Source organism: Heptranchias perlo, chromosome 4 (genome assembly GCF_035084215.1).
Source record: "Heptranchias perlo isolate sHepPer1 chromosome 4, sHepPer1.hap1, whole genome shotgun sequence".
NCBI lineage: Eukaryota > Metazoa > Chordata > Chondrichthyes > Hexanchiformes > Hexanchidae > Heptranchias > Heptranchias perlo.
This window is the reverse complement of record NC_090328.1, coordinates 36,995,665-37,284,022: the sequence shown is the minus strand read 5'-3', so window position 1 is coordinate 37,284,022 and position 288,358 is coordinate 36,995,665.

Here is a 288,358-nt window from a genome sequence, read left to right as displayed (position 1 = left end):
ATTTACTATCCTTCTTTAATTTTAGAAGTTTGATAAATGTATCTATAACTATATGAGCAGAAAATCAAACTTCATTGGTTACAATTTTAATGTAATTTTATAATGCAGAGGCTGTACCCGTTAAATCAGTTATAATTTATTAGTCAGTGGAAAATTTTACTTCACCTCCCTGTGATGTTCTCTTTGGTTGTGTGAGTGGAACAGTCTATCTCACAGAGACTTCCACAGATTCCATCAATTAAACTTTTCGGTTAACCCCTTGGGAGTTGCACTTCAGTGATGCCTCAGTTACCCTACCCCATACACATTTTTGCAGCCCTCTCTCAAGTGACTCAGAGAAATTTTTTATTTGCTATTTTTCTGATACTTTACTGCATCTAAATAGCCAATTAATAATTTAAATATTGAAGAGAATATCCATACACCAAAACAATTAGTTGGCACAGACCTAGTATACATAAATCCTCTAAAATGTGTGACGAGCCAAGCTGGAACCACTTCATGTCCATAATCAAATATAATTCCTGGAGTTTATGGATTGGCTTGTGATTTTTGCCATATCATGGGCAGGAACTGCGCAACTTAGAGACAGATATAGGATAACCATTTTTTAGAGCACATTTTCCCTTCAAAATTATAGTTGAAAATGTTTGAAAAGTCTGACTGAAGATGAAAATAACTCTCTGTTATACACCAAGGATCCAGTCTACAGGACTTCCAAATGAATATAAGGCTTGGGAGTGTTACCACTAGCCTCTATTCACATAGAATGTCAATGGGAAAATGCCTGGTTTTGGTCTGATTTATAAATAATAGGACTGATCTGTTGAGAAAAAATGACCTTTTGTCCAATTACAATACAGCATCTCATATTTGGAAAAGATGCAAACTGTAAAGGGGGAATGAAATGAAACCATCCAGCAACATATCCTAACTCAATCCATAATAATAAAGTAATACTGCATTGCATTGTTTCCTTATGGTTTTCCCATAATATGTCCTTGTCTGGCGTTGTTAACCATTTGAGGAATGCAATAGAATTTCTGTTCCAATACTATCATTAATTTAGTTTATTCCAAAATACTTTAAATTATTTGAAGTGTTTAAGATTCCTGAACTGAGATTTGATAATATGCAAGACTGGGTTATAGATAAGAAAGTGTCTGCATTTTGAAAGTTGAAAATACCATTCAATATTCAAAGTGTTAATTCTCTGACCCAAGAGCAAGTGGGATTTCCTTTGATAAGCATTTTATTCACAAAACTTTCTTGCTGTCTTGGTACTATCTATTTAGTACAAAGCCCAGTTCATCTTGTTCTGCAGATAGCACTGAATCACTCATCTGATACCACCTTACGGGTTGATAAAAAGATGGTTGAGAGTTTCCTGTATGGAAATAACATCAGCAGGGTTGTAACAAAACATTAGTTAGGCACTCAGTTATTTTATAGGTTCAATGTGTTAACCTTTTCAAAATAACAGGGACGATTTTCATTTCCAGCATATATCAGGCCGGTGTTCTGTTAGACCTGCCTCATGCAGTCAGCAAGATGCCTGATCCATTTTTGTGTTCAGGCCTCATTTACAATGAATAGGTGAGCTACCAGTATGAGTCACGCTCCCTATAGACAGTTCACCGATTGGGAGGGTGGGAAATCCGGCGGGTTGGCCACTACTTAAAGGCAGTCTTAAAGGGAAGGTGCACTTTTCAAAGTGATCAGTGGAGAGAAAGTTATTGAAGCAGCAGGCAGCATTATGTTGTCCAGTGCTCCCCTGATTCACCAACGCAGCCATGGGGTTGTTTGTAGAGCAAGTGATCAAGAGGAAAGAGGTCCTATTCCCCTCTATTGGGCGACGGGTGCCCCGTCAAATTAGTCAGCTGTAATGGAGATAGGTGGCTGAACAGGTCAATGTCAGCAGCATTACTCTAAGGACCTGGCTGCTGTGCAGGAAGGAATTTAATGACCTGACTAGGACTGCCAAGGTAGGACACCCCCTTCACATCTCTCAAACTCTCCATACAGCCCTGTATCACCTACACTATCAATCCTTCCCTCCCCCATTTCCAATGACTCTCCTCCAATCACAATATAGTGTAGCCTGCACAAACACACACTCAGCGTGATAACCTGGTGCTGCATTATGCTGCTGTTCATCTGCTATCCTTGCCATTATGTGTCAATTAGACTCACTTGTAGTTCATTCATACTAAGGAACCCTGTCAGTAACTCAGTCAACCACGTACACAGCACCACTCAGCTAATGTTTCAAATACTAGAGCACCAAATTGGAAACTGAAGCTCCTGGTCTGCAAACAATTTCTTCAGAATATAAGCTTCTCAGTTACTAAAATTATTTGTATGTTATAATAAGTTTTCTGTTGTAATTGTTTGTTGCTTTAAATGACAATATTGAGGATATTATACCAATTTTGCAGCAATCAATGTAGGTAGTTGGCTTCATTTTGCAGTGTTGACTTCCTCTGGTGCTATGGAAGTGTTTGGCAGTAAGTATGAAGGAAGTTTGAGACTACACTCTAAAATGAAAATAAATAATTCAAATAATCATTATACCACTACAAATTATTTCTCAGTAATGGTGTGAGTATCATTAATCTTGTGTAGATGTCATCCTGAGAACAGGGAGTTTAGTAACTAATAACCTTGGCACTAAGCACACCAAACCAAAAAAGGTGGAACCAACATTAAATAAAAATACCCATACAAATTTAAACTATATATATTATTTTTAAAAATCAGGTTGATTTTAATGCTGCAAAGTAATTCCAAACATCACAAATCATTCCAGCTTTATACTTGAAGTTAAGTACATTATGAATGCTTTGATTGGAATGCTATCTTATAATCTCTCCAAGGTTTCTTTTATTTCTTTTAAAATACAATGAAATTCAAAACATAGTCATGTTGAGAGATATCTAACATTGTTATAGTTATCTTTGCCTACACCCTGTTGTAATATCTCCTAACAAATAAAACATAGAATCATAATTTACTGAAGACTTGTTCAGGATCTTAAAAATACAATAAATGACTATCTGCACTGATGATGTACACGCCTAAAGCTGTCTTTCTCTTTACAGATGCTGACTGACCTCTTGTGTATTTCCAGCATTTAATGTTTTTATTTTAATGCTCTGATATATGCAGTGTCTGAGGTTAATTGGGTTATACTCAACATTATCTCACCATGCATAGCCTGCACATGATTCTGATTGAAAGTATAAGTCGACATTTTAAAATTATAATGCCAGTATTTATATAATGCTTTTTGAGTTGAAAATCCTGAAAGCGTGTTTACACTCTAAATTACTTTTTGAGGTACAGTGACTGCTGTGTACATTAATAGTTTAATAATGTTTAATAATCTGCTGATTGATGCAAAGTGATGTAAAAGCATTGACATTATCAGGAATAGCCTATATAACGATATCTCTTCTCTCCACTTTTTTGTGTTTCCATTATGCTTATTATTTGAAGCAACGGTTATTGCTTCATATTCTGAATGTGTTCAGTATTGTATCCATTCTGTGCCTTACTCATGTTTTGTTTGTTGTTCTTTCATGATAGATTAGAAAAGTTTTTTTAAGGAAGTATAACGTAAATTAATTTATTAACAATGATTAATTTAATTTAATGCTTTAATTGAAGTTTATTTTTAACAGTTTTTTGTACCAGAAACTTTGCTAGTCTTATAAAACAACTTCAATTTAAACCTATCCTGCAGTGTATTGTTCCAATAAAGCTATGACACCGGCATCTACCCAATGATGTGGAAGATTGCCTAGATATGTCCTTTCCATACACAAGCAGACAAATCTAACCCAGCCATTTACTGTCCTATTGGCTTCCCAATCGTTGGTAAAGTGATGGAAGTAATCATCAATAGTGCCATCAAGGAACACCTAATCACCTAAACTTGTTCACCGATGCTCAGTTCAGGTTCTGCTAAAACCATCCGGGTCCAGACTTCATCACAGCCTGGATCTAGACATGGACACACTAGCTAAATTCCAAAGGAGAGGTGAGAGTAGCTGCCCTCAACATCAATGCAGCATTCAACTGAGAATGGAACCATGGAGCCTAGAAAAACTGAAGTCAATGGGGGTCAAAAGGAAAACCCTCAAATGGCTAGAGTCATACCTAATGCAAAGAAAGATGTTGTGGTTGTCAGAGGCCAAGACATCACTGCAGGAGTTCCTCAGACAAGTGTCTCAGTCCAACTAACTGCAACTGCTTTATCAATGACCTTCCCTCCATCATAAGGTCAGGAGTGGGGTCATTCACTGATGATTCCACAGTGTTCAGCTCAATTCACAACTCTTCTGATAAAAAGCAGCCCATGCCAACCTACAGCAGTACCTGGATAACACCCAGGCTTGGGCTGACAAGTGGCTGGTAACATCCACGCCACATAAGCGCCAGGTAATGACGATCTTGAAGAAGAGAAAGCCCAGCCACTTGCCTTTGACCTTCAATAGCATCACCATCACTAAGTACCTTGCCATCAACATTCTGGGGGTCACCATTGACAAGAAGCAAAACTGAACCAGTGATATCAACACCATGGCCCCAAGTGTAGGACAGAGGCTTGGTACTCTGTGATGAGGACAAGGAAGGATACAGCATCATGGTCACAGTCACAAAGGATGTTGATGGTAATTTTGACCGGGGTAGTCTCAGTAAGTGTGGGCAAGGTAGAAACTGGAAAGATGGAATTGGAACAAGTCAGGATTGGTATGGAGCTGGGTAGGCACGACATGTTCAAAGACCTTAAAGTGGAAAAGGAGGCCGGAGATAGGTCAGTAGTTGGAAAGGACAGAGGGGTCAAAGGTAGGCTTCACCTAACCATCTTCAGCTAGAAGAATCACTAGCAGATACTCATCTCGGCTTCTGTCACCCAATTGGGACTTTGTAGGCCTAACAATTCCACAATAGTTCTTTTGGGTACTGTCAACACTGTGATCTTCTGTGGCTCACGGTCTTGAATGTTTATCAATTATCAAGCTAGCTTTTGCTATGTTTTCTATTTGACATCATGGAATCACTTCCTGACCTCCTCCCACCTTTTGCTGTATAAGCTGTTGATGACTTTCTCCCAGGTTTGTTTTCTTGTATGCAGATTGAGGGATGTGTGACAGAGCTGAATATTGCAGTACTTCTGGCCTGTACCTCTTGCAGAATCAAATTCACTATTGCATCACCATTCCATGTCTTTCTGGTCATTTTTTGTTAGCATTAAAGTTTCTGCTCAGCACATCAGCACTGGTGAAAAATGTGTTTCTTTTGAGGGTTGACACACACATTTTCTGTTTGTTAAGGTGCTATGCTGTGGTAATTGCTGCTGTGTTGTGATTGGTTGAAAACTGTTTGCTAAACCTGATGACTTGAGTGTGGTGGCTGAAAGGCCACTTCAGCATTCCCACTTGTTTGTAAGTTCCTTGTGTATGACAGTGAATAGATCCATTGGAGGATCACATTTTTGTCATGCAGAACTTCACCTCCATATGGATTAATACGGAAACATTAGAAATACATCAGTGTAGCACATGCATCAATGGAGATTTTTGTCTATCTTCAAATTGAAATATCATTCTTAAATAAAACACATGTAAATATTCATGTAAGGGAAAATATTTTCTAATGCGTCCGTATGAGCTCCTACATGATGACACAAAACTTGGAAGGGTAGTAAACAGTGAGGAGGATAGTGATAGACTTTAAGAGGATATAGACAGGCTGATGGCATGGGCGGACACGTGGCAGATGAAATTTAATGCAGAAAAATGTGAAGTGATACATTTTGGTAGGAAGAACGAGGAGAGGCAATATAAACCAGAGGGCACAACTCTAAAAGGGGTACAGGAATAGAGAGATCTGGGGGTATATGTGCATACATCGTTGAAGGTGGTAGGGCAGGTTGAGAAAGTGGTTAAAAAAGCATATGGGATCTTGGGCTTTATAAACAGATTGTAAACAATTTTACAACACCAAGTTATAGTCCAGCAATTTTATTTTAAATTCACAAGCTTTCGGAGGCTTCCTCCTTCCTCAGGTAAATGTTAACCATAACCTGAATACTGAAAGTCCTAAAAGCTCAGTACAATGCAACATTCATTCTTCCTGTAGTACCAGTCAACAGAGGCATAGAGTACAAAAGTATACACTGGTTCGGCCATAACTGGAGTATTGTGTCCCGTTCTGGGCACCACACTTTAGGAAAGATGTGAAGGCCTTAGAGAGGGTGCAGAAGAGATTTACTAGACTGATTCCAGGGATGAGGGACTTTAATTATGTGGATAGACTGGAGAAGCTGGGGTTGTTCTCCTTGGATCAGTGATGGTTGCGAGGAGATTTGATAAAGATATTCAAAATTATGAAGGGTCTAGACAGAGTAAATAGAGAGAAACTGTTCCCATTGGCGGAAGGGTCAAGAACCAGAAGACATACATTTAAGGTGATTAGCAAAAGGACAAAAGGTGACAGGAGGAAAAACTTTTTTACATAGCGAGTGATTAGGATCTGGAATGCACTGCCCGAGGGGGTGGTGGAGGCAGATTCAATCATGGTCTTCAAAAGGGAACTGGATGAGTACTTGAAAGGAAAAAATTTGCAGGGCTACCGGGATAGGGCAGGAGAGTGAGACTTGCTGGATTGCTCTTGCATAGAGCCGGCACGGACTCGATGGGCCGAATGGCCTCCTTCCATGCTGTAACCTTTCTATGATTCTATCTGTTAGTTATTATTAACTTTTATCTGTCCTTTAGGCTTGACTTGTTTTGGTGCATTTGGTGCATAAGAATGAAAATAAAGTATTGCAACATGCTGTCCTTCTGCAACTGGAGAATATTTCAACTGGTATTTTTTTTTAGTTAACTCAACTGAAAGGAAATCTTTGTGTACTAAACAGGGAACTGAGAAGCAGTTCTGGTATTTATCATTTATATTATGTGACAATGTTGGTTACAGACAGACTATGTTAACTGTAAACATGCCACTGTCAGTTATCACTCTATTTTTAATAGCATAATGGTATTCCTGCAAAAGTTTACATGTATGGTTAACCCTATGAGTAGCCAAGTGCTTTTCCTTTTTTAGAACAAACATTAATAATGGACCTGTAAAAAAAAACCCGAGGCTGGCAGAATCTCCTAGTATGACAATGAATCGTTAAATGGGCACTGTCTTCTTGGAAAGTGTTTAGTGAAGGAGACGAGCCTGATGACATCATACATATATGATGCAATTCTGTGCTTTACACAATTTATGTAAGTACATTTTATGCCCGTAATCAAATGGAAATAAAAGTTTACCGTTACAATATTTTGGTTTCTGCCTTATCTGAGAGTCTAGTGTCAGTAACTTTAATATTTTATTAAGAAACATAAGATTTAGCCTATTTTGTGTCCTCTTCCTTATCTTATACTGATACATCAATCATAGAAAACACGTAAGTGATACACGTCCGGATACCTACATAAAGACAGCCCATTGGATAGAACCTTGGACGTCTTGAGCTCGAGCTCTAGTGTCTTCAGTTCCAGCTGCCTGCAGGGGGTGCACTAACCTTTATACATGTTCAATATCACACCCACTATGGTCACAGGATATGATGTAACCATTGCAGTCTCTTTGTCTGAAAAAACTGTCCCAAACCAGATTTAACCGGTCTTGCAGTACATCACTTGCTCAGTACAGCGCAAATCCGCTAGGCAGTAGGCCCATCCCTTATCTCTTATTCAAGATAACTCCATCTTGATTTTCTTGGTGATTTTCTACTATACTTCTGTATCCATGGTAACTCCCCTTTTCACTAATTTAAACTTATACATTCCTAAAATTGTGTGATACAATTTTCGTTTAAGGGTTTATTGCCTATAGGAATATAGTTAATTACTTCTACACCGGCTGTCTTGTCTTGCTCAGCTCAGGATGTCTTTTCTACACAGAGTTTTGTAACACATGCTGTACTCTCTACTAATTAACCCATGAAGCTCTTTACCCATATCAAGCTGTTAACCAGTTAAATTTACACTATCCTACAGCCAAACAGTTTTGCATATGTCAGCCAATTTGTGAGTCTTTATAGTTCACATGAAAATGTAAGTGCAGCCCCTTCACTACAACCACGAGTAAAAATGGATGCATACGTGAATCTTCAGTCAGGACCGGATTTCACATCCTTTCCCCCGCCTGTTCCAATTAATATACCAATATTGCCAAAGAAAAGGAATGCATACTCTGCATTTATTGTGGCATGCATTGGACGATGTTTGATTTGCTTAGGAGTTAAATTTAAGACTTTCTACATATTGACGAGCAGGTGTGGCTATTTTAAATGAAACCACTATTGAGTTTGCAAGTGATGGTGAGCTAAAACCCTTTCTGATAGGAAACTGCTGCAAATTGTTTTTGAACACTGTATTTTTGAGTAGGGAATGAAGAGGTCAAGGCATTGCTCATGGGAAGTTGAAGAATATGGTGGAGGAATTCAACATAAGGCCGCCGTTTTGCACCCAGAAATTTCATGTTGTGATCTGTTGCGCCCGATCTGGACTGGAAGTGTGCCAGACACCATATTGGCTCAAGCAATTTTTAGTCAGCCTCGATGCACCTCTGAATGAGCTGAATTATACGCCTTGTGTGGTACCGCGAATGCGAAATTCAGGCACAAATGGGCGGAGCTTGCGCTGTGTATGTTCCACCTAGGCCTTCAAAAGACAACTGGATAAGTACTTGAAAGGAAAAAATTTGCAGGGCTACGGGGATAGTGCGGGGGAGTGGGACTAGCTGGATTGCTCTTGCATAGAGCCGGCGCAGACTCGATGGGCTGAATGGCCTCCTTCCATGCTGTAACCTTTCTATGATTCTAGTTGTACCAGGTCTTGAGCAGCACAAACCAGCCGCTCAGTCTGCTGGAGGCCGCTCAAAAAAAAGGCTCAAGAAATTTTCCGTTTTTATTTTTCTGGGCCCAAGAGAAGCAGGAATGCTCCTCCTGGTCCCACAAAAAAAAAGCCAACCTGCTGTTTCGGGCCCCGCCCCAGCGATTGCCTCCCTCCGCAGATCTGACCTGCCAGTCGGTTTCATGTGTGAGCCAGCCGATTGCCTGCCCTCCCCAATCAGCGATCTGCAATGGGATGCCCGTTTGGCACCTGCAGCTCGCCGGCGGTGTTTAAACGAAGCCTAAAGCCGAATTTGGCTCGGGCCTCAGGCTGGCACACGTGGCCATTTGGGCACGAGTCGAATTTCTAGCCCCTGTGTTTCAGAAGGAGAGAAGGATTATATAGTATAATGGAAAATGCATTATTATGGTGGCATGCTTTATGTGTTGTTGATAATAAAGGGAATGTTGCTAAAAAGAAAATAATAATTGTAAAATAGAGTAAGTAATAGAAATTATATAGAAATTGAAATTAATGCAATTGAAAAATTGCATAGAGTTCTATATTATAAAGTTTTACACAATTTTAGAGGTTGATGAATAAAAGGAATGGTAATTAAAATAAATTGACATGAAATACTATATGAAATATATATATTATATATATGTGTGTGCGTGTTAGTGTTTTGCATTTAGTTGTATAATAAAAATATTTCTGTAATTTTATATTTGTGTGAGTGTCACATTGGGTGCTGGGCAGAAGGTTTTGCTTATTTTGGTGAGTGGGTGTGACTTGAGACAGGAAGTTTGACCTAGTCGTTAATAGGAAGACTTGTTTTCAAAGGGGTTGGGATTGTTAAGTGTGAAGTTGGATATGTGATGGATGGACTGGAGGTGGGGGCAGGGGTAGGTTTGAAACATTAGGGGAAAAAAGAGAAGGGAAATAAAAGAAAGACAGAGATGAAAAGGAAAAACGAGGCTTCAGAGGTAATGAAAATTGAAAGGTGGAGAGCAGTAAAAGGTTTGGAAAAAAATTAAAGAGGAAAAAAATTGGGGGAAAGTTTGGTGGAAGTGAATAGTGAGCACCGAAGAGATTGCTGGAACGAAGTGCGAGTCAGAAATAGGGATTTTGGGTGGGAATTATGAAGGAAATGATGAAGGAAAAAGTGTGGAGCAAAGTTGAAAATATTTATTTATAAGCACTGGGGAAGGGGGTCTTGAAGTTTGGGAGTATGGGGTGGGTTTCAGGGCATGATAACTTCAAAAAAGCCCACAAACAGCGGCAGTGACACCTGAGAAACAGAAAAGCTGTACTGAAGAAAGCAAACAGTGGCAGCAGGACTAAAAAATACAAAGACCGGAAATTTCCTTGGAGCTGCTTCCAGTCCGCTACCATAACTTCACTGAAAGTATGGCACAAACCCTGTTTACGCTGGTAAACGGGGTATTGCCGCACTCCTGGCAAACTTACGGCTGCGGAGGGGGTGCAGCTCCGAGGAAATCACTGCCCAAAAACTGGATGCAGGAATTTAAAAGAAAAACAAGAGAGCAGGAGGGGGACTAAAGAAACATACTGGGACTGACACAGACACTGGGAACAGGAGCTAAAACAAAACGCAAGAGCGGGAGTGGGCTTAAAAAGAAATGGCAGAGCCATGCTTAAAAATACAAGAACTGGGAGGGTCACAGGCCCTATGATGTAACGACAGTCTTCCTGGTCTTCTGCCATAACTCTAATGAGAGACTGGTGGAACCACCAGGAAATAGTTACAGTGGGAGACTAGGAGGGCCCACACAGAATTTCAGGGGCTCAAATACCTGGGGGAAAAAAGAACAGAGCGGGTGTGGGACTAAAAACGCACAAACAGGAATGGAACTTGAAAAAATACCGGGAGGGAGGCAAAAAAGAACACATACTGGGAGCCGGAATTAAAAAATACACTGGGAACCAGAAATTTTGACCTGTGGGGAAGGCCGGCTAATGGCCCAAGAAGATTTAACCTCCTCCCCTCCCCTCCCCTGAGACCCTGCCCACTGTTAGCTCCACTATCACTCCAACACTCTATCCCATCACTGCACACCCTCACTCTTAGCCTCTTACTCCTTACTTCCTCTCACTTAAACCCTCCTCTCCATCTCCCCCAGCCTCCTCGCCTCTAGTTCTCCAAATCCCTCCTCTATCCCTTTAGTTTCCCAACTCAAAACTTTTCCTCGTTCCCCTCCTCCTTATCTCCATGGGTTCCAAAATTTCCAGCTTGTTACTCAACACTGAGGTGGGAATGCAGGCTTTTAGTTTTCTAGAGTACTTTAAGTGCTTACACTGTGACAGTTGATAAAATAAGTATTAGAGCTCTAAGTACTTTATAAAACTCGGTGCACGTCCAAACAGCATGAACAGCAGTTGCACTTAGCAAGAGGCCTGATGGGGGGAGGTATCTAGCAACTGCGGGTTACAAGAGGAGTATTTAACTCATCCACTCCCTGCACCATCACCACTAAGCACTCCCTGTCACCCCGACCTGCTTTCCCCTTTGCTGCACCTTTCCCCTTGTTCCCCAAACTACCATTCCAATGCCTTTGATGTCAACCCATCCCTGGCATGCTTCCTCAACCCCAAACCTCCAGCTTTTTCCCCATGAAAGTTTATTTCCCAGCAATGAAAGACTTTTAGAGCACTTGAAGTGCTTATACTGTATTTGACTGCAAGAGGCAAAATGAGGCAGGTGACAGTAAAAGGGGAAGGTGGCAGCAGCAGCAATAGGTGTGAGGGATGGGAGATGGTGGAAAGAACAGGTGGTGACAACAATAGTGGGGGAAGATCTGATTGACCTGGATCTTGTCACATGATCAACTATGGCCAAGCACAGGTAAGTATAAGTAATAGATTCATGTTACAGCATGCCTAGCTTGAAACCTTAGATAAGAGGACTGAATCTGCAGTGCATCGCAGATCAATATAATAAATAGGAACATAGAGCGAGCGCAGACCTACGAGAGACAGGGGCGGAGCATCGGAGCAGATATAAAGCGAGGCCCAGGAACTAGGCCTCAATCGGGAGCCCAGAGTCCAGAGCGAGCGCGGACCTACGAGAGACAGGGGCGGAGCGCAGAGCAGATATAAAGCGAGGCCCAGGAACTAGGCCTCAATCGGGAGCCCAAAGTCCAGAGCGAGCGCAGACCTGCAAGAGACCGGGGCAGAGCGCAGAGCAGATATAAAGCGAGGCCCAGGAAGTGAGGAGAAAACCTAAAGTGATGTCAGCACAAGGGATGGAGCTGATTTGCGAGTAGCTGATTGGTGAGTAGCTGATTGATAAGTAGCTGGTGAGTTTTTTTTAAGTCTTTAGTTTATTTCTGGTAAGTTTATTTAATAAGTTAATAAATCAAGGCATGGCAGGGCAGATCTGTCGAATGCACATCTTGTGTCTTGTGGGAACTCTAGGACCCATGTCCTGGACAACCACAGGTGCAAACAGTGTCATCAGTTGGAGGAGCTCGAACTCCAGGTTTTGGAGCTTGAGTAACAGCTGCCGTCACGACAGTGCATTCGCTACAGTAGCTGAGACCTATGTGGATAGCATGTTTGAATCCCCTATCACTATTGCTCTCCTGACCTTTCTCCTCCCCCCCCTGCAGCTGAGCCACCCATGATGTTGTGGACTTGGCTCTGGCTGCACTCCAGAGAGGAACCCTCTCCCTCATCAGTATTCAGAACTGAATAGCTTAAGAGAGTGCAGGCAGAGAGGGACTGGGTGACCGCCAGACAGACAAGGAGGACCAGGCAGGCAGTGCATGAGCCCCTGAGTGCATCTCACTCTCTAACTAATATTCAGTTCTGAATATTGATAAGGGGGAGGGTTCCTCTGAGGAGTGCAGCCAGAGCCAAGACCATAGCACCATGGATGGTTCAGCTGTACGGGGGGGAGGAGACAGGTCAGGAGAGCAATAGTGATAGGGGATTCAATAGTTAGAGGAACAGACAGGCGTTTCTGCGGCCGCAGATGTGATTCCAGGATGGCATGTTGCCTCCCTGGTGCCAGGGTTAAAGACGTCGCTGAGCGGCTGTAGAACATTATGGAGGGGGTGGGTGAACAGCCAGAGGTCATGGTCCATATCGGTACCAATGACATAGGTAGAAAGAGGGATGAGGTCCTGCAGGCAGATTTTAAGGAATTAGGAAAGAGATTAATAAGCAGGACCTCAAAGGTAGTAATCTCCGGATTACTCCTGGTGCCACGTGCTAGCGAGAATAGAAATAGAAGGATAGAGCAGATGAATGCGTGGCTGAAGAGATGGTGCAGGATGGAGGGCTTTAGATTTCCTGGGGCATTGGGACCAGTTCTGGGGGAGGTGGGACCTGTATAGGCCGGACGGGTTGCGCCTCAACAGAGCTGGGACCAATGTCCTCGCCGGGAGGTTCGCTAGTGCTGTGGGGGGGGGGGGTTTAAACTAATTTGGCAGGGTGATGGGCACCAGGATGTAGCATTGGAAAGGAGATACAAGGGGCACAAAGGATTGGGGGAAAAAGATAACACTAGAATAAGAAATAGTACAGTATTAGATGGGATCAGACTAAGAGAGAGTACAAGAAAGTCTAAGATTGGTTTAAAGTGTATGTGTGTAAATGCACAAAGTGTGTAAAACAAGGTTGATGAGCTGCAGGCGCAAATAGCCACATGGGAATACGATGTCGCGGCGATAACAGAGACCTGGTTCAAAAAAGGGCAGGACTGGGTACTAAATATTCCTGGATACAAGGTGTTCAGGAAAGATAGGGGAAGGAAAGAAAGGAGGAGGGGATTGGCAGTATTGATTAAGGAGAATACTGCAGTGCTGGAGAGTGAAGATGTCCTGGAGGGGTCAAGGACAGAATCTATTTGGTTAGAGCTAAGAAACAATAGAGGTGCCATTACATTATTGGGTGTATTCTATAGGCCACCAACTAATGGGTAGGATATGGAGAAGCAAATTTGCAGGGAAATTATAGAGAGGTGCAAAAGCCATGGAGTAGTCATAACAGGAGACTTCAACTATCCTAATATAGACTGGGACAGTAATAATGTAAGGGGCAAAGAGGGGGAGGAAATTTTGAAGTGTTCAGGAGAACTTTCTTGACCAGTACATTTCCAGCCCCCCAACGAGGGAGGAGGCATTGTTGGATTTGGTTCTGGGGAATGAGGCGGGCCAAGTGGAGCAAGTGTCAGTGGAGGAACATTTAGGGAACAGCAATCATAGTATCATAAGGTTTAGAATAGCTATGAAAAGGACATGGACCACTCTAACATAAAAATACTCAATTAGAGGAGGGCCAATTTCACTAGGATGAGAACAGATCTGGCCCGGGTAAATTGGAATCAAAAATTGGCAGGCAAAACTGTAATTGAACAATGGGGGGCCTTTAAAGAGGAGATTATTCGGGTACAGTCTAGATACATTCCCACGAGGGAGACAAGTAGGGTAACTAAAGCCAGAGCTCCCTGGATGACAAAAGAGATAGAGAGTAAGATGAAGCAGAGAAAAAGGGCGTATGACAGATGTCAGGTTGATAACACAAGTGAGAACCAGGCAAAATATAAAAAAGTTGAGAGGGGAAGTGAAAAAGGAAATAAGATGGGAAGAGAGAGGGTATGAGAATAGACTGGTGGCCAACATAAAAGGAAATCCAAACAGTAAACAGGTAGTAAGAGGAGGGATGGGACCGATTAGGGACCAAAAAGGAGATCTACTCATGGAGGCAGAGGGGTTGGCCGAGGTACTAAATGTGTACTTTGAGTTGTCTTTACCAAGGAAGAAGATGCAGCCAGAGTCTCAGTAAAGGAAGATGTAGTTGAGATACAGCATGGGCTAAAAATTGATAAAGAGGAGGTAGTAGAAATGTCAGTTGCACTGAAGGTAAATAAGTCACCCGCTCCGGATGGGATACATCCTAGGTTGTTGAGGGAAGGAAGGGTGAAAATTGCAGAGGTACTGGCCATAATCTTCCAAACATATTTAGATATGGGGGTGGTGCCAGGGGACTGGAGAATTGCAAATGTTACACCCTTGTTCAAAAAAGTTTGTAAGGATAAACCCAGCAACTACAGGTCAGTCAGTTTAACCTCGGTGGTGGGGAAGCTTTTAGAAACAATAATCCAGGACAGAATTAGCAGTCACTTGGACAAGTGTGGAATGATTAGGGAAAGCCAGCATGGATTTGTTAAAGGCAAATCGTGTTTAACTAACTTGATAGAGTTTTTTGATGAGGTAACAGAGAGGGTCGATGAGGGCAATGCAGTTGATGTGGTGTAAATGGACTTTCAAAATGCGTTTGATAAAGTTCTGCATAATAGGCTTGTCATCAAGATTGAAGCCCATGAATTAAAAGGGGCAGTAGCAGCAATGGATACAAAATTGGCTAATTGACAGGAAACAGAGAGTAGTGGTGAACGGTTGTTTATCCGACTGGAGGGAGGTTTACAGTGGTGTTCCCCAGTGGTCGGTACTAGGACCATTGCTTTTCTTGATTATATATTAATGACTTGGACTTGGGTGTACAGGACACAATTTCCAAATTTGCAGATGACACAAAACTTGGTAGAGTAGTAAACAGTAAAGAGAATAGTAGTAGACTTCAAGAAGACATGGACAGGTTGGTGGAATGGGCGAACACATGGCAGATGAAATTTAATGCAGAAAAATGTGAAGTGATACATTTCACAATGAGGAGAGGCAATATTAACTAAAGGGCACAATTCTAAAAGGGGTACAGGAACAGAGAGATCTGGAGGTATATGTGCACAAATCGTTGAAGGTGGCAGGACAGGTTGAGAAAGCAATTAAAAACAGCATAGGGATCCTGGGTTTTATAAATAGAGACATGCGCCCCGATATTATCAGGGAGGCGGGATGGCAGCGGGGGGGAGGGGGGGGTGACTGGGCACGGGTAAATTGAAGGAGCTTACCGGGTTTCCCGTCGTCAACCTGCGCAGCGGGCAAACTGCGCACCCCCATCACAGGCTGTCAGCTGGAGGAGCCCTATTTAAAGGGGCAGTCCTCCAATGCTGCTCCTACAACAACTAACCAAAAGCGCAGCATGGAGCAGACTGGGGAAAGGCTGCTCCCAGATTTAACAATGCCTCACTCCAGGTCCTACAGGATGGGGTGAGGAGGAAGAGGGAGAGTTTCTACCCAGCGGACAGGAGGAAATGACCTGTCTCTGCCACCAAGAAGGCCTGGCTCGAGGTGGCAGAGGAGGTCACCAGCAGCAGCAATGTCTCCCGCACCTGGATCCAGTGCAGGAAGCGCTTCAATGACCTAACTTGGTCAGCCAAAGTGAGTACACTTACTCATTCTCCTACATTCCGTCTTCCACATCACCGCCCCCACCCCACAACTCCTTCGGCACTGCCAACACTACTCTATCACATCACTCCTCATACCCACTCAAACCTCATCCTCAACTTAGTTGCACTTACTCACCTCCCCAGTACTCATCCCACCACTACCACTCAACCCAATCCTCATACAATGTCATGGCTCTGTCTCATACTCACCCTCTGATGCATCTCTTTCACGGTCAGCCTCACCCAAACCAATGCATTCAGCGGTTGGCCACGTCACCATCCCTCACTCACCCCTCTCCACTTTCTCCCCTTATAGGAGAAGAGAGCCCAGAATGCACGAGAGAGGGTGAAGACCGGAGGGGGGCCACATCATCAGGTCGTCCTCATGGACGCAGAGCAGGAGTCTCTTGAAGTGAGCCGCACCCTCGAGTGCCTGTCCGTCGGGGACACCGAGACTGCCACCCGACAAATGGCTGGTGACAGAACTTTAACATTCAGCACTCACAATAGCAAATGATATTAACATGCCTTGCCATCTTCAGCACCTCAACATCTGTGATCATGCTTAATATTGCCTTCTCTTCTCTTACAGGGCCTTCAGCGACCGCCGTGACGGCGGAGGACGATTCCTCAGAGGACCTGCCGGCCTCTGAGTGGGCACCGTCACATCTGAGCGAGCCATCCACCAGCGCAAATACACACACCTCGGTGGGTCCCCGTCCTCAGTTAGTTGGGGTCGCACATGGTGAGTCACCACACACGTGTGAACACGAGCAGGCACTGGTGGCAGGGGCCACTGTGAAGAGTCTGTGTCGGTGAGAGCACTCTTCTCCAGGCTCTGCTCAGCTGGACACAGATGCTGAACCCTGGGGGCCATCCTTTAAAAGGAGAATGATCGAGGGGCAGCAGCACATTTGCGAGATGCTGGATCAGGTGCCACACGCACTCTCCACAATCGCGCGGAGGATGGAGGAGTTCAATTCCTGCATGAGTGGAATGGTGGCACAGGTACAGGAGGGAATCTCTGAGATAGTGTCACAGGGACGTGAGGGCATCTCTGAGATAGTGTCGCGGGTAAGTGCAGGAATGTCTGCGATGGAGGAAGGCTAGCCTCCATTGAGCTTCAAGCACGGCTCACCAATGAGTCCACTGAGACTCTGACAACGGCCCTTCGGACTCGGCGAACAACTTTCTGCCACCTTAAACAGGCAGGCAGATACACTAGCACTGGCCTTACAAGGCTTCACACATGTCCTCCAAACTGTCGACCAGCAGGGTGGTAGGAGTGATGTGGGCCTGGTCCAGGAGAGGGATGATGGCGAAAGGGAACATGGAAATGGGGACGCCACTCAAGGCACTCCCACGTCTCACCCGTTGCCCCCCTCTCAACCAGTACCCGCAATGCTGCCTCCTCTCCAGTTGGTCGAGTCTGCCCCTGCACAGGTGCAAGTGGAGCAGTCTTTGGAGGGACCCTCATGGGTACCGAAACCCAGAGGGTGTTGGCCCAAAGGGCATGAACAAGAGCAACCTGCCACTACCTCTGCTGCAGCCACAGGGGAAGCACCACGTAGGAGTACTTGTAAGCGTAAGGCAAAGGTTTTGTGAGCACAAAGTGGGTGCACAAGGGTGTTTGATGGTTTGTCATGTTTTTTATTTATATTTGATTTTTGTTAATGGCATATTAAATGTTGTTATTGTCACCACTACTGCCACGTCTTGGCCATTCTTGACTGACTTGTGTAATAAGTCCCTTTCATGAGGTTCACCATGAACACCCACACTTGATGCCACCCATTCGGTCACCCTACAGTGGGTGTATGTGTAGTTGCACGACTATTTTATGCAGGTGCCTGTGACACAGCACTGTGTTATAGAGCTCCACGTGGCGGAGGTGGACAGCGTGCCTGGCGAGGCTGGTGATGTTGCTCGTCCTCGGATGAAGTGATGAATACAGCTATGGCGCCCCCCCCATCCTGACGGTGTGAGTTTGAGGGGGTCTGCAAAGTAGGTAAATGTGTTTGCACAGCAGAGTTTAGGGTATAAATTAATAATTTTGAGTGGAAAGACAAAGGTGTTGCAGCCAAAACTTTGCCTGTAGTGACAGAGTGCCCTGCTGCAATAAATGAGGTATTCCCCCCAACTGTCAAATAATCCTTTGCATCTCCCACTGGCTGCTGGCTGAAACACATCTGCTCCAACAGGGAGTGTTTCCCACAGCACGGGAAACACGCTGAGGATCCTTCAAAATTGCACCCCTGCCAAAATCTCCAGTCAATGAGGTCTGTCAAGTACCTCAACTAGCTAAATAACGATCTAAATTATCCTCCCGCCGGCTTTAATTGCTGGTGGGAGTCCCGCATGAGGGAGCTGCGCGTGCACTGGAACGTGTCATTGGGGAACCTGGAAGTCAGCAGGATTGAGCCAGGCTCTGAACCCGCTCCGGGATTCCGCCATTTTAGGAGCCGCCCGCCCCCAACGCACCCGCTCGGCCATCCAAAAATCGGCTCCATACAGTACAAAAGCAAGGAAGTCATGATGAACCTTTATAAAACACTGGTTCGGCCACAACTGGAGTATTGTGTCCTGTTTTGGGCACCGCACTTTAGGAAAGATGTGAAGGCCTTAGAGATGGTGCAGAAGAGATTTACTAGAATGATTCCAGGGATGAGGGACTTTAGTTATGTGGAAAGACTGGAGAAGCTGGGGTTGTTCTCCTTGGAACAGAGAAGATTGAAAGGAGATTTGATAGAGGTATTCAAAATCATGACGGGTCTAGACAGAGTAGATAGAGAGAAACTGTTCCCATTGGTGGAAGAGTCAAGAACCAGAAGACATAGATTTAAAGTGATTGGCAAAGGAACCAAAGGTGACATGAGGAAAAACTTTTTAACACAACGAGTACTTATGATCTGTAATGCACTGCCAGGGTGGGTGGTGGAGGCAGATTCAATCATGGCTTTCAAAAGGGAACTGGATAAGTACTTGAAAGGAAAGAATTTGCAGGGCTACAGGGATAGGGTGGGGAGTGGCATCTCCTGGATTTCTCTTGCATAGAGCCGGCACAGACTCGGTGGGCCGAATGGCCTCCTTCTGCACTGTAACCTTTCTATGAAGTGTGACAGAATGAAGTATTACTGGAAGTAAATGGAAATGCACGCAAACACAAGGCCGTTGATATACATTGATATGTATTAAATATTTGACATGATTCATTCGTTTCTGAAATCCAAAATGAAACGTTCTCTTCTCCAGTGATTTCCAGACACTTAAGTCCCGAAAAAGGCGTCCGAGATGCGTGCGCATACTTCCGATGGGAAGTGGGCAGGACGCCATCTTGGTAAAGGGGTTTGCGCATGTGCACCTAACGATTGCCGGCAGCATGTAGAGTAGGGAGATTATGACGCGAATCAGTGTGCAATGCTGACATGAAGCAACCAGTGAAATTTTGGAACTCCACACTCCAGCCAACGCACTGACTTAACCTCGTATGACGTTAAACCGCATGAAGGACCCCCCACCAGTGGTATTTAAAGGGATCATGAAGTACATACAGGTTTGTTGCTGGATTATTTCTTCTGGCTGCTGATGCAATCATACATGTTTTTGGAAGTTTCCTATACTTGGCTAAAATTTCAATATTCTACAGAGAGTGGTCTAGCTGGTCTTGCAGTACTTTTAGTGGCATTTAAAATATAGCGCTGAGAAAAGTTGCTTCCAGACATGGGTGGCCTGGTAGGATCCTCTGGGAATTAAACATGACTGGGAGAATGAAGAGAGGCCACGCGTGGCAGGACAAGCTGCTAGAAGAGGGAGCAGGAGGAGCAGGGCACTCAGCAAGAGGCCATATCCGCAGAGGGTCTTCAGGGGGTAATTCCCTTACCTCAACTTTGGCGAAGTCCAGTGCATCAGATGGCTTCGGTTCAAGAAAGAGGTTGTGACTGAAATTTGTCAACTGCTGCAGTCACATCTGCAGCCTCAAAGCAGGGTAAGAACAGCATTGCCTGTGGCTGTCAAGGTGACAGTGGCTCATAATTTTTATGGCTCTGGCTCCTTTCAGGCTGTTGCTGGAGATATAAGCAACATCTCGCAGTTTGCAGAGCACTGCAGTATAAGGGAGGTCCCTGAGGCTCTGTATACAATGAAAAACACATTCATCTCATTCCCTCTTGCCAGAGACAAGCAGCAGGAGAAAGCTCGAGGTTTTGCTCAGATTGCAGGCTTCCCCATAGTGCAGGGTGCCATTGACTACACACACATTGCCATTCGTGCTCCACCACCGAACTCGGCCATATTCATGAACAGAAAGGGAATCCACTCCCTCAATGTGCAGCTGGTGTGCAACCATACACAGCACATCATGCAGGTGAATGCCCGCTATCCTGGCAGCAGTCATGATTCCTTCATCCTGCGGCAGTCCTCTGTTCCACCTGTATTTCAACCAGCACGGCATGTCAAAGGCCGGCTATTGGGTGACAAGGGTTATCCCCTCATGAAATGGCTCATGACTCCTGTCAGGAACAGCAGGCCTACAGTGCTGCCACAAGGAACATCATAGAGCAGACCATAGACGTAATCAAGCAACGCTTCCGCTGGCTTGACCACTCTGGAGGAATCCTGCAGTACTCAGCTAAACGGGTATCAAGATTTGTCGTTGTATGCTGCATGCTGTATGACCTCACCATTATGTGGGAACAGGCCTTGCCGCTGCCTATCTGAGCAAGAGGAAGAGGCAGAGGAGGAAGTGGAGGAGGAGGAGGAAGTGCAGGAGGAAGTGGAGGAAGAGGCAGGGAGGCTTCAACGTAGACTGGCTCTGTCTGCCAGAGCCCTGCATGATCACATTATTAATGAGTTATACCACTAACCTCAATGACACCTTCCCTTTCACCAACAGTCCCACACTCCTTACCTTTCCTCTCTCACGTGACCATCAAATCGTCATCCTTATGATTACACATTGCTTCCTCCCTAAGCTCATCACAGAAATAAAATCCACCATCAAATGCAAATTCAAATGCACATTTATAAATTAATACATGAAATTATGCAAACAAAATGAGACTATTCACCCTTGTGCATTCCCTTAGTACCTGTCGTTCGTATGCCTTTGCCTTTCCTAGTGCTCCTACGAGGTGCATTCCCAGTGGCTGGAGCATGGGTTGTGGAAGGCTGCTGACCTTCAATTGAGGAGAGTGCAGATGGCCGTGGAGATGGAGGACAACCTCGAGCAGCTCTGGGCCTATAGGGCCCGGTTTCATACTGCACCATCTCGGCCTGGGCTGCAGCAGTCTGGCCTGGCTGGCTGACAGGCAACAGCAAAGGCACTGGCGGAGTGGCAGGGGTGGGAGCAGCATTGCTGTCATCCTGATAGAGAGCAGGCGCCTCAGCAATCCTGGTGATCTGCTGGAGAACAGATTGCTGGACTGCTGTGATGCCCTGGAAGCCCCTTTCAACAGTTATCCCCAGAGCCACGATGGCAGCAGTCTGAGCTCCCAAGGCAGCAGTCAGACCTTTGGTGGAAGATATTTGTGCTGCAATGGAGGCTGTGACATTGGTCATCAGACATTGTATCATGGTGGGTTCCACAGGTGTGCTGATGGAGGTGACCATCCATTCCATGTGGGAAAGGATGGGCTTCAAGCTCTGTGCAAAGCCCTGTGCCAAGTTGGAGCTGTGCTCCTCTATGCTCCTTCTCATTGAGCACAGGCTTTCTAGTGACCAAGCATTGGTTGTGTACTTCCATTAGCTTTCTTCTGTAGCCTAGCCCATTGAAGTCACCTGAATCCTTTGCAACAGAACTGGTGTGTGACCTCGCCTGGCACCTGCAGTATCCTTTCCCCCTGTCCTGCCTCCTGCTCACTTGTACCCAGTGTCTCGCCACGTGCAAATCCCTCCTCTGTCCTAGCTGCTAAAGTACACGCAGTGTCAGTCTCTGAGTTGGTGGCTCCGAGTGTAAGATCGAGTGATGGTGTGTCTTCATCATCCTTGTCTTCTTCCTCTGCCTCCTCTGACTGGGAAAGCTCCAGTTCTTGGGTATCTGAAATGATAACGGGACATTGGTTGAGTTGTGGTGAGGGGAGAGGAGAAAAGAAGAAGGCTTATACCATCTGCAGCATGTGAATCTGGAAAGTTTGTGGGATGAGGGGGAAGTGAGAAGAGAGGAGGATTAGGTATGCAGAGACCCTCATCATCGATCCCTCCGGCACTGCCAGTGGCCAGAGCCGCAGTGAGGGCCCTTCCAATAATCCCCAGCACTGCCTCCTCCCTGGGAGTTAAGACGTGTAGGTGTGCTTGTCCTCCCCCAGCTCTTTCTTGCTGCCTCCGGTTATGCACCACCTACTCCTGCAAGAAAGAGGGAAGTGTATCAGTTGTCCTGCAAGATGTTTGGGTGATGTGGCTGTCATGGTTAAATAGTTGCCAGTGTGTGTGAACTGTGAGTTGTGGGTTTGACGCTTGTAACAGTGGTAATGTGTGAGGGTGAGATAAAGCACATGATTTGAACGGTTGAGTACTAATTGAAAGAGATTGTTGGTAGGTGGGTGATGGGGGGTGCAGTGCATTGACCAGTGGATGCGGCTAGTGGTGCAGTTGGTATGATATGCCAATTGAAACTTGAACATACTCACCTTGACAACTTGAGTTAAATCATTGAACTTCTTTATGCACTGCATCCATGTTCTTGGAGTTATGCTCCTGGCATTTACCTCCTCTGCTACTTCCTCCTACTGCCTCTTGCCCCCCCCCCCCCGGCGGATACAGGATGCTCCTCCTTCTCTCCGCCTCGTGCACCAAGGCCTCCAGTAGATTATCAGAAAACCTTGGTGCATGATCTCTCACATGTTCAGCCATTCCTCAAAATATCAGATTCAGTTTTGAAATGACTCCCACCACTTCTTGGAGCCACCATGCATCTTCCCTTTAAGAGGTGCAAGCTGCCTTTAAGAAGCGCGAGCCACTCGCGATATCGGCACCCACTGCTGATGCGTGCCGTCAATCAACTGCGCAGGTAGCAATCATTTAAAACAGCAGGCAGCACGAATGTTATATGCTGCCTGCATCACAACGAACGGGCATGGGTTCATGACATATCGTGATCCCTGCAGCCGCAGTCGGGGGTTATCCAATTTAACCCCCAATTTGTTTTTGATTGTAATTAACATGGTCCTGAAATTCCATGGGAGTTCTATCGGTTTATTACACTGTTTCCCTGGGGGGGGTCTGGCCGTCTCTCGCCGGAGTTACAATGGGTGACCAGTGGACCGCCGCAGAATTTCAGAGCCAGTGTTTTTAATGGGTGAAGTTGCTACATCTCTATGGTGTACAGGTACTGTGAGGCTCTGTCAAGTAGTTTCATAGAATGAGAGAGAGAGAGAGAGAGAGAGCTGGGAGGCCACAACCTTAGAACTGAGATAGGTGGTAGACCGTTTTAAAATGCAAATCGGGGTCCAATGATGTTTGTCATTTTTGATAGTACTACCTGGAATTTGCACCGTGCTCACACCGCACAATTCAGCTGGGGTTCCAGCCAAAGAGGAGCCCAGCAGGTAAGTTTTAATTTATTTTTGTGGTGCCAGGAGCGTGCCAGTATTTGTTATTTGTAAGTCTGACCTTCTCCACTCTGATATATCATTGAAAAACTAATGAGAATAACCCCCGTCCCCCCATTAAAAACAGGGAAACTCTTTAAGCAGAAATGTCGCAGGAGAAGTTACTGGAAAGGTAGATTGGCCACGATGTATAACATTTGCCTCTGTCAAAGTTGAATTTTACCCCCAATGACTCCATAAGATATCAAATGTATCTTGTTAGTTTATTAAATATTTCCAAGAAATTTGGAGTTTGGTCATATTTGACTGTGTAAAAATATGTATATTATAAATATATATTAGTTGAAAAAAAATCTTCAAATAAATCACAGTTAATAGTCTATGGGGATAATTTTAACCTAACCCACCTGGCGGGAAGTTGGTGAGGTCGGACTGGCCGCCCATTTTACATCCTGCTCGATTTTACTTTCTATTGACTTCAGTGGAAAGTAAAATCGGGCTTGGTGTAAAACGGTTTCTTGCCGGGTGGGCTAGATTAAATTACCCCCTGTATATGAAACTTAAACCCATCTAAAAGTACTGTATTAGCTTTCAACACAGGAAGTGCTGTAATAGATGATTACAATGCTGTTGCTATTCTTTTGCCTTTTCTTTGACATCACTGCCTGGCCATCCTTCAGTTTCTAATGTATTGTTCTGACCATCTGTCTCAGAATAGCTATTTTAGACAAGTGCAGCAGTACAATGTCAAAGGCTATAATAACTCACTGTCAGGTTTGGTAACTCTACATGACAGTTCATAAAGAGCTGCCAGTACATCTTCACTGAGGCCTTTAAAAGTTTCTCTTTGAGTTGTGGTTGAAGGTAAGGCATTGATATATATATGCATCTAGAATACATTCAAGTAATGTTCACCATCAAGCAGGTAGTAACTAGCAAACTTGGATTTTGGTGTTAAATCTTTAGAACTCACACTGCGTTGCATGATAATATAAACACAGCTCACAATTTTAAATATTGCAGCAGCCAAGCTATGGGAGGGCCTCCTCAGAGCTGGAGGTTTGCAAGTAATGCTCTCTTTGGATTCCTGAATGAAGGCTCTGCTGGCAACCAGTGACTCTGGTAATCAACTGCAGAAGTTGGTTAAAGTGGCCTTTACTTGCCTGTGGTTTTATGAACCTTTAAAGGAGAAAATGTTTGTAATGGCATTTCAATAGTGTTAGTTTAATGCACAATGCAACAGTTCAAGAATAGTGACAATGAGTTGCTGGCTATGTCAAAATTAGAAATTTTACCATTTTCATGCCACCACTACCCTGTCTCAAAGCCCAGGGTGGGGGTCATTTAAACAATGACTGGGCACCCTTGCATGTAGTAATGCAACTGGGTGCCTATCCCATGGAGCCAACCTGATTTTGGAGTGGCAAGGTGCCGCTCAAAGAAGGAAAGCCAGAGGATTGCTTGACCAAAGAAGGTAAGTGACTGAATAGTTTATTTTCTGGTTTTCCATGATGTAAGGCCTTGTATGTAATGGCAATCAATCCCTCTGGGATTAATTGGCCTTTGATTTAGTGACTGTGGGCCTCTCTTTAGACTCAGAACGGAACCTATGCATGATCTCAGCAGATGGAGGTACTGCTGGACCAATCAGAGGTGCCTAATATGAGATACCTACATATAGGGACTGAAGTTTAGGGTGAATAGCACCAGGATTCACAATACTGTAAAGGTGATATAACCATTAAAATGACATGGCTGTTACATTTTAAAGATTTTCCTAGATATTTCTTTCATGCTCAAAGATCACTCCCCTAAGCGAGCACTCACTGCCTATGGACTGCAGTGCGACTTTGCATGCACAATATCTGATAAGGTAGTAATCCCTAGAGGTTTGAAGTCTTTTTGCTGAATTTAGCTTACTAGCTATAACAGTAGTCTTCTAGTAATCTCCCAGACTTCAGAAGATTGAAGAAAAAAAAGAGAACTTGCGTTTATGTCGTGCCTTATTACATCATCAGGATTTCTCAAAGTGCTTTGCAATCAATGGTTACTTTGGAAGTGTAGTCACTGTTGTTATTTAGGTAAATCCAGCAGCCAATGTTCACACAGAAATATCTTACAAACAGCTAATGAAAGTGCGACCAGATAATCTGTTTTTAGTGGTGATGGTTGAGGGATCAATGTTGGCCAGGACACTGGAAGACCTCCATGCTCTCCTCTGGGATAGAATCTTTTCCATCCACCTTAGCAGCAGATGGGTCCTTGGCATAACAATGCATCCAAAAGACAGCACCTGAAACAATCCCTCAATACTGTGTAGAAATGTCAGCTTAGATTATATGCTCAAGTCCTAGCCTGGGGCTTGAGCCCATGAACATTTGACTCAGAGACAAGAGTACTACCAATTGAGCTAAGCTGACATATGATAAACACTCTATCAGACCCTGGTTTAGGCCATAAGTTAGATTTATTAAAAGTTACAGGTAACCAATAGCATAGGTAATAGCTTGTACTATTTTACAGAACTTATAACTCATGTTCGCTTCAAAAGATATGATACTCTACTTAACTCTACTGATTATACTAAACCTGGACCAATGTCCAGAACATAAAACTTATATATGGAATCTGTTTCCCCACTATCGTGTCTCAGCACACCATCTCCATACCAACTGCAGTACAATGGTACAAGCAGAACAAGTTGAATTTGGAGCAGACTATCTTGGATATTTCTCCGGCATCTCTTGAAAACTGGGCTACAGGAGAATAAATCATTTTTCCCATATTTGAACCAAATTAATGTGATAGTTGCCTGAACTTTACCCAGATGCGAAATCCCAACCATTTGCATTTGTCACCTAGCACTTTACCTGAATTTGATAGATTTAAGGACAAAGCATATAGTCTGTGTTAAGCGATTTCATTGGTTTTGCCGTCAAAATCTATTTGCATAGGAATAATAACATTGAAATGATATGTGTATTTTCTTCAGCCTGGGCAGAGCAAGGTAACAGCAACCAAATTTAAAGCGACCCATCTAAAAATATTTAACCTTCACGATGTTTCATAGTGTGATGAAACTTTTTTCTGTTACAAAGGTGGTGACAGTAATGTAGTAGAGTGCTCGGTCAACGATATATTCATACTGCATTCAACAGCAACAACATAATCAACAAGAGCAACTTCTATTTATATAGTACTTTTAACATATAAAAATGTCCCAAGGTCTTTAATAAAACATCTATGGGATATTGATTCCAAGCTAAAGGAGAGGTTAGGAGGGCTGACCAAAAGCTTGGACAAAGAGATGGGTTTTAAGGTGATTTTTAAGGAATATGATAAAGATGGAGAATTTGAAGGGTTTAGGAAGGGAATTCCAGACAACGGGACCCAGGCAGCTAAAGGTGCTGCTGCCAATGATGAAATATATACAAGAGGCTAGAGTCATAGGAACAGAGAGCTCAGGGGGGATATAGGCTGGAGGAGGGTGTTGAGATTGGGTGGGATGGGGCAATGGAGGGAATTAAAGATGAGGATAAGGATTTTAAACTTGAAGTGGTGGGAGACAGGGAGCCAATGTAGGCCAGCATAAAATATCACTAGGGTGGCATGTTTAGGATGTCAGAGGTAAAACTTAGTGGCATAAACAATGAAAAATGGATTGCATTTTTTGATGGGACAAAAATAAAAATGTATGGTAGAAGGCTAGTACAGTATTAAATTTGTTTTACTTATACTATCGAGTTTGTTGAACAGTATGAACAACTGTTACTATGCTTTTTAACTTTCAAATGGTGGCATTGGCTGCTAAAATCACTGACAGGGACTTGGTGATGGATGAAATATGAGGGGTGATTTAACAAAACTGCAGTCCTGGCAGGCAGCCTTGTCCCCCAGCAGTGGCTATCAGGAACTCAAGTGCGTACCCCATGAATTTCTGCCCATTAAACTTAATGGAGGAGGTTGTCTGCAATATCGTAAAATTCTTCCTATGATGTGACTTTACTGTCGAAGCTGTATGCAGTGAAGCCCCTGTATTTGAAGTGTTTGTTTCTTCAGACCGTCATGGACACCCCTCTAAAGAATTTGGTTACTTTTGAAAAACAGTTGTGGTACATTTTCTGAGTTAGCACCTCCGGTACTGAGCCCTGCTTGATGGGATGGCAAATTAGACAATAGGTACCTGCAATTAACTTTAATGACCGGGAAAATTGGGAGGGGCATGAATGGGGTGTGCTGATCTCCACACTCAATTGTCCGATCTGCCCGCTCATCAACCGCGCTGGGAGCGCTAACTCATAAAATTTACTCGAGTAGCAACACGTACGACTCGCACGAGCTGCAATCTGGACTTGGTTAGCGCTGAAGTGTGAAACCACTTCATGAATTATTTCTTTTAAATGTAATTTTTAATGACAGCTTTCATAATGTAAGTGCTTGTAAAGCCATACATGATAAAATTTACAACAAGTGGGAATCACAAATGTAATTTCTTACTACTTTCCACGGTAATTGTAATCTGACCAGGAATAATGGGGCTGGTTCACAGATGGAGAAAATTGTTGTAATCGGATACAGAAGCCCATTAATCTTGCCCAACAAACGTGTTGAGTTTTTACTCCATTTTTTTTAATGAAATGTAATCCGCTAAGAATCTATTTTATGATGGTGCTATGCTAGCTTTGTTAAACTGTGCCACTTAGCAGAGTGCAAAAATGGCCCAAGGCCATGTAGTACAGGTATATGGAGACACTCACAATATTAGTCCATCTGCTGCTGTTCTTTTGTTGTGTCAGCTAAATGATCCTAGATCTACTACAAATGGAAGAAATAAAGTAGTTGCTTAGTTTGGTTGATAATCTATCAGGGTAGATGTGCAGATAATTAGACCTATATATAAACACAGACAAAAGATAATTGTATACTTAAAAATTCTGGCACTAGTTATTTCTTCCTGTAAGTATCCAATTTAACCTAATTTAGAACTGAGATTGCCTTGAAAAACTTTTTGAAAATATACCCTGTGTTTATCTATCCCCACCCCCCCACCCCGAGTTGAGTCAAAATTATCTTTGCAATACATTTTAGATAAATAAATATCCAGTGCCTCTTTTACAGCTGTTTTTCATAATGAATGCAGAATCTGCAGTTTCTAAATCAAGTCATGTACAACAATGAAGTCACAGTGAAACCCAGCCACCCCTCCTCCAGCCAGTTTGATTGATTAATAAGAGGCACAATACTGATTAGTGGCTAAATGAGTTTTCCAGTAACGTAAAGAAACATAGACATCTGTGTGGTGTAGAATATCAAGAGTACCCCTCTGCAACCTGAAATTAAGCCCAGTAGAGGCAGAAAAAATGAAAGTTTCCTGCCCCTAGTGCGTGATAAGAGTCGTAACTGAAAGAAAGTGCACAGCCTTATACTCCATTTACTTTACAGGCTCTTTAAAGGTAAGACCAGAGTTGTAAGTAGTCCTGTAAAGTGTGTCAGCTGTGGCTCAGTGGTAGCACTCTCGCATCTGTATCCGAAGGTTGTGAAAATTCAACCCCCACTCCAGGGACTTGAGCACACTATCCAGGCTGACACGTCAGTGCAGTACTGAGAGAATGCTGCCCTGTCAGAGGTGCTGTCTTTTGGATGAGACGTTAAACCGAGGCCCTGTCTGCCTTCTCAGGTGAATATAAAAGATCCCAAGAAAAAGGCACTATTTTGAAGAAGAACAGAAGAGTTCCACCCAGTATCCTGGCTAACATTTATCTCTCAACTAACACCAATAAAACAGATTATCTGGTCATGTATCTCATTGCTGTTTGTGGGACCTTGCTTTGGGCAAATTGACTATCATATTTCCCTACATTGCAACAATGACTACACTTTAAATATTCATTAGTTGTAAAGTGCTTTGGGATGTCCTGAAGTCATGAAAGGCGCTATATAAATGTAAGTTATTTCTTTCTTTAAATCAGAATGACACAGTGCTATCTGATGGGACATGACAAAATAAGACTTGCACCTATTTGATTGCATTATCACTGACCCCACTGAAGTTTTTGGAATCAGTTTAAATAGAACATTGAGGGTGAGATCCAGGCCTCTCATTGTCAGCTTGTCCATTTGGAGTCAGGAAAAAGCACATTGCTGCAGGATTTAAACACACTACAAACCAATGTGGGAACAGAATGCAATGGAAGTCCTGCTGGACCAAGTGAGGCACAGGAGAGGGATCTTGTTTGGGACAGAATGACGAATGACTCCAAAGAGACCTGCTCAGGATGTGGTGGCCAGGGCAGTAAATGCTAGCCCTATGACCACCTTCCCCTCCCCCACATGATGATTCAGTGTCACAAAAAGTTTAATGACTTCACTAGGTCAGTCAAAGTAAAAGGAGCCAGCCACACCTTTCAAGAACACACTGTACTAAGCATGTCTGCCACTTACAAATCCCCTCAAACTGTTAAAGTGCTTTAATTGCTTGCCATCGATGCCTGTGAGGAAGCATGAGGTTGTTTATAAACCCAGCCTTTATCCGGAAGTGTTCTTTCAATCACAGCCTTACATGCATGCAGTTCACTAAAAGCATCTGATGGTTACAGTGGAGGTGAAATTGATGTTAGCCAGTAATGCGAAACGGACTTATAGCCAACTGGCAGCCCCTTTTTACACCGCACCCGATTTTCTTTTCCATTGGAAAGCGATGAAAATGCGCTGCTGATTCGTTCTGGCCATTTTTGGGCTACTGGTGTAGACGAATTTCACTCCCAGTGCTTTTTAATGCAGGATCAAGGGAGTGGTGTTGGATGCAAAAGGACTATTAACGCAGTGGGGCATGTGTAACTTTTCAGGGGAGGAGAATAATCAGGTTATCTGAAGCATTGCGCTATTAACTCATCACTGGCATCTCTGGGCTGCAAGGCATTGTGGTGGTTGTCCTTCTTCTACTTCTTGCTCACCTTCGCCCAAGTCTCCCTCGTCAGATGGTGACTGTCGCTCAAAGGATATGGGGAAAAGGCGGGAAAGTGGAGTTGAGGTAAAAATAAGATCAGCCATGATCTCATTAAATGGCGGAGCAGGCTCGAAGGGCCAAATGGCCTACTCCTGCTCCTATCTCTTATGGTCGCTGTTGCTGCCTCTTTGAAATACAATCCTCTCTGGATTACCAGTTTGTGCAACATGCAGCACATGACAATGATGCGAGAGACTCTCTGCGGGGTATATTGTAGGGAGCCCCTAGACCTGTCGAGGTGCCTAAACCTTTGTTTCAAGAGCCCTATAATGTGGTCAATGATAATCCTGGTGCTCCTATGGCTCTGGTTGTACCTCACCTGTTCAGGTGTGTTGGGGTTGCAGAGGGGTGTCATCAGCCATGTGAGCAGGGGGTAGCCCTTGTCCCTAAGCAGCCATCCTCCAACGTTCCTGAAAGGGTGGAATAGTGGGGAGGGGAGGGTGAGGAGAATAAGGCATTGTGACCGCTGCCTGCAAACCTGGCACAGACTTGTATGATCCTGTGGCGGTGTTCACAGACCAGCTGCAAGTTAATGGGGTGAAATTCCTTCCTATTGACAAAAAGTTTCTGGTTGGTTTTCTGGCGCCTTGATGGCTACATGAGTGCAGCCTGTAACCCCCTGCACATAAGGGAAGGCAGCCGCTGCTGCAAATCCCAGAACTCCGTTATTTTGACTGTTGGTGTCCATAGGGAAGGTAATGTATTTGTTGGCCCTGGCAAATAGGACATTGGTGACCTGCTTGATGCACCTGTGCACTGCAGATTGGGAGATGTGGGAGATGCCACCTGTAGCACTCTGGAATGAGCCTGAGGCAAAGGAAGTTAAGGGCGGGGTGACTTTCACAGCCACTGGCAAAGCATGGCCACCTGGCCCAGCAGGCAGCAGGTCTTCCTGCAGGAGGTTGCAAAGATCAGCAACAACCTGCCTGGAGAAGTGCAGCCTGCTCATGCACTGCTCCTCAGAGCTACCCAGAAAGGTTACGAGCAGCCCTCTTCACCTACTGTCTTTTAACAGACCCAACTACTCTTCCTCCTGGTTGTTCAGCCTGCTGCTGCTGTTGTTGATGTTGCTGCTTCTCTTCTTCCATCCAAATCAAAGCAGCAAGAATGCCACCCATCATAAGCTTTGAGTGCTTACTCAGAATGAGTAGGGCAAAAAGCAAAATCAGAAACAAGCTATCTCCAAGCTCAAGTATCCCTTGGAAATCCAAGCATGCACAGTGGCACACACATCCCAGTGGTCTGACTACCTGCAGCTGAATGCCCCTTTAAATATTGCTTCCTTCTGAAACCAATCCTGCTAGCTTTTACTCAGCAAGTTCAGCACTTAGCAGGACTTCTGCTATTTCATGTTCATATTGTATCGGGGTCCTAATGACATCATAGGACCCGATTTGCATATATCCATCAGGCGTCCGCGTGCTTCCGGTGGACGCCTCAGCCGCAGAACAAGAATGAGCAGTTAATGTGGCAGTGTGTGGGGATAGGGCAGTAAATAGGCCCAGGTTATTTAAACTGTGCGCCCGCCCTGTTCCCGCCAGGTTTAAAATCTCCCCTATAGCGTGGGACTGAAGTCACATGTACGCATAGTAGGACATTAGTGAACCAAGTGATTTTCTTACAACAATCCAGGAGCTTTCATGATCATTTTCTAGTGTCAGCCCACAAATTACCAAATTTATTGAATTCACAAATAACAATGGTGGGATTTGACCTCATGAACTCTGAGTTGCTAGTCCAATACTATAACCATTAAGCAACTGCAAATTAACTGTTTCATATGAGTGTGATTGGTGCTGAGTACAAATGAGCTCATAATACAGAAAATTGGCAAATTATGTCACCATGTTATTCCCTACCTCATTTAAATATGCCCACCTATTTTAAGACAGGCATTTCCACCATCCATCAGAAAGAAAAACTGGGCAGGTGCTATAGTGGGCAGAGATCCAGCATAATTGATCGCTGCCCTTTTCCCCTTCCCTGCCCTGATTCCTACCGAATCCTACAGTCAGTATTCATTATAAAATCTGTGCTGAAAAATTTGTTGAGAGGTGGTTTAACCCAGTGCCCCGACCTCTGAATTCTGCCATGACAAACAGAAAGAGCTGCTGCCGGCAGCATTTAGATTGGATCCAATACTTTGGGACTGGCTGCAGCTGGGCTGATCTCTCAACTCGCCATTACATGCCGGCAATGGGCTTTTGGTGTAGACCCTGCCCAGACTAGTAAATCCATGAAGGTGATCTTTGCACTCACTGCAGATGGATGAGACTTAGCCTTGCTCGGTTGCTTTAAAATTACATTTGTGACTTTGGAACAACTGCACGTGTATGAATCTCCCAAACGTGCAGTTTTCCACAGTATAAACCAAACAGATTCAGCAGTGAGCAAACTGGGCTATATATTACAGAACTACTTCAAATGGAAGCAGACCTAATGTAAACTGGGAAGCAGTCCAGTTTCCAGACGACAGCTCGTTATGGCTCAGAACTGTTCCTAATTCAGCAAAAATTGCTACAAAGATAAACAGTGGAGGAAACTGTAAAACCACGGATTGTAGCAAAGATTTGCATTATATGTAACTCTCATCTTTCTGATCTGGGTTACTGTCAGTAATAAATGTTCAGATATATCTGGACATACATGCTCTAGAGGACCCAAAATCCTGTAAACCTGGATCCAACATTCTAATAAGGAAGTCAGTTCATGAGCAGAGAGATCACCTCCATCAGACCACTGAGTACTTGGACACCTTCCCCTCTCACCAATCAACCGTAGCGACTGAATACAGATCCCTCATTCTAGTTTGACAAGTAATGATATGAAAATGGATGCAAACCTCCACAAAAATTGACACCAGCAACAACCATCAAAGAAAAAGAAATGTCTACATTTTAAAACACTCCCAGGACAGCCTCAGATATCTTTCATTAGATCGATCCCCATGAGACTGAAATTTCCTAATTTAAATTTTCATTTTCAAGTTGCTGTAGACTTGCTGAATTTCAGATAGTTTTGGTGGAATGTCTGAAATCATTCTATTTTTAGGCAGCGTGTACGTAAGGGAAATCATTGGTTCTGCGTGGGATGATGTGTCAGATTAGTAATCTCAATGAAGGACTAGGTTGGCAGGTCTAAAGACCCTAGCTAAAAATAATGAGAAAGTTTGAAGTCAGAATAAGTTGATTAGGCAATTAACATGGTTGCTTTGATTCACAGTCACTGTGTAGGAATCTATCAGCCATAACTATGCATATCAAAGAATTATAGAATCATACAACACAGAAGGAGGCCATTCGGCCCATCGTGCCTGTGCCAGCTCTTTGAAAGAGCTATCCAATTAGTCCCACATCCCTGCTCTTTTGCCGTAGCCCTGTAATTTTTCCCCTTCAAGTATTTATCCAATTCCCTTTTGAAAGTTACTATTGAATCTGCTTCCACCACCATTTCAGACAATGCATTCCAAATGATAGCAACTCGCCGCATAAAAAAGTTTGTCCTCATTTCTCCTTTGGTCCTTTTGCCAATTACCTTAAATCTGTGTCCTCTGGTTACTGACCCTCCTGCCAGTGGAAACAGTTTCCCCCTCATAATTTTGAAGACTTCTATTAAATCTCCCCTTAACTTTCTCTGCTCTAAAGAGAACAACCCCAGTTTCGCTAATCTCTCTACATAACTGAAGTGCCTCATCCCTGGTACCATTCTAGTAAATCTCTGCTGCACCCTCTCCAAGACCTTGATGTCCTTCCTGAAGTGTGGTGCCTAGAATTGGACACAAGGGGCTCGAATTTAGCAGGCCTGCGGGTTCCCAGCGGGTGGTCCTCCGGGAGCGTCGAAAACGCGAACGGCGAAATTAGTGGGTTGCCCACGCGATCGTAGCAGGCAATCCACTAATAGGATCCAATTACCTGCTCCTCCGGGGTCCACGGCGCTGGCCTGCGCGTCGGGCGGGCTGCGCATGCGCAGTACGATCTGTCAGCTGGAGGCTCTCTAGTTAAAGGGGCAGTCCTCCACTGACAGATGCTGCAACCAATGGGACAAATTGCAGCATGGAGCAGCCCAGGGGGAAGGCTGCTCCCAGTTTAATGATGCCTCACCCCAGGTATCATCAGATGGGGTGAGGAGGAGGGGGAGGACACAGATCTTCCCCCCGGCGGGCGGGAGGAAGCGGCCTGCCTCTGCCACCAAGAAGGCCTGGCTCGAGGTGGCAGAGGGGGTCACCTGCGCCACCAACATATCGCCCACCTGCATACAGTGCAGGAGGCGCTGCAATGACCGCAGTAGGTCAGCCACAGTGAGAACACGAAGTCTTTCCCCTACACTCCGTCTGCCACAACACTGCCCCCACCCCAAATCTCCTTCGGCACCGCCAACACTATTCTGTCACATCACCCTTCATGCCCACTCACACCCCATCCTCATCTTACCTCCACCTACTCACCTCGCCAGTACTCATCCTGCCACTAACACGCGACCCAATCCTCATACAATCTCATGGCTCCATCCCATACTCACCCTCTCGTGCATCTCCCTCACGGCCAGCCTCACTCAACCTGCCACCACCTGTGCTGCAGCCACAGGGCATGCATCACATATGTGCAGTAGGCAGGGTAAGGCAAACGTCTCGTCAGCATGAAGGGGGTGCACAAGGGTGTCTGAGGGTTTGTCATGGGTGTTACCCATATTGAATTTCAGAGCCACAAACAGCACACATTATATTGGCACCACCACTGCCATGTCTCCGCGAATCCTGTCCATTGTGTCCAATAATGCCCGCTCCTGGGTATCACTATGAGGACCCACCACTGATGCCACCCATCGTGTTACTGCAGAGTAGGTGCAGGTGTATTTGCAGGGCTCGTCCGAGCAGACAACTGAGAGACATCGGCGGTGTTGCCGGCTGCACCCTGGAAGGATGCGGAGGAGAAGGTGTGGAGGACAGTGGTGACTTTGCCAGCGACAGGTAAGCAGTTGGTGCTGGGGCCAGCCAGGAGCAGCTCGGCATGAAAGAGGCTGCAGATCTCCACGACTACATGTCGAGCGAATCTGCGCCTCCCTGTGCACTGCTGCTCGGAGAGGTCCGGGGAGCTGCGCCTCGGTCTGTGGACCCTGTGGCGAGGGTAGTGCCCTCTGCGACGCGTCTCTCTCTGCGGTAGCCCTCCCTCCTGCTGTGCAGGTGGGCGTGCAACCACACCGTGTTGGGGGGATCCACGTCTCTGCGGCGGACGGCGTGGACTGCGAGGCTGCTGGTGCTGGTCATGCTCTTCGTCCTCCGAGGGTGTCCACACACCACCCAACTGGCAGGTGTTGGTCTGAGGGGTTGTGCAGGGTAGGTGTGTGGGTCCTCGGACTGGGGCTGCGGTTTCGTGTCGGTCTGTCCTCTGGCTTGGCCGGGGGGTGGTGGGGGGCAGGGGTTGCCCTATGTGACGCGGTGGCCTCCTGCGTGGGTGAGGGCGCTCCCCCGTGGAGCGCACCTTGGCACCTGCCACAGGCTGCTGGCTGCAACACGCCTGGTTTGAAGGGTCCTGTTTCCCCCAGTGTGGGAAACTGACTGCTTTGAACGTAAAATCCCACACTTCCTCTTTTGACAGCTGCTTCAGCTCATTAACTGACCACAACGAGCAAGTTAAGTGCTCTCAAGTGGAACCCCGCTGGCTTTAATTGCCTGCGGGATTCCCACCAGCGGGGCTTGCGCGCGCAGCCCCGCACGTCAGCGCGGTACCCGGAAGTGGCCGGGATTTCGTCCGAATCCGGTCACGTGATCGGAGATCGGGATTTTCGGGGCCCCCCCGCTGGAAACCCGCAGGTAACCCGACCCTAAAATCGAGCCCAATACTTCAGATGAGGCCTAACCAGTGATTTATAAAGGTTTATGCCTCTATTTATAAAGCCAAGGATTCCATATGCTTTTTTAACAGCCTTATCAACTTGACCAGACCACCTTCAAAGACTTGTGTACATTCACCTCCAGGTCTCCCTGTTCAAGCACTGCCTTTAAAATTGTCCCATTTAGTCCATATTGCTTCTCCTCATTCTTTCTTTCAAAATGCATCATTAAAAGAAAGAAAGAAGAAAGACTTACATTTATATAGCACCTTTCACGATCTCAGGACATCCCAAAGCGCTTTACAGCCAATAAAGTACTTTTCAGGCGTAGTCACTGTTATAATGTAGGAAACGTGGCAGCCAATTTGAGCACAGCAAGGTCCCACAAACAGCAATGTGATAATGACCAGGTAAATCTGTTTTAGTGATGTCGGCTGAGGGATAGATATTGGTTAGGACACCAGGGAGAATCATAGAATCATAGAAAGGTTACAGCACAGAAGGAGGCCATTCGGTCCATCGAATCCGCGCCGACTCTATGCAAGAGCAATCCAACCTTTCCCCGCAGCTCTGCAAATTTTTTCCTTTCAAGTACTTATCCAGTTCCCTTTTGAAGGCCATGATTGAATCTGCCTCCACCACCCCCTCAGGCAGTGCATTCGAGATCCTAACCACTCGCTGTGTAAAAAAGTTTTTCTTCATGTTACCTTTGGTTCTTTTGCCAATCACCTTAAATCTATGTTCTCTGGTTCTTGACCCTTCCACTAATGGGAACAGTTTCTTTCTAGCTACACTGTGTAGACCATTCATGATTTTGAATACCTGTATCAAATCTCCTCGCAACCATCTCTATTCCAAGGAGAACAACCCCAGCTTCTCCAGTCTTTCCACGTAACTAAAGTCCCTCATCCCTGGAATCATTCTAGTAAATCTCTTCTGCACCCTCTCTAAGGCCTTCATATCTTTCCTGAAGTGCGGTGGCCAGAACTGGACACAATACTCCAGTTGTGGCCAAACAAGTGTTTTATAAAGGTTCATCATGACTTCCATACTTTTGTACTCTATGCCTCTATTTATAAAGCCCAGGATCCTGTATGCTTTTTTAACCGCTTTCTCAACCTGCCCTGCCACCTTCAACGATTTCTGCACACATACCCCCAGATCTCTCTGGTACTGTACCCCTTTTAGAGTTGTGCTTTCTAGTTTATATTGCCTCTCCTCGTTCTTCCTATCAAAATGTATCATTTTGCATTTTTCTGTGTTTAATCCTCTTCTCTTCTTCAAAATAGTGCCATAGGATCTTTTACATCCACCTGAGAGGGCAGTCGGGGCCTCAGTTTAAAGTCTCATCTGAAATACGACACCTCCGACAGCGCAGCAGTCCTTCAGTACTGCACTGGAGTGTCAGCCTAGAATTTTTGCGCAAGCCTCTTTAAGTTAGAGTCAGTGTGCTATTAGAATTTGACTTTTAATATTGGAAAAGCAGAATTTTGAATTGATTACAATTATCAATTATCTCTATGTTGTCTGTGAAAATTTGATTGGCAAGGATCTCTGAGGGACAATGTTCCAATATTTCTCATAAAAGTGCTGGTGAATGTGGGTCATAAAAAGAGGTGGGCTAGCCTTATCCTATCCTTTGCCTGAATTGTAACCTCCACAATTTACAGATTGGGTTCCTAAAGAGGCTGTCACTACTTGCTAGCAAGAACCTCATTTAGCCTCCAAATCCTTCTCAGATTAGGGGAAATAACTGTTGGGCACTAATTCCCGATGTTCTCATAGAAAATTCACAAAATCCTTCGAGGCCAGTATCACATTTGGGATTTTTTTCCCATCATTTTTCTACAGAGGTTGTTTATTCACTTAAGCTAAAAAAAAAGGTGGCTAAAATGCCAATGAACTAAGCTTTGATATTATTTCCCCAAAGATTGTAAATAGTAAGCAAATTGTTAACCTGTCTCAGCAATCAATAAACACCTCACCACCATTTTGTTGGAAGATCCCTGCTCCCAGTTGCTTTTCAGGAATTGTCTGGTATAGGCCCCCATTTCCAGTTGTGAAAATGATATTAAAAACACAGGGGCAGATGGGAGATTTCGAGGCCTCCCGCCCGGCGGAAATGGGGATTGACTTACTGGCCCGCTTCTGCCAACGGTCTGACTGTCCCTACCTTGCCAGAGGCGGTAAGCAATTTTAATATGCAAATTGGGGTCCTATGATGTACACAGGAACCCGATTGCCATTTTAGGACATTACTGGGCAGAGCCTGTCAGTCCTATTAAGAGGAGCTCAGCAGGTAAGTTTTAATTATCCACCCCCTCCCTCCACCCCGGACCAACCTTCCTCGGGCTCATTGCGGCAGCCCAGAGCTAGTAGGCTGCTGAGAGCACTCATTTTCTGCCCGCAGCCTGCCGGTCCTTTGCTGACGAGACCCTGTACCTGTGTCACATCTCATCTCATGTAAACAACACAATGCCAAAAAAAAAATCAAAAAATTGTGTTTGCATTCTGATTCTGCCATTATTAAAATTGTTTCATTTGCTCATGTCCCTTGTAGGTCACATGTCATAGCCTCTCCATGACCACCATCATTATCACAGCGGGAGGGACTGTTCATGCAAAACACTGGACAGCTCTTCCCTTTCCTGAACTGGAACATCTCACTTTCAAATGGCAACAGATCAGCTGAGAACTGACACAAAACTCATGTGAACGAAGTCAGGCAAGCTGAGGCGACGGGCAGTCCCTGAACTCCTGACCTTCTGGTCGCTTAAGGTGTCAGGCTACCCAGATTGTGTTATTTTATACATGTGAGGAAAAAAGTAATTTATTACATGTGGGGGTGGGTGGGGGGAGATGATGATTACATGGTTTCCACTACTCAGATGTATCTGTCAGGGAAAATCCTTTTTCTTTAACAACCTATTATTATTTTTACATCTTAGACCTACCATGTGGATATTCAGCAATGATTACCTGATCGGTAAACATTTATGTCTTTGTGAAACAACTTCCATTTTCAGCAATCTTCCAAAGGCATGTAAGAAATTGTGCAATGGAAAACTATTATCAGTATTTCGCCGATAGATGAATAATTTGTGGGAAAGAGATTACACAATTAACAGGAATTGCCTGTATTATACATTCTCTCTCATACTCTTTGGTTAACCTATAAAGGCATATTAATAACATTTAAAAACAGAATCATGAGATTCATGAGAACTGATGCTAGAATCCAACATTATCATTCTTATATTTATTTTTTGGGATAGACTGCCTTGTGTGAAAATAGCAAAAAAATTATCAGAAGAAATAGAAAGCTGGTTTTATCTTTGAATATATCACTTGGCCTTGTTTCCATTCTGGTCACATTATTTCCAGTAATACAGTGAGTGACCAGACATGGCTGGTCTTCTCTTCCTGTCTGGTTGGGATAAACAGAATGGGGCAAAGCCTTTGATTTCTCTTTATTTTATTTTGTTCGAGACTATACTCCCTGCAGTGTGACAGTCTGCGACCTTAAAATGAGATGCATTGTAAACTTCACAGGATGCTTAAACATAATGCTGGCATTATCATTTCATGGTGCGGGATGTCCATAGGTGCAGGTGAACTTAAGAGATATTCTCCACACAAGCGCAAAATTACTTTGTTGCCTTCTTACTCCAGGCGATTATAGTTAATGAGAAAATCTAATAAATGCAATGCTTTAACACACTGCTGGTTATCACTTTGCACCAAGGGTAACTATTTATGAAGTGGAAATTCAGGGCCGATATTTATTAATGTTCTGGATCAGGGCACGGGTAGTAAGGTCATTAAATTGCTGGAATGTTGCGCCAATAGAATGATCACAGAATTATAGGATCATAGAAAGTTACGGCGTAGAAGGAGGCCATTCAGCCCATCATGTCCATGCTGGCCAAAAAAGAGCTATCCAGCTTAATCCCACTTTCCAGCACTTGGTCCATAGCCCTGTAGGTTACGGCACTTCAAGTGCTCATCCAAGTACTTTTTAAATGAGTTGAGGGTTTCTGCCTCTACCACCCTTTCAGGCAGTGAGTTCCAGACCCCCGCCACCCATTGGGTGAAAAAAATTCTCCTCAGCTTCCCTCTAATTCTTCTATCAATTACTTTAAATCTATGTCCCCTGGTCACTGACCCCTCTGCTAAGGGAAATAGGTCTTCCCTAACCACTCTATCTAGTCCTGTCATAATTTTATACACCTCAATTAAATCTCCCCTCAGCCTCCTTTGTTCCAAAGAAAACAGCCCCAGCCTATCCAATCTTTTCTCATAGCTAAAATTCTCCAGCCCTGGCAACATCCTCGTAAATCTCCTCTGTACCCTGTCCAGTGCAATCACATCTTTCCTGTAATGTGGTGACCAGAACTGTACGTAGTACTCTAGCTGTGGCCTAACCAATGTTTTATACAGTTCTAGCATAACCTCCCTGCTCTTATATTCTATGTAAACAATTTTACAACACCAAGTTATAGTCCAGCAATTTTATTTTAAATTCACAAGCTTTCGGAGATTTTCTCCTTCCTCAGGCAAATGTTTCAAGATCTGCCTGAGGAAGGAGAAAATCTCCGAAAGCTTGTGAATTTAAAATAAAATTGCTGGACTATAACTTGGTGTTGTAAAATTGTTTACAATTGTCAACCCCAGTCCATCACCGGCATCTCCACATCATTATATTCTATGCCTCGGCTAATAAAGGAAAGTTTCCCATACGCCTTTTTAACCACCATATCTATCTGTCCTGCTACCTTCAGGGATCTGAGGACATGCACTCCAAGGTCCCTTTGTTCCTCTACACCTTCCAGTATCCTCCCATTTATTGTGTACTCCCTTGCCTTGTTTGCCCTCCCCAAATACATTACCTCACACTTCTCTGGATTGAATTCCATTTGCCACTTTTCTGCCCACCTGACCAGTCCATTGCTATCTTCCTGCAGTCTTCAGCTTTCCTCCTCACTATCAACCACACGGCTAATTTTTGTATCATCTGCAAACTTCTTGATCAAGCTCTTCACATTCAAGTCCAAATCATTAATATATACCACAAAAAGCAAGGGACCTAGTACTGAGCCTTGCAGGACCCCACTGGAAACAGCCTTCCAGTCGCAAAAACACCTGTCAACCATTACCCTTTGCTTCCTCCACTGAGCCAATTTTGGATCCAACTAGCCCCTTTCCCTTGGATCCCATGGGCTTTAACTTTTTTGACCAGTCTGCCATTTGGGACCTTGTCAAAAGGCTTGCTAAAATCCAGGTACACTACATCAAATGCGTTATCAAATCATTGACCCTTCTCGTTACCTGCTCAAAAAATTCAATCAAGTTAGTCAGACACGACCTTCCCTTAACAAATCCATGCTGACTGTCCATGATTAACCCATGCCTTTCTAAATGATGATTTATGCTGTCCCTCAGAATCGATTCCAATAATTTGCCCACCACCGAGGTTAGACTGACTGGCCTATAATTACTCGGTCTATCTCTTTCTCCCTTTTTAAACAATGGTACAATGTTAGCAGTCCTCCAATCCTCTGGCACCACACCTGAGACAGGGAGGTTTGGAAAATGATGGTCAGAGCCTCTGCTATTTCCTCCCTTGTTTCTCTTAGCAGCTTGGGATGAATTTCATCCAGGCCTGGTGATTTATCTACTTTCAAAGATGCTAAACCCCTTAATACTTCCTCTCTCACTATGTTTATCCCATCCAATATTTCACACTCCTCCTCCTTAACTACAATGTCTGCATCATCCCACTCTTTTGTGAAGACAGATGCAAAATATTCATAAAGAACCATACCCACATCTTCTGCCTCTGCACATAGGTTACCTTTTTGGTCTCTAATAGGCCCTACTCTTTCCTTAGTTATCCTCTTGCTCTTCATGTATTTATAAAACATTTTTGGGCTTTCCTTAATTTTACTTGCCAGTATTTTTCCATGCCCTCTCTTTGCTTTCCTAATTTCCTTTTTAATTTCACCCCTGCACTTTCTATACTCTAGGTTTCTGCAGTATTGAGCTCTTGGTGTCTGACATAAGCTTCCCTTTTTTGCCTTATCTTACCCTGTATGCTCCTTGACATCCAGGGGGCTCTAGATTTGGCAGTCCCAACCTTTTTCTTTGTGGGAACATGTTTACAATGAACTCTCCCTTGAATCTGCCCCTTGAATACTTCCCACTGCTCTGACACTGATTTATCTTCAAGTAGCCGTTTCCAGTCCACTTTTGCTAAATCACTTCTCAGCTTAGTAAAATTGGCCTTTCCCCAATTTAGAACTTTTATTCCTGTTCTATCTTTGTCCTTTTCCATAACTATGCTAAATGTGACTGAATTATGATCACTACCAGCAAAATGCTCTCCCACTGATACTCCTTCCACCTGCCCAGCTTCGTTCCCTAAAACTAAATCCAGAACTGCACCCCCACCCCCCACCCCCGCCTTGTTGGGCTTGCTACGTACTGGCTAAAAATGTTCTCCTGAAAGCAATTTAAGAATGTTGGAATAATGTCGTGCTCCATTATTAATTCGTAAAAAATCCTGCAATTTGCGGAGTAAAAGAGATAAGCCATGAGTTCTGAGTCTCCACAAATTGCTGGACGATTTGTGCCGCTCCGCTGTTCGCCTCGCTAAAGCCGATAAAAGTCCCTCCTCGCCGTGAGGCTCCCCACTTAACTTAATGGTGATCGTGAAATTGCTAGATTTGCAACAATGTTACGAATTATTCCCACTGCAGCCATTTTGGGCTGGTAATTAATGTTTTAGAAGTCTCACGTGATTCATGGTCTTGATATAACACTCAACCTTGGAGGCCCATAAAGGGACCAATGAAGCTGTGGAGTCTCACTCCAGCTGGTAGTGAATTGCACCTCGAGGTTTTTTAAATCCTTTTTAGTATTATCCATGAATTTAATGACCATACTACCTGTACCCTGATCCAGAACATTAATAAACATAAGCCCTGAATTTCCATAGAGGTTGTCCTGAACACCTGCTATAACTTCAGCAGCAATCAACGAGACCCCTGGAGACCGTTTTCAGCCATTTGCATTGTTTCCTCAGGTGTTTCACTGATCTCCCTGCGAAGTTGCAACAGGAATCATTCAACAGGAGATTATTCACTTTGGTAGGAAGAATAGAAAAACAGAATATTTTTTAAATGGTGAGAAACTATTAATTGTTGGTGTTCAGAGGGATTTGGGTGTCCTTGTGCACGAACCACGGAAAGTTAACATGCAGGTACAGCAAGCAATTAGGATGGCAAATGGCATATTGGCCTTTATTGCAAGGGGGTTGGAGTACAAGAGTAATGAAATCTTGCTACAATTGTACAGGGCTCTGGTGAGACCACACCTGGAGTACTGTGAACAGTTTTGGTCTCCTTACCTAAGGAAGGATGTACTTGTCTTAGAGGCGGTGCAACAAAGGTTCACTAGATTGGTTCCTGGGATAAGAGGGTTGTCCTATGAGGAGAGATTGAGTAGAATGGGCCTATACTCTCTGGAGTTTAGAAGAATGAGAGGTGATCTCATTGAAACATGTAAGATTCTGAGAGGGCTTGACAGGGTAGATGCTGAGAGGCTGTTTCCCCTGGCTGGAGAGTCTAGAACTAGGGACATAGGGCCCGATTTTACCAGGGGTGCGGGTTCTTGGCGGGTAGGCCAGCGGGCGCGTTGAAAACGCGCCCGGTGAAATTAGTGTGTTGCCCGTGCGATCGTAGCAGGCAATCCACTAATTGGATTCACTTACCTGCTCCTCCGGGTACCCCGATGCTGATCTGCGCGTCGGGCGGGCTGCGCATGCGCAGTAAGATCTGTCAGCTGGAGGCGCTCTATTTAAAGGGGCAGTCCTCCACTGACAGATGCTGCCACAAACAGCAAAAATTACAGCATGGAGCAGCCCAGGGGGAAGGCTGCTCCCAGTTTAATGATGCCTCACCCCAGGTATCATTAGATGGGGTGAGGAGGAGGGGGAGGACAGAGATCTTCCACCCGGCGGGCGGGGGGAAGCGGCCTGCCTCTGCCACCAAGAAGGCCTGGCTCGAGGTGGCAGAGGAGGTCACCTGCGCCACCAACATATCGCCCACCTGCATACAGTGCAGGAGGCGCTCCAATGACCTCAGTTGGTCATCCACAGTGAGAACACGTAGTCTTTCCCCTACACTCCGCCTGCCACAACACTGCCCCCACCCCACATCTCCTTCGGCACTGCCAACACTACTCTGTCACATGACCCCTCATACCCACTCAAACCTCATCCTCAACTTACCTGCACCTACTCACCTCGCGAGTACTCACCCCGCCACTACCACGCAACCCAATCCTCATACAATCTCATGGCTCTATCCCAAACTCACCCTCTCGTGCATCTCTCTCACGGCCAGCCTCACTCAACCTGCCACCACCTGTGCTGCAGCCACAGGGCATGCATCGCATATGTGCAGTAGGCAGTGTAAGGCAAACGTGTCGTGAGCATGAAGGGGATGCACAAGGGTGTTTGAGGGTTTGTCATGGGTGTTACCTATATTGAATCTCAGAACAACTCACATCACACATTATATTGGCACCACCACTGCCATGTCTCCGCGAATCCTGTCTGTTTTGTGCAATAATGCCCGCTCCTGGGTATCCCTATGAGGACCCACCACTGATGCCACCCATTGTGCCACTGCAGAGTAGGTGCAGGTGTATTTGCAGGGCTCTTCCGCGCAGACGACTGAGAGACATCGGCGGTGTACCCGGCTGCACCCTGGAAGGATGCGGAGGAGAAGTTGTGGAGGGCAGTGGTGACTTTGGCAGCGACAGGGAAGCAGTTGGTGCTGGGGCCAGCCAGGAGCAGCTCGGCATGAAAGAGGCTGCAGATGTCCACGGCTACATGCTGAGTGACTCTGAGCCTCCGTGTGCACTGCTGCTCGGAGAGGTCTGGGGAGCTGCGCCTCGGTCTGTGGACCCTGTGGCGAGGGTAGTGCCCTCTGCGACGCGTCTCTCTCTGCGGTAGCCCTCCCTCCTGCTGTACAGGTGGATGTGTCACAGCACTCTGTTGTGGAGCTCCACGTGTCTGAGGTGGACGGCGTGGATGGCGAGGCTGGTGATGCTGTTCGCCCTCCGAGGGGGTCATGACTGCAGCTACGGCGGCCCCCAACCGCAAGATGTACATCTGAGGGGGTCCGCAATGTAGGTACATGTCTCCGGACCCCGGCGTAAGTGTGCAGGTTGGTGACTTCGACCATCAGGAGGAGGGTGGTGGAGGCCAAACTTTGTCCCAAGTGACAGAGCGGCCTCCTGCAATGGCTGAGGGTCTCCCCCCACCCCACCTGTCAAATGGACCTTTGCAGCTGCCACAGGCTGACGGCTGCAACACGTCCATTTCAACTGGGACTGTTTCCCCCAGTGTGTGAAACAGTCCCATGTTTATCCAAAATCACACACAGTCCCTTAATCAGGTCAGTTAATGACCTGAACTACCAAAGTAAATACACTCAAGTGGCATCCCGTTGGCTTTAATTGCCTGCGGGATTCCCACCAGCGGGGGCTGCGCACGCACCCCCGCACGTCAGCGCGGAACCCGGACGTGGGCGGGATCGAGGTGCGATCCGGTCCCGCTCCGGGATTTCGGGATTTTCGGGGCCCCCCCGCCGAGAACGCACCCGGTAGCGGGTGCTAAAATCGGGCCCATAGTCTCAGGATAAGAGGTCAGCCATTTAGGACTGAAATGAGGAGAAATTTCTTCACTCAGAGGGTTGTGAATCTTTGAAATTCTTTATCCCAGAGAGCAGTGAGTATATTCAAGATTGAGGTCGATCGATTTTTGGACACTAAAGGAATCAAGGGATCTGGGGATTGGGCAGGATTGTGGAGTTGAGGTTGAAGATCAGCCATGATCTTATTGAATGGCAGAGCAGGCTCAAGGGGCCGTATGGCCTACTCCTGCTCCTATTTCTTATGTTCTTATGTTCTTATCATGACAAAACCTTGTGAAAATTCAGAGATATCCTTGAAATTAATTTTTTTTGTCTGCTCTTTTAAAACAGACGGGTTAATGTCTCGAGTAAAACAGGAATTTAATATGAACACATTAAACTTACATTAATCATCACTCAATATAATTTCAAGGCCTATAGGGTCAATTGTGCTGAGGAGTTCCCAACGCAGCACAACAGCAGCATTGCACCCTGGAAGCACTTTATCGGGAAAGGTTTGTATAAAGCAGAAATGACTTGCTCATTGTTCTGTCCAGAAGCAATACCACACATGTTGAAAACCATTGAAGCATACCAGCTGCTTGTCCTGGGCTGTTATGTTTAAAGTTTAATATGGTTCTCTTCCCTAACAACTGCCTCTTTGGGTATTCACAGTTATGGCCCATGAAAATCAAATCAGCTTAGCCGAATATACAGAGTTATGGATAGGGGCTTCAATGATGTCTTTAGGTGTCAGCTGTGGCTCAGCGGTAGCACTCTTGCCTCTAAATCAGAAGGTTGTGGGTTCAGGCCCCACTCCAGAGACTTGAGTACATAGTCCAGGCTGACACTTCAGTGCAGTACTGAGGGAGTGCTGCATTGTCAGAGGTGCTGTCTTTCGGATGAGATTAAACTGAGTCTGCCCTCTCAGGTGGGTATAAAAGGTCCCATGGCAGAATTCTGAGAAGAACAGGGGAGTTCTCCTGATGTCCTGGTCCACATTTATCCCTTAACCAACATCTAAAAACAGATGTTATAGTCATTTATTTCATTGCTGTTTGTGGGACCTTGCTGTGCACAAATAGGCTGCTGTGTTTCCTACATTGCAACAGTGACTACAAAAGTACTTGTTTGGTTGTAAAGCACTTTAAGACATCCTGAGGTCATGAATGGAACTATATAAATGCATGTTCGTTCTTTCTTCTTTACTGTAATGGGGTCTGTTCCAACTCAGATCACAAGATACAGAAACAGGTTTCTAGCATGGGCCGGATGGAACTGCAGAGGATGATGTTTTTGTCTCTCAGGCTGGAAATTCCGCCACTGCAGTCTTCCCTCCACTTCACTGGATCCAGCAAGCAGGCAGGACCAGGCTGAAGATATGTCAGTGGAAGTGCCACAGCCTGAAGCAGGCCCCTGCCTGACAGAGATTCAAATCCCAAGAGCCCCTTGTGGACATGCAGCCACCGGTCACCACACATGCTCCTGACACAGGGCTTCCACTGAGAAGAAGCGCAAGGATATCTAGGCGGCCACATCATTCACCTGGTAAGAGGAGGAAGCACTATCGTGGCAAAAAGTTGGTTCAGAGACACCGTGGAAATATTCACAATAAAGGAGGGTGAAATTCAACTTTGGTGGGGGCACAGAACTGGTGGTAGCTGATCGGCCACTTGTCATACACTTCTCAAATTTTCTTTCCATTAAAGTTTGGTGAAGATGTCGGTTGTGGGTAGGGGGTACTGTGAATAGCTCAGGAGAAGGTTTTTGTAACCTAACTGCACTCCCAGCTGCTGAAGGTCCTGGTAGAGTCTTTACTCCTCCTCCTCTGCATACTGGTCATTTACGCCTGATCTTCATCATCCTGGTATTGCTCCTCAAGATGGATTCTTCTCTCAAAGGCAGTGTTGTGAAGGATGCAACAACCAAGGATGATGCAAGAGACTTTTGCTGGCTGGTACTGCAGCACACACCCTGACCTGAACAAATACCAGATGCGTTTCTTTAGAATGCTAATGGTGTTCTCTATGATGGCCCTTGTGGAAGCATGGGCATCATTAGATCTTCTTTATATAGTGAAGCCAATTGTATGTAATGCTCACTTGTGAAGAGAATCACAAATTGTTTTTAAAGCAACTAACCAATTCCTTTTTATAAGGATTTATGGGAGGGAATGTTATTGAAGACAGGGATCCATGTGGTCGGTGGAGTGCACACACAATGATATCATCGGCACGAGGCCCCGCCGATTTTAACAGCCGGCCTCATTATAATATGATTGGCAGGCTGGCCGGGTGAGTGTGTTGGCAGCGAGTCTCCCGCCCACGTTGATGTTGCAATTCCATTGAATGGTATCTTAAAACCAACATCAGAAATTATGACTTGACGTTAACACCTAGGGGGCTTACTTTCTTCTGATTGGTGCTAAGTTGGTATAAATGTTGCTGACATCTAAAACATCTCCCAAGATATCCAATATAACACAACACTGATCAGGCAACAGCTTCGGACAATAGGCGTGAACATGTGATCTGACACTTCAATTATGATTTGGAAGATTACAGACTGCGGCCCACGAATACCCAGGATGTGCTACCTGCAAGAATGGCTTTTTGCTAGACGTGCTGGAGCACAGAACCACCTCTGGTGAGTCTCTCTCCAAATGTATTCCTGTCAACACTCCATTTCCTAGCAATCATTATGAGTGCAACAATTCTAGGTTTGTCTGATTCAGTAATTATAGGCCACATTCAGCTAATATCAAATCATTTCCTTTTCTGGCTGTTTTGTACCATTTCATTGAGTCATAATCTGAGATTTAAGAGTCTAATACTGAGTATTTCGGTAGGTATTACACCCTCAGGCATTTATATATATGTTATTGCCACAACCACAGTTAGTTTAAATCCCATAGAAAGCCAATAGCCTTAATCCTACAGAAATTTCACATAAAAATCACTTCTTATCTAGCTTTACTATGTTCATTCCTGTCAACTGAATGCTTTTAGCTGACAATTCCTAGTATTTTACACAGAAACAGGCTATTTGGTCCATCAAGCTTGCATTGTATACTGTTTCCTCAGATTACACATTTCACTGTATTTAAAGTCTGCATTAACAACTGACATGGTTGGTGTGGTAGGATTCTGTTTCGGAGTAATTTTCTGACATTGTGTTGCTAATGTTGGGCATTGCCCACCAGAAGTGCATATTGGACATTTGTTTCAATTAAACAGGCGCACATGGGTTTCAGGAAGAGGAAAATTACTCCATAGCATTTTAATGTTCTTTGCTGTGGGGTAGAAGACTAGTTAGAGGATTCAGTGGTAATGGATAAGAAGTAATGAAGCTGTATTTCATGAGTTAACTTAATGCTGTGAGTTAGCATAAGGTTAACTCATTATTTTGATTCTGAGGAGCATAGTGGAATTTGTATTTATTCTAAATCTACTGTGTATGTTCAGTATTGTTCATTTACCTGTTTACATAGGAACAGGAGTAGGCCATTCAGCCCCTCGTGCCTGCTCCGCCATTTGATAAGATTTACTTTATTATATATTAAAAATGGTGTGTGGGTCACAACAACATTCCATCCGAAATAATCATATTTCAGACTTTGCAATGGGAAACCCATTTTAAAAGTGCTAGAATTTACCTGCAGTGCCTGTTGTGCCTATAGTTGACGCTGTCATTGACATTCACAATATTAAATGGCTGTCACGTAATGTTAGGTACAAAGCCCATAGAGATACTGTGTCCTGATCATGAAACTCAGCATTCGCTTCTAACATAAAGACATTGGGTGGTACCGCAGATATATATCAGAGGATCCCCATGTGGTGGCAAAAGTAAAGCTTTTGGATGAAATGAATAATTAATAAGGTCAAAATAGCCCTTCCCACAAACCTGTGTTACTCCAATTCTCAGCCCGAATCTTGTTCCTTGCTCTAATTCCTGCTCCGTCTTCCGTGGAGTGTTGAAGGCATTCCAGATTCATTCCCACCTCCCGTCTCACAAGGAGAGTTTTGCATCTTTCTGAAACATAGGAACAGGAGTAGGTCATTCAGCCCTCAAGTTTGTTCTGTCATGCAATTAGATTATGTCTGATCTGTACTGCAACTCCATTTACCCTCCTTTGATCCATATCCCTTGCTACCATTAACTAATAAAAATATGTTAATCTCAGTCTTAGAAATTTCAATTGACCCAGCAACCGCAGCTTTTTGGGGGAGAGAATTCCAGATTGCACTACACTTTGTGTGAAAAAGTGCTTCATGATTTCACTCCTGAATGGCCTAGGTCTAATTTTAAGATTGTGCCCTTTATTTCTGGATTTCCCCACCAGAGGAAATAATTTCTCTGTATCTACTCAATGGAATCCTTTTATTATTTAAACAGTTCAGTTAGGCCACCCCTCAGCTTTTCTAATCCCATGTTTATGCAACCTGTCCTCATAATTTAACCCTTTAATTCCTGGTCTGTCTGCACTCTCCCTGTGCCCAGCATTGTCCTTTCAGCACCAACGGTAATGAAGAAGCGAATGGTAGCCCAGACACGACTTTTGGAGATTCATGATCAAGACTCCTGCCCCAACATTGGTTCAACTGCAGCTTCAAACTCCCAGGACCAAAAATGTTTATTCAGTGTGCTTAGAGTGGCTTGGTCCTTGGTCCCAAACTCCCCCTTTTCCCAGCTGGCCACATTTACTAGGCTTTCCCTCACCATTGGCTGATCTGTCCAGGTTTACTTCTCTTCTTCTGCCTGCTGGTTGAAATTTCCAACCCCTCTGCCCCCCCCGTTGACTGAAGGTACCTGGACCTCGACCCTATTAACTCTCCTTCCTCCACTGGCTGAGGTCAGAGGACCTCCCCTCCCCACACTGGCGGAAATTTTTGGGCGGACCAATCCAACCAGCTGAATATTTCGAGTCTTTCCCCTCAGGCTGGCTGAGTATTCCAGGTATAAAACCACCACCCGCCCCCCTCACCCCCCTACCCTGCCACTGGGCTATGCCAGAAGGCCATGTTCCACCCCCCCCCCCCCAAAAAGGATTTGCCAGGTTGAGATGCAGTCTACTGAACGATCTCTCTTGTCCCCCTCCCCTCCTCCCTTCTATCCTCCCTTCCTCTTTCCCACCCTCACACTTCCATTTTCTTACTATCCCTTCCTCCTTTCCCTTCCACCTACCCTTCTTTCTCCCTCCCCTCCCTTCCCTTATCTTTCCTATCCCACCTCCCCTTGCATCTCTCACCCCTCCATCCCTCTTAGCTGTGCCAGTGATCCATGAAGTTTTCCCATGGTTAGCCTTATTGAAGTAATTTGTAGAGGGTGGGCAGGGGGGGGGGGGCTTCCAGTGGGATCTCCACTTGCATTGGGGAGCCCACCTTGGGGCAAGGTGGAAACTTGCAGTTGCAGCCCTCTGGCTGTATGTGAGACAGCTGAAAAAAACATTTTGTTTTCTGATTTCAAAAATCCCAGACAGAATAATTGTAACTTCCTTGTTTGAAATTAAATTTTAAATTCCTTCCCTGTACCATAGCATGCTGAATACAAGGAATACACTGGGATTCCTGGAGTCCAATGTTGCTATGGCAAATATGTCAGACGATGCTATTCATACATTTTTGGGATATGTCTGCCCATATTTGGGTGGATGTCTTAAAAGTCTGCAGTCACTTCTGGCAGATAATCCCAGAAATGGTAGTGGAATGACTGCCAGACCGATTTTCCTTCTTCAACAACAACAACAACAACAACAAACGTGCATTTATATAGCACCTTTAACATAGCAAAACGCCCCAAGGCGCTTCAAGGGAGCATTAGCAAACAAAATTTGACACCGAGCCACATAAGGAGATATTAGGACAGGTGCTTGGTCACAGAAGTAAGTTTTAAGGAGCGTCTCAAATGAGAAGAGAGAGGTGGAGAGGCGGAGAGGTTTAGGGAGGGAATGCCAGAGCTTAGGGCCTAGGCAGCTGAAGGCACAGCCGCCAATGGTGGAGTGATTAAAATCGGGAATGCGCAAGTTGCCAGAATTGGAGGAGCGCAGAGATCTTGGAGGGTTGTAGGGCTGGAGGAGGTTACAGAGTTAGGGAGGGGTGAAGCCATAGAGAGATTTGATAACAAGGATGAGAATTATAAAATCGAGGTGTTGCCAGACTGGGAGCCAATGTAGGTCAGCAAGCACAGGATGGGAGAACTGGACTTGGTGCCAGTTAGGATGCGGGCAGCAGAGTTTTGGATGAGCTCAAGTTTATAGAGGGTGGAAGATGAGAGGTCGGCCAGGAGAGCATTGGAATAGTCAAGTCTAGAGGTAACAAAGGCATGGATGAGGGTTTCAGCAGCAGATGAGCTGAGGCAGGGGCGGAGACGGGCGATGTTATGGAGGTGGAAGTAGGTGGTCTTGGTGATGGAGCGGATATGTGGTCGGAAGCTCATCTTAGGGTCAAATAGGACGCCAAGGTAACAAACGATCTGGTTCAGCCTCAGACAGTGGCCAAGGAGAGGGATGGAGTCAGTAGCTAGGGAACAGAGCTTGCGGAGGGGACCAAAGACAATGGCGTCGGTCTTCCCAATATTTTGTCGGAGGAAATATTTGCTCATCCAGTACTGGATGTAGGACAAGCAATGTGACAAATGAGAGACAGTGGAGGGGTCGAGAGAGGTGGTTGAGAGGTAGAGCTGGGTGTCATCAGCATACAAGTGGAACCTGACGTCGTGTTTTTGAATGATGTTATCGAGGGGCATCATGTAGATGGGAAACAGGAGGGGGCCAAGGATAGATCCTTGGGGGACTCTAGAGGTAACAGTGTGGGAGCGGGAAGAGAAGCCAGTGCAGGTGATTCTCTGGCTATGACTAGATAGATAAGACGGTGGTTGAAATCACAAGGATGAGAAGCCGCTCAGTGCAGAGGCTGAGGGAGGAAAGCAGTGAAGGTATCTCAATGAAAAACTTGGCATGGTACGTGGGTGGGAGGCAGAGAATGAGGATTTTAAAGGAGAGTGAGAGCGGTGGAACAAAGTGAGATGCTCAAAGGAGGAGAAGGTGCCAGAGGAGTAGGAGAACAGACCAAGGTGTGATTTCGTGATAATGGCCACACCGCCACTGTGGCGGTCTGGACAGGACAAGTGATGGAAAATATAGCCAGGTGGGGAGGCTTCATTAAGGGGGAAGGTGTCATCACCCATCAACCAGGTTTCCGTCAAGGCCATGATGTCAATGCAATCATCCACGATAAGCTCATGGATGGCAAGGGCTTTGTTCATTAGTGAACAGACATTCTGGAGGGAGATGTGGAGAGGGGCAGTGATAGCTGATCTTCCGGCGCAGTCCACAGGGTCAGCACTGGGAGGGGTGAGTGGGACGGGAAGGAGATTGGCAAGATTAGCCCTCACTGGTAAGGACGGCGAGAGGTGTAGGATGGGGCAGTTGTGATTGCTGCCTATAAGGAGGCAGCGTCGAGTGCCTCGATGGGCCCTTCGGAGGATGCTAAGAGAGGCACTGAGGGAAGCTATAGATTTATCTAAGAAGGCATCAAGTCTGGGACAGCAGCAGGTGGGTAGGAAGGTCGAGGAGTGCTGAAGGGTTGGGGTAGGGATTTGGGAGGGCAGAGTACTCAAGAGGGGAGAAATGAAAGGAGGCATCTTTATAGGAGAGAGTGGTCTAGGAGGGTTAAGGAGAAAAGAAGAAAAAAGAGGAAAAATAGGGGGAAATAGAAGTGATGGACTCAGGACTGGAGCAGCAGCCAGAACATGTATGGAAATGGACACAGGAAACTCAAGTTACATAGGCATGGTTACATAGCAAGATCAGGATAGATGTGTCTTGGTAATAAATGGGGAATAGAGAGGAGACAATAGGATGGAGTCCAGAGTTAAAGCCAGAGTTCCCGTGGTGAGATAAAGTTGACGTAGATAGGGTGACGTAGATACAGCTTGGAGCATCACCGAACTGATATCCAGGCTCGGAGACAGGTGTGGAGGGCGAGTTATTCCAGAAACCATTTGAAGGGTAGAGTATCAGAGGACGCACTGCTGGAGGTATTTCTCTGAGAATGAAGAGTCAGGAGGTGTGCAGAATCGATCGCGGGGCAGAAAAATGGTGGCAAAGTTGGAGATCACTATAAGATCCAGAAACGGAGGAGAAATGGACTCACGGAATTTACACTGGGAAACTAACTGTAGAGGAAGATTGACCGTCAGCTCTTTATGTTAATGCAGCTTGTTCAGCTCTGCACTCCTTTATTCTCCATACTATTGAGGGCTGGAGAAACTACAGTTTTGCAAGAAGTACACCACAGAAGCATTCTTCAATTTTTTTTTGTATTTGAATTTTCTCCCATTGCTTCCTTTTTTGTCCTAAAGGCAGTTGAATCATGATGAGCTTTGATCCTGCAGGGATCATGAGTCCATAAGTACTTCCCCATGTGGTCAGTATTTGTGTCAGAGCCAGGACAACGGGGGACATCACAGCCAAGTCTCATCTTGTCTTGATCCAACAATTGCACCTGTGTACATTGCACCAGGTCAAATTGTGCACTGGATCCTTACAAGTCACGAAATAGGACATCTGTCAAATCACCCAGTCTGAGGTTCATAGATGTATCAAGCAAATGGTAAATGCAATGTTTGAAATTTCACAACATCATCATCACTTTCACTGTGGAAAAGAGATATCAGCTGGACAGAACATAGAACTTTAATCAGATTACAGGGTCCCCAAGACAACAGAGCATAAAAGATGGCAGCCTACATCCCTCATTCCACATTAGTACTATTGGTTCTGAGCACACCTTTCAATATTTTTGTGTCACAGTACATGCTATCTGTGTGCCCTGCTGCTTTTTAGCAACAGAAGAATGTTAGAAAAGGGGAACTGTCTCCATATTTTACATGATACCTTCCTGAAGGTGCTTCAGCTCATACTTTTTGTTTATCCCATGCGTCCTATGCCCTAATAGCAATGATATCTGCAATATTTGGTGGGTATATTTACTTCGGTATTCCTCCTAATACGAGAACATTTCTTCCTCATTTGCTTCCGGATCCTATGACCCGACTGTCTGCATTCACTCTTTGTGCTGGCCCCGTCCAGGCAGCCTGCACCTCTGCTATCACAGGAGGTGTCTGTCTACTCCAAAGTGCCACCCTCTTTTGCTGCACAGGATCTCTAAAGGCACCCGTTGTAAATGGGTGAGTCTTCTTAACATCCCTTCATGCCCACATTTTCCCAGAGCACACTTATACAAACACTGGAAATAACAGTGTTGCAGAGAAAAAATAATTTTGCTACATCAACGATATGTTATGTTTTTAAGGGTGAGCGACCTTGTTGGAAATGGGCTCCCTACAGCTGTTTTTCATGCACAGAGAACCCATTAAAATGGGGAAGAGGGGTTAATTTCACAAAGTTCAGTCAGCCAGAGCTTCCTTCTGTCAGCACAGGTACACTTGCTTGATTCTGCCCACATTATAATTTCAGTTTATGTTAATAATCCTCAGTTGTTTTCATTGGCATTAAAACATTTTGTCCTTGAAATTATCTTACAGATGCTTCATGTGTTTTTTAATGGACAAATGTAAGGGATCTTACAACACCAGGTTATAGTCCAACAGTTTTGCAAGTGGGTAGTTAATGAACACCAGGATCTGTTACACGCAAATAATAACCAATGTTGGACTATAACCTGGTGTTGTAAGATTCCTTACATTTGTCCACCCCAGTCCATCACCGGCATCTCCACATCATTTTTTAATGGAGGCATTAACCCATTCATTTTAAATGAATTGAAAACTCATTTTAAATCCATTTATTTCAAACTTTAGTTTCCCATGACACAATTTCAGGGCCTGTGCATTGATAAATTGTAGAATAAGTTCTTACCTGTATTACCAGAAGCTCTGAATTAAACTGGCAAACTGGGACATGCTCATCCTCCAGCACCCCCTCCTCATACCATCCCTGGTGCTCCTTGTGTTAACCATGTAGAAAAATAAAACTGATTTTTTTTTTCTGGTTGTTGTAAACCATCTAACTAGTCCTTGCAATAGATGAAAATGCATTTTGGCATTGTGCTTGTGTAATAAAATTATGTTCATCTTTACGTATACAGATATTAGCTTTTCTATTATTGTAGCAACATATAGCTTTCCCATAGAAAACACCATTGGTCAGCTATTGTACATGTACATGAAAGCTCGACTTCTATACCAAACTGGATCCAAGCAAATTATCCATCATCGCTGCCTTGGGCTGATGTGCTGAGTGATTGCTTTTAACACCGTTCAGACATTCCTTTAGCAAATAAGTGCTGATGCAATACAGAGACTGCCTGGGCTTAGTTGACATTGGTTATTATATGCATGTAACAGATCCTGGTGTTCATTAACTACCCACTTGCAAATAATTGCTGTGGTTTTAACCCTTTTCTTTTGAAGAAGTACAAGAAACAGCCTCATTTGAAAACAATTGAAATTCCTAAAATTCTTATTTTTAATGTAACTTTATTTCTTCGATTTTCTCCCCCCTCTCCTGAAGTGTTTGGTTAGATGGGGATTCTTAGGTTCCATTGTCCTTCCATTGCCTGAGTGGCCATTTCAAATAGATGAGTGTAGACATGAGTGGGGGTGAGGGGGAGGGGGAGGGAGATTGGTCAACAACAGTGAGTGTTGGCAGGCGATTTGACTGTTGACATCACAGTTGAATTTGATTCTGTGCTTACCCAAAATGCACATGAAGATGAATGGAATGTAATCAAGATAACTCTGGCTGATTTTTCACCTATTCTGATGAAGGATTACATTCCCAAAATTTCAGAACCTGTCTCTCTTTACAGGTGCTGACTGACCTGCTGTGTATTTCTAGCATTTTGTGCTTTTATTTCAAATTTCTGACATTTGCAGTTTTTACTTTTTATTTCACTGATGATCCTTTTAATTTCCTCAGACAAATCAAGGTAAGTACACCTCTCTCTGTATAAGTGCGTGGGAGGGTACTGCAGGGTGCAGGCAATTCTCCTCCGTTGAAACCTCACTTTCCTTAATTCTGTCTGTTACTCTTCTTCTCTTCCTCCTAAACACATAAAGAAAAAGGGGACTCTAACAATGACATTGATGGTTCAAATTTTTAGGATTGGCATAAAAACAACTTTACCAAAATCCTTGGCACAAAAATTTTTAAGGAACTGAGTGCTCCCCGCAAAAAAATTCTAACAATACGACGCTCCACAAATTCACTGGAAAGACAGCTGACATAAACATTAATCCTGCTTGCTCTCTGGCCCTTTAAGTGATGACTGTTGAATGTTTCCAACACAGAATCTAGCAACCCGAAATGTCCGTTTTAAATGGACAGAATGAACCTTGATTGCAGTACCAATGTTAAAACCCAGAAATTGTGTGGCTGTCCATCTCCCACCATTTCCAACCCCTTGTTTTTGATGGCAGTTTCCTGTGACATACATGTGACTACAATTGACATGATCAAGCAGATAAAATACGCTGTGAGCTCTAACCCGGTGATCCAATCATTGCAATGTTACTTTATGACTTATAGTACTACAAGTTACCATTGATAATAACAATGGCTGCGTTTGTGTGACATTGCTTTGACCAAGTCTTTTAGCAGAGGCATTAAACCAATTATTTTAAATGGCTTAACACCTCCATGAAAATAATGGATAGAGAAATGCCATAAGGATGCATTCAGTGTTCATCTACTATCACTGTGATAGCGATTTCTAGCTTATAGTTTTACCACAATTCCAATATGTGAGCTATAAGGGCAGACCTAGCGTGCAATGGGATATCTAGCTAACTTGCTGTGAACTATTGGGTTTGTGGTAATGAGATAGGCTCGGAGATCCTGAGGGAGCTCACACTCACGGAGGTGGAATTTTGAATTGCTGCAGCAGCTGTTTAAAGTGAAGAATGTTTTCTTTGGTGGTAGATTCCAATCAGTTGTTATTGTATTCATAGCAAAATAAAAATTATAGATGGCAAACCATAGACTGGTATAAAGGCTCATCAAACATGGAAACCGATTGCAATATTTTACCAATATTAAAGTGACAAATCGCAAGGTAATGAATACAGTAAATGTAGGAATTCTGTACTTTCATAATTGAGAATCTTTCAATTGCTTGAAATCACTTGTTTGTATTTTTCACTGGAATGCAGAATCTTTTTGGTCTGAAATTTGTAAGACAAAATTTTATTCAATATCAGCTTCAGTGGGTTACAAATGCAATGGTGATTAAGCCAGAGAAAAATGCTTATCTAAGATTTTCCCTCATGACCTATAAATAAAATACATTGATTAAAAAGAATAGAAATCCAAGTCAATAAATATTTGAATAAAACTCCTATTTCATATGAACTGAACAGAAGGGGTTGAAAGGTTCATTCCATTGCTCACCAATGGAGGGTTCCTAAAAGTCTTTGAAGAGCTGATGCATACAGTGAGACAAAGTTGGGCTGCTGCCTATGGAACTCAAAGGCCCACTCCTCAGAGAAAAGTTGTCTGAAATGCCTGGCTGGAGCTAATAGACAGGGTGATTGCTCTCTGCAATACTTGTGCTGCAAATGTGGAAGGATTCTGTAGACCTGAGGTAAGATGCCAAGACAATGCTACCTACCAAATTTTATAGCTATCCTTACAGCAAGTATCTGTCCCAAGTATGCACATTACAAAGTGTATCTTCTGAACCTGGTACTCTTGTATTGCTCATTCTTCCAAAGCTTTAATGTAAGATTTTAAATCCTTAGCATGCATGGCCATGCATTAGCTGGGCACATATATAAGCTGCAACTTATATTTGAAGCTATTGTCATATGGAAATCTTAGTGGGGTTTAACACAACAAATCATCCCAACACACCCTAGCTTCATGATGCATGTTCAATTACTGACACACAGGATACAGGTTGGTCACATGTCTATAACTGTATGTGCTTCTTAAACTTACAACATTTCAAGACTAGTTCTTTGCCTGCAAGATAAGATAGCACATAATACAAAGAAACAGACCCAAACTGGAGGAGGACTCAGAAATTACATGATTACAAGTCCCATAGACCTATAAATGGGATAGCATTCTATGGGGCTAAAATGATCCTTTAATCATGTTATACAGTACAAGATACTGTGCGGAATGCCCACCATATTCTCTGTCTGCTCAAAATGGTGATAAATATGCCAGTAAAATGGATAAGACTAAAACTACTAGTTTTTTTTATTCTTTCATGGGATGTGGGCATCGCTGGCAAGGCCAGCATTTATTGCCCATCCCTAATTGCCCTTGAGAAGGTGGTGGTGAGCCGCCTTCTTGAACTGCTGCAGTCCGTGTGGTAAAGGTTCTCCCATAGTGCTGTTAGGTAGGGTAGTTACATTTATTTACAAGTCAGATAATACACAGAAACAGAAAGCACAGCAAGAAATTGATACTATAATACTTGACTTAATACATAAATTGTTTCAAAACAAAAAAAGGCAGTTTGAACTTCTTATGCCTCTTTTCAGTACATTTTGACTGTGTCTCTGATGGTCCCCTTTAGCCACCTCACATAGGTATACCCAATTCAAAGCAATGGACCAGGAACTATATGGCTGCACCTCAATTATATGGCTATTTTTATTTTGACGTTAGGGCAGGCTCATTTGATGATGAAACACATTCTTCTCAGTGCTCAGTTTGTGAGGCATTGACAATCATTATGAGGGAATTAGTAGACCCAGGGGAGGTGCCAGTAGATTGGAAACAGGCCAACATGCTGCCTATATTCAAAAAGGCCAACAAAACCGACACAGGCAATTACAAACTCATTCGACTTACTTCAATCCCATGCAAAATAATAGAATCTATTATCAGGAGTAATCTTGAGGATTATCTTTGCAATCATAACCTAATAAACAGCAATTGACATGTTTCAAAGTCTGCCTAAGCAATCCGCTTGACTTCCTTGAGCAAGTGGCATTCTGATTGGACTGTGGAAAGCCCTATCATATATTATACCTAGTCTTCCAAAAGGCATTTGACAAAGTTACACACAAAAGGTCAAGCTCAGAGCAGTGGGGATTCATGGCAAAGCTTGGGAATAGGTACAGAATTATTTGAAGGGTGCAAACAATTGATATTTATTAGAGGAGTTATGTCAAGGTAGGAGGAGTACTAAGTGGGATGCCCCAGGACCTGGAATTGGAACCACTAATGTTTATAATTTAGATCAATAGCTTGGATTCCAAAACTCAAAGCAAATTGGTCAAATGTGCTGATGATACCAAACTAGGAGATGCATTGGAATCAGGGGAGGCAGCTCAGAAATGATGACATGAATCAGACAGAATATGTATGGGCAGAGAAATGGAGAATGATATTTAATGGGAACAAGTAAGGTACTGCAAGGAAAGAAAAATAGGAAAGACACATGGGAGGAATTCTCTTCCATGATCCCGCCTGAAAATTAACTCGGGTGGGATCGCGGCTGAGAGCGATGGAAGATGCAGGCGGTGAGGCCCACTGCCTCGTCACTTGACTGAGATTTCCCTCCCTCTGCCCCGTGCCAGGAGAGCCACTGGTCACTCCTCTCTGCTCACCACATGTAAATAGTAGCTGGGGGCTGGGGGTTGGGTTTCCGGCAGATTTCTCTCCCTTCTGCCTGTGTTACCACAGCTTCCTGGGTCAGGATTGGAGCAGATATAAAGGGATGGGTGGAAGTTCCACCCCACTGGAACTCTGCCCGAAGAAAATAAACCCTTCATTTTTCTACCACAGCTCAAAGATACATCTATGGTCTTCAAAATATTAAATGAAATATCCAAGTCAAGCAAAGTCTGACACTATGGATATATTTTGTGGCAGTAACTGAGTCCTGCTATTTTCCAGCAGGTTTTTTTGTTTTCACTTCAAACTCATAAAATCCCTTAGCTTAATCCTTTCAGCCTCCTGGTGTATTATTCAGTCCTCTAATCTCATGTTTGACAGTTTCCATTAAACAATCGTGTTGACTCAGAGAAGAAACGTTGTTAATCATGCTTTGATGTACTAAAACCAACAGTAATTATAAGGAGGATTTTATGTTGTGTCACAGGCAGAATGGCCAATTAATTGCCATATTGTCTGCATATCATGCTTTCCATTTTGCTTTACACTTATGCACTCCATTTTTCACACTTATCACGGTTCATTAAGAATAACAGTTGCTAGGCAATTCTTTGGGTATTATTACCTGAGTACTGAATAGAAATGTTTTCCCAATGAGTGCTAGTAAACTTTGACGTGGCTTGAGCAGATCACCCAAAAAATAAAGAGTGGAATTTCCTGTGTATTTGCGCTCAGAGACACACGTAATTGGGAAGTAAAGCAAATATCTGGTGTAAAATATTGAAGAAACTCAGGTGCAAGTATGCTACACACATAATTACACTACACCTGAATTTCCTTGTAAAACGGCCGCCTATTGCGCCCTGCTCTTAAGCACATCTCTGCTTATTATAATGGCTCCTCTCCCTTACCACATGCAAATTTCCGTCAATTACACGAGTTCAAAATGGGTGTAAAATTAGGCCCAGAATTTGAGGCATAGCAGGAAACAAAACCATTTTTCTGATGTCTTACTGCTATTTTGTGAGCAATTTATTTTAAAGTTTATCCTTGCTGACTTGTACTGTATTTTCTGTTTCTTTGAATGCATTTTTATGGCATCATTGGGAGTCACATTGTAGAATCGAAAAGCTTCCATGATTGCAGCTTGTTAAATGTGCTGTGCCTAATGTGCATATTTAAAGAGGAAACAAATGGGGCTTGATTTTAGGATGGCCGAGCGGGGGCTCCGAAAATTGGGGATTCCCGGGGCGGGTCCGGAGCCCGGCTCCAACCCGCCCACTTCCTGGTTCCCCAGTGACGTGCTTAGATGCGCGCGCAGCCCCCGCATGCGGGACTCCCACCAGCAATTAAAGCCGGCGGGATCCCAATTAAATAAATTACTTTGATACTTCAGGTCATTAGCAGACCTGATTTGGAGGATATTTTAGGAGGGGTGGGATTTTCATCCAAACTGAGTGTGTTTCCCGTACTGGGGGAAACACTCCCAGTTGAAATGGACGTGTTGCAGCCACCAGCCTGTGGCAGCTGCAAAGGTCCATTTAACAGGTAAAGGGGGGGAGACCCTCACTTATTGAAGGAGGCCACTCTGTCACTTTGGACAAAGTTTGGCCTCCACCACCCTCCTCCTAACACAGAAAATCACAAACTTGCAACCTCAACCCCAGTGTGCAGACACATTTACCTACCTTGCGGACCCCCTCAAATGTACATCTTCCGGATGGGGGCCGTCATAACTGCAGTCATGACCTCCTCGGAGGACAAACAGCATCACCAGCCTCGCAGGCCATGCCATCCACCTCTGACACGTGGAGCTCCACAACACATCCACCTGCACAGCAGGAGGGAGGGCAACCGCAGAGAGAGATGCGTCGCAGAAGGCACTACCCTCGCCACAAGGTCCGCAGATCGAGGCTCAGCTTCCTGGACCTCTCTGAGGAGCAGTGCACACAAAGGCTCAGAGTCACTCGACATGTAGTCATGGACATCTGCAGCCTCCTTCATGCCGAGCTGCTCCCGGCTGGCCTGAGCACCATCTTCTTACCTGTCGCTGTCAAAGTCACCTCCGCATCCTTCCAGGGTGCCACCAGGGATATCGCCGGCGTCTCTCAGTCGTCTGCACAAAAGAGCCCTGCAAATACACCTGAACCCATTCTGCAGTGACACAATGGGTGGTATCAGGTGTGGGTCTTCATGGTGATCCTCAGGAAAGGGAATTATTGCACAAACCAGACAAGATTTGCAAAGACGTGTCAGTAGTGGTGATAACAAATTTTTATGTTTTTTTGCAAAACAAACGGAAGTAAATCAAAAACATGACATTTTGTCTTACACCCTTGTGCATCCCCTTTGTGTTCACAAAACCTTCGCCTTATATTTACAGAAATCCCTACATCGTGCTACCCCTATGGCTTCAGCTGAGGTAGTGGCAGGTTGCTCTTGTCCATGCCCTGACCGATGAGTTGCTTTGCGCGGACGCTCTCTGGGTTTCGGTGCCCGTGAGGGCCCCTCCAAAGACTGCTCCAACTGCACCTGTGCAGGGGCAGACTCGGCCACCTGGAGAGGAGGCAGCATTTCTGGTACTGGTTGAGAGGGGACAACGGGTGAGACGTGGGAGCGCTTTGAGTGGCGTCCCCACTTCCATGTCCCCTTTCACCATCATCCCTCTCCTGGGCCAGACCCACATCACTCCTTCCACCCTGCTGGTCGACAGTTTGGAGGACTTGTGTGAAGCCTCGAAAGGCCAGTTGTAAGGTATCTGTCAGCCTGTTTAAGGTGGCAGAATGTTGCTCACCCTGAATCGGAACGGCGGTTGTCAGGGCCTGAATGGACTCATTGTTGAGCCGTGCTTCAAGCTTGATGGAGGCTAGCCCTTCCTCCATCGCAGACATTCCCGCACCTACCCGCGACACTATCTCAGAGATGCCTTCACCTCCCTGTGACAGTATTCCACTCATGCAGGAGTTGGACTCCTCCATCCTCTGCGTGATTGTGGAGAGTGTGCGTGGCAACTGTTCCAGTACCTCGGCAATGTGCTGCTGCCCCTCGATGACTCCCCTTTTCATGGCTGGCCCCCAGGGTTCAGCATCTGGGTCCAGCTGAGCAGAGCCTGGAGAAGAGTGCTCCCACCGACGCGGACTCTCCACGGCTGCCCCTGCCACCAGGGTCTGCTCGTGCTCACATATGCATGGTGACTCACCATGTACAAGCCCAACTAATTGAGGATGGGGACCCACCCAGGTGTGTGTATCTGCACTGGTGGATGGATGGCTCAGATGTGACGATGCCCCCTCAGAAGCCGACAGGTCCTCTGAGGAATCACCCTCCATAGTCACGGCGCTCGCAATATTAAGCATGTGGACAGATGTTGAGGTGCTGCTGATGCCAAGTGATGCTAAGATCATTCACTATCATGAGTGCTGAGTGTTAGATTTCTGTCACCAGCCACTTGTGCACTCCCAGTCTCAGCGTCCGCCACGGACAGGCACTCCAGCGTCCGGCTTACTTCCAATGCCTGTTGCTCCGTGTCTGTTAACACCACCTGGTGTGGCGGGTCCCCTTCGGTCCTTGCCCTCTCCCGGGAATTCTGGCATCTCTTCTCCTATCAAGGCAAAACACAGAGAGGCGTGATTGAGTGATGGTTGCATGGTGACCCGCTGCATGCATTGGTATGGGTGGGGGTGACCGTGAGGGAGATGTATGGGAGGGTGAGTGTGAGACATAGCTATGAGATTGTATGAGGATTGGGTTTTGTGGTAGTGTTCGAATGGGAACTGGGACGGCGAGTAAGTGCAGGCAAGGTGAGGATGATGGTCGAGTGGATGTGAGGAGTGATGCGAGAGCGTTGTGGTGGCAGTGCAGAAGGAGTTGTATGATGGTGGAGGTGATGTGGAAGACGGAGTGTGGGAGAATGTGTAACTATACTCACTTTGGCTGACTTGGTTAGGTCATTAAATCGCTTCCTGCACTGGACCCAGGTTCAGCTCACATTGCTGCTGCTGGTAACCTCCTCGGCCACCTCCAGCCAGGCCTTCTTGGTGGCAGAGGGAGGCCACCTCCTCCCATCAGATGGGAACAGAATTTCCCTCCTCCTCCTCACCCATCGAGCAGCACCTGGAGTGAGGAGTCAGAGAACCTTGGAGCAGCCTTGCCTCTGGCCTGCTCCATGCTCCAAAATTGGTTCTTTGCTGCAGGAGGAGCATTGAAGGACTGCCCCTTTAAATAGGGCTCCTCCTGCTGACAGCCTGTGATGCGGGAGCGCAGTGCGCCCGTTGCGCAGGTCTGGAACGAGAAGCCCGGAAGCACGCGTAAGTACCTTCAATTAGGCTGCACTCACGTGTGGAGCACCACAAATTCACTGGGTGCGTTACCCACGCGCCCAATTGACCCCCCGCTGCCAACCCGCCTCCCTCCTAATATCGGGCCCATGGTGTGAGTTCCTTGTTTTCCTCGAGCCCCGATTATTTACTCTAATTTTTACATATGCTAATACGATTGACAGGAAATGTAGGCATAAATAGACATCGGCAAAATGGCCGCACAAATGGGCATAATTTCGGGTATAATTTTCTGATTACACCCCCATGGGAAATTCCACCCCAACATCACTAGAATTTCACTGAAAGAACTGGGGGGTGATTTTAAACCCCAAGAACGGGTGGGTTGGGGGCGGGTGGGAGTTGAAAATAGTTGTTTTTCTTGGGTCGCATCTGCAAAATTTTTGGACTTTGCATTTCCAGTAGGAAGCCTGTACTTTTATGCACTGATATTAAACCCGGAAATAAAGCCGGCTTGTGGTCGCGACCCAAAAAGTAACTATTTTCAACTCCCACCCCCAACCCACCCGTTCTCGGGGTTTAAAATCACCCCCCTGCTATCTGGAATAAAACTGAATGCTAACTGTGACTTAATTTGAAAGCTCATTTAAATGATAATCATTAATAGTAACAATAGCATCAGAAACTGAATGCTCCACTTTTGGCTTTCATCATTCTAACTTGCTATTGAGATGTAATTAGTTGCAGGAAGTTCTCATTGCAAGCACTTCTTGTACTAATGCTGCAGTTATAATGCAGGTACCATTGAGAGCAGTACCTGCAATTCACAGCACTGAGTTATACTGTCTCACTCACACACAGCTTTGTGCTCAGGCAAAATGAGAACTCTGTGAAACATATTTAACACACAAATTGAACCATTCAAACTGGGGCCCCTGAATGAATGTATCAAAGGGCACATTGTCCTCGTGGCTTTCTACTAACATTAAAAATGCAAAGATGGTTATTCTTTAGATTTTGCCCCAACTCTGATGTAGGAGGAGTGTTGCAGCTTTACAAAATACAAAATACGCTCTGTAAGAATGATCTTTATATTATTAAAGAAGAATGGCACACTCATTAAGCTATGACCAGCTTTCCTCAGGCGTGCTGATTAGTCACCAGATGATTGCTTTCGTTCATTGCTACTCCCAGCTGCTTCCTGATTCTTTGCCAACACAACGGTTTACCACTGGAAACAGACATACAAACTTGGAAAATGTCCAAACTGTTGAAATGTATTTCACTGTGTGACTGAATAATTAATAAAGACCTTTATTAGAATTGTTGCAACAAGAATTCATTGCCAAGAAATTCAACTCGCGTCCAATACAGTCAGAAAGTCGGCAGAACACTAACTTCGACTGCCGTTTCTTGCTGGCCTGAGGCCTGAGCCAAATAGGGAGAGTAGGAAATCGGCCGGTTGGCAGGTCGGGTAAGGGGGAAGGCAATTTCGTGGAGGGGGGAGCCTCAAATGCATCAGCAGGGGGCTGGGGTTTTATGTGGGCCAAAGAGGAGCACTCCTACTTCCTCTGGCTCACAAAAATAAAACTGAAAATTCCCTGGGCCTTTTTTTGAGTGGCCTCCAGCAGTCCCTTTAAGGATGGCTGGTTAGGCTGTTCACCACCTGGTACAACTGGCATAGGACCCCAATTTTCATAGTTAAGGAGCCTAACACTTGGTTTAGGCAGGCCTTCTGCCCGACAAATTGTTGCCTGAGGCAGTATAGCATCCGGCGCACTTCTGGCACAGTTTAGGCATGGCAGATCATGAAATGGAATTAACGGCTATTTTACACCCGAAAGACTTGTGGTCACGGGTTGAATTCCCTCCCCCCCCCACCAGAAGTATTAGTTAGCTGTAACTTCTTAGTTTCAAATACATTAACAATCTATTCTTTAATTGCTGAGTTATATCAGATATGGTATAGACTGTCCACCATGTACTCTTGATTACTCAGCTAGGCTCTCAAGTGTCAGCTTGGCTCAGTTGATAGCAACCTGAGTCAGAAGGTGTAGGTTCAAGTTTGGTTGGTAGCACTCTTACCTCTGAGTCAGAAGGTCATGATCTCAATGGTGCCAGTCACTGTGTTCGTGACTTTGCTGTTCCTCTTCTACCATGTCCATCTGATGATCCTCACTTGAGAATAGCGAATCACCTGATACACCTTCCCCAAACTCATGACTGACATTCTCTGGGGTTCTAGGCTCCGTGCTGTTGCTGGGGGCAGGGTGGTGTATTTGACACAAGCTTTGCAGCTAACGACCTCAAAGAGCCTAAAATCTGATGTGGGTAAAGTAATTCTGAAAGAGGGGGTAATGAAGCACCTTGATGTGTATGGAATGATAAAAAGGAGTCAGCATGGATTTATGGGGGGGAGGTGGGGGGGGAAGTTTCCTGACAAATTCACTGGAGCTCTTTGAGGAAATGGACAGGATTTTAACTCTCCCTGTTCAGCGGGAATGGAGCAGAACGGAATGGATGTGGAGTTAAAATGAAGCGGTTCCATTTCCTGCTCCATTCCAGCAGGTTTCGGATTTGAATGTCACTTGGTTGGGAGCAGATGAGGCACCTGCCGAACTCAAGTAAGTTAAAAACTTTCCTTTGTGGGACCAGGAGGAGCAGAAGTGTTCTTCCAGGCCCGAGAAAGTAAGTTGCGGCTGCCCCTGCCCAGACTCCCCACCTTTCCCGAATCCCTCCCGATAACCCCTCCTCGCGACTTACCTTCTTGCTGGCAAGTCTTCCTTTGATGCCAGCTAGTGACCTCCGACTGCCCGAACTTCTGCTCCTGGGCGCCGGCCAGCTGCTGTTCTGTGCCTGTTTTGGGTGGATAACTGACCACTGGTGTGTGCCGATGAGTCCCAGGAGTTATAATATCCCTGGCCTCAAAATTAGGCCTGCGAATGCATTTTGCGTTCATCCTGCCCCCACCGTCATCCCCTCCCCCCCAGCCTGCCTGGCCGGAACCTGCTGGGTGTTAAAATCTACCCCATGGACCTTGTTGACTGTAGAAATTCTGTGGGTGCGATATATTTAGATTTTTTGATTATCATGCCCATGTGAGCAATTAGTCCGAAAGGTAGGAAGGCTTGGAATATGAGGCAGGCATCTGAGGTGGATTGAAAATTGGCTAAAGTGAGGTGTGTGGAAAGCTCACCATGCACTACTGCTGCTGCCAGAGAATGGCCAATGGACAACCCATCCCAAGTTTGATAAAGAACATTTTTGGGCAACTTCTTTGGTTACCATGCCTGGTGACGTCAATGCAGAACTGATAACTAGGGGCTAGGAGATCAGGCAGCTTTGACTTGTCTAGATGTCTGCCTGTTGTGCATCAGATGGTCTTAGATGGTCTTCTGGGTTGTCCCAAAATGCTCTTGTATAAAACAAGAACTTCATTTTAGTATAACGATGAATGAAAATGTGATGGAAATCATCACAGGTGCAATTCCCTGATTTTCTTACAGAAATGCACTGCATGCTGTTTGACCATATAAAACCAGTGATCAGGATCAGGTGCATTGTGGGCTGACAGGAAGTGGGAAGTGGGACCAGCTGTATTTTTATTTGGACCATGTATGAAGTTTGGTTTTGTGAAAGCTGAATTTCTCAGTGCTTGTTTTTGTTTGACAATTTGTTCATCCCCAATCCTTACCAGCAAAACTTTTCATTGCTGTTATCAAAAATCTGGATATGGGGATTCCCACTGGTTATTCCTCTCTTTTTCTGCTGGGTGGAGGAGAAAGGAGAGAATGAAAGGAGGGACCCCAGGCCGGTTTAACTGCATCGTAGGTGGACTACCTACATCTGCTCTTACCCATGTAACTGTGACTACAGGCACATCTACCTGGGAATGTCTGAGGAAAGCTGCCTTTTCAGGCTTCACTTCACCAGGGAGGCTGTGATGAAGTGGTGCTATTTGCTTGAATCTGACCTGCAGATAACCTCTGACAAATTTTTTGTCAATTAAGGGAGGATGGAGGGAGAGGCTGGAGGGTTCAGATGTGGCACAGCTTCATCCATGTCTCCAGCCTATCTCTGCTGCTTCGTCAGCTTGCCTCTGGTTGGCTATAATGGCAATGAAGCCTTGTGTAAAGGCTCTCTACATCTGATTTCCCCTCGTATGCTGAAGCCAAACAAAAGAACCTGTTGCGCATTGGAGCCTAAAGCCTCTAAAGCTGCAATCTGAACATTCATGATAGATTGGGCTGAGGACTTCTGTCACTCAGAGTTAAGGTACAAATGTTCCTGGAGCTATCAGCACTCCATGGATCTTTTAAGCGGTCATGCACCATTGCACAGATGTGGATAGTAGACTCTGCCACAGCCCCTGTCAGATATTGTAGGGTGCTTGGCACACTCCTTAATAACAGCAAAAGACATTGGTGCCAGATAGCATCTCTCTTAACATACAGGCCTTTTGAGGTTCCAATCCTGTGCTCTGTAGCTAAGGAAGCACGTGAGCTGGCTCTCCAACTAGCAGGTTCCTGCTCTTCCTCTGCCACCGATCCTGCTCCAGCCCCTTCTCATTCATGTGCTGTGTATCACTAGGAGCACCTTGTTCAAATTGATGATCTATGCCCTTCAGGGTGGATGTACCTGTGCTGATGCTTGTTACAGAAGGAGTGACTGTGAAATGCTGGCTTCTTGGATGTCAATGGGACCTGTGGCTGGTTCGTGAGGTTCACCGATAGAAATAGAAGAGGAACATAGTTAGAAATCTGGCTGCAAGACATCCTTTCAAACAAAGCTAACAAAGATAATAGTGTGCTGGAATATACACGTGTAAGTGCATGAGTACGTAAGTGGTGGAAAAATAACAGGAAAAGAATAGTTTTAGCCACAGCTTCGGGGAGGCCTCCAGCTTTAAGATACCGCAGGCCTTCTATGTTACTCACCTTAACTGGGTGAATCACTTGTGATATTGGCTGGGATTATCCTCCCAGCAATGGTGTTCCAGGACTTCTGTTCACCACTCCGACTCTGATGGACCTCCAACTCAGTTTCTAGGGTGAGGGTTTGTCCTGTATATATGGCAGACTCCCAATGGGGTTCCTGCCATCAAGATGGTGGTTTTTCCCAAAGCAGTTCATCTATACACAAAGTTAGCACAGTTGGCCATTTTTCCACCACCAGAATATATTAGTTGAGTAGCCACCCAATTTTCCCATCCCATGCTTTCTCATATATTGTTTTCTTATTTCATTCCACAGAGTCAACTTTATTTATCCTACAGGATGTAAGATGTAAGGCATCAACATAGAGAAATACCTTCTGGTGAGGGTGTATTAACCGCAACGATGTATTCTTGGTCAGACATATAAACAATCGCACCAGGGGTTTCAATTGTCAAAGCAAACAGATTATGACTTCTATCAGTAATACAGGCTGATTTAAAAACATACTTCTTCATTGAGCACAACCTTATGTGTGAAACAGTTGACAAGTGCTGTCCTTAAACTGGGAAAATGTCTTATCCGTTTGCGTGACACAAGGGAGCAGGAATGAAAAACTTCTGCATTTTCATATATCTGGCTTCTCCAGGGTTCTGGGAGATTCACTAATGATAAAATATGTGCATCTCCTTAGAATGTTGTCCTGTTCTGCAAATAAAAAGGGTTGTGCTTTTGTAAATGTGTTAGTAGTTAATGTTGTGCTCAGTGTTACTCGTTGATTGATTGATTTCATGGAAATGCGTTAATGTAAAGCAGGAGTTTTCTGGTTAAGGTGGCAACATATTCACTCTGCAAAAAGAGATATTTCCTCATACTTTGAAAATGTTAAATAAGAAACAAAAACTAAGTTCAGTTTGAAGTCCTCCTCCACAATTCTATTTTATATAAATATTAATGACACATCTTATATAATTGAATTTGCTACCTTGTGGGGAACGGTCACCTCAAGTTGCCTCTCTCCTCTCTCTTTAGCTGCTCCAGTGAAATCAGATGTAAACAATTTTATAACACCAAGTTATAGTCCAACAAATTTATTTTAAATTCCACAAGCTTTTGGAGGCTTCCTCCTTCCTCAGGTGAATGGTGTGGAAATCAGTGAAATCAGTATGGGGAAGGGCAGGATGCTCCATTGACTGCAGCATTGGCTGACACTTTGAATCGGGAGCCAATATGGAGCCACCCAACCTTGGAAACAACTATGGGCTGGGTACTGCTGCATAGTCATCAGAGAAAGGAGTTGATGGAATAATGAAACCATATAAATTATAACCTGAATAATCAAAAAAAATGATATAAAAGTGAATAAAAGTTAGACTTTCAATTCAAAATGTGTTTGATAAAGTGCCACACGGTAGGCTTATCAGCAAGATTGTAGCCCATGGAATAAAGGAGGCAGTATCAACATGGATACAGAATTGGCTAAGGGACAGGAAACAGAGAGTAGCAGTGAACGGTTGTTTTTTGGACTGGAGGGACGTATACAGTAGTGTTCCCCAGGGGTCAGTGCTGGGACCACTGCTTTTCTTGATATATATTAATGACTTGGACTTGGGTGTAGAGGGCACAATTTCAAAATTTGCAGATGACACAAACTTGGAAGGGTAGTAAACAGTGAGGAGGATAGTAATAGACTTTAAGAGGATATAGACAGGCTGGTGGCATGGGCGGACATGTGGCAGATGAAATTTAACACAGAAAAATGCGAAGTGATACATTTTGGTAGGAAGAATAAGGAGAGGCAGTATAAACTAGAGGGCACAACTCTAAAAGGGGTACAGGAACAGAGAGATCTGGGGGTATTTGTGCACAAATCGTTAAAGGTGGCAGGGCAGGTTAAGAAAGCATGTAAAAAGCATACGGGATCCTGGGCTTTATAAATAGAGGCATAGAGTACAAAAGCATGGAAGTCATGATGGACATTTTAAAACTTTTGGCCACAATTAGAGTATTATGTCCAGTTCTGGGCACTGCACTTCAGGAAAGATGTGAAGGCCTTAGAGAGGGTGCAGAAGAGATTTACTAGAATGATTCCAGGGATGAGGGACTTTAGTTACGTGGATAGACTGGAGAAGCTGGGGTTGTTCTCCTTGGAACAGAGACAGTTGCGAGGAGATTTGATGGCGGTATTCAAAATCATGAATGGTTTAGACAGAGTAGATAGAGAGAAACTGTTCCCATTGGTGGAAGGGTCAAGAACCAGAGGACATAGATTTAAGGTGATTGGCAAAAGAACCAAAGGTGACATGAGGAAAAACTTTTTTACACAGCGAATGGTAAGGATCTGGAATGCACTGACCGAGGGGGTGGTGGAAGCAGATTCAATCATGGCCTTCAAAAGGGAACTGGATAAGTACTTGAAAGGAAAAAATTTGCAGGGCTACAGGGAAAGGGCAGGGGAGTGGGACTTGCTGGATTGCTCTTGCATAGAGCCGGCGCGGACTCGATGGGCCAAAAGGCCTCCTTCCGTGCTGTAACCTTTCTATGATTCTTGTGTTTTATAAGCAAATTAGTTTGCTAAACTCCTATCTTGAAAAAATAAATACAAGTAATCGTAATAAAAATCAGTACTCACAGATGATGCCAACTTCATGTAATTTCATCTGCGCACAGCTGGTTGTGGACATTAAGTAGGAGAAAATTGCTTTCCCATGTCTTTACATTCGCCCCAGCTTCCTGGCAGACAGAGCAGCTAGAAATGTGGATCTGGAGAAAAATGAGCTTTTGCATCTGAGTCAGGGCAAAAATATATTTCCCCACAAGCAAATAGGATTTATCTCCAATGAGAATGGAAACCAATTGTGCAATGAAGAAAATGTGTCATGCTGGATGTCTGTTCCAGAGGGAGCTGTGATCGGTGACCAGAAGTTGCTGTGTATCAGAGTGCGGTTTAAGACTACCATTAAATGAGTCAAAAATCCAAACAAAAATTTAACATTGTAACTCCCTGATGTTCAAAAAGCATCCAACTAATGCTACTGAGGACACTGTCCAATCTCTGATTTAAATTATTTTAATAACGTCATAGAATTTCATTATAGAAACCCTCAGCACATACAGTGCCTTGAAGTAAGGTGGTGATGTCGTGCTTTCAATGGAGGATCATGTGTTGACCCTTTAATCTTCCTTCCTGAGCTATGTGGTTCACTGTACCGACTAAGCTTAGACAGGAACTTTCAGAAGTTGATTGGGAGAGTCTGTTGGCAGGAAAAGGGACGTCTGGTAAGTGGGAGGCTTTCAAAAGTGTGTTAACCAGGGTTCAGGGTAAGCACATTCCTTATAAAGTGAAGGGCAAGGCTGGTAGAAGTAGGGAACCTTGGATGACTCGGGAGATTGAGGCCCTAGTCAAAAAGAAGAAGGAGGCATATGACATGCATAGGCAGCTGGGATCAAGTGGAGATTGCTGGAGTAGAGTTAAGAGAGAAATCAGGAGGGCAAAAAGGGGACATGAGATTGCTTTGGCAGATAAGGCAAAGGAGAATCCAAAGAGCTTCTACAAATACATAAAGGGCAAAAGAGTAACTAGGGAGAGAGTAGGGCCTCTTAAGGATCAACAAGGTCATCTATGTGCGGAACCACAAGAGATGGGTGAGATCCTAAATGAATATTTCACATCGGTATTTACGGTTGAGAAAGGCATGGATGTTAGGGAACTTGGGGAAATAAATAGTGATGTCTTGAGGAGTGTACATATTACAGAGAGGGAGGTGCTGGAAGTCTGAACGCGCATCAAGGTAGATAAATCTCCGGGACCTGATGAAATGTATCCCAGGACGTTATGGGAGGTTAGGGAGGAAATTGCGGGTCCCCTAGCAGAGATATTTGAATCATCGACAGCTACAGGTGAGGTGCCTGAAGATTGGAGGGTAGCAAATGTTGTGCATTTGTTTAAGAAGGGCGGCAGGGAAAAGCCTGGGAACTACAGACCGGTGAGCCTGACATCTGTAGTGGGTAAGTTGTTAGAGGGTATTCTGAGAGACAGGATCTACAGGCATTTGGAGAGGCAGGGACTGATTAGGAACAGTCAGCATGGTTTTGTGAGAGGAAAATCATGTCTCACGAATTTGATTGAGTTTTTTGAAGTGGTAACCAAGAAGATAGATGAAGGCTATGCAGTAGACGTGGTCTACATGGACTTTAGCAAAGCCTTTGACAAGGTACCGCATGGTAGGTTGTTACATAAGGTTAAATCTCACGGGATCCAAGGTGCGGTAGCCAATTGGATACAAAATTGGATTGACGACAGAAGACAGAGGGTGGTTGTAGAGGGTTGTTTTTCAAACTGGAGGCCTGTGACCAGCGGTGTGCCTCAGGGATCGGTGCTGGGTCCGCTGTTATTTGTTATTTATATTAATGATTTGGATGAGGATTTAGGAGGCATGGTTAGTAAGTTTGCAGATGACACCAAGATTGGTGGCATTGTGGACAGTGAAGAAGGTTATCTAGGATTGCAACGGGATCTTGATAAATTGGGCCAGTGGGCCGATGAATGGCAGATGGAGTTTAATTTAGATAAATGTGAGGTGATGCATTTTGGTAGATCGAATCGGGCCAGGACCTACTCCGTTAATGGTAGGGCGTTGGGGAGAGTTATAGAACAAAGAGATCTAGGAGTACAGGTTCATAGCTCCTTGAAAGTGGAGTCACAGTTGGATAGGGTGGTGAAGAAGGCATTCGGCATGCTTGCTTTCATTGGTCAGAACATTGAATACAGGAGTTGGGATGTCTTGTTGAAGTTGTACAAGACATTAGTAAGGCCACACTTGGAATACTGTGTACAGTTCTGGTCACCCTATTATAGAATGGATATTATTAAACTAGAAAGAGTGCAGAAAAGATTTACTAGGATGCTACCGGGATGGTTTGACTTATAGGGAGAGGTTGGATAGACTGGGACTTTTTTCCCTGGAGAGTAGGAGGTTTAGGGGTGATCTTATAGAAGTCTATAAAATAATGAGGGGCATAGATAAGGTCGATAGTCAAAATCTTTTCCCAAAGGTAGGGGAGTCTATAACGAGGGGGCATAGATTTAAGGTGAGAGGGGAGAGATACAAAAGGGTCCAGAGGGGCAATTTTTTCACTCAAAGGGTGGTGAGTATCTGGAACGAGCTGCCAGAGGCAGTAGTAGAGGCGGGTACAATTTTGTCTTTTAAAAAGCATTTGGACAGTTACATGGGTAAGATGGGTATAGAGGGATATGGGCCAAGTGCAGGCAATTGGGACTAGCTTAGTGGTATAAACTGGGCGACATGGACATGTTGGGCCGAAGGGCCTGTTTCCATGTTGTAAACTTCTATGATTCTATGATTCTAAGCTGTTCTTTTTTAAGAGTATATGGCAGCTGGTACTGGAGCAGTAGAAATTCTGGTCTGACTTTTCGATAGAAATTCTTTACTATTCTCAGCAATATGCATGAGTATATACAAAGTTTTTACATATGGTAACATATATTCTACGAACAAGTATCCATAAATATAGTTTTATTACACTGATAAAGTGAACATTTTTCCAAATAAGCCTATAATTTGCTCCATTGTTTTACTTTCTTATGAATGTTAGGTCATGATTGATTCATTGGCTTCTTTGGGCCATTTTATGTGTACGGTAAATTGAAATTATTCAAAGACTGCATGAAAGTAGTCCATAAAAAGATACAAGTATCATGTAGCGCTGCAAAAGGCAAAACAAAGTATTTCCATGATTTTGTTGGATTGCTTTAAAACTGACAAATGACCGAGATTTCATGCACAGTAGATCATTTGCTGACCATATTTTTACCACTCAACCAATCAAAGCGAAATCATAGTAAGTAAACGGACCTTTATAATGTGCTTTTATAAATTAACAAGTTGGCCCATGAAAATTGCTGGAGTGCTATAGTATACTGCTGAAAATAAATAGGAAAAGTCAGTGATATACCAAGTTGTGTTAAAGCATATGGCTCAATTAATGGGTGGCTTGTATTAACAACAGGGATAAACCAATTGTACTGTTTAAAAAATCTTTTCATTATTACTGGCATGCATCAAATATATCAAGTTGACCACACAACATTCCTTTTATCTAAAAGATAGATGATCTGATTAAAATCAATTCACCCCTATTAAGTTTAACACCCAGCAATTGGTGCCCATGTGTCTCCATGCTAATGATGACAACTCACTCAGTACTCCACTGAAGCATCAACACAGATTACAAGTTTAAATCCTGGAGTAGGGCTTGAACCCACAACCTTCTGACTCAGAGGAGAGAGTGTGCTAGTACAGGACCAAACTGACATTTGAAGCAGTTGAGTTTCTACCTTGTGCTTTAAAATGTATTCTAAACGAAATCAGAGTAAATTACAGCCTGATTCCTCCTTGCAGATTTTAGATTTCAGACCTTTAAGATATCAGGATTTTGCTTTTCAAACCATTGATATTGCTCTAACCCATATTACAGTCTGATCTGATTTAAATGATGCATTCATTTTGGTTTAACTATATCATGGCTTCTTAATTTATTCATTTACTCGATGCATCAGTAGGTTTTCTGTGAAGAATTTACACTGTTCAAGTTATGATATAGAAATATTAGTCAAATGAGGTGGACAATTAAACAACTAACGGGAGGAGAAGGCTCTGTGAACATTCCTATCCTCAATGATGGCAGAGTCCATCAAGTGAGTGCAAAAGACAAGGCTGAAGTGTTTGCAACCGTCTTCAGCCAGAAGTGCAGAGTGGATGATCCATCTCGGCCTCCTCCTGATATCCCCACTATCACAGAAGACAGTCTTCAGCCAATTCGATTCACTCCACGTGATATCAAGAAACGGTTGAGTGCACTGGATACAACAAAGGCTATGGGCCCTGACAACATCCCGGCTGTAATGCTGAAGACTTGTGCCCCAGAATTAGCTGCACCTCTAGTCAAACTGTTCCAGTATAGATACAACACTGGCATTTACCCAACAATGTGGAAAATTGCCCAGATATGTCCTGCCCACAAAAAGCAGGACAAATCCAATCCGGCCAATTACCGCCCCATCAGTCTACTCTCAATCATCAGAAAAGTGATGGAAGGTGTCGTCGACAGTGCTATCAAGCGACACTTACTCACCAATAACCTGCTCACTGATGCTTAGTTTGAGTTCCGCCAGGACCACTCGGCTCCAGACCTCATTACAGCCTTGGTCCAAACATGGACAAAAGAGCTGAATTCCAGAGGTGAGGTGAGAGTGACTGCCCTTGACATCAAGGCAGCATTTGACCGAGTGTGGCACCAAGGAGCCCTAGTAAATTTGAAGTCAATGGGAATCAGGGGAAAACTCTCCAATGGCTGGAGTCATACCTAGAACAAAGGAAGATGGTAGTGGTTGTTGGAGGCCAACCATCTCAGCCCCAGGGCATTGCTGCAGGAGTTCCTCAGGGCAGTGTCCTAGGCCCAACCATCTTCAGCTGCTTCATCAATGACCTTCCCTTCATCATAAGATCAGAAATGGGGATGTTCGCTGATGATTGCATGGTGTTCAGTTCCATTCGCAATCCCTCCTCAGATAATGAAATATTCCATGCCCGCATGCAGTAAGACCTGGACAACATCCAGGCTTGGGCTGATAAGTGGCAAGTAACATTCACACCAGACAAGTGCCAGGCAATGACCATCTCCAACAAGAGAGAGTCTAACCACCTCCCCATGACATTCAACGGCATTACCATCGCCGAATCCCCCACCATCAACAATCTGGGGGTCATCATTGACCAGAAACTTAACTGGACCAAGCCACATAAATACTGTGGCTATAAGAGCAGGTCAAAGGCTGGGTATTCTGCGGCGAGTGACTCACCTGACTCCCCAAAGCCTTTCCACCATCTACAAGGCACAAGTCAGGAGCGCGATGGAATACTCTCCACTTGCCTGGATGAGTGCAGCTCCAACAACACTCAAGAAGCTTGACACCATCCAAGACAAAGCAGCCCACTTGATTGGCACCCCATCCACCACCCTAAACATTCACTCCCTTCACCACCGGCTCACTGTGGCTGCAGTGTGTACCATCCACAGGATGCACTGCAGCAACTCGCCAAGGCTTCTTCGACAGCACCTCCCAAACCCGCGACCTCTACCACCTAGAAGGACAAGAGCAGCAGGTACATGGGAACAACACCACCTGCACGTTCACCTCCAAGTCACACACCATCCCGACTTGGAAATATATCACCATTCCTTCATCATCACTGGGTCAAAATCCTGGAACTCCCTTCTTAACAGCATTGTGGGAGAACCTTCACCACACAGATTGCAGCGGTTCAAGAAGGTGGCTCACCACCACCTTCTCAAGGGAAATTAGGGACATCCACATCCCATGAATGACTAAAAAAAAATCCACAGCTTGCACAATTAGTTTATATGCAGGTATTTTATTAAAATTTGGGACAATGAAACCAAATGATATACGTTTATAATAAAATTCTGGAAATCTGAAATAAAAACAGAAAATGCTGGAAATACACAGGGGTCCCGGTATTAACTCGGAGCCAGGAAGAGAGCGAGGGGGGAGGGAATTTTTCAGATGTGAAACCTGGAAGTGAATTTAGCAGGTCGGATTCTGCGATCACAACTTAATTGAAGGATTAAACTTTTTCTTCCAGGTTTTGCGCCCAGCAGCAAGCCAGATTGACAGACTGGCCGCCTGTCAGGCGGGAAAGCAGCCCGGAAGAGATTGGCGTCTTCGGGTTTTGTATGGGCGGGGGGGGCAATCGTGTGGGGGTGGGGTTGGTCAGACATCGTGGGGAGGTGGGGGTAGTCGGACATCATGGGGGGTTGGGGTTGGTCAGACATCTTTGGGGAGAGGAGGGGGAAGTCGGACATCGTGGGGAGGTGGGGGTAGTCGGACATCGTTGGGGGAGGTGGGGGTGGTCGGACATCGTGGGGGGAGGTGGGGGTAGTCGGACATCGTTGACAGGAGATGGGGATAGTCGGACATTGTGGGGGGTGTGGGGGTAGTCGGACATCGTGGGGGGTTGGGGGTAGTCGGACATCGTTGACGGGAGGTGAGGGTAGTCGGACATCGTGGGGAGGTGGGGGTAGTCGGACATCGTGGGGGGAGGTGGGGGAAGTCGGACATCGTGGGGAGGTGGGGGTAGTCAGACATCGTGGGGGGAGGTGGGGGAAGTCGGACATCGTGGGGAGGTGGGGGTAGTCGGACATCGTGGGGGGGGTGGGGGTAGTCGGACATCGTTGACGGGAGGTGGGGGTAGTCGGACATCGTGGGGGGGGTGGGGGTAGTCGGACATCTTGGGGGGTGTGGGGGTAGTCGGACATTGTTGACGGGAGGTGGGGGTAGTCGGACATCGTGTGGGGGGTGGGGGTAGTCGGACATCGTGGGGGGGTGGTGGGGGTAGTCAGACATCGTTGACGGGAGGTGAGGGTAGTCGGACATCGTGGGGAGGTGGGGGTAGTCGGACATCGTGGGGGGAGGTGGGGGTAGTCGGACATCGTGGGGAGGTGGGGGTAGTCGTACATCGTTGATGGGAGGTGAGGGTAGTCGGACATCGTGGGGGGTGGGGGAAGTCGGACATCGTGGGGAGGTGGGGGTAGTCGGACATCGTGGGGGGAGGTGGGGGAAGTCGGACATCGTGGGGAGGTGGGGGTAGTCGGACATCGTGGGGAGGTGGGGGTAGTCGGACATCGTTGATGGGAGGTGAGGGTAGTCGGACATCATGGGGAGGTGGGGGAAGTCGGACATCGTGGGGAGGTGGGGGTAGTCGGACATCGTGGGGAGGTGGGGGTAGTCGGACATCGTTGATGGGAGGTGAGGGTAGTCGGACATCGTTGATGGGAGGTGAGGGTAGTCGGACATCATGGGGAGGTGGGGGTAGTCGGACATCGTGGGGGAGGTGGGGGTAGTCGGACATCGTTGACGGGACGTGAGGGTCGTCGGACATCGTGGGGGGTGGGGGAAGTCGGACATCGTGGGGGGAGGTGGGAGAAGTCGGACATCGTGGGGGGAGGTGGGGGAAGTCGGACATTGTTGACGGGAGGTGGGGGTAGTCGGACATCATGGGGGGTGGTGGGGGAAGTCGGACATCGTGGGGGGAGGTGGGGGTAGTCGGACATCGTGGGGGGAGGTGGGGGAAGTCGGACATCGTGGGGGGAGGTGGGGGTAGTCGGACATCGTGGGGAAGGTGGGGGAAGTCGGACATTGTTGACGGGAGGTGGGGGTAGTCGGACATCATGGGGGGAGGTGGGGGTAGTCGGACATTGTGGGGGGGAGAAAGTTGGACAACGTGGGGAGGTGGGGGAAGTCGGACATTGTTGACGGGAGGTGGGGGTAGTCGGACATCATGGGGGGTGGTGGGGGTAGTCGGACATTGTGGGGGGGAGAAAGTTGGACAACGTGGGGAGGTGGGGGCAGTCGGACATCGTGGGGGGGTGGGGGTAGTCGGACATCGTGGGGGGGTGGGGGTAGTCGGACATCGTGGGGAGGTGGGGGTAGTCGGACATCGTTGACGGGAGGTGGGGGTAGTCGGACATCATTGGGGGGAGGTGGGGGTAGTCGGACATCATTGACGGGAGGTGGGGGTAGTCGGACATCGTGGGGGGAGGTGGGGGTAGTCGGACATTGTTGACGGAGGTGGAGGTAGTCGGACATCGTGGGGGGGGGTGGGGGAAGTCAGACATCGTGGGGAGGTGGGGGTAGTCGGACATCGTGGGGGGAGGTGGGGGCAGTCGGACATCATTGGGTGGAGGTGGGGGTAGTCGGACATTGTGGGGAGGTGGGGGTAGTCAGACATTGTTGACTGGAGATGGGGGTAGTCGGACATCGTGGGGGGGAGGTGGGGGAAGTGGGTCATCGTTGGGGAGAGGTGGTGTTAGTCGGACATCGTGGGAGGGGCGGGTGGTCGGACATAGTGGGAGGAGGTGGGGGAAATTGGACATCGTGAAGGATGGGGGAAGTCAGACATCGTGGGGGACGAGTGAGGGATGTCGGCCATTGTTTGGGGGAGGTGGGGGAAATCGGACATCGTTGGGGGTGGGGGATGTCGGACATCGTTGGGGGTGGGGGATGTCGGACATCGTTGGGGGTGGGGGAAGTGGGACATCGTTGGGGGGAGGTGGGGGAAATTGGACATCATGAGGGATGGGGTAATCGGACATCGTGGGGGAGGAGTGGGGGATGTCGGACATCGTGGGGGGGAGGGGGGGAGTGGGGGAGGTGGGGTTGGCTGATCACAGGACCATTAGAAGATAAGCTTGGTGAGCCACGGAGAGCACGCCTGCTCCTCCTGGCCCACACATAGTGCAATAAAGGCACTTACCTCATAGATCCAACCCTACTTCACAGGTAAGGCAGATAGGTGGTTGGTGGTGAGTATCTCTTCTGTTTTCTTCTTTCTTAGGACTGTATGTTAAGTAACTTAAAGCATAAAACTAAATTTTAAAAAAAATGAACTTAATTTAATAAATTAAACAAGGTCAGTATTTGGTTCAACCGAAAAATAATTTGATTGGCATTGTAGTAATCAATTAAATAAATAAAATAGTTATGACAGGGCAGGAGATGTGTTGCAGTTGCAATATGTGGGAGCTACTGGACAGTTTTGTCCAGGGCGACTACATCTGCGGTAAGTGTCTGCAGCTCAAGGAACTTCGGCTCCGAGTTGAGGAGCTGGAGTCCGAGCTGCAGACATTGCGAGGCATCAGGGAGGGAGAAAGTTACCTGGACACTTTGATCCAGAAGGCAGTCACGCCCCTTAGACTAAATACTGTAGAATTGGCACGTGATCAGGGACAGGAGGGTGTGACTGCGAGTGAGGCAGATACCAGGATCCAGGAGGTAGCACTGCGGGAGCCTCAGCCTCTGCACTTGTCCAATAGATACGAGGTTCTTGCAGCCCTTGTGGACGAGTGCAGGGACTGCAGAGAGGATGAGCAAACTGGCCACGGCACCATGGTACAGGGGGCCATTCAAGTGGGGGGAGTAAAAAGGAATGTGGTTGTCGTAGGCGACAATATAGTTGGAGGGATAGACACTGTTCTCTGCAGCCAAGAGAGAGAGTCCCGGAGGCTGTGTTGCCTACCCGGTGCCAGGGTTAAGGACATCTCCTCAAGGCTGGCGAGAAACTTGGAGTAGGAGGGGGAGGATCCAGTTGTCGTGGTCTACGTAGGTACCAATGAAATAGGTAGGACTAAGAAAGAGGTTCTGCTGAGGGAGTTTGAGCAGCTCGGGATGAAATTAAAAAGCAGAACCACAAAGGTGATAATCTCCGGATTATTACCTGAGCCACGACCAAATTGGCACAGGGTAAATCGGATCAGAGAGATGAATGCGTGGCTCAAAGATTGGTGTGCGAGAAGTGGGTTTCAATTCATGGGGCACTGGCACCTGTACTGGGGAAAGAGGGAGCTGTTCCAATGGGACGGACTTCACCTGAACCATGCTGGGACCAGTGTTCTGGCAAACTGAATAACTAGGGAGGTAGAGAAGGCTTTAAACTAAATAGAGAGGTGGGGGGAGGGCTTAGGTGGGGCGAAGTTTAGATTGATAATGAGAAAAGACAAGAAAGTAGTACAGGAAAGTGATGAGGGTAATGATAAACAGAGTGTGTCAGGAAAGACAGAGCGTACAAACATAAGAGTGCACTAGCAAATGGGGCCGGGGTAGGAAAGAATAGTAAAAAGACAAAATGCGCGCAGCATTCGTATTATAGTAGATGAATTGACGGCACAAACAGAAACAAATGGGTATGATCTCGTGGCCATTACAGAGAAGTGGTTGCAAGGTGACCAAGGTTGGGAGCTAAATATTCAGGATTACTTAACATTTTGGAAGGCTATGAAAAAAGGTAAAGGTGGTGGTGTAGCTCTGTTTATAAAGGATGAAATTGGTATAATAGTGAGAAATTATCTTGGCTCAGAAGGTCAAGATGTCGAATCAATTTGGGTGGAGGTAAGAAATCACTGGTGAGAGTAGTATATAGGCCACCTAACAGTAGCTACACTGTAGGGCAAAATATTAATCAGGAAATGAGGGGGGCTTGTAAAAAAAGGTAATGCAATAATCATGGGCAATTTTAACTTTCACATAGATTGGACAAATCAAATTGGCAAAAATAGCCCTGAGGAGGAGTTCATAGTGTATTAGGGACTGTTTCTTAGACCAATACGTCGGGGAACCAACCAGGGAACAGGCCATTTTGGATCTGGTAATGGGTAAGGAAACAGGATTAATTAATGATCTCAAAGTTGAGGATCCCTTGGGAAGCAGTGATCATAACATGATAGAATTTCACATCCACTTTGAGAGCGAGGATCTGTATTAAACTTAAATAAGGGCAATTATAAAGGAATGAGGACGGAATTGGCTAAAGTGGACTGGGTAAACAGATTAGATGGTCTGATGGTGGATAAGCAGTGGCAAACATTTAAAAAGATATTTTATGACTCGCAACAAAAATATATCCCTGTGAGGAGGAAAGACTCCACAAAAAGGGTGAACCAACCATGGCTAACTAAGGAAGTCAAGGATGGTATCAGGTTAAAAGAAAAAGCATACAACATGGCAAAGATTACTGGTAAGCCTGAAGATTGGGAAAACTTTAAAAACCAGCAAAGGATGACTAAAAAAATAATAGAGGGAGAAAATAAATTATGAGAGTAAACTAGCAAGAAATATAAAAACGGACAGTAAAAGCTTCTACAAGTATATAAAAAGGAAGAGGGTAGCTAAAGTAAACATTCATCCCTTAGAGGATGAGACTGGGGAAATAATAATGGAAAACAAGGAAATGGCAGAGGAATTGAACAGATATTTTGTATCTGTCTTCACAGTAGAAGACACTAATAATCTACCAATAATAGTAGAAAATCAAGGGGCAAACTGGAGGGAGGAACTAAAAACTATCACTAGATTAAAAAGTACTAGGCAAACTAATGGGTTTAAAGGCTGTCAAGTCCCCTGGACCTGATGGCTTGCATCCGAGGGTCTTAAAGGAAGTTGCTACAGAGATAGTGAATGCATTGGTTGTAATCTTCCAGAATTCACTAGATTCTGGAAAGGTCCCAGCGGATTGGAAAACCGCAAACGTAACACCCCAATTCAAGAAGGGAGTGAGACAGAAAGCAAGTAACTTTTGACCAGTTAGCCTAACATCTGTCATTGGGAAAATGCTAGAATCCATTATTAAGGAAGTAGTAGCAGGACATTTGGAGACTGATAACACAATCAAGGAGAGTCAACATGGTTTTATGAAGGGGAAGTCATATCTGACAAATTTATTAGAGTTCTTTGAGGAAGTAACGGGCAGGGTGGATAAAGGGGAACCAATGGATGCAGTGTATTTGGATTTCCAAAAGGCATTCGATAAGGTGCTACATAAAAGATTACTGCACAAGATAAGAGCTCATGGTGTTGGGGGTAATATACTGGCATGGATAGAGGATTGGCTAACTAACAGAAAACAGAGAGTCCGGATAAAAGGGTCATTTTGAAAATGACAATCTGTAACTAGTGGGGTGCCGCAGGGATCAGTGCTGGGGCCTCAGTTATTTACAATATATATATCAGTGACTTGGATGAAGGAACAGAGTGTCTTGTGGCCAAATTTGCTGATGATACAAAGATAGGTGGAAAAGCAAGTTGCGATGAGGACACAAAGGGGTCAATTTTCAGATGGCTGAGCAGGTGCGTTCGTGGCAGAGGGGGGCTCCTGTTAACTAAGATAGAAGCTCATGGAATCAAGGGAAAAGTACAGACTTGGTTAGGAGGTTGGCTGAGCGAAAGGCGGCAGAGTAGGGATAATGGGTAGGTACTCACATTGGCAGGATGTGACTAGTGGAGTCCCACAGGGATCTGTCTTGGGGCCTCAATTATTCACACTATTTATTAACAACTTAGATGCAGGCATAGAAAGTCTCATATCTAAGTTTGCCGATGACACAAAGATTGGTGGCATTGTAAGCAGTGTAGATGAAAACATAAAATTACAAAGGGATGTTGATAGATTCGGTGAATGGGCAAAACTGTGGCAAATGGAATTCAATGTAGGCTAATGTGAGGTCATCCACTTTGGATCAAAAAAGGATAGAACAGGGTACTTTCTAAATGGTAAAAAGTTTAAAAACAGTGGATGTCCAAAGGGACTTAGGGGTTCAGGTACATAGATCATTGAAGTGTCATGAACAGGTGCAGAAAATAATCAATAACGCTAATGGAATGCTGGCCTTTATATCTAGAGGACTAGAGTACAAGGGGGCAGAAGTTATGCTGCAGCTATACAAAACCCTGGTTAGACCGCACCTGGAGTACTGTGAGCAGCTCTGGGCACTGCAACTTTGGAAGGACATATTAGCCTTGGAGGGAGTGCAGCGTAGGTTTACTAGAATGATACCGGACTTCAAGGGTTAAGTTATGAGGAGAGATTACACAAATTGGGGTTGTATTCTCTAGAGTTTAGAAGGTTAAGGGGTGATCTGAGTGAAGTTTGTAAGATATTATGGGGAACAGATAGGGTGGATAGAGAGAAACTATTTCCGCTGGTTGGGGATTTTAGGAGTAAGGGGCACAGTCTAAAAATTAGAGCCAGACCTTTCAGGAGTGAGATTAGAAAACACTTCTACACACAAAGGGTGGTAGAAGTTTGGAACTCTCTTCCGCAAATGGCAATTGATGCTAGCTCAATTGAGAATTTTAAATCTGAGATAGATAGCTTTTTGCCAACAAAAGTATTAAGGGATTTGGGCCAAAAGCAGGTATATGGAGTTAGATCACAGATCAGCCATGATCTTATCAAATGGCGGAGCAGGCTCGAGGGGCTTAATGGCCTACTCCTGTTCCTGTGTTCCTAAAATTGGGGATTCCCGGAGAGGGTCCGGAGCCCGGATCCAACCCGCCCACTTCCAGGTCCCCCAATGACGCGATTCGGTGCGCGCGCAGCCCCCGCATGCACGACTCCCACTGGTAATCAAAGCCCGCGGGAAACCACTTAAGATCATTATCTGGGTACTTGAGGTTGTTTACAGACCTCATTAGTTGGAGATTTTAGGAGGATTCGGATTTTGGACTACCCAGAGCGTGTTTCCCATGCTGGGGGAATCACTTCCTGTTTAAACAGACGTGTTGCAGCCAGCAGCCAGTGGCAGCTGCAAAGGTCCATTTAACAGGTGCGGGGTAAACCCTCATTCATTGCAGCAGGGCACTCTGTCACCTCAGATAGAGTTTTGCCTGCCACACTGTTGTCTCCACACTCCAATTATTAAATCATACCCTAAACTCTGCTGTCCAAACACATTTACCTACTTTGTGGACCCCCTCACAATGGGGGGGTGGGGTCCATTGCTGCATTCATCACTCCATTGGAGGACGAGCAACATCACCAGCCTCGCCAGGCATGCCATCCACCTCCGCCGCTTGGAGCTACACAATACAGTGCTGTGCAACAGGCACCTGCACAAAGTAGTCGTGTAACTACACATATACCCACTGTAGGGTGACCCAATGGATGGCATCAAGGGTGTTCATGGAGAACCTCATGAAAGGGCATTATTGCACAAGCCAGTTAAGGATGACCAAGACGTGGCAGTAGTGGTGACAATTTAATATGTAATGTGAGTTGATCAGAAATCAAATATAAGTAAAAACCATGACAAACCCTCAAACACCCTTGTGCATCCACTTCATGCTCATGACACATTTGCCTTACGCTTCCTACTGCACATATGTGATGCTTGCCCTATGGCTGCAGCACAGATAGTGGTAGGTGGGGTGAGGCTGACCGTGAAAGAGATACATGAGAGGGTGAGTGTGAGATAGAGCCATGAGATTGTATGAGGATTGGGTTGAGTGGTAGTGGTGGGATAAGTATTGGCGAGGTGAGTAAGTGCAGGTAAGATGAGGATGTGAGGAGGGATGTGATATAGTAGTGTTGGCAGTGCAGAAGGAGATGTGGGGTGGGGGCGGTGATGTGGCAGACGGAGTGTAGGGGAATGAGTAAGTGTACTCACTTTGGCTGACCTACTTAGGCCATTGAAGCATCTCCTGCACTGTATGCAGGTGCGTGATATGTTGGTGGTGCTGGTGACCTCCTCTGCCACCTCAAGCCAGGCCTTCATGGCGGCAGAGGCAGGCCACTTCCTCCCGTCCACCGGGGAGAAGATCTCTGACCTCCTCCTCCTCCTCACCCCATCCAGTAGGACCAGGAGTGAGGCATCATTAAAGCTGGGAGCAGCCTTCCCCCTGGGCTGCTCCATGCTGTAATTTTGGCTCCTTTCTGCAGCATCAGTCAGTGAAGGACTGCCCCTTTAAATAGGGCTCCTCCAGCTGACAGCCTATGATGCGGGTGTGCAGCCCGCCCGCTGTGCAGCTTTCCAGCACGAAACCCGGAAGCCAAGGTAAGTGCCTTCAATTAGGCTGCGATTGCGTGGGGAACCCACCAATTTTACTGGGCGGGTTACCCCCGCTGGCAACCCGCCTCCCTCCGAATATCGGGCCCAAATTGTCTGTAAAGGGATGTTGACAAGTTAAGCGAATGGGCAAAAATTTGGCAGATGGAATATAATGTGGGAAAATGTGAAGTCATTCACTTTGGGAGGAAAAATAAAAAAGCAAAATATTATTTGAATGGAGAAATACTACAAAATGCTGCAGTACAGGAGGATCTGGGTGTCCTCGTACATGAAACACAAAAAGTCAACATACAGGTGCGGCAGGTAATCCGGAAGGCAAATGGAGTATTGGCCTTTATTTCTAGGGGGATGGAGTATAAAAGCAGGGAAGTCATGCTACAACTGTACAGGGTGCTGGTGAGCCAACACCTGGAGTATTGTGTACAGTTCTGGTGTCCTTATTTAAGGAAGGCATACTTGCATTGGAGGCAGTTCAGAGAAGGTTCACTAGGTTGATTCCGGGTATGGAAGGGTTGTCTTATGAGGAAAGATTGAACAGGTTGTGTCTATACTCATTGGAGTTTAGAAGAATGTAAACAACTATACAACACCAAGTTATAGTCCAGCAATTTTATTTTAAATTCACAAGCTTTCGGAGGCTTCCTCCTTCCTCAGGTGAACGATGTGGAAATGAAATCCTCGAAATGAAATCGCATTTATAATTCACAGAACAATGCTTGGTGATTACAGACAGTTTTTTCAACTGCCCGTTGCCAAGGCAATCAATGTGCAGACAGACAGGTGTTACCTGCAAGGTCTCAGAATATACAAATCACCAAAAAAAACAACAAACAAAAAAAAACAGAGATAGAGAGGTAGAAACATAGAAAAGACAGCAACTGACCCGTTATATTAAAAACAGATAACATTTGTTCGCTGGTGGGGTAACGTGTAGCGTGACATGAACCCAAGATCCCGGTTGAGGCCGTCCTCATGGGTGCGGAACTTGGCTATCAATTTCTGCTCGACGATTTTGCGTTGTCGTGTGTCTCGAAGGCCGCCTTGGAGTACGCTTACCCGAAGGTCGGTGGATGAATGTGCATGACTGCTGAAGTGTTCCCCGACTGGGAGGGAACCCTCCTGTCTGGCGATTGTTGCGCGGTGTCCGTTCATCCGTTGTCGCAGCGTCTGCATGGTCTCGCCAATGTACCATGCTCTGGGGCATCCTTTCCTGCAACGTATGAGGTAGACAACGTTGGCCGAGCCACAGGAGTATGAACCATGCACCTGGTGGGTGGTGTCCTCTAGTGTGATGGTGGTATCTGTGTCGATGATCTGGCATGTCTTGCAGAGGTTACCGTGGCAGGGTTGTGTGGTGTCGTGGAAGCTGTTCTCTTGAAAGCTAGGTAATTTGCTGCGAACGATGGTCTGTTTGAGGTTGGGTGGCTGTTTAAAGGCGAGTAGTGGAGGCGTGGGGATGGCCATAGCGAGGTGTGCGTCGTCATTGATGACATGTTGAAGGCTGCGGAGAACATGGCATAGTTTCTCCGCTCCGGGGAAGTACTGGACGACAAAGGGTACTCTGTTGGTTGCGTCCCGTGCTAGTCTCCTGAGGAGGTCTATGCGATTTTTTGCTGTGGCCCGTCGGAACTGTCGATCGATGAGTCGAGCGTCATATCCCGTTCTTACTAGGGCGTCTTTCAGCGTCTGTAGGTGTCCATCGCGTTCCTCCTCGTCTGAGCAGACCCTGTGTATTCGCAGGGCCTGTCCATAGGGGATGGCCTCTTTGACGTGGTTAGGGTGGAAGCTGGAAAAGTGGAGCATCGTGAGGTTGTCTGTGGGCTTGCGGTAGAGTGAGGTGCTGAGGTGCCCGTCTTTGATGGAGATTCGTGTGTCCAAGACAGAAACTGATTCTGAGGAGTAGTCCATGGTGAGCTTGATGGTGGGATGGAACTTGTTCATGTTATCGTGTAGTCTCTTTAGTGAATCCTTGCCGTGGGTCCATAGAAAGAAAATGTCGTCGATTTATCTGGTGTATAGTGTTGGTTGGAGGTCTTGTGCAGTGAAGAAGTCGTGCTCGAACTTGTGCATGAAAATGTTGGCGTATTGGGGTGCGAATTTGGTCCCCATGGCTGTTCCGTGTGTTTGGGTAAAGAACTGGTTATCGAAGGTGAAGACATTGTGATCCAGGATGAAGCGGATGAGTTGTAGGATGGCGTCCGGAGATTGGCTGTTGTTGGTGTTGAGTATTGATGCTGTCGCAGCGATGCCGTCATCGTAGGGGATACTGGTGTATAGTGCCGAGACGTCCATCGTGGTGAGAAGTGTTCCTGGTTCAACTGGTCCGTGGGTACTGAGTTTTTGTAGGAAGTCTGTAGTGTCGCGACAGAAGCTGGGGGTTCCCTGTACGATGGGTTTCAGGATGCCCTCGATGTATCCAGAGAGGTTCTCACACAGGGTTCCGTTGCCTGATATGATAGGACGTCCGGGTGTGTTGGCTTTGTGTATCTTTGGGAGGCAGTAGAAGTCTCCCACGTGGGGAGTACGTGGGATGAGAGTGCGTAGGATGCTTTGAAGGTCTGGATCGAAGGTCTTGATCAGTTTGTTGAGCTGGTGGGTGTGTTCTTTGGTCGGATCTGCGGGTAACCATCTGTAGTGTTCCTGGTTGTCCAGTTGTCGGTATGCTTCTTTGCAATAGTCCGTTCTGTTCTGTATGACTATGGCTCCTCCTTTGTCCGCTGGTTTGATGACGATATTGCGGTTGGTCTTGAGAGCGTCGATGGCGTTGCGTTGTGCTCGGGTGACATTCTGGACTGTCTTCTGAGTGCGGCTGATGAATCTGGCATTGACGCATTTCCTGACAGCTTGAGCATACATGTCCAGCTGAGGGCAGCGACCCTCCGGAGGAGTCCAGTTTGACTCTTTCCTCTTCGGTTGCTGTACCGCGGATCCCTCTGTCTGCTGTTCCGGATCGTCGATTGTCTCATTGGGTTCGCTGCTGAAATCTTGGGGTTTGTGGTAGAATTGCCGGAGCCTCATTCTCCTGATGAATTCCTCTGTGTCCGCCGCGAGACTAGTGGGGTCCATTTTGGTAGTGGGGCAGAAATTGAGCCCTCGGCTGAGAACTTCGATTTCGTCTGGTTGAAGGGTGTGGTCGGACAAATTGACGATAGACTTCCCTGTGGTTGCAACCGTGGTACCAGGGGAAGCTTGGTCGATGCTGGTGGTGATGCCGAGTTTCTCAAGCTTCCTGCTCTTGGTTTTCATGTAGGCAGCGTAGTTCCGTTGCCTCGTCTGTTTGGCGGTATATCGTAGCTGGTCTGCTGTGTCCTGAGTACAGGTTGAGAGTATGGACTCTATCTTGGTTTCGAGGTTGTGGCGTCTGCTGTAGAGTTGGTGTACGAATGAGAGGAGACCTTATTGAAACATACAAGATTCTGAGGGGACTCGATAGGGTAGATGCTGAGAGGATGTTACCCCTCATGGGGAATCTAAAACTAGGGGCATAGTCTCATAATAAGGGGTCGCCTGTTTCAGATGGAAATGAGGAGGAATTTCTTCTCCCAGAGCGTTGTGGATCTTTGGAATTCTTTACCCCAATAAGCTGTGGAGACGGAGTCATTGAATACCTTCAAGGCTGAGTTAGACAAATTTTTGATCAGCAAGGGAGTCAAAGGATATGGGGAAAGGGCGGGAAAGTGGAGTTGAGTAAAAATCAGATCAGCCATGATCTCATTGAATGGCAGAGCAGGCTTGAAGGGCCGAATGGCCTATTACTGCTCCTATCTCTTACGGTCAGTCGTGAATGGTGGCGGACAATTAAACTACTAATAGGAGATGGAGGCTCCATGAACATCCCAATCCTCAATGAAGGCAGAGTCCAGCATGTGAGTGCAAAAGACAAGGCTGAAGCGTTTGCAACCATCTTCAGCCAGAAGTACAGTGTAGATGATCCATCTTTGCCTCCTCCCGATATCCCCACCATCACAGAAACCAGTCTTCAGCCAATTCGATTCACTCCACATGATATCAAGAAACGGCTGAGTGCACTGGATACAGCAAAGGCTATGGGCCCCGACAACATCCTGGCTGTTCTGCTGAAAACTTGTGCTCCAGAACTAGCCGTTCCAGTACAGCTACAACACTGGCATCTACCTGACAATGTGGAAAATTGCCCAGGTATGTCCTGCCCACAAAAAGAAGGACAAATCCAATCCGGACAATTACTGCCCCATCAGTCTACTGTCAATCATCAGCAAAGTGATGGAGGGTTTCGTCGACAGTGCTATCAAGCGGCACTTACTCACCAATAACCTGCTCACCGATGCTCAGTTTGGGTTCCGCCAGGACAAATTGGCTCCAGACCTCATTACAGCCTTGGTCCAAACATTGACAAAAAAGCTGAATTCCAGAGGTGAGGTGAGAGCGACTGCCCTTGACATCAAGGCAGCATTTGACAAAGTGTGGCACCAAGGAGCCCTAGTAAAATTGAAGCCAATGGGAATCGGGGAAAACTCTCCAGTAGCTGGAGTCATACCAAGCACAAAGGAAGATGGTAGTGGTTGTTGGAAGCTAATCATCTCAGCCCCAGGACATTGCTGCAGGAGTTCCTCAGGGCAGTGTCCTAGGCCCAACCATCTTCAGCTGCTTCATCAATGACCTTCCCGCCATCATAAGGTCAGAAATGGGGCTGTTCGCTGATGATTGCACAGTGCTCAGTTCCATTTGCAATCCCTTAGATAATGAAGCAGCTCATACTCGCATGCAGCAAGACTTGGACAACATCCAGGCTTGGGCTGATAAGTGGCAAGTAAAATTTGCGCCAGACAAGTGCCAGGCAATGACCATCTCCAACAAGAGAGTCTAACCTCCTCCCCTTGACATTCAACGGCATTACCATTTCAGAATCCCCCGCCATCAACATCCTGGCGATCACCATTGACCAGAAACTTAACTGGACCAGCCACATAAATACTGTGGCTACAAGAGCAGGTCAGAGGCTGGGTATTCTGCGGCGAGTGACTCACCTCCTGATTCCCCAAAACCTTTCCACCATCTACAAGGCACAAGTCAGGAGTGTGATGGAATACTCTCCACTTGCTTGGATGAGTGGAGCTCCAACAACACTCAAGAAGCTCGACACCATCCAGGACAAAGCAGCCCGCTTGATTGGCACCCCATCCACCACCCTAAACGTTCAATCCCTTCACCACTGGCACACCGTGGCTGCAGTGTGTACCATCCACAGGATGCACTGCAACAACTCGCCAAGGCTTCTTCGACAGCACCTCCCAAACCCGCGGCATCTACCACCTAGAAGGAGAAGGACAGCAAGCACATGGGAACAACACCACCTGCACATTCCCCTCCAAGTCACACACCATCCCGACTTGGAAATATATTGCTGTTCCTTCATCACTGGGTCAAAATCCTGGAACTCCCTGCCTAACAGCACTATGGGAGAACCTTCACCACACGGACTGCAGTAGTTCAAGAAGGCGGCTCACCACCACCTTCTCAAGGGCAATTAGGGATGGGCAATAAATGCCGGCCTTGCCAGCGATGCCACATCCCATGAATGAATTAAAAAAAAATGAAAGAGCAAGTTCTGGCGTTCGCACATGCGCAGACAAACGCATTAATCCAGAACTTGCTCTTCCTGCTTGAAATTGCACTGGTTAGGTTAAGCTTCAAGTTTCCGCTAAAATTCATTTGCATAATCACAAAAGTAAAATCTTCCATGAACCAGTGGCACTATGTAATCGGGCAAGGCAATAGAACGTAATTGTTTATTTTTTTCCATTAAAAAATATTCCTTGATGTATTTAAGAGTGGTAACCTGGTGCAGTTTTATTAATAGAGCTGAAAATGGATTTATCACAAGAATAAGCATTTTTAATAAGGGTGTTCAGTCATCTGCCTGTGAGTAACCTGATTTAAAATGACTTAAAAATATACTGAACCATTTAACAGTTTCATTGGTGTACACTAGTCAGTTTCTTAGTAAATTAAATATTTTTTATATGAAATTTTTAAAAAACGTGCCTACTAGTGCCTGTGTATCTAAGAGAAAATGAATACAATTTAAAAAGCCTTCCCTAATCAGCACAATCGGTAGAAACCGCAATTTTGACCTGGGGGTGTGGGCAGTTTTCTGGACGGGACCTGATTCGAGTGAATTGAATCTTGAACTAGCATAAAGGATCGCGGAAAACACTAGTACAAGTGGTTTTGGGCAAAACTCCCCGATCTTTTGTGCTGTATTGGCCAATTCAGCCCAGATTGCGCTGGAATCTGGGCGCAAATCTAGTTGAAATGAATGGAAACTTCCCCCTGTGATGTCTAGTGCATCACAATACAGAAACTCCCCAACCACCTGGATCATGTAATCTCCTGGGAGTGGCAAAAAATCAGATAAAAACCCAGCCCAAAAAGGGAATAAAATCTGGAAAATTCCTCTCCAATCCTTTCAGGTGATCAAAACTAGTCCAGGAGATCACATTGACCCTGATTTGTATTACAGGATCCGCATCTCTTGTATAAGGTGATCTCTGCCCCAACCTTAGTTATCAGGGCAGTGTGGTGGATTTGCACATGATGAAAGCATCATGATAGCTCCCTGGGTATTTTGGATTCACACGCATGGGAGATGATTGGCATCGAACACTAGCTGCACCTTAATCAAATTAAAGGCTTTCCTTTTCATAAAATTGAGGGGCTTGTTATATGGGGCCTTCAATATCACATGAGAGCCGTCAATTGTTCCTTACACCTGTGGAAACTGCCAGTCTATAGAACTGGATAGCTCTCTCTTATTTCTTTGGGTCCATTGGGAAAGAAATTAAGTACATGGCCTGTCTGACAAGAGCATCAGTGACGTTATATTTGTATGGAATATTGGTAAGACCATCCTGACTTTGTCTGCTACGGACAATATTCTCCTGGTGGAAGTGGGCTGCAGTTCTTCAGCCAGTAGTCGGCATATCCCCCCAGTTGCCTCCAGGAGGAAACGTAGCCTTGTGAATGCAGAGAAATTTAAGTTCTGTAAACCCTGTTGAGTGGGTATCTGTGAGTCAGGAAGAAATGCCTTCTGTGGTGGCTCACCCTAAAAGCCGCCAATCTAGTCTCTTCCATATCCTTGTCCAAAACATAGGAATAGAGGGATTCCCATTGGGAAATGCATATCCCCTGTCCAAAACTGTACTTTCTGCAGAGCTGACTAAATATGGCAAGAAAAGTGCTGACCGGACCTCCAGAGCACCAAACAGCTAAGATCAATAAGCAGGCAAAGTAGAACCAACCGTCAACTCTAGCTGAATTCACACCTTTCTGACACTTTGCACAATGCCTCTGACAAGGGTAATTTTCTGACTTTGAGCTACTAGTGGCTAGCCTTGCCTGTGGAGGGGGCATAATGCGTGCACAGCCCACAATTTTCCAACCATTTTTGTTACTGGTTGTTAAATGTTCCTTTATTCAGGCCCACCATTATGACACTCACAGCAAAGTGTAAATGATTTTAGGCAGTACATCAAGAACATGAAATATATACGATGCAAAAATAGCAAGTTAACCAGTATAAATTCCTATAATTCAAATCTAACTGTGTGGGAATCTAACTTAACTGATCTGTGTATGAAAGAAATGGATTTTGCCCCACATAATTAGCCAATCTTCTGCACTCTTTAGTCCCATAAAGTTGACTACTCAATGCAGTGCAGGATTGGTAAGAAACAGGTTGGCTTTTCTATGAGTAAAATTCAATAAAAACAGTAAAATGTGTCATTAGGCTGTCAAATGTTCAACAATGTGAGAATATTCTAACAGGTCTGAATTGGAAACAGAAAACCAGCATACATTAAATAAGATAGCAATCTAATCTCATTAGAAGTACATCTAGGGGTATTGAGTTTATATGAATCCTTTGTGCTTTTTTGTGCAGTAATTATAAGGGTTCATTAGAAAAAAGGAACTGTTGAGAAGTAAGGCAGGAAGCTGGGAATCAATGTTTGGTGGTCCGATTCAACTGCGGATCTTCTTGCACATTCAAACAAATTTTAAAAGTTAATTAAGTAATGAATGATTCAGTGGTCACTGTAAATTAGGCCTCTCAGTGTTTATGCCATTCCCACTCCCTCTAGGGTGCTTCCTGGAGTGAAGGATTTTAACAAGCAATATAAAAAAGTCCTTTTTCTTGAGAGTGTATGTTTTTGCTTATCACACGGAAACATATTTTCAATTGTATGTAACCCCTTCCAACATCATCATTACTAAACCCAAGCTCTGGTTTTCAGCATTCCATTGGTCAACATTGTCTCATTCAATGACAGAAATGCTATTTTTAAAGTTTACTTTTGGATAATGAGAATACAATAATACATTCGGTTTGAAGCATTCAGAATAAGGCTCAAAGAAGACCTAGAGGGATAATTTTGTGACGCTTGACTCCTACTGTGGAACTTTGCCAAATGGCGTGAATTAGCTTTAGAGTTATACTTTATCTTCCACTATGCTCGCATCTAGTGAGGTTTTACACTGGCACCAGAGCTTTGCAAAATTACTCCTTATGATGCAAACTCAATCACAGGCAATAAACAAAAGGGGCTAGATTTCACTTTATGCAGCATAGCGGTGGGGGGGGCACATCCACCCACCCCTCCGATGCTGCTGTGACCCCTACCCGAGTGTGAGCCCCACCACTGCCAACAAGGAGAACAAGGCAGTGCTGCAGTGGGACTAACATTACCATTGCTACCCTGGGTCTACTGCATGTTTCACCAAGTGGTCCCAGGGAGTGGTGGAAAAAGGGACAGATGGGATGGGTAGTGAGGCCCCAATTCCCTCACTGATATTTACATGCAGTGAGTAGGGAAAAGGAAGTTGGCGGTGATCCCAGTAGAGGTGGGGGAAAGGGAAATGGAACTCAGGGTGGGAGGCTGCTATAGGAGTTACTGCAAAATTTTCTCCATTTTCTGATATGATACTGCCCAATTTTGGGTCAGATTGTTGAGGAAAGTTCTGTCCCAGATATTCTTGAAAGGTTCATTAGAAGGTTAGCTGACCTTCAGAAGGCATTAAAGACACTGACAAAACAGGGACTACTTTTCCTTTCTCTATTATTCATTAAAAGAGCGATATGTCCAAGAAAAGTTTAGAACCACCAGAACACAGGACCACACTGCAAACCTGAACAGGTTTGGAATACCAGGTGAAGCAGGTTGAAAGGGCCACAAAGGTTCTGGTAAGTATACATTATTCTCTGTGTTGTTTCTCCTTCTCTGTGAATGCCAGCCAATGATTGATGATCATGGTAGTGAGAGGCAAAGCAGACCAAGAGCATTGTTACATATATGCCAACCATCTGCTTTTCACTTGGACAATCAGCCTTTTAAGGGCACTGTTCACGTGTTCCCATTTATGCACAGGAATTAGGACCAAGTGCCTTTCCCCCTCCCCCAAGTGTGGTTCCACAGATCCTATTTCCTATTGTTGCCGCAAGACTGAAATGCTGCTGTATGAATTTGTCATTCAATTGCTACATTGGGCCCGAGAGTTGGTATGGGTCCTGGGACCACCCCAAAGAAAGAAGATTACACAAAAGTATACATTTTTTTAAACCCTCCCCATAGAAGATCTTTCAGCCAGGAGCCCCAATGTCAATGGCCCAGGTTACAGCTGTAAGTCTCTCAGGCTTGCAGCTTTGCTCCTGTTGCAAATGGGCTGAACCAAGAAAATTGTATGGAATCCTGCACAGTGCATCTTTAGTAATTAGTGTTACTGAATTAATTCCTGGGCCAGCATTGAACAATTTATTATTATTGAATCATACTATATAACAAAAATGAAATAGCAGCTGGGGTAACTTTTAACTTCTGTACATTACGTTCTGTAAAAGGAACAGGATAATACTCACCATTTACTTCCTGACTTGCACTTTTTGCTTCCAGTACATGTCTTTTCATGCCATAGCTTAATCAGCTAGAGATGAGAGCCACTTTCTAAATCCATATTAATCCAAAATCGGTTCAATTCAAGTTAATTCAAACTTAGCAGACAAAAGGTTTCGGCCACAGAAGTAAGCTTTAAAGTTGCTCTGTTGAAAATTGGTGAAGTAATGAATATACTGCAAACTACATCATTAAGATCAAATCTCACAGTTGCAATACATAGACAGCCAGTCTTTCTGGGTTTGGGTATGTTAAGAATGTGATTTTCAGCAGGGTCTACTTAATAAGGTTTCCCATTGTAACTTCAGCGAACATTTACTTAAAGGAAAAATCAATGCGCTATAAATTCTAAGAAAATGAATCTCTGAGAAGCCCAGATCTAAATTCTACTGTATGGTAGCTACAATCTCTTCTATTCATTGGGGACAGCAACATGCAGGTTATTTCACATAAAGATATTAAAGTAGTTAAAGCACTGAAGTCAACAAACCACCAACCAATTTTTCAAATCTGCCCCTTGATTTGTTAATGTCTCTAAATGTTGTTACTTATTGACTGGTTAAAAAGGATAGCCCTCAGCAATTACAAAGGACTAACGGACGGACTCCCGCTGTAACTTCAGTGAAGGATTGGCGGAAACCCTGGGGAGTTAAAGCTGTTTCTCTGGGGTTTCTGCTCATCTTCTGCTAAGGTTACAGTGGGAGATTGGTAGAAATTTACCCCAATGATATATATAAATATTTACAATAAGGGTCTCAAAGAAACAAGATTTTCATTTGAGTTGCATATGACACTTAGACTGGGATTTTCTGCTGTTGGCTTCCCATTGTTGCGGCATGAGCCAAGCATTTAGTAGTGGAAAATGAGAGGGAGTTCGGGCTGGATGGAACTTCGCCCACTTTGTGCTACAAGGTAGTTTCCAGGGATGCGACCAGCAGCACTTCAGATGATTCAGTTAACTAGTAATCAGGTGGGCAGCCTGTTAATGTTGAATTGCAGCCTAGGAGTTAAAATTGCCCGGGCCTCGTGCTGGTTATGGGGATTTCCTGCTCGCTCTGCCCCTGCCCACCTGCTTCCTGCCCGAGTTAAAATCGGGCTTCTGCTTTTCGGTGATTGTGTTGGGGGAAGAATGCTGGCTTAACGTTATGAGATTTTTTTACATTCACCTGAACAGGTAGATGGTTTAGCGTCCTACCCAAAAGGCAAGCTCTGACATTTAGCTCTCACTCAAGTAACAAAGCATAATGCATCTTTGGAGTGTCAACATGGTTTGTGTGCTGATGTTCTGGAGTGGCTCTTGAATACATAACCATCTGACTCCAGAGGTAAGGATGCAACCAACTGAGTCAAGTTTACATGTTGATCATAACCAGTTGCATAGGTGGTCAAGACAATGGCAGAGCTGTCCCTGTCCTGGAACTTATCTGAAGGTTTGACTCCAGCCGACAGTACATTTATGTGATTGCCTCCTTAATGGATCATAGGTGGCAAAGATAGGTCTCCTCAAACATGTCTAAGTAAGTGGTCCTTTGCCTCTACTTGTGGATGATTGGGAAATGGCAGGTACAGCAAGATCAGCTTGGGTATAAGTCCATCGGCCTCTCATACCTCCTCTGATCTGCCTCTTCCATCTCCAAAATCAGTAAAGAGAGATATACCCTGCATCAGATATCCCCATCTTCAAAACTGTGTTTGTGGCAACTGGAATTACAGTTGGCAACAGTCAAAATGGTAAAACAGGAGGTTGTAAATTAACACTACAATTGTAAAACATATGCTACAATTGAAACCAACAGCAAAGAGCATCTTAAACAATGCAAAGAAACGCAATCAAAAATGAGTACTATACGAAAGAAAGCTGTAAAGTTAGTAATGAAACTTATCTTTAAGGCTACGATATCCAAAATGGATGAAGGTACCTTTATTGCAGTATCTATTTTAAATGGGTGATCAACTATCAAAAATACAAGAATGGCACCAATGGGTTATTAACTTATTTTTCAAGCCCTTAATGATGGCATTATACAAAAAAAACCACAGTAGTTTTCTGTGTTGAAAGGGTTCTGTGAATTGGGCAAACAGGCTTGAGTCCTACCCACCCAACTGTACACTTCTCCAATTACTGGATCAACACTGTCTGCTCACCCGATCACACAATTGGCCCTATAAAATGAGAAAGGTCCTTCAGGCCACTGACCCACCCCTTCCCAACTGACTATGTATTAGTTATGGTTTCACAGACTCCTCTTTTTTTTTATCAGTTGCAAACCTTAGATAAAACTTTAAAGAGGATAAAGCTTTAAAATTTCTCCCTGACCACCCACCTTACAAATTTATTGACAGGAAAATTGCAGAACATCAGTAGAACCAGAGAAGAATCATAGAAAAGATACAGCACAGAAGGGGCCATTCGGCCCATCATGTCTGCGGCCGCTCGAAGAACAGCCAGGTGCCCATTCTAATCCTACCTTCCAGCAGCCAGTCCGTAGCCCTGCAGCTTACAACACTTTAGGTGCAGGTTCAGGTAATAATATTATCAAACCCTCACTGGTTGCATTCAATAGAAGTCATTCATTTAACTGTTCCATTATATATATATGAGCTATATAGTTTTAGTATTTGATAAAACTGTAAAAACCAGATACACATTATTCCCAATGACCTTTGAATTTGAGCTTAAGTCTTGCAATGGGTTACAGCATCTTGCCATCAAGCAGTTAGGGACTGACACTGCAATGAATAAAGTCTGAGAAGGAACAGAAACCATAAAATTACATGAAAAAAACTAATGGCAATCTCTGCTTAAAGCAAAGATCAGCCTGATTCTATTTATTGACATGGTGCAGATATTGTACTGAAGCTCCCAATGGGTTACCCCTGCTGTTTGAGATTTTTGGTTGACATCACAGAGAATAAAGTCAGTCCCTAGTGTAAACTAGCTGCAGACTACTTGCTCCAAAGCACGCTACATGTGCAGTTTACCAGATAGATGCCACATGTAAGCAACCATAAAGAGCACAGCAACTGACTCTATTTGTTCTCTCCTTGTCTAGGACTCTCCAGCATGCATTTCACAATCATTTAATTTAAAACAGGAAAGGAAGGCTTTTAAAGCTGATTAATTTACATACAGTACACTTGGTAGTTAGTGCACTAAATTTGACCTAGTTCAGACACTTTAGGCCTGATATTAACCCAGAGCAGGAATCATGATGGCAGGGCCAAGGTGAGCGCTAAACCTCCCTGACTTGGCAGCATGAGGTCCAGGTGATATTAACTGCTGGGTTTCATCTCCACGCTCCAGATCAGTTGCTCATCTGAAACCGGTGGGAAGTGACAGCTGGCTGGCGGGCAGGAATGCAATGTTGGGCAGCAGGAGACTGCTGATATCGTCGGACTCCACTGGTTTCAGGCGGGTATCCTTTCTGTCTGCTGAGAAGAGCAGGTTAAGATAGAAGACAATAGGAATGGAATGGGACGACGGTGGGTAAGTCCCTCCAGCAATTTTAACTGCCCGCCCATCACCAGGTGGATAGGGTTAAATTGGCCCCTTATGTGTTTGGCTTGCTTACTAAAATGACAAACAAAAATCAGCATTGTAAACAACAGCATCACCTACTCCTGAAAGTTAAATTGAACATATTCAAACATTCTATTACCCAACTAATCATTTACATTACAAGCATTATATTCACCCTGAATTTCCTCAATGTGATTTGCACTGCTGTTGCACCTTTAAAATAGTGTTCAATCTGTCATTGGTCTCTAGAGGGAGACACACGGAAGTTTCCTGGGGTATTTCATTTTTATTTCTCTTGATGTAAGCTTGGGGGTGAAACTGGTTTTGAGGCAGCGCCAAACAGGTGGCAGCCCGTTTTACACTCCTTCCAATTTTCTCAATCCGGCAGAGTGTAAAATGAGCTGCCGATTTGCTATTGCCCGTTTTGCGCTATGACCCAAGACTAATTTCACTCCCCTTTAGTCTAAAACCGGTATAAAACCAGTGCAAACAGCTGAACCTCCAGCAAACTTGTGCGCATTCTTTTAAATGCGGTGTTCAGCCTGCCCTATTTAGCAGAACACTGGGGGACAAGAAGGAAAGGCAGGAATACTGCTTAGCATTTTCATTTCTATCTCAAATTACTTCACTGCATGTCTTAATAATAGTTTTAATATATTTGGAAGGAATTATGAATATTCAAATGCGAGAGATGGGGGCATTGAAGGTAGGATGAACAGATGCTTAGGTGTGGGTGGCATCAGTTACAAAGAATTATTACTTGTGCCACCTGGAGGGAGGTGACACTGGCATTGATTGTCAAATCCTCACCTGCACCATAGTGCTACAAAAAGTTCCACATCCTCAGAAGGGCAACACAATGCACTCCTCTCCCTTTTCTACCTTGATCACTCTGGACACCAGCAACAGTTACAACTAACCCTTCACTCTGCACTCTGGTCAAGGGAGCCTCTATCTCATTATTCTGCATTGTGGCTGCACAGCTCCCTGAATCCAAAGCTATTGCCTTTCACAACTCAATAGCACCTTCCTCCACTTTAACACCTTCACACCCCCACTCCTATTATTTCACCTCTACCATGCCACTCACCACACACTCCTTAACTGCCAGCCTTACCCTCATTTACTTATCTCTCTGCAGGAGAAGTTGGCGTACAATGCTCGGCTACAGCAGGTTACTGGAGCGGGTATCCTCACCTTCAAGCCCCTTGTCCCATATGAGGATAAGGCCAGGCAGCTCGTGGTCATGTATGTGGTCTTGTTGTGGGACATGGTGAGGTCGGAAGCATCTTACCAGGTTACTGACTGAGCACCTGCTTTGTCACCCTGGTACCACAGAGCCACAACCCTCCAAACCCTTCTCCGCCTCTTTAATCCTCAGGGCCTGATCCTCACCCATTCTTGCCTTCTCCCCTCCCTTCTTGCAGATCCATCATAGCAATGGGTAGCACAGAAGGAGGAAGATGTTGGCAAACAGGAGTCACATTAGTATGATATTGCCATCCCTCAGGACAGCAGCACACACTATGCCTCCAGCTATCCCCCTCAGAGCATCATGCCAGTGGAACAAGGGAGGTGAACCAGCACTTTTCTTTTAAAGGCTGGCCCCCTAAAACCTGCACTTCAGTCCTCATCAGCAGAGCTAGGACAACAGCTTGTCCTCTGGTGAGCTGTTTCCTGGGCCATCCTTTCCACATGCATCTGCTCCTGCTCACTTATGCTCTGTGAATTAATGTGTGCAGATCCCTCTAACTCACTATCTATACCACCGGAGATGCCGATTTCTGTGTTGTGCTTGGAATGGTAAACGTGAGTGATGGAGCATCTTCAGCACGGTTGTTCTCCTTCATCTGTGCACCTGCAATTTGTCCGAAGAATGTGGAAAAAGAGCAGAAAGACAAAGGTTAGCCCGTAGTGGCAGATGAGTGGCAGCACAATGCAGCAGCATGTTGTCATGCTCTGTGTGAGTGTGTGAGCTACAGAGTTAAATGGAAAGAGAAAAGGAAGGTAAATTATCTAAACATCCTGCTGTGTGTGGTCTCCGGCCTCGCCACCTCCAATACTGCGTGTCCTCCCTCTGCCAATGATGTTGACAGCGCGTCCTCTACTGGAGTCAAAGTTTGCAAAGTGCCGGTACCTCCTCCTATTCTTGATACCCCCGTCCAATTGTTTCTCCTGCAAGAAGAGTGGGACAGGGTTAGTGTGTACCCTGTTGAAGGGTTGTGAAGATGTCTGAAGCATCTTAGCAAAGTGTCCATTCTGAGAGGAAGAAGCAGCAGGTGTGGGCAGGAGGGTAGAGGTAAGTATTGACTGCGTGCATGCACGTAGAATGAGGTCTGATGAATGTCCTGTTGTGATTGGAGGAGAGGCTTGGGAAGTGGAGGAGGGAAGGATTGCTAGTGTTGGGGCTAAAGTCTGGTGCTGCAGGGCAACGTAGAAGGTTAGAGAGATGTGAAGGAGTCTTTCCTTGACGGTCCTAGTAAGGTCATTAAATTTTTTCCTGCACTGTAACTAGGTCCTAGGAACTATGCTGCTGGCATTGATCTGCCCAGCCATCTCTCTCCACTGCTAGCTAATTTTCTGGGACACCCGTTGTCCATCTTTTTTATTCGTCCATGGGATGTGGCTGTCGCTGGCAAGGCCAGCATTTATTGCTCATCCCTAATTGCCCTTGAGAAGTTAATAGGACTTCCTTCCTATTCCTCACTTGTTCCATGAGGACCTTCATGGCAGTATCTGAATGAGTCGTCATTTTGCCTGCTACCTCAGTAGGGTTCTGTCCACTCATCACTGAAAACTCCATCTTTCCTTTAAGAGGTGCAGGCTGGCTTTAAGAAGTGCCAGGTCTCCTGGATTTCCTATCATCCCAAATGGTTGAGCTGCTTAGAAGCAGTGTGATTAATGCTGGCAGCTTGCCTCCTGTATTTAAATGAGGCTTGGGCCATGAAAATCGATTTTGCCTGCTGCCCAGGTCATTGGGCATCCTGCCCACTGCCCACCTGATCTGCATCTTAAATGAAAATTGGCTCAATTGTACTTTATGCTTTTATTTCTGTCTAGTCACTGCATGTTAACTGAAGCCAATATTGGAAGAATTGCTATGCAAGAAAATGATATACTAAATACTTTACAAGGCACTGCATGTACTGTACTTTAAAGCCCACAATAACTACTGGTACAATCACAGCCATGGTCTAAGTTTAAGCATGCTATAACCAGCTAAAATCCAATTGTGTAATATAAAATACTTTTCGCTATAGCCCGTAACTTACTTTGAGGAGGAAAAGAGTCCAAAATACTTGACATCAGAACAACGGAACTAAAGGCTATTGCTTTCTGGCACTAAGCAGTTAAGGTTATTTCCCACTGGCATGTTTATATTAATGGCAGGAACCCATATTAAAATATACATTAGTGGCAATGGTATAAAAAGGAAAGGAAGGGAAAAGAAATTGATCAAATTATCTTGTTTTCTAGTTTATCTGTAGCATTGTGAAAGACAGAAAAAAAGAACTTGCACTTTCACATCCTCAGGACATCCCAAATTGCTTCACAGCCAATGAATGACTTTTGTTATATAGGCAAATGCGACAGTCAATTTACGCACAGCACAGTCCCACAAACACCAACTCAATGAATGACCAGATAATCTGTTTTGGTGGCGTTGTGGGAAGAAAATTGGCAAGGACAGGGGGAGAGCTCCCTGCTCTTCTTCAAATAGTGACATGGGATCTTTTATGTCCACTTGAATAAGCAGACAGGGTTTTGGTTTAATGTCACATTTGAGAGACAGCTCTCCCGCAGCACTGCTCTGAAGTGTCATCCTAGATTATATGCTCAAATCCAGGAGCGAAGCTTGAAGCCACAATCTTTAACTCATAGTTTAGAGTGCTACTAACAGTCAATTTCACCTCCATCTTTCCTCCCTAGTATCATTGGCACATACTACCCCATCCAAAAGGACAGACAGGGGGATGTTTTGTTTGAGGGCCTCCCACTTTGCCTCTCTTGAACCAGACACATGAAATGGCCTGGTGTTGAACTTTCCTTTTAATTTTCTCCCCCATGTGGAGAAAATGCTTGGTTTCTGCTTGCTGCCTCCACGTGGAAGTGTTGCTTCGGTCGAGAGTGGGTCAAATCTTCATCACAGCACAGTTTTATTCACCGGTGCAAAGTAAAACTTCACATTGTTGAATCTAATTGGCATGATTTTCACAGCTGCTTACATTACACAAGATAATTATGGATGAGGAAAGGATTTCAGCCCATCTTAGCTCATCCATTCAAAATTATCCTAAAGTCCCATCAGTGCCACATTAAATTGGTTCTTAAATGATTGGGGGTTTCACCTTCACAACTCTATCTGGGAGTCCATTCCATGTGTTGACCATTCTTTGGAGGAAAAGTCTTAGATTTGCCTTTTACTAGTTTAAATGTGTTTCCTTGTCCTACTCTCACAATTTAAGTTAAAGTAATTTTATAGATTTAACTTTTCCATAGCATTTACAATCTTGTATTCCTCAATAAAATCTCCCCTCAGATTTATCCTTTCAAAGGCTGAGAGCCCAAATTTCTCCAGTTTTTCCTCAGAACTGAGATCTCTACAGCTGGAATCATCCTTGTAGCTCATCTTTGCAATACCTCTAGCATTGATGCAGAAATGTCTTATATGGATCAGGAAGGTTAAAGGAAGCATTTCTTCCCAAATCTCCGGCCAACAGAAAACTCATAAAAGAATGGGAAATTTCTACTAAAGCATAACGTGAGACAATTTTTAACATTTTTTTCAAGTGGTGTTATCAATTTTGGAAGGTTAAAATCAATGTGTCACCCAAATGTCAATAAAATTACTATATTGTGTTGCACCTTGCTTTAGTGGCATATGCAAATTTGAATTATCGCTAACAGAAAAGAGTGCAAATTACAATCTGTCATTTGCACATCACATAATTAGCATTTGTACTTCATACATACTGTGAACACAATTTTGTGGAGCCACGCAGGGAACAGAAAGTACCCTGAAGTATGTGGAAATTCATGTAAATACCGTACTAAGTGACATTCCATTGAGCTCATGCTTCATGCTTAGACCTTGCAACAGAATACTGATCGATCCAGCAATCAACAGAACATTTTTCTTCAAAAGGTACTCTAGTCCTAGGCAGATACATCACTTCTTTTGGCTCAGTCCCACAGCGCCATCAGCTGTGCGCAGATAGTGTCGGTCTTAGTGATTCCTAACTGGAAGCAAGTACTGCTAAATGAATATTTGAACTCTTATTGATTTTTTTTTTCTACATGCTTTTGTACTGCTGTCAGCACAATTGCACTGGGATGACAGGAAAGAATGGCACAGAATAACTGGACTCCAAGGGTTAAATTATGAGGGGAGATTACACAAACTAGGGTTGTATTCCCTGGAATTTAGCAGATTAAGGGGTGATTTGATCGAAGTTTTCAAGATATTAAAAGGAGCTGATAGGGTAGGTAGAGAGAAACTATTTTTGCTGGTAGGGGAGTCTAGGACTAGGGGACATAGCCTAAAAATTAGAGCCAGGACTTTCAGGAGGCTCCAGGAACTAAATGGCCTACTCCTGTTCCTATGAACAGCTAGGAATTAAAGGGTCTGTTCCCATATCCCTGGTGCTTGTGAAGGGTTAAAAAATGATGGCAAATTTATTCTTTCGAACTTTTTTTGCTGAATGTTGTGCTGAGAAATGGAACACTTTGATCTGACAGTGCATTGATCTGACAGCACATTGATCTGACAATGTATTGAAGGCCACTTCAAGGAGGTAGTAAAGCTTCATCTACTCTGCACAATACATCAATGGACATAGCACAGATCATCATTCTTTAAGACTGGGCCGTAAAGTTGTGCTTTGTATCATATAGGACGCAAAGTCTCCGGGGAGGACTGACCAGTGATGTTGAACATCAGAGAATATTTAACATGAGACCTTGAAATATCTAACAGTGGTGGTGGGCCTTCTTGAACCACTGCAGTCCTCGAGTCACTGTGCTCCTATTATGATATTGATAGGGAATTCCAGGAATTTGATTGAGCCACAATGAAGGAACAGTAATATACATCCAAGTAAGGATGATGTGTGACTTGAAAGGGAACTTGTAGATGATGACATTCCCATGACGATCTACTCTTTGTTCTTCTCCGTGGTGGAGGGGCTTGGAGGTGCTGTTGAAGTAAGCTTGGTGAGTTGCTGCAATACATCCTGTAGATCATAAATACTTCAGCCACAGTGAGCTAGTAATGGAAGGGTTGGATATTAAGTCCAGTTGTAAGGGTGGCAGACTGCTCTGGATGATGTCAAGCTTTTTGAGTTTTGTCAGGCTTTATCCATCCAGGACTGCAGTGAGTATTCTATCACACTCATTGTTACAAATTGGATAACCAAGTGGTGAAGGATAGAATATTAGAGCCTAGTCTTCAGTTGCTTCCAAGCCTTTATTCATAGAGTTCCACATTACACCCACACTACACCCGAGATCAGCTCTCTTTAAATGGATACAAGAGAGTTCCCAATTGATACGCACCACCTGAATACAATTAACACTAATTGATATAAATCACATGGATACAATTAACAGATTGTCTTCTCTCTCTTTAATATATAAAAAAACTTTATATACACAATACAAACAAAAATTTCAAAAATCAAAAACTTCCATACTCTGTACAACTTACATTATTCAAAGCATTACATTGTGAGGTAACCCTTCTCCAGGACCCCGAATAATTTCTTCATACATGTACTTCTTTTAGTAAAACAATCCAACAGTTGATGGCTTGGATCCACCCATTTAATTTGAAGAGATTTCCTTTCTCTCCAGCATTTGTTTCAAGCCAGTAAGGTCAATCTGTAATCTTTTCTCACCCACATTTTCCGTAGAGTGTACATTATCCCACAATGAACGATTGTCTACATAACATTCAATGGGTATATTATCTTCAGTACTCCCATTGTACAGGATGTCACTCAAAATATTTGCCAAATAGAATCCCATATCCACTGTGTCCACTGGAGCCAGAGTTTCAGCAGCAGAGTATTTTTAACTTTTTATTTTCTGAGCTTCCCAAGCTAAAGGACAACATTTCTAAAGGACAAGGACTACTACTGCAAGATCTCCCTCTTTCATCTCTAGTTCACAATCCTTTTCTGATGTGAGTTTCACTTCTGGACTCCCTATCACTACTTGCACTCCGCTTTCGTACTCTCTACTCTTTTACCCCATTCTGCCAGTCCATGGACCTCACTTCATGGCCATCCTTCTGAACATTCAACCAAAATTTAAACCGACCAGTAACTTTGCCTGCACATCCCAATATTGTTGCATCCCTCCATTCATTAGTCCCCTCTGGGACATATGTCACCCGTGTACCCACTTTGGGCAATTATTCTGTGGATGCGATAGCTCTGTCATGTGTTTCTTGATCACTGACATTACCACTGTCCAGCCCTTGATCTACCTCAGTAAGGAACCTTCCACAACTAATGCATCAGATCAAAGCTCTGCAGTCCTGCCACATCCATTCATGAATGGTGGTGGACAGTTAAACAACTAACGGGAGGAGGAAGCTCTGTAAACATCCCCATCCTCAAAGATGGCAGAGTCCAGCAGTGAGTGCAAAAGACAAGGCTGAAGCGTTTGCAACCATCTTCAGCCAGAAGTGCCGAGTAGATGATCCATCTCAGCCTCCTCCCGATATCCCCACCATCACAGAAGCCAGTCTTCAGCCAATTCGATTCACTCCACGTGATATCAAGAAAAGGCTGAGTGCACTGGATACAGCAAAGGCTATGGGCCCTGACAACATCCCGGCTGTAGTGCTGAAGACTTGTGCTCCAGAACTAGCTGCGCCTCTAGCCAAGCTGTTCCAGTACAGCTACAACACTGGCATCTACCTGACAATGTGGAAAATTGCCCAGGTATGTCCTGTCTACAAAAAGCAGGACAAATCCAATCTGGCCAATTACCGCCCCATCAGTCTACTCTCAATCATCAGCAAAGTGATGGAAGGTGTTGTCGACAGTGCTATCAAGCGGCACTTACTCACCAATAACCTGCTCACCGATGCTCAGTTTGGGTTCCGCCAGGACCACTCGGCTCCAGACTTCATTACAGCCTTGGTCCAAACATAGACAAAAGAGCTGAATTCCAGAGGTGAGGTGAGAGTGACTGCCCTTGACATCAAGGCAGCATTTGACAGAGTGTGGCACCAAGGAGCCCTAGTAAAATTGAAGTCAATGGGAATCAGAGGGAAAACTCTCCAGTGGCTGGAGTCATACCTAGCACAAAGGAAGATGGTAGTGGTTGTTGGAGGCCAATCATCTCAGCCCCAGGACATTGGTGCAGGAGTTCCTCAGGGCAGTGTCCTAGGCCCAACCATCTTCAGCTGCTTCATCAATGACCTTCCCTCCATCATAAGGTCAGAAATGGGGATGTTTGCTAATGATTGCACAGTGTTCAGTTCCATTCGCAACCCTTCAGATAATGAAGCAGTTCGTATCTGCATGCAGCAAGACCTGGACAACATCCAGGCTTGGGCTGATAAGTGGCAAGTAACATTCACACCAGACAAGTGCCAGGCAATGACCACCTCCAACAAGAGAGAGTCTAACCACCTCCCCTTGACATTCAACGGCATTTCCATCGCCGAATCCCCTACCATCAACATCCGTGGGTCACCATTGACCAGAAACTTAACTGGACCAGCCACATGAATACTGTGGCTACAGGAGCAGGTCAGAGGCTGGGTATTCTGTGACGAGTGACTCACCTCCTGACTCCCCAAAACCTTTCCACCGTCTACAAGGCACATGTCTGGACTGTGACGGAATACTCTCCACTTGCCTGGATGAGTGCAGCTCCAACAACACTCAAGAAGCTCGACACCATCCAGGACAAAGCAGCCCACTTGATTGGCACCCCATCCACTACCCTCAACATTCACATCCTTCACCACCGGTGCACTGTGGCTGCAGTGTGTACCATCTACAGGATGCACTGCAGCAACTCACCAAGGCTTCTTCGACAGTACCTCCTAAACCCACGACCTCTGCCATCTAGAAGGACAAGGGCAGCAGGCACATGGGAACAACACCACCTGCACGTTCCCCTCCAAGTCACACACCATCCCGACTTGGAAATATATTGCCGTTCCTTCATCGTCGCTGGGTCAAAATCCTGGAACTCCCTACCTAACAGCACTGTGGGAGAACCTTCACCACACGGACTGCAGTGGTTCAAGAAGGCGGCTCATCACCACCTTCTCAAGGGCAATTAGGGATAGGCAATAAATGCTGGCCTTGCCAGGGACGCCCACATCTCATGAACGAATTAAAAAAACCTCATCTAAAGAATCATGAGCATCTGAGGCACAAGTTGTCTCATTTACTTCTATCAACTGCTCAGAGTCTGAGATTTTATAATTAATTCCAATTAATTGTGAGGAATGAACCGTAGCAGTTTGATTGCCATGTTGGACAATTACTGTCCTACCATCACGACCTTTTACCTTACCAGGGTCTTTCCATTCCCTATGACCCTCTCTTTTGTAGTGAAACAAATCTCCTGAATTGAACTCTGCCTCAGATGGCCTAATATGATGCCTCAGCGCTCTACGATTTGTCTCTGATACCTCAGCCTTGATAAAAGCCTCTCTCCCTGCATGCATAACATTTAAATACTCAGAAAAATAACACTAATTGTCGTACTTTCTAGAGCAGGAGGATTATTATAAAGAACAGTAGGTAATTGGGGATTGTGCTCCATAGACTAGTTGGTAAGGACTACATCCTCCAATCATCTGAAGAGAATTCTTTGAATGAACTGCCCATGCTAGAGCAGTTGACAATTTACACACTGGTCGATCAGCCAAAATTTTATGCACCATGCTATCAATCAATGATTCCTTTCACAAAGACCATTGCTAAAAGGGCTCTCAGCTGCTGTATTCATGAAAATTATATTCATATTCTCATACATAGCTCTGAACTCCGCCTTAGTGAATTCACCTCCATTATCAGTCAAAAACTTTGCTGGTGTCCCAAGTCCATTCCTGATCCATTTTTCCGTACTTTTATCTAGAATAACCTTCTTCTCCTTACTATATATCAGTGTAGAAATACTAAATCTCGTAGCCAGGTCAATAAAATGTAAGATGAAAACATTTCTGTCTTTGTCCCATACCTTTAAATCCATGGCAACTACCTTGTTGAAGTCTTCTATAAGCCTCGTTTATTCCTCATTAACTACACCTACATCTTTTAGCAGGATCTTTAAACATTGACAAGAAGGGTGGGCAAATTGTCTATGTAACTTTAAGACAATTACATTTGTTTTTTTTCTCTCATCCTTATCACCTGATGCCATTAATACTTGTTGAACACGCTGATGAACCATCGAACCATAGAAAAGATACAGCACAGAAGGGGGCCATTCAGCCCATCATGTCCGTGCCGGCTCGAACAACAACCAGGTGCCCATCTTCCAGCACCTGGTCCGTAGCCCTGCAGCTTACAACACTTTAGGTGCAGGTCCAGATACTTTTTAAAAGAGTTGAGGGTCCCTGCCTCTACCACCAATTTGGGCAGCGAATTCCATACACCCGCCACCCTCTGGGTAAAAAAGGTTTCCTTCATGTCCCCTCTAATCCTTCCGCCAATCAGCTTAAATCTATGTCCTCTAGTTCTTGAACTCTCCGTTAGGGGAAACAGGTACTTCCTATCTACTCTATCTCGGCCCCTCATAATTTTGTACACCTCAATCAAGTTTCCCCTCAGCCTCCTCTGCTCCAAGGAAAACAACACCAGCCTATCCAATCTCTCCTCGTAGCTGCAATTTTCAAGCCCTGGCAACATTCTTGTAAATCTTCTCTGCACTCTCTCCAGAGCAATTACGTCCTTCCTGTAATGTGGTGACCAGAACTGCGCACAATACTCCAGCCGTGGCCTTACCAGCATTTTATACAGTTCCATCATTACATCCCTGCTTTTGTATTCTATACCTCGGCTAATAATGGAGAGCATTCCGTATGCCTTCTTCACAACCTTATCTACCTGTACTGCCACCTTCAGGGACCTGTGCACATGCACTCCAAGGTCTCTTACTTCCTTTACCCCCTCTCAATATATTCTTGTTTACTGCGTATTCCCTTTTACTGTTTGCCCTTCCTAGGTGCATTACCTCACACTTCTCCGAGTTGAACTCCATTTGCCACTTTTCCGCCCACTCCACCAACCCATTGATATCTTCTTGGCGTCTACAACTATCCTCTTCACTATCAATTACACGGCCAATTTTTGTGTCATCTGCAAATTTGCCAGTCATGCCCCCTACATTCAAGTCCAAATCATTTATATATGCCACAAACAGCAAGGGACCCAATACTGAGCCCTGTGTCACACCACTGGAAATGGATTTCCATTCGCAAAGACATCCATCGACTTTTACCCTTTGTTTCCTGTTACAGAGCCAATTTTGGATCCAATTCATCACATTTCCCTGTATCCCATAGGCTTTTACCTTTCTGACCAGTCTGCCAAGTGGGACCTTGTCAACGCTTTACTAAAATCCATGTAGACAACATCCACTGCATTACCCTCATCAATCCTCCTTGTCACTTCCTCAAATAATTCAATCAGATTTGTAAGGCATGACCTTCCCTGAACAAATCCATGCTGACTATCACTGATTAAACCATGCCTTTCCAAGTGACAGTTTATCCTATCTCTCAGTATTGATTCTAATAGTTTGCCCACCACCGAGGTAAGACTGACCGGTCTATAATTGTTCAGCCTTTCCCTCGTACCCTTTTTAAACGATGGTACTACGTTTGCAGTCTTCCAGTCCTCCGGTACCTCCCCTGTATCGAGTGAGAAACATCAGGATTTATTAAGGGGATACAATAATGCCCTGACTGAGCAAACTGCAAATCAACCGATTTCCCAAAAATGATTTTTTTTTTATTATTCGTTCATGGGATATGGGCATCGCTGGCGAGGCCAGCATTTATTGCCCATCCCTAATTGCCCTTGAGAAGGTGGTGGTGAGCCGCCTTCTTGAACCGATGCAGTCCGTGTGGTGAAGGTTCTCCCACAGTGCTGTTAGGAAGGGAGTTCCAGATTTTGGCCCAGTGATGAAACAGGAACAGCGATATATTTCCAAGTCGGGATGGTGTGTGACTGGAGGGGAACGTGCAGGTGGTGTTGTTCTCATGTGCCTGCTGCCCTTGTCCTTCTAAGTGGTAGAGGTCGTGGGTTTGGGAGGTGCTGTCGAAGAAGCCTTGGCGTGTTGCTGCAGTGCATCCTGTGGATGGTACACACTGCAGCCACCGTGCATCGGTGGTGAAGGGAGTGAATGTTTAGGGTGGTGGATGGGGTGCCAATCAAGTGGACTGCTTTGTCCTGGATGGTGTCAAGCTTCTTGAGTGTTGTTGGAGCTGCACTCATCCAGGCAAGTGGAGAATATTCCGTCACACTCCTGACTTGTGCCTTGTAGATGGTGGAAAGGCTTTGGGGAGTCAGGAGGTGAGTCACTCGCCGCAGAATACCCAGCCTCTGATCTGCTCTTGTAGCCACAGTATTTATGTGGCTGGTCCAGTTAAGTTTCTGGTCAATGGTGACCCTCAGGATGATGTTGGTGGGGGATTGGGCAATGGTAATGCCATTGAATGTCAAGGGGAGGTGGTTAGACTCTCTCTTGTCTCATTGTGTTCCATGTCAAGTTTCATTTTTGCCTTTTTTAATGGAAGGTTTAACCAAAAGCATAGGTATCTCAATAGAGACTACATTCCATATTTATAAAATAGCTTACTCCAGCTATCTTACATGGAATTACCACTCTTGAGTGACCTCAAGATGTTGTCATCTCCAAACCTAAAACATGTAAAACTTTTATATTCCTTAACCTTTCACGATTCTCACTACTTAGAGAATCAAGATAACATTTTAATCATTCCACCCCGCATACAGTTGAAGTACATGCACCATCTAACACCGCACAAGTATAAGAATCTGCGGCTAACACATTCATCACAGGATTAAAACTCCTTGTGACCAGTATAATCTGTTCATATTCATCATTATCTTCAACCTCTTCCTCATTATCTTTATCCTCTTCCTCAGAATTACTTTCTTCATGCATCATTTCAAAGACCCTGTGTCTTCTCTCTGGACAATTCATCTCATAACGATACTTAGAGTCACATCTAAAGTGTCTACTGATTTTTCCTTGGGCATTCCTGAGATTCATTTACCCGTTATTACTGTCCCAATCTTGCCTTCTGTTGACATAATTGGATTTGCCGTACCTGTTTTCATCACCAATCTGGCTGTCTTTAATCCTTCCATCATATCGATGCCTATGTCCAGTCCCTTGAAATTTTTGAAACCTGGACTGGTGCCTGCGTTTTGTATCTGAAACATTTTGAAACCTGGTAAACCATTGAATCTTCTATTCTTTGTGCCACAGTGGAAGGCCCTATTTGTTCCACGAAGGCTGAAGGGAATGACTGTTTCCGCAGGAAGTTTTTAAGGCAGCAGACATTTGATCCAACAGAGTCTCCTTTTCCGAGAACTGGACACCAATTAGGACCAGTTACCTGTCCATATGAGACACCTTAGCACAATCCAGTAATTTAAACGCTAGTACCGATCCAGTGATTTCCAATTGGAACTTTGTCAACCTTTTGTACAATTTGTTAAAGTCCATGATATACACTTCCATTGAATGACTATCCCTTTTCCGAAATCTATTAAATGCTGACCTGGCCTCTTGGCACTTAACAGGTCACCTTTCTTGTAGATTTGATCCAAAAATTCTATTAGAAAGGTAAAATCTTCATCATTATCCAAAAGTTCTGCATCCATCTCAGAAAATACCTTACTTCTGATTTTACTTCGTTCAGGGAGCGACAACGCCAAGGCCATGTCTTGTTTTCTCTTTTGCAGAGGAGTAACCCATGTCCAACCTCATTCTTCCACTGGTCATACCGTTCAAACTCCGAGAACATTGGACTGAAATCGTACCTCGACGATTTAAACTTGCTTTCTGCCATTTTCCACAATGGCCACTTGGCTTTCAAGTTTTGTTTTAAGTCCAAAAAAAATCATAGTTTCCAACCTCCACCTTTAGGCAACCATCCTCTGCGACCATGTTATAAATTGGATAGCCAGGTGGTGAAGGATAGAATACTAGAGCCTAGTCTTCAGTTGCTTCCAAGCCTTTATTCATAGAGATCCACATTACACCCACACCACACCCTAGATCAGCTCTCTTATAAATGGATACAAGAGAGTTCCCAATTTATATGCACCACCTGAATACAATTAATACTAATTGATATGAACCACATGGATACAATTAACACTCCTGACTGAAGCTTATAGATGGAGACGAGGCTTTGAGGAGTCAGGAGGTGAGCTACTCATTATAGAGTACCCAGCCTCTGCCCTACTCTTGTAGTCACAGTGCTGATATGGCTGGTCCAGTTAAGTTTCTAGACGATGGTGACCCCCAAGATATTGAAAGACCCAGCAATGGTTGAAGGTTAGGGGGAGATGGTTGGGTTTTCTTTTATTGGAGACTTTTGTAACACAAATATTACCTGCCATTTGTCAGCCTAAGCCTGGACATTGTTTAGGCCAACAGTGATAAAACGCAGGCTAAGATCTAAGCCCTTTCACTACCCACAGCCAAGATGGAGCACCTCACATCAAATGCTTCCTGAAGGGAACCATTTAGCTTTGACATTTGTCTAAACCTTATTCCAGGTCCTTTGTACTATAGCATTAGTGCTGTTAGAGGCAGTAATACCCTCATTGCTCTTGTGTCAAAGGCAACCCTATAGTGTAAAGGAAGCATAAGCAACATTATTGACGATATTTTTCTCAACGATTATTAATTTGATCCTTTCAACACTGAAGTTAACATATCTTATGTAGACTATTGTCTAGTTCCATCTACATCTGCCAACAGCAATTTAGTCACTACTTATATTTCAGTTGGGGAGTTAACTACTCTGCAGAGGTCAGTGTCATTAGCAAAAAGAAAATAATTTTTCATGACATCCACCAGGCAGACAAGGACCAGCGGGGCTAAGCACACTTCCTACAGAGATCCCTTGTGGGGTGTTTTCAATAAGACGAATGTCCATTTATCATGTTTACATCATTTAAGATGTTACACATACAATTTTATACTCTAAATAATGGCATTACTGTTATGTAAATTAGACACAGATGGGACATAAAGAATTAATCCCTTTAAAACTAACAAGTAAAACTGAGGTAATTTTCCTAAAATTCAGACATGCATTATGTTATGTACTGTGATGCATGATTAATTTCTAGATCTTGAGCACAGATTTTTGGTGGGAAAGATTTGTTCTGTATACTGTGGGGCCGATAATGTGATCATGGGTGCATGCTCCCCATGTTATCCAGCACAGAGGCCTGCAACATGCTTGAGGCCCCAGTAGCCCGGACAGTGCAAAGGGTGCTGGGAGCCTGCATACAAAACTGTGTGCCAGACTCATTAAGACCTGAAAAAAATTTAAATTAGCGACAATAATGTGACCGGCGATAAAAGGGAGGCTCAAATTATAAAAATCTCTGCTACCCCTGCCTTCTGCGCCTTATGCCCCCTCCCCCTGTTCCAGTTCCTCCCATATGCAGGCAAAATCCTACTGGCATTTGACGAGCATGCAGTCTCCTTTGGCTGGCTGCTGGCATCTGAAATTCCAACCCTCACTACTCCTAGTGCATCATACCCTATGTGATGGAGCCACTATCAAAATATTGTAATGAACTGATATTACTTCATGGGGCAAGACCACCTTTACAGCATTGGCCCAGACTGCATTATGTACAGCAAAATCGTAAATGTATTCTTTATAAGCTGGTTTGATACATGCAACTCACACAAGAAATCTTCCTCTACTGTCTTACATTGAGCTGAACTTTTCCTATTGAAAGCGAGTTATGGCTTTGGCCTAAAATTTGTTACCAATAAGTTTTAAAGAACTGTAAATTCAAAAGTAATGATTAGGTCTAAGTGGATGCAAAAATATTCTAGGCATTACAAGCAAGCAAATACAGCAAGCAATTACAAGCATTACAGCAAGCAATTAGGAAGGCAAATGGCATGTTAGCCTTTATTCCAAGGGGGTTGTAGTACAAGAGTAAGAAGGTCTTGCTGCAATTATATAGGGCTGTGGTGAGACCACACCTGGAGTACTGTGTACAGTTTTGGTCTCTTTACCTAAGGAACAATATGCTTGCCTCAGAGGGGTTGCAACAAAGGTTCACTAGATTGATTCCTGGGATGAGGGGTTGTCCTATGTGGAGGGATTGAGTAGAATGGGCCTATATTCTCTGGAGTTTAGAAGAATGAGAGGTGATCTCAATGAAACATAAGATTCTAAGAGGACTTGACATGGTAGATGCTGAGAGGTTGTTTTCCCTGGCTGGAGAGTCTAGAACTAGGGGTCATAGTCTCAAGATAAGGGGTTGGCCATTTAGGACCAAGATGAGGAAAAATTTCTTCACTCAGAGGGTTGTGAATCTTTGGAATTCTCTACCCCAGAGGGCTGTGGATGCTCAGTCATTGAGTATATTCAAGACTGAGATCGATAGATTTTTGGACACTAAGGGAATCAAGGGATATGGAGATAGGGTGGGAAAGTGGAGTTGAGGTAGATGATCAGCCATGATCTGATTGAATGGCGGAGCAGGCTAGAGGGGCCATATAGCCAACTCCTGCCCCTATTTCTAATGTTCTTATGTACTACTGGCAAAATAAACAATGATTTTTGTTGCTGCTCTATTCTCTAGGGGAAAAGAAAACTACTAATTCTCCACTATGGAATAATAATTCATTAAAAAGATTCTCATATTTCTAAAATAGTCAAAAATAAATCATACCATTTACTTCACATTTTCTCTTTCAGCAGATCAGAATCCAATGCTCAAAGGGTTAATGTTAATACTATATTTTATAAAACTGAGTATTGAATAAGAAATGTGACAGAAGTTTTGAATGCTTAAAGAAAGTGAAGCTTGTTTCAATGTGATTGATCTCTCCAGGAATAAATGGGTCACTGAACAGTCCAGTATGACATTCAAATTATAGTTTGCAGCCTGTGAGCCAGGACAATCTGGTACAAAGCAATTACATTGCTGAAGATGTCGTTATTCATTAAGCAGACTGACTCTGTATCAGCTTTTATATGCCTTGTACATTCACTTGCCTGATTTAACTTGATTGCTGTTTGTATATATTTGTTAAACATATTTATACAGGACATCCCAGTTAAGGTTAAAAGCTAGTTTATATTGGGTTTTTGCTCCAAGGCATGTAACAAGGGAAACACAGTGCACTACAAGAGTGAAAGCAGATAAAGCACAGATCAGCAATTTTCAATATTTCTTATCCTTCACTTCAATGCATCTATCAAATAGCAGCTATCATTTAGAATTTATGAGACTGGCTACCATTTGTGAACTAGAGGACAAAGCTGTGGAATAAATTATCTCTCTAGCTTCTTTTTATGGGAGTCCCATATTTTCCCAGAAAGTTCTATTATTAAATTCTAATGTCACAATCTACAGTAGAATAACAACATCTTTGATTGGGCCATAGCCACAATTACTTGTGCAGAATCATCGTTTACATTATAAGTCCAAGTATAATCATTCTTGTTACACACTTTATCAACCTATTCATTCTATAAACCACAACAAGTTTGTCTTGTTTAATTGCAGCATCAGTTATAGAATTCCTCAAACCGATTCCTTTATGATCCACATAACCATGTGTCAAATCTCATACTTTCGACCCCCCTCAGGGATGCAGCCATGAGGCAGGAGGACATGCCATTTAATGAAAGGCAGCCAAATTTCATTTGTGAAAGTGACTAACATTCTCACTGCTTTGCCCTAGGATTACATTGTGTCAAGGCACTCACTTCATGCTGCTTGGGTTACATGTTTAAGCTGCTGTGGTAGCTGGCACTCACATCTGCCAACCAATTTTTTGTACAATGAGTTTTGTCAGTTCTCTTATTTTGTGGTAAGAGCACCTCCTATTGGCTGAGTTACTGAGCGCTGGCGATTAGAATTCACAGTTCAGTTTAGGAGATCATAAACTTTGGGTGTTTAAGAGACAAATCAAAATTCAATTGCCATTCTGCCTGCTGGCATTCCTAACTACCAAGAGTACAGGATATGGGGGATATTTGGCTTTGTACTTAAAAATAAATTGTTCTAACAGGGATGTTTATAATGACAGTTTAACAAAATTACCTCCATTAAATTTGCACTATTGTAAAATACAGCCCATGTTTTTTTCTTCCCTCATTATAATCTTTAGACTAAATAGTTTTAAATGCCAGAACTCAAATACTGACCCCTTATCTCCAAACAAAATTGTCAAAGAAAATGGATATATGCTCTGTCGCTGACTACCTCTCATACCACCTTAAAACATGTTTTTCTACTAAAAGTATCTAATTTCCTTTAAACATATTACACAAAAAGAGAAAGAAAGAGAAAGAGAAAGAGAAATACCTGTTTGATCATTAGGGGGAAAAAAGCATTGGGGGTGAAATTCTTTGGTGGTAATGCAAAAACGGGTAATAGTGAAATGGCAGCTCATTTTACACCCCGTTCGATTTTCTTTTCCATTAAATTGACTTTATTGGATCATGAAAATCGGGTGAGGTGTGAATCGGGCTGTCGAATTGCTTTTGCCATTTTGCACTATTATCGTAGGCCAATTTCCCCCCATTGTTTTACTGTCAATGTTTTCAAAATAATGTAATTAATACAATACTGGAAAGTACATGCTGAACAGTTCACTATTTCAGGTATCTGGTGAAATTGAAAGCTTGAATAACTGAGTACTGGTGCTGTACAATAACATTTTCATAAATCATCAACTGAACATTTATCTACATAAGAAAAGTAATCATTTCTTGTTTTGTGAACATAATTGTATCAAGGTGAATGTTTGTAGAACTTCTACGCACATGTCTCTCATGTACCTTTTACATATATTGTTGCAATATTTTTTTCTGCCTCATGCATGAAATAAAAATAAAAACCAAAAACCATGTTTAAAGTCTTGCTCAGGAGGTGCTGAGGCCAAACCATGGATCAATGCAGATTTAGCACACTGCAATCCAACATAATATTCAATTATACCTAAACCTTTGATATTTGACTGGGAGTGAGTCTTGATTTCAAAGCTGAAAGGCTTTGTTAAAAGGAGAGCAGGACCAAATAGTAATTAACCCTCTAATTCTGATCCTCATTCAATGTTATTAGCTTAATTCTTAAAGGGAGATCTTGGGTTGATACAACATCCTTTTACATTTGTCGGCCGGGAAATTCCTCAGAGCTGCTCCATTGCTGTGCACTGTTACTTTAAGAACATAAGAACATAAGAAATAGGAGCAGGAGTAGGCCAATCGGCCCCTCGAGCCTGCTCCGCCATTCAATAAGATCATGGCTGATCTGATGCTAACCTCAAATTTAAATTCATGTCCAATTTCCTGCCCGCTCCCCGTAACCCCTAATTCCCTTTACTTCTAGGAAACTGTCTATTTCTGTTTTAAATTTATTTAATGATGTCGCTTCCACAGCTTCCTGGGGCAGCAAATTCCACAGACCTACCACCCTCTGAGTGAAGAAGTTTCTCCTCATCTCAGTTTTGAAAGAGCAGCCCCTTATTCTAAGATTATGCCCCCTAGTTCTAGTTTCACCCATCCTTGGGAACATCCTTACCGCATCCACCCGATCAAGTCCCTTCACAATCTTATATGTTTCAATAAGATCGCCTCTCATTCTTCTGAACTCCAATGAGTAGAGTCCCAATCTACTCAACCTCTCCTCATATGTCCACCCCCTCATCCCCAGGATTAACCGAGTGAACCTTCTTTGTACTGCCTCGAGAGCAAGTATGTCTTTTCTTAAGTATGGAGACCAAAACTGTATGCAGTATTCCAGGTGCGGTCTCACCAATACCTTATATAACTGCAGCAATACCTCCCAGTTTTTATATTCTATCCCCCTAGCAATAAAAGCCAACATTCCGTTGGCCTTCTTGATCACCTGCTGCACCTGCAAACTAACTTTTTGATTTTCTTGCACTAGGACCCCCAGATCCCTTTGTACTGCAGTACTTTCCAGTTTCTCGCCATTAAGATAATAACTTGCTCTCCGATTTTTCCTGCCAAAGTGCATAACCTCACATTTTCCAATATTGTATTGCATCTGCCAAATCTCCGCCCACTCACCCAGCCTGTCTATATCCCCTTGTAGGTTTATTATATCCTCCTCACTCTCTACTTTCCATCCTTTATGTAAATAGGGTTTTTGCCACACTTCTGGCAAAATACTGCCGGCAGAGCGGGAGCAGCCTTGAAGAATTTATTGATCATAATTTTGATGCAGTGGTATTCTATCAGAGACAGGGCCAGTGTTAGGTTTGTTCCCCACTTTGCTCATTGAAGCATCTGAGCCTTGTCAAGTGGGGAGGTGCTGAACTGCAGCTGTGGTATCTTCTTTTGATGAAGGGGGGGAATCATAGAGGAGAGTATTAATTGAGTAATCTCTAATATCTTCTGGTGGTTGGCTACAGGGAGCATTAGTTCCAGTCTAGTCAGCAGAGACATCAGGCCAGGATAAATGAAAATAAAACAATTTATCAGACAAAAAGTACGTTAAACCAAACACTAAAAAGAATGGCTTTTGATTCCAATAGTTAGTTGTGTGGTGGAGCCTCAATGTCTTTTTACATTAGGTTCTGGCTGAAACTCTCTAATAAAATAAAGAAAAGTACAACACACAGTAGCAACAATGATTTTGTTGCTGTGTGAATATGAAAACCCTTGGTGGCTAAAATCTGTCTGATTGATAAACTATGCAGCCTGATAAAACATGGAGCCAGAAATGGAATCATACGTCTTTAATTTCATATTAATTGTTAGAACTAGAAATTGGGATGAACATTTCCATATGTTTTTCATTCTAAGCTGTGCTAGCTATGATCTGTTCCTGCTGTTTCCCATCCTGCTCTGGATCCTGCTCCATTACTGCTGAATGACCTCTGCTTTGCTGCTTTCCGCTCGCTTCCCATGACCGCTGACTCCACTCATCGTTGAAAGCTCTTCCATCACCCTTCGCTGAACTGGGTTGGACCAGCTCCTCGAGCTCTTACTACTGCTCCTGATCATGTGTGCTCCTCACCCCCCCTACAGCTGTTCCTCGGACCAGGTTCCTCATCTGCATTGATCCTGTGGATTTATCTTTACAGTCCCCTGGCTCCACTGGGCTTTACTGCTTTTGGTCCTTAGGTTTCATTCCCACTGTTCCTTGTTCTTCTGCTGGTATACTAGACCTGCTGATGCACACTTCTAACACCGGGGCCACTACCAGTGAATCAGATATATACCTCTGACTGTCTCTTTATACTTGAAAATCAGATGCATAGAGTGCCCCTCTACCAGGCCACTCTAGTGACCAAATGCTAGCCGTTGCACTGCTATGAGACCGCAGGAATTGGATAAAGTTCAGAATTCTGCTCCTGGCTTCTATGGCTCAGAAGCATCCCCCCACAATTTTAAAACACAGTTAAAAACAGATGCACAATGCAATATTGTTTGGAAAACTTGCACGTAAATAAAAATAAACTCAAAAACTTAACAGAAATCAGCTATACAAAACCGTTAACGTAAGAAGGAAAAGAACTTGCATTTATATTGTTTACTAAGGCATGATGTTGTACAATATATATACATTCATGGAGCACTAAAACAGACTAAAGTGTGTGGGTCAAACCGTGACCTGTGTTTGTCCCTTATACCAGTGCAGCCAATACAATGGATTTTACCCTACTTAAAAGTAAGAATTTTATACGTTTCGATGAGATCACCTCTCATTCTTCTAAACTCTAGTGAATATAGGCCTAGTCGACCTAATTTCTCCTCATATGTCAGTCCTGCCATCCCAGAAATCAGTTTGATAAACCTTTGTTGCACTCCCTCCATGGCAAGGACATCCTTCCTCAGATAAGGAGACCACTCTACTGGTTAGGGTCAAAAGCAAAATACTGCGGATGCTGGAAATCTGAAATAAAAACGGAAAATGCTGGAGAAGCTCAGCAAGTGAGGCAGCGTCTGTGGAGAAAGAAACAGAGTTAACATTTCAGGTCGAAGACCTTTCATCAGAACTGGAAGATATTAAAGAGTTAACTGTTTTTAAGCAAGTACAGAGCCAGGGAAAGGTTGTGGAGGGCGGGGGAGAGAGAGGAAGAAAGAATAAAAGGCAAGGTCTGTGATAGGGTAGAGGGCAGGAGTGATTAAATGACAAAAGGGATGATGGTGCAAGGCAAGGAGGGTGGTAATGGGACAAGTAAAGAGACAATAGATGGGTTTAGAGTAGCTGTAAATGGCAACAGCAGAACCACAATCATCAGCTGCATGGGAAGGTGCCATGGGGAGGAGAGCAAGTGTTGGGGGTGAAGGAAAAGTAGACCAGGGTGTCGCGGAGAGGGTGGTCCCTTCGGAACACTGAAAGGGGAGGGGAGGGGAAGATGTGTTTGGTGGTGGTATTGGCTGGCAGGGTTATTGGAGCCAAGTAAGAACGATTCCAGACCCCAGGGTCAGATGCCTCCCTTTAAATTCCATCAATGAACCAGGCTGGTTGATTAATCATCAGCTGCACCCTGGAGTACTGTAGACTAACCTGGCCTAGGTATTGGCTTTCCAAGTCTGCCACAGAGGATGACTTGGCCCCAATCTCCTTGAAAGGGGAACAGATAGGGTGGATAGAGAGAAACTATTTCTGCTGGTTGGGGATTCTAGGAGTAGGGGGCACAGTCTAAAAATTAGAGCCAGACCTTTCAGGAGTGAGATTAGAAAACATTTCTACACACAAAGGGTGGTGGAAGTTTGGAACTGTCTTCGACAAACGGCAATTGATGCTAGCTCAATTGCTAAATTTAAATCTGAGATAGCTGTTTGGCAACCAAAGGTATTAAGGGATACGGGCCAAAGGCAGGTATATGGAGTTAGATCACAGATCAGCCATGATCTTATCAAATGGCGGAGCAGGCTCCAGGGGCTGAATGGCCTACTCCTGTTCCTATATTCCTGTGTTCCTGTGTTAATGGAACCCTGCTTAATTTCCCCCAAGGAGGATAATCTATGCCAGTTGGAGGAGATACGGTGGCTCTGCTCAATTATGACCCCAGCTGAAGTTTGCAACAATCTGTTGAATGAAAGGTTAAGGAAGAAAAACATCAAGGGCACCATGTTGACCTTTTGTGTTCAGGAACTCCAATGGTATTTTGAGTATAAGCACAAGCATGAGGATGAGTGGTAAACAAACTGAATGTAAATTAGATAGTGAAGCAGCTATCACTAATGTAACCCCACTCTAACTTTCTGTATTTATTGTTAAAGATAAATGCTAGAGGCACTGCAAACTGATATGCCTATTCACTAGACTCTTGGGCCAGATTATCAAAGCATTAGCTGTTGCTAAAAATGCCTTTCCAATGAGAATGCCTGGTGGAGTGGATTTTTATTTTCAATGGATTTTCAATCTTGGAATGGATTAGTTTTCAAACTGTGTAAATATAACACATGCAAGTGGAATTTTCAAACCTCTGGGGCAGAAAACAGAGAGTAGTGGTGAATGGTTGTTTATCAGACTGGAGGGAAGTATACAGTGGTGTTCCCCAGGGGTCAGTATTAGGACCACTGCTCTTTCTGATATATATTAATGACCTGGACTTGGGTATACAGGGAATCATTTCAAAGTTTGCAGATGACACAAAACTCGGGAATGTAGTAAACAATGTGGAGGATAGTAACAGACTTCAGGAGGACATAGACAGACTGGTGAAATGGGCAAGCACATGGCAGATGAAATTTAATGCAGAGAAGTGTGAAGTGATACATTTGGTAGGAAGAATGAGGAGAGGCAATATAAACTAAATGGCATAATTTTAAAGGGGGCGCAGGAACAGAGACCTGAGGATGTAGGTGTACAAATCATTGAAGGTGGCAGGACAAATTGAGAAGGCTGTTAAAAAAGCATATGGGATCCTGGGCTTTATAAATAGAGGCACAGAGTACAAAAGCAAGGAAGTTATGCTAAACCTTTATAAAACACTGGTTAGGCCTCAGCTGGAGCATTGTGTTCAATTCTGGGCACCATACTTTAGGAAGGATTTCAAAGCCTTAGAGAGGGTGTATCACTTCACACTTCTCTGCATTAAATTTCATCTGCCATGTGTCTGCCCATTTCACCAGTCTGTCTTTGCTAGAATGGTATCAGGGATGAGGGACTTCAGTTATGTGGAGAGACTGGAGAAGCTGGGGTTGTTCTCCTTACAGCAGAGAACGTTAAGAGGAGATTTGATAGAAGTGTTCCAAGTCATGAACGGTTTTGCTAGAGTAAATAAGGAGAAGCTGTTTCCAGTGGCAGAAGGGTCGGTAACCAAAGGACACAGGTTTAAGGTGATTGACAAAAGAACCAGAGGCGAGATGAGGAAACATTTTTTACGCAGAGTTGTTATAATCTGGAATGCACTGCCTGAAAGGGTGGTGGAAACAGATTCTATAATAATTTTCAAAAGGGAATTGAATAAATACTTGAAGGGAAAAAAATTACAGAGCTATAGGGTAAGTGCAGGGGAGTGGGACTAATTGGATAGCTCTCTCAAAGAGCTGACACGGGCACGATGGGCCAAAGGCCTCCTTCTGAGCTGTAACATGCTATGATACTGTGATAGTATGAATCTTTTTAAATCTGATGCATCCACAACCCACAACATAACTAAGGCAGGCTTTTAAGTCAGTTAAAGTTAACTAATGTTGGAAGTGTAAATAAAGACTGGAATGGTACAAAATGTCTTCACGGGCTATAGTGTTCCCCATGCAAAACAAAAAACAGCCACAAAATTCTATCACATTAAAACTTGTACTGCTCCTGACATTTTGAAGTAGTCTAGTGGATGTACCCTACTATCTCCTAAGACTATTATCTGTTGACATGTTTTGATAGCATTGAGAATGAGGTCTGCATTGTTAAAATTCTTGTCCCTATGGATGAAGGTACGGTTCAGTAAATGAACTGAATGTGTACATCACCTTGGCAAGTAACTTGAGACCAACTCAAGGAGATAGCCATGCACCGTTTTAATTCATATTGACTAATAGTATAAGTGCAACCAGTGTAAAGGAATTTTTAAATTGCATTTGCAGTCTTTTTAAAGATCGGAGAGTGCTAACTGTCCCTTCCGCTTTTTGTTAACATCAAAACTCAACCAGCGATTTGAGGCTGGTGAGTAAAGTTCTGCATATGTTTGTTTGCAAGCATGCAAGAGCTCTACTTTCTCCGACAAGAGACTGATACAGAGCAAACCTTTTTTATACTGCTACAAATGTAAACATGGGGATAGGTGGAGAACATGGAATATTGCATTTTAAATCACAGTCTGACAGTGTACCATTGATTACATTAAAAAAGAGTATTATAAGCTCCACACCACTGTTAGCAGTTTGGCTTCATACAGATACTGCAGTTACAGTGTAAATACAGCCTAAATGCAGCATCAGGGCTTGAGCTGATACCAGAATCAAGCAGAGTGAGACTCCCTTCAAAGTCATTTTCAGCCTTATGGCGTGTAAATACACTGGAAAATGATATAAGTCCCAAAATGGGGAAGTGTTCCCCTTTGCATTATATGTAGCAAATATTAATGAATTTATTGGGGAATTGGATGGTGCAATGGTTATACATTGGCTTTTCACTGCTGAGGCTTGAGTTCAAATCCCATCCTGACTGATCCATTGAAGGTTTCCCCTGTTTGCTGGCAAAGTGCAGTGAGTTTAGACAGCCCAAACCCAATTCTCAGTGGGTTTGAGCCTACATTACAAAACTAGCACCAAGTGGCAATCTTACTCAGAGGGACCACAGGATGGCTGGTGTGGGAAATGGAAAAAAATATCACTCTGGTGCAGTTAGGGTGCTCTTCTGAGGTTGGCACCGAGGCACATTGTCGGGGTGGGTAGACACTCTGCAGTGGATCAGACAGGGTGAAGCAGATTGCTTACTGATCTTCTGGAAGGTTATTTTTCATTTGAAGACATGTTTCATTAAAGTAAATCACTATTTTGCACTGTCTCAAAGTCACTGAGGTCCAGGGCTAACCAGGGCGCTGGAACTGCTCCAGGGAAGGAACTGGTTGCTACGTTCAAGCATTATTGCTTCCTCTTTAGGATTTATGTGTTGCCATCTTTATGCACCACCAGGACAGACCTTGGCTCTTTTGTAGTATCCTGTTCCTTTGCACTGTCCTGGCATTTCAGTGTTTGGTCTGAGTTGAGTGAATCCATAGCATGCTAAATCAGAGATAGGGTTTCTAGTGGTTGAAACTCATACCATTGACAGCCAGCTGACACATTTCATTCACACTCCTTTGATTCGAGGTTTTTATACATCATTGTGTATCAATTTACTTTAAAAGTTATTAATAAAACAAACTTAACAAAGTGATACCATGGGCTCAATTTTAAAAGGGCGGCGGGATGGCAGCCGGGGGTGGGGGGGAGGGGGTGATTTGCGGGCACCAAACCCAGAAGCGAAAGAAGCGGGTTGTGATCGCACCCTTATGGAGGCCAATTAAAGCTTCTTCCGGTTTCCGCATCCGGCAGCTAGCCTGATTGACAGGCTGGCTGCCGACAGGAACTGCACATCCAAGGAGGGGGGGGAGAAAAAGAGAGAGAGAGAGAGACCTAATCGGATGTTGTGAGAGAAAATCGGTGGGGGGGAGACAAAGATCAGAGTTTGGGGGGGGAGACATCGGACATCGGAAAGGCAGGGGAGAGATATTGGACATCGGGGTAGGGGAGAGACATTGGACATCAGAAGGGGGGGAGAGACATCAGACATCGAAAGGTGGGGAGAAAGACATCAGACATTGGAGGTGGGGGGAGACATTGAACATCGGGGTGGGGGAGACATTGGACATCGGGGGGGGGGGGGAGAGACATCGGACATCAGAGAGACGTTGGACATCGAAGCAGGGGGGTGCAGGTTGTTTGTAAGGTATGTTTATTTATTTTTTTACAATGGGAAATGTAATTTTATTTAATTTATTTAGTTTATTTTTCACTGACCCTTCGTGCCTGGTTTCACCAGGCGTGAATCGGAAGCCGTGGGAAAGCCGCCCACCTAAGGTCAAAATCTTTTTACGTGGCCAATATGCCAAAAATAAACTACCTTAAGTACCTCAATGAGGTACATTTGCTTGTCTAAATATCGTGACTTCCGGGTTTGGGAACGGCGCGCGCACCCAGATGACTCTGGGTCATGCACGTTCTTCAACGGGTTGGAGCCTGGAATCGGGCCCGCTCCAGATTTCTCCAATTTTATTTGCCCCCCACCCCTACCCAATGCACGACTTTGCTTTTAAAATTGAGCCTCATGTGTGCAGCCAGGTGGAAGAGCTGTGCAATGATTTCTTTTGAGCTGATATCAAACAGTCCACAGGAAACAATTCCATACTAGTGAAGAAAGTTAGCGCTGGGAAACAATACTTTCCCATTTCAGGCACCCAGTGTCAGCATTAAACATTCCTAGGTTCAGTTAGGTGTAGAGTAAAGCTTTTCCTCTGTTGAATAGCATAGGGAAGGGAGAAGGGAGGCATAAGAGCATGGCCAAGTGATCTAAGGTATTGGAGTAAGGGTCCAGTATTCTTGTGGGATGTCGTTTTAGGGGTACGATAGTGTAGTAGTTATGTTACTGGACTAGTAACCTAGAGGACTGGACTAACAATCCAGAGAATGTGAGTACAAAACCCACCATGGCAGTTTGATAATTTGAATTTATTTTTAAAAAAATTAGGTTAATTAAAGTTTTTTTAAAAATCTGGAAATTAAAAAGTTGGTATCAGTAAAAATGTCCATGAAGCTGTCAGATTGTCGTAAAAACTCATTTGGTTCACGAATGTCCTTGAGGGAAGGAAACTTGCCGTCCTTACCCGGTCTGGCCTATATGTGACTCCAGTCCCACACCAACGTGGGTGGGTTCTAAAAGAGGTGGCTGCAGAGATAGCGAATGCATTGGTTATGATCTTCCAAAATTCCCTAGATTCTGGAATGGTCCCAGTGGATTGGAAGGTAGCAAATGTAACTTCACTGTTCAAGAAGGGAGGGAGAGAGAAATCAGGGAACTACAGGCCAGTTAGCCTGACATCGGTCGTTGGGAATATGCTGGAATCCAGTATTAAGGAAGTGGTAGCAGGGCACTTAGAAAATCATAATATGATTAGGCAGAGTCAACATGGTTTTATGAAAGGGAAATGGTGTTTGACAAATTTATTAGAGTTTTTTGAGGATGTAACTAGCAGGGTAGATAAAGGGGAACCAGTGGATGTAGTATATTTGGATTTTCAAAAGGCATTCGATAAGGTGCCACATAAAAGGTTGTTACATAAGGTAAGGGCTCATGGAGTTGGGGGTAATATATTAGTATGGATAGAGGATTGGTTAACGGACAGAAAACAGAGAGTTCGGATAAACGGTCATTCTCAGGTTGGCAGACTGTAACTATTGAGGTGCCGCAAGGATCAGTGCTTGGGCCTCAGCTATTTACAATCTATATTAATGACTTAGCTGAAGGGACCAAGTATAATGTATCCAAGTTTGCTGACGATACAAAGCTAGATGGGAAAGTAAGCTGTGAAGAGGACACAAAGAATCCACAAAGGGATATAGACAGATTAAGTGAGTGGGCAAGAAGGTGGCAGATGGAGTATAATGTGGGGAAATGTGAGGTTATTCACTTTGGTAGGAAGAATAGAAAAACAGAATATATTTTAAATGGTGAGACGCTATTAAATGTTGGTGTTCAGAGAGACTTGGCTGTCCTCATACAAGAAACACAAAAAGTTACAATGCAGGTACAGCAGGTAATTAGGAAAGCAAATGGCATGTTGGCCTTTATTGCAAGGGGGTTGGAGTACAAGAGTAAGGAAGTCTTACAATGGTTGTACAGGGCTTTAGTGAGACCTCACCTGGAGTACTGCATACAGTTTTAGTCTCCTTATCTAAGGAAGGGTGTACTTGCCTTGGAGGCGGTGCAACTAAGGTTCACTAGTTTGATTCCTGGGATGAGAGGGTTGTCCTATGAAGAGAGGTTGAGTAGAATGGGCCTATACTCTCTGGAATTTAGAAGAATGAGAGGCGATCTCATTGAAACATATAAAATTCTGAGGGAGCTTGACAGGGTAGATGTTGAGAGATTGTTTCCCCTGGCCAGACAGTCTAGAGCTAGGGGGCATAGTCTCAGGATAAGGGGTTGGCCATTCCAGACTGAGATAAGGAGGGAATTCTTCACGCAGAGGGTTGTGAATCTTTGGAATTCTCTACCCCAGAGGGCTGTTGATGCTGAGTCATTGAATATATTCAAGGCTGAGATGGATAGATTTTTGGACTCTAGGGGAATCAAGGGATATGGGGATCAGGCAGAAAAGTAGAGTTGAGGTCAAAGATCAGCCATGATTAGATTGAATGGCAGAGCAAGCTTGAGGGGCCGTATGGCCCACTCCTGCTCCTATTTCTTATGTTCTTATGACTCTTAATTGCCCACCGAAGTGGCCTAGCAAGCCACTCAGTTGTATCAAACCTGAAGGCAATTAGGGATGGGACAATAAATGCCAGCTTTTCCAGCAATGCTGACATTCCAAGAATGAATTAAAAAAATCCCACTACTGTCAGATGCTACAATGATCAATGTAAACTTAAAAGAAAAATAAATATAAGTTCACACAAATTCTAACTTTAGAGAAAATGAAACATCCTTTATGATTAGAATGAGAATTTTGATTTTGGATTTGATGCCCTATGCCCTCTACCCAGCAAAATTGCATTGATTCAAGCCTGCAGCCTGTAAAACACAATGATGACCTGTGACCAGGAAAAAAACTTCCTCACCACCAGGGATCAGCTGCTTTCTTCAAGGTCACTAATGAGTTGAATGCTGAGAATGCATGCCTTCCTCAAACCACCAGAAAATCTCATGCTTAACCAAGCCCCCCCCCCCCAACCCCGCCCCCACCAACTACTGAGGAATAAGGCGTTCCGGATGAACACTTAGAAAGACCACAAGAGATACATGTCCCGAGATACTACATGTGAATTAGATGCCATGTATAAATTCCTCACCATGTCACCATTGAAAAGAGACAAAAAAGTTACACGTGAACACAAAATTATGAAGAAGAGCCTAATTTCCACTTAGTTGCAATTGCCAATCCCACAAACCCAACAAGATTAATGGAGGTGTAAATACAGCCTTTAGAAAATGATTTCCATAACTAGACAAGATTGACTGTATTTCTTCCTATGGTTTGTTGAAAGATCTCATTAGCTCCTGAGCATGTGGTTCTTACCACCACTATCAATTCCAGCTGATTTATGTGCATTGCATCCAAAGGCAAAGAGGTCAGAAGTGAGTTATAGGCAGCTTTCAAGTCCTTTTTCGGTGATTGCATAATTTTCTCCTTTGCAAATTATTTTTCTCATGTGCCCTGGTTTTCCTGTACTCTCTGTGTGCTGAGGAAACATGTGGGTTGGTGACCTGCTCTCAGGGCTCTATCTGTGCTGATTGAACTGACTATAGGAGGTATGCAAGAGCAGTCTGGCAATTACTCCCAATGCAGCTAGATCAAGATCTCAGTGCAATGGATGTTGTGGATCATTAGAGTGTACCCTTATCCTAATTCTCTGTGACACTGGGCATTGGCACTTCTTTGTGCACAACACAAAGAGATAATTACTGTATTACATTGATGGTCGTGACTTTTTCTGTTTGTAAAAGAAGAATTTCAAAAAGAGTACGCTAGTATAGTGGTTATATTACTGGACAAGTAATCCAGAGGCTTGGATTAATAATAAAGTTTTGTAACCTATAAATATGTTGAAACTGCTTGGTGATACCACCTTGTCTTTGTGTAGCCAGACCAGTATAAACAAGACTTTTATTTCCAGAGCTTCCTCATTATAGGTGCTATAAAATATTATAAAGAAGACTTAATTGCAGTTGGATGTACATAAAGAAAGAAATATAGCGCCTTTCATGATCTTGGAACTTCCTAAAGCATATTATAACCGATGAATTACTTTTTAAATATAGTCACTGTTGTAATGTAGGAAACGCGACCGCCATTATGTGCACAGCAAGATCCCACAAATAGCAATGAAATAAATGACCAGATCTGTTTTCGTGTTGATTCAGGGATAAATGTTGGCAAGGACACTGGGCAATCTCCCCTGCTCTTCTTCAAGTAGTGCCAAGGTATCTTTACCACCCACCTGAGAGGGCATCTGAAAGATCAATACAGTTTGAAACAAATAACTTTGATTGCAGCATTTTCACCCATGATTTCTAGCAATACTGTAGATGCACATTGTGACTATATATTCACTAGGAATTATTATTCCTCTGCTGCACGCTATTAGTACAGTTACCCACCTATTTTTTAGTAGTTGTTATTTGGGGATAGAAAGCACTGCCATATAAGGCAATTGTAGCACCTGCCTAGAACTGCTGCCTCATCACCCAATTTTACTTTTATGAAACAGTAGGGAAGAGTGAAGCTCAAATTCCCTAAATATGGTTTCCATTTTGGTTTTGTTTAAAATGTCATTTTCCATTACTGCTTGTGTGCTACAAGCCAGACGGATTAGCAAGAGGGCTAGAAATTGGGCCATGTACCGCCCGTTTTGCAGGCACTACACGGCCTCCTAAGGACCCAAAATGGCGTCCGGAATGTGCATGCACACTTCAAGCGTGATGTGCGTCGGACGCCATTTTGATAAAGGCGTTTGCACATGCGCAGATAATGAACGCTGGCATCATGTAAAGTAGGGAGAATATGCATTAGATCAGTGTACAACGCTGATTTAAAGGGATAGACACCGTTTTGGCACTCAACATTCCAGCCAATGAACTTTCTTAACCATGAACAGCTGAACATGTTTTAGACGGCCTGGAGGATCCCCCACCAGCGCTATTTAAAGGGATCATGCAGGTGTTGCAGGTTAGTTGCTGGATTATTGCTTCCGGCCGCTAGTACAATTGTACGTGTTTGTTGAAGCTTCCTATACTTGGATAGAGTTGCTATAGTACATAAAGAGTGATTAGGCAGGTCCTGCATTACTGCTGGTGTCATTTACAACAATGTGCTGAATAAGATTCCTGGCAACCATGGGTGGCCTGCTAGGGCTCTCGCTGGGCATAGAACACAACTGGGAGCATGCAGAGAGGCCACGTAGTGCAGGTTAAGCTGTGAGGAGGGGGAGGAGGAGGAGGAGGCGCAGGACACTCAGCTGGAGGTCATATCCCATGAGAGCCTGCAGGGAACAATACCCTTACCTCAACATGAACGAAGACGGCTGTGGTTCATCAAAGAGGTTGTGACGGTGATAGGTCAGCTGCTGCAGCCAGAACTGCAGCCTCAGAGCGGGGCAAGGACAGCATTGCCCGTGGCTGTCAAGGTAATCGTAGCACTGAACATTTACGGCTCTGGATCCTTTCAAGCCTCTGCTGGCGATCTGTGCAACATCTCGCAGTTTGCAGTGTACTGCTGCATAAAGGAGGTCACTTCGGCACTGTACGAACTGCGCAGCAGGTTCATCACATTCCCTCTTGACAGAGAGAAGCAGAACGAGTGAACATGAGAGTTTGCTTACATTGCTGGCTTCCCCATGGTAAAGGGTGCCATTGACTGTATACATATAGCCATGCATGCTCCACATCTCAACTCAGCTATCTTTATGAACAGAAAGGGGTTCCACTCCCACAATGTGCAGCTGGTGTGCGACCATCATTCAGGTCAATGCCCGCTAACCTGACAGCAGTCACAATGTCTTCATTATGCGGAAGTCCAACGTCCCAACTGTCCTTGCAGCAGGGTTGGCAAGGAGAAGGCTGGCTACTGGGTGACAAGGGCGATCCCCTCATGAGGTGGCTCATGACCCCGGTTAGGCACGCATGCACACGTGCAGAGCAGGCATACAACGAGAGCTCTGCGACCACATGGGATGTCGTCGAGGACACCGTAGGCCTCCTAAAGCAATGCTTATGCTGCCTGGACCGTTCTGGTGGAGCCCTGCAGTACTCCGATGAACGGGTGTCAAGAGTCACGTTGTATGCTGCATGCTGCACAACCTCGCCCTTATGAGGGAACAGGCCTTGCTACCACCTATCCGCCAAGACCCTGAGCCAGAGGCAGAGGAGGAGGAGGAGGAGGCGGAAGAGGAAGTGGAGGAAGATGCAGGGAGGCACAAGGTGCACAGGCCCTGTCTGCCAGGGCTCTGCGTGCTCGTCTTATTCGTGAGCGATATAATTAACGTCAATGACACCTCCCAAGTCAACAACAGTCCTACACTCCCCACCTGTCCTCTCCCTCATGATCATCACATCGCCCTCCTTATGATTACACATTGCCTCTTCCCACAGCGAATCGCATAAATAAAAACCATCAGTAATTGTGACTTCAAATCCAAATTTATGCATTCCCTTAGTGCCTGTTGTTCATGTGCCTTTACCTTTCCTAGTGATCCTACGAGGTGCATCCCCAGTGGCTGGAGCATGGGTGGAGGAAAGCTGCTGGCCTTCAATTGAGGAGATGGCCTTGGTGGGGGGGGGGGGGTGACCTCGACCAGCTCTGGGCCGTGAGGGCCCGGCTTCCGACTTCACATCTCCGCCTGGGCTACAGCAGTCTGGCCTGGCTGGCTGACAGGCAACAGCAAAGGCACTGGCGGAGGGGCAGGGGTTGGAGCGGGAATGCTGTCGTCCGGAGAGAGGACAGTGGGTTTGACTGCCTCGGCACCACTTCCACTCTCCTGGGGCGGAGCCTCAGCAATCCCGGTAATCAGCTGGAGAACGGATTGCTGGAATGCTGTGACGCCCTGGAAGCCCCGTTCCACGGTGGAACCCAGAGCCATGATAGTATCAGTCTGAGCTTCAACTGAAGCATGCAGACCTTTGATGACATCGGTCTGTGCTGCAATGGAAACCGCAACATCGGTCATCAGACGCTGCATCATGGTGGGTTCCACAGGTGTGCTGATGGAGGTGACCACCCATTCCATGTGGGTAAGGATGGGCTCCAAGCTCTGAGCAAAGCCCTGTGCCAAGTTGGAAGTGGACTCCTCCATGACTCTTGACATTGTGCGCAGGCTTTCTGGCAGGCTTTCCGGTGCACCGAGCATTTGATGGTGTACACCCATCGGGGTCTTCTGTAGCCTGGCTTTTTAAAAATTCGTTCATGGGATGTGGGCGTCGCTGGCGAGGCTGGCATTTATTGCCCATCCCTAATTGCCCTGGAGAAGGTGGTGGTGAGCCGCCTTCTTGAACCGCTGCAGTCCGTGTGGTGACGGTTCTCCCACAGTGCTGTTACGAAGGGAGTTCCAGGATTTTGACCCAGCGACAATGAAGGAACGGCAATATATTTCCAAGTCGGGATGGTGTGTGACTTGGAGGGGAACGTGCAGGTGGTGTTGTTCCCATGTGCCTGCTGCCTTTGTCCTTCTAGGTGGTAGAGGTCGCGGGTTTGGGAGGTGCTGTCGAAGAAGCCTTGGCGAGTTGCTGCAGTGCATCCTGTGGATGGTACACACTGCAGCCACAGTGCGCCGGTGGTGAAGGGAGTGAATGTTTAGGGTGGTGGATGGGGTGCCAATCAAGCGGGCTGCTTTATCTTGGATGGTGTCGAGCTTCTTGAGTGTTGTTGGAGCTGCACTCATCCAAGCAAGTGGAGAGTATTCCATCACACTCCTGACTTGTGCCTTGTAGATGGTGGAAAGGCTTTGGGGAGTCAGGAGGTGAGTCACTTGCCGCAGAATACCCAACTTCTGACCTGCTCTTGTAGCCACAGTATTTATATGGCTGGTCCAGTTAAGTTTCTGGTCAATGGTGACCCCCAGGATGTTGATGGTGGGGGATTCGGCGATGGTAATACCGTTAAATGTCAAGGAGAGGTGGTTAGACTCTCTCTTGTTGGAGATGGTCATTGCCTGGCACTTATCTGGCGCGAATGTTACTTGCCACTTATGAGCCCAAGCCTGGACGTTGTCCAGGTCTTGCTGCATGCGGGCTCGGACTGCTTCATTATCTGAGGTGTTGTGAATGGAACTGAACACTGTGCAGTCATCAGCGAACATCCCCATTTCTGACCTTATAATGGAGGGAAGGTCATTGATGAAGCAGCTGAAGATGGTTGGGCCGAGGACACTGCCCTGAGGAACTCCTGCACCAATGCCCTGGGGCTGAGATGATTGGCCTCCAACAACCACTACCATCTTCCTTTGTGCTAGGTATGACTCCAGCCACTGGAGAGTTTTCCCCCTGATTCCCATTGACTTCAATTTTACTAGGGCTCCTTGGTGCCACACTCGGTCAAATGCTGCCTTGATGTCAAGGGCAGTCACTCTCACCTCACCTCTGGAATTCAGCTCTTTTGTCCATGTTTGGACCAAGGCTGTAATGAGGTCTGGAGCTGAGTGATCCTGGCGGAACCCAAACTGAGCATCGGTGGGAAGGTTATTGGTGAGTAAGTGCCGCTTGATAGCACTGTCGACGACACCTTCCATCACTTTGCTGATGATTGAGAGTAGACTGATGGGGCGGTAATTGGCCGGATTGGATTTGTCCTGCTTTTTGTGGACAGGACATACCTGGGCAATTTTCCACATTGTCGGGTAGATGCCAGTGTTGTAGCTGTACTGGAACAGCTTGGCTAGAGGTGCAGCTAGTTCTGGAGCACAAGACTTCAGCACTACAGCTGGGATGTTGTCGGGGCCCATAGCCTTTGCTGTATCCAGTGCACTCAGCCGTTTCTTGATATCACGTGGAGTGAATCGAATTGGCTGAAGACTGGCTTCTGTGATGGTGGGGATATCGGGAGGAGGTCGAGATGGATCATCCACTCGACACTTCTGGCTGAAGATGGTTGCAAACGCTTCAGCCTTGTCTTTTGCACTCAAGTGCTGGACTCCGCCATCATTGAGGATGGGGATGTTTGCAGAGCCTCCTCCTCCAGTTAATTGTTTAATTGTCCACCACCATTCACGACTGGATGTGGCAGGACTGCAGTGCTTTGATCTGATCCGTTGGTTGTGGAATCGCTTCGCTCTGTCTGTAGCATGTTGCTTCCGCTGTTTAGCATGCATGTAGTCCTGAGTTGTAGCTTCACCAGGTTGGCACCTCATTTTTCGGTACACCTGGTGCTGCTCTTGGCATGCTCTTCTACACTCCTCATTGAACCAGGGTCGATCCCCTGGCTTGTTGGTAACGGTAGAGTGAGGAATATGCCGGGCCATGAGGTTACAGATTGTGCTGGAATACAATTCTGCTGCTGCTGATGGCCCACAGCTCCTGATGGATGCCCAGTTTTGAGCTGCTAGATCTGTTCTAAATCTATCCCATTTAGCACGGTGGTAGTGCCACACAACACGTTGGATGGTGTCCTCAGTGCGAAAACGGGACTTCATCTCCACGAGGACTGTGCGGTGGTCACTCCTACCAATACTGTCATGGACAGATGCATTTGCGACAGGTTGATTGGTGAGGATGAGGTCAAGTAAGTTTTCCCCTCGTGTTGGTTCGCTCACCACCTGCCGCAGGCCCAGTCTAGCAGCTATGTCCTTCAGGACTCGGCCAGCTCAGTCAGTAGTGGTGCTACCGAGCCACTCTTGGTGATGGACATTAAAGTCCCCCACCCAGAGTACATTTTGTGCCCTTGCTACCCTCAGTGCTTCCTCCAAGTGGTGCTCAACATGGAGGAGGACTGATTCATCAGCTGAGGGAGGACGGTAGGTGGTAATCAGCAGGAGGTTTCCTTGTCCATGTTTGACCTGATGCCATGAGATTTCATGGGGTCTAGTGTCAATGTTGAGGACTCCCAGGGCCACTCCCTCCTGACTGTACATCACTGTACCGCCACCTCTGGTGGGTCTGTCCTGCCGGTGGGAGAGGACATACCCAGGGATGGTGATGGAAGAGTCTGGGACGTTGGCTGAAAGATATGATTCTGTGAGTATGGCTATGTCAGGCTGTTGCTTGACTAGTCTGTGGGACAGCTCTCCCAATTTTGGCACAAGTCCCCAGATGTTAGTAAGGATGACCTTGCAGGGTCGACTGGGCTTGGTTTGCCGTTGTTGTGTCCGGTGCCTAGTGCTCATCAAAGTCATCAACTGATGTCTCGGCAGCAGAACCATTGTGCAACCTTGCCCTCCGATGAGCTGGCACCTATGGTATCCGTTCCCCCCCACCCCGGCTCCTGTGCACTTGCCCGGTGTCTCACCACGTGCAGATCCCTCCTCTGACCTAGCCACCACACTACGCGCAGTGCCAGTATCTGAGCTGGTGGATGCGAGTGTCAGATTGAGTGACGGTGCGGCTTCGTTCTGGGTGCCCCCTCCTCTTCCATCTTGGACAGTCCTGCTCCAGTTATTGGGCGCCTGCAATGACAAAGGGAAGTGTGTCAGTGAGTGTCCTGCAATGTATTTGGGTGATGTGCCTGTCATGGTCAAATAGCTGGAAGTGTGTGTGACCTGTGAGTGGTGGGTGTGTGGATTGAAAATGTGCTAATATGTGAGGGTGAGATGCAGCATCCGAAGTGTAGGGTTGCACACTGATGGGCAGCGTTTGTTGGTGGGTAGGTGAGGGGGAGGGTGTCATGTGTGAAGCAATGCTGCGGTTGGTAGGATGTGCCACTCGACACTTGCATTCACTCACCTTGACCACTTGTGCCAATTCATTGAACTTTTTCCAGCCTGTATCCACGTACATGGTACTATATTGCTGCCATTCACTTCCACGGCCAATCCCTCTCACTGGCTCCGCAGCTGGTGTCTGGAGGGTCTCCAGTTACCCTGCGGGTACAGGATGGCTCTCCGTTCCTGTACTCCCTCCACTAAAGCCTCCAGTGCGCCGCCGGAGAACCTCGGGGCATGCTCTCTTGCTGCTCCAGCCATTCTGCCTGTCATCCAGCATTGCTTCCATTGGCAGTGCACCTCCCCTTTAAGAGATGCAGGCTGCCTTTACCAAGTGTTGGCCACACCCCATATCGGGCCTCTTGCTGGTGTGTTCAGCCACTCAACGGCACGGGTAGCGCTGGCTGCACGTGGGAATCATGGTAATGAGGATGCAGCATAAATCTCTCGTGCTGCCTGCATCACTAATACTGGGCATGGGTTAATCGCGCACCGCAACCCTCATGCTCAGTATCGGGCCTTATTGAATTTAACCCCCAATTAGTTTTTAATGGGCTAAGTTCGCATAAGTTCAGCTAACTTTCCAATGGAAATGGGAATGTGTGTAGTTACTGTTTAGGTTCAAAAACACTTCAACATTTAAAAGCTACATATTTCTACAGCAAGCCTGATTGGAATACATCTGTTAGCCACACTGGCCGACTTAAATTGGGCACATGTGAAATTATGTCCACATCCCAAATTATGCCTCAATATGTCTGCACTAAAGCTGAGAGAGTGACAATCTAAAACAAAAGTCTTCTTTTACTTCTTGATCAGTCTCATTTTTTGCTGCCTAGGTGGCCTATGACCTTGCAAAATGTCTGCAATTACAGCCTTGGATAAGGTCAGTAACAGGACACTGGAACCTATTCCATTAGGGGTTATTGCGCAGTGCACACATACATTTAAGTATACTGTCAGTCTGACAAAGCCCCAACAAAAATAACAAAACCAAGACTGTGCAATGAGGGACAGCTGCTCACAAGGTCAGTCTGAACTTTGAGTAAATTAGCTCTATGCTTAACCCTTAGAGGGTGGCAGTCATGTTACTGTGCTGTGTCATCGAATATGACAAGTTTGTATTTGTGCTTAAGCAAGTGCCATTATAAACATTGCTCCAAGCACTTCTCAACAGTACAAAATACAATATTAATAAAAATCATTAATCTTCTCCCGTTATAGCGGACTGCCAATCTGAAACCAGCAGCTGGACTGTGTGAATTGCAGCAATATACGTTATATTGTGGACTGCAAATAGCATTCTAAAAGCCAGGGAAGAGTTCTCCAAGCTGTCACGCAGGCACAAAGCTCTCCCCTGTCCCACTCAGCCAGTATACTTTTAACCATGGGAATTTCTGTTAGTTTGCTATTCAACTGAGAGTTTGTTTAATTTTTAAGACATTATACAAAGAAAATAGCTTAACACACAATTTTCCAGTTTTTAGCAAGTGGTTAGATTCTGCTCTGAATTACCCACCTACTTTGGGGCATTAAATGGAGTAAAATGGGTTCATAGAGGTAACAATCTTAAATCTACCTCTAAAAAAAACTGCCCTATATTACTGCATCCAAAAAAAATCGTCAATCTCTTTAAGGCATGCCCGAAGACCAATCTGCCACATGAAAATGAGGCCAACAGGGCATGGCAACCCCTCTGACCCATTTCCCCAACTTCTATTCCAAACCTGCCCCAAATTATTACCGCCACTATACAACTAGGAGTAGCAGCTGCAGGACGGTTTCCCTGAGGCGGATACCACATTGAGGAGGCCATTTTGTGTGCTGCTACTGAAGGTTGGTGTTACTTCGCCTGCATATTGATCTTTTTAGCACTTTGGAGTTCAGTCAGGACATTTGCTGCTAGTTTTACTCAGCTCTGCCCAGAGTACTGCTTTAACTGGGGGACATGGATTTCCCAATGGGAATTCCTTTATTTTTATGCTACAAAGAAGAGGAAGTTGAGGATACAGAAGAGGGTAGATGGGAGGATCTTGGAGTCAGGCTTCAGAGAAGGCATTTCTTCCCTACACGTTTATACCCACTTGCCTGAGTCTACAGACTTTTGGACCACCATTGTCTCAGAAGGCTGTGCTCATCCCTGATGGCAATTAGGGAGATATGTCAACTGCTGGCTGAAGACCTGAAGCCAATTTCCAAGGAGAACAGCATTGTCTATACCACTCAAGGCCAAGACTTTGATAGGAGTTGTCTACAGACCTCTTGATAGTAGTGATGTAGTGGGGGAATGTATAAATACAGAGATCAGGAAAGCATGTAGCAGAAATAATGTGGTTATAAGGGTAGATTTTAATTTTCATACAGTATGGGAGAAGCAGAGCAGCTCAAGCAGTAAAGGTAACAAATGTCTAGAATATATTCCAGACAGATTTCTGGACCAATGGGGCAGAAATTGCTCGGAACGGCGAACCAACACTTCTTGCCGCTCCGTAGATTTATACTAACCCACTAACTTTGGTCGTTTCTTCGGGTACTTCCTCGAATAGGAAGCAGAGAAGAGGCCAGCGCAGGTCAAGAGAAACTAGGACCCTGGGAGGGACGAGAAATTCGAGCTCTCCCCTCGACCAATCAGATTGTAGATATTTTAATGACCAAAAACTATTAAATTAAGGAGTAACGAGACTCCATGTTTTTAAAAGTTAATTTTTAGTTGTTTGGCAGTCATTAAGACTTACCGTGCTGTTAAAACTTAATTTAGACCTGGTATTTTTAAGCGTACCTGTTTTGTGGTGATATTAGTTACTTTCCAGATGGACAGATGAGCAAGTTGGCACTTTTTCACTGATTTTCCTGATTGCAGTGTGCGATGTCCCTTTAATTTGAAGCTGTCATATCTAGGTGCAAGTTCCAGATTTCCGCGTTTCACTGCGCATGTGCAAACACCAGAACTTGCTCCTCCATTTCGCCACGAACAACAATTTTGCAAGCAATTTCTGTCCCAATATATTTTAGAAACAACAAGTGAACTGGCCATACTAGATTTAGTGATGAGTAACAAACTAGAATTAGTTAACAATCTGATGGTAAGGGAACAGCTTACAAAAGTGACCAAAGTATGATCAAATTTGATATTAGTTTGAGAGGGAGATAGGAGAGTCATAAATCAAGGTTTTAAATGTAAGTCAAGCAAACTTCAAAGGGATAAGAAGTAAATTGACCACAATAAACTGGGCTGAACTGTTAATGGGTAAACCTACAAAGTGTGGGAATAATCAAAGAAGTATTTGGTATGATACCCCTAAAAAGCAAAAGCTTCACTTGTGCATTTAAACAACCATGGTCAACAAAAGAGGTATGAGACAGGATCAAGCTAAAAGAAACGGCTTACACAAATGCAAGGAAAAGTTAAAATCCAGCTGCGTGTGAGAGCTATGAAAAGCAACAAATGGATACAAAGAAAGTAATAGGTGCAAAAAGGGAATATGAGAAAAAACTTGCAAGAGATATCAAAGCTAACAGTAAAAGTTTTTATAAATATATTGAGAAAGAAAGTGGTAAGGGAAAATGTGGACTCATGAAAGGCAGATGCAGGTGAGACCATAAGGGACTATAAGAAAATAGCAGACTTGTCGAATTAATTCTTTGTATCCATTTTCAGAGTAGAGAAAGAGGACGAAGTAACAAGGGTACAAAGGAACCTAAAAATAAGTCAATGGGGGGAACTTATTGGATTCAGTTTAAGTAAAAAATGGTAATGGAGAAAATAATGAGGCTTAAGATCGACAAATCGCCAGGATCTAATGGTTCCACCCCAGCGTATTAAAAGAAATAAGTGAGGAAATTGCAGATGTATTAGTTATAATTTTCCAAAGCTATCTAGATTTGGGAATTGTGGCTTTAGATTGATAAATTGCTAATGTCACTACATTATTTAAGAAAGTTCAGTGCTTACAGCTGCTTTCTCAGTTCCCTGTGGCAATGTTTTTGCAAAGTTCTTGTGATCCTATAGGTTTTTCAGAAGTTTGGAGGCTTTCAAACGGACAACATCAGGATGGGGACACCATGGATGTTTTCTATTGGACATCGGATGAGGAAGACAGTCACCGTCCACGGCAGCAATGTCGTGCTGTGGTGGGATCTGCAGGTGCACAAGGGAGAGATGCACAAGAGAGAAGTGCACAACACAGATCTGGAGAAGAGCAGATAGAAGAGCAGAGAGAAGAGCAGAGAGGAGAACAGAGTGGAGAACAGCAGAGAGGAGAACAGAGTGGAGAACAGCAGAGAGGAGAACAGAATGGAGAGCAGCAGAGAGGAGAACAACATGGGGGCCAAGGTCGCAGGAGGCACTACCCACATGAGAGAGTCTACAGTCAGAGGCTCAGCTTCCTGGATATATCTAGTCCCATCATAATTTTATACACCTCAATTAAATCTCCCCTCAGCCTCCTTTGTTCCAAAGAAAACAACCCCAGCCTATCCAATCTTTTCTCATAGCTAAAATTCTCCAGCCCTGGCAACATCCTCATAAATCTCTTCTGTACCCTCTCTAGTGCAATCACATCTTTCCTGTAATGTAGTGACCAGAACTGTACGCAGTACTCAAGCTGTGGCCTAACCAATGTTTTATACAGTTTTAGCATAACCTCCCTGCTCTTATATTCTATGCCTTGGCTAATAAAGGAAAGTATCCCATATGCCTTTTTAACCATCTTATCTACCTGTCCTGCTACCTTCAGGGATAAGTGGACATGCACCCTAAAGTCCCTCTGTTCCTCTACACCTCTCAGTATCCTCCCATTTATTGTGTACTCCATTGCCTTGTTTGCCCTCCCCAAATGCATTACCTCACATTTCTCTGCTTTGAATTCCATTTGCCACTTTTCTGCCCACCTGACCAGTCCATTGATATCTTCCTGCAGTCTACAGCTTTCCTCCTCACTATCAACCATGTGGCCAATTTTTGTATTATCTGCAAACTTCTTGATCAAGCTCCCCACATCCAAGTCCAAGTCATTAATATATACCACAAAAAGCAAGGGACCTAGTACTGAGCCTTGCAGAACCCCACTGGAAACAGTCTTCCAGTCGCAAAAATACTCGTCAACCATTACCTTTTGCTTCCTGCCACTGAGCCAATTTTGGATCCAACTAGCCGCTTTCCCTTGGATCCCATGGGCTTTTACTTTTTTGACCAGTCTGCCATTTGGGACATTGTCAAAAGCCTTGCTAAAATCCATGTACACGACATCAAACGCGTTACCCTCATCAAACCTCCTTGTTACCTGCTCAAAAAATTCAATCATGCAAGTCAGCCATGACCTTCCCTTAACAAATCCATGCTGACTGTCCTTGATTAACCTTGAAGAAAGCAAAGATTACTTTCTTGAATGAAGCTAAATTCAAATGACTGCATGTTTCCCATACATATGGAATCACACTTGTTACATCAAAACCTACCTTTTCTCTTTATAGATACTAACTGATCTGTGTTTTTCCAACATTTTCTGATTTTTAGCCTATTAATGTCTTCCTAACTCACAACTGACAGCTCTTCTCCGTTTCTGCTCCTGTTGCGTATTCAACTAGACTGGTTTTTGCAATAAAGAAAACATAAGTTTTTTTTAATTCGTTCATGGGATGTAGGCGTCACTGGCAAGGCCAGCATTTATTGCCCATCCCTAATTGCCCTTGAGAAGGTGGAGATGAGCCACCTTCTTGAACTGCTGCAGTCCGTGTGGTAAAGGTTCTCCCACAGTGCTGTTAGGTAGGGAGTTCCAGGATTTCAACCCAGCGACGATGAAGGAATGGCAATATATTTTCAAGTCGGGATGGTGTGTGACTTGGAGGGAACGTACAGGTGGTGTTGTTCCCATGTGACTGCTGCCCTTGACCTTCTAGGTGGTAGAGGTCGCGGGTTTGGGAGGTGCTGTTGAAGAAGCCTTGGCGAGTTGCTGCAGTGCATCCTGTGAATGGTACACACTGCAGCCACGGTGCACCACAGGGAGTGAATGTTTAGGGTGGTGGATGGGGTACCAATCAAGCAGGCTGCTTTGTTCTGGATGGTGTTGAGCTTCTTGAGTGTTGTTGGAGCTGCACTCAACCAGGCAAGTGGAGAGTATTCCATCACACTCCTGACTTGTGCCTTGTAGATAGTGGAAAGGCTTTGGGGAGTCAGGAGGTGAGTCACTCGCTGCAGAATACCCAGCCTCTGACCTGCTCTTGTAACCACAGTATTTATAGGCTGGTCCAGTTAAGTTTCTGGTCAATGGTGATCCCCAGGATGTTGTGACTGTGACTGCCTAGGCATAGAAGTTAAAATATATTAACTTTCTGATGATTAGAATTGTGACTGAAACTATTTTCCGTCACGCCCAGCTTGAGGTGGCCATGGATGGAGTTGGAATAACTAGGCTGTAAGAATAAGAGAAGGTGGTTTGATATGCTTACTTTGTAGACATGGTTTTAAGCTTTAAGGATTGCTTTGCATGTGGCGTTCATTGGAAGGCATCTTGAACTAATATCTGGCACCATCAGTTTTCATTGGTCCATTGTTCATTCTGCAGCTAATTCCTCATTGTCATTTTCAGCCTCTTGCTCTGCTATTGCCATTGGCCTACATGCTGAGTCCTCTTTGCAGGGTGAAGTGATGGAACATGGAGCAGATACAGTATCATTATTCTTGAAATACTGGGAAGGGAGAGTTTGTAATGTAAGGCTGCCCCAATCAATCTAGACATCAGAAATGTTGCCTAAGATCCAAATGCTATGTTCAATAATAGTGCTGGTTGTAACATGTGCTTCATTTTATCTGCTCTCAGTCTATAGTTGGTGCACCTAAGTCATAATCAACATTTGCAGAGGGTAGCCTTGGTTTCCCAGCAACCATCCTTCCACTCTTCCTTCCCCTTCAAAAAGGGGTGCCGCAGATGATTGCCTTAAAACCAAGGTCTTATTGAAGCTATCAGGGAAGTGGGCATTAGCCTACATGACTGTGCTGGTGGTCACATAGCAGAGAATAAGAGAACAAAATCCCTTTTAAATGATATAGGGCACAGCATAGTGTTGGTTAGCCTTGCATGGCACTTGACATCATGGACAGCTCTTATCTGCTGTTGCTGTCTTCCTCCATCAAACCAATTACCAGTGGTGCTAAGAAACTATGAAAGTACACAGTAGTTTCTTCTTCTTCTTCGTCTTCTTCGCTCACCTTTTACTGAAGACTCCAGGTTACAGATTGCAGCCTCTGTAACAGAAATTTGAAGGTAATCAATGCCTTGCACATGCATTGAGTTATCTTGGGATATATGAGGACTGAGTGTTTTGATTGGGCACTCCTTTATGCATGGAAAACCATGGCTGCATATCCGCAATTTTCTGAGCTGCAGTCTCTGCCAGCATTGAACCTCACTGGGAGCATCCGATCACAGAATGTAGTGCACTGAGCTTGTAAAAAAGTATCACATCAGCAATAATGAGCTTACTCACTGTAACGGCCTCGGAGCACCATACTAGTAGGAAGTGACACCCTACTGCCACACGCAAGCTGCCACAAGAGGAGGTCCACCTCAGTCCCGTTACCCTTTTGTAGAGCATGAACAGCCAACTACCTCTTGTGATACAGGCCCTCAGGTTGCACCTAGGAGAAGCACTAGAACAGGTGAAAGAAATGGACATGTAGCTACATCGGATAGCATGGTGTTAAGAAAGAGTACATTAGCATGTGTTCATTTTGGAATTTATTGTACTAAAATAGAATATGCAATAACATGGCACTTCGTTATTCATGGAGGTTACAGTCATACAGGAAAGGCTATCCCCCAGCCCCCGGGGATCCCCCAGCGGCCGGGATATAAAGGCAAGCAGAGAGAGCGGAGTGACAAAACAAAAATAATGAAGGAGTGACGCTACAGGTCATCAGGTAGGTGACTGGTTGGTGAGAATTACCTTTTTTTTCGCTCTCTTAGCTAGGGCAGTGGTTTAAACTAAGCTGGGAAACTATAACTTGCTATTACTTTATTAAATAAATAACTTAAACTAGATAAACTAATTAGTTAATAAAACTAAAAATAATCGAGTGAATAAAAACTTTAACTCATTAAATATGTAAAACAAGGTTAGATTGGGATAGCAGGGCAGGTGGTGTATCGTAAATGCAGCATGTGGGAGTTTATGGAGACCAGTGAGATCCTGAGCAACCACATCTGCAGTAAGTGTTTGCAACTCGAGGAACTTTGGCTCAGAGTTGTTGGGCTGGAGTCCGAGGCGCAGACATTGCGATGCACCAGGGAGGGGGCGAGTTATCTGGTCGCTTTAACCCAGGAGGCGGTCACACCCCTTAGGTTAGGTAGTAGTTTAGAGTTGGTCAATGGTCAGGGACAGGAGGATGTGACTGCGAGTCAGGCAGGTATGGGGACCCATGATGCAGTGATGGAGGAGTCTCAGCCTTTGACCTTGTTAAACAGGTACAAGGTACTTGCTACCAGTATGGATGAAAACAAGGGCTGCAGGGGATGGGCAAACTGACCATGGCACTATGGTACAGGAGGCCATTCAACTGGGGGGAGTAAAAAGGAATGCGGTAGTGGTAGGGGATAGTATAGTCAGGGGGATAGATACTGTTCTCTGCAGCCGTGACTGGAAGTCCCGAAGGCTGTGTTGCCTGCCCAGTGCCAGGGTTAAGGACATCTCCTCACGGCTGGAAAAGAACTTGGAGCATGAGTGGGAGGATCCAGTTGTCATGGTCCACATAGGAACCAATGACATAGGTAGAACTAGGAATGAGGTTTTGCTGAGAGAGTTTGAGGAGTTAGGGCCTAGATTGATAAGCAGAACCTCAAAGGTTCTTACCTGAGCCATGGGCAAATTGGCATAGGGTCTATAGGATCAGAGAGTTAAATGCGTGGCTCAAAGAGTGGTGTGGGAGACAGGGGCTTTGATTCATGGGCCACTGGCACCAGTACTGGGAAAAGAGGGAGCTGTTCCATTGGGGCGGGCTCCACTTAAACCGGGCTGGGGCCAATGTCCTGGCAAATGAAATAACTAGGGCTGTAGATGGGGCTTTAAACTAAAATAAGGTAGGGGGGGGGCTGCTAAAGGGTTCTGGTGAGGAGAAATTTAGAAATCTAAAGAGAAAAGTCAAGGCAATAGAGCAGTGTAGCGATTTGGGTAAAGATAAGCAGAGTGTGACAGGAAGGGACAGAGAGTTTAACGGTAATAGTGCATTAGCGAATAAGGTCAAATCAGGGAAAAATGATAAAAAGTTAAAATTAAAGGTGCTTTATCTAAATGCATGAAGTATTCGTAACAAGATAGATGAATTAATAGCACAAATAGAGATAAATGGGTTTGATCTAATATCCATCACAGACATGTGGTTGCAAGGTGACCAAGGTTGGTAACTAAGTATTCCAGGGTACTTGACATTTTGAAAAGACAGACAAAATGGAAAAAGAAGGGATGTAGCCCTGATAATAAAGGATGACATAAGGACAGTAGTGAGGAAGGATATTGGATCGGAAGATCAGGACGTATAATCAGTATGGGTGGAGATAAGAAATAATAAGAGGCAGAAAACACTGGTGGGAGTAATTTATAGGCCCCGTAACAGCAGCTTTATTGTTGGACAGAATATTAATCAAGAAATAATAGGAGTTTGTAACAAAAGTAGTGTAATATTCGTAGGGAACTTTGATCTTCATATAGACTGGACAAACCAAATTGGCAAAGGTAGTCTGGAGGACGAGTTCATGGAATATATTCAAGACAGTTTCCTAGAACAATACGTCATGGAACCAATCAGGGAACAGGCTATTTTAGATCTTGTCTTGTGTAATGAGACAGGCTTAATTAGTAATCGCACAGTAAGGGATCCTCTGGGGAAGAGTGATTATAATATGATAGAATTTCACATGGAGTTCAAGAGTGATGTACTTACATCAGAAACTAGAGTCTTAAACTTAAATAAAGCCAATTGCGTGGTATGAGGGGCAAGTTTGCTAAGGTAGATTGGGAAATTAGATTAAAAGGTATGACAGTAGATAAACAATGGCAAACATTTAAAGAAATATTTCATAATTCTCAACGAACATACATTCCATTGAGAAATAAAAACTCAAGGGGGAAAGTGATCCATCCGTGGCTAACTAAAGAAGTTAAGAATAGTATTAGATTAAAAGAAGAGGTTCATAATGTTGTCAAGAAGAATAGTAAGCCTAAGGATTGGGAGAGTTTTAGAAGCCAGCAAAGGATGACCAAAACGTTGATAAAGAGGGAGAAAGTAGAATGTGAGAGTAAACTAGCAAGAAATACGAAAACAGGTTATAAGAGCTTCTACAAGTATGTAAAAAAAGAGTAGCAAAGGTAAACGTTAGTCCTTTAGAGGCTGAGACAGGAGAAATTATAATGGGGAATAAGGAAATGGCAAAGACATTAAACAAATATTTTGTATCTACCTTCACAGTAGAAGACACAAAAGCATACCAGAAATAGTGGGGAACCAAGGGGCTAATGAGGGAGTGAGGAACTTGAAATAATTAATATCAGTAGAGAAAAAGTACTGGAGAAATTAATGGGACTAAAATTCAATAAATCCCCTGGACCTGATGGCCTACATCCCAGGGTTCTAAAAAAGGTAGCTGCAGAGGTAGTGGATGCATTGGTTGTGGTCTTCCAAAATTCCCTAGGTTCTTGAATGGTCCCAGTGGATTGGAAGGTAGCAAATGTAACTCTGCAATTCAAGAAAGGAGGGAGAGAGAAAACAGGGAACTATAGTTCATTTAGCCTGACATCAATTGTTGGGAAAATGCTGGAATCCATTATTAAGGAAGTGGTAAGAGGACATATAATTAGGCAGAGTCAACATGATTTTATGAAAGGGAAATCATGCTTGACAAATTTATTAGCGTTTTTTGAGGATGTAAATAGCAGGGTAGATAAAGGGGAGCCAGTGGATCTAGTATATTTGGATTTTCAAAAGGCATTCGATATGGTGCCACATAAAAGGTTGTTACACAAGATAACTGTGCCTCTAGCCAAGCTGTTCCAGCACAGCTACAACACTGGCATCTACCCGACAATGTGGAAAATTGCCCAGATATGTCCTGCCCACAAAAAGCAGGACAAATCCAATCCGGCCAATTACCGCCCCATCAGTCTACTCTCAATCATCAGCAAAGTGATGGAAGGTGTCGTCGACAGTGCTATCAAGTGGCACTTACTCACCAATAACCTGCTCACCGATGCTCAGTTTGGGTTCAGCCAGGACCACTCGGCTCCAGACCTCATTACAGCCTTGGTCCAAACATGGACAAAAGAGCTGAATTCCAGAAGTGAGGTGAGAGTGACTGCCCTTGACATCAAGGCAGCATTTGACCGAGTGTGGCACCAAGGAGCCCTAGTAAAATTGAAGTCAATGGGAATCAGGGGGAAAACTCTCCAGTGGCTGGAGTCATACCTAGCACAAAGGAAGATGGTAGTGGTTGTTGGGGGCCAATCATCTCCCCCAGGACATTGGTGCAGGAGTTCCTCAGGGCAGTGTCCTAGGCCCAACCATCTTCAGCTGCTTCATCAATGACCTTCCCTCCATCACAAGGTCTGAAATGGGGATGTTCGCTGATGATTGCACAGTGTTCAGTTCCATTCGCAACCCCTCAAATAATGAAGCAGTCCGAGCCCGTATGCAGCAAGACCTGGTAACATTCGCGCCAGACAAGTGCCAAGCAACGACCATCTCCAACAAGAGAGAGTCTAACTACCACCCCTTGACATTCAACGGCATTACCATCGCCGAATCCCGCACCATCAACATCCTGGGGGTCACCATTGACCAGAAACTTAACTGGACCAGCCATATAAATACTGTGGCTATGAGAGCAGGTCAGAGGCTGGGTATTCTGCAACGAGTGACTCACCTCCTGACTCCCCAAAGCCTTTCCACCATCTACAAGGCACAAGTCAGGAGTCTGATGGAATACTCTCCACTTGCTTGGATGAGTGCAGCTCCAACAACACTCAAGAAGCTCGACATCATCCAAGATAAAGCAGCCCGCTTGATTGGCACTCCATCCACCACCCTAAACATTCATTCCCTTCACCACCGGCGCACAGTGGCTGCAGTGTGTACCATCCACAGGATGCACTGCAGCAACTCGCTAAGGCTTCTTCGACAGCACCTCCCAAACCCGCGACCTCTACCACCTAGAAGGACAAGAGCAGCAGGCACATGGGAACACCACCACCTGCACGTTCCCCTCCAAGTCACACACCATCCCAACTTGGAAATATATCGCCGTTCCTTCATTGTCACTTGGTCAAAATCCTGGAACTCCCTTCCAACAGCACTGTGTGAGAACCGTCACCACACGGACTGCAGCGGTTCAAGAAGGCGGCTCACCACCACCTTCTCAAGGGCAATTAGGGATGGGCAATAAATGCCGGCCTCGCCAGCGACACCCACATCCCATGAACGAATAAAAAATAAATAAGGGCTTATGGGGTGGAGGGTAATATATTGGCATGGATGGAGAATTGAATAACGGACAGAAACAGAGAGTAGAAATAAACAGGTCATTTTCAGGTTGGCAGGCTGTAACTAGTGGGGTGCCACAAGAATCAGTGCTTGGGCCTCAGCTATTTACAATCTATATTAATAACTTAGGTGAAGGGACAGAGTGTAATGTATCCACGTTTGGTGATGATATAAAGCTAGGTGGGAAAGTAAGCTGTGAGGAGGACACAGAGTCTGCAAAGGTATATAGACAGGTTAAGTCAGTGGGAAAGAAGGTGGTAGATGAAGTATAATGTGGGGAAATGTGAGGTTATTCACTTTGGTAGGAAGACTAGAAAAACAGAATTTTTTTTTATGTTGAGAAACTATTAAATGTTGGTGTTCAGAGAGATTTGGGTGTTCTTGTCCATGAAACACAGAAATTTAACATTCCTGGGACGAGAGGGTTGTCCTATGATGAGAGATTGAATAGAATGGGCCTATGTTATTAGGAGGTTAGAAGAATTCTTAAAGGGCTTGATAGAGTAGATGTGGAGAGGCTGTTTTCCCTGGTTGGAGAGTCTAGCATTAGGGGGCATATGTTAACTGTATCCATGTGATTTATATCAATTCATGTTAATTGTATTCACGTGGTGTGTATCAATTGGGGCTCATTTGCATCCATATATAAGAGAGCTTATCTAGGGTGTGGTGTGTGTTATGTGGAGCTCTGTGAATAAAGGATTGGAAGCAACTGAAGGCCAGGCTCTAATATTCTATCCTTCATCGCCAGGCTATCCAGTTTAGAACAACATCGTCTCAGGATAAGGAGTGGACGATTTAGGACTGAGATGAGGAAGAATTTCTTCACTCAGAGGGTTGTGAATCTTTGGAATTCTCTACCCCAGAGGGATGCTCAGTTGTTGAGAACTTTCAAGACTGAGATTGATAGATTTTTGGACTCTAAGGGAATCAAGGGATATGGGGATCGGGCGGGAAAGTCGAGTTGAGGTCGAAGATCAGCCATGATCTTATTCAATGGCAGAGCAGGCTCGAGGGGCCGTATGGCCTACTCCTGCTCCTATTTCTTATGCACTTATGCTACACTTATTGGGTGCTTACTCACTCACTCAGGTAATGATTGGCTGCCGCATTTCCTGCATTGCAACAGTGACTATACTTCAAAAGTTCTTAATTGACTTGTGATGGTGGGGGGTAGCATGGGTGGTAATATCTAGTGGGCTGCATCCTCCTTAAGTACTTTCTCACTCTCCTTTGCTCCACCCTGTGCTGCTGCTCCTCCTCTTATGTGATAAAGCCATGCATTGTTTCCCAATAAATAGTGGAAAGCAGAATACTTCCCGATTGTCTATCGATGTGATAAAGAATGAAGCGTAAAGATAAATGATATAAGGACTCATTATTTGTCTGTAGCTGACAGATACAACCTATCCTGCATTTCACCACAAATCACTACAAATGAAATTCTTCCGAATTCATGTGAACCACTGATGGATTAGTCAGAATTATTCAATGCCAATTTAATTTGACAAGAAATGATATATCTGGAAAAAGTATGTAATGTAACACATGTAAGCAGGAGTTTAAATGAAATAACACAATACGAAGGATTAACTCCACATGGAATGATGGATTAAATGACTCTGTCCCATGTTTAGAATGTCTTCCTGTGAGTTTAAGAAGCTGAATAATTTTTGAAACAATATTTGTATCGGGATACTTAATCTGCATTCAGAAATTGGTGAATTGCAAACCAGAATACAAACACAATACACACTCTGCACATGGTGGCAGTCATGATATGAAACTATTAAAAAATCATGGCAGCTTCACAGTACATTCCCATGTTGGCCAGCAGGTTGTTAGTAGCAGTAGTCAAGGCTGTTCTAAGCTGTTACACAGCAAAGTGAGGCTTAAAAGTAACAGACTGAGGGTATTCCATAGAGTGATTCAGGTTCAGATTTCCTATCACACTCTAAACAGAAAATTCAATGTCCAATTATTTATCTGCTGTCAAGAAGCCATCTGCACTTCTCAGGATTGAATTTCATTTGTAAAATTACCCATTTGTGAAATTCACGGTGAAATGCAGGATTAGATACATTTGTTAACAACTAACATATGGTGAACACTGATACAGTTTCTGTTTACGGTTCGTTCTACATAGTATAAATGGACAAACATCTGTCTCCTGCTTTCCAGAAATGTACTGGAAAAAATTTACTGATGATCTGTTAAGACACAACAATTTTTCATGTATTGTCATCATATCTGCTTTTGCTGGCCAGATGTCTCTTTTATGATGAAAATGGGATGGTCCAGTTTTCATTAAGCACGTTCACCATCTGAAGAAGTCACACCTGAGTAATTACTAACAATGTCTCACCATAAGACAGCCAAATGATTTTCATAACCAGTGGTCTGTACAGATAATGACTTGAGATGTACAATGTTGCTCGCAGGTTATTAAAAAAAATAATATCACATCAAAAGTCCTTGAACGTATTGTTGCCTCCCAAATCCGTGCCCGTCTTTTCCCCAACTCCGTGTTTGAATCCCTCCGAGCAGGCTTCCGCCCTACTGCCCCTGCCACTGTACTGAAACGGCCCTTGTCAAAGTCACAAATGACATCCTAAGTGACTGTGATCATGGTAAACTATCCCTCCTCGTCCTTCTCGACCTGCCTGCAGCCTTTGACATGGTTGACCACACAATCCTCCTCCAACACCTCTCCTCCGTCGTCCAGCTGGGTGGGACTGCACTCGCCGGGATCCATTCTTATCTATCCAGTCGTAGCCAGAGAATGACCTGCGATGGCTTTGTTTCCCATTCCTGCACTGTTGCTTCTGGAGTCCCCCAAGGATCCATCCTTGGTCCCCTCCTATTTCTCATCTACAAGTGGCCCCATGCGACATCATCCGAAAACACGTCAGAATCTACATGTACGCTGAGGACACCCAGCTGTACCTCACAACCACCTACCTCGACCCCTCCACTGTCTCTCACATGTCACCTTGCTTGCCTGACACTGGATGAGCAAAAATACCCTCCAACTAAATATTGGGAAGACCCAAGTCATTGTCTTTGGTCCCCGCCGCAAACTCCATTCCCTACCAAACGACTCCATCCCTCTCCCTGGGCACTGTCTGAGGCTGAACCAGACCGTTAGCAACCTTGGTGTCCTATTTGACTCTGAGATGAGCTTCCAACCACATATCTGCTCCATCACCAAGACCATCTACTTCCACCTCCGTCACATCATCCGTCTTCGCCCCTGCCTCAGCTCGTCTGTTGCTGAAACCATCATGCAAGCCTTTGTTATCTCCAGACTGGACTATTCCAATGCTCTCCTGGCTGGCCTCCCATCTTCCACCCTCTATAAACTTGAGCTCAATCAAAACTCTGCTGCCTGTATCCTAACTTGCACCAAATCCAGTTCTTCCATCACCCCTGTACTTGCTGAGCTACATTGGCTCCTGGTCCGGGAACGCCTCGATTTTAAAATTCTCATCCTTGTTTTCAAATCCCTCCATGGCCTCACCCCTCCTTATCTCTGTAACCTCCTAAAGCCCTATAATCTTCCGAGATCTCTGCGCTCCTCCAATTCTTGCCTTTTGCGCATCCTCGATTTTAATTGCTCCACCATTGGTGGCCGTACCTTCAGCTACCTCGGCCCCAAGCTCTGGAATTCCTTCCCTAAACCTCTCCACCTCTCTCTTCTCCTTTAAGACACTCCTTAAAACCTACCTCTTTAAGCAAGCTTTTGGTCATCTGTCCTAATACCTCCTTATGTGGCTCGGTGTCAAATTTTGTTTGATAATTGCTACTGTGAAGCGCCTTGGGACGTTTTACTACATTAAAGGAGCTATATAAATGCAAGTTGTTGTTGTAGTAGTAGTAGTAGTAGTAGCTGTTGAGTATTCTATTTGTACTTCAGTTATACTGGTCCAGAATTTGCTCTGAGCGATAAACAAACGGCATCCGCCGCTCATTAGATTTAAAATTGCCCACAAACGATCCATGGGCTTTAGTGCAGGAACTTCCTCCAGTGGTGAGATGCAAAAGTGCAGCTTCCTCCCCCGGGCCCCTGTGAACTGTGTGAGTGGGGAAAGGATCGCTCGGTCCCCTCAACCAATCAGATTGATGTGGAGATGCCGGTGATGGACTGGGGTTGACAATTGTAAACAATTTTACAACACCAAGTTATAGTCCAGCAATTTTATTTTAAATTCACAAGCTTTCGGAGGCTTCCTCCTTCCTCAGGTGAATAAGCATACTTGACAGTCAAGAACCAGGATGTGAAATCTACAACAGTTAACTCAATGTACAATCAGTTTGAGATAGTGAAATAGAGGGTAAGAAATATTGAATTAAAAGACAGAGATAAAAGAGACAGAAATAAAAGGTAAAAAAATTAAAATTAAAAATTAATTAAAAAAAAATCTCTATCAACAATTAAAATTGGAAGGAATGAGACTCCACATTTTTAAAAGTTAATTTTCAGTGCCAGAGAGAGGTTGTTTGGCAGTCATTAAGACTTACCATGCCGTTAAAAGTTAGTTTAGACTTAAAAAACCCATTGTGCCTTTTTCTGTGTAGATGAGTTTGTTTCTAGCGGGGCTGCACAGCAACTTCCCGCTGGTCCATTCATTTCACCAGTGAGCTATCCTTCCTGCGCAGTTTTCAAATGAGCAGGCAATCTTGTATAGCAAGATTTCACGCGTTTGACTGCGCGTGTGTGTGGAAGTTGCTCTTCCATTTGCCCTTAAATAACAGCGAGCGCTGTTTGGCCAATATTCATAAAGTTTCGAAATGGTCTCAAAATCACTTTTTCCGCAGCACCACGACAAGATCAAATACTTCACACTACATGACTGAGATCAGAGACTATGAGATACTATGGCGGTGGGTGGGGGGGGGGGGGACATGGGGCTGGAGTGAGTTGGCTTGAATTATCGGGAGAGATGTAAAATGGGTTGCCGACTCGCTATCACCCATTTTACACTATCACACAAAGTCAAGATCTACCCCTAAGTTTTCACACTGGGGCAGATTTTCCTGTTCCTGGGTGGAAAAATGGCTTGCATCCTTCCCACCTGATTTTCCTCTACGCACTCAACCCAGGTGATCCAATGCACCCAGGAAAATCTACCCCATAATCCTTTACGTTCTTATATCTTGAATTTAGCCCAGACTAGTGAAATGAAAATCTCCCTCATTCTCTCTCAATTCTAAGGCTCCTATGCTAAATACGTTTTGACAGTCTCAGTGAGAAGCCTGCATGACATCATAGACACAACTGCTTACAATAGACACACATTTACACTGAACAGGCAACTTCACTGACAGTCCATAAGGATAGTTAGTGTGGGAAATAAATACATAGATGCTGTATGGAATGGCTTTCTAAATTTGGAGTTAAGAAACATTCGTAGGAGAGTAGGGGGAGCTTTTCTCTACATCTGACAGTGTCTTACCTGATCTGGGAGTGCTTAAAGCTGACACTGTAACAAAAGTAGAAATAGTTTTTATTGCATAGTACTGACATTTCTCTCCTGGATATGCATAAACACCTCTGGATTCAACACCGCATTGTATTTAAGGAACTGGTCAATAGATGCAACAGTGAGCAGGAGCAGGATTTCTGTCTGACTTCTTTGATTATGCCCCTGTGAAGCATTTTAAGATGTTTTTCTACATCAAAGGTGCTACATAAATGCAAGTTGTTGCTGTTGCTGTATTGTGATAAAATTGTGAACCTCAGACAGGCTCTCTCTTAGGATGCAGTTATACTGCCATTTCTACATCAATTTAAGGTGGTTTTGTGTTCACATCCCACAGTATAACTCAGGAGATTTCCAAATGCACTAAAGCCTCGAGGTGTCAGATCTCTTTAGGAGGCTGTCTCACACTGATTTGAATTTACATCAGGAGCTGAATAACTCCAGCCATAGATTTTCTCTTAGAGCAGCTAGTGGGCTACACCAATATGTAATAGTGCGCCTATCATGTCCCAGAAGTCTCCCCAGCTGTTCTGAAAACTGCCATAGACTCAGCTTTTACTGAACCCTTTGACAGTTTATTCCATAAATCAACAGCTACAAATGAGATACTCTTCCAGGTGGATCAGGTCGGATGTTAAGATCCCATGGCACTATTTGAAGACGAGTAGCATTCCCCTGGTGTCCCGGCCAATATCCCTCCCTCAATAAACACTATCAAAACCAGATTAATTGGTCATTCACCTCACTGATGTTTGTGGGACCTGCTGTATGCAAAAAGTGTTTACCTTCATAACAACAGTAACTACACTACGCAATTCATTCTCTATGATGTGTTTGGGTCATGATGCTTAGTAGCAATATGACTAAATGGGACAGACTCAATGGACCAGCTGATCTTTTTTGTATATTCATATAACATGATAAGATGATATACAAATACAATTTCTTTCTTACTTAATTCTCATGTCACTTGTGGTTTCCTAATTTTGAAATTGTACTGTCCTCTGTTACTTTACAGCTTCATTTTAAAACATTCACTGGTTACACATTACCTAGTCCCCTTTTCTGTTTGAATACCTGGATTGTATCTCCTTTTAATCTTTCAGTGTTTTTGAGAAAGATTAATTGCAGCGCACTTACTCTGTCTTCATATCGTCCAGATAATTGTATCTCCATTTAACATCAACATAAATCAATTGCAAAAGACAGATTACAGAATATGGAATATGCAATCAGAGTCCTTCCACTCATACTGAAGATATGTCATATTACTGTCCCAAGTAATCAGCAAAGTTTGGAGACAACACATACAAGTCTCCTAGGCTTCTAAATGTTAAACAGAGCTTTTTATGAAGGAATACCTCATTATCCCTGATGTCTCATGTCCTACAGCAAATTGCATGATTTGACCTACCTATCAATAAATGCTATTGGGGACTTTGGAGATTTGGCAGCTTTCTGAGCTTTTGGTCAGAAGTCACAAATTACAAACAGAGAGAAAAACAATTCTCCTACTTAAATTCAGTACAGATCCCAGAGCTCAGAGGTTCACTGAGTACAGTTGCCAGCCCATATTGCAGCAACTTTTCCTGCAATTAACTGGAGACCTTTGCAATAAATTTCTAATTGAAATAAAACATGAGCATGAGGCCATCTTTGATTTTATACAAGCTCATTAATTCCAAGCTGCTTGTCTCCCTTTAAGGTTCGACCTGTCTTTCCAAAATCTCTATTTTTATTACTTTCATTTTGAGTTTGATGTTGAATATTATGCTTTTTAAAGGGAGAGATATTGGAGTTCAGAGCCTGGGAAAGGGAACACTGACCACATTTACACTTATGGTCAATTTATACTACAGCATTGCCTCCAAGGGCATGAACACTATTGGAGTATAAATGATATAATATGCTTGAACATCCTGGAATGGGGTTTTCAATTGCTGCCTCTCACTCAAACTCTGGTGAAAAAAAATATGAACAGCATTCGCCAGTGGCATACAGGGTTCTTTATAGTTACAAAGCAGGAGAAAATGCCACATGCACAAATCTTGCACCTGCTTTCAGTGGCACTGCATTAAGAGGGCATGATCAACAGATAGTGTACCCTGACTGAATGCACCCATCTAGATGCTACCAACCATTTATACAGGCACTGGTGCACCTACATAGGGGATGGTTTGGCTGCAGTTAGAATCTTAAGGTAGACATTTCAGTGGGGCAAGGGTGCCATTGGAAATGCAGTTGGATCAACTTCAACCTGTCATATTGGCCTTACCATGACCCCATCCCAAATCCCAAGAAAAGGGTCATTAACATATTGTGGGCAGGTGCCTTGCAGTGGGGCAACATGGGCACCCACCCAATGTAACCAGTGAGATCTCAGAATAGTAACCTGCTGCTCCAAGAAGGGGAATTTATAAGGCTGGTTGGACCGAAGATGGCAGCTTAGTTTTCTTTCTCCTCTTCTGATCCCATGCTGGCAGGCCCAAAATTAAATGGAAATTGATCTCTCTGGGATTTGTTACTATTTGATTCCTGCTTGGTGGAGCCCATATTCTGCCCAGAAGGGCACCTACACCTGCTTGGCAAACATAGGTACTGCTGGGCCTATTGGCGGCATAGCTGCCAGTATTCCTGAGGGTAGCTGCAGGATTTGCCATGGCTTTGTCAATGGGGCAGAAACCCTGTAGATCTGGGTTCCAATTCAATCGGTGCCTCCATGTCTATTACACCAAAATTCTGCCTCAAAAAGGAGTGGAATTCTTGAGCTCTTTGTGTCCAGTTTTTGGTCGCTTGCTTTAGGAAGGATGTCAAGGGTATGAAGACAGTGCAGAAGAGATTCATTAAGGTGGGATGGAAAATCACGCAGACTCAAATTGTGAGCAACTTTTCAATGGAAATAAAAATCGGGAGAGATGTAAAACGGGTTGCCAGTTTGCTATCACTCATTTTACACTATCACATAAAGTCAAAATCACCCCCAACAAGTGGCCAATGCACGTACCATCAATCATAAAATCCAGGTCGAGCTCATACTTAAATGGGTAAATCCGTACCGTTAATGTTTAGGAAATGTATGGTGAATAAAGAAACATATTGGAGAAATATTATTTATTGCATCAATTTCCTCTTTTACAACTTACATTACGCAATGTATGTATAGCATTTCATTTCTGTGGTCATTTAAGCAATTTGAGCAGTTGGTTAAATGAAAATAGACAGATATAGAGGATTGAACATTTACCTTCTAGTGACAGTCTTAATATATGTGCCTGTAAACCTTTACTGTTGGCACTTATCAAAATGACATCAAGTGCTGTAATAGCCAGTGTAAAGAAAAATTACTTCACTTAATATTGGCTAATGTTGAAAAAGCTTTTATTGTATTAAGTGATTTCTTTTCATTTATAGATTTTTCAGTTTTGACAATTGTATGAGTTACTTAACAAGCAAATAATGGTTTCTTTGACCCTTTCCCAAAATCAAGCCAAATTGAACCTTTCCCATGCCAAGTTTTAAAATAATTTACCCTCACTTTTTCCACTGCATTCTGCGGTGTAATGTGTAATATAAATGGAACAGTTTTCTGCTGCACTTTCAACACTCCCTCATGTAAAATAAATATATTTCAGCAATAAACCACAGTACCTTGGAACTTAAGAAAATAATTGATCCTGAGGAATTACTTAAATTCTGAGGCAAAACTGATTTTGTTCTATCATTGAAGTATGAAGAGGGACTAAATATAAATCCCAAGAATTTACAGCTTTATCAACTGCATGTCTCCTGCGGCTCAGTCGGTAGCATTCTTGCTTCTGAGTCAGAAGTTTGTAGATCCCAGTCCCAGTGCAGAGACTTGAGCACAAAATCTAGGCTATAGAGGTGCTGTCTTTTGGATGTGGCCCCGTCTGCCCTCACAGGTGGACATAAAAGATCCCATGGCTATTTTTGAAGAAGAGCAGGGGAGTTCTCCCCTGGCCAATATTAATCCCTCAATCACGATCTTCCACCAAAGTTACGGTGGGCAATTGGGAGAACCCTCAAGGAATTTCCCAGTGACTCTGCAGTTTTAGTCACCTTTTCTTCAACAAGAAAAGATGCACTGACCAGAAGAGGCCAAGGTAAGTTTAAAAAAATAACATTTATGTGAAATCCTTGTGGGCCAGGAGGAGCACAAGTGCTAAGCCCAGGCCCCCCAGTGAGTCCTTGGACCTCCTCAGCCCTGGCCTTGCCTCTCCCTTTCGGTGCTGGCATTGGCTGCCAAAGCCCTTGTCCAGCTCTAACTTTATGCTGAGGACCGTTCCCTTGGCTCCCCGGTATCCTAAGGCTCCTGACCTGATTTCTGCTCCTGCCCTCTGATCCTGGCGTCAGCCCTGCCGGTTTCGGGGGGGGGGGAGACTGTCCTGGATTATTTAAATGAGGACCATGAGTTAAAATGGCCCAAGCCTCACACAGAGATCCTCATGCGGGCTTCCCTCCAACCCGCTCCCCCGCCCGTCTCGAATGTGCCCCCCTCCGTTAAAATCGAGGCCTAAGAGACTAGAGAGTATTTATGCATAATAGTAATCTCATGCAAGGTTAGAGATTTGTAGGATTTTTTTCCCACAGAGAGTTTGGTATGTGGACTAGTCTTCCTTCAAATTAGTACTAATTTAATGAACTCTTTTTAAAAAATAGATGGATGATTATTGGGTTCTAAATGGGATTTTGGTTATTAAGGAAAAATTTAGGCAAAGATGATTTAATGGTTTATGAAACATTAAGATGCATGTTTTTCAGGGCATGGTAATATTATTTGGAGGAAGTTCACAGTTTAGGCTTCTTAAGAGCTTTACCTGTGCTTGGTCACCTCCGTCAGGAAATATAAATAAGTAAAGAGGCCAAGGCTATGCAAATTGCTTATGGTCCACTGGAAAGAATGTGCTTGTTGAAGCAAATAATCTTTTCCTATTCCACACAATTGCATTCACAATTGTACCACAAAATGAAAATGTTTCCATCATTGTCTAGTGCAATTTGTTTCCTCCATCCATTCAATGTACAGAACCTCCTAATTTGATAATTTAAACACAACATATTTAATGGCAAAATGGTTTGGATTCTCCCCCTACATAAGAGCATAAGAACATAAGAAATAGGAGCAGGAGTAGGCCATACGGCCCCTCAAGACAACTCCACCATTCATTAAGATCAAGGCTGATCTTCGACCTCAACTCCACTTTCTCGCCCGATCCCCATATCCCTTGATTCCTTTAGTGTCCAAAAATCTGTCTATCTCAGCCTTGAATATACTCAATGACTCAGCATCCACAGCCCTCTAGGGTAGAGAATTCCAAAGATTCACAACCCTCTGAGTGAAAAATTCCTCCTCATCTCAGTCTTAAATGGCCGACCCCTTATCCTGAGACTATGCCCCCTAGTTCTAGACTCTCCAGCCAGGGGAAACAATCTCTCAGCATCTACCCTGTCAAGCCCCCTCAGAATCTTATATGTTTCAATGAGATCACCTCTCATTCTTCTAAACTTCAGAGAGTATAGGCCCATTCTACTCAATCTCTCCTCATAGGACAACCCTCTCATCCCAGGAATCAATCTCGTGAACCTTTGTTGCACCGCCTTTAAGGCAAGTATATTCTTTCTTGGAAAAGGAGACCAAAACTGTACGCAGTACTCCAGGTGTGGTCTCACCTAAGCCATGTACGATTGTAGCAAGACTTCCTTACCCTTGTAGACCAGCCCCCCTGCAATAAAGGCCAACATGCTATTTGCCTCCCTAACTAGAACATAGTCCTGTTGGCAGATCAGTGCTGGGCAGGACTTCCACCCGCTCACGTGACTTCACCACTAACCCGCTGGACTTTCCACCCAGCAGGTGGGTTAGGAGAGGTAATAGCACTCCTCATTGGATTACCACTGCTGGGAGGGATGGAAATGGAGTGCTGTTGCAACCTTTAAAAGACTGCAGCTAATTAAAGGGGGACTTTACTTTTTATGCACATTGCAAGATATATGAACGAAACAGCAGGAAGGGCATCCATTCTCGGATATATTTGTGGAGGTATCACTGCCTAAAGTCAGGGCAAGAAGTGATCGACGGTTAGGCACTGAGGGCAGGAATTCCTATAAGAAGGTAGTTCATGCCATGGGGAGGGAGGTTGGGGAAGTAGTCAATGCCACTTTCACCACCCCAAAAACTGCCACCCACAGCAAGAGGTTTAGTCACCTCACAAGGATGGCCAAGATTAAGTGAATGGGTAAAACTATGGCAGATGGAGTTCAATGTGGGGAAGTGTAAGGTCATCCATTTTGGATCCAAGAAAGACAAATTGGAATATTTCCTAATGGTGAGAGACTAGGAGCTGTGGAAGAACAAAACGATTTGGGTGTTTAGATGCACTGATCACTGAACGCTAGCGCACAGGTATAAAAAAGAAACAAAAAGGCTAATGGAATATTGGCCATTATCTCAAGGAGGTTGGAAAACAAAAGTGGGGAAGTGATGCTTCAATTGTACATAGCCTTGGTGAGACCTTATCTGGAGTATAGCATTCAGTTTTCGCCACTGAACCCCAAGGAAGATATATTGGCCTTGGAGTGGATACTACGCATATTCACTCGAATATTATCAGGGCTTAAAGAGCTAAATTATGCATAAACATGGTTTGTATTGCTTTGAGTTTAGAAAAGTTGAGGGGTAATCTAATCAAGGTCTTTAAAATGATAAGTGACTTGATTGGATAGATACAGAGAAACAATTTCCTCTGGTGGGGGAATCCAGAACAATGGGCATAATATTAAAATTAGAGATAAGCCAATTAGGAGTGAAATCAGGAAGCACTTTTTACAAAAAATATTCTAGAACTCGCGCCCCCCAAAAGGCTGTGGATGCTGGGTCAATTGTGATTTTCGAGGCTGAGATTGATATATTTTTGTTAGTTAAGAGTATCAAGCGATATGGATCAAAGATGGGTAAATGGAGTTGAGGTACAGATCAGCCATGATCTAATTGAATGATGGAATAGGCTTGAGGGGCTGAATTGTCTAGCCCAGTTCCTATCTTCCTATAAGTCAAGGCACTGTTACCAGTCCACATCCCATACCAATGGTAGAGGCTTCACTCACTTCCTTGCCTCTTAGAGTCTTAATCAGCACCTGGGTGTCAGGGCAATTCACTTATGCAAAGTAAAACCTCTGAAAATACACAGCACCATCTGAACTCACAACATCTCTGTCAACTCATATAGCCTCCCACATGGGGTTCTACTCGTCTCAAAGAACAGATCATTTAAAGGGACAATGCACCTGCACCAGTAAATAATACAGTGGCAAAGCAATGCAAGGCAGTGGTGACTTTCATTGCTGTTTTCCTGTTGGAAATGGACTACAGGTCTTCAGCCAGCTGTTGACATAACTCTCCAATAGCCTCTGGATAGGAATTGCAGACTTCTGAGGCAGAGAAATCTAAGTAAGAAAACTTCTTGATTTGTAAACCCTGGTAAGTGGGTATCTTTGAGTAGCGAGCAAATGTTTTCAGTGATGCCTCACTTAAGTGTTTCCAATCTTGCGTTTCCAGATCCTCATCTTCTCTCTTCTCAAAACATAGGAATAACAAGTTTCCTATTGGGAAATCCATCTCTCCATCCAAAAGTGCACTTTTTGAGGAACTGACTAAACAGGGCAGAACAAGTCTTAACAGATCCCTCAGAGCACCTAATTGCTAAAATCGATATGCAGGCAAAGTAACACAAAGTTTCAGCTCCAGCAAACGATTTTCATTGCAGTATCCATCTTAGGGCTGTTCTGCTGATACTGCCATTGATATAGCGGTGGTAATAATTAGGGCAGACATTGAGGAAAATGGCATGGGAGGGTTAACCATACCTATTTGTCTACATGTAACGGATAGCCTCACAGCAGGAGTTATGGGGCATGGTGGTTTCTTTAGAAGACAATTTGGGTGCAGTTTTCTGTGGCAGATTTGAGGCGGTTGCCTTACTGTCCCATCTTACTTAGTTTCGTGTCCTAAAACAACCCAGAAATGTGCAGTAACTTGAAGGAAAATCCAGTGGAAAATGTTTTTATTACCAATTCACAATCCGTCCGAATGTGTCCTCATTTCTAAAAGCAATTTAAATAATTTTCACTTGCATTTCCAGCAGTGCTTTTTTCACTACTTCCCGATTTACGTCTAAAGACTTAGTCAGCCAATCCAGAGATTATTAATCAAAATGGGTAGCTTTATAATGTTGACAAAAAATGACTTTATACTTTTCTGTCTGTGCACACACGTTCTTGGTTTTCTTAGTTGCTGCTTTCAGAGTCTTTTTCACCAAGGCTACACTTTTCACCAAATGCCTGGCTTCAAGCCATAATGAAAAAAACATAAACTTGGCTTTTGCCCCACTCTGTATGGGAACTGTCCCTCTTAACTTCAATCTCAGCTAGTCTGTTGAAATAGGACACCACCCCACACATGGCTATCCTTTTCTTAAAGGGCCAATGCATTATGTGCATTTTTATGCAATCAGGTGTGATTTTTTCAGAAACTGATGTTGGTATTGGAAACTAAACATTAAAGAATTCATCTTTGGTCATATTTGCAGGTACTTTAGTAATTATGTGGAATGCATTTGACCAAGTAGGCTGGAATAAGGATGTCGAAAGATATAATTCAGAAAAATTAGATCAGGGTGATAGTGGAGATGATAAATATGTCCACAGAGATTTAACTAATATTGGGGGTGTGTATGTTAATTACCACCCTACATTCAAAGTGGTAATGGAAGTAGGAGAATTCAGATATGATGATGGGCAACTCAATGACTGTTATCAGCACTTGTAGAAAACCTTTTGGTTTCAGGCAAACTTCTTTTAAAAGAAGAGTGACAGGTTGGACTTCAAACCTAAAATAACCAAAATTGTGTCAATTTGAACTAATTCATTGAATAACTCTATTTTACCTAATTTAGACGCACATTAAAAATTAGTTCAAACTCATACACAAAGGATCAAAATGTCCCTTTGCATGCATGATACTTTCTTCATCCTGTCGCACATTTTCCCACCAGCACGGCAGTTGTCAGTTATGTGGCTACTGTCTGTGATTACAGATAAAGGGTAAATTGTACAAGGCCCCGTGCGCTGTCAAGGCATTGCATGCAGCAAGTACAAATCGGAAAATAGTGGGTGACATGCGCTTGTGTGTGAGGTACTTACCAGAAGTGTGGGGGCTCGCAAAATTTACCCTATAGTGGAAAAGGTAGCTATTTTTTCTTCTTTATCTTAAGATTCAATGAGATCTCTAAACTGTACTATTTTTATAAGCCACACTACCATAGCTCCTCAAGTTAGATAAACTTGCTTCTTGATATGGACTGGCAGAATGTTCTGGAAATGCTAGATTTGTTGCCCTTGAACTTATTAAGGAGATCCAGCTTTGACTGGTAATTCAACATTCAGTTCCTAATGACATGTTTGTCAGTCTAATCCATGAAAATCACCCTCTCTCAAAAGGGAGGAAGAAAAGCTCAATTCGAATAGTGAAGCTTGCCTAAATACATCTCAAAGGTGCAAATTTTAGGTGCTATGCACAAACTAATCTACACCGTTACTCTTTTTCTCTTCTGCTTTCTAGTACTTAGCCTTAATGATGAAGTTCCACTATGATTTCCTGATGGTTACCTTTTCAATTGCCTGCTAGTGGTTGCTCTTGTTTGTTTGAGCCTTGGATCAGTAGTCTCTTGCCTCTGAGTTCAATCCCCACTCCAGACATGAGCACAGTTATGATCTAGAATGCACTGCCTGAAATGGTGATGGAAACAGGATCAATAGTAACTTGCAAAAGGGAATTAGATATATACTTGAAAAGGAAAAAAATGCAGGGCTATGGGGAAAGAGCAGGGGAGTGGGACTAATTAGGTAGCTCTTTCAAAGAGCCGACATAGGCATGATGAGCCGAATGGCTTCCTTCTGTGGCGTATGATTCTATGATACTATGAGCACATAATCTAGGCTAATATTTCACTGCAGTACTGAGGGAATGCTGCACTGATAATAGTGCCATTTTTCAGATGAAATGTTTAACCGAGGCTCTGTCTACCCTCTCAGGTGGATGTAAAAGAAGAGCAGGGGAATTCTCCTAGTTTTATGGCCAATATTTATCCCTCAGCCAGCATCGTTAAAGAAGATTATTTGGTCATTTATCAGATTGCTGTTTGCGGGACTTTGCTGGGTGGGAATTGGCTGCTGCAACAGTGGCTACATTTCAAAAGTAATTCATTGGTTGTGAAAAGCATACAAATGCAGGTTCTTTCTTTCACCCCTTCTTTGATGTAATTCTCCTAGCATTTATATTATTTGTTTTTAGGGGAATTTCCTTTAATAGGACAGATTGGACCAAATATGAAGCAAATACTCTAAATGTCTTAATTTTCTGAATTTGTTATTTTGAATTCTATCCTTTCTATTGATATCAAAAATGTATTTATACAACAATAAGCATTGCTCACTTTTTCTCTTTAGTAAACCACATTGTACTCACTACTAGAAAATAATGCTGAGAAAACAAAGTTTCGTGCAGTTGGACCTTCATCTAATTGATGATGCTACTACACCACAGCTTATCTAATTTACTGAACTATGCTAAAGACCAATATGATGCTTGATCTCAGCTAGGTAATAATTATTTTTAATTCTCTAAGGTGGACAAATTTATTCATCTGGCCTATCCTCTGCTAATCTTCCTATTTCTTTGTCATGGTTACAGATTTTAAAAAATCAATCTTTATACCTGGTCATTTACAAATTACATTGAATCAATTTGTAATGTCTTGGATATTTTAATTGGTATCGACAATAAGATCAGCATAGCCAGCTAGACTGAGGTTATTAAGAAGTCTCTCATTGATTCCTTTTTGTCAGGTTTTAATCACTGCTTCAAGCATAAAGTCAAATAGATATATGAAGAGAGCAGAGCCTTGAAGAATGGCAATTGACATGAAGCTTCAAATTGCACATCATTGGATTTTGAGGCATTTGGTGGTTTTCTTACAACAGTATGATTTTACAGTGATATAACACCAATAAATAAAACAATTACAACAACTTGTATTTATATAGCACCTTTAATGTAGAAAAACATCCAAAGAGGGAAAAAATAAAAACGAACAGATGCCGAGCATGGTGGGTGAGTTAGGAGAGATCACCAAGAACTTGGTTCAAAGGTTTTAAGAAATCTTTTAAAGGTGGAGGGGTTTAGGGGGAGCGAGCAGAGCTGAGGTGGTTGAAATAGGGCAAAGAGGGGTGATATACACAGAAGACTAGACTCAGAGGATTGAAGGAGCTGGGAGGAGAAATAAGGATGGAGAAGGTTGCTGAGGCAAGACGGAGGCAGCTGAAACTGTATAGGTGGAAATAAGCAGTTTTAGTGATGGATAAGATGTGAGATTTTAAGCTCAGCTCTGAGTCGAACAGATCACCAGAGTTTCATATGGCCTGATTCAGCTTGAGCAATTATTTTCTAGGTTAGTGCAATTTGCGCAAATGTGATTTTAGAAAATTCCACTCATCTGTAAAAATTCACCAAAAAAAATTGCAGAACAGATTCTGGGAAACTGAAGTTGGCAGGTTTGCCAAACCTTTGTGAATAGAGTCCATAGAGTTAACTTATTGCAGCTATTATATGACTCAAAGTCCAGCACTAGACTATACTTGCAAACTATTCACTGGCTAATCGGGATGAATGGGATATTTCTGTGCAGTCAGCATGTGCGTACATTGTGTTTCCTTTGATTCCTACAGTTCCCAAGGCACTACAAGTACATGTGTCTTATTATCAATTCACTATTTAGAAAAATATATTCTACAGGAAACAATCTTGTTGAAAATACAATAATAGTTAGCACGGCTAATAAATCATAGTGTTCACACATCTGGATACTCAAATGTTAACATTTTACAATGTGCACCTTTTCCCAGAACAGACTAGCCACAATTTTTGAGATTGGCAGCTATTTTTTGGCTTTAGTAGTCTACTGTACAAAGCCACATGCCATGGATTATAGCAACACCAGATGACTGGATCTAGTCCAGTAAATACAGGCCTCAGGCTAGCGGGAAGTGAGCAAGGACAAAATGATTACCGTCAAGATGAGCTAATTGGTTTTATGGCTTATTGTTTCTTATGGCCTGACTTCTGCAGTGATGTACATTGATGTAATATTCATCAATGAACCACAGCAATTTTTGCCACACTACTTCAATATAATTATTCAACCAAGCCTTAACTTCTGAAACAGCTCTAGTTTTAAAAATGGCTTCTTGGAAAGTAGCAATTAGAATCTTCCCCATGATAATTGACAATCTGTTTCTGTTTATGCCACAGCTGCAGCCTAGTTGATCCCTTATGTGCCATACTACAAGCTTTGCCAGCTGAAGTCACCAAGTTGTTTAATAAACAGTTCTAAAGTTTAGGTTCAGGCAATTCTCACAGATGTTTAACCATTTCATAACTTAATGGGTCAAATCCTTCCATTCAACATAATGTACAACAGCTCCAAATCAACTGTATATTTAAATCTTTTTTGTTTTTAGAATTATGGAATATTACAGCACAGAAGGAAACCATTTGGCCCTATCACACCTGTGTTGGCTCTCTGAAAGAGGTAACCACTTAAGGTCCCATTCCCCATAGCCTTTAAAATGTTTCTTTTTCAGGTCTTTGTCCATTTCTTTTTTAAAAGTTATCACGGATCCTGCTTCCAGCATTGTGTCTGGAAGGGCATTTAATCTCCTGACAACTCTGAGTGTAAAAATAATTTCTCTTATCCACTCCTTAGATTCTTTAGTGATCTTCTTCTTTATCTTTATCTATCTTTTATGGTTGTTGACTCGCATTTGTTTACTTCTCCCAGGAAAGTGGGTTACATCGCCATCATTGATTACAATTGCAGAAACCTATTCAAGAATTAGGAAACCTCGCACAATGCCTAACATTTACCTCCCTATATCATAAGGGTTATAGCTGCCCATCATTTGAATCTACCAGCTACACCTGTTGGCCCAGATTTTCCTCTTGTTATCTGCCCATTTTCGGCAGTTGTAAACAATTTTACAACACCAAGTTATAGTCCAACGATTTTATTTGAAATCTACAAGCTTTCGGAGGCTTCCTCCTTCCTCAGGTAAATGTGGAAGGAGGAAGCCTCATTTACCTGAGGAAGGAGGAAGCCTCCGAAAGCTTGTAGATTTCAAATAAAATCGTTGGACTATAACTTGGTGTTGTAAAATTGTTTACAATTGTCAACCCCAGTCCATCACCGGCATCTCCACATCATTTTCGGCAGATTCAGGGTAGCCAGAAGAGAGAAATGCCCTGCCTATAACCCTGCTAAAATGTTCTCCGAGCATCTGCCAAAATACTAGCTACCACATGAAAATCGTATTTAAATAGGGCTTCTGCGTTTCATGCTGAATTTCCATCCTTCCTGAATTAAACATCAGTATAAAAGTGGTGTTGAGAGTTTTTAGGTGGCTGCTGAAAGGTGAAAGTGGATTTAGAGGCCACCTTCTGAAGATTCTGTGTTACCTTCTACTTTGCTGCTGAATACTTTGAGCCTTTTCCAGCTCAACCTTGCTGATAGGTTTAGCATTATTTTTGGTGCAGTGGTCCTTTCTTTTTCCAACTTTAGGAATTCATCGCAGGTGACAATGTTGTTTCTCTTAAGAATTCCCCTTTACCTCTGCCATGTGGAAGAAGAAAAGGAGGAGCAAACAGAGTTATGCAGGGAGGCTAGGCTGGTCAGGTACCATAGGCGGTGTCAATGGATAGCAGCAAAGGGCCTACTTCCTTAAGGCTTCCTGCAATGCCTAAATGTGAAGTAGCTTCAATCACAGGCCTGGCCACTGCATGAGAAAGGCTGCTATAAGCTTTTCCCTCTTAGCAGCTTCACTGAGATGGGAGTCCCCGCAGGTCTCTAAGGCTCCTGGAAAACTATCCCAACCACCTCTGCTCAACCTCATCTCACTCAGGAAGCACCTTATAGGAGTAGTGGATCAGGAGCTTGAGCAAGTAAGTTAGCTGGCACAAAAGGTAGACATGATGTTAAAAAGTACCCGTAGATAGGGTGATTGGAATTTTTGGCACTTCTTTGTAATTACTGTCCTGTAAAGTAAACATGGCTTGATCACATAGAGCTGAATACATTTTTGTATATGCTTTCAACTTTTGGGAGTTTAAATGATGATAGGGGAGATGTAGGCTTCTGTCTTATGAAAGAACTTGGCAGAAGTCTTCTCCAGTGATGGACTTTGTGAGGGTGTGGAGGAGAACAGGAAGTTGTGAAGTGTCTTGATTTGCTGAGTAATCATTTATAAATTAAAATCATGAGGCTATCATATCGTCTTTTCTCTACCTGCTGGCTGTCCTATTCCACATCATCGCCTTCCTGTGCACTCTCCCCATGGTGTGAGGAGGGAGTTCCTTCCACCCACTCTTCATCATTATCACCTTCAGCTTCTGGAACCAGCAAGCCTTTCTTCATTGTAATATTATGTTGAATGCAGCAAGCTAAAGTGATCCTTGAGACTCTGGCTAGGCTGTATTGTAGGGCTCCATCAGATTTAACCAGGCACCTAAAAGGGAATTTAAGAATTCATATAGTCTGCCCTTTCATGCTTCTCGTAGTGGCATGGGCCTCATTAAAGCTGTTGTCTCCCTCAGTGTGCAGAATCCTTACTTGAGTCATAAGCCATGGTTTCAGGGGCTGGCCCTGCATTCAACTATCCTCATGCATGGCTCCAAGTCATCAAGGTGATTATGGCTCTATTGTTGCATGATGAAAGCATCATAGCAGCTCCCTGGGTAACTGGTATTCTCATTCAGGATAAGCTGAATCACACACTAGTTACATATTAATCGAATGAAAGCCTTTACTATTCATAAAATTGAAGGGATTGGCATATGGGGCTTTGAGTGCCACATACGCTGTCAATTGGTTCTTGTACGTGTGGGATCCCTGCCAATTTGCAGCATTGGATAGCTCTCTCTTTGTTTCTCTTCCTCCATTGGGAAAGATATGAATTGTGCAGCCCCCCCTGAAAAGAACATCAGTCACCTTCTTGATGCAGTGGTGAGCAGTTGTCTAATTAATGTGGCAAAATTCACTTGATGCTGCCTGGCAGGATCCAGTAGCAAAGAAATTCAAGGCAGTGGTGACCTTGACTGGTACAGACAATGCTGTTGAAGTGGGCTTCAGGTCTTCAGCCAGCAGTTGACAGATTTCCCCAATAATGTCTCAGGAAGCACAGACGTCAGAGGCACTGAAGGTCAGAAAAGTTTAAATAAGTCCTTCCAGGTCTGTAGACCCTGGTGAGTGGATATAAGCATGTGGGAAAAATAAATATTCTGCGATGCCAGACTCTATGAGATTCGAAGGATTTTCCCATATCCACATCCTCTTTCTTTCCATAGCATAAGAATAGTGATATCCACATTGGAAAATTAATGCCCTCAATGCAAAGCTATACTCTGAGTATAGCTGAGGAAAACTAACAGCATAAGTCCTGGCTGAACTTCCAAAGCACTAAACAAATCAATATGCAAGCAAAATAACACCAAAGGGTGAATTTAACCCCCAAGAATGGGTGGGTTGGGGGTGGGTATGAGGTCAAAATGACAGAAATTGGAAGCAGGACCGCATCCTGGCTTCAACGCGCCCACTTCTGGGTTTAACCCTGACGCGGTTGGATGCATGCACACAACAGAAACCCAGAAGTTCCCATTTAAAGCTGGTGGGCCGATTATTAAAGGGGTAATGTAGGTAATTTAAGCACTTGAGGTACTTAATTTTTTGTGGATTCTGCAACTGAAACGGATTTAACTTCTCCTGCCAATGTCTTCCATGGCTCCTGAAAGACGCCATTGAAATGGAGGCGAGATGCAGCAGAAGAACATTTGGACCTTTAAATCTGTGATTGAGAAATTTCAATAAAAGGTCAGGTATTGAAGCTGGTCACTCAGTTCTTTCAGGCAATCATTTGGCTGAGAGTTTTGTTTAGACTGAGATTTCATTTTGAGACTGAGAACTTTCATGTTCAGACATATTTACCGACATTTTGGACCCTCTCAAACTTTTTTTTATTTGTTCATGGGATGTGGGTGTCGCTGGTGAGGCCGGCATTTATTGCCCATCCCTAATTGCCCTTGAGAAGGTGGTGGTGAGCCGCCTTCTTGAACTGCTGCAGTCCGTGTGGTGAAGGTTCTCCCACAGTGCTGTTAGGAAGGGAGTTCCAGGATTTTGACCCAGCGACGATGAAGGAATGGTGATATATTTCCAAGTCGGGATGGTGTGTGACTTGGAGGGGAACGTGCAGGTGGTGTTGTTCCCATGTACCTGCTGCCCTTGTCCTTCTAGGTGGTAGAGGCGCGGGTTTGGGAGGTGCTGTCGAAGAAGCCTTGGCGAGTTGCTGCAGTGCATCCTGTGGATGGTACACACTGCAGCCACAGTGCGCCGGTGGTGAAGGGAGTGAATGTTTAGGGTGGTCGATGAGGTGCCAATCAAGTAGGCTGCTTTGTCCTGGATGGTGTCGAGCTTCTTGAGTGTTGTTGGAGTTGCACTCATCCAGGCAAGTGGAGAGTATTCTATCACACTTCTGACTTGTGCCTTGTAGATGGTGGAAAGGCTTTGGGAAGTCAGGAGGTGAGTCACTCGCCGCAGAATACCCAGCCTCTGACCTGCTCTTGTAGCCACAGTATTTATGTGGCTGGTCCAGTTAAGTTTCTGGTCAATGGTGACCCACAGGATGTTGCTGGTGGGGGATTCGGCGATGGTAATGCCGTTGAATGTCAAGGGGAGGTGGTTGGACTCTCTCTTGTTGGAGATGGTCATTGCCTGGCAAGAATGTTACTTGCCACTTATGAGCCCAAGCCTGGATGTTGTCCAGGTCTTGCTGCATGCGGGCTCGGACTGCTTCATTATTTGAGGGGTTGTGAATGGAACTGAACGCTGTGCAATCATCAGCGAGCATCCCCATTTCTGACCTTATGATGGAGGGAAGGTTATTGATGAAGCAGCTGAAGATGGTTGGGCCTAGGACACTGCCCTGAGGAACTCCTGCAGCATTGTGCCCCCATCCTGACAAGATCAGGATGGGGGCACAATGGATCTATTCCACAGTACATCTAAAAATCACCATCTGCGGCAGGCAAGTCGTGCAGTTCTGGGATCTGCAGATGCACAAGACAGAGGTGCACAACAAGGACCTGGAGAACACCAGAGCGGGGACCAACAGAGGAGCTGAGTTCACAGGAGGCACTACCCATGTGAGAGGGTATACAGGCAGAGGCTGAGCCTCCTGGATCTCTCTGAGGAGCAAGGCCTACGCAGGCTCAAATTGAGTCGGCAAGTGGTTGCAGACGTTTGCAGCCACCTTCACGAGCACCTGCTCCCTTCTGAACCTGGTGGCCACGCATTGCCCGTCGCACTGAAAATAACCACAGCCCTGAACTTCTTTGCCTCTGGTTCCTTCCAAAGCTCCACCAGTGACATCTGCAGGGTTTCTCAATCATCAGCACACGAGTGTAAAAGGCACGTGTTGGATGGGTTGTTTGCCAGGGCGTCTGATTACGTGAACTTCCCCCGCGACGTCAATGAGCGGGTAGTGGGTTTCACCTCTCTGGATGGCTTCCCACGGCTGCAGGGCACTATCGATTGCACACACATGGCAATCCGAGAACCACCACATGAGCCAGGATTCTTCATAAACTGAAAGGGCTATCACTCCATCAACACACAACTGGTGTGCAACCCCAGAAAGAGATTTCTGCAGGTGTGTGCCGGATTCCCTGGCAGCTGTCAAGATGCCTTCATTTTGTGCCAGTCCAACATTCCAGACCTCTTCCAGGCAACAGACAGACTTAATGGCTGGCTGCTTGGAGACAAGGGATACTCCCTGCAAACATGGCTCATGACACCAGTGGGGAACCCCAATAATGAGGCACAACAGTGATACAATCAGAGCCATATGACCACCAGGTGTGTCATTGAGCAAGCCACAGAGCTTGAGCACAGAGGTTGGCAAAGACAGGGATTGAGTCTCCAATGGAGTGGAGTGCTAACACAATAAGGACTTTCAGCTGGGAATTTGGAGAGTGTGGGAATTAGGTGCAGAGGGAAAAGGAGGTGCTAAATGATTTAAAGCAAGGACCTATAAGCTAATCTATCAACTTTGAAAACTTGAATAAAAAAGTACATAAATTTTTTTAATAAGACTAAGACTGAGTTTAACATAAAGGGAGGCCCATGAAGAAACAAAAACTAAGGAAAAAGTCAAAAAGTGATGTCACAAGATAAGGAGGAGCGCCGAGGGTAAATCAGTAAGTATTTATTTCATTGGTTAGTGTTTTTAGAGTTTATTGTTCTTAATGGTTAGTGTCTTTAGTGGTTGGTTAGTGTTTTTTAGTGGTTAGTGTTTTAGTGTTAAATAAACAGTAAATTGTCTTAAAGCTAAACAAACAGTTTAAATAACTGTAGCTAACATGGCAGGACAGCTGGGGCCCATCACATGCACATCCTGTGCCATGTGGGAACTCCAGAACACTTTGTGTGTCCTGGAAAACTACATGTGTAGGAAGTGGCGCCAACTGCTCGAGCTCGAGCTCAGAGTTTCTGAGCTTGAGGGGCTGCTGCCATCACTACAGTGCACAGGGGAAGCTGAGAGTTTTGTGGATAGCACATTTCAGGAGGTGGTCACCCCGCAGCGACAAAGAGTTCATGTGGAAAGGGAGTGGGTGATCACCAGACAGACTAGGAGGAACAGGCAGACAGTGCAGGAGTCCCCTGGTAGTGTGACACTCACAAACCGGTATTCGATGTTGACTATCAGTGTGGGTGTTGACACCTCGGGGGAGTGCAGTCAGGAGCAAATCCACCGCACCGTGGGAGACAAAAGAAATGCAGTTGTTATAGGGGATTTGATAGTCAAGGGGACAGATGTGACGTGAGTCCCGTATGGTGTGTTGCCTCCCTGATGCCAGGGTATAGGACATCACTGAGAGGGTGCAGGACATTTTGAGGAGGGAAGGGGCACAGCCAGAAGCTGTGGTCCATGTGGGAACCAATGACATAAGAAGGAAAATGGTCAAGATCATGCAGTCAGAGTTTAAGGACTTAGGGAAGAAGTTAAAAAGTAGGACTTCAAAAGTAGTAATCTCTGGATTACTCCCAGTGCCACGCGCTAGTGAGTACAGGAATAGTAGGATAAGACAGGTTAATGCGTGGCTGGAGCAATGGTGCAAAAGGGAGGGCTTCAGATTTCTGGGGCAGGAGGGATCTGTTCAAGATGATGGGTTGTACCTCAACAGAGCTGGGACCAATGTTCTCATGGGGATGATAACTAGTGCTGTGGGGGAATTGTTTAAACTACTTTGGCAGGGGGATGGGCACCATGATGAAATATTAGAGCGGAGAAACAAGGTACACAGAGAATTGGGAGGGACAAGTAGCTGGAGTAAAGAATAGTTCTGAAATAGGAGGGATCAGACAAGGGGCAAATGTGAGGCAATCTAAGATGAGTTTAGAGTGCATGCACATAAACACACGTAGTGTAGTAAATAAGGTTGGTGAGCTGCAGGCTCGTCACCACCTGGGCCTGTGATATAGTGGTAAAAACAGAAACCTGGCTCAAAGAAGGGGAGGATTGGGTACTTAATATTCCTGGCAACAAGGTATTCAGGAAAGATAGGGAAGGAAAGAAAGGGTGGGGGGTTGCTGGTGGTGGCAGTATTGACCAAATAAACTATTATAGCACTGGAAAGGGATGATGTAGTTGAGGGGTCAAAGACAGAATCTATATGGTTGGAATTAAGGATCAATAGAGGAGCTATTATGCTACTGGGCGTATAACTATAGGCCACCAAATAGTGGGCAGGAGATAGAGGAGAAAATTTGCAGGCAAATTGCAGAAAGATGCAAGAACTATAGAGTAGTCATAATGGGGGACTTCAATTATCCCAATATAGATGGGAACAGTAACAGTGTAAAGGGCAAAGAGAGGGAGGAATTCCTGAAATGTGTTTGAGAACTTTCTGGAACAGTGTGTGTCCAGCCCAACCAGGAAGGAAACAGTGCTGGATCTTATTTTGGGCAATGAAGTGGGGCAGGTGGAGCATGTTTCAGTGGGGAAGCATTTGGGGAACAGTGATCATAATATCATTAGGTTTAGAATTGTTATGGAAAAGGACAAGGAACAATCAAATGTGAAAATGGAGGAGGGCTAATTTCAGTGAATTAAAAGGGATCTTGCCCAGCTGGATTGGAATCAAAAATTGATAGGCAAAACAGTAATTGAACAATGGGACGCCTTCAAGAAAGAGTTGGTTCAGGTAGAGACATCCCAATGAGGAGGAAAGGAAAGGCATCCAAAGCTAGAGATCTCTGGATGACTAAAGATATTGAGATTAAAATGAAACAGAAAAAGGAGGCTTATGACAAATGTAAGGCTCATAATACAGTAGACAGCCAGGCTGAATACAGAAAGTACAGAGGAGATCTAACAAAAGGAATAAGAGGGGCAAAGAGAGAGTATGAGAATAGCTTAACAGCTAACATAAAAGGGAACCCAAAAGTCTTATATAAACAGCAAAAGGGTAATCAAAGGAAGGGTGGGGCCGATTAGGGACAAAAAAGATCTTGTGGAGACAGAGGGCAGTGGCTGAGGTACTAAATGAATAATTCACATCCATCTTCACTAGAGGAGAGGATGCTGCCATTGTAGTAGTAAAGGAGGAGGTAGTAGCGATATTAGATAGGATAAAAACAGATAAAGAGGAGGTACTTAAAAGATTGGCAGTAGTCAAAGCAAAAAGTCACCCAGTCCAGATGGAATGCATCCTTGGTTACTGCAGGAAGTACGGGTAGAAATTGGAGAGGCTCTGGCCGCAATCTTCCAATTCTCCTTAGATATGGTGATGGTGCTGGAACTGGAAAAAGGGAGAGGGATAAACCCAGCATTACAGGCCATGCAGCCTAACATCGGCGGTGGGGAAACTTTTAGAGACAATAATCTGGGACAAAATTATTTGGCACTTGGAAAAGTATGGGTTAATAAATGAAAGTCAACATGGATTTGTTAAAGGAAAATCATGTTTGACTAACTTGATTGAGTTCTTTGATGAAGTAACAGAGAAGGTTGATGAGGGTAGTGCGGTTGATATTGTGTATATGGACCTTCAAAAGGCATTTGACAAAGTAATACATAATATACTTGTTAGCAAAATTAAAGCCCATGGGATTAAAGGGACAGTGGCAGCGTGGATACAAAATTAGCTAGGGGACAAAAAGCAGAGAGTAGCGGTGAACGGTTTTTCAGACTGGAGGGAAGTATAGAGTGGTGTACCTCAGGGGTCAGTATAAGAACCACTGTTCTTTTTGATAGATATTAATAACCTGGACTTGGGTATCGAGAGTGTAATTTTAAAGTTTGCAGATACACAAAACTTGGAAATGTAGTAAACAATGTGAAGGATAGTAACAGACTTCAGGAGGACATTGACAGACTGGTGAAATGGGCAGACACATGGCAGATGAAATTTAACGCAGAGAAGTTTGAAGTGATGCATTTTGGTAGGAAGAATGAGGAGAGGCAACATAAACTAAATGATACAATTTTAAAAGGGGTGCAGGAACAGGGAGACCTACACAAATCTTTGAAGATGGCAGGACAAGTTGAGAAGGCTGTTAAAAAAGCATATGGGATTCTGGGCTTTATTGAAAGAGGCATAGAGTACAAAAGCAAGGAAGTTATGCTAAATCTTAATAAAACACTGGTTGGTCTCAGCTGGAGTATTGTGTTCAATTCTGGGCACCACACTTTAGGAAGGATATCAAGACCTTAGAGAGGGTGCAGAGGAGATGTACTAGAATGGTACCAGGGATGAGGGACTTCAGTTATGTGGAGACTGTAGATGTTGGGGCTGTTCTTCTTAGAACAGAGAAGGTTAAGGGGAAATTTGATAGAGGTGTTTTGAGTAAATAAGGAGAAACTGTTTCCAGTGGCAGAAGGGTTGGTAACCAGAGGACATAGATTTAAGATTATCAGCAAAAGAGCCAGAGGCGAGATGAGGAAATGTTTTTGTATGCAGTAAGTTGTAATGATCGGGAATGCACTTCCTGAAAGGGTGGTGGAAGCAGATTCAATAGTTACTTTCAAAAGGGCTATGGGGAAACAGGAGGGGAATGGGCCTAATTGGCTAGCTCTTTCAAAGAGCCAGTACAGGCACGATGGGCCAAATGATGACCTCCTGTGCTGTACCTACTATGTTACTATGATAGGCATGTTAAAGATGCACTTCAGATGCCTCGACGGGTCTGAAGGAGCCTTTCAGAACTTCCCAGCGAGGGTCACCAGGATAATCGTAGTGTGCTGCGTCCTGACGACATTGCGCTGCAGAGAGGTTTACAGGTGGTCAAGGACGAAGGCGCTCAACCAGCATCCTCTGTCGGCAGCAACATTGAGGAAGGGGAAGAGGTTGAGGAGGATGATGAGGACTATGAAGAGAAGGACGAGGAGGAGGAATATGGCAATGGTGGACGCGTTGCTAGACCAGCCGCATCTATTGCTGCCCAGGATGCCAGGGATGCCCTCATCTTTCAGAGGTTCCCATTGTGACATACTCATGCCACCTAGCAAATTCATCACCACGACCGCCAACCCCTCCACTGCCCTTTGCGCGAAACAATCTTTCACCCCACATATACCCATTGCACAGCCGCCCAATGGGTGTCGCCATGTATTGGCATTGATCATGAAGCAAATGAATGGTCCACTTGAAAGTCTGGAAACTATAATGTAGAAGACTTGGAAGTGGTGATAATGAATAAATTTTATGTTCCAACATAAAAAGAAATATAAATTACAACATAACATTTCTTCCAACACCCTTGTGCATACCCTTGGTGAACTACAATTGCTTAAACTTACACTTTCTACCGCTTCTATGTGGTGCATCCTCTATGGCTTCAGCAGAGGTAGTGGCAGGCTGCTCAGGTTCCTGCCTGGACTGCTGAGATACTTTTGGCCTATGACCTCTGGCTTTCGGAGCCCATGAGGGCCTTGCCAAAGAATGCTCCACCTGCAACTGTGCAGGGGCAGACTCGGCCATCGGGAGAATAGACAGTATTTCGGGGACAGGTTGGGGTGGGGGCAACGGGTGAGGTGTGGGAGCGCTTTGAGTGGAGTTCTCACTTCCATGTCCCCTTTCACCATCATCCCTCTCCTGGACCAGTGCTACATCACTCCTACCACTCTGCTAGGGAGCAGCTTGGTGCAGATGGTGCTTGACGCATTGTGAGGCCACTGATAAGGTATCTATCATCCTGTTGAAGGAGGTCACCTTAAACAGGATGACAGTTATCTTTTCTCGATGCATGCAGTGCATTGGGTAAGGATGACTATCATACAGCTGCATCAGAGGTTAACTCTCACTCATATGCATCACATTGCATAAGGATTGGGGTAAGTGACAGTGTTGGATTCATAAATGGGGAGGTGAGCAAGTGCATAGAAAGTGAAAGATGATTGCTGGTGACATTTAAGTGGGTGTGAGGAGTCTTGTGATGGAGTACGCTTGCCAAGACAGGGTGATGAAGGGGGGAGGGGGGATGTTATACACAACAGGATGTGGGTGAATATGCAAATGTACTCACTTTTCCAGACTTGCCCATGTCATTGAATCACTTCCTGCAGCCAAGTACTGGGCACCGTGCTCCTGCTTGTTACCTCTTGTGCTACCTCCAGCCAAGCCTTTTTGGTAACAGAGCCAGGTTTCTTTCTGCCATTCCTTGGAAAAATAACCTCCCTCCTGGCTCTCACTACAGCCAGAAGCATATCTAGGGAGGCATCACTAAATCTAGGCACTGCCTTTGCTTTCCTCGACTCCATTTCTCCTTCAAAATCTGTTGCTGAACTGGCCCTTTAAATAATGCGGTTCCGATCGCATCTTCCAGGTGTACAGCTTGGAGACGTGAAATCCAGAAGCTAAGATAATTGACTGCAATCAACATGCAATTGCACATTTAAACACGCTTACTTTGCTTCCAGGTTCCCCATGCGCAAATCCGCCCACCCGCTGAGTTCCCGTCTTGATGTTAAAATCCAGGCCCAACTGTCAGCAACAGCCCAAAACTGGCCTCTTCATTGAGATCTCTGCCTCAGGGATACCTTCAAGCAGTTTATCCTGTCGCTTATATAGTGTTGATAATAATTTGGGGTGGGTTTAGTGGGGGAGATTTTAGGGGACATGGGTGAGAGGGGTTAGCGATCCTACCTTCATCATTTTCATGTGGTGAATCAGGCTTCCAGCAGGCCTTATGGGAGACTGGCGCTTTTTTGGGAAGGATAATTCAGGTGCAGATTTTTTGCAACAGATTTAAAGTGGCAACCTCTAATAAGCTATTTTACTTCATTTACCACCCCAAACATGCCCCAAAACAGGCAGTAATTCAGACGGAATTCCTAGCCCAAATGTCACATTCCAGTCTTCTCGCTAAGTTTGGCAAAGTTTAGAGAAAAAAGAAAATTGCAAATGCTAAAAATCTGAAATAAAAACAGAAAATGCTGGAAATTCACAGGAGACTCATTAGAACCTGAAACGAGAAAAGACAGGTTAATGTTTCAAGTTGAGAATGTTCATATTTAGCAAAGTATTTGTCCTGTTAACGATAGTTCTGAACTTGCCTTATAGCTCACATCTGTACAAGCCACTTAAGTATTCAGAAACTCACTCACTATCGACCCATTTAATCTGATCTACCCACCACTTAGTGGTCTTTGGACAACATCCAGTGCCACTGTTTTAAACCAGTACCAAAAACTGGGAACCTTCATCCACTCTGGACTTATAGCTCTTGGAATATTACATAGCTGTCTCCAGATATCGTTAGATCGACAGTAAAATGAACAACATCTGGACATTGCTGTCCATATTTTATACATATACCTTTCGTTGGTAAGTCATAAAAGAATCAGTGCTGTCGTTACCTAATCACATTGCTTTTGCTTTTTCTAGGCAGGATTGATCACTAGAATTTTTGATTATCTGGATCCAAATCTAGTAGGCCCATCAAATATCACTCATTAGGAGTGCCACTCACTGATTTGTTTAAAAATAAACCCAGTTATATTTATTTAAATGGGTTTGTGATCTGTAATTATAAATCTCACTTGTAACATTTCCTCAGTGTTAACAGCTCTGATACTTAGACTTCTGAATTTCAATCCTTTTGATAATTTGACATCTGGTGAGCTGTTTTTTTAAAGGAATTAATCGACCAAACACTATTTTTTCCATAAACCTTCTATCGCATAGGAAGAAAAAATTCTGTTACATATTACATAGTATTACATAGAATGTGTAGCACAGAAACAGGCCATTCAGCCCAACTGGTTCATGCTGGTGTTTATGCTCCACACGAGCCTCCTCCCTCCCTATTTCATCTAACCGTATCAGCATATCCTTCCATTCCTTTCTTCCTCATGTGTTTTTCTAGCTTCCCCTTAAATGCATCTCTGTTAGTCACCTCAACTACTCCTTGTGGTAGCGAGTTCCACATTCTAACCACTCTCTGAGTAAAGAAGTTTCTGCTGAATTCCCTATTCGATTTATTAGTGACTAGAAGACAGTTCACCACCACCTCCTCAAGAGCAATTAGGGATGGGCAATAAATGCTGGCCTTGCCAGTGACGCCCACATCCCATGAATGAATAAAAAAAATCTTATATTTATGGCCCCTAGTTCTGGTTTCTAACTTTGTTTGAGGCCCACCCTATCAGATAGATAATGGGCTTGTAGGGTTATTTGGAGCCAAATGGGAGGAACTCCCAGCCTGAGTGACAGGTCTACCTCTCTGGGTACTATTAATCCGCATGTCTGACTGGGAAATTATCAAGAGTGCTCTGTAGTACTGCAAATATGTCTGGTGCATGTATTGGATTATTGAGCATATCACAGAGGATTGATTTGGTCCCAATCTTCCATCACCTGGTGTGCCGCCCTGGAGTCAGTTGGATCCAAGAGATCTTGTTTACCCTCCCCATTGCAAGAAAAATAGTCGCTAGATGGTCAAGCTGAATTGTCGGAGGTGACATCCTTTGGATGAAATATTAACCTGTGATCTCGGCTGTCTGTTCAATTTCAGGTGAATGTTAAATATTCACAGCACTATTCAAAGAAGAGCTGCAAGTTCTCCCAATGTCTCTGCCAATATTTGTTCCTCACATCATTTGTTTTGTTGCTGTTTGTGGGATTTTGCTGTGTGCAAAATGGCTGCCAAATTTTTCTCCATAACAATCATTGCACTGGTTGTACGTGAAGGTCTCTGAGAGAATTGTTGGGGACCCTTGCCCACCTCTGTGCATTGCCCAATATTTTTCTGACCATCAATTGTTCGAATATCATGGGCAGCATGTGCCTGAATTTCTGATATGCACTGCCAGCGGGCAAGGGTCTATTGCTGTCAGCGTGGACTCGTAAAATTACTCCTATAATGTTAGATTGAAATCCTGGATTATACTGTTGACTTTTGATTCAGCAATAAATTTGACAGAATATTTATCCTTTAGAGACTTTGGCCCCGAAAACCAGTAGAAGCAGAGGAGGTTTGCCTGCCCTTGACCGCTGATCTCACCAATGTTCAAAGAGTCAGGGAGAGGTCCCTTCAGTTCAATGCTAATGGTGGGTGCCTGTGCCATTGGGTGCAACTGAAGTGCCTGTTATAGGTACCTGGCTGAAAAATCTTGTGGAGCTAGCCAAGCTGAGAGGGTACCAGGTTCTACCCCCCAAAATAACTTAATGGTGTTCCTGACAGCCTCTTTATAAACAGGCCACATTGAAAAGCATTTTCAAGAAAAAGAATCCTGCACTTGACCCTGTTCTAGACCCACAAGTAAGCCCCACAACAGCTGGCTGTCGGGAAGGTACACCTGGTCTGACCAAGCATACGTCAAGTCCCTTTGAGGGCCAAAGCCTATTCTCGGCCCCACCCTCTCTTGCGCCCAGTGACTATGTTTGGGATGGGCTGAAACTCTGCCCCAAACAGATCATTATGGATCCCTGATGTAATTAGGTCCTATCCTAGTTTCCAACTGTTCTGGTGGACTTTTGTTAAAAATACAGCAGGAGAATGCCAAAATGGGCATGGATTTTTGGAGCCTTTGCTCACATTTATTTGCCTCTAATGAACGATTGAACAAGGTAGGAAAAATGCATGGTGGTGCAAATTGTACATGAAGAAGTAGGCTCACTGGGCTAATTAATTCCCTGGTTCCAAACCTTCTTATGATTCCTGGCCAAGAACTGCAAAGCTTCCTCAATGATGACAACAAGCTTGAATGATAGGTAGTTCTAGGATATTAACTCCTGACCTTAGGTTGGCTGTCAAGTGCTTAGTTGTTTGATCTACTAGACTGCTCTATGAAAATAATATTGATTGATCTTGAGATTGACGTACAGAATAATACTATTTTAAAGAACTTATTATTCGAGCAAAATCACAAAGTGTGGATGAACATTTTCGAATAATTTACATTCATTTTATCAGACTTACTACTGCAATAGATGCAAATATTATTTCCTCATGGTGTAAACTGTTATTAAAAAGGTGAACTGATGAGAAATTATTTGAAAATATTCTGGCTACAGTGATACGCTCACCGATAGCTAATTTACTCCCATTCGTAACAAGCTGAAATATAAATAATGAAAGTGGAAACCAGAAAAAATAGCTCGTCAAGGGCTTGTTAACTGCTTGTTAATGTCTGAAATGTGCTGGTTACATAGAAACAGTTAGTGCTTTCCCAAAGGTAGAAGTGATATGAATGACATCTGTTGGTAATTTTCAAACAGAGGTAGAGCTGTCTGAGGGCCTGATATTTACAGGGAGGCGGGGAGGGAGCGGGGAAACCCGGAAATACGGGAAAGGTGGAGATCCTGCCAAATTTAACGGCAGGACCTCATTAGAACTTTTTTACTCAGTTTCCTGCCCAGCAGCCGGACAGATTAAGAGCCTGGCTGGCTGTAGAGCAGGAAAGCCAGCTGTACAAGGCCGCAGCCAGGGTTCGGAGAGGATAGAGGGATGGAGGGGGAGATCGTGGGGGGAGGGGATGGGGAAAGATCATAGGGGGAAGAGATCGTGGGGGAGAGATCATCGGGGAGGTGGGAGAGATTGTGGGGTGGGGTCTGAAGATCGTTAGCTTGGGAGGCCAGGGGAAGCACTCTTGCTCCTCCTGGCCCACAAGCAGTGCTGGAAAAGCACTTACCTGCTGGATCCAGCATTTCTCACTTCCCTTTAGCTGCCAGGTTTCCTGAGCCTCGGGAAACTCACGCTGGAGGCGTTAATCCAAATGGCTGTCAAAATCTGAGGCACGGAGCCTCATTAACATATTATAATTACCGACCCGCCTCTCCAGAGCGGGTTACTCAGCTGAGACCCAACCTGCCTTGATAAAACCGGAAGTAAGTGCATTTGTGATGGATTTGGGTCAGGTTTCCCCTTTTTAACAACTTCACCCCTCCTGCCCCTCTCCCACCCATGCTGGGGGGTTAAAATTATCCCCTAAGTCTCTGTGGGACATATTATTTGAATCAGTGTGTCTGCTTTTTAAAGAAGGGTTAAACATTCCACTTTCCTTTCCGATGCAATCCCTGCTGCCACACATGCCCTTCATTGTCAGTCAAGACCTTTGCGATCAAACCTGATCTGGCCCAATACATCTGCAGCTCAATGCATATGGTATTTCCTTTGCAGGCCAAAAGTATACTCTCAGCATAGTAAGGTATAAACATAGTCACCTTCTACAGAGAGCACAAAAAACTGTAAATCACCAGGACATTGCCTGCTTCCACAATATATCGTACGGCGGCACTGAATAGCATAAAGTTATGCGGAGTGAATTTTGACGCATTGAGATGTGCAGTTTTTATGCCAATGGAAAAAGATTTTTGCCCACCAGTGGTCAGGAAAGGTATTTACACAAGAGTTTACTGGGTCGGCTCATTTGCATTAGCATTGGAGCAGTGTTTGGCTTAAAACTTCATGTAAAATAGATATACCTTTCTGCATTAGATGGAATTGGAGCGCAGCCTTTAAAAAGTCAATTCTGCCTTCACAATTAGAAGCAGACTGTGGGACAAGCAGGTAAGGAAGGATCAGTAATATCACCAACAGTAATTTCTACATTTCTATTTTTCATTTAAAGGAAAGAAAATCATATTTAGAAATTGAAGCTGGGAAAGTGGCCCCTGAAATTGTGTCTCTTGAGATGTCAGTCCTCCCTACAACAATTTCAAATTGGCAGCTTCAGTGTCCAAATGTACCACAAGTTGTAATTAGGTCTCAATGTCACAATTCTATGAAGCTACTTTATGCTGCAGTATAGAACAATATATAATAAAATTGGCAAAAGTACAATATCAGCCCAGTGGGCTGTCAAAATATCAAATATAAAATTTAAAATTCAGCCCACAAGTTGGCATGTATTAAATAATTACATAAGAACATAAGAAATAGGGGAGGAGTAGGCTATACGGCCCCTCGAGCCTGCTCTGCCATTCAATAAGGTCATGACTGATCTTTGATCTCAACTCCACTTTCCTGACCAATCCCCATATCCTTTGATTCCCCTAGAGACCAAAAAGCTATCTATCTCAGCCTTGTACATATTTAACGAATCAGCATCCACAGCCCTCTGGGGTAGAGAATTCCAAAGATTCACAGTCCTCTGATTGAAGAAATTCCTCCTCATCTCAGTCCTAAATGGCCGACCCCTTATCCTGAGACTATGCCCCTTGGTTCTAGACTCTCCAGCCAGGGGAAACAACCTCTCAGCACCTACCCTGTCAAGCCCCCTCAGAATCTTGTATGTTTCAACGAGATCACCTTTCATTCTTCTAAATTCCAGAGAATATAGGCCCATTCTACTCAATCTCTCCTCATAGGACAACCCCCTCATCCCAAGAATCAGTCTAGTGAACCTTTGTTGCACCGCCTCTAAGGCAAGTATATCCTTTCTTAGAAAAGGAGATCAAAACTGTACACAGTACTCCAGGTGAGGTCTCACCAAAGCCCTGTACAATTATAGAAAGACTTCCTTACTCTTGTACTCCAACTCCCTTGCAATAAAGGCCAACATGCCATTTACCTTCCTAATTGCTTTCTGTACCTGCATACTAACTTTTTGTGTTTCTTGTACGAGGACACCCAAATCCCTCTGAACACCAACATTTAATAGTTTCTCACCATTTAAAAAATAGTCTGATTTTCTATTCTTCCTCACATTTCCCCACATTATTTTAACCCCTAAGAACAGGTGGGTTGAGGGCAGGTGGGAGTTGAAATTAGTTGTTTTTTTGGGTCGCAACTGCAAAATTTTTGGATTTTGCATTCCCAGTGAGAAGCCTGTACTTTTAGGCGCCCAAGTAAAACCCGGAAATAAAGCCGGATTGCGGTCACGACCCAAAAAACAACTATTTTCAGCTCCCACCTGCCCTCAACCCACCTGTTCTTGGGGGTTAAGATCACCCCCTTTCTGTCCTCCTCACAGCTTACTTTCCCACCTAGCTTTGTATCGTCAGCAAACTTGGATACATTACACTCGCTCCCTTCATCTATGTTATTAATATAGATTGTAAATAGCTGAGGCCATATAATTCCAGTATATTTACAATAATACTTGGAAAATATTCTTAATTGTCCATGAACCAAGTTTACAGATAAGAAAATCCCTGCGAATAGGATATTGGCCTAATAGTATTGGATCAAATTGTAATGATAGAGCATGTCGTAATTTACCACTTTTCTTTCTGGATGCCGTATTCTATGCCTTTTGGCTGCTTGGCAGGTGAACTGTGCATTACTGATTGAAGAGGACAGCCATATAATTAGCTCAGAAAGTGTTGCTGCTAATGTTTGAAGGGTTAAAAAAATACAAACCATGACACCCCATTTTAAAGCCTTTGGGGTGGATCATCTATTTTACTTTCAAGTTTCTCTTCTCACAAACAAGCTATAATTTACTAGTTGAGACTATGGTGTCATACAATTGCAACATGTAAGTCCACAGTCTTTCACTGACATCTGGCTTTGACTAAGGGGTTCAGTGTCAAAGCATTTGTTGGTGCAGTACCTGGCTCTCAAGCACTAATTACCAGTACTGAGTGCAGAAGTTAGGGGATCCTGGGGATTCATGACCAGTGTTCACATGGCCTTTACACAAAGGGGGTCCTGTTCTGCATTATGCTGCTAGCCTTAATTAAGAAGTGAATTTGTTGTTTGCCAACCACATTAAGAACTACATGATTACAGCACTGCATTAGGACAAGTTTATTTTAATGACATTTGTGTACGTGCACTAAACCCATGAGGGATGTATCCTTCAGTTAATTGATCATAAGCATTGCCTCTAGCAATTTCAGCTGTTCTCAGAAAGTTTAAAAGAGAGGTAAAAGCTTTGGTCAAACTTTTTAAAATGATGCAGTCTAAAGCTCTATGATCCATATGTATAAATTTTGTAAAAAATAAATACCAACTATTCCAATGGATTTGCACTGCTGATAGAACTTAAATTTTGAAATCCTTTTTAGTTATATTTTCATTCCACTTTTACCTGCACAAGGTCCTCATTTCTGTTACCATGGTTCCTCCTTAAGTTTCGAGAGCAAGATGATCAGGCCTATAACTTTCTCCATCATTGCTGTCAATGCTGCTTCTTATTATAACTTTCTCTAATAAACAAGTCATATAAAACATCTTCCCTTCAAAACGCCACTTGTAACATGTTTTGTATGGGTGCTAAAGACAGTGTTATGGAACAAGTTCATTATATGTGAAAATAAGCTTTAATGGGTTATGGCCCACAGATGTAAAGAAAACAGGCCCACTAAGTATAAAAGAAAGCTGCGATGTGCCATTTGGTCATATTGGATAAAAGAGAAATTAGTATCAACTCTAGCTTATTGCTAAGTGCATTACTCTGCACTAGAGTATAATCTGGTGGTTTTATATATTATACGAACTGCAATGTCTGACAATAATATGACTTCCAATGCAGTGTTGTGTCAAAAACACTACTGTCACAGCAAAATGGCTTCCAACTCAAAATGGCTTTCAATAATTCCAGAAGCTATTTCAGATTTTTAAAAATATTTTTATGTTGGCATCATTGTTTTAAATTTAGTTTTTTTTCAAGCACTTTTGTTCCCAAAGGGTTTTTTTGGGGAAAAAAATTGTAAAAGTATTTTATGACGGCTCTGAATGTGCTGTAAAAGGTAATTTCTCTGATGCAGCAAGTGCTAGTTTGCTGCAAATTGTTCTGATCTGACTCCCTCAAAACAGAAAAATAAATTTTAAAAAATGAAAATACAAACTCAGTGATAAGTGAATTTTATCATCATAAAATATATTTAGCTACAGTATGAAGGTGTAAAATTTGCTTCTGATGAATTTCTGTTTATGGTATTTGTCACAATGCACCATGATTGTTGGCTAACAATGCCTTAGTTGAGTCTTTTGCTGTTTTTGATTGCTGTTATTGTCAAAAACATTGAAAAAAACAAGTGTGCTTTTTTAAGACTGACTTTCCACAGATGTGTTCAGGTGTTATTTAGTTTCATTAAAGTACTTTTAAGCACAATTGAAATCTGCTGTGCTTTCTTCAAAGTTTTTTCATTAAATGCATCAGTGTAGTCTTATTGAAGATCGAGTAGTGGGTTTTGGAACGGTAAAGATGGCAATAGATGGCTGAAGCGTTTGCAACCACCTTCAGCCAGAAGTGCCGAGTGGATGATCCATCTCGGTCTCCTCCCGAGATCCCCACCATCACAGAAGCCAGTCTTCAGCTAATTCGATTCATAAGACCAGAAGACCATAAGAGATAGGAGCAGGTGTAGGCCATTAAGCCCCTCGAGCCTGCTCCGCCATTTAATGAGATCATGGCTGAGCTGATATTTACCTCAACTCCACTTTCCCGCCTTTTCCCCATATCCTTTGACTCCCTTGCTGATCAAAAATTTGTCTAACTCAGCCTTGAATGTATTCAATGACTCAGCCTCCACAGCTTTTTGGGGTAAAGAATTCCAAAGATTCACTCTACGTGATATCAAAAAACGGCTGAGTGCACTGGATACAGCAAAGGCTATGGGCCCCGACAACATCCCGGCTGTAGTGCTGAAGTCTTGTGCTCCAGAACTAGCCGTGCCTCTAGCCAAAATGTTCCAGTACAGCTACAACATTGGCATCTACCCGACAATGTGGAAAATTGCCCAGGTATGTCCTGTCCACAAAAAGCAGGACAAATCCGATCCGCCCCATCAGTCTACACTCAATCATCAGCAAAGTGATGGAAGGTGTCGTCGACAGTGCTATCAAGCAGCACTTACTCACCAATAACCTGCTCACCGATGCTCAGTTTGGGTTCAGCCAGGACCACTCGGCTCCAGACCTCATTACAGCCTTGGTCCAAACATGGACAAAAGAGCTGAATTCCAGAGGTGAGGTGAGAGTGACTGCCCTTGACATCAAGGCAGCATTTGACAAAGTGTGGCACCAAGGAGCCCTAGTAAAATTGAAGTCAATGGGAATCAGGGGGAAATCTCTCCAGTGGCTGGAGTCATACCTAGCACAAAGGAAGATAGTAGTGGATGTTGGAAGCCAATCATCTCAGCCCCAGGACATTGGTGCAGGAGTTCCTCAGGGCAGTGTCCTAGTCTCAACCATCTTCAGCTGCTTCATCAATGACCTTCCCTCCATCATTGGGTCAGAAATGGGGATGTTCGCTGATGATTGCACAGTGTTCAGTTCCATTCGTAACCCCTCAAATAATGAAGCAGTCCGTGCCCGCATGCAGCAAGACCTGGACAACATCCAGGCTTGGGCTCATAAGTGGCAAGTAACATTTGTGCCAGACAAGTGCCAGGCAATGACCATCTCCAACAAGAGAGAGTCTAACCACCTCCCCTTGACATTCAACGGCATTACCATTGCCGAATCCCCCACCATCAACATCCTGGGGGTCACCATTGACCAGAAACTTAACTGGACCAGCCACATAAATACTGTGGCTACAAGAGCAGGTCAGAGGCTGGGTATTCTGCAACGAGTGACTCACCTCCTGACTCCGCAAAGCCTTTCCATCATCTACAAGGCACAAGTCAGGAGTGTGATGGAATACTCTCCACTTGCCTGGATGAGTGCAGCTCCAACAACACTCAAGAAGCTCGACACCATCCAGGACAAAGCAGCCCGCTTGATTGGCACTCCATCTACCACCCTAAACATTCACTCCCTTCACCACCGGCGCACCGTGGCTGCAGTATGAACCATCCACAGGATGCACTGCAGCAATTCGCCAAGGCTCCTTCGACAGCACCTCCCAAACCTGCGACCTCTACCACCTAGAAGGACAAGAGCAGCAGGTACATGGGAACAACACTACCTTCACGTTCCCCTTCAAGTCACACACCATCCCGACTTGGAAATATATCACCGTTCCTTCATTGTCGTTGGGTCAAAATCCTGGAACTCCCTACCTAACAGCACTGTGGGAGAACCTTCACCACATGGACTGCAGCGGTTAAAGAAGGCGGCTCACCACCACCTTCTCAAGGGCAATTAGGTATGGGCAATAAAATGCTGGCCTCGCCAGCGACGCCCACATCTCATGAATGAATAATAAGAAAAAAATCTACTGTGGTTTCACGGTACACATTGATTTGAATGATTTCAATAGAAGGATTCTTATGACACGCTTAGATGGAGGTCTTGCCATTATTGTAAAATCCTAACAGACTTCAGCAGTCTGCTTGTTACTAAATGAGTGCTACATCAGCAGCAAGGATGCACATCATTGTTTACCAGCTTCAAGCCAGATGTTGCTAATGATACAGTGCCTCCTCCGCCTAGACACATGTCAGGCACAAAGAGCACTAACGTGTGCTTCACCTGAACTGAATTTGTGGGTTCAGCCCTCTTAAATCAGCCTGATATAATTCAGGTATAAGCCTGCCCCTTGGCAGGCTTGTGCTTGTAAATGGGGGTGAAAATCTAACCTCTCAGGGGCACAGCAACAGTAATGGCCACTTGTTAGAGGACCTTCTGGCTACTGTCCAAAGACAGAAGACCCCCTAGCCCTCATCTTCATCCTGTCGACCCAGTTGAAGGAAAATACTTACTATCTGGTTGGCCTCCAGTGGCAACTACGCCCTGCTCAGGTCCACTGTTCTGAATGGTGCTGGTATATGGCTTAAGGCCTGATTTTTCTGGGTTCCCCTCCAAATGGGCACCTGCCTGGAGCAGCTGGAAGAAAATGAAGTGGGAGGTTCATTAGTGACTGCTTCATTTGCATAGCTGTGCCTGCTCAGAACATCACCGCTCTGTCACCTCCTCTCCAGGGACCCTCAGGAAATTCCTGACAAACCTAAAGGGGGCAGAGAACTGCTTTTGTGGGTCTTTTCCCCTGCTTTCCACCCCTTTTTCCTCTGCTTTGTGCAAGGGCACTGTGCGCTCTCCAGATACAAAGCAGAGGAAAATCTGCCTATAGCTCTGATTTTATGGAAAAGTTGTATTGAAGGGTCTTCATTATTACTTTAACATTTTACAACTTAAACAAGCATTAAATGGACAACAGCCATCAATGTACGCCGATTTGTTTGCCTATACCAATATGGTGGCCAGCGCACGTCCGAATCATAATGAGCGTGCGCTTCCTGCCTGCCGTATTGAAGTCTTAGCAGGCCATTTAGCGCCTGGAAAAGGGGTGCTGCGCGGTCAAATTTCTATGCCTTGGTTCCTCATATGCCTACTGCGGAGAGTTTTATTTGTAAATCTAGTAGTTCAAGTGCTAACTCTGTTACAACAACAAAAACTTGCATTTATATAGCGCCTTTAACGTAGTGAAAGGTCCGTTGTCAAACAAAATTTGATACTGAGCCACATAAGGAAATATTAGGTCAGATGACAAGGTAGGTTTTAAGGAGCGTCTTAAAGGAGGAGAGAGAGGTAGAGAGGCGGAAAGATTTAGGGAGGGAATTCCAGAGCTTAAGGCCTAGGCAGCTGAAGGCACGGCTGCCAATGGTGGAGTAATTAAAATTGGAGATCCACAAGAGGCAAGAATTGGAGGAGCACCGAGATCTCGGAGGGTTGTAGGGCTGGAGGAGGTTACAGAGATAGGGAGGGGCGAGGCCATGGAGGGATTTGAAAACAAGGATGAGAATTTTAAAATCGAGACGTTCCCGGACCGGGAGCCAACGTAGGTCAGTGAGCTTAGGGATAATGGGAGAACAGGACTTGGTGCAAGTTAGGATTTGGGCAGCAGAGTTTTGGATGTGCTCAGGTTTATGGAGGGTGGAAGTACAAAATCTGTTTGGCAAATTACTTCAAAATACTATATCTTCTGTTGGATAACAATTGTACATTGTGTAGTCAAGAAGCTAAGCGTTGTCAAGAGGATCAGGCTATATAAAACAATGGCTCTTTACTAATAGTATTTCCTGGATGAATAGTAACACAGTAATTTTAGTATTGCACTGAAGGTCTGATGCTGTGGGGCATAATTGAAGACAGAATAGTAACATAAAACAGCAATTTTCTTCCTTTGCTTATTGGTTAAAAATTGTTACAAACATTTATGAGCCCGCAGCAGACAAAACCATCCTTTTGTTCAATCTTGTTCTAACTGGTCTGCAGTTAATAGACTCACAGTGTAAGGAAAGAGCAACATATGGATCTTGTTACTGCACAGAGAACTGATTTTGGCAGTTCCTTCAGAAAGTAAATTAAAGCTTTAGGTAGTCAAGAAAAGTGACAGTATGTAGTAGATCCTTGCTGCAGGGGAAACTTGAGTTCATTCTGTGGGTTTGCGAGTAGAGTTTAAGGAAATAACTATTTCCTTAAAAACTTGGCTCTAAAAATTGTGGTGTTAATTCTTTTTTTTAATTCTGAAAAAGGTTCAGAAATTAGTTTCAAGCATTTCACATATTTTATGAGATGTAAGTTCTGAACTGTTGATGTAACTATTGACATTAAGCTATTACAACACTGCAATAATCTGCATGGTATCAGTCATTGGACTATTGCCATGAGCAATTGTAACTAATTTAATTATTGAACCTTTATTCTAGCAGTGAATGAGCAAAATGTTACCAAGACCTAAACTAATACTCCCAAACAGCCTATAGTATTCATTTTGTTTTAATTATGAAATGTTACCTCGATGGCTGAGAGAATTGGAACGTGAACATCTATTGTACCCGAACATAGACTGTACTGGGTAAAAGGCAATAACTCATGACATCTGTTACTGTGAAGTTTGTTTAATGCTGTGCCTTTCCTGTACATAGGGGCTGTCAACTTTATAAATTGTATGCATGTTACAGCCGAAGAATTGATATTTCAGAGCAGGGGACAAGTTGTGTTAATGCTAAAAACGATGGTACTGTATTCATTAGTTTCCTACATTACAACACTTCAAAAAAGTACATCATTGGCTGTAAGGCGCTTTGGGACTTCCTGAGGGGGTGAAAGGCACTATATAAATGCAAGTTCTTTTTCTTTTCTCAGGTAGAGGCAGTGTTTGTACTAATGTTGGATATCTCTTGTATTTACATATCTTCAATATGATGCCAGTGTGATGTGTGTATCAGTACTCCCATGTGTGTAATGTGTATTGCAATTAAAATATTTCCACTTTATTTTTTATTGACTGACTAGTTTTACTTTTTATTTAACTCTATTGGTTGTGACAGTGAAATTTATAGACCTTAGTATCTTTAAACATTACACAACCACTTATGTTTATTGTTCCATTACTAAACTAAGCACTATTTGTAACTTCAGAAATGCTTTTGAGTATTGCAACAAAATATCTGGTTACAAAATCAAATAGAAATACATCACAGTTTAGAAATCTTTTTAAAAAGCTTTGTTTTGGTAAGTCTCTAATGGTGGTAGCAACAGATCTCCTGTTTTGAGGAACAAAGTCAACATTGATTTATAAAAGGAAAATCATGTTTGACAAACCTACTGGAGTTTTTTGAGGATGTAACTGGTAGAATAGATAAGAGAGAACCAGTGGATGTGGTTTATTTAGATTTTCAGAAGGCCTTTGATAAAGTCCCACATAAGAGGTTAGTGTGCAAAATTAAAGCACATGGGATTGGGGGTAATATACTGGCATGGATTGAAAATTGGTTAACAGGCAGAAAACAGAGAGTAGGAATAAATGGGTCTTTTTCGGGGTGGCAGGCAGTGACAAGTGGGGTATCACAGGGATCAGTGCTTGGGCCCCAGCTATTCACAATATATATCAATGATTTGGATGAGGGAACCAAATGTAATATTTCCAAGTTTGCTGACGACACAAAACTAGGTGGGATCGTGAGTTGTGAGGAGGATGCAAAGAGGCTTCAAGGCAATTTAGACAAGTTGAGTGAGTGGGCAAATACATGGCAGATGCAGTATAATGTGGATAAATGTGAAGTTATCTACTTTGGAAGGAAAAACAGAAAGACAGAGTATTATTTAAATAGTGATAGATTGGGAAATGTTGATGTACAAAGGGACCTGGGTGTCCTTGTACACCAGTCACTGAAAGCAAACATGCAGGTGCAGCAAGCAGTTAGGAAGGCAGATGGTATGTTGGCCTTCATTGCAAGAGGATTAGAGTACAGGAGCAAGGATGTCTTACTGCAGTTATACAGGGCCTTGGTGAGACCACACCTGGTGTATTGTGTACAGTTTTGGTCTCCTTATCTAAGAAAGGATATACAGGCCATAGAGGGAGTGCAGCAAATGTTCACCAGACTTATTCCTGGGATGGCAGGACTGTTATATGAGGAGAGATTGGGTCAACTTGGCCTGTAATCACTTGAGTTTAGAAGAATGAGAGGGGATCTCTTGAGAAATATAAAAAATTCTGACAGGGCTAGACAGACTGGATGCAGGGAGGATGTTTCCCCTGGCTGGGGGGTTCCAGAATGAGGGGTCACAGTCCCAGGATACAGGATAGGACATTTAGGACTGAGATGAGGAGAAATTTCTTCACTCAGAGTGGTGAACCTGTAGAATTCTCTACCACAGAAGGCTGTGGAGGCCAAGTCACTGAATATATTTAAGAAGGAGCTCGATAGATTTCGAGACACAAAAGGCATCAAGGGGTATGGGGAGATCGCGGGAATATGGTATTGAGATAGAGGATCAGCCATGATCATATTGAATGGCGGAGCAGGCTCGAAGGGCCAAATGGCCTACACCTGCTCCTATTTTCTATGTTTCTAATCAAAAATAAAATTGTTTTTCTCAGACATTGAGACTAATAGTTATTAAAGATGAATTTCGGAGAACCAGATACAGCTTTATTTCTTCGATAATCCTTTGCAGTCAAGACAAGTGTAAAGAACTGCACATTGGAAGGGAAAAAAAGCAACATATATGCTCCATGAATGGTGTTAAAATATCTAAGGATGAAGTTGAAAGAGACCTAGGGCATGATTTTCACCTGGAGTTGGGAACTCAGATGGTGAGTAGATTTTCGTGTGGGAAACCCGAAAGTAAAGTGAGTGTGTCGGAATTTGCGATCGTAACTCAATTTAAGGCACTTAATTTTACTTCCGGGATCCGTGTCTCCAAGCTGCACAGCGGGCGTACTGCACACCTGGATGACTCGATCGGAAGTCCACTATTTTAAGGGCCAATGCAACAATGGATTTTGAAGAAGAAAGGAAGAAGGAGGTAGGTATGGAATCACATAGAGCAAAGGCAGCACCCAGGTTCTCTGATGCATTGTTTGAAGTACTGCTGGGTGCTGTGAGAACCAGGAGGGAGGTCATCTACCCAAGTAATGGGAGAAAGAAACCTGATTCCTCCATTAAGAAGGCGTGGCTGGAGATGGCAGTAGAGCTAAGCAGCAGGTGCGCGGTGCCCAGGTCTTGGCTGCAAGTCAGGAAAAGTGAGTACAATTGCTGATTCACCCACATCCTGTGGTGTATAACACACCCCCTCTCACTCTGTGTTGGCAAGCCTACTCCATCACATTACTCCTCACACCCAATTAAGTTTCAGCATCAACCATCCTTCACTCTCGATGCACTTCTTCACCTCCCCATTTATGCACCAACCAGTGCCTCTCACCCCAGTCCTGACGCAATGTGATGCATCTGTCTGATAGTCACCCTCTGATGCGTCTGTATGATAATCAGCCTCACCCAATCCACTGCCTCCATCAGGTGAATACAGCACCTTCAGTCACTCACAGGTCTGTTCTTTCTCCCCTTGTAGGAAAAGAGATCACAAAACGTAAGGGAGAGGACGAGGACTGGAGGTGGACCACCACAGGTAGTCCAGCTCACAGATGCAGAGGAGGAGGCCATGGAGATAAGTGGAACAGCAGCATCCCTACCATCGGAGATGGAGAGACTGGGAACCCGCAGATGCCTGGTGACAGAACTTAATTTTTCACACATGATGACTTTATTTCATCAATGACTGAACTCTGACAGACCTCAATATGATGATTAGCAAGATCATCACTTTGCTGATGAATAATTCATATCACTTTCTATTGTCTTCCAGGGCCTTCACACGCAAAAGAAGAATGTGGCGAGATGGAAGTCATCATTTCCTCAGAGGACCTCATTCCTTCTGAGGGTGCACCGTCACAGGACATACAGACATGCACCAGTGCAGATACTTCGATGGGTCCTGTTAGCCAGTCAGTTGGGTTGTCACCTAGTGATTCACAACTCACAAGTGAGCACGAGCAGACACTGGTGGCAGGGGCAGCTGTGGAGAGTCCGCGTCAGAGGGCACACTCCTCTCCAAGCTCTGCTCAGCTGGTCGCAGATGCTGAACCCCGAGGGCCATTGTTGAGAATGAGAATGATTGAGGTACTGCTACACCTTTGCGAGGTACTGGTAGACATGCCACGCACACTCTCGCCAATAGCAGAGAGGATGAAGGAGTCCAGCTCCAACACCAGTGGATTGATGTTGATGTCGCAGGTAATTGCGAGAATGTCTGCCATGGAGAGAGTGGCCACCTCCGTAGAGCATCAAGCACGGCTCTCAAATGAGTCTATGCAGGCCACGACCACGGCCAAGCAGACTTTGGAAGCCAACATGTTTGCCGTCTTAAACAGGGTGACAGATACCTTGTCTGTGGCCTTACAACATGGCACATATGTTCACCAAGCTGCTGTCCAGCAGAGTGGTAGGAGTGATGTGGTGTTGGCCTGGGAGAGGAATGATGGCAAAAGGGGACATGGAAGTGGGAACTCCACTCAACGCGCTCATACTTCTCACCCATTACTCCCCCCCCCCCCCCCCCCCCCCCAACCAGTACCTGCAATGCTGCCTCCTCTCCTGATGTTCAAGTCTGCTCCTGTACAGGTGCAGGTGAAGCATTCATTGGAGGGGCCCTCAGTGGCTCTGAAACCCAGAGGTCATAGGCCAAAAGCATCTCAGGAGTGAGCAGCCTTCCACTACCTGAGGTCACAGGGGATGCACCACGCAGGGGACTGCTGAGGTCACATGGGATGCACCACGCAGAAGCGGTTGGAGGCATATGTTTAGGCAATTGTTGTTCACCAAGGATATGAAAGAGTGTTTGAAGAAATGCCATGTTGTGAAGTTTCCTTTCTTTTATATTGGTACAACGAATTTATTGATTATCACCACTTCCACGTCTTGGCCATTATTGCATCCCAAGCGTTAAGTCGCCCTTTCGTTAGCATCATGATGAATGCCAACACATGACGGTACCCACTGGGCGGATGTGCAATGGGTGTATGCCTGGTTGAAGGACTGTTTTTGCAAGGGGTGGGAGGGGGGTGCAGTTGGTGGTGGTTGTGTCAAGCAGTCTGAGTATCTCAATGTCTTTATTGTGACACTTTTATTATGAGAACCTGTGAGAGATAAGGACATCCCTGGCATCTCGGGTAGCAATTTTCACAGAAGGTGAGGCAGTGGATGCCCCATCTTTATCATCCTCCTCCCCCTCATTCTCCTCTTCTTCAATGTTGTCGCCAACAGAGGATGCTTGATGAGCACCTTCACCCTCCTCCTCCTGTAAACCTCTCTGCTGCTATGTTGTGCAGGATGCAGCACACCACGATTATTCTGGAGATCCTCACCGGTGAGCACTGAAGGGAGCCTCCAGACCTTTCCAAGCACTGGAAGTGCATCTTTAATGTGCCGATGACTTGTTCAATGACACACTTGGTAGTCATGTAGCTCTGGTTGTATTGCTCTTGTGTCTCATTGGTGGGGTTCTTCAAAGGTATCATGAGCCATGTTTGCAGGGGGTATCCCTTGTCTCCAACGAGTCAGCCCTTAAGTCTGTCTCCTGTTTGGATGAGGTCTAGAATGTTGGACTGGCTTAAAATGAAACGCATCATGACAGCTGCCAGGAAATCTGGCGCACACCTTGCATGAACCTCTTCTTGTGGTTGCACACCAGCTGTGCATTGATGGAGTGATAGCCCTCTCGGTTTAAGAAAACTCCTGGCTCATGTGGTGGTCCTTGGATTGTCATGTGTGTGCACTCGATTGCGCCCTGCAGCCGCGGGAAGCCAGCCAGAGAGGCGAAACCCACTGCTCGCTCATTCTGGCTGATGTCGTCGTGGGGAAAGTTCACGTAATCGGAAACCCTGGCAAATGCTCCATTCATCACCTGCCTTATACACTTATGTGCAGACAATTGAGAGACCCTGGCGATGTCACCGGTGGCGCCCTGGAAGGACCCAGAGACGAAGAAATTGAGGGCAGTGACCACTTTTACTGCGACTGGCAATGCGTGGCCACAAGGTCCAGCAGGGAGCAACTCTTCCTGAAGGAGGCTGCAGACGTCTGCAGCCACCTGCCGACTGAATTTGAGCCTGCATTGGGGCTGTTCCTCAGAGGTCCAGGAGGCTCAGCCTCTGCCTGTAGACCCTCTCATGTGGGCAGTGCCTCCTGCAAAGTCGGCCCCTTTGTTGCTCCCCTCTCTGCTGTTCTCCGGGTCCTTGTTGCACACCTCTGTCTTGTGCACCTGCAGATCCCAACACACCATGACGTGGATGTTACGGATAGTAATATTCCTCCTCCTCCGATGTCCTCTGGAATACATCCATTGCGCTCCCCCCATCCTGATCTTGTCAGTTTGAGAGGCTCCAAAATTTTCCGAAAGCTGTCTCAACAAAGAACGCTCAGTCTCAACAAAGAACGCTCAGTCTCAACAAAGAACTCTCGGCCAAATGTTTGCCTGAGAGAACTGAGAGACCAGCTGCAATGCCTGAGCTTTTATTGCAAAGTGTCAATCACAGGTTTAAAGGGCCGAATCAACTTCGGCTGCATCTCGCCTCCGTTTCAATGACGTGATTCAGAAGCCATGGGAAATCCCTGCAGGTTGAGCAGAATTCATTTCAGGTTCAGAATCAACAAAAAATTACCTACCTCAAGTGTTTCAACTAGGTAAATTGACCCTTTATCAATCCACCCGCCTACATTAAGTGGGGACGTGACTTCGGGTTTTGGTTGCGTGCACCCATCCAAACACACCAATGTTAAACCTGGAAGTGGGCGCGTTGGAGCCAGGTTGCAGTCGTGCTTCAAAAAGCTGTTATTTTAACCTTCCACCCGCCCTCAACCCACCTGTTCTTTGGGGTTAAAATTACCCTCCTCGTCTTAATAGGCTTGATCCTCAACATATCCAACCGACTCAGAACAGCAATTAATAAAGCCAATGGAATATTAAACTCTATAGGCAATACAGTAGAATACAATCAGAGCAGGTAATAATCAAATTGTACAGTGCTCTGGTCAGACCGCACCATGAGTACTGTGTTCAGTTCTGGTCTCCGAGGCACAAGGCAGACATTCACGTTTTGGAGGCAGTGCAGAGGCGATCCACAAGATTGATCCCTAGTGTTAGTAATCTGAATTATGAGGAAGTAATGGGGAGGCAAGCAGCGAGATGCCATTTTCGCGAAGCCAACGGCAGAGCGGTGCATCTTGGACAGCATCTTTTGGATTTCCGTATTTAACTGCACATCTGCCACTCGCCTGATATTGCTGTACTTTTTGCACATAAATAACGGTGAGCAGCATTAGCCTCATGGTTATTTTGACAGCAAATTCTTGTCCAATGTTTGTTTTGTAGTTTCAGTTCAGAATATGCTATGCTGCAGGATATATGATATTTCAAAACAGGTCATTTTTCACAACAAAAATGGAACTTAAACAATACCAGTAGTTTAATTTGTCTCCTGCCTGTATGTATCAAGTAGCTCAAGACTACAGTCAACCTCAGAGTGGAGTGGCACACGGCCACAGTGACATGTGAAGATTCATCAAAAATCCCTCCGGTTCAGTGAGCTGAATCTTCAAGGCAGGGCTGACAGATTACATCCCCACATTGGTGAACAAAGGAAGATAAATTGTGTAGGGTTGACCTACTAACCACCTTTCCAAATTACTAACCACCTTTCCCAATCTAGCTTGTGGATCTGATGCATATTGCTGTAGCTGGCTGAAGAAAGTCTGGACAGATTCCTTAATGGTCAATGACCTCTTATATCCAATTACTCTTCTCTTCACATCCTTCATCACTTCAGGGTATTTGAAGCATTTGAAGGGACATTTTTTGACTGCTGTAACTGGTGTGTCCATTTTTGTGTTATTGATGTTATAATTGAAGACTTCTTCCCTTTCCATGCTAGTTCTGTAAAGATTTGTTTTGGCTATTTCTTTAAGAATTTAATTGAACATTATCCACAATATCTTAATGACAATTTTCAGAATAAGACTATGAAATGTATAGATACTTGCTATACTGCAGAATATAAAATATTACTGAGAAAATCAAACAATTATAAGTTAATTTAGATTGGGTATAAATGCTTAGATGTGTGTGCTATAATATATTTACCCAGTTAGATCTGTGACTTCATGGGTAAGTAGGCAACATAAAAGGTAACAAAGTAAACATTAACTAATACTTTTAAAAGAAACAAAGCCTGATTCCTGTACTATTCATTCCTTTCCCTAATGAAGAGCTCCGTCATCTTTTGGACTGCAATTTTTGTTGCCAGCTGTGCTTTGTGCCCCAGCTTCCGATTATGGGCAAGCTTCTCCCTTTTTGCTCTTTCAATGTGTAAAGGAATTGTGGGCAAGTAACAAATCCATTTTGTATTAAGCCCCTAAGGCTAAAAACCTTGCTGACAGTGGCAGTCTTCACATAGGCCTGATCTCGAGGTTGAACAACACACTGATTACATTTAATTCTGAACTTTCTCACCAGTCGTGCGTGCTTAGAGACTAACTTAACTGTAGTGTAGCCATAATAGGTGTATGAATTTAATGTAGTTAGAAAGATATAACAAGGATGAGATTGTAATGCGAGGTTAGAAGATGAAGCAGGGGGAAGATATCTAGAAAGTTGAGCTCAAGGACTGTAATGTGTGATCTGGATGTTGACTGTTCCTTTAATCCTTAATAAACTTGACCCCTACACCTATTACTTTAATTCCTGGTACATCGACAAGGACCACAGCCTCTATCTATCCCTACATTATTTAAATGCTTGCAATAGCCATCAAATGCCAAATCTATTTTGGAATTCAAATTAATTTTTGGGAAGATTTTGGAATCTAACCTTGAGCTCCATCGACAATCAATGATGTCAGTTAAAACATTCTTCTATGGAATAAAGTAAGCCCCTGAGCTGCAGCAGTAGCTCAGGAAGTTAATCCAGGGTGTAGCTGAACCAGATAAACATAGAAGATTAGATCCCTCATCTGTGCTGAGTTCGGTCATCTCAACTGGATTATAGTGGGAGTGCGACAATTGGCTCTCTGTTCCTGGGATAGAGGGGTTCCTGCTCTTGGTAATCATCCAGTGATTCAGTCTGGATGTGGATGTTGAATGAAGACAGGATTGGGCTTGGCTGTGGCACCTTCTACAGTTGAATAGACTGCTGACACTCATTGCCAAGGTTCACAATGACTAACAGCAACTTGAAGTACTAGAGGACACCAGTGCCTCTGGAATCATACCCAGCAAAGAGCCAATGACTTCAGGAGTGGAAGGAAGGGAAGAAATTTGATGAAATAAAGAGAAAACTGTCTGTCTTTTAAAAAAATACTAGCCCATGCTTACTGAGTAAATGACCTTTGCAATACCTACAGTCCCATTGTCGATATTTATAGATTTAAATATGCCAGATAAAGCAATGTAGTGGGGAGGAGAATAATGAAATTGGGCAGAACAAATTATCATTATAGTCATCAGGAAATCACTTCCACCTGACAAGACAGTTTCCTTCACACATTTAAATGATCATTACTGAAGTGTCAAGAAGTTGGCTGAATAATATTTTTTACCTGTGCAATTTGGACACTGCTGATACATTATCATGGCATGCCTGATACAAAACATAGGGAATGAAATAAAAGGGCATGGGTCTAGATTCAGTTTTCCAGATGGGACAAACAAAAGGAAGTAGAAATGAGTAAATGATCCTTTGTAGGGAAAAGAGGGATCTTATAATTGAAAGCAGTGAATAGATGAATAAATGCTAAGCAGCTAAAATCAAGTAAAAACAGTGTGATTATTTAATAGCATGTTAGAAGCTTGACTTGAAAGAACTTGCTGAGAGAGAGCTGGTTAGATAGAAGTGCCTTTAAGCAAGCATTTCCCAATGAGAGACAATTTTCAATTGGAATATTTAGATCTTGAATGGTTTGGGATTCCACCCAGGTTAATGTCCTCATATAACAGGAAGCAGCCAAGTCAGAGCTTGGTGAGCTCCAGTATGGCTATGTCATACTGTCACATGGGCTCCAACACCAACTGGGAAACTGGATGAGTTTTAGTCTTGGTGGCAGCTTGTTTCTATTTTTGATCACACAATGGGCCCAACAACTAATATTAGGGGATTTCTGTATGCCCGTGTGAGGCACCATCAAGTGGGTTGTTACAGCTGAGTGGTGTTTCTGACACTGCCACTCTATGTATATACAAGCCTTTGTTGTCTACCTTTCAGACAAGTATTAATCCAGCATAATACTTTGCCATGTATCTCATGGGCACACACCTTGTGAAATGGTCTATCTTGTGGGACAGTGTCATCTACCTTCCTGAAATCCAGGTAGATAACATCCACTGCCTCACCCTTATTCATCAAATCTGTAACTGGCTCAAACAAATCCAGTAAATTGATGAGACACAATCTGCCCTTGGGAACCCATGCAGGCTCCCTTCCCTTTCTCCACATGCAAAGTTTCCCTGCTGTCTGCAACCGGAGATCACCTCCCCTTTAAGAGGTGCTGGCTGCCTTTGAGTGGTGTCAGTCAAGCCTGATTTTCTGTCCCCTTAAACAGGCACACAGCCAATGATTAGCGTGGGTAGTGCTGGCTGCGCACCTGAGTCATAATAATGAGCAGCCAGCACCAATTTTGCAAGGACCATGTGAACAGGCATGTGCAGCACGTGCCTGTTTTCTGGTGCGATTGAATTTCTAGGTCAATGAATAATCGTTGGTGGGCTTACGTCAGATTGAGGGGAATAGTGAGTGCGGTGCCTTGGGGCTTAGTGCTGCATAGCCAAAACAGTAAAATATAATTCAGAGGAGGTAGGGATCAAACTGTACAGTGCTTTGTTCAGACTGCACTTTGAATACTGCATATAGTTCTAGTCACCAAGATACAAGAGAGACATTCAAGCACTAGAGACAGTACAGAGAAGAGCCATGAGGCTGACCCCCAGTGTCAGGGGTTATGAAGTGTGAGGAAAGACTGGATAAACTTGGGCCTTTCAGCCTGGAAAGAAGGCATCTGAGAGGTAATCTTATTGAGGTTTATAAGATTATCAAGGGCATGGAAAACGTTAACCCGGAATATTATTTTAAATTAAATTGTGGGAGTGAAACCAGGGGACACAGGTTCAAACTAATATAAGTAAATTCAGGAAATTCTTCATCCCACAAAGAGTGATCAACATGTGAAATAAAGTTCTAGTTAGGGTGGAGGCTAATACCCTGGAGTTATTTAAGAAATAATTGGATACTACAATGCGGGGACGGGGAGGGGGGTAGATATTAGCATCACTCTGGTTAGATGAATTAAATGGGTTGAATGGCCTTCCTCATCTGACATTATCATGTGATCTCGTAAACATGGGAAAATAGACGTTAGTTTTATCCACTGACATTTTACCACTTTTTACTCAATTACTTTTTTTTAACTTAAAATTAGCAAAAGACTGGACCTTTGGATGACTTAATGTTTGCTGGAAGGAATTTAACTTGCAATGCTGAGGTATGATTTGTATCCAAGCATTTTTGCAGCAAAAGGACTTGACCTAAACAGCAAAACTGATCACATTTGCCTAAAGTTTAGATAATCACAAAATGCTAAGTAGGTCAATATTCTAAGGAGGTTCCCCTATTCAGAAAATGGTCAAAAAAAAGGAACTACATAATCAAGATTGAGACGAGATCAGGCATAACATCACTGCTAAACTGGATCGGCCACCCATCCAGAAACTCCCAGGACTATCCGGAAAATAAAACCACTATTCCACATCCTGCTTGGGATATTAATCCTTTCTGAATTTCATGGCTGTGACCTGTCAGCAAGCACAATTTGTTTTTAATTTATTCTTTTGCGTACAATTTCTTTGTAAGGTAGAGATTCAGTTTGGGTTGTTTAGCTTGCTGTAGCCTTTGGTGTAAAAGAGTAAAAAAGTGGTTTGCAGCACTTCAAACTGGGTGGTGTGTGCTTCAAAAATAAAATAGTCCTGTGCAGTGTAGTCTGGATACCCAACATGTGCAAAAGCCTACCGGAGTCACCTATAATTTCCTTGCTTTATACTTGAGTCTACTTTTCCACAGTGGAAAATATACCCTTAGATACAAAATCTGCTTGTTTTGACAAGTTAGAAAATGGCCATTACTGCATTTTATATCAATGAATGAAGTATCACAAATTGCTTAGTAGTTCTACATTTATAATAATTAGATTTGATGTAGTGTCTTACCATTTTGAAACATCTCAAAGCCCTTCACACAATGAATCACTTTTGGAGTGCAGTGACTTTAGTTACAACTTACATAGATTTCCAACCATCTATTAATTTTAATTGTCAATAAACCAATGCAGCCTCTAGAGTTGTTACACTCATTAATTACAGCACTTTCTAGGTCTACTTTAACCCACATCCTCCTGAATTCGAAGTCAATCTAAAACACTCGAATCTTTAGCTGCATAAAAAGATTATTTACTTGGCACCATTTGCTAATCCACACAGCTGTGACCATACCCTTTTACTGCGTGTGTTTGGAGGGATTAACTCTTTTAACCCAGTCATACATTTCTGTTTGTCATGGGAACTGAAGGAAGTCAAAAGAGGGTTCACCCTACAGAACAGGAGCTAATCCTGATTTGATTTTATCTATTGATGAAAGACTGTGGGTGAGATTTAACCCTTCACAGACTAATGCTGGAAGAAGTATTTCAAAGTAGTTTCCATCAACAAGCCAAACCTCCCTTTCAAAAACATCTTAATTGTTTAGTCTGTTTAGAGTAAAAACCTGTCTTAATGCTTTTAAACATTTTTAAGAAAAAAAAGCAAGTTAATCCAAATTGTTACTGACTGTTACAGTGGAGGAGACTGGCACCAATTGGTGCTCATAGGGAATCACTGATGGTTGTCATAAAATGTAAACCACACAACGTGCACTTTTGTGAGACACCTACCAGAAGCAAGACAGCAACAGTGACATACATATCGAAATGGATAATCTCAACTTGATAGGGAAAATTAAAACAAAGGATGAGGGAAGTTTGTATATCTGGACATTTGACACACCCTCCAATAAACTCTCTTTAACCTCATTTGAAAATTGCATGTAAGTAGAGCACACTATAATCATGCTCAGCTTTAATACCTGCAAAAGGGTGTTAAAAGTAATTTATTTTGGGTGTACAAAAATGCAATCTGCACTGAGTAATCAATAATTAAAGTGGTAATGCTATCCCACAGTGGACATTAAGGAGTGAGTCTGTCTGGTCACAGCTTAAGCTGCTATCAGTAGCAGTGGCATTTTCCAATATAATGGCAGACTGCACGTCCATTGTGACCTTCTCCATAGTGCTGTTTTTGAAAAGTATAAATAGTGACAACTTGTATTTACGTAAATAACAGCCTGAAACAGAACATCATACAAAGAAACTTTCTGAGCTTTATTTGGTAGGGCAAAGGGAAAATGGTTTCATAGTTGTGTGGCATTCCCCCTGGCAGGGGAGTCTAGACCCAGGGGTCACAGTCTCAGAATAAGGGGTCGGCCATTTAGGACTGAGATGAGAAGAAATTTCTTCACTCAGAGGGTGATGAATCTTTGGAATTCTCTACCCCAGAGGGCTGTGGATGCTCAGTCATTGAGTACATTCAAAGCAGAGATCGATAGATTTCTAGATATTAAAGGCATCAAGGGATATGGGGGTGGTACAGGAAAATGGCGTTGAGGTAGAAGATCAGCCAGGCAATGACCATCTCCAACAAGAGAGAGTCTAACCACCTCCCCTTGACATTCAACAGCATTACCATCGCCGAATCCCTCACCATCAACATCCTGGGGGTCACCACTGACCAGAAACTTAACTGGATCAGCCATATAAATACTGTGGCTACAAGAGCAGGTCAGAGACTGGGTATTCTGTGGCGATGACTCACCTCCTGACTCCCCAAAGCCTTTCCATCATCTACAAGGCACAAGTCAGCAGTGTGACGGAATACTCCACTTGCCTGGATGAGTGCAGCTCTAACAACACTCAAGAAGCTCGACACCATCCAGGACAAAGCAGCCTGCTTGATTGGCACCCCATCCACCACCTAAACATTCACTCCCTTTACCACCGGTGCACTGTGGCTGCAGTGTGTACCATCTACAGGATGCACTGCAGCAACTTGCCAAGGCTTCTTTGACAGCACCTCCCAAACCCGTGACCTCTACCGCCTAGAAGGACAAGGGCAGCAGGCACATGGGAACAACACCACCTGCACGTTCCCCTCCAAGTTACACACCATCCTCGCTGTTCCTTCATCGTCGCTGGGTCAAAATCCTGGAATTCCCTACCTAACAGCACTGTGGGAGAACCTTCACCACACGGACTGCAGCGGTTCAAGAAGGCGGCTCACCACCACCTTCTCAAGGGCAATTAGGGATGAGCAATAAATGCTGGCCTCGCCAGCGACGCCCACATCCCATGAACAAATATTTTAAAAATGATCATGTTGAATGGTGGAGTGGGCTTGAGGGGCCGAATGGCCTACTCCTGTTCCAATTTCTTATGTTCTTATGATTCCCGACACCAGCAGAATGGATCAAAGTATGGTGGTGTTGTCTTTTAAGAAATTAATTTCACTATACGATCACAGAACCTAAATCTATTGAATCCAGAACTGCAATTTCTGAATTTCAGCTTGATTTGAATGCTGCATTTTCTGTCTAGCTTTTTTATTAGATTTGTGTTTATTCAAAATGTGCTTGTTCTACACTTTACTCTTGTTTATAATTTAATTTTAAATAGATATTTTCTTAATCCAAGACTCAAATAAGAGCATAGCACTGTACCATTCTGGAGCAAAACCAGCTGTTTTATGAATAACTGGTGATGACCGCTTAGTTACTGACATGTTATTATGTCTGTGGATTAAATCAGCCTATTCTTAAGCTTAGCTAATGGACTTTTGCATTTGTTGGGAAATATATGTTTCATTTACAGCACACATCTGAAACTGAACATATCTATCCCATCATTCTTAATTAATTTAACCTTAATGTTTTTCACTCATTGGGGTGAATTATCACTTTAACCGCCGATGTGGAAAACTGGTGGCAGTGGATTGGCCGTTCGTTTTACACCCGCCTGATTTTCCTTTCCACTGAAGTCAATGGAAACAAAAATCGGGTGAAAATTCACCCTATTATTGATAAAAGGCACAAAGTACTTCTAACAAATTGCAATATTTATATTAATAAGGTTAATTGATTAGCTGACAGTTTACAAATCACAAGTGAATTTTAGTCTACCTAAAAGGGTGGTGGAAGCAGGTTCTTAGTAACGTTCACAAGGGAATTGGATAAATTCTTGAAGGGGAAAAATGTGCAGATCTATGGGCACAGAGCAGGGGAGTGGGGCTAATTGGATAGCTCTTTCAAAGAGCCAGCACAGACATGTTGGGATGAATGGCCTCCTTCTGTGCCATATAATTCTATGATTCTAGTCAGTCTCAAGAGCCAAAATTTTTTTTTAAATTACTTCGATGCACAAGCCTATTTCTGCCACCTGCCCACCAGTTTCTAGCTCCAACGCCTCCTGGCACTGGATGTTCTGTACTGCTGAGTGCCTCCTCCTCCTCCTCATGGACGATCAAATTGTGTATAATTTCCCTGTGGACGTTCTCTCCTTCGCATTATGCACCGTCTTTTCCTGCAACGCAAGACTAGATTACATGTCTCATTCAGCTGATGTTGTAATTCGGAAAGATGCATATCTGTGACATTCACAGAGCTGGCAGTGACAGTTTAAGTGAGAAGCATTCAGGATGTTTGTGCTCATGAATTATTCAGCTGGAATAATGATGGAGTGACAGCTCTGTGCAAGAATATTGGAGCATCACAGTGTCCCTACTGGCACCACATGCAGCACTGAACCATATAGGGGTGCCAGCACCTCTCACACCTCCACAGGCAGCTTGCCCTTCTGTGGAATTGAATTTCGGGCCAAAAGCTTCACTGGCAGCAGCTCTCAGGTAAGTGCCGGGAATGGAGGGAAGGAGAACGGGATGGGGGGTAGGCTAATTGCGGGCCAGTCGCGACCCTTAGGAGCGCTGTGGGGATCAGAGGCACACTCCTGCTCCTCCTGGCTGCACAAGAATGCTTAAAAAATGTTTTTTTTTGTTTTAAACTCACCTTTCGTTGGAGGCTGTTGTGTAGGCGGTAGTGGCAGCTGAAGAGTGCATGAGCAGGACAGGCCCAACTTTTGCGTCTCTCATCACAGACCAGTTTTGGCAAGGGCTCCTAAAACAGGTGTTAGGCCCCTCATTTACTTATGTAAGGGACCCAATGCCTGTTTTAAGCGGTCGCTGGGGATGCCTGAAAAATGGCCCAACCCAATTTTGGGTCGTATATTTTTCAGGCGTCCTTGGGGTGCAGCATGTTGGCCCCAGAAATCGAGCCTCATTGCGCCCATTTATCAGGCGTAAAACAGTGACATCTAATTTCTATCCCACTGATGGTAACATACAAGGTGCTTCTTAGAAGACCTTTAATAGGGCGGGAGACAGACTTACCTTGCCCATTCTGGTCAAGGTGTTCAATTTTTTTCCAGCACTGAGTTGCTAATCTTGGGATGTAGAGGTTGCACTAACTGCTTCAACCGCCTCCCTCCACTGTGGCCCAAGATGGTCTCTTGCTAAGTGTGCCAAATGGTCCTGACTGCCTCACCCTCATTGCTTGCAGGAGGACCTTCATCTCAGTGCCTGTAAGATTTGAAAAGCTCTTTCCTATAGGCCTTCTGGCTGCTATCACTTTTTAGCTCTCGTATGCTGATTCTGCTGCCATTTCCCCTTTAAGCTGCTACCGGCCTTTAAATTCTATAGTAGCATCCAAGTTTCAGACCTACATGCACTTGCGTCCAATCATTGGCCAGTCTCCAGTGAGAGCCTAATGATTATTATGTAAATTGACTGACTCTGGGAAATCTGTGGTGGGCTCAATGGGCATTGAGAAATTTAGGCCGCTGTATGAAAGGGAGACAATGAGAAGAACTGTTTAAAGGGAAGACTGTGGAGGGAAAATTAGAATGTTTTAAGGAGATTTTTTTTTTGCATTACAGACGCACTTTATTGCAGAAAAAATCGAGGAGCAAATAGGAGAATAAAACTGAAATGAATGACGAGGGAAATCATGGAAGGCATTAGGGATCTAGAAAAGGATGTATAAAATTCAGAAATGTACAGGGAAGGAACAGGTCAGGCAAAACTATTAGATTAAGCAGAGGAATGTCATATAACAAAGAGGGATCATGCAAGGTATATAGTGTTCTTTATTATATCAGGAGAAGGGTACAGAGGGATGTTGCACTGTTTACGATTGGTACTGGGGAGGTGATGCTTACATAGGAACAGGAGTAATCCATTCACCCTTCAACTGTACCACCCAGCCTCGAGTCCTATTTCAAATCCTGCTGTGTGTAATCCTGACATGCTGCCTGTACGAGCTCCAAGTTCACCAGGCACAGCAACTTAATCAACAACTGCTGGAATTGTGAGCAGCTGACATTGGCAGTTGGATGATTCAATTACCTTCTTTGCTCCTCAACCAGCCCCAGGGGTTCTGGGCTTGAAGGCAGGGAAATGGTGGAATTACTAAATCATTATTTTTGACTATTTTTACTATTGAAAGAGGCCCAGTGAGGGCACCCAGGTTCTCTGATGCAGCATTGGAGGCCCTAGTACAGACGGTGGACAGGTCGAGCGAGATCCTGCTCCTTTTGGGTGGAAGAAAACCCTCCAGGCAACCCCACCACTACCAATGGGAAAAGTTTGCTGGAGAAGTTAAGGCCAGCAGCTTTTTTTTTATTCGTTCATGGGATGTGGGCGTCGTTGGCGAGGCCGGCATTTATTGCCCATCCCTAATTGCCCTTGAGAAGGTGGTGGTGAGGCGCCTTCTTGAACCGCTGCAGTCCGTGTGGTGACGGTTCTCCCACAGTGCTGTTAGGAAGGGAGTTCCAGGATTTTGACCCAGCGACGATGAAGGAACGACGATACATTTCCAATTCGGGATGGTGTGTGACTTGGAGGGGAACGTGCAGGTGGTGTTGTTCCCATGTGCCTGCTGCTCTTGTCCTTCTAGGTGGTAGAGGTCGCTGGTTTGGGAGGTGCTGTCGAAGAAGCCTTGGCGAGTTGCTGCAGTGCATCCTGTGGATGGTACACACTGCAGTCACTGTGCGCTGGTGGTGAAGTGAGTGAATGTTTCGGGTGGTGGATGGGGTGCCAATCAAGCGGGTTGCTTTATCTTGGATGGTGTTGAGCTTCTTGACTGTTGTTGGAGCTGCACTCATCCAGGCAAGTGGAGAGTATTCCATCACACTCCTGACTTGTGCCTTGTAGATGGTGGAAAAGCTTTGGGGAGTCAGGAGGTGAGTCACTTGCCGCAGAATACCCAGCCTCTGACCTGGTCTCATAGCCACAGTATTTATATGGCTGGTCCAGTTAAGTTTCTGGTCAATGGTGACCCCCAGGATATTGATGGTAGGGGATTTGGTGATGGTAATGCCGTTGAATGTCAAGGGGAGGTGGTTAGACTTAACTTCCAGGAAATGGCTACAATGCCTAAAGAAGTTCAATGACCTCACCAGAGCTGTCAAGGTAAGAATCTTACCTCTCAGCTCAATTACTCTCTCCTCACACCTGCACCACCTGCAGCCTCACAACTCATAACACTCCCCTCCCCCGCTTCCTTCCATCCCCTACATTCGCTGCACCACATTTCACTCTACCTCCTCTACTCAAACACTCTGCACTTTCTACTCTCACCACTATTGGAACTCTCACTTCCCCACACTTCGCATCTTACACTCAACATGTGAACTATTTGACCATGTCAGGCACAACGTCTAAACACCTCACAAGGATTTCACTAACGCAATCCCTTCTTTCTTGCAGGAGGAGGTTGTGTAGAATTTGCGACAGGAGGAGGCTGAGCCCCCTGCACATGCTCTCCCCAGTGGAAGAAAATGTGCTGGCCATCACGGGCAGGGGGACAGACACCCCATTACTACTTCAGAAGGAGGCCAACCTTCCTGAAGATACAGCATCACTCATTCTGGCCCTAGGAAGCACCAGCTTAGAGATTGGCACCATATGTACTTTAGAGGGTAGATTAGGGAAGGGGTCTTCATGTGGTGAATCACGGACCACAAGGGTGCAGGAGCTATGGCAGGGGGAATAGGACGCCTCAGGTACTGGCTCACCTGAGGGCGAGATTGCATACTAGCTCTGCTGCAGAAGATTCAGATGCTGACTTTGAGAGACCAGGTGACTGAAAGAGGCTGATGGGCATACACCAGGAAATTCTAGGTGCACTGAGCAGCCTGCCAGTGAGCCTGCGCACAATGGCTTAAAGTATAGAGGTGCCCAGCTCCAACTTATGTTGGGGCTTCACGCAGAGCATAAAGACCATTCTGTCCAACATGGAGCGAGTGGTCATGAACGTGACAATGTCACCCACCATAACGGAGCCTCTGCTGACAGTTCTGGCATCTGCCATGGAAGCTCAGGCGGCTGCCATCGTGGTTTTGGGGGCCACTGTTGACAAGGGTTTCCATGGCGTCACATCACTTCTACATTCTGTTCTCACGCAGAGCTGGAGGAGTGCTGAGGTGCAATCCAAAAGAGTGATCTTGGCTCTATGCGAGAGGCACCTGCTGTCCTCTCTCAGAATGACAGCATGTCTGCTCACCTGCAGCCCACTCCGCCAGTGCTCCTGTCAGCGCCACACAGCCAGCTGGGCCATTTTGCCCCAGTCCATGCTGAGATACTGCAATCTGCAGCCGGGCCCTCAAGACCCAGAGCTGCTCGAGGTCGTATACCACAGTCCTCAATGGAAACTCAGCAGCCTTCCACTTCCCAAGCTGTGGCCATTGGGGAAATACATCGTAGGAGCACTAGAATAGATAAACAAGCACACAAGTAAGGGTAATTCTTAATTATTCCTGTAAATATTATACACAGATGGAATTGAGTTGTTGGATACATTTTTTTTCTGCATTTAGTGCTGGTGTTAATATTTGTTGTGAAGTTAGGGCAAAACCCATAAGGTTGGACTGAAGTAAGGCAATCAGATGGTGGTAGTAAGGATGGTGGTGATAAGGATTGCGGGGCAGTTGGTATATTGAGACTGGGAGGGATGATTCACGTGAAGCCCTCCAAATCATCATTTATGCACATTAAGGACAGCATGTTTCAGAAATTCAATTGTGTAAGATTTTCTCTTTTAATGTAACAGTTTCTGATGCCATAACAAAATATTCAAAGATATAGAAAATACAGTGTAGGTCTCATTTAAGGAGAATATTTTTAAAATTGCTTTAAAAATCGTTATAAAACACCAGGACCTAAAATTCTGTCATAAATTTATACCTGTTCAGAACTGGTGTGAATGCAGGAACTCCTGTTCGCTCGTCTTTTGCAGGGGGCGGGGCTATGTTAATGAGCTAAGTGGGGATTTCAGTGGACCTATCTGGGAGCAGCACAATTAATCGAGGAAATTCATGGTCAACGATGTTTCAGCATAAAACTGGCATAAAACATGCAAATTTCTTTGGGAAAAAAACAACGTAACTCCACTCTTACACTATATCTACACTGAGATTTTCCAGGAAATTTTAATAAATTTTAATTAAAACACAAAATCATCCCCTCCTCATTCTGATGAGAAATAACAATGGTGGCATTCTGTGCTTTCTTCGTAAAAAATTCTACCTCCTGCTCATGTCATGATGTAAAACTGCTTTCAGCTTTGACATTTGTTAAATCCTGGATTAGGGCCACATCTGCCCCCAGCCGACTCTGGCACACTCTATCTGGCAGATAAATCCTAGTTTAGGCCTATTTGTTATTTATCACTATATATTGAGGGAATCTGTTAAATGAGGAGATCTCCCGCTGGAGGGTTCTGATCCTTTGAAGATGGTTCTGCCACCTCAAGTTGCTGAAGGCTTCTAAATCCTGCAGCAAGTTTCCTCCCACCCTGCATATTTCTCCAATTTTACACAGGGCTGCCACTGGTGGTATACCAGCAGAAATCCTAGGTAAACGGTGTAAATGACCATTTTGGTCTGTTCGCACTGTTTCTCTGCAGGTTTCAGTGGGAGATTAGAAGAACCCCCTGCAGAATTTCAGAATCATTCTCTTGGGGTTTTCAGCATCTGGTGGCAACCATCAAAACTGCTGATCAGGTGGTCGCCCTGAAGCTGGGCCCAGCACCAGGAGCATGGCTGCAGTCATCCAACATGATGCTGCTCTCTCTCAGGATAGCAGGACATGCCTGGCCTCCCACCAAGCCCCTCTACTCAAATAGCAGATGGCCAGGCTGCACAGGCAACCACACAAAAGAAGCAGCCCACAGCTGTCATGAGATGAGGACCACTTCAGCCCCAAGAGGCTTATTCCAAACTTGCAACCAACCTCTCACAACACTGGCCATCAGGCTGCACCTAGATAAAGCACCAGGATAGACCAAAGGAAAGCACACCTAGGGACCCTGAGGAAGCATGTTGATAAAACATAGGGCCTTATGTTGAATGTGATGTTGATGTTTGTATTGGCTCTGTTGTCAATGAGCAAAATGGGTCTCGTGAGGTCTGAGTGGGGTGAAATAGAATGGTTGTTTTGTGAGACACGAAGACTGATGTTTTCTCCTGGAAGGATTGGAGTAGGCACGAAGGCAGATGTACTGATGGAAGTGTAGTTAGGGGAGTGTTTTAATCTGAGGAGAATGTATTACTAATAATCTGCCCACAAACTCCTCTGGCAGCCAGGACAGTAGTTCCTGTTGGATTCTGTCCCAACTTGCACTCCTGTACTGAATCCTCTGTCACCATTTTCCCCCAGTACACTTAAATATGCAAGGAACTTCTGGGCCAGACTATCTACCTAACCCATCAGTGAGATAATCTAATTTTATATCCGATCTGCAAAATTGTTATTGTACCTAAAACCCTAAGGACATCATCCCAGCTGTTACGCCAGGATCACACTCACCAGTGTTCTCCAAGCCTGAACTATAATGGGTAGAAAGCCGGTGGTAAGCTCTTTTTAGCGATTTAAATCTTACTACTGCCCTGTTCAAACTCAAAAATGGGGTAATAGAAAGAGCAAAATCGCCCACATCATTTTTGTGAAAGCTAGATTGATCCTTTCAACTTTTAGTACATTCTAGCCCTGACATCATTTTCTTTTCTGATTTAGTCTCTCATTCTGAAGAAGAAGTCTTTTCAGTACTATTATGAAACCTTTAAGCATGAAACCATGTAACACTAGCATTGTTTAATTTTTCTCAATAAGAAATATTTTCTTATAAAATTTATACTTTGATTTCATACAGACCGCGTTAGACATTTTGTACATATTAAATGTCACAAAGTTATACATAGAAAGAATATGAGCACAAATCGTTGAAGGTGGCAGGGCAAGTTGAGAAAGTGGTTAAAAAAGCATATGGCATCCTGGGCTTTATAAATAGAGGCATAGAGTACAAAAGTATCAAAGTCATGATGAACCTTTATAAAACACTGGTTCGGCCACAACTGGAGTATTGCGTCCAGTTCTGGGCACCACACTTTAGGAAAGATGTGAAGGCCTTAGAGAGGGTGCAGAAGTGATTTACTAGAATGATTTCGGGGATGAGGGACTTTAGTTACGGGGATAGACTGGAGAAGCTGGGGTTGTTCTCCTTGGAACAGAGACGGCTGCGACGAGGTTTGATAAAGGTTTTCAAAATCATGAAGGGTCTAGACAGTGTAGATAGAGAGAAACTGTTCCCATTGGTGGTAGGGTCAAGGACCAGAGGACATGGATTTAAGGTGATTAGCAAAAGAACCAAAGGTGACATGAGGAAAAACGTTTACACCCAGCGAGTGGTTAGGATCTGTAATGCACTGCCAAGGTGGGGTGGTGGAGGCAGATTCAATCATGGCCTTCAAAAGGGAACTGGATAAGTACTTGAAAGGAAAAGAATTGCAGGGCTACGGGGAAAGGGTGGGGGTGTGGGACTAGCTGGATTGCTCTTGCATAGAGCCGGCGTGGACTTGATGGACCGAATGGCCTCCTTCTGTGCTGTAACCTTTCTATGATTCTATGATTCTAAGTACAACATGGAAACAGGCCATTCAGCCTAGTCAATGTCGGTGTTTACCCTCCACACGAGAAAATAGCCCTGTTCCCATATCCCTCCATTTCCTTTTCCCATATCTGTTCAACTCCGTTTCCTTCATCCACCTATCTAAACTAATCTTGAATGTTGGCATAGTTTCTACCTTAACCACTAACCCACAGCCTCACAAATCTCTGTATAAAGTAATTTCTCTTGCTCTCTGTTCTAAATTTCTTACATTTAATCTTGTGTCTATGACCCTTTGTACACAACCTCTCAACTATTGGAATCTATTGTCTGTTTCTACCTACCCTGCCCCATCCTTTTACAATTTTAAACATTTCTATCATATTCCCCAAAATCTGTGTTGTTCTACAAAGTTGGTACAACAGGGTGCAGTTGGGCAGCTTGTAATAAAAGCAGAATTTAATTCTGTTGCTAAGAGTGTAGAAAGTGGTGAAGAAATTATACTGAACCTTCAACTGGCAAACCAGAAATGTTCCGTGAACTTATGAATGCCTCAAAACTTTGATTCAGCCAGTGATTGTTATCTGTATTGGAACTTCTGAGTACAAAGGACAAAATTCCAGACAACCTCATTGTCTTGAAGGCAGTTAACACAAGCAATGCAAGTGGGATGTAAAACTTCACCACTAGTATTCTGAGCAGCCATTTTGGTTGACACAGAATGTTAAAGTGCAGCTGCTTTGGTCATTAGCTTGTAGAGAACTGGCAACCCAGCTTGACTGTAATGTGTACAGATATATTTTGGCATGGAGTAGACCATTCTCATCCAATCCACTGGACTGAACTCAATCCAGGAACAAGAGAGGGATTTTTTCTGTAGCCTATAAAACACAGCTCCAATAATCCATCACTGGGGAGGGGGAATAAATGTTGTCTAGCACAAAAAAAGCTTGAGAATAACAAAACAAATATGTTTTTGGAGACAAATTAATAAGTTTTGATTTTTCATTGTATATCCTGACAGAACATAGAAACAAGAGTAGGCCATTCGGCCCTTCGGGCCTGCTCCGCCATTCAAAATGATCATGGTTGATCGTCTAACTCAGTATCCTGTTCCCGCTTTTTCCCCATATCCCTTGATCCCTTTAGCATTAAGAAATATATCTATCTCCTTCTTGAATACATCTAATGACTTGGCCTCCACTGCCTTCTGTGGTAGAGAATTCCACAGGTTCACCACCCTCTGAGTGAAGACATTTCTCATCTCGGTTCTAAATGGCATACCCCGTATCCTGAGACTGTGACCCCTGGTTCTGGACTCCCCAGCCATCGGGAACATCCTCCCTGCATATAGTCTGTCTAGTCCTGTTAGAATTTTATATGTTTCGATGAGATCACCTCTCATTCTTCTAAACTCGAGTGAATATAGGCCTAGTCGACCCAATCTCTCCTCATACGTCAGTCCTGCCAGTCCAATCTGGTAAACCTCCGTTGCACTCCCTCCATGTCAAGGACATCCTTCCTCAGATAAGGAGACCAAAACTGCACACTATACTCCAGATGTGGTCACACCAAGGCTCTGTATAACTGCAGTAAAGACATCCCTGCTCCTGTAAACATCAAGTAATCACCACACAATAGAACTGGTTCTTGAATTAAACAATTAAATGTTTATGGGCGGGGGGGGGGGGGTGGGGAGGTGGGCACAGAGAACAAGACTGCATTGAGTTTACTGTTTATCATCAAATCCCATGCTTAAGACTTGCCATGAAGGACAGAGACATTTTCAGAAGCTGTTCTCAAAGGTTCTTAGACTGAGAGTTGTAACACTGATGTCCTGTATAACCATATGTCGTTCTCTTGTTCACACCTCCCCACTCCTACTAAAGGAAAAGATGTACCTTATACAGTTCCGTTTGTTGGATCTTCTAAATTCTCTTATATTTCATCCCAATTTCTGTTTCTAATAGCTGGTTTCCAATGCCTTGGTCCTTTTGCCAAGTTATCTGTTTTAGCCAGTTGGAATCTCCACTACTTCTTTTAGATGGGATGTGGAGATGCCGGTGATGGACTGGGGTTGACAATTGTAAACAATTTTACAACACCAAGTTATAGTCCAGCAATTTTATTTTAAATTCACAAGCTTTCGGAGATTTTCTCCTTCCTCAGGCAAATGTTTCAAGATCTCCTTGAAGCCTACGCATTTATTTGTCCTGCTTTTTGTATCAGCCCATTTCTTCTTAAGGTCTCCAAGTCCCTATGATTGTTGAAGGTTCTGTTGATACCCGAAGTAGTGCTTTGCTAAATTTTGTTTCTGATACTTGTGAAAATCTTTTGACAAACAGCTGGTGCCTGAGTTTGGTGATCTCAATGAGAATGTTGACATTATCAAATCAAATGAACATTTTCTTCTCTTCAGTCTGTGCCATTACTAAAAGTCTCAGGAAATTCCCTTAACCACAATGGCCTTTGAAATGCACAGATGATCTTATTTACATAGGATTTAGATCTCAATTTCGATTGGTTTCGCACATCACTGTAGATGCACTGATTTTCCTCTCAATGCTTTATGAGGATGTGTCATCTAAACTGTTTTCATCTGTTGTTGAAATACAATTGCTGCTTATGGCACATATCTCAATTCCAGATTATAAGATGTGGCTCCATGCTGTTCCCTCAGTGTTAACTGTTAATCACCACTTGCTGATTTATTTTGTCTTCTGTTTTTTTCAAACTTGGCGGTGTCCTTTAGAAGGGGCCTTGGAACATTATGTCAGCTGCTCAGTTAAAAAAAAGAACAGTTGTTCAGCAAGTCACATATTTTCATTCTCATTTAGGGGGGTTTGGTTGAGATTGTTAGATGATTCAATAGCTTATGAAACACTTTGTGATATATTATTTAGTGCATGCCAAGATTATTTACAGGAAATTCATTGTTATGGCTTTTTTGGATGTCAATACTTGCTACCAGGAAGCAGTCAAGATTCTTTTGTGCTCAGGCAATCGGGGATACCTGCATTGTTCAGCCAGAAGAATGTGTCAGGATGGCTCATAGGAGATCAGGGGTGCTGCTTCCACCCTCCTTTATCCATGGGCAAAGGCCAACATCAGGTGCAATAAAGATTGAGTGCTACACAAATAATAGTTAAGTGAACCATGGGTATTCCAAACTCCTGCTTCCACTCCCTGGATAGATCAGGAGGAGCGCTACAGTGCAGCCCAACATGGTGTCAGGAATTGTAGTGGTTTGCTGTATGCTCCATGATTTGGCAGTTAAGGAGGAAAAAAAGTGGACATACCTAATGTCCAATCATGATGAGGACACCCAGGAGAGAGAGAAGATGGCACAGAGCAAGCTGTTGCCAGCAGCATGTGACATCAAGCAGAAAATTATCAACAACTGTTTCCAGTGGAAAGATTGCACTCCATCTTCAGAAAACCAAATGCCATTGCTGATCCCTTGCATTACTCTCAGAAAACCATTATTCAACTCTGCAAAGCCTTTAGCATCCTTTCAGGGAATGGAAACTTGCAGAAGTTTATCACCAAGCAAGACAGAGAACAGGAAACCTCCATTGAAATAATACACAAACACACCGCTCTGATTGTCTCTTCATTATGTCCTATTATTATTTCTTATCACTGCACCTACCCCTTGTGCCTAAAACTCTTTTCCCCCATGTACCTTATTCTCATTCCTAAGTTGTGCTACTTCAACATCAGGAAGTTGTGAGGTTGGTGGCTGGAACTGTACTAATGGAGCCCTCAAGGATAATGGTGGCACTCATCTCAGCGATGCTGATGTCCTTACAGGACCTGCTTCCACTGACATGTCGCTTGCATATCCACTACCTACCAGGCCCAGACCAGAAACTTCCTCCTATGCTGGCATTGCAGAGAGGCTGGAATGATGCAGCCACATAGACACTGTCATGAAAAATAACAACATCTGCAACTGCTCCTTGCTGGGCATGTTGGGTCAATGGTTTGCATTGACTAAATGGTCCAATTTAAGTTGTGAAAGCCCAGAACTATGATGCATTTGAGGAAATTTATGGAAGCAGTTGTGGCTGCCACACCAGAAGTAATGAACACCCTTAGCACCTCCTCCTGACATCTAGTTGCCGCTGAAATCTCTGGGATTACCACATTCACCAAGGCCTGAAATACCTCCTGCATTGTGTTGCAGATCACAGACTCCTCCAACCTATTCACAATGTACAAAACAATGGAGGAGACTGTCTCAACTGCCTGCTTATGGGGTCTATGCCCATGAAGCATAGGCATAGGAGCCTCTGAGATCTAGGTCCCTTGCTTCCTCAGATAAGGGTTTTTGTTTCTCTCCCCTCCCCAGGGAGAGATGGCTGTTTCCTCATGATTCTCCCCCCCCTTCCCCGCCCCTGCCACTCCTTCAATGACCAGTGCTTCACCCTCTGTCTCATTATTTACATTCCCTTGAGTGGGTGTATCTGGTGCTTGAATAAGTAAGATTCCAAAAACAAAAATGGAAAAAGCTGGAAATACTCAGCAGGTCAGGCAGGATCTGTGGTTCGTCATTGTTTCAGTTCTTGTGACCCTTCTTCAGGACGGATGGCGTCAGGGAATCAGGTGCAGGAATGGGTAGTGGGGAGCTGCCAGGCTGCTCCAGATCCTTCTTTTCCTATGTGTCCAGCATCTGTGAGGGACACAAATAGTGATAGTGCTTTCAGATGGAGACTATGCAGCAACCTCTTCACTTTTTGCTCAAGCACTACCAGCCTTATCAGGAAGTGGATAAGATACAGTGGAATGGTGGGAGAGGGCCATGTTGCTGTAGTGGGTTGGTGAGATATCTTGTGCATATTATCTCTGTCATTCATCCTTTCATTTACATCATGTGGTCATGGATAGTGTGGAGTGAGTAATGCTTCCAGGATCTGCGAGGGTACTTGTGCCTTGCCAACCTCATGAGGTCACTAAACTATTTCTGGCACAGTATTTGAAATGGCATTGACTGCCTGAGTCACCTCCCTATGCTCTCTGTTCCGCTCTTATCTGTGGCCTCCTGTATTAGGTGCCAAAAAAGCTTTTCTCTTCTTGCCCTTAGGTCTGCCAACATTACCTCCACCAAAATTTCTCAGAATCTTGGGGGTTTGGTTACTGCAGACACCCTTAATGCTGCTTGTCCTTCTGCCATTTTAATCATCTTGTGATCTCTCTCTCTCTCTCTCTCTCTCTCTTTCTTTCTCACTCTCTCCGTCTCCTTCTCAGACAAGTTTCTGAGCTTCTGGGCCTATAACTTGCAGTGGCCTTTTAACTGCTGTATCTAAACTCGTGTAGCGCCCATTGTGTAGGCGCTATGTGAACTCCTAAGGACCGAAAATGGCATCCAAGATATGCGCGAACACTTGCGGCATGGCGCAGGACGCCATCTTGGTAAAGGTGATTTCGCACTTAACGAACGCCAGCAGCTTGTAAAGTAGGGAGATTATGCGGCAGATCAGTGTGCAACATTGATTTAAAGGGATAGATGCCATTTTTGGAGGCCTCTTATACTTGATTACTAGGACTAGGGGACATAGCCTAAAAATTAGAGCCAGGACTTTCAGGAGTGAAGTTAGGAAATGCTTCTGCATGCAGGGGTGTTGGAAGTTTGGAACTGTCTTCCGCAAGTGACAGTTGATGCTAGCTCAATTGTTAATTTTAAATCTGAGATTGATAGAATTTTGTTAACCAAAGGTTTGAAGGGATATAGGGCTATGGCAAGTATATGGAGTTAGGACACAGATCAGCCATGATCTCACTGAATGGCGGAACAGGCTCGAGAGGCTAAATGGCCTACTCCTGTGCCTACGTTTTTATGTAGAGTGACAGGGTTGGGACAGGAATGTTGTCCTCCCGAGAGAGGACAGCAGGTTCATGTTCCATGGAGCCACTGCCACTTGCTGCCTTCTGTCATGCGCCAACGTCATTTGCAAGAAAGCGGGAAGTGTGTTGGTGAGTGTCCTGCAAGATGTTTGGGTGATGTGGCTGTCATGTTTGAATAGCTGCCAGTGTGTTTGACCTGTGAGTTGTGGGTGTGCGGCTTGCAACTGTCGTAATGGATGAGATGAAGCATCTGATTGGAAGAATTGAGTACTGATTGAAAGAGTTTGTTAGTAGATGGGAGATGTGGAGTGTAGTGTGTGGAGCAGTGGATGAGGCTAGTGATGCAGTTCGTAGGAGATGTCACTTGACAGTTGAACTCACGCACCTTGATTACTCATGTCAAATCATTGAACTTCTTCCTGCACTGCATCCACCTTTGTGGTGCTGTGCTCCTGGCATTGACCTTGTCCCCTACTGCCTCCCACTGCCTCAGGACCATATGTCTGGAGGGCCTCTTGTCCCTCTGCGGATATAGGATGCCCCTCCTTCTGTCCACCTCTTGCACCAAGGCCTCTAGTGCATCATCAGAGAACCTTGGTGCACACTCTCTCATATAAGGACAGGACTTGCATTTGTGTTTTAAGTGCGCGATTTCTGATCTCAGTTCAGATTCCGGTCAGACCCGTATATTGTATTTTGGAAATCTAAACGTCCCGCAAACTTTGAGCAGCCAAGTTGTTGCTCATTAAAAATCCCATCATCACCATGCTTCACTATATTGCAGCAGAGATTCACTTCATCATTGACTTCCACTACTTCCTGCAGCCACAATGCACCTTCCCTTTAAGAGGTGCAGACTGCCTTTAAGTGGTGTTAGCCACTCGCGATATCTGGGGCCCCTGCTGGTGAGCAGCCACTCAACGGAGCATGTGCCACTGGCTGCACGCAGCAATCATATAAAACAGCAGGCAGCACAAATGTTACGCGCTGCCTGCATCTCAACGACCGGGCGTGGGTTAATCACGCACCGCGATCCCCGCGCCCATTTTTGGGAGTTAACTAACTTAAGCCCCTATTTCCCTTCATCCCAGCAGTGGTGAACTAGTAATGAGCAAGTTTCTGGCTTTAAAGCGACCTTCAATATTAAATTAGGCAACCCCCCACAGGAAAATGTCAGCTGCCAACTGGATCATATGGGTGGGTGGAAGTCCCACCACTTCATTTTTCTGACGGGCGTAGAAAAATCAAGGGCAAGGTCTGCAGCTCCTTAAGTTTGATGAAACTGCAATGTAGTGCTCGAAATTGGATGAATACTGGAATTAATGACCACAACTGATGTTTTTTGGAAACCTTCACTAATCTGTTTCCAACATTGAAACAAAAGTTGGAAACTTGTGAGCTTGGTTCCCAATGGATGACTATGTCAACCAAAGCAACATGCCAGTTTCGATGTCATTTCTTGCCATTGGAAACATTTACAATAGGCAAGACTTTGCCTCTATTGTTATAAACTTGGTCAAAGGTCTTAAATTAGGTTAGTATGGTTTATAATCTGATTTCAAAACCTAAATCTAAACTTAAAACCTTTCATTCCTGGAGTGGATTAAACCTTTAATGGTCTAAGTAACAATTGCTATTGAGGTAATGGTCACATATGAAAAAGAAAAGCATTCATCCTTCTTCATCTAGTGACATTCTTGACCTCACTTATCTCGTTTGAGCTCAAGTGGAACTCCCACAACTACCCCATTGTTCAAGCCGCCTCCAGGAACCTGTGCCAAACACATATTGTTCCCTCAACAATTCTTAACTCTGTATGAAGCTGAAATCGGTTCAACAGTTGAATATTTCTCCCCTCTATGAGAAGGCTCTTCTATCATCTCTCTCTCATACTCCTGGACAGGATACAAGAAAGCGTGGGGGTTATATTGGATAACACCCAAAACTGGGTGTGGGGGTCAACCCGCGATTCATCCGCGCCCAGTCATTGAGATGCAGGCAGCACGTAACATTCGTGCTGCTTGGTGATTTACTTGATAGCTGCGAGCAGCCACGCCTAGCTGCACTGTTCAGTGGCTGCTTACCGGCACGGACACAATGGGCCAAATGGCCTCCTTCTGTGCCCTAACTTTCTATGATTCTATGATTCTCACCAGCAGGGGGCCCCGATATCGCCAGTGGCTAGCACCACTTAAAGGCAGCCTGCACCTCTTACTTGCAAAATATATGATACGGGTCCTCACAGAGTCTGAATGGAGATCAGATATCGCACACGTAAAACACAGATGCAAGTACGGTCCCTGTCTTTACAAACTGTTGACTTATGTTATGATGTGGTTAAACATTGAATAAAGGTTGCGCACTACTAAATCCCACATCCTCCAATCTGCACACCAGGCCTCACCAATCTGCCAATCTGAGTTTGTACCAGGCCTGCGAGAGAACGTACACCAAGGTTCTCTGATGATGCACTAGAGGCCTTGGTGCAAGAGGTGGACAGAAGGAGGGGCATCCTATATCTGCGGGGGGTGTGGGGGGGTAAGAGGCCCTCCAGACATATGCTCCTGAGGCAGTGGGAGGCAGTAGGGGATGGAGTCAATCCGAGGCGCATAGCACCACAAACATGGAGGCAGTGCAAGAAGAAGTTCAATGCTTTGATACGAGTGGTCAAGTTGAATGAGGTCAACTGTCAAGTAGCATATCGTTCCAACTGCACCACTAGCCGCATCCACTGTTCCACGCACTACACCCCCCATCATCCATCTACCAACAAACTCTTCAATCAGTATTCAACTCTTCCAATCAGATGCTTCCTCTCACCCTCACACGTTACAACTGTTGCAAGTCACACACCCACAACTCACAGGTCACACACACTGGCAGCTATTCAACCATGACAGGCACATCACCCAAACATCTTGTAGGACACTCACCAACACACGCCCCGCTTTCTTGCAGGAGAAGGTGGCGCATAACAGAAGGCTGCAAGTGGCAGTGGCTGCATGGAACATGAACCTGCTGTCCTCTCTCAGGATGACAGCACTGCTGTCCCACCCCTACCACTCCGCCAGTGCCCTTGCTTTTGCCTGTCAGCTAGCCAGCCCACTCCCTATTGAAACTTTATTATAGGAACATAGGAAGATAGGAACAGGAGTAGGCCATTTAGCCCCTTCAGCCTGTTCCACTATTCAATGAGATCATGGCTGATCTGTGACCTAACTCCATTAGCCTTAGCCCCAAATTTCAAAATACCTTTGGTTAACAAAAATCTATCAATCTCAGATTTAAAAGTAACAATTGAGCTAGCATCAATTGCCGTTTGCAGAAGAGAGTTCCAAACTTCTACCACCCTTTGCTTGTAGAAGCGTTTCCTAACTTCACTGCTGCATGTCCAGGCTCTAAATTTTAGGCTATGTCCCCTAGTCCTAGTATTCAAGTATAGGAGATCTTCAAAAACAGGTACAAATGCATCAACAGCCAGAAGCAATATTCCAGCAACGAACCCGTAACTCCTGCATGATCCCTTTACATAGCGCTGGTGGGGGGTCCTCTATGCTGTTTACGACCTGTTCAGCTGTGCGAGATTAAGACAGTGCGTTGGCTGGAGCGTTGAGTTCCAAAATCGCATCTGTCCTTTTAAATCACGTTGCACACTGATCTACCGCATACTCTCCCTACTTTGCAAGCTGTTGACGTTCGTTATCTGCACGTGTGCAAACGCCTTTACTAAGATGGCGTCCAACGCACATCATGCTAGAAGTGTGCGCCGCATTCCTTCATTTTGGGCCCTTAGGTGGCTGCATAGCGCATACAAAATGGGCACTAAGCGGCTCAATTTATAGCCCCCTTTGTCATCTGACAGCCAAACTCCCTCACCTCCCGGTCTCTAACCTGTTGTAATCGTTCTTGTCTTTCTTTATTTGATCAATACTACTTTAGTCAGTGCTTCTCTGTACTTTTCTCTCTTGTTCCACTTAATCTCCAAATATGCCTTCCTGAATGCCCTTCTTTCTTTCTACAAACCCACTAGGTTCAAATTAGTTCACCGTGCAGTCTCCAATTCCAACTCATTCCTTCCTAGCACTTCAAAACTGTGGAATTCCTTACATCCCTCAGTTTTCTTTTCTTCTATACTCTTCAGAATGTATTAAAAAAAACTTGGCATCAACTAATCACTGCTTCCTGATTTACTTCATCTACTCTTTTGCTCTTTTCAGTCTTGGCAGTGTCCTGCACTATGAGCTTTGGCCCTTCATGTTAATTCTACAATTAATAAAGAGGTCAATTGAAAAAATGTTGTGTAAGGCACATATCTGTACTTAATTGAAGATTACTGTGGGCAAAAGTACATAGAATTCAATAAAGCAATGTGTATAACTGTGGGTCACCAGATTATCCAAAAACATGTAATATCCCTCCCTACCCCACACGGACATAAGAACTGAGAGCCCACAAATGACTCCAAGTCTAAACCATGTCTTCAACCCTCCTCTGCACCATACGATAACTGCTGGGAATATAGAGTTGGTTCTCACGATCCCAGCTCTTTCTTCATAGAAGTGTTTTAATGCCATTTACCATATTTCTGAACAAAAAAGCCACAAACATCCAACAGTAAAAAGTGTCTTTGAACCATTTGGAAGAAACCACTAAGGAAATTGGAAATACATGTGCCAAAGTGACCACAAACATCCAAAAAGTTTTAGTAATGTCCAATTATGATATTAACCAGCGCAAAATGAACTTCTGAAGCCTTTCAAATGGAAAGTAAATGTGATGAGGTGGAAACGGTTACCCGTGTAAACAGGTAGAACAATAGCCAAAGCTAAAGCACCAGTGAAAAATGGTTGACTGTTACCTTCACAAGATTGATAATTCAAAGTACACAGTTACCTGAAGGGAACCTATTTTGAAAGCAAAGAGTTAAAAATGTGTTCCTCAATAATATTATCATAGTTTTCTGCCACATGGCTCTCCAATCAAACTTGTTTCACTTTTTAAAATTTATCCTTATCGGATTACTGTTCAATACATCATCACAGGATACATGGTACAACTTCAAACACTAAAATAGATTTATAATATGATGTCTTTCAATATATAATTCTTAAAGTAAAGTCGCTCAACAGGCCTTCCAAATACTGCAATTGTCAGCAACATTGACGGTATAACATGGTGTTAGATTGAATACAGAGGCTGAACTAAACCAAGAGTTGAGATGGATGAACCATGTATAAGAATGAGCTAAATGGCCAAGCAGCCTTAAATCAATCTTTTCTGTAGGTTCTTCAGCAGATGTTACATAGGGTAAGGAATAGCTGGTAGTGGCTTCTATGCGTATAACTGAACCAAAAAGCTCTAATGAAAGAAAAGGGTTAGGATTCAATGAAAGTGCTGTCAGTGCGAAGCTGTTATCAATATTATAATCAAATTCTGGGGACACCTCAATGTTCTTCTTAATTATCAATTGAAAAAAGTATTTAACTTCATACAGATTATTAATTATGTCATATTTGAAATATTGGGACTGATTTTATGCTGACGCCAAAAAATGGCATGCATTCCCATTGCTCCCAGGTGCATCTGCGCCAGTTAAATGGAAGCCCGAACCTCACCAGATTCCATAGGGTCAGCTAATTAACATAATCAAAATAATTTCCTTGTACTGTTTCCTTGTGCACAGGGACAGTTCAGTCATGTGGTGGGAGAGCAAGATCGAATGGGGAGCTGCTGCAGTTCATAAAGGATTTTGGATTGAGATAAAGAACAGCAAGGGATGGGTCACATTACTGGGAATATATTATAGCCTGCCGAGCAGTGGAAAGGAAATTGAGGATTACATTTCTGGACAAATTGGAGAAGCATGTATCAACAATAGAGTAATAATTGTGGATTTTAATTTTCCAAAAATGGACTGGGATAGGAAAAATGCTCATGGTGATAAAGGTGATACTTGTTTGCAATGTGTTCAGAACAATTTTTTCAGTCAATATTTTGTTGCTCGAATGTGTAGAAAGTGCTACTTGACCAGGTTCTGAGTAATAAAACAGGGTAAATAGGTTACCTAAAGGTAGGGGAACATTTGGAAATCAGCATAATTAGGTTCAGTGTAAGAATTGAAAAGTATAAAGAAAAGTCGAGGACAAGGTACTTGAAGAAAACAAATTATAGCAATATAAAAAGGGTCTCACCCAGATTAAATGGAAGGAAAATTTGATAGATAGAACTTGCCTTAGAGGCAGTGCAAGGAAGGTTCACTAGAGATGAGAGGGTTGTCCCATGAGGAGAGATTGAGTAAAATGGGCCTATACTCTCTGGAGTTTACAAGAATGAGAGGTGATCTCATTGAAACATACAAGATTCTGAGGGGGCTCGACAGGGTAGATGTTGAGAGGCTGCTTCCCCTGGCTGGAGAGTCTAGAACTAGGGGGCATAGTCTCAGGATTAGGGGTCAGCCATATAGGACTGAGATGAGGGGAAATTTCTTCTCTCAGAGGGTTGTGAATCTTTGGAATTCTCTACCCCAGAGGGCTGTGGATGCTCCGTCGTTGAGTATAATCGAGACTAAGATCAATAGATTTTTGGACTCATGGGGAATCAAGGGATATGGGGATCAGGTGGGAAGTGGAGTTGAGGTCGAAGATCAGCCATGATCTTATTGAATAGTGGAGCAGGCTCGAGGGGCCGTATGACTTACTCCTGTTCCTATTTCTTATGTTCTTATGTTCTTAGATCAGTAATGGGAAATGGAAAGGGTACATGTCAAGTATATTCCAGACAGGAATAAAAGAGTGTATTGAAGGCTGGGTTCTGTGGACGAATAAAGAGGTTCTGATCTTAAATTCTATTTGCCTGTAGGTGCAGTAGCTGTAACATTTTAGTTGTGCTGAGTGAGCCATGCTGACCTGCTGTAGGCAGTGCCTTGAGCCAGGGATTTCCTTGGAGCTGCTCCCGCTCGGCAGTTGTAACTTCTCCAGAAGTGTGGCAGAAACCCCATTTACGTGTGGAAACAGGGATTCCGACGCTGTTCCGGCAAAGTTGCAGCAGCAGAGCGGGACCAGCTCCGAGGAAATTCCACACCTTGGTGTTGCATTGTGTGTGCATAACTGTCATAAATTTCTCACTATTTCCCATGCATATACTGTAAATATTATAGAGGCTTGACTCACCTCCTTACTTATTATGCCCTCACTGTTACATTAACTAGGTGAAAGGAAAATTTAACTCCATAGAATCATATTCATTTTCACTGCACGCTACAAGTGCTAGTCATAAAGGGTAATAGAATGGATATCAATATCGACACATTAGTCTAGATAGTAACTCGGAGCCGGGAAGACAGCGAGAGGGGGAGGATTTTCGGACATGAAACCCGGAAGGAAGGGTTTCAGGTTGTGATGATTTTGACAGTCGGGCAACTTTTACATTTTTTTACATTCAACAGGTTTCATGCCTGACAGCCAGCCAGATTGATAGGCTGGCTGCCTGTCAGACGGGGAAGCAGCGGGGGAGCGATTGGGGTCTTCGGGGTTTGGATGTGGGGGGCGACCGCGGGGGTGGTGTGGGAAGTCGGACATCGTGGGAGGAAGTCGGACATCGTGGGTGGGAGGGAGGTTGGACATCACGGGGACCGATCACGGGGTGTGTAAAGAGGTTAGCTTGGGGAGTCTGGGGGGAAGCACTCCTGCTCCTCCTGGACCACAAGCAGTGCCATAAATGCACTTATCTCATGGATCTGGCCCTTCTTGCCTCCTTTTCCCTGACAGGATTCTTGCGGCCCGAGAAACCTGATCTCCATGGGTTAAAAATAAAACTTTAGGTAAAATGGAGGCACATAGCCTCCTTAAAAGATTTCAGTGACCGACCCTCCTCCTACAAACATACGGACATACGAATTAAGAGCAGGAGTAGACCATTCGGCCCCTCGAGCCTGCTCTGCCATTTGATAAGATCATGGCTGAGCTGATTGTGACCTCAACCCTACTTTCCCGTCTACCCACTATAACCTTTGACTCCCTTGTTAATCAGGAATCTATCTAACTCCGCCTTAAAAATATTCAATGACCCTGCCTCCACTGCTCTCTGGGAAAGGGAGTTCCACAGACTCACGACCCTCTGAGAGAAAAAAATTTCCCCTTATCGCCGTCTTAAATGGGAGGCCTCTTATTTTTAAACTGTGGCCCCTCGTTCTAGTCTCTTCCAAAAGGGGAAACATCCTCTCAGCACCTACCCCTTCTAGTCCCCTCATGATCTTATATGTTTCAATAAGATCACCTCTCATTCTTCTAAACTCCAGTGTATACAGGCCCAACTTGTCCAACCTTTCCTCATAAGATAACCCCCTCTTCCCAGGAATCTGTCAAGTAAACCTTCTCTGAACCGCCTCTAAAGCAATTATGTCCTTTCTTAAATGAGGAGACCAAAACTGCACACAGTATTTTAGATGTGGTCTCACCAATGCCCTGTACAACTGTAGCAAAACATCTCTACTTTTATATTCCATTCCCCTTGCAATAAATGACAACATTCCATTTGCCTTCCTAATTACTTGCTGTACCTGCTTTTTGTGATTCATGTAATAGGACACCCAGATCCCTCTGTACCTCAGAGTTCTGCAATCTCTCTTCATTTAAATAATATACTGCTTTTCTATTCCTCCTGCCAAAGTGGACAAGTTCACATTTGCCCACATTATACTCCATCTGCCAATTTTTTGCCCACTCACTTAACCTATCCATATCCCTTTGCAGACTCCTTATGTCCTCTTCACAACTTACTTTCCACCTGCCTTTGTGTCATCAGCAAATTTAGCAACCATACGTTCGGTCCCTTCATCCAAGTTATTGATATAGATTGTAAATAGTTGAGGCCCAAGCACTGATCCCTGTGGCACTCCACTCGTTATATCTTGCCAACCTGGAAATAACCCATTTATGCCTACTCTCCGTTTCCTGTTAGCTAACCAATCCTTTATCCATGCTAATATGTTACCCCCTTCACCATGAGCTCTTATTTTGTATAGTAGCCTTTGATGTGGCACCTTGTCAAAAGCCTTCTGGAAATCCAAATACACCACATCCACAGGATCCCGTTTATCTACGTTGCTTGTTACTTCCTCAAAGAGAGGGTTGGTCATCCGCCCCCTGAACCGCCTCTGTTAAAACCAGAGTGTGCACGTTGGAGCCGGGTTGCGGTCGTGCTTCAAATTTCTGCAATTGTTACTTCCCACCCGACTCCAACCCACCCGTTCTTGGGGTTAAAATTCCCCTCCATTAATATAACATTCCCTGCAGCACCTAGTGCCCCAGTAACTTCTTTTCCAAATAAATTCATCATTCTTTCATCATATTATCCCTGCCACGAGGAATCAAACCCATTGCCACGTTCTGACATCGCTGGCTTTTCAACAGAGATTTTTCCCCTTTTATCTTCACCTAAACTGAAGCCCAGCCAGAACGTCCCAAGCAGCCCATTCTCCTCCCACTTCCCCACCTCATTGTGCTCCACCGTGAAACCATCTGCTGCAGGACGGGCACCAAATCGAAGATGTGGAGCCCAGGAATGAGGAGAGATGATTTGTATTCAGTCTCCATTCTTGTCCACCTATGCTTTCCTCTCTCTGTTTTGAAGTTCCGATCAGAGGTTTTTCCAGAGGTTTTCCCATCCATAGTTCAGTGTGTCAGTGCTGGTGGGTTTTAAGCTTTGACCAGGATCCTGTATCACGCCCTTCCATCTTGAATCCCTCAGGCAGTGATGCTATTCCCCTGGGTATGGGGAGGGGGGGGGGGTTCCTTCCTCCTTTTAGTCAAGAACCCATGACACTATTTGAAGACGATCAGGAGAGTTCTCCCGGTGTCCTGGCAAACATTTATCGCTCAACCAATACCACAAAAACAGTTTAATTAGTCATTTATCTCTGATGTTTGTGGGACCTAACTGTGCATAAATTGACTGCCGCATTTTTCCTGCTTCATAACAGTTACTCTACTTCAATTCATTGGCTGTGAAGCTCTTTGGGACGACCTGAGGTCATGAAAGGCGCTATATAAATGCGTTCTTTCTTTATTCCATATTAAGTGAGATGCTTCTGCTCATGAAGTCTACCACCTCTTTCTCTTTGTGCCCTGAGGTTATGTAAGGTCAGCCTTTTCGTAGCATTGGGGATCGAGGCAGGGCAATTTTTGCTGTCATAGTAGGTGTAATGCAATTTCCATAACATTGCTATTTTTAGTGGTACTACTTTACAACATATAACGTTAACTACAACTCTCCTTCAATCCATATATGTGTGATGTGTTATTTTACAGTAATATTCATGAATTACTTTTGTGCTCTTCTTCAAGTTGTGAAACTTCTTCCGCACCTCACGCCAGGTCCCACAGATGGATTTGGAGTTCACGTTTTCTGTGATGTATTGCCATGTTTATATCATGTTTGGGGGTAGTCTTTCCATATCAGAAAGACCTTGTCACTTCTCCAGCCACGGAGGATTTTGCATGCCCTCATGACTAAAATGAGCTATTGGAATCTGCTGCACAGCTGTTTTGCACATATATTTGACCCCACACATCACAGCTGGATCACCAAATGTTTCATCATTCATATCAGTCTCGAAACTCCCGCCCAGCCTGAGTACTGTCGACTGTTCCTTCGGTCCCGGTCGGCGGCCTCCTGCCAACCAATATTCCGCTCCCATCCGACAGCCAGCTGCTGCTTCCCATCCATTTTGGGCGGCAACTAAACGGGGGCATGCAGATGAGGCCTGGGAATTAAAATCGCCCCGCCCGCACACTGCCAAGGTCAGCGGGGTTTGTTGCTCACCTCGGCACCTGTCCTATTACAGATCCAGGTTAAAATCTGATCTTTAGACTTGTGAAATGAAATAACAGCACAAATGATAACATTTCACACTGACACAACTCCTTTTTCCACATAAAGTTCTCTTCTCATTGTAACACTGCTCACTGGAATCCATCTGCACTATTTACAAATCACATTTTATTCGTCTTATTTTGCAGTTTATGGAAGTCTAACATTGTTGATCTCAAACACATCTAACAATCCAACAATGGGCACTAAAACAAAATAATAAGTTGTTACTGTTGCAGCCTTACAGCACATGGCGTTGGTTTTATTAAATCACTCTTGACTGGCAGATTCGTGGGTTCTCAGTAGGGGAGCTTATCCATATTTTTGCAGCATAAGGGAAAATCACTGAGAGGGCAAAATTTCATAGGATCCATGACAAAATTATATTCTTCCTTTTAACTGATGACTAGTGAAGATTTGTGGTATATTTTGATATATGTGCATAAAAACACTTGCTTTGGGTTAGCAACAAAACACCCAAAAGACAATTTTCTGACTGAAAGTTTCCATTTATGATCTGAAAATCTTGGGCAGTGTGTGTTCCAATTTCCAATGTGCTCTTGGGGGTGTGGTGGGTGGCGGGGGGGGTGGGGGGGTGGGGGGGGTTGCTGGGGAGGTGGGGGAGGGGTGGGGTAGGGGGGAAGGCTGCCCATCAGAAGCGCAAAGTCAGACAATTACTCCTGAAAAGCATTGCTGGCTCTAGTTGTGTACGCCTCTAGTTACGCACTGCATTCATTATTAATGCTTTGCTTTTACATATATAATTTTATAGAATTTTAAGACTATCTAAATAGCAATTCTAGCAAGGTCATTTATGAGAGAAAGGAGGGATTGGGTTGTGGGGGGAAGGGAGATTTCCCACAGGACTCGCATGTGACTTTGGGCATTTTGGATCTCACCCCATTCTGTTATCCAAGAAAGATTGCATGGATGTGAGAAAGTGAGAAAGAAAAATAAGGAAATCCATTGGGAAAGGGCCTAAGTAAAACTTTTATTTGCTGTACCATTAACCAGCGTAATCACCATCGGAACCAGTATATTACCTAAATTTTACTGAGTACAGTAAGAGCACAATACAGAAGCAATAAGAAAAGTGTAAGTGAAGCCATATAACTTAGACATTTCACTGACCAAAGACTCGAATTACATGTAACACATCGGAATCTAATTTTCTGAATCCAATAACATCTGATAGTAGTAACAGAGTAAGTACAAGTCCAACAGCACACAAACATCTTATTCACAAGTAGCTGCACAATCTCCAGTAAGATTAATGATGGGTAGCACTTCATAGTAATCAAGCAAAAGAATGTCTAGAGTACATCAAAAGAGAATAATGGAGATATACACCCATGCCAACTATGGTTTTTAAAATGTCTATTCCCTTGTTTTATACATTCTGTTTTCTGTCTATGAAATTTTACCTGTGATTTTATATTTTACAATGGTCATGTATACCCTTTTCAAAGTTTGACTTTGTGCCAAATCTACATTCAGTGGCTTGCCCAACAGTAAAATAGCCACCTTAGGAACCATCACATATGTTGGTTTGTTAAAATATATAATAATAAAATGCAATCCAGATGCCCTTAATTTTTTTTTTAATCATTGTATTTTATAACCATGTACTATAGAACAATGTGGCTGCAGTGAAATGCTACATGTTCTTTTCTTATTAGGCCTAGACCTCATTTACATGAGACCGGCAGCTGCAGACGCCTGCTGGGCATCGCCGGGGAGCTCGCCGGTGAAGAAAGTTTGAATTTCAGGCTGCTGTGTTGCTGGAAGCAGCCCTCAGGCAGGTCCTGGGAGAGCGGGGGAAGCGATCGGGAGGGAGGGAGGCGGAACATAGGAACATAAAAATGTAGGCACAGGAGTAGGCCATTTAGCCCCTCGAGCCTGTTCCGCCATTCAATGAGATCATGGCTGATCTGTGACCTAACTCCATATACCCGCCTCAGCCCCATATCCCTGAACACATTTGGTTAACAAAAATCTATCAATCTCAGATTTAAAATTAACAATTGAGCTAGCATCAACTGCTGTTTGCGGAAGAGAGTTCCAAACTTCTACCATGCTTTATGTGTAGCAATGTTTCCTAACTTCACCGCTGAAAGTCCTGGCTCTAATTTTTAGGCTATGTCCTCTAGTCCTAGACTCCCCAACCAGCAGGAACAGTTTCTCTCTATCCACCTATCAGTTTCCCTTAATATCTTGCAATCTTAGATCAAATCACCCCAGAAGAGGGAGGAAGCCATTGGGAGTAATGGGGGTGACTGGGAGAAGTGAGGAAGGGATCAGGTGGGAGGGGGCTTGACTGGGAGAGGGGGGAGGCAATTGGGAGGCAGCAGAGTGGGGACCGACAATAGTTTTTGGCTCTACATTGGAGCCGGGAACACCAATCCTGCTCCTTCCGGCTCCACATTCAGGTAAGTATTTAAAAAAATACGCATGTTTTTGATGGTGGACTCCAGCGCTCCCTTTAAAGCTGCACATAGACCACATTTGTTTGAGTGCCGGATACGTTCAGGGCAGCCCAATTTTGCAAATACAAAGGGCCTACCGTCTTTTTCGGGTAGGAGTCCTGGACGCCTCTTTTTCTGCCTTTACCAAAATGGCGTGTGTCACACTTCCAGCTCCTAATGAGCACAAATGCCCTGCCCGCCATATTGGATGCTTAGGTGCCCGTTTAGCGCCTGAAAATTGGGTGTAGTGCCATCAAATTTCTAGGCTGATGTCCCCATGGTTCCAGTAGTGGAACTATAATGTTTGAAAGCGTACTTGGTCATCTGCATCTGTATTTATTCTTATTACTTTGAATTCAATTCTTAAACAGATATTTGTTACTGTTTCATGTTTTCCTATTTCAATGTGCAATATTTTTATCTGCATTAAATTTCATCTTATAAAACTTACCTGGCCATAAAGCTTAATGTCATTAGTAAATATGATACCTTACTGGAAGTACTCCCTTGTTCATGTCCTTTACTGCAAACACCAAGAGACATAGAACAGATCTCTACAGACCCCAATGGACAACTCAAAGACTCTAACAGTCACTGCCCTACTCTTAGTGCTTTGTCTATTTATCATTTTCTGCTTTCTATTGCCAATGTAAATTTATGACATCAAAAAACCGATAAAATAATTGGTACATTATACAATTGCTTACAATGCAAAAGTGACCTGTACTTCAAAAATACTTCATTAGCGGTGAAATGCTTTGGAATACCTTGCGGTTGTGAAAAGCGCTATATAAATGCGAGTCCTTTCTTTCTTTAATCCTGCAACAGCAAAATGAGCAAGTGTTACAAATTCTGATGCAGCGTCAAAATATACAGCCATGGCAAAATACATCATTTCATTCTACTCTGATACCAAGTCAATGTTCAAACCAATAAGCTAATTTCCAATAATTCCATGCAATTTTACTTCTTCAAAAGTGTCAGCTACAGATGTTTGTTAATACCTTCTAAATTCAATTGTACTGTATCCACTGGATAGGCCTTGCCCAGTAATTTCCTCAAAGAATTGCAATAGATTTGTGATGCACGGCCTATTGCTAACTCCCCTTAAGCTGTACAGATGGAATTCTATAGCATCCCAGAAAGTGGTCTTGTATATTTTCCCCACTGCCAGTGTTAGATTAATTGGCCTATAATTCCTTGATCCCTGTTTCCATCATTTATTAAATATTAAATTTACATAAGCTCCCATCCCATCTAGAGACTTATCAATTTCCAAACTCATTTTTGAGGATTCTATGGTGTATCCCCTCTGATCCAGATGCCCTGCAGATATTTAATGCATTTCCTTTCTTTATAATGCATGTTTTACTGATCACAACATGTGTTATAGATTCCAATGCCGGCTTGACTGAATCTGGAATCTGTCCACAGACTGATGTGAAGAATTAAATTATGGCATTTGTTATTTTCTGATGCCTCACTTAAAGTTCATACCGGTCCATCAACAGGCTTCTAATTTTATATATAGCTAAAGAGAATAAGGTAGATCTTAACAATCGGGCGGGAGGCCCAGTCCATTTTGAGGGCCGCGTCTCATTAGCATGCCACAGATGAACTGCACACCCCAAAAGGGTATCTCGCTTCAGCATGCCAGCTCTGGGCTGGCGCAATATCAGGTGGTCCAGAGGCTGACCCACTGACAGGAAAGTGGGTTCAGGGGGGAGCCATTCACGAAGGGGGGAAGGGGGCGAGCCTGGAGCAGCAGTAGCCCACGTTATTCTTGTGGATCGTAGAGAAGCACTTCTATTCGTCTTAGCTCCCCAACATAATTTTAGACTTATCTTTTTGTGGCATCTTCCTCTTTACCGCCAAGTTTTATTGAACGGAACATGCATGGCGCACACTCCGCCCAGTAGGCCATTAATATTCCATCAGGGTCTATGTATGTCATAGGACCCCAATTTGCATAGATTAATAATGCTCCCACTTAATTTGGGCAGGCACCTGGACTACCCAGTGGAAGTCCCGGGATAAATGGCAGCAGAGTGGGACTGTGCAGTAAATCATCCACATCGATTTAAACTCCACCATCGCCCCATTTACGCCAGGCAGAGGGAGCTAAAATCTCTCCTAATGTCAAATTCTAAAAATACTGATCCCTCTTGCTGTAGTCTAGAGCTTTTCTGCTCTCTTCTGAATTATTCTAATATTTTAGTTATCTCATCTAACTTGTATATGCATCACAATCCATATTATCATTTGATTTCTTGAAAAGTCATTGGCTATTATTATTGATCCCCTTATTCAACTATCGTGATCTTGCTATTTATCTTTTCTTTCTCAAAAGGATTTTATGGAGTGGGATATTCTAGGTTTCAGTCATTAGGATCTAAAATGGTGGAAGGCAAATGGTATATTGGCCTTCATTGCAAGAGGATTTAAGTACCGGAGCAGGGATGTCTTACTGCAGTTATACAGGGCCTTGGTGAGACCGCACCTGGAGTATTGTGTGCAATTTTGGTCTCCTTATCTAAGAAAGGATTTACTTGCCATAGAGGGAGTGCAACGAAGGTTCACCAGACTGATTCCTGGAATGGCAGGACTGTCGTATGAAGAGAGATTGGGTCAACTAGGCCTGTATTCACTCGAGTTTAGAAGAATGAGAGGGGATCTCATCAAAACGTATAAAATTCTGACAGGACTAGACAGACTGGATGCAGGAATGGTGTTTCCCCTGATTGGGGGGGGGTCCAGAACGAGGGGCCACAGTTTCAGGATACGGGGTAGGACATTTAGGACTGAGATGAGGAGAAATTTCTTCACTCAGAGGGTGGTGAACCTGTGGAATTCTCTACCACAGATGGCTGTGGAGGCCAAGTCACTGAATATATTTAAGAAGGAGATAGATAGATTTGTAGACAACAGAAGGCATCAAGGAGTATGGGGAGAGAGCGGGAATATGGTATTGAGATAGAGGATCAGCCATGATCATATTGAATGGCGGAGCAGGCTTGAAGGGTCAAATGGCCTACTCCTGCTCCTATTTTCTATGTCTATGTCTATTTGTGCAAGGCAAACGTTTTACAAACATGTATGTATACAGTGATGTGAAAGCAAGGCAGTTATTGTGGAGCCATGATAATTACAGTTTAGTAAGCTGAAAATGAGCCTCTTGACCCCGCCATTAAATCAGCTGAATGCCAACTCAGGCCTGTTAATCAAAAATCTCAGAGCCAAGATTCAGGAACTATCTAGAAAAATCTCCTTCACTAATGCCGAAGTTTCAATCATTGTACGAGGGGCAATAGTACAACTCCTTGGCTGAGCTTAATAATGTATCTTTATGAATGTTCTCTACGCTTTTAGTTCCATTCCTCTTTGGCCCATCTTCTGCTACACCCTTGTTTCTGGAATAGTGTTAGCATAAGATACAGTGGAACCTCAAATATCTGTACTTTTATTATCTGCATTCTCAATTATCCAATACGGTCAGCACATTTTTTTTCTTTACTCACCTCTGTTTTGCTCTGGTCACCAAGATCATCTGATGTTGGTGCAGCTAATCTGACAACTTAAAGCTTCCCCACAGACCCACCCTCAACTTTACCCACCAGACCCACCAGAATATCTTACAGAGCAAACCAAAAATGTTCTCCCAACCACAGCTCCCCAGCTACAAAGGTTGTGTGAGGACTATATGCAGCAGGTGCTCACTTCATGTCATCCTGCTGTCAGTTTTTCAATGATGATCTCAATGGAGTGTTCCATTTTAAAAGCCGTACAGAGTCTACCTAGTTAGCAGCCTTCTGTGTCAGTAATAAGAGCTATGTTGAATGTAACACCAGCTGGTGATGCATGAGTCAATTGATCTGCTTGGAAACCCGTAAATATTTTCATTTTAAGAAATATGTATGAAGGGGCCACGTTACACTCACTTTAGTAATTTAAACAAGAGTTTGATCTCAGTAGCAATTGGTGCTTCTTGTCCTACAGCACAGGTCCTGAAGCACAGATCCTCCTTATTCCATTCATTTAGTATTGGAATTGATCCAGTGCATTGGAATAATTTCTGCAGGAAACAAATGTTAACCTCTTATTTATTGGACAGTACTCACCTCTGCAGATAATACTGGTCTGAATAAAAGATGTAGTGTGAACATTGTTCATATCTACTCAAGCTTCTCAAGGACGCACCAATTTCAAGATTGAAACTAGTCCAAATGAATAACCTGACCAAGTTTATGACACTCTAATCAGACTATGCTGCGCTGAGGCCTTCCAGTATATGCTGGAGAGGATAATTACAGATGGAAATTTCTGTATACATGATTGGGGAATGTCCAAAAGATTCTTGGTTCAGAAAATCACCAGAAGCATTTGGCAAACTGATTCTGCTTCAAATGAGGCTGAATGTTCCATCTTGAATTAGCATAATTAATTAACTTTCTATAAAGATAACAGATTGTCCTCAACGTTGTGAAATTTGTGTCTTGTCCCACCCAATAATTCATTTAAGATTTAATGACAGACAAGGATGTGGTTTGTAACTGCTTCATGTTAGTATCTGGCTGTTCAAATATAGCCCATTGTTTGTTTTCATGAAGTTAATGCAGCCATGTGTAAACTTGATAACTAACTACCTTGTTCAATTCTGGATGTTTTGTAAGCTCGTCAATGCTGACTGCTCAAGACTATCTTCTTGGAGATTGCTTCTAGTCATATAAAATCAAATAGATAAAGGTACCTGACCAAAAAGGGTTGTGATAGCTACATAGACTGGTAGAAACAGTTAAGCTGCTGATGGGGGCATCTGAACAAACGGATTCTGATGCAGCATATGTGCATTTTATTAATGATACTTCTCTCCCTATTGTAGATCCTTTGTAAAATGGTTGCATACCAATCCTTCCCACCAACAAGGTGGCAGACAGTTGATCTGCTCCCAGGCCTTTACCAGTGTTGATCTATGGCCACTAAGAGACTTGAGTGAGTAGCCGCCATTATCCCTCTCACTCTCGCCTGCCCCCTCCACTGGGCCTTTAACCTGATTAACCTATCAAGGCTCCTCATGTAGTTAACTGTAAAGGCAGACCCCCCACCCCCGGCACTGTAGCACAGCACACTGCTGTGTCACACAGTTGGTTGGCCTTGAATCCAAATATACACTATTTTATTCCTCCAGTGCAGTATTGCACAATTAGTCTAAGTGCGGAATCCCAAGAACTCTGTATACACTGATCTCCTACTGTGTTTGAGAAATAGCTGCACCAGCCATGCTTCAGTTAATCTTGGCAGAGAGGATTAAAGTAATTTGCAGTATACATGAGCTGAAATATGTCAATCTATTTTTAACCTTAAACTGCTTATGAAATGAGCATGTACCTCTTGATTTTTAATGCATTGAAATCCGTCATGGTATTTCACCAGATGCACTAGGTCAATATGTCGGGACATTTCAATACAGATTGTTCTGATTTTGAAGAAAGGAGAGTATGGTGCATACACCTGACATTATCTGATAATGTGGAACATTATCTCTGTGTGGGTACCGACAGAATATTATCTTCTTTGGCTTGCTCACTCTGATTCTGAAACCCTCAATCCATCATTTGTCTGAATTCTAGAGTCTCGTCTGAGTCACTGTGCAACATCCCTGCCAGGAATCCACGGGTGGACAGCTCCTCTACCAGCACAAGAGAAAGGGGAGCTGTTTCACGTTTGACTGGGTGGCTTAGCATGCTATCCTTTCACATCTGGGACCTGGGCTTGAACCCAGGTCAAACAGATAGGATGCAAGATCTTCACAGTCTGCTGGCTCTAATGGTCCTACATGCAATGTAGGAGAAGCTTCTTTACCCAAATAGTGGTGAGAATGTGGATCTTTCTACCACATGGAGTAGTTGAGGCAAGTGGTATAGATGCCCTTAAGGGGAAGCTAGATAAGTACATAAGGGAGAAAGGGATAGAAGGATATGCAGATAGGGTTAGATGAAGTAGGGTGGGAGGAGGCTCGTATGGAGCATAAACATCAGCTTAGACCAGTTGGGCCGAATAGCCTGTTTCCTTGCTGTAAATTCTATGTAATTCTATGTACCAGAGTTGGCTGCTAGTTTTTAGTTTGGTTTGTGGTGCTAATATGCATTTGGATGCATTGGGCTCTGTCAGCAGCTGTTTATTCATTGCAAGAGACTGTGGCCTAGAAATTACTATTTTCAATGCTGTAGGATGAACGCTTAATGCGGGATGTGGTAATGCTACAAAAATTCCAGTGCACAGTATTACTGCTGAATAGTGTTGCTCTTAGTCCTACCCTAACATTATAGCAGAGGATGAAAGATTCAGGTTACAGTCAAAATGTTGTCTATGGTATTCATGAACTTTACTTCCCAAAGGCTAAAGAACCATACAATAAGGAAACAGTAGCCAGCACTACCAAGTAACTCAAACCATCTTTGTTACAAAGAATAAAAGATAAGTGGATGAGCCACAGGAAGTAATCGAACATAGGGGATATGAGGATCAGTGTGGGCAGTGTGGTGGCACAGAGCAATACAGCACTAACAGTCAGAGCCATGAATGAGGGACGAATATGGGTTCTATCCCTGCTGTAATTGGTTCCTGATATGAGCTATGCCACATAGGGAGCAGCCAAGCAGAGGCTGTGGCATCTCCTTGCAGGTTGGAGTGACAATTGGAGAGAAAAGTCATCTCATTGTGGTCCCTAGTACATGCTGCCAGCTGTCTACCAGGAACATAGCTAGTTATCTACCTTTTCTGGAACAGAGGTGCTAAGATCAGAAGAAAAATTATATGATAAAAGAAAAGACTCCGACTTTGATCCTGCATGTTGACATTGTTGGACTCTTTTTACTTCATTTACAGACACTTATCACACTATAAATATAGCATATTCCCAGCAGCCTGTTGATGAAAAAATTGGTAATGCAATATATTACATAGACTTACATAGAATGTACAGCACAGAAAGAGGCCATTCAGCCCAACTGGTCTATACCGTTGTTTATGCTCTACACAAACCTCCTCCCTCCTTACTTCATCTAGCCCTATCAGTATATCCATCTATTCCTTTCTCTCTCGTGTGTTTATCTAACTTCCCCTTAAATACATCTATGCTAGTCGCCTCAACTACTTCGTAGTAGCAAGTGCCACATTCTAACCACTCTTAGGGTAAAAAAGTTTCTCCTGAATTCTCTATTGGATTTATTAGTGACTATCTTTTATTTATGGCCCCTAATCCTGGTCTCCCTCGCAAGTGGAAACATCTTCTCTAAGTGTACCCTATCAAATCTTACATACCTCTATTAGGTCACCCCTCAGTCTTCTCTTTTCTAGAGAAAAGAGCCCCAGCTTGTTCCATCTTTCCTGATAGGTATAAACTCTCAGTTTTGGTATCATCCTAGTAAGTCTTTTTTGCACCTTCTCCAATGCCTCTGTATCCTTTTTATAATATGGAGACCAGAACTGTTCACAGTACTCCAAGTGTACTATTTATATAATGCCATATACCTTCATGCCCTATGATACAGTAATCTTTATCACCCTTTCAATGACATCATGTAAGCTCTACTGTGCCTAGCCTGCCATCTAATGTAAACAAAATTAAAGAAGAAATGCAGTCGATATAATATAAAGAATTGCAATGGCAGGCAATGTAAAGCAGTCATTAAATTTCACAATTCAGCTGATGTTTATAACTCTCTTGAGCTACAGGCAAGTTTTATTCTGGTGGTTTATGACTCCAACAGGACCAAAGATCCTTGTAACTCATTGGTAGACATTCATTTTACTACATAAGGATTTACATTGTTAGGTTTATCCATGGGTTTTGTGGAAAGTAGGGATATACAGATCTTGAGACTGGACTTGATTTTCATTGTGGTATGTGGGTAACAATTTTGTGTGGAACAAGCATGGGCCTTATTTGTATCTGACTGCAGTAGTATTCTTATCAGGGCATTTTGCATTAGAACCATAGAACCATACAAAAGATGCAGCACAGAAGGGGGCCATTCAGCCTATCGTGTCCGCGCCGGCTTGAAGAACAACCAGGTGCCCATTCTAATCCCACCTTCCAGCACCCAGTCCGTAGCCCTGCAGCTTACAGCACTTTAGGTGCAGGTCCAGGTACTTTTTAAAAGAGTTGAGGGTCCCTGCCTCTACCACCAATTCGGGCAGCGAATTCCATACACCCACCACCTTCTGGGTAAAAAAGTTTTTCCTCATGTCCCCTCTAATCCTTCCGCCAATCAGCTTAAATCTATGTCCTCTAGTTCTTGAACTCTCCATTAGGGGAAACAGGTAGTTCCTGTCTACTCTATCTAGGCCCCTCATAATTTTGTACACCTCAATCAAGTCTTCCCTCAGCCTCCTCTGCTCCAGGAAAACAACCCCAGCCTATCCAATCTCTCCTCGTAGCTGCAATTTTCAAGCCCTGGCAACATTCTTGTAAATCTTCTCAGCACTCTCTCCAGAGCAATTACGTCCTTCCTGTAATGTGGTGACCAGAACTGCGCACAGTACTCCAGCTGTGGCCTTACCAGCGTTTTATACAGTTCCATCACTACATCCCTGCTTTTGTATTCTATACCTTGGCTAATAACGGAAAGCATTGCGTATGCCTTCTTCACAACCTTATCTACCTGTACTGCCACCTTCAGGGACCTGTGCACATGCACTCCAAGGTCTCTCACTTCCTCTACCCCTCTCAATATATTCACGTTTACTGTGTATTACCTTTTACTTTTACTTTGCCCTCCCTAAGTGCATTACCTCACACTTCTCCAGGTTGAACTCTATTTGCCACTTTTCTGCCCACTCTACCAACCCATTGATATCTTCTTGGAGTCTACAACTATCCTCTTCACTATCAACTACATGGCCAATTTTTGTGTCATCTGCAAATTTGCCAATCATGCCCCCTACATTCAAGTCCAAATCATTAATATATACCACAAACAGCAAGGGACCCAACACTGAGCCCTGTAGCACACCACTGGAAATGGATTTCCATTCGCAATAACATCCATCGACTTTTACCCTTTGTTTCCTGTTACTGAGCCAATTTTGGATCCAATTCACCACATTTCCCTGTATCCCATGGGCTTTTACCTTTCTGACCAGTCTGCCATGTTTTTTTTTATTCGTTCATGGGATGTGGGCGTCGCTGGCGAGGCCGGCATTTATTGCCCATCCCTGTGGGACCTTGTCAAATGCCTTACTAAAATCCATGTCGACAACATCCACTGCACTACCTTCATCAATCCTCCTTGTCACTTCCTCAAAGAATTCAATCAGATTTGTAAGGCATGACCTTCCCTGAACAAATCCATGCTGACTATCCCTGATTAAACCATGCCTTTCCAAGTGACAGTTTATCCTATCTCTCAGTATTGATTCTAATAGTTTGCCCACCATTGAGGTAAGACTTACCGGCCTATAATTGTTCAGCCTTTCCCTCATACCCTTTTTAAACAATGGTACTACGTTTGCAGTCTTCCAGTCCTCCGGTACCTCCCCTGTATCTAGTGAGGATTGGAAAATGATCCTCAGAGCATCCGTTATTTCCTCCCTGGCTTCCTTCAATAGCCTAGGAAACAATCCATCTGGCCTAGGTGACTTATCAACTTTCAAGGATTCCAGTCCCTCTAGTACTTCCTCTCTCGTTATGTTTACCTTATCCAATATTTCACACCTTTCCTCTTTAACTACTATGTCCGGATCATCCCTTTCCTTTGTGAATACGGAGACAAAATATTCATTTAAAACCCTACCCGTATCCTCTGCTTACAAGTTACCCTTATCATCCCTGATAGGTCCCATCTTTTCCTTAGCTATCTTTTTGTTCTTAATGTACTGATAAAACATCTTTGGATTTTCTTTAATCTTACGAGCTAATATTTTTCCATGCCCTCTCTTTGCTTTTCTTATTTCCTTTTTTACGTCATCCCTGTACTTTCTATACTCCTCTAGGCTTTCTACAGTATTTAGTTTTCTGTGACAGTCATAAGCTTTCTTTTTCTGCTTTATCATTATTCTCTTCCATTCTGTCTTCATTTTATCTTTGCCAGTAGCTATTCATAAGCAGAGGAGGGCATAACCTCTCCATCTGCAAAAGATTAACCTGCTGATCATAGTTATAGAGTATGTGTTATGACAGGACTCCTACTGAGTAAGTGAGGTGACTAAATATTTCCTTTAATTTTCCTTTCGTGGCATTTCTCCTGCACATATTGCTTGACAATAATGCTGGCACGAGATAATGTCAGATTGGAGAGCTGAGAATAGGACATTGAGAGACCTGGATTAGATTTATACTATGTGTTATATTCATGCTGAAAGAGTGCACATTAGGAAACCATTTATTACCTTTTATAAGCATAGAACTTATTAGGTGCTTAGCCTTTTGGAATATATTACCAGGGGCATTGGAAGATCCTTGGGAGAAATGAGGGAGGAGAATCTGATCTGATCTTTAGTTATCGGGAAGTACACAAGTAAAGGAACATTTAATACTTAGGACACTCACTGTTAAATACAAAATATGTAATTCTTTTGTTCTGTTTAGAATCCTGTCTTTCACTGATTATTCATGAAGCAAGCTAATTTAGCTGAATAATGTAAAAAAGAAAAGGACTGTGATGTCATTACATACCCATTATACTATATTTAATTCAATTGTCATATTGTATTTTATGGTATTAAGCAGAATTAGCTAAAGAACTGTGCAACTCATTCCGCACCTGTCTCCCTGTCTGATTGTTCTGATCAACATGTGGCTTCTGCATGATATTGGCATCATGATGTCATTTCCACAGCTGCTCCTCATTCATATGTATAGGAAGCTGCTCTGTGCAACTAAATTCCCACATAATAAGGTCTATATTGGCTTAACAATGACTTTTCTCCTTTATTTCATAAGAACGGAACAGCAAATTTAAGAACTGGCAAGAAAAGTGTGAGCTCGGCTCGGTCGGTAGCACTCTTGCCATTGAGTCAGAAGGCTTTGAGCTCATAATCTAGGATTATATTTCCGTGCAGTATTGAGGGAGTGCTGTGTTAGTGGAGATGTGTCAACTACACAAAGATAGAAATCTTTGCACTTATATAATGTGTTATCGTGTCACTGAATTGAGTTGCTTTTAGAGTGCAGTGACTTTTTGGTTAACCAAATGTAGCAGCTATTTTGCAGCAGCGACATCCCACAAACATTAATCAGGTGAATGGCCAGTTAATCTGTTGTTTTTGTAGCACTGGATGAAAGAGAAACATTGGCGAGGACAAACTCCCTCGTCTCCCTTGACTGGATCTTCAATTCCCACCTGAACAAGCAGATGAGACCTTGATTTAACATCTCTTGCAAAAGACAGTGCCTCCAAAAACACAGTTGTGCCCTAGTACTGTAATGGAGTGTCAGATTAGATGGTGCACTCAAATCCATAATCTTCTGACCCAGAGACAGGAGTGCTACCAACTAAGCCAAGCTGATAGAGAAAGAATGGAAACTGCTATTGCCCCTGCCCTCATCTATAGCATTTATTTAATTCTTGCTGGATCAAATGTTGATTTGACACCTCATCTATTCATATTAAGGTACTAATTGTCATATTCAGCATATCGCCACCTCTAATTGTGCACATCTTGGTGATCCAGCAATAAAGGGAGCAAATAGGATTTTGGGCAGCAGAGCTAGAAGAATAGAGGACAACTTTCAGGAAAGTATTTGGAATTTTGTACAGAGCAGTACCCTGGTCCCAACTGCAGTATTATATTCAACACTGATCACCATATTATGAGAAAGACATGCAGCATTGGAGAGTGTGCAGTGAAGGGCAACTAAATTGATAGCTGGGATTAAGCATCTGAGTTATGAGGAGAGACTTGGAGAAGAGAAGACTCACAGGTGATCTTATAGGAGTATACAAGACCTTAAATGGTACAACAAGATACACATCAATATGTTTTAAATAGTCACAGATACTACAAGAGGGCATGGCTTCAAACTTGGAAGAGGAAAGGTGAAAAGACAATTTGGATTTGACTACCTTACATAGAGAGAGGTGAATGTATGAAATAGACTTCCATTGGAGGCAGTGGGGATTGATTGTATCAACAAATTCAAGACAGATTTGGATTAGTACCTGGAAAAAAATGTGATAGAGGGGTTTGACAGATATTGTAGAATATGCCATTTCCTTGAAAAGGACCTGGCTAGATGAACCACAATAGTCTTTTCTGATCCTATACATTCCTATGTTCATATGTTCTTAGCCCTGCAAAGAACTAGGTAGTGGCAGCTCACTGTTGGGAGACTTCTTACCTCTGCTCTATTAAGGACAGCTGGATTGTATTTCAGGAGTACAATATATATCTTAGAATCCTACTTTGGGAGAGTGCCCAAGCAGCACTGCCAGGTCATGTCGTGTTTTGTACTTTTGAAGAAAAAGGATGGTTTTGCCAAGCAACCACAGCTTGAGGGCAAGAATATGGACCATGAATGCTAACATTAACTTCAGTGCACATAAAAAAAACCTGAAATCTTGAACACAGCAGAGAGAAGCTTAACATCTGCCTTACCAACTAGACACAGAACGATATAAACACCTTTAAGAGAAACATTAGAAACATGAAAACAAATCAGACTAGTTACCTGCTTATCAACTCTGGAAGCAGCAAAAAGATTGTTGCATCTGTCATTATCAAGTAGTTCAATGGGTTATTGTGTGATAAATAAAGCCTTTCTTCAGTATCATAAACTTATAAGGGGTAATTTTCTGATTGCACATTCTCAGAAAGGGCATAGCCACCGAGAGTACATAATGGAAAATCAGGAATGCACTGCCCAGTTTTCATATTGGAAATCCAGGCACATACCATCCATCATTTTCCCCCACTATTTTAAACAGTTGGAAAATCATAGGTGGTTTATGCCTAAATTTATGATTATTTTTCATTGTCAGATGTGGACATTGCTGGCAAGGCTGGTATTTATTGCCCATCTCTAGTTGCCCTTGAGAAGTTAGTGGTGGGCCTTCTTCTTATCTGTTGCAGTCCGTGTGTTCCCACAATGCTGTTAGGTAGGGAGTTCCAGAATTTTGACCCAGTGATGATGAAGGAATGGCGATATATGTCCATGTCAGGATGGTGTGTTCCCATGCACCTACTGCCCTGGTGGAGGTGGTGGGCTTGGGAGGTGCTGCCAAAGAAGCATAGGCAAGTTGCTGCAGTGCATCCTGTAGGGGTTGGGACAGAGAAACACAGGGCAGGAGGGATTAAGGAGACAAAGGCGGTGGAACTTTGTAGCCATGTGCTGCTTCATAGGCATGCCAATGAGACAGTGTTGGTGTTCAGTCACTAGCTTGTTACTACATTCGAGGCTTCCCATTAAAGAACAAAGTCAGACAGTTACCCCATACAATCCAAAATCCTTCCCAGACATCCTTAGAAAAAGTGCTTGGCTAAAGCCAGTTGCCGCACATCCCCAGAGATTGACCTCAAAACCTGCATGTAGGCCAATACTCATGAGTTCTGAGTCCCACAACTCTGAAGCCATAGGCAGCCTCCTCCTCGACCTCCACTAGGAAGGTGGAACATCTTCACCCACTTTCCAGTTCTCAGGCTATCTCATGCTCTAGAATCACTTGGTGCCACATCCTTACTTAACACTGCCTAATTCTCCCTGGGTAAAAGTATCTTAGCTGGTGCATGGAAGTGAAGAAGCAAGCGATTCAGGGGGTGAGTTAAAGGGGATTGGGGCAGAGCAACACAGTGCAGGAGGGATTAAGGAGACAGAGAAGGGGATGGAAACTTTTATATGTGTGGTTCTTCACAGGGACGTAGATGTGACAGTGTTGCTGTTCAGTCACTAACCTGGTGCTGGCAATAAGCTCCTGACCTTGTTATCTCCCAAGGCAAGAAAAGAGTGCCTCTCCATGAACTTATAATCTCCTTGTAGAGTATGAGGTGTTTACGGTTGGGGATACCCCCTCCTTTGACCTGCTTCTAGGAGGCATTATGTGCCATTTTTCCCTGCAACGATTGAGTCAGTTAGGGGAAGGCTAGATGTTGAGAAGTGTGTGCAAGTGGCATAGCAGAGCTGAAGTAAGAAATGGGATAGTATCAGCCTGTTCAAGTGGAAGAAGAGGTTTTTGAGTTGTGCGTGTAAGTAATTGCTGTTAGAGGAGTTGGCTAGCCATGGTGTAAGATCCCGAGTTAGTGACCTGCCTTAAGCAAAGTGCACTGTGAAGGATTAATTGTACAATTGTTACTTTTAGAGGGTGAAGAGTGCTCTGGTGTTATCTTGCTTGCCCTGGTCAGACCATTGAACTTCTTGCAGCGCTGGCCTGCATTCCTGGGGGTGAGTTAGCACGCAGTGCCAGTGCCACCTTCCTCTAGGGGCCAAAGTGACATTTCTGGTAGGTTTCCTGCCACACACACCCAGCATTCTGTGTCGCTTGAGGAACACTTGCACGTCAAACTTAATGAAATTGCGGCAACATCTGTGCCAGTGTGCCATGTTCTCGTGCCTTATTTGACTGTATGTGTCAGCTGCTCCTTTAGTAGACATTTTTGAAAAATGGCAGAAAAACATTCATGAGACAAGCTAACTGACAGTCAAGTGAGTGAGCCATGCACTGGGGTAGATCTTGACTTTGTACGATAGTGTAGGACGGGTAACAGTGAGTCAGCACCCAGTTTACATCTCTCCTGATTTTTATTTCCATTGATATCAGTACCCAAGCCCTTGATTCACTCTTTCTGGCTGCTCACTCAAGCTAAAGGCAATGATATGAAATCTTAATGTACAGTTTGACCCTGAGATATCAGCTTTAAACTCCACAACCAGTCCATCACAGGACTCTATCAGGATATCCTTCTATTCCTTTCTCCCTCATGTGCTTATCCAGCTACCCCTTAAATGCATCTATACTATTTGTTTCAACTACTCCTTGTGGTAGCATGTTCCACATTCTTACCACTCTTTGGGTAAAGAGGTTTTTCCTGAATTCCCTACTGGATTTATTAGCGACTATTTTACATTTATGACCTCTAGTTTAAGACACTCCCACAAGTGGAAACATTTTCTCTACATCTACCCTATCAAACCCTCTCATAATCTTAAAGACCTCTATCAGGTCACCCCTCAGCCTTCTCTTTTCTAGAGAAAAATCCCAGCCTGTTCAGCCTTTCCTGATAAGTATATCCTCTCAGTTCTGGGATTATCGTTGTGAATCTTTTTTGCACCCTCTCCAATGCCTCTACATCCTTTTTATATTATGGAGACCAGAACTGTTCACAGTACTCCAAGTGTGGTCTAACCAAGGTTCTATACAAGTTTAACACAACTTCTTTGCTTTTCAATTCTATCCCTCTGGAAATGATCACCAGTGCTTGATTTGCTTTTTTTATGGCCTTATTAACCTGAATCACTATTTTAGTGATTTGTGAATCTGTACCCTGAGATCCCTCTGCTCCTCTATTGATTTAGACTGTTATTATCCAAGCAGTACGTGGCCTCCTTATTCTTCCTATCAAAATGCACCACCTCACACTTATCTATATTGAAATTTATTTGCCAATTACATGCCCATTCTGCAAGTTTATTAATGTCCTCTTGCATTTTGACACATTCTTCCTTTGTATTAACTATGCCCCCTAATTTGGTGTCGTCCGCAAATTTTCAGCCATGGTGTTTCATTATTGATTAGTTTGTTCTTGCTCTTTAGAGGAATGTACTTCTCCTGAATTCTGTGGGCTAGAAATTGGGCCATGTAGCACCCATTTTTCAGGCGCTACGCAGCCTCCTAAAGTCCCAAAATGGCGTCCGCAATGCGTGGGCACGCTTCATGATGTGGGCATGACGTGCGCTGGACGCCATTTTGGTAAAGGCGTTGCGCGCGCGTAGGTAACGAACGCGGGCATCATGTAAAGTAGGGAGAATATGTGTTAGATCTGTATGCAATGCTGATTCAAAGGGATTGACGCCATTTTGGCACTCAACACTCCAGCCAATGAACTTTCTTAACCAGGAACAGCTGAACATGTTTTAGACGGCCTGGAGGACCTCCCACCAGCACTATTTAAAGAGATCATGCAGGTATTGCAGGTTAGTGGCTGGATTACTGCTTCTGGCCACTAGTACAATTGTGCAAGTTTGTTGAAGCTTCCTATACTTGGATAGAGTTGCTATAGTACATAAAGAGTGGTTCGACAGGCCCTGCATTACTGCTGGTGTCATTTACAACAGTGTGCTGAACAAGGTGCTTGGCAACCATGGGTGGCCTGCTAGGGCTCTCACTGGGCATAGAACACGGCTGGGAGCATGCAGTGATGCCACGCAGAGTAGGTCAAGCTGTGAGGAGGGGGAGGAGGAGGAGGAGGAGGAGTCGCAGTGCACTGAGCTGGTGGCCATATCCTATGAGGTCCTTCAGGGAAGAATACTCTTACCTCAACATGAACGAAGATCAGTGCATCGACAGCTGCAGTTCACCAAAGAGGTTATGATGAAGATACATCAACTGCTACAGCCACAACGGCAACCTCAGAGCGAGGCAAGGACAGCACTGCCTGTGGCTGTCAAGGTAACTGTGGCTCTGAAACTTTACGATCTGGATCCTTTCAGGCCTCTGCTGATGATCTGTTCAACATCTCGCAGTTTTCAGTGCGATGCTGCATAAAGGAGGTCACTTAGGCACTGTACGAGCTGTGCAACAGGTTCATCACATTCCCGCTTGACAGAGAGAAGTAGAACGAGTGAACATGAGAGTTTGCTCACATTGCTGGATTCCTCATGGTGAAGGGTGCCATTGACTGTACACATATAGCCATGCGTGCTCCACATCTCAACTCAGCTATCTTTATGAACAGAAAGGGGTTCCATTCCCTCAATGTGCAGCTGTTGTGCGACCACACGCAGTGCATCATACAGGTCAATACCCACTAACCTGACAGCAATCACAACGCCTTCATTATGCAGCATTCCAACGTCCCAACTATCTTTGCACCAGCTCAGCAAGTCAAAGGCAAAGGCTGGCTACTAGGTGACGACGGCTATCCCCTCATGAAGTGGCTCATGACTCCGGTCAGGCACGCATGCAAATGTGCAGAGCAGGCATACAATGAGAGCCATGCGGGCACGTGGGGCATTGTCGAGGACACCGTAAGCCTCCTAAAGCAGCGCCTACGCTGCCTGGACCGTTCTGTTGGAGCCCTGCAGTACTCCGCTGTGCAGGTGTCAAGATTCGTTGTAGTATGCTGCATGCTGCACAACCTCGCCCTTATGAGGGAACAGGCCCTGCCACAGCCTATCCGCCAAGAAGCTGAGCCAGGGGCAGAGGAGGAAACGGAGGAGAAAGTGGAGGAAGATGCAGGGAGGCATAAGGTGCACAGGCCCTGTCTGCCAGGGCTCTGCGTGCTCACCTTATTCGTGAGCGATATAATTAACGTCAATGACACCTCCCAAGTCAACAACAGTCCTACACTCCCCACCTGTCCTCTCCCTCATGATCATCACATCACCCTCCATATGATTACACATTGCCTCCTCCTGCAGCTCATCGCATAAATAAAAACCACCACCAACTGCAACTTCAGATCCAAATTTATAAAGTAACACATTAACTGTAGTATCAAACATTCGACTATTCACCCTTCTGCATTCCCTCAGTGCCTGTTGTTCGTGTGCCTTTACCTACCCTAGTGCTCCTACGAGGTGCATCCCCAATGGCTGGAGCATGGGTGGAGAAAGGCTGCTGATCTTCAGTTGAGGAGCATGCAGAAGGCCTTGGAGGACGGCCTCGAGCAGCTCTGCGCCAGGAGGGCTCGGCTTCAGACTGCACCATCTCGGCCTGGGCTGCAGCAGTCTGGCCTGGCTGGCTGATCAAGGGCGCTGGCGGAGTGGCAGAGATAGGAGCAGGGATGCTGTCGTCCGGAGAGAGAGGACAGTGGGTTCAACTGCCCTGGTGCCACTGCCACTCCCACGGGACGGTGCCCCATCACTCCTGGCGATCAGCTGGAGAACGGATTGCTGGAGTGCTGTGACGCCCTGGAAGCCCCGTTCGAAGTTGGAACCCAGAGCTACCATAGCAGCAGTCTGAGCTTCAACTGAAGCATGCAGCCCTTGCAATAGAAGCCGCAACATCGGTCATCAGAAGCTGCATCTTGGTGGGTTGATGGAGGTGACCGCCCGTTCCATGTGGGTAAGAATGGGCTCCAAGCTCTGCGCAAAGCCCTGTGCCAAGTTTGATGTGGACTCCTCCATGACCCTTGACATTGTGCACAGGCTTTCTGGCAGGCTTTCCGGTGCACCGAGCATTTGATGGTGTACGCCTATCGGGGTCTTCTGTAGCCTGGCCCATCGAAGTCATCATCTGACACCTCGGCAGCAGAACCATTGTGCAACTTCGTCCTCTGGCGAGCTGACACCTGTGGTGTCCGTTCCCCCCGCCCCGGCTCCTGCGCACTTGTGCCCAGTGTCTCACCAGGTGCCGATCCCTCCTCTAACCTCGCCTCTAAAGGATCCGCAGTGTCAGTCTCTGAGCTGGTGGAAGCAAGTGCCAGATCGAGTGACGGTGTGGCTTCAGTGTCAGTGTCCCCCTCCTCCTCCACCTCCTCGGACGGTGCCGGCTCCAATTCTTGGACACCTGCAATGACAAAGGGAGATGTGTTGAGTTGTGGAGCAGGGATAAGAGTGAGTAAAATGTGCGTGCTGACACTATCTGCAGCACATGCGTCAGAAAAGATTGTGGGATGGAGTTGTAGGAAACGAGGATGATTAGGTATGCAGAGAACCCCTTCATCAGGACCTCCAGCGCCACCAGTGGCCACGGCCGCAGTGATGTCCCACCCAATGATCCGCAGCACGGTCTCCTCCAGGTGGGCGAGGACGTGCAGGCATGCCTGTCCTCCCTCGGGTCTTTCGGTCTGCTTGCTGTTATGCACCACCTTCTCCTGCAAGACAAAGGGAAGTGTGGCAGTGAGTGTCCTGCAATGTGTTTGGGCGACGTGTCTGTCATGGTCGAATAGCTGGCAGTGTGTGTGACCTGTGAGTGGTGGGTGTGTGGATTGCAAATGTGCTACTATGTGAGGGTGAGATGCAGCGTCCGAAGTGTAGGGTTGCACACTGATAGGCAGCGTTTGTTGGTGGGTGGGTGAGGGGTGGGTGTCATGCGTGAAGCAGTGCTGCAGTTGGTAGGATGTGCCACTCGACACTTGCATTCACTCACCTTGACCACTCATGCCAAATCATTGAACTTTTTCCGGCACTGTATCAACGTACATGGTGCTATACTCCTGCCATTCACCTCCATGGCTACTTCCTCCCACTGCCGCCACAGCTGGTGTTTGGAGGGTCTCCTGCCATCCTGTGGGTACAGAATGGCTCTCCGTTCCTGCACTCCCTCCACTAAGGCCTCCAGTGCGTTGTCGGAGAACCTCGGGGCATGCTCTCTTGCTGCTCCAGCCATTCTGCCTGTCATTGTGCACTACTTCCATGACAATGCACCTCCCCTTTAAGAGGTGCAGGCTGCCTTTACCTAGTGCTGGCCTTGCCCCATATCGAGCATCCTGCTGGTGCATTCAGCCACTCAACAGCACGGGTAGCGCTGGCTGCACATGGCAATCAGGATGCAGTACGAATCTTGCATGCTGCCTGCATCACTAACACCGGGTGCGGGTTAACCACGCACCGCGACCCCTGGTGCCCGGTATCGAGCCTTATCACATTTAACCCCCTTTTGGTCACCATTTTAAATGTTATCCATTGCTGTTCTATTCTTTTGTCTGTCAAAATTTTTTTCCAGTTTACCTTCCCCAATTCCATTCTCATCCCCTCAAAATTAGCTTTTTTCCAATTTATCACTTTGTCTTTGTCTTACTTATGTCTTTCTCAATCATAATTTTAAACCTTATTAAATTATGATCGCTATTGCCTAGATGTTCCTCTTCGCTTACTCCTCTTATCTGTTCTGATTCATTTCCCATTACTAGATCCAGCAGTGATTCCTCTCTTGTTGGGCTTCTCACATACTGGGTAAAAATGGAGCCATGTACACACTGTAAAAACTCCACTCCCTTTTCTCCTTTTCCCAATCTTCTTGCCAGTTTATTTGGGGGTAGTTGAAATCTCCCATTATTATTATTTGATGTTTTTTACTCATTTCATAGATTTGTCTCCATATTTCATCCTCCACTTCCCATCCACTATTAGGTGGTCTGTAGAATATATCTATTAACGAGATTGATCCCTTCTTATCCTTAATCTCAATCCATATAGATTCTGTTTCTACCTTAATGTTATTTATGTCCCTTTTTTCTATTGCCATTAAGGTGTCTCTATTTAGTACAGCTACTCCACCCCCCCTTCTTCCTTCCCTATCCTTTCTAAATACATTATATCCTGCAATATTTCATTGCCAATCCTGTTCCTTGTGTAGCCATGTTTCAGTTATCCCGATCACATCCTGCTCCTCACTATGAATTATTGTCTCCTGTTCCCCCGTTTTGTTTTGGATACTGTGCACATTGATATATAGGCAATTTAATTTGTTTTTAGTAATTGTTCCCCTCCCTTTGTTTTTAACAGTCATTTTGTACTTATGTTCTATAACTATTTTTGTTCCCTGACCCTTATTCCTTAACTTGGTCTAACCTTTAATCTCATTTCCTATTTTGCTTTCTTCAGACTTATGTTATCTTCCTCAGATCCCTCCCCCTGTCTTACTATCGACAGCCCTATTTATCCTTTCCAATAGGACGTTGGTCCCATTCCGGTTCAGATGGAGCCCGTCCCAATGGTACAGCTCCTTCCTGTCCCAGTACTGATGCCAGTGTCCCATGAATGGAACCCCTCCTTCCCATACCACTCTGTCAGCCACACATTCATCTTCCTGATCTGCCTATCCCTATGCCAATTAGTGTGTTCTCGGGTAGTAATCCTAAAATTACCACCTATGAGGTCCTGCTTTTTAATTTAGTTCCTAACTTCTGATATTCTCTTAGCAGGACCTCCTCCCTTTTCTTCCCTATGTCATTGGTCCCAACATGGACCACGGCTGGATCTCCCCCCTCCCTTTCCAAGTTCCTTTCCAGTTGCTCCGAGATATCCTTTACCTTTGCACCAGGTAGGCAATCCGCCCTGCTGGACTCTCGGTCTCGATTGCAGAGGACACTATCTATCCCCCTAATTATCGAATCCCCTATGACTACAACCTTTCTATTCTGCTCTTCCCCTCCTTAGACTGCCTCCTGCTCCATGGTACTATGGTTAACATTCTGGCTGTCCACCCCGCAGCCTACATCCCTATCCTCACAGGTAGAAAGTATATTGTACCTGTTGGATAGGACCAGTGTCTGCTGAACCTCCTTCTCTGTCTCCCCTTGGTTCCCCTTCCCCTGCTGAGCTATGCGTCAGTGTGTCTCTAACTCACACTGCAGCTCAAGGACTCTGAGCTGGAGGGACTCAAGGCAGAGACATTTCCTGCAGATGTGGCAATCCGGGACAGTCTTGCTGTCCACAAATTCCCTCCTATCACAGTCTAGACACATAGCCTGCATGGCAATTTCTGGTTTTTATTTATTTATTTGTATTAATTTAATTCTAGAACTAATGGAAACACATAAGATCTAGATTATATTTAGAGATGGATTTTAGCTTGATTTAAAATTAATTAGTAATTATTTATTCTGAATATTTATTTATTTAACTATTTATTTATAGTTTATAGTTAAAGATAGTGAATTAAAGACTTAGTTTAATTTTCTCTGCTGATCCCCCCTCTGTGCTGTCTATCACGTCATCTTTTGAGATTTTTCCCTGGGTTTGTTCAACTGCTCTGGTTTCCCACTCTTTTTAAAGTTTGTTTAGCTTTAAGCCTTTTTAACTAATACTAACAGACTAACCACTAAAATCATTAACCACCACTAAAGCCACTAACCACTAAACACAATAACCACTAAAAACACTTACCAATAAACGAAATACTTACACTGACTTACTCTCGCCACTCGTCTGTGACATCACTTTTTGATTTTCTTTTATATTTTTTTTGATCTCTCCGTCCAGGCCCGCCCTCTCCGCCCGGGTCCGCCCTCTCCGCCCGGGTCCGCCCTCTCCGCCCGGGTCCGCCCTCGCCGCCCAGGACCGCTCTCGCTACTCAGTTCTCCTATCACCTTTTTCCTCCTCAACCTCCATTGTCTTTGAATATATTGAACTCAAAGGGGGGGAAATTAGGTTATCACTGGGTACCAGCATTGAGTTAGTGATGGACACTCTGGGCATTAAATTGGGCCACGTCTCAGGAAATTGCACCCAGAAATTGGCCACCCCACAATGTACATTTCATGCCCAAAAAACAGGCGTAATGAGGACCAATTTCCCCCACCAAAATCCTTATCTCCAAGACCCTCCATAACCCTAGGCCTACACACCCGATTACCTGAGCTGAGCACCTCACCCCTCACCCTCGATGCCAATAGTTGGATCATGCAAAATTGGGCTTATATGTTATGAAGACAGATGCATGAAACTGAACTTATTTTCATCAGTGAGAAAAGAACATAGGAACATAGGAACAGGGGTAGGCCATTCAGCCCCTCGTGCCTGGTCCGCCATTTGATAAGATCATGGCTGATCTGTGATCTAACTCCATATACCCGACTTTGGCCCATATCCCTTAATACCTTTGGTTGCCAAAAAGCTATCTATCTCAGATTTAAATTTAGCAATTGAGCTAGTATCAATTGCCGTTTGCGGAAGAGAGTTCCAAACTTCTACCACCCTTTGTGTGTAGAAATGTTTTCTAATCTCGCTCCTGAAAGGTCTGGCTCTAATTTTTAGACTGTGCCCCCTACACCTAGAATCCCCAACCAGCGGAAATAGTTTCTCTCTATCCACCCTATCTGTTCCCCTTCATATCTTATAAACTTCGATCAGATCACCCCTTAACCTTCGAAACTCCAGAGAATACAACCCCAATTTGTGTAATCTCGCCTCGTAACTTAACCCTTGAAGTCCGGGTATCATTCTCGTAAACCTACGCTGCACTCCCTCCAAAGCCAATATGTCCTTCCGAAGGTGCGGTGTTCAGAATTGGTCACAGTACTCCAGGTGTGGTCTAACCAGGGTTTTGTATAGCTGCAGCATAACTTCTGCCCCCTTGTACTCTAGTCCTCAAGATATAAAGGCCAGCATTCCATTAGCGTTATTGATTATTTTCTGCACCTGTTCATGACACTTCAATGATCTACGTACCTGAACCCCTAAGTCCCTTTGGACATCCACTGTTTTTAACTTTTTACCATTTAGAAAGTACCCTGTTCTATCCTTTTTTGATCCAAAGTGGATGACCTCACATTTGTTTACATTGAATTCCATTTGCCACAATTTTGCCCATTCACCTAATCTATCAATATCCCTTTGTAATTTTATGTTTTCATCTACACTGCTTACAATGCCACCAATCTTTGTGTCATCGACAAACTTAGATATGAGACTTTCTATGCCTTCATCTAAGTTGTTAATAAATATTGTGAATAATTGAGGCCCCAAGACAGATCCCCGCGGGACTCCACTAGTCACATCCTGCCAATGTGAGTACCTACCCAATATCCCTACTCTCTGTCGCCTTTCGCTCAGCCAACTTCCTAACCAAGTCCGTATTTTTCGCTCAATTCCATGGGCTTCTATCTTAGCTAACAGTCTCTTAAGTGGGACCTTATCAAATGCCTTCTGGAAGTCCACATAAATAACATCCATTGACATTCCTCTGTCCACTAAGTCACCTCTTCAAAAAATTCAATCAGGTTTGTCAGGCACGACCTACCTTTCACAAATCCATGCTGGCTCTCTCTGATTAACTGAAAATTCTCGAGGTGTTCTGTCACCCTAACCTTAATTATAGACTCCAGCATTTTCCCCACAACAGATGTTAGGCTAACTGGTCTACAATTCCCTGGTTTCCCTCTTTCTCCTTTCTTAAAAAGCGGAGTGACATGTGCAATTTTCCAATCTAGAGGGACAGTTCCTGAATCTAGAGAACTTTGAAAGATTATAGTTAGGACATCTGCAATGTGCTCACCTACTTCCTTTAAAACCCTGGGATGGAAACCATCTGGTCCTGGGGATTTGTCACTCTTTAGTGCTATTATTTTCTTCATTACTGTTGCTTTACTTATATTAATTTTATCGAGTCCCTGTCCCCGATTCAATATTAGTTTTCTTGAGATTTCCGGCATGCTATCTTCTTTTCTACTGTAAATACTGACGCAAAGTAATCGTTCAACATATCCGCCATTTCCCCATTGTCAATGACAAGATCCCCACTTTCAGTTTTTAAGGGGCCAACATTGCTCCTGACCACCCTCTTTTTCCTAATGTAACTATAAAAGTTCTTCGTATTGGTTTTGATATCCCTTGCAAGTTTCTTTTCATACTCTCTTTTTGTAGCTCTTACTATCTGTTTTGTGACCCTTTGTTGATCTTTGTATCTTTCCCATTCGCCAGGATCTGTGCCATTTTTTGCCTTTTTGTATGCCCTTTCCTTATGTCTTATACTGTCCCTTACTTCTTTAGTTGCCCATGGCTGTTTTTTTTGGCAAGTAGAGTTCTTGCCCCTCAGGGGTATAAACCAATTCTGTATCACGTTAAATGTTTCTTTCAACATTTCCCACTGATCATCAGTCGTTTTACCCATTAACAGATTTGCCCAGTTTACTGTGGACAGTCTCTGTCTCATCCCTTTGAAGTCGGCCTTACCCAAGTCTAGAATCTTAGCAGCTGACTCACTTTTTTCCCTTTCAAACATTACATTGAACTCGATCATGTTATGATCGCTATTGGATGGATGTTCGCGTACAGTTAAGCCATTAACTAAATCTGGTTCATTACTCATTACTAAATCTAGTATGGCTTGCCCCCTTGTTGCCTCTAGGACGTACTGCTGTAGAAAACTATCCCTAACACACTCAAGAAATTCACTACCTTTCTGACAGTTGCTAGTCTGCTTTTCCCAATCTATGTGAAGGTTAAAGTCCCCCATTAAGACCACTATGCCTTTCTTACACGCTTGTCTAATCTCTGCATTTATACAATCTAGCACTTCAAAGCTGCTGCCAGGGGTCCTATACACAACTCCCACTATAGTCTTAGATCCTTTCCTATTTCTCAATTCAACCCATAAGGTCTCTGTTGGCTGCTTACCTCTCGTTATATCCACCTTTATCATTGAAGTGATTTCATCTCTAATCATTAAGGCTACTCCTCCCCCTCTTCCATTTTCCCTATCTCTCCTGTAGACCTTATAACCCGGTATATTTAGTTCCCAATCCTGACCATCCTGCAGCCATGTCTCAGTGATAGCTATCATGTCATACCCTCCAATTTGAATTTGAACCTGTAGTTCATTTAATTTATTCCTTATACTCCATGCATTTGTATATAGAACTCTTAGTTGGGCCACACACCCTAGTCTGACCTTCAGCTTTGATGCTGGGTTAATCGCCTTACACCTTCTAGTTTTCACTTTATCTGTAGTGTCTAAAGTACACTTTCTTTCTGCTGCTCTACACTTTTCCCTTTCACTTGTTCTTGAACAACTGTTTGTATTATTTGTATTGTAAATTTCCCCTGGGTCTTCCCCTCTCTTGCTGCTCTCAACTTTACTCCCTTCTGACTCCCCGCTAAGGTTCCCATCCCCCTGCCACTCTAGTTTAAACCTTCCCCAACAGCACTAGCAAACACCCCCGCGAGGACATTGGTCCCGGTCCTGCTCGGGTGTAACCCGTCCCGCTTGTACAGGTCCCACCTTCCCCAGAACCGGTCCCAATGTCCCAGGAATCTAAATCCCTCCGTCCTACACCATCCCTACAGCCACGCATTCATCCGGTCTATTTTCCTGTTCCTATACTCACTAGCACGTGGCACCAGTAGTAATCCTGAGATCACTACCATTGAAGTCCTGCTTTTTAATTTATCTCCTAACTCCTTAAATTCACCTTGCAGGACCTCATCCCTTTTTTTACCTATGTCGTTGGTACCGATATGGACCACGACCACTGGCTGTTCACCCTCCCCCTCTAGAATGTCCTGTAGCCGCTCCACAACATCCTTGACCCTAGCACCAGGGAGGCAACATACCATCCTGGAGTCACGTTTGCGGCCACAGAAACGCCTATCTGTTCCCCTTACAATTGAATCCCCTATCATTATAGCCCTGCCACTCTTCTTCCTCCCCTCCTGTGCAGCAGAGCCACCCGTGGTGCCACAAACTTGGCTCTTGCTGCTTTCCCCTGATAAGCCATCTCCCCCAACAGTATCCAAAGCGGTATATCTGTTTGAGAAGGAGATGGCCCCAGGGGACTCCTGCTTTACCTGCCTAGTCCTTTTACTCTATCTGGTGGTCACCCATTTCCTTTCTGCCTGCGTAATCTTTACCTGCGGTGTGACCACCTCACTGAACGTGCTATCCACGATAGTCTCAGCATCACGGATGCTCCACAGTGAATCCACCCGCAGCTCCAGCTCCGAAATGCGATTGAAGTGAGACACAATTGTAATGTTAAAATACTAAAAGGAATGGGTAATATAGATGGATAATATAGGCTATGTGACTTAAGCTGTGCATGCAAAACTTAAGATCATCACTAACAAGTCTCAAGTAAGACTACAATTTTTTTTATGTACAGTGTTGGTGAAGTGTGGAATAGGATCCCAGATAAAGCAATCAATTCTCTCAATTAATATCTTTAAAAAATAGTTAAATGGATATCTGTTTAAGAATGGGATTGAAGATTTTAAGGATAATTACCACTAGAAATGAACATTGCGAAACATGATGACCCCTGATCTGCTGGCATGACAGCAATGTCATGGCCCAGAATTTGCTGTCAAAATAACGGTGAGACTAACGGTGCTCACTGTTATTTATGCGCAAATCGCACAGCAACTTCAGGCGAGGGCAGATGCGAAAATCCTGAAGTTGCTGTCCGAGATAAGCTGCTCCGTCATTAGCTACGCGAAAATGACAACTTGCTGTCTGACTCACCATTCAACTGCATTGAACGGTGTGAAGTTCCTGTACTTGCATGGTAAATACGAACTAAACTCGTCACAGAAAGTTAGGGCTTGTCGATTTCAGTCGAAGTACCCTTTTTAACGGCGTGATAAGTCTTAATTACTGAAAATTAACTATTACAAGTGTGGAGTCTCATTCCTTCATGTTTTAATTATTGTTAGAGATTTATTTTTTTACTTTTTCATTCTGTCTCTTTTTTCTCTATTGTTTAATTCAATCTTTCTTTCTCTCTGTTTATTTTGCTTTCTGTACCTGATTTGACATTGAATTCACTGTTCTGACTTGCATTTCCTGGTTCAGACTCTGTGCTGTTCATTTCACAATCCTTCAATCCGATTGGTTAGTTCAAGCATCATTTGTGCAAATGGTAATAGTGCGTATATGCAACCTCATCTACTTCTGGCTTTAGAAGAAAAAAGAAACATTAGGACCAGGCCATAAAATGGCCACAACTTTATGACTAATGAACCACAAAGCTCTTGATATACCGTACTAAAGGATGTTTCTAAGCTGGGACCCACAATAAAGATAACTAGGAATAACAATTTTAAGCTAGATGCTAAGTAGAGGGACTAGACATTAGTGAATATTTTGTTAAGTAACCCATGATGATTCTAGCTTTAGAAGGGGTTACCCACCCCACAAGAATATTGGACTCTTCTGCCAGCTGTCTGAAAGGAATTAACTGTTCCTCTGAGATGATCACCAAAGTTCCATGGCACATGGTAATGTTCTGTTTAAAAAAAACAGCAGCTAGCGATGAGCATTAGGATTTCATAGGTTTTGATTTAAGTGCTAGTAAATTTGTGAAGCTTGATCTTGAATACAGCAGGCTGGTGTATGAGTCTCCCTGGACTACCAGGAAATATGCACAAATCCTTCCCATAATGCTACTACCAAAATAAAGCATCTTACACCATCTAGATTAGCTCCTGCTCTGCTCAAAATGAATTGGGGCTGTACTGATTTAACGAGCCTGGAATGAGACAGTTGACTTCCATTGCCTCAGTTCGAAATAGACTGAACTGCGACATTTCATAAACTGGATCATCTGGCTTTAATACACCTTCAATGCCTGTAGCCTGTAGCTTTTTTTAAAAACTTGTGTGAATCACTTTGTCTGAAATCACAACACTTAAATGTGAAGTAAGATAGGATCAAAAATCATGAAATGTGACAACTGCCATTCTTTCGCCATTGCTGGTCAAAATCCTGGAATTTCCTACCAAATACCATGTGGAAGAACCACCAGCACAAGGAGTTCAAGGAGATGGCCCTCCAGCACCTTTTCAAGGCAACAAAGAATGGACAATAAGTGCGGCTTGGCATGTGTCACCCACATCTCAAGGACAAATTTTGAAAAAAGAAATTCATTTTGTACATGGACCTCAGCATGAGGAGGAACAAAGGACATTAGAGCCACAATCACAAATTTTGCCTTGTATCTTTCCACATAGAAAAACAACTTAGTGTACAATTGTTTATGCATGTGTACAAGAAAAAAAATCCTGTTTTTTTTTTATTCGTTCATGGGATGTGGGCATCGCTGGCGAGGCTGGCATTTATTGCCCATCCCTTTTTACTAGCAGCAAAAAGGTGACTATTACTGCAGGGCATCTACTGTAGCTAATTTTCTGTGCATCAAACAACTCAAAAGTATACTTTTCTGTCAGACTACCCTCATTTATTACAATTTTAAATGACTCTCCATTTTGGTGTTGTAATAATTCAACCTCCTCTAACTCCTTGAAAAGTCCTAGTTGAAAACCCCATTCTTTGTCTTGATCAATTCAGAACGAATGAGACTCATGTAATTGCAAACCTTGTTTTACATTCTTGGTAAATCTTTCAGTCACATCCAATTTGCTTGTTCTGACATTTGAAAAAAGGCCTTATCTAGGTTAGCCTGCCCTCTAGTGTTCTTAGCCAACAGTCATGGGTTATATTTTCCTAGCTGTAGTGAGTTATGTTTAAGTAATCATTTACACAACAAACCTTCATGTTATTTGTAACGATAAACTCTCCAAAATAGTTTAGTTATCAGTTTAAGCCATACCATTGTCAAACTTATTCGTAGTCATAAAATGAATGAACAAAAAGCATGAGAGAGTTTAACCATTTTTAAGAAATACAAGGTTAATTTCAAAAGTGTAATTTTAGTTTTCAATGCTAAATCTTAATCTAAAATGCAAAAGCAATATGACAGAAATAGTCATATCCAGGATGCAAAATTAATTTGAAGCCCATTGACCCAACGTAATTAATGTACATCTGAAGGTTTGTCCTATAAATCCTTGTAGAACAAGATCTTTAATCCAACGGTAATTTAAGAAGGTTCACTCGGTTAATCCCGGGGATGAGGGGGTGGACATATGAGGAGAGGTTGAGTAGATTGGGACTCTACTCATTGGAGTTCAGAAGAATGAGAGGCGATCTTATTGAAACATATAAGATTGTGAAGGGGCTTGATCGGGTGGATGCGGTAAGGATGTTCCCAAGGATGGGTGAAACTAGAACTAGGGGGCATAATCTTAGAATAAGGGGCTGCTCTTTCAAAACTGAGATGAGGAGAAACTTCTTCACTCAGAGGGTAGTAGGTCTGTGGAATTTGCTGCCCCAGGAAGCTGTGGAAGCTACATCATTAAATAAATTTAAAACAGAAATAGACAGTTTCCTAGAAGTAAAGGGAATTCGGGGTTACGGGGAGCGGGCAGGAAATTGGACATGAATTTAGATTTGAGGTTAGGATCAGATCAGCCATGATCTTATTGAATGGCGGAGCAGGCTCGAGGGGCCGATTGGCCTACTCCTGCTCCTATTTCTTATGTTCTTATGTTCTTTAAGGCTTCTTTTCACTGAAACAGTTGAACATTTCAGTACCCACAGGTCAAAATGACTGCAAACCTTCCTGAGGTGCTAATTAGTTATTACACGAATCAGGGCTGCATGACTATCTTGAATTCAGAAACACATCATGGAAGTAGGCTGAGAGGTGGTGAAAATCTCTACCAGTCTAATTGTTAGGGTCTTATTCCATGAATGTTTCTGGAACAAGCTATTTGCTATTGAGAACATAGACAACAGATGTTATATACTTGCAATGGGCACAGCAAACATAAAAGTCCATGTGCTTGATTATGTGCCTTATGTGCTGGTAACAGCAGTGCGGTGTTGCATAATTGGATGAGCAGATCTTAGGACTGTTCCTTGCCAATACAGAAGACAATTACGCTTTTTGTGCAATCCTCTCATAAAAGCTTCCAAAATTATTCCAGTAGATTTCAAGTATCTGTTACTACCATTTTGCAGGTTTTGGTTGCGATCTAGTTTTTGCTTTTTTTTTTACTTTTCAGTGGTTTCCATTGATCTTTAGTGGCTCCTATTTTCTATTTGTATATTCTGTGAGCGCTAAATGGTCTAGTGCCCATTGTTTCGGCGCTACGTGGCCTCCCGGAGATCCAAGATGACGTCTTGGATGCGCACGCATGCGCCGGACGCCATCTTGGTAAAGGGTCTGGTGCATGCGCAAATAATGAACGCCAACACCGTGTAAAGTAAGGAGAAAATGCATTTGATCAGTGAGCAACGCTGATTTAAAGTGATAGACACCATTTTGGCACTTAACACTCCACCCAAAGCACTGTCTTAACCGCGACCATCTTAACATGTCTTAGAATACCTAGAGGACCCCCTCACCAACACTATTTAAAGGGGCCATGCAGGATTTACAGGTTAGTTGATGGATTATTGCTTCTGGCTGCTGATACATTGTAACTGTTTTTGGAGGTTTCCTATACTTGAATACTTTTAGAGCCAGGACGTGCAGGAGTGAAGTTAGGAAACTCTTCTACACGCAAAGGGTGGGAGAAGTTTGGAATGCTCTTCTGCAAATGGTAGTTAATGCTAGCTCACTTGTGAATTTTAAATCTGAGATCACTAGATTTTTGTTAACCAAAGGTATTAAGGTATATGGGGCTAAGGCGGGTATATGAAGTTAGGTCACAGAGCAACCATGATCTCATTGAATGGCGGAACAGGCTCGAGGGGCTAAATGCCTCTGCCACTTGCTGCCTCCTGTTACGCGCCACCTTCTCCTGCAAGAAAGCAGGATGTCTGTCTGGGTGATGTGTCTTTCATGGTTGAATAGCTGCCAGTGTGTGTGGCCTGTGAGTTGTGGGTGTGCGGCTTGCCAGAGTGGTAATGTATGAGGATGAGATGCAGCATGTGATTTGAAAGATTGAGTAGTGATGGAAAGAGTTTGTTGGTATGTGGGTGATGGGGGCTGTAGTGCTTGGAGCAGTGGATGCGGCTCGTGGTGCAGTTGGGAGGAGATGTCACTTGACAGTTAACCTCACTCACATTGACCACTCATGGCAAAGCATTGAATTTCTTCCTGCACTGCATCCATGTTTGTGGTGCTATGCGCCTGGAATTGACTGCGTCCCATACTGCCTCCCTCTGCCTTTTGAGCGTATGTCTGGAGGGCCTCTTGCCCCCACCCCCCGCGGATATAGGATGGCCCTCTTTCTGTCGACCTCTTGCACCAAGGCCTGTAGCGCATCAGCAGAAAACCTTGTGCATGCACTCTTGCAGGCCTGGTACCAACTCGGACCGGCAGATTGGTGAGATGTAGCATGCAGATTAGAGGATGTGGGATTCAGTGATGCACAGCCCTTATTCAATGTTTTAAAATAAAGCAACAGTTTGTAAACATAGGGATGGGACCTGCATCTGTGTTTTACATGTGCGATGTCTAATCTCCATTCAGACTCCGTGTAGACAGCAGACTGTTATTTTTAGCAAATTACAGGTACTGGCTACCTTTAAGAGATGTTGGCTGGCTGTCAGAGAGACAGCCTGCCTTTAAGAGATTCGGGCTCCACCTACTGGTGGAAAGTGCAAATGTCCTTGAATCCTCAATGTCAACGCTGGTTTTTAACACTTGGCTAAGGTGAGTGCTGAGGGCGAATGCCTTGTCCTGCCTGCGATGGAGCACCAGGCATGAGTTAATTGCGGATCGCGGTAACCGCGTCCAGTTTCTTGCCTTATACAAATTAAATCCCCTATATCTTGTGCAATCTAGAATTCCATTAGCTTTATTTTTATGGCTACATCAACCTGAGGTGCTGCCTTTAGTGTTCTGTGAATCTGTGTCCCCAGATCCCTCTGTTCTTGCACAGAATTGAGCTTACTTCCATTCAGTATAATTACTGCTGTTTGTTTTTACTGACGTGTATTACCTCATACTGACTGACATTAAATTCCATCTGACACTTTTTATCCCTTTTCCCTATCTTGTCAATATTCCTTTGCAGTTTCCTTTGGTCTTATAGAATTAACTATACATCCTATTCTGATAACATCTTCAAATTTAGACATCACTCCCTCTGGGCCTATACCTAATCAGTGATATATACAGTTCAAATTTAGACATCACTCCCTCTGGGCCTATATCCAATCATTGATATACACAGTTCAAATTTAGACATCACTCCCTGTAGGCCTATATTTAATCATTGATATACACAGTGAACAGAAATGGCTCAAGAACTGAAACCAGTGGAACATCACTATCCAGTTCAACCACCCTGAAAAATGCCTTAACTTCGACTCTGTTTTCTCCCTTGTAACCCACTTTTAATCCAGTTTGCTACCCTTCCCCTAATTCCATGCCCCTTAATCTTCTAAGAACATAAGAACATAAGAAATAGGAGCAGGAGTAGGCCAATCAGCCCCTCGAGCCTGCTCTGCCATTCAATAAGATCATGGCTGATCTGATCCTAACCTCAAATCTAAAGAACACAAGAAGTCGGAGCAGGACCCGGCCACTCAGCCCCTGGGCCCGCTCCGCCACCCACAGGCCTTGACCGATCCAAACTCAGCTTCATGTCCAATTTCCTGCCCGCTCCCCGTAACCCCTAATTCCCTTTACTTCTAGGAAACTGTCCATTTCTGTTTTAAATTTATTTAATGATGTAGCTTCCACAGCTTCCTGGGGCAGCAAATTCCACAGACCTTCTACCCTCTGAGTGAAGAAATTTCTCCTCATCTCAGTTTTGAAAGAGCAGCCCCTTATTCTAAGATTATGCCCCCTAGTTCTAGTTTCACCCATCCTTGGGAACATCCTTACCGCATCCACCCGATCAAGCCCCTTGACAATCTTATATGTTTCAATAAGATCGCCTCTCATTCTTCTGAACTCCAATGAGTAGAGTCCCAATCTACTCAACCTCTCCTCATATGTCCACCCCCTCATCCCCGGGATTAGTCGAGTGAACCTTCTTTGTACTGCCTCGAGAGCAAGTATGTCTTTTCTTAAGTATGGACACCAAAACTGTATGCAGTATTCCAGGTGCGGTCTCACCAATACCTTATATAACTGCAGCAATACCTCCCTGTTTTTATATTCTATCCGCCTAGCAATAAAAGCCAACATTCCGTTGGCCTTCTTGATCACCTGCTGCACCTGCATACTAACTTTTTGATTTTCTTGCACTAGGACCCCCAGATCCCTTTGTACTGCAGTACTTTCCAGTTTCATGCCATTAAGATAATAACTTGCTCTCTGATTTTTCCTGCCAAAGTGCATAACCTCATATTTTCCAATATTGTATTGCATCTGCCAAATCTCCGCCCACTCACCCAGCCTGTCTATATCCCCTTGTAGGTTTTTATGTCCTCCTCACTCTCTACTTTCCCTCCCATCTTTGTATCATCTGCAAACTTTGATATGTTTACAAACTGTTGAGTTATTTTAACTCTAATAACATCTTATGTGATTCTTTGTCAAAGGATTTCCTAAAGAAGAGTTGGATAAAAGTAGATTTTAGTGGATTTATAAAATCTGCTAGTAGTTGGATAAATACTTGAAGGGAAAAAATTTGCAGGGCCACGGGGAAAGAGCGGGGGAATGGGACTAACTGGATTGCTCTCACAAAGAGCCAGCTCAGGCTCGATGGGCCAAATGGCCTCCTTCTGTGCTGTAACCATTCAATGATTCTATGGTAACCGGTTTTGTTCACCAATATTTCTCATTTTTCGATATATTTTAATTCCTTTACTAAAATTAGCTGAATTATTGCTGAGTGAAGGAAAAGGAAGAACAAATTTTCCACTGAGAAGCCAGAAACCGATTTTAAAGTTCATTAGCTCTGAGGACAGGCTGTGCTTACCTCAAGCTCACCAAAGGAGACTGTAATAAAATAAAACAGAAATTCTACTGACAAATTATCATTCATACAATGATTTGTGCGTATAATGTTCAGTAATGTAATGTAAATCAGCACAATACCACTGCATTTTTTTGGAGGAACACTTATATGTGTTTGTGAAATGGTACAATTCAAACTACATGACATGTTAAATGGTTTAGATGATTCCAGGAACTTTTTGATAACCACATATTAGATTGTACTGTCCTGCCAAGGAGGCTCAGGGACAACCTTTATATGAAAGGTGACAGAAAACTGTCAGGGAGATAAGGCATAGCCCAAGGAAGTAATTGATATAAACCTTTTATTGAAACAACCTAAAAAAACTTTTTTTTTTGCTAAGGAGAAAAAAAGAGAAAAGGAAAGAAAAAACGAAAGAAAAACACCTTACTGTGTCTCTCAGAAATGTTTCACATTGCTTCACATACAATTAATATTATTGTGCAGTCGCTGTTGTTATGTGGGAAATATGGCAGCCATTTTGTGTAAAACATGGTCTAACAAACAGCAATCAGATGAATGGCCAGTTAATCTGTTTTTGGTGGTGTTGTTTGAGGAAATGTTGGCCAGGGCACCAGGATAACTCTCTACTCCTTTTCAAGTGTTGTTGTAATCTTTGACGTTTACTGAAAGGACTACTATATAAATCAGTGTAACACTGAGCTTTAAACTATGAATCATATGTACGTAACTTTGATGTAGATAAATGATAACATTGTCAAATTGCAAAAGCACAATGTGTCTTTTGTATATTTACAGATTGCAAACATCCCCATCTGTGGATCTTTGGGATGAAACCTAAGAGGCAGTACCCTCTATATTGTCACATTTAGGAGTCTGACAATGGAATGGCATTAATGCACTTGGAGTCAGTAAAAACAAGGTATCAAGCATCAACGTGCTGGAACAAATTGCTGGTAGACCTGGTCAAATCACTGTAGGTCACAGAAACTCACCCAGGGGAACGGAGGGTGCCAGAAGCTCTGGCCCATCAAAGAGTACGTTGCTTTGGATAAATAACTTTATACTTGCATGCCACAGCCTGAATATTCAATGGAGCAACACATTTTCAAAATATTGCATAATTTGGGCAGATGCCGTGAGCGTGACACAGGTATGATTAGTTGACACCAGTTCATTCTGTTAGTATGCTAGTTGGGCTTGAGCTGTTACTTCTGCTGCCTGTGTGAAATGGAGGTCTTTTCTGCCACTGAGGAATCATTACCTCAAAACATGCATTGCAGTACACATGCCTCCCATGTCTTCCATAGGCAGCTGCAGTAAGTGAAGGGCAATAAAGGCTCATGACTCATTACTGCTGTGACTTTCATGTATACAGACAGAGCAGGACTCAAGATCCTCATCTGACATTAACATAGAGTTCCAGCATTACTTAAGTTATCAGCCATACCTCCTGGGTGCTTTGTTAAGGAACATAACCTTTTGATGGAACATTCTCCCCTTGGGCTTCATTGCTTATGCAATCTTCCTGTGACCTACCTATTTCAAAAATTATAACAGAATATAATTTGGCAGCGGCACACTGTTGCTGTAGCTACAGAAATCTCTAAATAAATTAGAACACCTGGAAGTCCCTATAATTGGATTCTCTGCAAATTGGCAATGCACAGATCAGCAATGCTTCATGATGTAGCATGACTTGAATATTAAAACTGGTACCAAGAGGAAAAGAAGTCCACAGATGGGAACTTTTTCATAATCCCTCAGGTTGTGAATAATTTAGATCTTGAATAACTATTTTCAGAAAAACTGAGGACAGTAAAAAAATACAAATCAGTAACTTTACAAATATGAACCATATTCAGGACATACCTCAGCTGTAAGCACATTCACATATTCCATACTTATTTTGCACGTAAAACATATTTGGCCCTGTTTGCTCAGGGACAGAAAGTAATTTATATTTCAGCCTTACCTGTACATTTACCATACAAACTGGAGCTGAATTGTGGCAGAAATTTTCTCAAATTGTGTTTGGGAAACCTTTTTATTATTTTTGCAAAGACACAATGAAAGGATGTAAATGATGTGAAAATGCATTATTATTTCTACCTTTGCTTTTTCTCTCTCCTGAGACATAAAAAAGTTTGCCAAATTCTTAGTTTATGAAGACGGTAGGGCTGAACTGCTTCTTCAGTCACAATGGTGGCAGATCTTTGCTGTAGCAAGACTTCTGCCCACTTCTTGCCTGTGCCCCTGACCCCAGTCCATTTCCCAAGGTCAGGCACATTTGCATTTGGAGGGCAAGCACAGAGGCCATTTACAGCACCACTAGCGAGCCTACTTCGGGTAGAAGGGAGAAAAATTGCTGTGGCACCTTGTTGCAATGTAACATTGTCAATAGTGCTGGCTGAAGACCCATAGCAACGCTGGAAGCCAGGAATACACTGTGCCCAGCTCAGCTACAGCATAATTGATGGGAAATATGTTGAATGTTGTCATCCTGTTATTTGCCAACTATTATAATAAAGTTGCTCTTATTTGGGCGGATATATTATTTGCCTGATGTCACTTCTAGCTCCCAACCTAGAGAACAGCAAAACCCTTGGAAAAACAGCGTAAATGTCTAAAAACTGTTGTTTATGCCATTTCTCCAGTTTCTGCAAATCTTCCACCAAAGTTACAGTAGGAGATTGGGAGAATCCCATAGAAATTTTCTGCCATAGTGTTATGCTCGAGTATATGCCCATGTGAGAATGAGTGAATGAGTATAGCAAGAGGACTTAAGAAGGCAGAGGTGGTACTGGCCCTCAACTTGGGGAAGGTTTCTGGCTTCATCCTATCCCATTCCCTCTATGACCTTGTCATCAATAATGCCCAGTCTGATCTCCTCAAAAGCTATTGGAAGGCAGAAACTTGATAGAACTCCTACAAACTGTGTTTGCTGCCACCTATTATGAACAACTTGTCCTACAAGCAGAGAAGTATTATGCACAAGCCAAATGCAAGATCTTGTTGGTGGCACAACGCCTTTCAAAATGTACCCTGTAATGTCGAGATGTTGAAAATTTCCAGCTATAATGCTCATCTTGCATCTCAGTGTGCATGTGAGAGAATGAATGCATCATGCAACCAGATTGTGTTAGAAAGATTGTTTGTGTGAAAACCTTTTAAGATGTCAGGGTGACAAGAGTTCCAGTTGCAATTTGCAGCTTGAATGTATGCCCTGCTGTATGGTTGCCTGAGTTCTTTGCATGGATCAGCAGTACATTTGTAATGCTTTGTAGCATGCATACTTGGGTCATCTACCTAGTATATGGTACTGTTGGGTAGCTTTACCTTGGCAGCTTTCTTAATCCCCTCTTTTCCCCTCTTTGATCCCATGTCCAATTGGCAATATAGTAGGTGCTCCAATCTAGCAGCACCTACTAGCTCCTGCCAACAGTTAGCTAAATAACCCAATTCCATACAGTAATGACATTTAATCTTCTTACAAAAACTTTGGCCTGAATGATGATTATTTTTACCACTCATCTAATATAGTTGTGTGACTTTGTTCACTCTGGAGCTGTTGCACCTTGTGGCCTGTAACTCTCTGGCACGCCTGGCAGCAGTCTCCATACCAAATGTTATTTTGAGAGTTCTAGCAGACGCGGGTATGTCTTCTACCAACAGTTTCCTTTAAGCTGCAGACAAAGCGGTTTCGTATTGCACCGTGACAAAGTCCATCAAAGTCACATGTTTTGGACACTTTCCTCAGTTCTGCCATAAACTGAGAAACATTTTCATCAACCCTTTGCCTCCTCTGGTTAAACTTCAACCGTTGATCAGTCAATGAAGATGTCCTGCAGAATCTGCCTTCTCATGCCCCATGGAGCGGTGAGTGAGGACACAGCCTGGTTTGCATTAGAGATGAGCTGGACGTTCTGGGAAAGGAACCTATTCCTATTCATATACATCAGCAGCTGCTTGGTTGGTGCCTTCAGTGCCACGTGCATGCCATCGTGGCACACTGGACTCTGGGGAATCCAGCTATCCAGTAGAAGTCCTAGGCTCTGTGCCTCTGCTGCCAGGGGGTGATGCCAAAGTACATGAGTTTAGCTATTCTATGAAAGGGTGTGTCCAACACCTGCCAGATGTATGCACTAAGAGCTCCCTGGCTAATGTTGCACAGATGCCCTGTTTCAGCCTGGAAGGGTCTGAAGGGTAAAAGTTGAGGGTTGCAGTCACTTTAATTGCCACAGACAGAACAGTTGTGGCAGTGGAGCAATGGCATAAGTGCTGAAGGTAATGAGGAAGTTCAGGTCCTACGTGTGCTAAATACGTATATTTGTGAAGATCCAAATTTAGCCCAGTTTGGACCACCAGGTTCAGTTACGTCTTAAAAGTGGTGGCACCCAGAAACACTACTAAGTTGTAATGTACTAACTTTTAATTTTCCTGATGTGGAAACAAGGTAAAGCATCCCATTGCCTTTTAAATTCCCAAAATGTTCTATTTTATCAAGGGTTTGAAAGATTCAGGTCTCCAAGTGAGCTCTAACATTTGATACTTGTAATTCATAGCTACATTCTATTCTAACATTGCTCAATCACAGAACAGTCCAGAATCAGAAAATAAGTAGATCGGAGCCCTTCCAAAATCTATTGCTTCTTCCAGGGAACTGCGTAATCCTGTAAAAAGATGTTTTACATCCAGTTTGAGTTTATGGCACCTAGTAATCTAGCAATTATGGTACATTTGGTTTGAGTCTCTGAACAGCCTATCTTGATTTGGTTAGTCCCAAACAGAACTGCAAGTTGTGATTCATTTTTAAAGCACAGGCCTCATTCTAAATTGCTAATAGAGTACCATTCCATTTATCTATTCTGCTCAAAATGTCAGGGTTACGACACATATTCCATTATGTGAATGTTCAAAGGGATCTTTGAACAGTTTCTAAAACCTTAATAAACTACTTGGAAACAAGACATTGGGTAAATCTGTCACACAACAAAGAAGGTTGTGGATGTATTCATTGCTATGAATTGTTAGGGAGTGATCCTCCTGGGAAAGTTAAAGGCTATTAAGCAAAATCCGCAGTCACAACATGAGCTAATTTTAAATATGTTGACCTAAGACTTATTAGTAAACGAACTGCACAGAGTAATCCTCACACTTTCCCCAAATGTTACTGTTTAAACTTAGCAGCACGTAGTTTGGAAGAACTGCACTGGCTTCTGGTGTTGCTCCTAATCATACAGTTTGCCCTTACCTTACAGCATACTACTATAAAAAAAATGACCCATGTTAAGTAGAGGGAAAATGAACAAGAAAGATACTCACTGAAGGTGCAGTAGCCCTAATTCTTCAAACCAAATTTCCCTCTGCATATTTACATTCCTAACTTCCTCCCTTCTGGATTTTGATTTGGATGACAGCGACTCGGCAGCCCGTTTCAAATCCCTCCCGATTTTTATTTCCATTGACTTCATTGAGAGATATTAAACGGGCAGCCGATTCGCTATCACCTGGTTTACACGAGATCAAAATCACCACCAAGGAGTATTCTTATGGATTTTCCTGTTTGTAAAACAAAGGAAAGTATTGAGGCCAATAGGCTAATTTCCAATTTTTATGATAATGCTATCTTTATTTGGTGCAATTATAGTTTAGCTCTAACATGAACAAAGTTACTAGTTTGTAAAAGTAAATTTAATCCTGATTTTAGATTAACCAAAATTAGTGTTAGGGTAGTGCTATATATAGAACATTGTTTTTCACACCGTTATTTCTGATGATGATCATTAGCCCAGTTTTTTGGTGATGGATGCCACATTACATATTTCTATTTATTAATCAATCAAAAATATGTAATAAAGACTTGGGTTGCCAAATGGGCAAAAATCTAAAATTCGTACAGTAATAGATTTCATTCACAATTGAAAAAAGTAGAGTACCAATGGAATTAGGACTTAACGTGCTTCTACTATGTGTGATAATTTCATCTAATTTCAGTGGTTTAATATAATGGCCACAGCACAGTAGAAGCTGTATCATTTACTTATTTAAGAATGATGTTAGCATGACATCAACGTATATAAGACAGAAACTATGCATGTTTTAATACAAAAACTCGCTAATACCACCACCAAAGTTACAAAAGTCAGGCCCCAATCCTTGGACATGTGATAAAACTGTTTAATTATAACAATTTGCTCCTATTCTTGAGGGAATTAAAAAGTTATGTAGCCAAGACAGTTCTGTGAAAAACAAAGAGGAAGCACATCTATATATTCATGCATTTTAAAAAGGGTTATACAATTTAAAAAAGAACATCTCACCAAAGAAAAATGTACTTATAGAATGGAAAGATAGATTACCTTCTTCATTTTGATTAGAAAATATATTCATTTGACCTGTACCAATAAGAGCTGAAGCCAAACAGTACAGAGGCACAATTTAGGAAGGATTCAAAAGTCAGATCAGACAATGACCAGATGTGCTCTTAAGGGACAGCCTTCCTGAAGAATTCTATATTAATTATTTCTAGATATGCCTGTGGCCTGCCCCAGGACACAGTTTTGAACTGATTAAAACATTATAATTTCAGAGCTGTCTCAGTGGTACATAGCATCTGGAGTGCTTCTAAGCCATACAGATCAGCACTTTTGCAGGTTCACTGACATGTCTGTGGTTGTTGTTGTACCTTCACATGCTTCCTTTGGAGAACAGCAAGAAGTAGTGGAAGAATTCACAGGCTGGTTAATAGTCCAATAGGTCGCAAAATGAATGCTCCTTCCATGACCATAACCATCTTTATACCAGCCGACAGAGTGATTAGTCGTATACAACGGGAAGGTTTTACGGGCTCCCACACCCATACAATGAGGGGAGAGCCACCCACACCCACTGGACTCTAGTATCCCCACTGGATGCCAGCCCAGAATTCAAAGCCAGAACTCCAGTCTCTATTTGCCAGGACTGTCCAGAGCAGGGTTATGAACCCTGTACCTGCTGACTCAGAGGTAGGAATGCTACCACTAAGCCAAAGGCTTGCTCTGTTGCTGCTCTGTGATGATTTGAGCTGAGAAGGCAGAGCAAGAACTAGAGTTGAACTCACTGTCCATGAGCTAGGGAGGGGTAAATATTGTCACATTTCCCGTCCTAATCACTGTCCAGTGACGCCTGCTAGAAACTGAGCATGCATGATTATCACTCAAGGACAGGATTGGGTAGAGCTGTATTTCCCATCCAATGGATGAATAGCCTGCAAATACTGGCTATTTAGATTCAAACATAAAAATGGCTACTTAGATGAGGTGGCTGAGAGCTGTTGGAATCTGTGGAGCCCACCATTGGCAGGAAATAAAAATGGAATTCAATTTTTAAAATAAATGTAAAACTTTCACATTTGTGAATTACAATAACATGTGAAATGTGCTATTTGGCTCCTTCAACCCATGCAGCAGTGCAAATGACATGAATGTTAGCCATTAAGATTGCATTGACTTGTGTTGATTATATCTGGCACAAAGGAAGATGATTGGCTTTCAATAAGCCACAATCATATCAGCCCCAGGATATCAATGCAGGAGTTCCTCAGGGCAGCTTCCTAGGCCCAAATATCTTCAGCTGCTTCATCAATGACCTTCCCTCCATTATAAGGTCAGAAGCGGGGCTGTTCGCTGATGATTGCAGAGTGTTCAGCTGCATTCACAATTCCTCAGATAAAGCCTCTCCACCACCGTAAGGCACATGTCAGGAGTATGATGGAATACTCTCAACTTGCCTGGATGGGTGCAGCTGAAACAGCACCATCCAGGACAAAGCAGTCCGCTTGATCGTTACTTCATCCAATATCCTAACCATCCACCCCCTCACCCGCTGGCTTATTGTGGTTGCAGTGTGTACTATCCACAGGATGCGCTGCAGCAACTCGCCAAGGCTTCTTGGGGTAACACCTCCCAAACCCACAATCTCTATTATCCAGAAGGATAAGGGCAGCAGATGCATGGGAACACTATTACTTCCAACTACCTCTACCAAGTCACACACCATCCAGACATATATCACCGTTCCTTCATCGTCGCTGAGTCAAAATCCAGGAACTCCCTACCTAACAGTATCGTGGGAGTACCTTCACAACACATACTGCAGCGGAACAAGAAGAAGGCCCACCACCACCTTCTCAAGTGCAACTAAAGATAAACAGTAAATGCCGGCCTTGCCAGTGACAACCACATCCCGAGAATGATTTTTTAAAATAATTAATTCCACCAGGATGTGGGTATCACAAACTCATGACAATGCCCCTGAAAATAGCAGAAATGGAAAAGTTCATCTCACAAGAGACTTGTGGAAAATTTGTGGAGGAAAATAGAATTCAAAATAAAAAACACACGCACAGTTCATAACATTAGCCAAACGTTTTGAACTGGTATCCATTCCAAATATCAACTCCTTAAAACAAACACGTTTTACGATGAAACTTGTGATTAAGTTACAATAAGCCCATTAATTCTCATTCTATTTTACATCAAAATCAAATTTAGCACAGATTTAAAAAATTTGTATTACTTTTTATAGAATTCATTAAAATTTGTATAGCAGCCCTGCTTAATATATAAAATTTTAATATACAAACACACCTAAGCCTTTTCAGACCACTTTCAACATTATTTTCCCTGTGAATACTGTTATTAAAAATGCCATGAGCTCAGACGCATGCAATTTGTGTTGACAATTTTTCATTTCTTAGCACTTTTCTTCTTACTTCATTTTTTATTTGGTCTCTACCCTTCCTCATCCATCTTTATAAGCCTGCTCTCTATCATAAATCTGACTGGCTAGCAAGCTAGGCATGATGATAAATCAAGTGCTCCACTGCATTAAGCTTTGGTACTTTTTTTTCTCAACTTCAGTAAGCCTAAACTGTTGTCTTCTATTAAAATATATAACAAAGTAAAAGTACTCCATCTCCCTTCATTCAGAATGATCAGAAGCAGAATTTTCTAAAAGCAGCCATGTAACACTATCAGTGATCATATTGGTATTGCTGTAAAACTTTTAAAAGACAGTTGTGCATAAGTAAAACAGAATGTATATACTCAACCAATGCACATTAAATAATATATGCTTCCCATACACAGGCACAAAGCGGCATTCTGCTGGTGCTGTACCAGAGACTGATTTGTATTGGTATACAGAGCTACAGATAAGAAAGAAAGAACTTGCAATTACGTTGCACCTTTCACATCCTCAGAATATCCCAAAGTTCTTTACAACTAATTAATTACTTTTGAAGTGCTGTGATTATTGTTATGTAGGCAAATTCAGCAGCCAATTTGCATACAACAAAGACTCACAAATCAAGGAATGACCAAATAATTGTTTTTTTAGTGGTGTTGGTTGGGAATTGAATGTTGGCCAACATACGGGAAAAAAACTCCCCGCTTTTCTTCGAATAGTGCCATGTGATTTTTTTTTTACATCTGTATACAGGTATACAGGGCCTTGGTTTAACGTCTCATCTAAAAGACAGCACTTCCAATGATGCAGCATTCCCTCAATACTGTACTGAAGTGTCAGCTTAGATTATGGGGGTAATTTTCGCCTACACCACCTGGGTGGTAAACTGGTGGAGCGGGTCGCCTGCCCTTTGTAGAACCTGTCCCATTTCAATCCCATTGATTTCAATGGGATAAAAATCCTGCAAGTTCTACAAGAGGCATGTGATCCACTTTGTCAGATCCCTGCCCAGATGGTGAAGGTAAAAGCTTATCCCTACGTGTTCAAACTCTCGAGTGGGTCTTGAACTTCAATGCAGCAAGCTGGCAAATGCACCAACCTATCCTACAGCAGACACTACACAAACATTTTCAATTATATTCTCAGTGTTATCTTAATATGTATTAAAACATAAAAATCAGGATTTTTATAACAGTAAATATGAAAGTCAAGAGAACAAAGCCTTGTATTGCTGGTCATATCACTGTGCTCTTGTCTCTGCATTAACTAAATATCTTCTAAGTCATTTTGCCACAGTGGCATTGTCCTTTTAAAAGAAGCATTCAATAAGCTACACAAAACTATTGGGATAAACATGTCTGTGCATATTCATGATGAAACGATAGTTAATGCCGCTAATTTGTTTTGCTTTTTATGCACATACATATTAACATTAGGGAAAGCATAGAGGAACAGCTCCACTGATATGTTGGCCTTCTTCCATACTGGAACAAGATAAAATAATTGTCATAGTATTACCCAGACTTTCCATCACCTCTCCAGAGTGAACAGTTCTTGCTTAATCACCTAGAAATGAATACATACCCAATCAGCATAGGACAGCAACTTGGATGGCAGCCGGTGAGAAAGGACTGACTTTCACTGTCTGTATTTAATGGAGACTCACTGAGCATTATAAAAAGGAAATGCGTAGACACACTTGCACCAATTGTTAAAATAATTCAGCTTGTTCCAATAAATACAAATTTCATTGCCACTGTTTGCAATAAAATGGAATGCTGTTTATCAGAAACATAGGCCCTGATTTTAACCCAAGCTGCCCAGTGGGAATGGGGCAGGTGAGCGGTTAAAATCAGGAAAATCGACATACCATCCAGTTTCTGCCAGAATCATACCGACTGCCATTTTATTCTGCAGCTGACTGAGGTCAGAAACGCATCCACCAGAAAGAGATGGGTGCTTCATGAATACATTCAAATAGGGGTCCGATGATGTCATTTGGACCCCGATGCGATTTTAACTAGGCGGGTCAGAAGTCCCACCCAGCGGGCAACCCGCTGTGTAAAACATAGCAGCATCGGTTTCTCAAGCTGACTGACATGACTGGAAGCTGCATTTAAAGGGGAACTCACCTGCAAGCACTTAGGTCATTAGGATCTGCGTGCCATTGTGGGAAGTACATTTCCAAGTCAGTTCTGAGCTTCCAGTTTGCTTCTTTCTGATTTTCTTTTGCCCTTACCTACCCTCATTAAGCACTCACTGCTTATCATGGGTGCTTTTTTTGCTTAAATCCCTTGGATGGATTAACAGTTGAAGGAAGAGGAGCAGCAGCAACCTGAAGCACCAGGATAGGCAACAGCTGGGCCTGTTGGAGAACAGCAGGTGAGGAGGGGCTACTCTTAGCAGGCCTTTGCCAGCCCAAAAGAGTCTATTCGCCAAGACTTACTTTCTCGGATATTTTTGAGGAGCAGTGCAGGAGGCGGCTGTGCTTCACCAGACCGACTGTTGCTGACCCATTTAGCTGCAGCAGGTCCTGCTGCCTGCTGGACCAGGGGGCCATGCTTTGCCAGTTGCTATCAAAGTCACCTAACTTTATCGGCTCAACCTCCTTCCAGGCTGCTACAGGGGACATCACCCATATCTCCCATTCCGTGTACAGCTGCATTAAACAAGTCAATGAGGACTGAAGCCTACTCTGCGCTCAATATGCTCAGCATTCTCCATCACCGATTGGAAGTGCCTCACGCACTATGGCCAGGAATTACCTTGAAGGTGCTCCAGTTCTGCCACCGCCACTTCGCTGGAAGAGCGTTGGAAACCACACTTACTCACATAAACGGGGTTTCCGCAGCAATTCAAAGTTAGAGCAGCGGAGCAGGAGCAGCTCCGAGGAAGGCTCATTCAGACCATTTCATTCATGAGTCCTCTCCCTAATGCAACTGGAGAGCCTGAGCAGCACTTCAGGATCACCGCCCCTTAACAACAGATGCTGAAAGGAAGCCTGGCTTTAAAATTAAAATTTTTCTCATGGGTGGACTTTTTTTCCATTCCAAGTAAGAATGGAAGTGAGCCATTACAACAATCCAACAGCTTTATGGCACTTTTACTGCTACCAGCATTTTATTTTAAACTGAATTTACATTATCAAACTGACATAATGGGATTTGAACTCATGTCATCTCAGTTATTAGTCCAGGCCTCTAGATTACTAGTTCAGTAACATAAACATTACACTATCGTACCCCTTCCCATGTATTAAGATCATGCAGCATTAATACATTTCCTTAACATGAAATTCCTGAAAGGGGATTAAGAACCCCAACAGCATTTAAATTTTGTTTTTGACTGTCAGTCCTTCATGGGCAGCTGGCGGCTAGCTGCTGCCACCCCTACATTCCAGCCCCTGACCCCTGTGATGCTCCCAGTGCATCATGCCAGGAGCACCACAAAATTATTTCAATAAGCTGGCCTTGCGTAATCTTGCAAGGTCTGCTCATCTGGGCGCAGGCACACTTGGTTCCTCAGAAGTTGTACAAGACATTAGTAAGGCCACACTTGGAATACTATGTACAGTTCTGGTCACCCTATTATAGAAAGGATATTATTAAACTAGAAAGAGTGCAGAAAAGATTTACTAGGATGCTACCGGGACTTGATGGTTTGACTTATAGGGAGAGGTTGGATAGACTGAGACTTTTTTCCCTGGAGAGTAGGAGGTTTAGGGGTGATCTTATAGAAGTCTATAAAATAATGAGGGGCATAGATAAGGTAGATAGTCAAAATCTTTTCCCAAAGGTAGGGGAGTCTATAACGAGGGGGCATAGATTTAAGGTGAGAGGGGAGAGATACAAAAGGGTCCAGAGGGGCAATTTTTTCACTCAAAGGGTGGTGAGTGTCTGGAACGAGCTGCCAGAGGCAGTAGTAGAGGCGGGTACAATTTTGTCTTTTAAAAAGCATTTGGACAGTTACATGGGTAAGATGGGTATAGAGGGATATGGGCCAAGTGCAGGCAATTGGGACTAGCTTAGTGGTATAAACTGGGCGACATGGACATGTTGGGCCGAAGGGCCTGTTTCCATGTTGTAAACTTCTATGATTCTATGATTCTATGATTCTAACTCCATCTGCCCGCCTTGGTTCCATTATCCTTAACACCCTTGCCTAACAAAATTCTATCAAACTCAGTTTTGAAATTTTCAATTGACCTAGCTTCAACAGCTTTTTGGGGGAGAGAGTTTCAGATTTCCACTACCCTTTGTGTGAAGAAGTGCTTCCTGACATCACCCCTGAATAGCCTAGCTCTAATTTTAAGGTTATGCCCATTGTTCTGGACTCCCCCACCAGAGGAAATAGTTTCTCTCTATTTATCCTATTAACTCCTTTAATCATCTTAAACACCTCAATTAGATAATACATCAGTGACTATAATTCAAAAGTACTTGATTGACTGTGAAGTGCTTTCGGATGTCTTGAGGTCATGTAATATAAATGCAAGTTCTTTCTTTCTTTGTAACTGTAGCTCCTCCAGCAAGTGGCCTGCTGGAATTTCCAGCTGTCCAGTGGCGGCCTGTCTCCGTAGAGCAGCAATACTTGCAATACGTATAATTGACTCTGACTCATGAAAATGGGTCCAGGTCATGGCAGACCTGGGGTGGCAGGCGGAGATCTCACCGCCAACCCACCTCAAGCAGCAAAGCTGCCCCGGTGGAATATCCAGCCCACAGTGTTTCAGCTGCATCTCAGGTTCAAGCTACATTGCATGCGTCTTAACAATACATCTGGTCTAGCATCAAGCTCCTCATGTTCCTTGTGTTTTTTTAAAGTGAGTTCATTTGAAATTAGAAACCTGGTGGTACAATCTGACCATACAAACTCCTTTAATTGCCTCAGGTCCTCGCTCACAAGTAAAACCTATTTAGGCAGCCCCTAAAAAACAGTTCCAGAGGCACATTGTCAGACCAGTGTAGGGGAGTTGTGTTTTGCATTTGACTGGTGCCATACATGACTTGAAACTACTTGATGCTGTCACTTGGTTCAAAGGGGTTAAATATTCTTTCCAGGCACAGTCATTCATCATCATAATGAGAATGAACGTACCATACACTCCAAAATATAAACAGTCAACTCCACTTACATGCACTTAAACTTAGTACATAAACAAATTCCTGATTCAGTATAACCAAGTGTTTTCAATTTTCTCAGTTCATTCCTATATTTGTCATTATTATTTATTTTTGTTTACTGGAGTTTCCTGAAAGTAACCGCTCAGATATGTCTGGAAGGGAATGAGGGCAGCAGCCATTACAAAGATGTCTAAACCAAAGGGGAGGAGAGGTGGTGACAAGAAGTTCTAACTTATCCCTTACAGTTGTTGGGTAAAGCCTTTTCAGAGTGAAGATGGCAGTAACTGTGTACCTATGATTATGTGAAAGGTGATTATGAATTAATCTTTGTAATCACGTCAATTCTGATGAGCGTAGTTATTGTAACAATAACTAACAATTTCATTGTTTTAATCTTGATTTTTTTTTCATGTATGCAAATTAGTGAAAAATGATTATGGACGCCCATGAATAACAGAGGGAGTAAACATGCATTGTACAGAAGAAGTTGGATCATGCTCAACAGCCATTGTATTTGTGACTAACTATTATTTGTCCAACTGTGTTTGAATGAAGTATGAATTTCTGCCCCCTGGAGCATTGTGATGTAACCTCCATTAGTAGCTTGTTAAAATATACATAGATTGAGTTGTGATTCTTCCGCCAACAACTTCATTTTTGACCAGTACAGTGCACCAATCATCTATTGTAGTTAACTATTGGTAGTAGTCTTTATACAGTACACAGTGTGATCATGTTCCTTCAGATATTATTTTTGTGGCTAACAAATAAAAACATAAAGTAAAAATTCCTTGGACATGGAATCACTTCAAACACAATGTTGAGTGGAACTTTTGCAATTTTTTTCCAGTTCTAACCCCACTAATGCAATCATTTTGAAGCTCATTGAGCTATCATCAACCCAATCATTTTCAATATCCAAACATCACCTAACTACTATTAACTCTTATTTTTAAATAAGAGTTTTTTCAAGAAGTACACTTTCCATTGCTTTACAGTTCTTTCTATAATAGGGCACCCAAAACTGTACAAAATATTCTAACTGTGGAATAACTAATTTTTTGCATAAATTCATCATTAGTTCTTTACTCTTATACTTTATGCTCCTATTTATAAAATCCAAAATGCTATTGGCCTTTTTTATAGCTTTGTCTACCTGCACTTGTACTTTCAGGGAATTATATATTTGAAGCCGTGTTTCTGTCTGTTCTCCAAACTCTTCAGTGTCCTTCCATTAAATGTATACTCCCATTCATTGCCTTTTCTCTCAGAATGTATAATGTCATACTTATCCACTTTAAATTGCATCTTCCATCTGCCTGCACTTTCCGTTAGCCTCTCCACGACTCCCTGAAGTCTTTTACTATCCTATGTTTGCCAAATGTCCTACTTTTGTATTGTCAATGAATTTTGAGGTTGTGTTCTCTGTAGCCAAGTCCAAATCATCTCTATACACGAAGAATGAAAGCTTACCAAATGGCAGATGAAATTTAATGCAGAGAAGTGAGAAGTGATGCATTTTGGAAGGAAAAATGAGGAGACACAATATAAACTAAATGGTACAATTTTAAAGAGGGTGCAGGAACACAGAGACCTGAGGGTTCACATACACAAATCTTTGCAGATGGCAGGACAAGTTGATTAAGCTGTTAATAAAGCATATGGAATCCTTGGCTTTATAAATAGAGGCATAGAGTACAAAATCAAGGAAGTGATGATAAATCTTTACAAATCACTGGTTAGACCTCAGCTAGAGTATTGTGTCCAATTCTGGGCACCATACTTTAGAAAGGATGTCAAGGCCTTGGAGAGGGTGCAGTGGAAATTTACCAAAATGGTGCCAGGGATGAGGGAATTCAGTTATGTGGAGAGACTAGAGAAGCTATTTAGAACAGAGAAAGTTAAGGGGAGATTTAATAGATGTGTTCAAAATTATATGGGGTTTTGATAGAGTAGATAGGGAGAACTGTTTCCACTAGCAGAAGGGTCGGTAACCAGAGGACACAGATTTCAGATAATAGGCAAATGGGGGAAATAAGGAAAAAAAAAATCACGTAGCCAGTTGAAATGATCTGGAATGCTTTGCCTAAAAGGGTGGTGGAAGTGGATTCAATAGTAACTTTCAAAAGGGAAATGGATATATACTTGAAAAGAAAAAAAGTTGCAGGGCTATGGGGAAACAGCAAGGGTATGTGGGACTAATTGGATAGCTCTTTCAGAGAGCCGGCACGGATATGATGGGCCGAATGGCCTCCTTCTGTGCTGTAAGATTCTATGATTCTATGTACCCTGGGATACACCACTTCCAACTCTTCTCCAGTCCAAGCAATACCCATTTATCCTGACTCTTCGTTTCCTGTCTGGCAACCAAATTTCTATCCAGGCTGCTATATTTCCTCTTATACCACAAACCTGAATTTTTCTAACAAACCTCCCACTTACACCATAAACCTGAATTTTCTAACAAACCTCTTGTAAGGTTTATCGAATGCCTTCTGAAATTTCATATACACTGAATCTACTGCATTCTTTTTATTTATCCAATTGATCATTTCTATTAATTGTCAAACACAACTTACTTTTAACAATTTCATGCTGGCTGTTCTTGATTAACCCATGCATTCCTAAATGCTTACTAACATTATCTTGAATTATAGATTCCAAGGAGGAATTTTAACCCCTCCTCCGCCAGGTGGAAACCAGCAGGCACATACTACACCGGCCGGAAGGCAGCGGGGTCTTACATTAAATATGCAGATCGGATCCCAATAACATCATCAGGACCTAAGTGCAATTTTGGACTGAGGCCTGAGCGGTGGTGTCTTCCCCGCCAGGCCAAATTTGCCGGGAGTTGCATCGAGGACCAGAAGAGACTCAATGAGATAAGTTGTTTTACATTTTTTTAGGTTTCCTCGTAGTCCAGGAGGAGCAGGAGTATTCCTGTGAGCCCCACAAGGAAACCTTGGGCCTCCCCTGCCCTGGGCTTTTGTCTCCCCCCGCCAACCAATGTCGATCCGCTCAAAAGGACTTACCGTAGTGCTAGGATAAAATCGCCTCCTAAGATTTTGTCCACAACTCATGTTAGTCCAACTGCTCTATAGTAATCCAAATTATCCTTCTCGCCATGATCAAGAGTGTTGCAATTGTTACTCTCCAATCTCACAGTACAATTTTCATATTTAAATAGGATTCAAAAATTGTGGCCAGAGCTTCCACTATCTCCTCTGTGACTTCTTACAACAGCCTAGCGTGCATGCCATCAGAATCCACTAACATCCTCCTTGAGATCTGCTCATTGTTTCATAACCAATTCCTTCCTACAGTTAGCTTCTGTCCATTGTTTCCTCCTCTGGTATACCCGCCTTCTCATTTCCACATCATTTGTAAAAAAAACAATAAAATATTCATTTAATATCTCTACCATACTTTTATACTCCTAAATAATATTCTCTCCTTCATTCCTAAATGGGCCCTGCCCTTTCCGCAAGTATTCTTTCACTTTTTGTATGATTTTAAAAGCCCTTATAATTCACTTTTATATTATTTGCTAGTCTTTGTTCATATTCCCTTTTAGCCCTTCTAATCTCCCTTTTCACCTCTCTTACTACACTTTCTATATTCGTCAAGATTTTCTTTAATTTTGTTATCATAAAACTTTAAATTTTAAAGTTTCAGTTTAGTTTTAATTTCTTTATTTATCTAGTCCATAATGCACCCCCTTTTCTGCCTTACAGGATTTATTTTGTACTATATGCATCTCATATTTGAAGGTTTCCCACTGTTGATCCGCTGGAATTGAAAATTGGGCAGGTTCTATACCAGGCGGATGATCTGCTCTGCCAGTTTACCACCTAAGCAGTGAAGGTGAAAATTAACCCCTAGTGGTGAGAGCGGGAAATTCTGTATAAGTGAAATTTAAAGGGAAGGTGGCAATTAAAGGTGATTATCAAATTGTGGACAAAAATTCTGAGAGCCTTTGGAAAGAAGGCACCTCAACCCATTAGCAGCCTTTCCTAAGGCTGTAGGTGGAGGGGGCTAAGAAGTGACAGGCAAAAATTAAGGAAATAGACTTACGGTGCAAGCATGGGTCTGCAGGCAGGTGATGAAGCAACTCGGCACCTGACTCACTTCTTGATGGCTACACAAATGGAGATGGTGCTGCATGAAGTCCTTGAAAGGAGGCTGACTCTCTGTGCCACTCCACAGCACCATCCCCCTAAGGCAACATTACAGCATGACTGCAAGGAGGTGGAGTCGAATTTCAGGCCATAGCTGACAATAAGTGTCACTGGCTGCGCAGCCTTATGCTGCTTGGTAG